At 50.3% G+C, this 224800-nt stretch overlaps 5 protein-coding genes across 30 annotated transcripts; 3 read left to right on the plus strand and 2 right to left on the minus strand.

Moving 5' to 3' along the window:
• Nucleotides 1–2403: 2403 nt before the first annotated feature.
• MBD4 (methyl-CpG binding domain 4, DNA glycosylase) lies at nt 2404–14283 on the minus strand. 8 transcript variants are annotated; one of them, XM_084989494.1, is made up of 8 exons: nt 13995–14283; nt 12030–12260; nt 9982–10823; nt 6714–6785; nt 6502–6636; nt 5182–5331; nt 4607–4710; nt 2404–3779 (listed from the first exon to the last, which is right to left on the minus strand). In XM_084989494.1, exons 1-8 carry the CDS (start codon nt 14081–14083, stop codon nt 3702–3704), a joined length of 1701 nt encoding a protein of 566 aa, XP_084845620.1. In that variant the 5' UTR covers nt 14084–14283; the 3' UTR covers nt 2404–3701. The 8 variants fall into 8 exon arrangements, with proteins under 8 accessions (XP_084845620.1, XP_020925019.1, XP_084845618.1 ...); XM_021069360.2 differs by having other exon boundaries at nt 6714–6788; XM_084989492.1 differs by having other exon boundaries at nt 13932–14283.
• Nucleotides 14284–14468: 185 nt separating this feature from the next.
• Nucleotides 14469–87837, plus strand: IFT122 (intraflagellar transport 122). 15 transcript variants are annotated; one of them, XM_084989487.1, is made up of 30 exons: nt 14469–14604; nt 25853–25919; nt 27246–27330; nt 32532–32610; nt 34658–34734; nt 36889–36955; nt 37805–37951; nt 39041–39217; nt 41119–41194; nt 49075–49266; nt 49408–49546; nt 50739–50941; nt 52037–52174; nt 53503–53667; nt 56386–56583; nt 60425–60565; nt 63710–63763; nt 66517–66678; nt 70654–70820; nt 73407–73578; nt 74983–75085; nt 76942–77082; nt 78079–78173; nt 81148–81248; nt 83105–83270; nt 84158–84269; nt 84737–84862; nt 86404–86483; nt 86745–86909; nt 87390–87837. In XM_084989487.1, exons 1-30 carry the CDS (start codon nt 14564–14566, stop codon nt 87477–87479), a joined length of 3726 nt encoding a protein of 1241 aa, XP_084845613.1. In that variant the 5' UTR covers nt 14469–14563; the 3' UTR covers nt 87480–87837. The 15 variants fall into 15 exon arrangements, 5 of the variants coding, with proteins under 5 accessions (XP_084845613.1, XP_084845611.1, XP_020925022.2 ...); XR_014823820.1 differs by lacking the exon at nt 39041–39217 and having other exon boundaries at nt 74647–75085; XR_014823823.1 differs by lacking the exon at nt 39041–39217 and having other exon boundaries at nt 70654–70768.
• Nucleotides 87838–88574: 737 nt separating this feature from the next.
• On the plus strand, nt 88575–99474 carry RHO (rhodopsin). 2 transcript variants are annotated; one of them, XM_084987070.1, is made up of 6 exons: nt 88575–88683; nt 94616–94735; nt 96478–96646; nt 97894–98059; nt 98166–98405; nt 99239–99474. In XM_084987070.1, the coding sequence occupies exons 2-6, from the start codon at nt 94630–94632 to the stop codon at nt 99347–99349; spliced, it is 792 nt and encodes a 263-aa protein (XP_084843196.1). In that variant the 5' UTR covers nt 88575–88683; nt 94616–94629; the 3' UTR covers nt 99350–99474.
• Nucleotides 99475–107319: 7845 nt separating this feature from the next.
• H1-8 (H1.8 linker histone) lies at nt 107320–128989 on the plus strand. 2 transcript variants are annotated; one of them, NM_001205063.1, is given in 5 exon segments: nt 107320–107489; nt 124893–125152; nt 127099–127441; nt 128277–128341; nt 128643–128896. In NM_001205063.1, coding segments are annotated over 5 exon segments (1041 nt in total). In that variant the 5' UTR covers nt 107320–107359; the 3' UTR covers nt 128886–128896.
• A 3817-nt stretch (nt 128990–132806) lies between these two features.
• On the minus strand, nt 132807–182594 carry PLXND1 (plexin D1). Of its 3 annotated transcripts, none has more exons than XM_021069365.2 (36): nt 181142–182594; nt 166163–166339; nt 163236–163367; nt 162863–162963; nt 162642–162771; nt 159917–160094; nt 159686–159794; nt 159163–159265; nt 153699–153803; nt 151240–151329; nt 150942–151035; nt 149861–150015; nt 148689–148840; nt 147647–147746; nt 147417–147556; nt 146547–146714; nt 146376–146466; nt 145931–146194; nt 145694–145843; nt 144800–144914; nt 143754–143861; nt 143561–143673; nt 142705–142809; nt 142105–142235; nt 141535–141733; nt 139287–139433; nt 139018–139174; nt 138550–138653; nt 138405–138468; nt 137697–137731; nt 137352–137456; nt 136719–136882; nt 135528–135675; nt 134421–134561; nt 134187–134261; nt 132807–133958 (listed from the first exon to the last, which is right to left on the minus strand). In XM_021069365.2, the coding sequence occupies exons 1-36, from the start codon at nt 182453–182455 to the stop codon at nt 133842–133844; spliced, it is 5781 nt and encodes a 1926-aa protein (XP_020925024.2). In that variant the 5' UTR covers nt 182456–182594; the 3' UTR covers nt 132807–133841. The 3 variants fall into 3 exon arrangements, with proteins under 3 accessions (XP_020925024.2, XP_084845601.1, XP_084845602.1); XM_084989475.1 differs by lacking the exon at nt 181142–182594 and adding an exon at nt 168627–169148; XM_084989476.1 differs by lacking the exon at nt 181142–182594 and having other exon boundaries at nt 163236–163428; nt 166163–166228.
• Between the last annotated feature and the right edge of the window lie 42206 nt (nt 182595–224800).

Raw genomic sequence — 224800 nt, forward strand, 5'->3', positions numbered from 1 at the left:
CAGGAACCCAAGTGGATGCTGGCCAAATAGAGGCAGTGTTTTTGGTATGGTTTGTCACCAAAAGATAGGATGCTAGGGTTTGGAATTATAGAACCTGAGAACTGGAGTATTACTAATAATATTTGAAATATCCATCAACTGATGAATTGATAAACAGAGTGGTCTATCCATACACTGGAATTTTAATTATAAAAAAGGAATGAAGTACTGACACATGCTGTTGAGACAGGCTGGGACCTGGGATCTTTCACTGCAGTGCTTGCACCTGGACAAAATCTCTTCTAGCAACAGAATACAAAGAAACTCAAAATAACTGCAAACGTGCAGTTGGAGCAAATCATGAACAAGATACAAAAAGACCAAAACCTAATAACTGTCACTTCTGAGGCTTCTGGAGCAAAAGCAAGTAACTGCACATGATCCCTGCATACAGCACCACCAAGGGGGGCAAGGGGAATGCCACTTGAGCCACCCCTCCCCCACAGTCCATGGTTCCCACCCTACCCTCACCTATTTAAGGGATGCGATCACAGCCCAATCAGGGAGTAAGCAAGGGCACCTGTTACTTGTTTTTGATCCATGCTCCTGCTGCAGCACTAGTCTCAGTAAAACCTTGCCTGATTTTTTCCTCCAGTCTCTTATCAATTTCTACTCAGTAAGAGTCCAGAAACCTGGATGAGTAACTCTGCAACATGGATGGACCTTCAAAATATGCCAAGTGAAAAGAATCCAGGCACTAAAGGCTGCATATTATATGATTCTATTTATAAGAAGTGCCCAGAATAGGCAAATCTATAAGCATAGAAAGCAGACCACTGGTTGTAGAGGCTGGGGGGAGAGAGAAAGCATTGGGTTTGACTGCTAACAGTTTTCGTTTTGGGGTGATGGAAATATCCTGGATTTAGCGATGATGGCTGCATAACACTGTGAATGTACTAAAAGCTACTGAATTGTATATGTTAAAAATTGTTAAATGAATTTTATGTTATGTGAATTTTGTTTCAATAAGAGAAAAAAACCCAAACACTTGAGTGCTTCCCTGGATAAGGTAGCACCTTTATTAAAATGCATTATTTTTTGTGACCATCTTATCAACCTGAGGTTGTCACTAGACCATCCCCATAGACCACATTACTGTAGCACTTTTGTAAGCCAGGCTCCATTTAAGCAACTACATGCATTAACTAAATAATCCTAATAACTGTGTGAGGGGGGCACCACTGACCCATTCTAAAGAAATGAGGAAATCAGCACAGAGGTCAGACTTCACCTGCAGGAAAGGGGAAAAGCCAGGCCTGGCTGTGGCCTGTGTATCCCTGTCATGCCCATGAGCTCACAATCCTGATGGAGATGCCATGCAGGAGAGGGTGGCAGGGCCTGACAGCAGGCCCCAGCAACCCGCCACCCCGATTTCCCAAGCCTGCTGCCTGCCCTACCCTCCACCCGCAGCTGTGGCCAGAGTTGCAGGGGCCCCTCTAGACTCTCGGCTGCAGGGTTGGGCACCTTGTCCCCACACCTTACCCTTTTGTTTCATTTTTTTGTGTTTTTTTCTCTCATGCCCATGAGGGTCACGATAGAGCCTTTTCCTTTTTGTGCCCCTCCCTAGCACAAAGCTTTGCACTTAGTGAATGCTACTTGGATGTCTGTTAAATAAAAATGTGCTGGGAAGTTATGAAGTGGTTGTTTGCCTTGGGGTGTGTGTGTGGCCAGTTTTCCTCTTCTCTGGTCAGAATCCATCCTTCTCTAAATACAGAAACTCATTCACTCAAGTGGAAACAACCAACTAGCTCTGGGGCATGCTGTATCCTGGTTCTGTCTACTCTCCACCCTATAACAAATGTAGTTTCCCTAACAATTTATTTTTCATTTATTCAATCAATTTAATTTTCCAATTATGCCTTAAAATGGCAATTGATACTTAAGAATTGCTTAAGATTTTTTTGTTTTATAAATTCCTTCTAAAGTAAGCATTTTGGTCTTTGAGCTATACTGTTATAATACCGGCATTAAAAATGGCATAGGATGGAGTTCCCGTTGTGGCGCAGTGGTTAACGAATCCGACTAGGAACCACGAGGTTTTGGGTTCGATCCCTGGCCTCGCTCAGTGGGTTAAGGATCCAGCGTTGCCGTTAGCTTTGGTGTAGGTGGCAGACGCGGCTCGGATCCCGCGTTGTTGTGGCTCTGGCATAGGTTGGTGCCTACAGCTCCGATTAGACCCCTAGCCTGGGAACCTCCATATGCCGAGGGAGCGGCCCAAGGAATGGCAAAAAAAAAAAACAAAAAAAACAAAAAAAGGCATAGGAGTTCCCGTTGTGGCACAGTGGAAACAAATCTGACTAGGAACCATTGTCGCAGAAACTGCAGAAACCGTGGCAGCGGAAGGAGACAAATGGCACTCAGAGATGAGAAAAAGCAAGGTTTATTCACCACCGATGCGGGCTCAGAAGAGTCACCTCCAGAGTCTTAGCACCAGGTTTTTGTTCTCAGCAACTTTTATACAATGAAAGGTCTTGTTTTCCCCATGTAAGCAGCCCCAGACCTCCCCCTTCCCGGAGCAGACAGTTTTCCTCCCTAAGAAACTGAGCAAGAAAGGTTAGGAAGCGAAACTGATAAGCAATGCTTGGAACAGGATTAGCAGGGCTGCTGGCTTGGACATAGGGTACATAGTTGCTAGCTAATTACAAGAAGGATGGTATGAGGTGAGCATAACTGAAAAGGTTCGCAGCTGCCTTTTCAGCCAGGGGGAGGGGGGGGTTTGTCCCTTGGTTAAAACTCTTATTTCACCATGATATTACAAGTTCGCTCCCTGGCCTTGCTCAGTGGGTTAAGGATCCGGCATTTCTGTGAGCTGTGGTGTAGGTTGCAGATGTGGCTCAGATCTGATGTTGCTGTGGCTGTGGTGTAGGCCGGAAGCTGTAGCTCCCATTAGACCCCTAGCCTAGGAACCTCCATATGCCACGGGTGTGGCCCTGGGGAGAAAAAAAAAAAGGCATAAAATGAAAAAGGTCCTATACTCCAGCTGGAAGACGAGAGATGGGTAAATGCTCGTTTCATATAGGGAACAAGGTACATGAGCCAGAAGTGAACACTCTGAAACAACTGCAGACAGATATTCACATTCAGTTATCAAATGGGTGCTGGGTCAAATCTCTAATTCCTAAAGGCCAGCAGAGCATCATCAAGAACACATGATGACAAAATAAACTTATTTTGCTTTGGGGCTTAGTGTTGTTTAATAAAAATATTGTTATTAATTAATTGCCTAATATACTCTGTCTTTTCTTACATGTGACTGAAAACTTTGCTTCATCTAACAACTGCGTAATATCTTCTACAGAATGAGAACAGAAAGTCTAATCTTCCCTTAAGCACAAATGTTGGAAATTTGCTTTGTTTTATTAATACCTTAGAAAAGTTTTTTTTCAACTTCAAATCACATTGCATTATTGGAAAAGTCATATACATTTTTAGGACTGTTGTCAAATAATTTATTTTATAAAAACAATTTCCAAACATGGTCTAGCACATTCAGTAGCAAAGATCTACCAGTGGTACACACATTAAGAAAACATACATTAGGTTTCCAATTGGGCTGATTAAAATCTATACACTTGGAAAGGTAGTCGGTCATGCTTAATGGAATTTTTAAGAATCAAAACGCGAAGCAATGTATAAAAAACAAGTTTGAAAACTTCAGAGTTTTAAGATAGACTTAACTTTTCATGATTTTCCCAAAGCCAGTCATGATACTTATTTAACTTATGGTCTTCAGGGTGTACCTAGAAGAAATACAACACATTAGGAGACAGAGGCCTTATATAAGTTAGTCAGAAACACATTTTTAAATTGGCTTTTTAAAGATATGGGGAGGGAATAATACCCTATGATAATATACCTGAAAATTATAACCTTTAACCTAATGGGATTTGTGAATGTTTAAAATTATACCTTTTATCAAAGCAATCCTTTACAAAGTACTTTCGAATTTGGTACTGATGTTCACTGGGACTCAGTCTGTGGGGTGGTGATAACATGAGTCCAGGATTAATATGCCATTTTCCAGAAGATTATAGACCCTGAGAGTTAAATGGATGCTCAGGTCATAATAACTGGTGAAGAAAGCATGGGCTTGGCCAGACCAACCAGCTCATGTTTTAGCACAAGTCACAAACTAAGAGGGCAATGTACCCAGTTATGTGGCACTGCCCACCAGCTGCCAAGATGCCACCCAGATGCCTGTGGGCTAGACACACATCAGACCCTCTACTACAAAAATAGTCTGAGAACACTAGGACAGTGGTGTGCTTTTGAAGGAGAGTATGACTTCGTCAGGAGGAAAACCACGTCAGGCCTAGAGCCAGTACAAGAATAAGAATGACAGAAACAAGGATGTCAGAGACCAGGGACATTGTGTGGATCTGCGAGTGTCTACAGATCCTCACTTGCTGTCAATAACCCCATGCCACCATGGCCCCTCAAGCCTGGAACAAAACTGGTTGTGACTGTAATAGTGTGTGTATCCAAGAGACAGTTTTAACCACAACCGTGGAATTGTTTTGCCTCAGAAACAAAAAGTGGAGACGTTATGGCTGGGAATGGGCCTTACCTGCTTCCACTCATTGACACAAAAAATTCGGTAAGAGTCATTGCCGTACTTGCCAATTCCATGAAGCTCAATCGGATACCTCCACTGCTTTGTCAGATACTCATCTGAGAAGACAGCACCCACATAGCAGGTCAGCCTCTAGAAAAATACTGTCCCTAAATAAAGGAGAAACTGCAGAAAGGGATGGGAAACAACCTCACCTAACACCCTCAGCTGTGACGGCTTTCTTCTAAGTCCTGCAGCACTCACCTTGGTCTGAACCAGTCCTCTGCCCCTAACTAGTAGTTATTGTTTTGTACCGAGCTAACTAGACAGAGGTAATGTCCCTGAGGTCAAGTGGGCTTTCTGTTTCATTAACTTCTTCCTCGATCCCGCCCACAAGGCCTGCCCCAGTGCTGGGCAAGGATTTATCACCCCACTTGCTGTGTGGGGCAAATGACCTATTTCTAGATGCCTTTGGTGATTGAGCTGGATGACCTCTATTAACACAGCATCCAAGGACATTAAAGTCCAAGGTGTGGCTCTCTTAAATGGGCACTGTATACGTTTTTTGCTTTGGGGATTTGGGTAAGTACCTGAAAACTTGATAATTGTTTTTGCTCGGTGATCGTAGAGACCAAGAGGTTTAAGAAGTTCTGAAACATCTCTCCAGTCTGCAGTTCTTGCTACCTCTGCAGAAGGATACTTCTCCAGAAACTCCCAAAGCACAGGGATTGCCATTTTGCCTGGGGAATAAAGATAACTATGTGATCACAAGCCTCCAGATGGGCTGATTTTTATTTATTTATTTACTTATTTTGTCTTTTTGCCTTCTCTAGGGCCGCTTCCCACGGCATATGGAGGTTCCCAGGCTAGGGGTCTAATCGGAGCTGTAGCTGCTGGCTTATACCAGAGCCACAGCAATGTAGGATCCGAGCCGCATCTGCAACCTACACCACAGCTCAGGCAACGCTGGATCCTTAACCCACTGATCGAGGCCAGGGATCAAACCTGCAACCTCATGGTTCCTACTCGGATTCATTAACCACTGCGCCAGGACGGGAACTCCCAGATGGGCTAATTTTTAGGTTCAGGTACTTCTTTATCTAGAAATTGAACATAGAGGGTTTTTCCTCCCTCCCTTCCTGTTTTTTTTTTTTTTTTTTCCTTTTGTCTTTTTAGGGCTGCATCCATGGCATATGGAGGTTCCCAGGCTAGGGGTCAAATCAAAGCTGTAGCTGCTGGCCTACATCTCAGTCACAGCAACCCTAGATCCAAGCTGCATATGCAACCTAGACCACAGCTCACAGCAATGCTGGGTCCTAAACCCACTGGGCGAGGTCAGGGATCAAATCCACGTCCTCATGGATATTAGTCAGACTCATTTCCGCTGTGCCACAAACAGGAACTCTCTCTTTAAACTACTGATGACAAGACATTAAATCAGCAGCCACTCACAGTCAAAAGCCAACACCATTCACCTATTTGGTTAACAGTCCAAATTATGCTGAAACATGGCCTTGCACAATATTGGTTTTTAAAGAATCAGATGATCAGGTAACTTGTGTAAAAGCATAGAGAACACATGGTGCCAAAGATATTAAAGAAAGTACCCAATGGGAAAAAAATGTTTTTACACCTGACAGAGAGACGAGGAATGTTTAAATACCTGATTTTCACTGAGACCAAAACTAATTTGGAAGTAGGAACTAATGAAAATTGTTTCCTCATGCTAAAAAGGCTACTGGGTGTCCTCTAGCTTAACCTTTTCATAAGTAAAGAGTGTGAGGGCTGAACGAAGAAGGCCTCACCTGAGGTCAAAAATCAAACTTGAGCCCAGGTCTCTAATGAATTCAGTGCTCTTTCTCCTCATCACAGTGCCTCGGCTAAGACAAAGTTGAAAAGAATCCACAAACCTGAGGTGCGATTGAGAAATATAGTCGCAATGAGGAGTTTCCATGGATCATGAAAAAGTGTTTCTTGGACGAGATTAAACGGTGACCGAGGAGGCGTCCATTTCTTGAAGGCCTTGCGTCTCGGGGGACTAAGGGCTAAACAAACACAGTGTATCAGAGGTGAATACCTGAAATAGGTTGGAAATTTCGTTTTCTGATAGGAAAAGGGATACCTTCTTTGTTATATTTGCTGGAAAAATACAGGCTTGTTTTCCTTTTTTCTACCTGTGTCCGTGGGATGGTATCTTCTGAAAAGGAAGAGTGAACATTGCTTATAGAATCTATGGCTTAGCTTGAAGAAATATTCAACAACAACACACTACCACTACCATAAAGTGTTTAGTACGTCCCTCGCATTATTCTAAGCACCTCACAAAAATTAACCAATTTAATCCTACTAGCAACCTACGAGCTAGGAAGGTACTGCTTTATTTCCACTTTAAAAACAAGGAAATTGAGGTACAGAGAAAGTAGGTAACTTACCCAAGGTCACACAGCTAGTAAGTGCCAGAGCTGAAATTCTAATCCAGGCATTTTGGCTCCTGAGTCTGCACTTTTAACTATTCTACTAGTTTCCTATTGTTTATGTTCAGAGTTCATCGTACTGAAAAACTGGAGGAGTTCCTACTGTGGCTCAGCGAGTTAAGAACCCAACTAGTATTCATTAGGATACAGGTTCGACCCCTGGCCTCAGTGAGTTAAGGATCCAGTGTAGCCACAAGCTGTGGGGTAGGTAGCGGTTGTAGGCTGGATCCGGTGTTTCTGTGAATGTGGTATAGGCAGGCAGCTCCACACCTCTGATTTGACCCCTAGCCTGGGAACTTCCATATGTCATAGGTATGGCCTGAAAAAGACCAAAAAAATAAATAACATAGAATATTATAAATTATGACATTTGCATAATGTGGTCATTAAAATATTTTGATACTATTTTTTCCTGTCAATTTTTAAGTAGAAAAACACAATATTCAGTGTATAATCCCAATTTAATAAAAAAGTGATAGAGATTAGAATGAAATAAACCAAAATGATGTAATTGTAAATGGTTGTTATTTTTTTCTCTTTATATTTTCCAAATATTTTGCAGTGAATACTTTTACCAAAACAAAACAAAAAACAATAAAAAGATACAGACAAAACGGAACCTGCTGAAAAACCTAAGATTTGAACCTGAGAACATACGAGTCTACTATCTACAGGGAAGTTTATTTAACAAAGACTCTTTGACCATCATTATTAGGTTTCTCAAGTTTCTTAAATCATCACATTTAATACTCCCTATGGCCAAACCCTCCTCTAAATTTGTTTTTCTTCTTCTTCTGTTTTTCTTTTGCTTTTTAGGGCTGTACCTGTGGCTTATGGAAGTTCCCAGGCTAGGGGTTGAATTGGAGCTATAGCTGCTGGCCTACACCATAGGCATAGCAATGCCAGACCCTTTAACCCATTTAAGAGAGGCCAGGGATAGAACCTGTATCCTCATGGATACTGGTCTGGTTTGCTACCACTGAGCCACAATGGGAACTCCTTCTTTTGTTTTTTCCTTTTACAGCCACACCTCTGGCATATGGAAGTACCCGGGCCAGGGGTCTAATTGGTGCGGCAACTTTGGCCTATGTCACAGCCAAGGCAACTATGGATCTGACCTGCATGTGTGACCTAAAATGCAGCCACAGCAGCGCTGGATCCTTAACCCACTGAGTGAAGCCAAGGATTGAACCCACATCCTCACAGAGATAACATTGGGTCCTTAACCTGCTGAGGCACAACAGGAACTCCCCTCTAAATTTGAATGTCAGTTAATAATAAACTGCATCTGTCTAGCATGAAGCCATCTTTTTTCACTTCTCATTTTATTTTACAATATTCATGATGTGAAAAACAGGACTGGCGAAGATCATTACATGTATTTTACAGATGAAGATTCTAAGGCTTAAAAATTAAACAACTATCCCCAAAACAATAGTGCAGTTGACAATAGATGGGGACAAGTATCCAGGTCTCCAGATAATTAGTCTAGTGTTTTTTGCTATTCTAGTTTGAATAGACAAGCCCAGCAGAAAGTAAAAAAGAGAACAGAAACTGCTCTTATTAGCTACTTGATTTCTTCTGTTGGTTCCTGTAAAAAAATTACTTACTAGCCTCCTTTAATACTAGGAGACTATGCTGAGCTTACCTGACAATTTCTAGGTAATGCAATGGGAAAGTCTTTACTACTCCACTGGACACTACTAACTACAGTAAGCCTATCACCTTACATTGAGAACGAGACTTCTCTATGTATAAGATGAGTAGGATACTTACATTTTACTCACAAAATGTTGTTTTTATTTTTAATTTTATTATTATTTTTTTTCCTGGCCATGCCTGCGATATGTAGAAGTTTCCAGGTCAGGGACTGAACCCATGCCACAGCAGCCACCTGGCCACAGAGGTGACAATGCCAGGTCCTTTACCCACTGTGCCACAAGGGAACTCCAAAAGGATGTTTTTAGTATTTGCCCATTATACTAGCAATAAATTTACATAAACCTCAAGACTTTAGGAAGCTCAAGGTCTTTAAAGGACAAGGTAGAAGAATTTTTATGTAGTTCCAAGGTGTATGTGGTCATTTTCTGTTAAAGGTAGAGAAATTCCAGGTGCAGCAAAGACATAAAATCATGAGTGGGATCAAGAGCAGGAACCAAGTCCAACCACCTGTTCCACAAATTTGTCCATGCTGTCTCCCCACAGGACTTAAAGTTACTATTCTTCTTTAAAGGAGTTATTCATTATCCCATAACGGCATAATGAATAACTAATACAGGGCTGCTCAAAGGGCTCCTTTTTATCTCTTATTCAGTGAAATACTATAAGGCAAAACTGCTAGGCTCAATTCTGTATAAAGAGCGTATTACAAATAATAGATGAACTACGTGGTTACAGTTTTGAATTATTTAGAGCTCTAAAGCATTTTAGAGGAGCATTATATTACAACATGAGAAAAAAATGACTGTGATAAATACAAAATTAAATTGGAAGTCCCACATCAGTAATAAATAACAGGAGGGGTACAAAGAGAAGACACTGACTATTTTCAACTGGTTTATGTGTAAAAGGAGTCTTCCTCAAACCTTTTCATTTTCCCTGAGGCTGTAAGATTACTGGCTGGAAAAAGGTGCATAAGGGAGAGCTCTGCTGAAGAGAGTCCCAGATGTTGCACCAGGGAGCGATGGCAGCAGCTGTTAATGGCACAAGTGTCTCTGCTGAGTGTGTCAGCCAGCTGATTCCTTCTCTGCTTAAGGAAGGGGTTTAAGGATCAGTTGGGCAAGGCACTAGGATCAATTGGGAGAATGTATCTGAGATTTGCCCTATTTCTTCACTCTATTCCCACATCCTATTGGTACGCGCATGAAGGACAAGGTCCTCACCACATGTTTAAGAGCAGATTAGTGCAATGAATACCTTGAAGTATCTTCACAGTAGAGTCTTTCTCAGTTTGTGAGCAGCTATCCATTTCAGAGCCATCTTTTGAAATGTCAATATGCAGATGCTCCTTCCTTTCCCCAACTTCTACTTTTTTTCTTACTTCCTCAGATTCTAAAAAGGTATCCTCATACTTCTTGTTGTGTTCAGCTTCTTCGGTCAAACAAAATCTGTTGATGATGCCGGAAGTGAATTGTTCAAACTTTGATCCTGAACTCAGTGATTCTTCTTGACCAAGCCTCTCCTCTTCCTGGGTCACACAGAGGGTCTTGTCGCTTGCTCTGATGTCTGAGACACAGCAAGTTCTCTCTGTCTGACTTTCTTGTGCAAGAGGCTCACTTGCAGCATCTGCTGACTTAGTATACACAGATTCTCTTTTCCTGTCACTATGAACAGGATCTGGGAGTCTCTTCCGGGGCCCTGATTTAGTTTTCTTAATTTGAATTCCTTTCAAAATAGTCACCTTTCCTTTGGACTTTCTAACCTTTCTAGAGTCAATGTCATTAATTCCCTCATCTTCTTTCAAAAGCAGATGAACGGCGGTAAAGTTAGACAGTTCTCTGCTATCTTGCAATTCCAAACTCCCACTTGGCAGAGGACTCACATTTTGTTTCCACCTGCTCCGTGTTCTGAGGCTCCGGTTTGAACTGCTTTGCAGTCGGGATGTCAGACCTGCCATGCTGTGGTCTTGACATCCTAATTTGATGCTCCTTTTAGGACGTACAGTAAAATCAAAATCTTCTAGCTTAAGAGAAGTCTCTCCACTTTTGTGAAGATAACTAGCAAGTGAGCGTTTCGATCTGAACTTCAGTCCCTGTGGGCTAGAAGAGGATATTAAAGAAGACTTAGTGTTGGTAAATAAAGGTGAATAAAAATAAAGAAACCAGGGAGTTCCCATGGTGGTGCAAGGGGATCAGCGGAGTCTCTGGAGTGCTGGGATGTAGGTTCGATCCCCAGCCCAGCACAGTGGGTTAAATATCTGGCATTGCTGTGGCTGTGGTGTAGGCTGACAACTATGGCTTGGATCTCGTCCCTGGCCTGGGAACTCCATAAGCCTTGGAAGGCCAAAAAAGAAAAAAAAAAAACCCAAAAAACAGAAAAAAACTGGACCACATTTCAGATTTTTTTTTTCTTTTCTTTTTAGGGCCTCGCCTTGGCATATGGAAGTTCCCAGGCTAGGGGTCAAATCAAAGCTGTAGTTGCCGGCCTACACCACAGCCACATCAATGCCAGACCCAAGCTGCATCTGTGACCTACACTGCAGCTCATGGCAGCACTGGATCCTTAACCCACTGAGCAAGACCAGGGATTGAACCCACATCTTCATGGATACAAGTTGGATTCATTTCTGCTGTGTCACAACGGGAACTCCCACATTTCAGATTTTTTACTAGTAATTTCCAAATTATATTTTATTTTATCTCTTTTTGCTTTTTAGGGCTGCACCCAAGGCATATGGAGGTTCCCAGGCTAGGGGTCTAATTGTAGCTACAGCTGTCAGCCTATGCCACACCACAGCAACGCAGGATCCAAGCCTCATCTGCGTCCTACTACCGCAGCTCACAGCAGTGCCAGATCCTTAACCTACTGAGTGAGGTCAAGGATCAAACCTGCAACCTCATGGTTCCTAATTGGATTCATTTCCACTGTGCCACGATGGGAACTCCAGTAATTTCCAAATTTTAAATGGGCATTTGTCATTTCAAATAAAAAAGTGATAAAATGATACTTTTAAATGGTTTATTCTGTGATAGTATAACATAATTTTACTAATATAACCTAAGTACAACCTCACCATTTTTACAAATATAACAAGTGCAACCTCACCATTAACCATGTACAGTAGGAGAAAATGGATGTAATTGTCCCCAAGTCACTTGATATAACTAATGAGTGACAGTGAAGGAACAAAATCCATCATGGTTTTATGGTAAAAACAGAAAAACGCCAAGACTCTGCTATGCTTTCCTGCCACCTTTCTAGACAAAATTATTTGGCTATACATCTTCACCACCTTGCATGCTCACCTGATAAAATAGACATCATATCTTCCTGCTGTTTTCCCAGATAACCTTTGCTTCACAAGCCTTTCCCATCCGCATGGGACAGACTTGTGGCACTCTGTCACTGCAGTGCCATCAAACTCAGCAGAAGCCAAGGGTTCCTCTAGCAGAGGAGTACACTCACTGCTGCTTTTTATCACTATTTGTTTCTCATCTTCTCCCACTCTTTCTGATCCCAGAGCAACATCTTCCTCCCTGAAAGAAAACAAAGTACAAGTGATTAGCTCAGGTAAAATGCATTTGATTCTGCTTATTCAATTTCAGTCCATGACAGAGAAGCAACCACATGGACTCTCTGGACTATGAGAGATTAAAATCAGTATGGACCAGTCCTGCTACGAGAATATTTTTCTGCCCTCCAATACCTTCTTGTCTCCAACATGGATTAAAAAGGCTTGGAAATCTCAACACAATGAAAAACATGAGCTGTTTGTTAGAAAGTTTTTTGGTTAATCTTGAATAGCGCTGTTATTTCTGGTGACACCTGACATAAGTTTAAAAATATGAACCAGGGAGTTCCCGTCGTGGCGCAGTGGTTAACGAATCCGACTAGGAACCATGAGGTTGCGGGTTCGGTCCCTGCCCTTGCTCAGTGGGTTAACCATCCGGCGTTGCCGTGAGCTGTGGTGTAGGTTGCAGACGCGGCTTGGATCCTGCGTTGCTGTGGCTCTGGCGTAGGCTGGCGGCTACAGCTCCGATTCAACCCCTAGCCTGGGAACCTCCATATGCCGCGGGAGCGGCCCAAAAGAAATAGCAAAAAGACCAAAAAAATAAAAATATGAACCAATAGCTAAGCTCTTAACCTAGGGATCAACTGAACAGCTTAAAGGAGTCAGTGAGACACCCTCCTCTGCCACAAATAAGTGATGTAAAATTTGTATATATATGTGCATATATATGTAACCAATTTCTAATACAGAATTTTCAAATTCTCTTTCATTCTTGAGCCAATAGCCCTGTGAAGTAGGAATAATAAGGACTACTCTCATTTTACTGATAAAAGTGAGTGAAGGGAAGATTAAGTTACTTGCAGAAATGATTCCAGAACCTAGGTCTACTAAATCTTGGTCTAATACTTCTTCCCTTGTACTAGCATTGAAAAACTTTAGTTAGTGTATCCTAATCACTAAATCACATATGCTAAAAGTTGGCTGGGTCTACAGAGATGTCTAACCAACCTCTTTTCTACAAATAGGGAAATTAAGTAAGAGCTAGTTACTAACTAGAATTAGAATTAAGGTCTTCTGATGTGATGTGGGATTAAATAATTTAGGGGAGCTGGGTGAATGGATCTTAAGAAATCATACGGTTCACAATTTTGGAGATAAGAAACTGAATATTGGTGAAAACAGCACAAACTTTAAAATCAACAGACTAGGTTCAAATCCCAGCTCTGCCATTTACTAGCTGCATTCAAGATCAAGTGACTTAACATCTCAAAGTCTGTTCCTCCATTTGTTAAAAAAAAAAAAAAGACCTAATACTTCCTTTAAGGTAATTCTGAGGATTAAAGGTTTTTTTTGGGGGGGGGTAGGTAAATTATCTTAGCCCCACACCGCATATACACAAATACTTAGTAAGTGTCTGTGGTTTTTTTCCCTTACCTCTCATTGGACCGGTTTCTGGGGCGCCCCTGGCTCCTTAACATGACATCTCCTCCAAAGTCTTCCTAGGATCCTCCAACCCAAGCAGTCGTCTCCCAGCACTAGGAAACCTTCCTGCTCCACCCAGCTCCCATGTCATTTCTGGGGACGAGGTCGGGAGCCGACCCCTCCAGAAGAGCACCTGATCCCCAGCCCCGGCTCGCTGGAAATAACCCTGGGCCTCCACGTCTCCGCCGACCCCAGGAGAGAAAGGCCCACCCACCTACTCCCTCTCTCCCATTTTTCAGGTGGTGAAACTGCGGCCCGAAAGGGGACAATGACTTGCCGGAGGTCACAGGGCCGGTCTGAGTCTAGGCGCTCAGTGGCGGTGATCAAAGGTGCAGCTCCACAGTCCCCGGGGCTCGGACTCTCCATCCTAGCCGTGCCCCCCTAAGCGAGATCCAGCTGTAGCAACGGGCCGAGAGGCTGCGTCGCTCTGAGTGAGGAGCGGAGTAAGATGTGAAAACTTCTCCAGCTCTGAGCGATAGGCTGGAACCAAAAGATGAAGGTAGTGAATGTCTTTCATACGCCTCAGCTGCTTTGCGGCCGCCCCCTGGTCCACAGGCGCCATTTCCACGGCTCACCCAATCCAATCCTTTGTCGAGAAAGACGCACCGCCCCCTCACCTTAGGGGTGACCAATCGCGCGCGCCCTAGTCGTGCAGACATCTTCAAGGCTCGGGTTCCATTGTTCAAGCCCTCTCTTTCAGACATGCGCACTCGGAACGCTCGGCTTCGCGCGTAGCTCACTGCGCATGTGCGTTGCCAGGGGTAGCGCAGGTAGCCGAAGTGGCTCGCGGCTTGAGGCCTGTTGCCGAGGTGGGGAGGTGGGGCCGGAGGTGTGAAGCGAGCCGCTATGAGGGCCGTATTGACGTGGAGAGATAAAGTGGAACAGAGGTTAGGAGTGGGGCAGTCCGGGAGGAGCGGGAGGCCAAGCCCCAGCGGGATAGCGGGCGCCATTGCGTGAACCCCGGTGGTTGCCACGGGCAACGGGCCTGTGGCTCAGGCAGAGGATAGTGAGCCCCGAGAATCAGCGTCTGAGAGGTCGCCCCCCAGCCCCTTTTCGGATGGACACTGAGGCCTGGAGAGGGAGCAAGGGCAGTTCTGCGCGTGAGGTAGTGGTCTGTCGAAGTGGTTTTACACATAGTCATAACCTGGTCTTGTCTTTTTCTTACTCAGAATCCATCCTGGGCTCGTCTTAGACCCATGACAGTATTTCTCTAACTTCACCACTTTTGCCATATCGACACATTACCTCTACTCTTTTTTGCTTGACTTTTCTTCTAAATTTCCTCATTTATTTTCGTTTAAATATAATTTTACAAGGAAACTTTATTACGCCATATATGAAAACCAGTTTTCATTTGCTATAAATGTAAGTTAACTGTAACTTAAAGCTGGGAGAAACGAAACGGTGTTAACACGGTATAGCTAGATACCGTTGCTAGGGAGTCTTTAAACCTTCATTTGGAGATTGAGCAGGTGTTGTCCGTGAGGTGCTTGAGATGAAAAGCATCAAATCATGACTTTCTCATGTATTTTATTAGAAGGCTTGAAAGAGACTTGAAAGAGAATGACTTTCTCACTTTATGATTCACTGTTGTTTAATGTCCTATTCCACTTTTATCACCTAAATCTATCATGTAAGGATTCCTTTTGCGGGGAATACTGACTTATTGGGTAGTTTTCCTCAGCCTGACTTTCACAGTCTTCCTCCATGATCTTTTCAACTTCATTGCGAAGCCTCCGTTTGGCTAGTGGCCTTCCCTCTCTTTTCTTGGGCCTTTCTGTGTGAGGAAAGCACATCTTCCTTCATCTCCTTACATGGAAATCCTAAACATCCTTAAGGCTCCGTTTGGAGATGATTGCTTTCTTTACACTAGTAAAAGCTAATGCTTACTTGGTGACTTTGTGCCAGGCACTGGCTAAGAACTTTGTATCTTTTATCTCATTGTCACCTAACAACAGCCCTCTAAGGTAGGTACTGTACTTACTTCTCTTTCACGGATGAGGTGACCGATTCACAGAGGGTGGAAAATTTGCCAAGGTAACACAGTGAGTAAGTGGTGGAGCTGGGAGTTCCCCTAGTGGCTCAGTGAAAACAAATCCTACTAGTAACCATGAGGTTGCGGGTTCGATCCCTGGCCTCTCTCAGTGGGCGAAGGATCCGGCCTTGCAGTGAGCTGTGGTATAGGTCACAGACTTGGCTCAGATCCTGCGTGGCTGTGGTGTAGGCCCGCAGCTGTAGCTCCGATGCGACCCCTAGCCTGGGAACTTCCAGATGCCACGAGTGCAGCCCTCAAATAAAACAAAAAAACAACAACAAAAAAAGTGGTGGAGCTGGCTTTCTTCCTCACTCCAGAGCCCATGCTCTTGGCCACTACGTTAATTATTCCCAGTGTTACAGAGGCTGCGAACTCCATTGCCTGGAGGAGTCAGGCAGGCAGCATAATGGGAGATGTTTATTTGCATCTTAAATACAAGGAATTGTCTGTTTTCACTAGGAGTATTCTTCTGTTCTCCTTTTCTTGAAACATAGCCCTACAGGTGAATCCTTCACTTCTTGTTTTAATAGAGATTTGAGTAAAAAAAATTTTTTTTGTTAATTTTTCTCTTAACTGTCTTATGTAAGTACTCATAGAACAAGCTGCTGATGACTAGCAGCTGAGCATTTGGCTTTGGGTTGGGGGTCAGAGAGCACTGGGGAGCGGCTGTGGCCAACTGGGGAGGTCCAGTGCTGCTTAAAAGGGGCAGCGGCTGCTCTGCTCCTACCAGTTACCAGCCTGCAGGAAATCGGCCTAGGGTGGCTGAGATCTTTCTGTTTTTAATGTGAAGTGTCACAATTTTTAAATGTTGGCACTTAAAAAACAAAATAAAATACCATGTGGGCCAAACAAAATGTTTGCTGGCTAAATACAGCCTGATGGACTCCCAGTTTTCAACCCCTGGCATAGGATTTTGTTCATTCCACTCTTGTGGTACTTAAGAGTCTGCCTTGTGTAGGAGTTTATGGGAAACTGTTGATCCCAGAAGTCTATAACCCCCTTAAAAGCAATAGCTATGTCTTATTCATTTTCAGAGCCTAGGCAAATCAGTGGTGGTTGTGATTGTTTGATGAATAGATAAATTTGTGAATGATGAATGAAGATTGGTTCATTCATCAACCAAAATTGTTTGGTTTTTGGCCCATTACAGCTATTCTAATATAGAAGCTATAGGGGTTCTGGAGACTGGCAATCCTGATGGTAGCTACATATGTGAGCTGGTAGCCCAGAATGAGACAAAACAAAAGAAAAAACTATACAAATAAATAGAACTACAAAATCCCAGATGTCAAAGATTGATCCTCCACAACTGAACTAGCCTCTGCTGGTCTGCTCTTTTGATTTCAGTCTAACCTTCCTGTGTGTTTGTGTGTTTTTCGCCTCATTCACAGCATGTAGAAGTTCCTGTGCCAGGGATTGAACTGGTGACCAAGTCCACAACAGTGACCTGGATCCTTATGGATCCTTGACTCCCAGGCCACCAGGGAACTCTCAAACCTTTGTGTAGCAAGCAGGAAATCTTTCTCTCTTTTTTATTTTTATTTTTTGCTTTTTAGGGCTGCACCTGCGGCATATGGAAGTTCCTAGGCTAGGGGTCTAATTGGAGCTATAGCTGCTGACCTACACCACAGCCACAGCAACGTCGATCCAAGCTGCATCTGTGACCTACACCACAGCTCACGGCAATGCTGTATCACTTAGCCACTGAGTGAGGCCAGGGATCAAACCTGCATCCTCATGGATACTAGTTGGATTTGTTTCTGCTGCGCCACATTGGGAACTCCAGGAATTCTCTTTTTTGAGTCTTGTTGTTGTGATCCATTACTCTACTTCTCATCAACCTAGGGTGACTCCCAGTTACCTTCCATGTCAAATTGTGCACTTAATAAGGTGGTCCTGCTTATCCCACCCCTCCACCTGCCTCCTCTTGCTTACATTTAAACTTATGCTTTTCAGTTCAGTTGAAAAATCCATTTTCCTATCCAAAAGCCCTGCCCAAATGTTCTCTTATTCTCTGAACTCCCTCTTTTCCACCTTAAAAGCACTACTCCAGGTTCATCTCAAACACGATGCCTTATTTGTCCAGCCTGCCTTATTCCCAGGGCAGCATCTGCTATATCCCTCATTCACACCAGCTAGTATTTACTGAGTACTTGCTATGGACCAGACAGTGTTTACATACGTTATCTTGTTTAATCTCCACAACAACCTGTGAGGTTGAAATTGTTACCCCATTTTTAGATGAAAAAATTGAGACTTAGTGAGGTAGCAGTTTGCTTAAGATTCCAAGCAGGTGAGTGGGGGCTGGGTCAGATTGTACAGGACTTAGAGAGGCACCTTGGGACTTTAATTTACAGTGGGCACAGGATTGGCAGGGGACAATTTGCAGGACTCACCTTCTGTCTCCCTGCAATGGAATCTGACAGTGTATCTTTTTCATATAATTTTCTGCAGATGGGTAAGCTGCCCAGCCCTGGAAGTGTTCACGCAGAGGCTGGGCAACCATCTTTAGGGAATTTCTGCCCTGCTAGGAGAATTGGACTATATGACAAGATGTAAGGTCTTTCTGAGTTTCTGTGATCTCATGAGTAATTAAAGCCCAGGGGTGTTCAAGATAAAATCTTGTCAGTTTGTCAGTTATATTCATTTCGTGTCTAGGACAATGCCATGTACTGTGAGTGCACAAATATCTAAAACAGGGTTATTACCCTTAAAATGCATAGGTCTATAATTAAGGGACAATGTAGTATCTGAAATGGTGTAAAGTAGAGAAGATTATATAATTCAGAGCCAAATTGAATTGTACAGATTCTAAGTTCAATAAGAGTTTAGAAGGGCTAATCAGACAGGTATGTTATACTTTAGATAGCAAATTTCAAAAAATTCAGAGAAAATTGAATTTTCACATCTGAGGGGAAGATAGTTAAAGGCTTGGCTCAGATGGAATACTCAGAAGTGATTTTTCTTTTTTCCTTCTTTCTTTCTTTTTTTTTGTCTTTTTATGGCCTCATTTATGGCATGTGGAGGTTCCCAGGCTAGGGGTCAAATCAGAGCTGTAGCTGCCAGCCTATGCCACAGCAACACAGGATCTGAGCCATGTCTGTGACCTACATCACAGCTCATGGCAACGAGGGATTCTTAACCCACTGAGAAGGCCAGGGATCAAACCTGGGTCCTCATGGATGCTAGTCAGATTCGTTTCCACTGAGCCATGACAGGAACTCTTCAGAAGTGATTTTTCTAATAATTCAGCCTCAAATGGTCTTTCTGAAGAAGCTACACAGGATCCACTTTGGTGAGTTCAGATTTGTTTAAGGCAGGGAGGGAGCCACATGGCCAAGATGACTATGAAAGAGAGATACAGACCCCTCTCCAACCTTGTGCCTCCCCAGCTCCCCATAGGTGGTGGTGCTTGTGCACCCTGGGAGGTGGGAGGGTAGCTCCTAGCCTTGCTGTGTAGGTAAGACCAAATCTCAGCCTGGAAGTCAGCCCTTCTGGCCCCAGCTCCCCTGCTTTTCCCTCATCCTCCCTGCTTCTCCTTGGGATGTGAAACGCACCCAGTGCATTTCCCCCAAAACTCAAGAGGGAAAGACTGAGAGACAGGAAGTCCTAGGTCTGTTACCACATAGTGGTGAGGAAGCTGAAGGACTCAGGGTTTGTGTTTGCTTCTGTCATGAGGTGTTCCCAGCTGGGGAGGGATAAGCTTCTCCATCAGCCAGCTGTTTGACAGCAGACAGATTACTCACCTCTGTACTTCAGTTTCCTCATTGATAAAAATGGGCCAATAGTGCTTGGCCTGTCTTATGTTAGCATAGGGTCAGAATGAGATCATGTAAGGTTACATTATTTTTTTTAGTTGATTTGCAATGTTGTGCCAATTTCTGCTGTACAACAGATTGACATATATATGTGTATATATATATATATATATATATTCTTTTTTTGTATTATTTTCCATCATGGTCTATCCCAGGAGATTAGCTCTAGTTCCCTGTGCTGTACAGTAGGACCTCATTACTTATCCATTCTAAATGTATTTAGTTTGTGCAGAATAGAAAGCTTTGCAAACCACTTAATTTACATCTCTTAACCACAAACTTCCAGTCCATCCTATTCCCTCCACCCTCCTTGGCAACCACAGGTTTGTCCTCTATGTTTGTGAGTCTGTTTCTCTTTTGTAGATGGGTTCATTTGTGTGATATTTTAGATTCCACATTTAAGTAATAAGTCATATTTGTCTTTCTCTTTCTGACTTATTTCACTTGGTATGAGAATCTCTAGTTGTGTCTGTGTTGCTGCAAATGGTATTATTTTGTTCCTTTTCATGGCTGAGTAGTATTCCATTGTACCACTGTATACATGTACCACATCTTCTTAATCCATTCATCAGTCAATGGACATTTAAGTTGTTTCCATGTTTTGGCTATTGTGAATAGTGCTTCTATGAACATAGGGGTGTGTGTATACTTTTTTTTTTTTTTTTTTGGCTGCACCTGTGGCATATGGAAATTCTTGGGTCAGGGATTGAGCCTGCACCATAGCAGTGACAGTGCTGGATCCTTACCCACTGAGCCACTGGGGAACTCCCTGCATGTTTTTTTTTTGTTGTTTGCTTTGTTTTTTTGCTTTTTAGGGCCACGCTGGCAGCACATGGACATTCCCAAGCAGAGGTCGAATCAAAGTTGCAGCTGCTGGCCTATACCACAGCCACAGCAATGCTATATCTGAGTTGTGTCTGCAACCTACACCATAGCTCATGGTGACACCAGATTGTTAACCCACTGAGCGAGGCCAGGGATCTAACCTGCATCCTCATGGATACTTGTTGGGTTTGTAACTGCTGAGCCACAACAGGAACTTCTGCATGTATATTTTTGAATTATAATTTTGTCTGGATATATTCTCAGAAGTGGAATTGCTGGGTCACATGGTAATTCTGTTTTTAGTTTTCTGAGGAACATCCATACTGTCTTCTGTAATGGTTGCACCAGCTTACATTCCTACCAACAGTGTAAGAGAGTTCCCTTTTGTCTACACCCTCTTCAGAGTAGACTTAATAATGATGGCCATTCTGACCTGTGTGAGGTAGAATTTCATTGTAGTTTTTTTTTTTTTTTTCTTTTTTAGCCACCCCATGGCATATGGGGTTCCTGGGGCAGGGATCAGAGCTGAGCTGCAGTTGCACCCTATGCCACAGCACAGGATCCTTTAACCCATTTTGCCAGGCCAGGGATCGAACCTGTGTCCTGGCACTGCAGTCAGTGCCAATGCCATTGTACCACAGTGGAACTCCCTCGTTGTAGTTTTGATTTGCATTTCTCTAATAATTAGTGATATTGAGCATCTTTTCTTTCTTTTTTAAAAATTTTTATTGGAGTATAGCTGACTTACAATGTTGTGTGTGTGTGTTTAATTTTATTGGAGTATATTTGACTTAAAATGTTCTGTGAGCATCTTTTCATATGCCTACTGGTTATCTGTGTATCTTTGGAGAGATATCTATTTTTTTTTTTTTTTTTTGTCTTTTCAGAGCCGCACCCACGACATATGGAGGTTCCCGGGCTAGGGATCTAATTGGAGCTGTAGCCGCCGACCTACACCAGAGAGAGCCACAGCAACGTGGATCCGAGCTGCGTCTTCGACCCCACAACCTCATGGTTCCTAGTCGGATTCGTTAACCACTGAGCCATGACATGACGGGAACTCCTGGAGCGATGTCTATTAAGGTCCTCTGCTCATTTTTCAGTTGGGTTTCTTTGTTGTTGTTATTGTTGTATGAGCTGTTTGTATATTTTGCAGATTAAGCCCTTATTGGTTGCATTGTTTGCAAATGTTTTCTTCCTTATGTTGTCTTTTCGTTTTTATGATTTTCTTTTTTTTCGGTCTTTTTTGCTATTTCTTGGGCTGCTCCTGCGGCATATGGAGGTTCCCAGGCTAGGGGTCTAATCGGAGCTGTAGCTGCCGGCCTACACCACAGCTCACGGCAACGCCAGATCGTTAACCCACTGAGCAAGGACAGGGACCGAACCCGAAACCTCATAGTTCCTAGTCGGATTCGTTAACCACTGTGCCACGACGGGAACTCCTATGATTTTCTTTACTGTGCACAAGCTTATAAGTTTAAGTCCCATTTATTTTTTTATTTCTATTGCCTAGTGAGATTGATGTAATAAAATATTTGTATGATTTATTTCAGGGAATGTTTTGCCTCTTTATTCTTATAGGAGATTTTATGATGTCATGTCTTATATTTAAGTCTTTAAGCCACTTTGAGTTTATTTTTGTGCATGGTGTGAGGGTGTGTTCTGAGGTCATTGATTTATGTGCAGCTGTCCAACTTCCCCAGACCACTTATTGAAGAGATTGTCCTTTTCCCATTTTATATTCTTACCTCCTTTGTAGAAGATTAATTGACCATATGTGTGTGGGTTTATTTCTGGACTCTTTATTCCATTGATCCATATATCTGCTTTGGTACTAACACCATGCTATTTTGATTATTGTAGCTTTGTAGTATTGAATGAAGTCTGAAGTCTGGGAGAGTTATGCTTCCTGCTTTGTTTTTTTTCCCTCAGGATTGCTTTAATTTTAGCAATCCAGAGTCTTCTGTGGTTCCATGTAAACTTTTGGATTATTTGTTCTAGTTCTGTGAAAAATGTCATGGATAATTTGATAGGGTTCACATTAAATCTGTAGATTGCTCTGGATAGTGTGGCCATTTTTTTTTTTTTTTTCTTTTAAGGGCTGCATCTGCAGCATGTGAAAGCTCCTAGTCTAGGGGTTGAATTGGAGCTGCAGCTCCCAGCCTACGCCGCAGCCACAACAACACAGGATCCGAGCCACATCTGTGACTCGTGCCACAGTTTGTGACAATGGCAGAACCTTAACCCAATGAACAGGGCCAGGGATGGAACCTGCATCCTCATGGATACCAGTTGGATTCTTAACCTACTGAGCCACAGTAGGAACTCCAGTGTGGCCATTTTAACAATATTAATTCTTCCAATCCAAGAGCATGGGCTAACTTTCCACTTCTTTGAATCCTCTTTAATTTTATTTATTAATGTTTCATCAGCATGTAAGTCTTTCACCTCCTTGGTCAGGCTTACTCCTTGGCACTTTATTATATTTTTTTGGTGTGATTTTAAAAGGGTTTTTTTTTTTTTTTTTAACTTTCCCTTTCTGATATTTCATTGTTAGTATACAAAAATGCAACCAATTTCTGAATGTTAATCTTGTGTCCTGCTACTTTGGTGAATTCATTTATTAGATCTAGTAGTTTTTGTGTGGAGTCCTTTGGATTATTTGGATATGTATAGTATCATGTCGTCTGCATATAGTAACAATTGAGCCTCGTCCTTTCCAATTTGGATATCTTTTATTCCTTTTTCTTGTCAGATTGCTGAGGTTAGTACTTCCAATACTATGTTGAATAGAAATGGTAAGAGTGGGAATCCATGTCTTGTTCTAGATTTTAGCAGGAAGACTTTCAGCTTTTCTCTGTTGAGTATTATGTTGGCTGTGCATTTGTGATAAATGGTTTTTATTATTTTGAGATCTTTTCCCTCTATACCCACTTTGGTAAGGGTTTTTATCATGAATGGATGTTGAATTTTGTCAAATGCTTTTTTGCATCTATTGAGGTGATCATGTGGTTTTTGACTTTTCTTTTGTTAATGTGGTATATGCCATCGATTGATTTGTTTATGTTGAATAAAGTTACACTTTTCAACAACTCTTAACTCTTGAATATGTGTGAAGAATTATTTTCATTAAAGGAAGCTTCTGAGGTTAATGGAGCCTATATAAAAAACTCTGAATTCTACATGTAATGCCCTGGGTAAATGATAATACCTTTCTTCCTGCCACTTTTGTTTTTCTTGGCCACACCTGTGGCATGTGGAAGTTCCCAGGCCAGAGATCGAACCTGTGTGACAACAGCAACCCAGACTGCTGCAGTGACAACACTGGATCCTTAACCCGCTGTGCCGCAAAGGAACCCCCTTTTCCTGCTGGTAAAACATGGAGTTTCTCTGTGGCTCACAGGTTAAGGATCTGGCTTTGTCACTGCTGTGGCTTGGGTTCAGTCCCCCAGCCCAGGAACTTAAACGTTTTGTAGGTGCGGCCAAAACAAACAAAAAAACCATGGAGACTCTTGCTAATTATTTTGTCAACTGTGGCATATGATAATAATAATGATAATGAAGGCCATAAAGTATAATGGTTAGAGCTTGGGCTTTAGAGCCAGACCACTGGGTTTGAATTCTGTCTCCACCTCCACTCTACAGCAGTTTATTTTATTTATTTTATTTTTATTTAAAAATTTTTTTATTGTTATTTCCCCAATACAATTTTTTTTCCTACTGTACAGCATGGTAACTGTAGCAGTTTATTTTTAGGCAAGTTAACTTCTCTGTGTGTTACTTTTCTCATCTGCAAAGTAGATATGGCATTGCTGTGAAGATTGAGTTAACACATGTAAAGCATTTAAACTGTACTTTGCACACAAATAAATGTGCTTCATATAAGTCACTATAATTAAAGTGTTGAGAGTAGCAGAGATTTGTTATATTTGACATTAATTTAGGAGAGTAGAAGGGAGGAAAGCACATACTCTAGAGTCAGATTTAAAATTCTGCCCTTTCACTTGTTGAATGTGTGATGTTGGGCAAAATACTTGACCTCTCTGAGCCATGGTGTTCTCAACCCCAAAACTGAGTAGTAGTTCTTACCTCATAGAATTGTTGTGAGGATGAAATAAAATAATACATTTGAAGAGCTCAGCGTGGGACATCCCTGTGGCAAATGTTCCAAGTACTGTATCAGTGGTGTGTATTTCTGGAACACTCACGGGAACCAGGTTAATTTATCCCGTGCTAAACTTTTACAGTAGGCCATCTTGGCAGCACTGTCCAGTACATTTCAGGCCAGGGATCGAACCCCTGCCACAGTAGCAACCCAAGCCACTACAGTGACAATGCTGGATCCTCAACCATTGTGCCACAAGGCAACATCCCCAGTGACTAGGATCACCTGAATAAATGAAATTCTCTGCTTGAGGCATTCGAGAATCTTTGTAATAAGGCTCAGCCTGGTTTTTTTTGTTTGTTTGTTCATTTGTTTGTTTGCCTTATGTCTCCTTACTGCCATGCACGGAGCCAAACATTGCAGTCAAATTATATTATTTAGATATTTGTTATCCCACCTTGATGTCTTTGCTCATTCTCTTTTCTCTGCCTGAAATGCTGCGCCTACCCCTCCTCCTCCTAAGTGTCTGAAAAGCCCTGCCTTTTATTATTTCCTCGATGAAGCTTTTTCTGATCCTCTCCAACTCAGAACATTGTAGGATTCCTACAATATGTGCTTTAATGTATCTCCTAAAACCTTTATCACAGTATTATTCTACATTTCATCTAATCTAAAAGGTCACTGATTTATAAATATCGTTATTTTGCATATGACTAAGGAAGCAAAAAATGCCACCAGCTAAACTGACACATCATCAATTATAAGACACATCCCAACATCAGAAATGTTAAAATGTGAAAAAAGGTATAATTTAGAATTGCTGACATGTGGTTCTCTGTGAGTATCTCAGCCTCTTCTTCCCATAGGATGGCCATTTCCTCGAGGGCAGGGAGGGACTGTGATTCTCTCATCCCATATCTGTTAGTTGTAGCGCCTGAGAGGCACTCTTAGTATCTGACTAGTTGGAAATAGCAATGATATTTTAATAAGTGACCAATTTTTGAGAGACATGTGGATTTACTAGCCTGCACACATTCTCTCAGTTTGTGTAGCCTTTATGGTATTATTAGAAGAGTTAGTATCCTTGACTGTTGACACTTTGAATCATCTCTGGCCTCTGACTTCTGGGCAGGTGGAAATTGGAACATAACGCTATCTGCCGAGTGGATTGTGATCGAAGGTGTGGTGGTTGAATGGGATTTGCAACCAAATGTAATTCTTAGCCATTATTTTTCTCCCCCATGCACAAGCAGCATCTCTTGATGGAAATAAAGTTTGCTTTCCTAACCGTTAGCAGACCTCATCATTTTGGTTCCTAATTGTCCTTTTGTTTTGTCTTGTCTCCTGTTTAGTATATATGACCTCGCATTTAAGCCTGATGGAACTCAACTGATTTTGGCTGCAGGAAACAGATTACTGGTAGGATTTTGTCTGAGTTTCCTTTCTAAGTGCTTTTTTTCCTTTCCTTCTTGTAAGTGCTCTGAAATTTGGCCCTTTTTTTTAAGATAAAAAAGGCAAGGGCGGAAAAACCAGTCATTACTTTTTAATAGGGAAGGAAATGGGCTATTTAAAACAGGTAAGTAAACTGTCTATCAGATAGGAACCTGTGAACAATACCTCCTATGGAATCATTAATCTTTCCCTTTCTACTTTGAGAAATCCATGAAAAAGTTGCAAATAACTAATCAAAATGCCTTTGAAACTGAGTTGTTGTCAGTTTGAATTTTCTCCCCCTGGAAAATTGAAGCAACAGGACTGAAGTGGCTCCCTCCATGAAAAGCTGGATACCCTGACCCTGACTTTGAGGCACTGGCCTACCTAAACTATTGCATATGGATGCCGTCCTATTTTTCTTATTTTCAAAGAATATAAGCTCCCTCTGGAACCCAGCCTAGTGTATAAAAGTCATTTTCAGAGAGTTATTTTGACCTGGAAACCTTTGTATGATCTCCCTTTCCTGCCACGTAAGTTTGCTTCCTCTGGCTCTGTTGTCTCTAGATATGCACATGCCTGAGCTCCATTCTCTACATGGTAATAAAGCTGTGGTTAAGTTGTTCCACAGACTTCTTTTTCTCCAGGGTAAACAATCCAAATCCTTTTAGATTTTTCCTGTAGGTTATCTTCTCAAACACTAACCATTTCTGGAGGGTTTTGCCTTTATTTCTCAGATGGTGTGTTTTTTAAATCTCCACATATTTATAGATGTTGCACAGCCGTAAAACCCTAAATCCATGTTACAATTGGATTTTATAACACTCCCTCCAGTTTACAAACCCAGAGTTCAGGTATGTGACTTTTAACCTCTCGGTGGCAAATATGAAACCTCTCTCTGTGATGTTGGTAGGGGCAGGGCTGTGCCTGGGATTTAGTCATGATGTAGCTGGGCCCTTTGTGTGGCTTTATTGGGGAGGGGAGGGCCTAGCTTGATTGGTCTTTTATCCAAATTCACGCAGGGGGAGTGAACTTTGTAGAGAAGTTCCACAGAAAGAACTTTTGCTTCTTGAGCATTATTGACACATTCCCATCTGTGTAACTCACAGAATCAGGACCTATACTTCTTGGGTTTCCCAATTTTAAGTCAAGTCACATTCTTTCTGGTTTCTTGGTGCAGTTTTTACTTGATACAAATTTAGACTATTGACAAATATTTTATTATGAAGACACATTTTGCAGCAGCAGCCTGCAGGCATCTAACTAATGTATGCCACGTGGATAATCTGTATTTTTGTCTCTCTTTTTTGCCAGGTTTATGACACCTCTGATGGCACCTTACTTCAGCCCCTCAAGGGGCACAAAGATACTGTGTACTGTGTGGCATATGCGAAGGATGGTAAGAGAGCTGCTGCAATTTATAGTCTATTCTGGCCTCGGAACCACTCATTTCTCTCCTTAGTTGCGCCTTCATTGTGTTTGGTGAGCGCAGGTTAAAACTTGCAGTTTCAGAAGATAGTTCAGTCTCTTAGGCTTCAGTTAAGTTTTTGAGTTCAAAAAGTATTACTGAGGCCTGTCTGTGTGCCAGACATTGTTCTAGCTGCTTGAGATACTCCAGAGGACAAACACAGGTCCCTGCTTATAGGGGGCTTGTATCTACTGGGGAGGTCCGGGGGTGGGGGAGCAGGAGAGAGTATGAAGGAAGATGTGCAAAAAACGCAGTGTGGAGGTAAGTGGAACAATATGCTGGAAGGTGTAAGTGTTAAGGAAGAAGAAAAAGTAGGGCAGAATGGGAATGGGGAGAGTTGAGAGTACTGGCTGGGGGAAGGCATTGATTTTACAGGGCAGTGAGTGTGGGCTTATTTACAGGGACTGGTGAATGAGGACTTGAAGGTGGGGAGATGGTGAAATAATGACTATGAGCATTGGGGTGGGGGAGCAGAGCCGTTGTGGAACCCTTGTGTGGAGTGTGCTCTCTTGGGTTGGGGCAGAGAGAGTGAGAGGGAGAGGTGACAGGCTGGGGTGGCCAAATCATGCTGGCTGTCCTAAGGAGTTTGGCTTGATTCTCAGTAAAAATGGGGAACCACTGAAGAGTTCTGAGCAGAGGAGAAATCTGATCTGATTTATATTTTAAAAAGATCCTTCCAGGAGTTCCCGTCGTGGCGCAGTGGTTAACGAATCCGACTAGGAACCATGAGGTTGCGGGTTCGATCCCTACCCTTGCTCAGTGGGTTAAGGATCCGGCGTTGCCGTGAGCTGTGGTGTAGGTTGCAGACGTGGCTCGGATCCTGCGTTGCTGTGGCTCTGGCGTAGGCTGGTGGCTACAGCTCCGATTGGACCTCTAGCCTGGGAACCTCCATATGCCGCGGGAGCGGCCCAAGAAATAGCAAAAAAAAAAAAAAAAAGACAAAAAAAAAAAAAAATCCTTCCAGAAGTTCCTACTGTGACACAGCAGGATCGGCAGCATCTTGAGAGCACTGGGACGTGGGTTCGATCCCTGGCCTGGCACAGTGGGTTAAGGATTCAGTGCTGCTGCGGCTGTGACTTGGGTCATGGCTGCAACTTGGATCTGATCCCGGGCCTGGGAACTCCATATGCTGCAGGGTGGCCAAAAATTAAAATAAATAAATAAAATTTAAAAAATCCTTCTATTGTAGTTCAGGGAACTATATTCAATATCTTACAATATAATGAAAAGAATCTGAAAAAGAATATATAAATATTTGAATCACTTTATACCAAAACTAACATAACTATACTACAATTAAAAAAAAAAGGATCCCTCCATCTGCTGTACTAGGAACATTTGCAAGGGGCGAGGGTTGGGGCAGAAAGTTGAGTGAAGGAGCATCACCCAGGCAAATTTTAAAACTCTGGTGATGGTGGCTTAAATCTCTGTGGGGACAGAAGTGGTGAGAAGCGGTCAGATGCTGGAAATAGTTTGAAGGTGGGTTGCCTGACAGATTGGAGGTGGAGTGGGTAGAAACAAGTCAGGGGTGACTACAAAGTTTTTGACTTGAATGACTGAAAGGATGGAATTGCTTTCCATGGAGATGGGGAAGGCTGCAGGCCAAGAAACTTAGTGGAAGATCAGGAGTTCAGTTGTGGGCATGTGGAATTTGGGAGAGGGGAGCAGAGATGGGATCCAGGGCATGATGGGCATGGTGGAAGCTGGCTGATTTCACAGTGGGTGCTGGCAGTGGGAGTGTGTGGTAGTGGGAGGCTCATGGAAATTCCCTTCCATTCTTTCACTGAAGCAGGAGGTAGCAACATCTGAGTGTGGGAAAGAGAAGGAAGTGTCTGGGGGGCTCAGTGAATGGCCCTGGGAGATGTAGTGAGACCCCAGGTCCACCAAGGACCCATCTGAAGCAGAGGAGGTGGAGAGTTAGGTGTCACCAGAGTGGTGGGTGTATAAGTACCTCTGCAGATGAAGTCAGAGGGCAAGGAACAGAGGAAGGGTTGTGCACCTTGACCTTATATACACCTTATGTACTTTACTGTCAGCTGAGTAATGAGGGGTGAGAGGCGAAGAGAGGGTGGTTTTAGCGGGGTTGAAGGATAATTGGAGTTAGGGTACCAGGTAGGGTGAGGAAGAGGAGAGGTGTTAGTCAGACAATGGGTGCCTGAAACTGATACTGAGAGTTTAAAATAAATCCATGCTGGAAGTGCCCATTGTGGCTCAACAGGTTAAGAACCTAGCTAGTATCCATGAGGCTGTGGGTTCCATCCCTGACCTTGCTCAGTGGGTTAAGGATCTGGAGTTGCCATGAACTTGAATGACTGGTGTAGGTCGCAGACGTGGCTTGGATTGAGCATTACTGTGGCTGTGGCGTAGGCCCTCAGCTGCAGCTTTGATTCCACCCCTAGCCTGGGAACCTCCATATGCTGTGGGTGTGGCCCATAAAGGAAACATACATGCACACATACCTACATAAATTCGTTCTGCCCACAGCATGAACTTGGTAGGAAGAACGTGGACTTTGGGATGAGATGGCTCTGAGTTCCAACGCCAAAGCTCTGTGAGTTTGAGACTGTTATTGGTGCTCTCCGATTTTGTTTCCTCATGTGTTAAATGGACATAGGATTAGAGAGGACAGCCTGTGACCACTGCCGAGAAGGCACAGAATCAGAGTGCCACAGTGCTTAAATAAACTTTGGAGAGCAGTTTCCAGGTTTTAAACTTCCTTTAGATGATGGACCTCTTTGAGAATATTTTGAGAGCTGTGGACTAGAAAAATGCCCATTTCACATATACGAACAATTTTGTGTGCATAGTTTTAGTCTGACCTAGCTTAATCTCTTGATGTTAGACCTACATGAAGACCTGGAGAAGTCATGTAACTTGCTGAGGTCATGCTGCAAGTTAGTGGCAAAGATGGCACTTATTCTGGCCTCATGGTCATGTGTGCTGGGCCACAGTAGTCATGTTTTATTAACTTGCGTTTGAGTTCAAGTCAGAGTAATACTGTGGAGAGCCCTGGGGGCCTTGGAATTCATAAGCCTAGGGCCTCTTTGGCCTGCAACACCATCAGGGCCCTTGGGGATGTGAGAGCAAGACCTGCCATCAGTGGCATTTGTCAGCCCTTAACGGAGTCCTGACACACATGTCATCACGTCTGATCTCCAACAGCACTGTGAAGCAGGCAGGGACGGGATCGCAGCTCTTCCCACAGATGAGGAGCAATTACAGGTGACAGCGGCAGAGCTGGGCCTGGCCTAGAGCCCTTGTTCTTTCCAGTGTACTGTGCTGCCCTTTCGTGACACTTAGGTGGTGATAAAGAAGTCTTTTACTTCCTCTACACTGGTCTTTCCCCCTTGGGTTTAGAAGTGAGGAGACACTGAATTACAATTTTGCTCTTTAAGTCTGCTTGTTTCCGATTTCTCCCTTAGTTTAATAAGTATTTATTGAGCAACTGTGATACAAAGGTAGGTAAGAACTAGGTTTTTTTTTGTTGTTGTTCAGGAAAAGCAGTACAAGACAATATGAGGAAATAATAGTAATAATTATAGCTAACTTTCTTTAGCATTGGTTCTATGCCAGGCAGTGTCCTAAGCACTTTAATCTCATTTAATCTTCACAACAACTATGAGGTAAGTACTGTTGTGGCATCCTTTTTCAAATGAGGAAATGAAAGCCTGGAAATGTTCACTAGCTAGTTCCGGGTCCTACAGCTGGTAAGTGACATCACTGGGAATTCCAGTTCTGACTCTGAGCTTGTAGCTCAGACTCTGCATTACCTGCTGCCTGCACATGTGGGGAAGGAGTGACAGAAATAACAAAGAAGAGCAGCTCCTTTTTATTTAGTATGTGCAGCTGTGTCTTGGGGCTCATGCTAATGTCTGCTGGTTCAGCTATTATGAAGGGTGCTTTATAGATAGTATCTTTTTTTAAAAATTTATTTTATTTTTTTTTTTATTTTTGGCCACCCCATGGCATATGGAGTTCCTGGGCCAGGGATCGGATCAGAGGAACAGTTGCAATCCACACTGCAGCTTCGGCAACCCCAGATCCTTTAACCCACTGTGCCGGGCTGGGGGTGGGGATTGAACCTGCGTCCTGTTACTGCAGAGATGCCTTCAATCCCATTTTGCCACAGTGGGAACTCCTGCAGATGGTATCTTAGTTGACCTCCACAAAGAGCCTCTGAGGAAGATGTTGTTTTTCCCTTTGTTTCAAATGAAGGCATTGAAAGATTCAAAGAGCCTCAAAATTAGGTCCCTCATTCACAGGGCCCGCTTTTTTCCCTCACCACGTTGTATTTGAATTGGATTAATGTATTTTTTGTTGTTGTTGTCGTTTTAGGGCTGCACCCACAGCATATGGAGGTTCTCAGGCTAGGGGTCTAATCAGAGCTGTAGCTGCCAGCCTACACCACAGCCACAGCAAAGCAGGATTCAAGCCTTGTCTGCATCCTACACCGCAGCTCATGGCAACACCGGATCCTTAACCCACTGAGCGAGGCCAGGGATTGAACCCCCATCCTCATGGTTCCTACTTGGATTTGTTTCTACTGCGCCATGATGAGAACTCTGGATTAACTTAATGCCTATTTTCCCCACTAGACAAAACTCTGTGAAGGTAGGATCATGTAGGGGTTTTTGTTTTCTTATTTTCGTCTTTTTTTCAGGGCCGCTCCTGAGGCATATGGAAGTGCCCAGGCTAGGGGTCGGATCAGAGGTGTAGCCACTGGCCTACTCGACAGCCACACATCTGTGACCTACACTGAAGCTCATGGCAACATTGGATCCTTAACCCACTGAGCAAGGCCAGGGATGGAACCCGAATCCTCAAGGATACTAGTTGGGTTCATTACCACTGAGCCACAATGGGAATCACTGTGTTTTAAACACTCCTTGATCCTGAGCACAGAACATGATACTGGGATGTGATAAGCCACCAGTACACCTTTGTTAGTGACAGAGCAGGATATGAACCCAGACTTCCATCTCAAGAGTACTGCCACCCACTACTGGTAAGAAGAAATAGAGAAGCAACTAACACTACTAGGTACCTTAAAGAAATACTTTTCTAAGAAATACTTTCTGGAAAATCTTGCTTTAAAATAAATGTGCAATTTTTCTTTTTAAAAATACTTTCAGGCAAGCGCTTTGCTTCTGGATCAGCTGACAAGAGTGTGATTATCTGGACATCAAAATTGGAAGGCATTCTGAAATACACGTGAGTAACTGTTTAGGTATATGGCATTAGTAGTTTGACTCTCATCTTATTAGGTGACTGGAGCAAAAGCCCCTTAGAAAGCATATAAGAACTTTTTTCTCTGCAGCTGAACTTGAGTTGTGGGCTCTGTGCAGGCTGCAGAAAGGTTGGGGAGTAAGTAAGTGAGGGAATGTTTCTTGAGCATTGCTCGCTAGGCCAGCACTGGCCAAGGTATTTGGACAGAGCTCCATTTAGTTAATTTGACCTCATAGACTCCATCTCCCCCCAGCCCCAGGCTGTCCTCTCCCAGTGTCTGAACTTCAGGGAAGGGCCTGCCATCCACCTGGTATCAGGCTTTGCTTTTGTTCTTCACATCCCCCCACCTGGAGACCCCCTCCTCACTCCACAGATCAGATGTGCTGCTTCTTTGAAGCCTTTTCTCCTCCTCTGGTCTTGGTAGTCTCCTTCAAGATGTTTCTCACAGCTGTAGGTTTACACTTGTCTCCTGTCAGCCTGTAAGCGACATGCAGGTAGATGCCGTGTCAGTATTGCCCACCCTGTGTCAGCAGTGCCTAGTACAATGCCTGGCCCATAGTGGGTACTCAGCAAATGATTTTTTCTTTTTAATTGTGGTAAAATATGTATAACATAAAACTTATCTTAATCATTTTTTAGTGTACGGTTGAGTAGTGCTAAGTACATTCACATTGCTGTGCACCAATCTCCAGGGCTCTTTTCACCTTGCAGAGCAGAAACTCCCTGCCTACTGAATGGTCACGTCTATTCCCCTCCCCCAGCCTTGCACCTCCTTTCTACTCCCTGTCTCTATGACTGTGACTAGTCTGGGGACCTTATATAAGTGGCATCCTCCAGTATTTGTCCTCTTGTGGATAGTTTATTTCACTGAGCCTGACATCCTGAATGTTTACTTGCATTGTAGCACATGTCAGAATTCCCTTTTGTTTTCAGGCTGAATGATCTTCTAGTGTATGTATAGACCACATTTTGTGTATCTGTTCCTTTGTTGTTGATGGACATTGTGCTGCTTCCATCTCTTGGCTGATTTGAGTAATGCTGCTGTAAACCTTGTGCACATACCAACAAACAACTGGGTTTTTTTTTGTCTTTTTGTCTTTTCAGGGCCACACCTGCAGCATATGGAGGTTCCCAGGCTAGGGGTCTAATTGGAGCTATAGCTGCTGGCCTACGCCACAACCACGGCAACGCCAAATCTGAGCTGCGTCTGTGACCTACACCACAGCTCATGGCAATGCCAGATCCTTAACCCACTGAGTGAGGCCAGGGATCGAACCTGCAACGCATCGTTCCTGGTCGGATTGGTTTCTGCTGCACCAAAATGGGAACTGCCCAACAAACAACTTTTGAATGAATGAATGAGGTCATAAATACAGTGTTAGCCAGAAGTGGAGAATTAAAACTGAGGCTGGAAGTTCCTGTTGTGACTCGGCAGTGACAAGCCCAACCAGTATCCCTGAGAATATGGGTTCAATCCCTGGCCTCGCTCAGTGGGTTAAGGATCCAGCATTGCTGTGAGCTGTGGTTTAGGTTGCAGATGCAGCTTGGATCCTGCATTGTGGAAAGCAAACAAACAAACAAACAAACAAACAAACAAACAAAAAATGATGCTCAGAGGCCACAAGTGACATGTGACTTGCTCAGCTTTCATCGCTACCTCAGGTGTTTCTAGATCTTGGTCTGATATCATTTTACCCCCATTCTGTGCACCTGGCGCTACAGGCCAGGCCCTACATCATTCTCTTACCAGCTGGCCAACAAGCAGTGGCCAGCATGCTGTTGGAGGAGGAGGCATTAAGCTAGGCCAGTCTGGTGGTGGGTGATGTTTAAGAGATGGACGTGCTTGGTGGGGGGCAGCCCAGGAGGAGAGGCCTCACCCTTGTGCTCTTCATTGGTCACTTGCCTCAGAACTCATGGTGTGCAGCTAGAGAGGCTGTGGGCTCATCATTAAATCTCCAGCCGTAGCCACTGAAACATTTGTGGTTTGCTGCATGATAGATTGCGTGATAATCTACAGTCGTTTACTTCCCAGGCATAATGATTCTATCCAGTGTGTCTCCTACAACCCCATCACCCACCAGCTGGCATCCTGTTCCTCCAGTGACTTCGGTAGGTTCTGATTCCCGATGTCTTATCCTGGGATAACTCAAAATTGGTGAAAAATGCTGAAATCCATCCAGAACGTGGTGGTTTTGTCCAAGAGAGTTAATGCTACTTCTCTCCCTTCAGTGGCTGAAGGGAGGCTTACTATTGTTCTTTAAATAGGAACCAAGAGATTGAAGGACACGGAGTCTGGTAAGGAACCTGGGAGCTGGAAGAAAGGCCCTGGGGAGGGAGACAGCAGGAGGGATGGGAGAACACAGGCTTAACTCAGAGTTGCTGCCTCACTCTGGCAGGGACAGTTTAGTGTCCCCACCTTTGTTTTCCCTGGCATCTGTATATGCATGAAAAGCATCAGTGGTGCTTCTTGGTGCAGCATGTCACCATTACTTGTTTGGTGGCTGGAGCTGTCTTTCCTGAGGGGTTGCCCACCCCTACCCCCCTGCACTGGCATGGCCCTGGCACAGAGGAGGGCAGTGAGGGGTCACCCAGGCAGGGCGGGAAGGCAGCCAGAGGCTTGCAGCTTCTCTGTTCAAGGTCATCAGTTCCGTCTTCCTTGCTGAGAGATGGTGGGTACAACAGAACAGCCATTGTCAGAGTCGAGGAGAGACCTTATCTCTCTCTGTCCCCTTCCTGCCATCAAAGAGCTTGTGGGCAGAGGCAGGTGGAGAGGTACATTTGTAAAAATAGGTTAAGTGATCATATTTGCTGGATTTTTGTGATGGGTCAGGCACTGTTCTAAGGGCTAAAATGAATACCCATTTGAGCTCCTTGACAACCCTGATGTCAGGTATTCTCATCCCATGCCACTGATGAAACAGCTGGGGCTTAGAGTGGTCCAGTAACTTGCTGAAGGCCACCCAGCTGGCAGGGCATGGAACCTAGGCTGGGCCACTGTATGCAGAGCCAGCTTTGGTCAGAACTGCTGGGTTGGGGGGTCCTGGAGGGAGACGTTTCTTCCAGCTGGAGGCTCTTACAGGCTGGGTGAAGCACAGAGAATATGTGCACAGGCTGAAACATTGGGGGAGGCATTCTGGAGCAGGGGAGAGGGGGAACAGTTTTTTTTTTTTTTTTTTTGTCTTTTGTCTTTTCTTGTTGTTGTTGTTGTTATTGTTGCTATTTCTTGGGCCGCTCCCGCAGCATATGGAGGTTCCCAGGCTAGGGGTTGAATCGGAGCTGTAGCCACCGGCCTACGCCAGAGCCACAGCAACGCTGGATCCGAGCCGTGTCTGCAACCTACACCACAGCTCACGGCAACGCCGGATCCTTAACCCACTGAGCAAGGGCAGGGATCGAACCCGCAACCTCATGGTTCCTAGTCGGATTCGTTAACCACTGCGCCACGACGGGAACTCCGGAAACAGTTTTTTGATGTTGCCCCTTGCTATGCAAATATATATCTGCCCTTGATTTACCTTCTTGGCCATGCTTCATGGCTCAAGCAGAGTAGAATTTCCTTATGTTGCCCAGACATACACCTGATGTGGGGCAGAGTCACTGGCAAGAGGGAGCAAGCTGAAGGTGGCCAGTATGCCATGAACAAGGCACAGCCCACATAGGGTCAGGGGAGGAGACTGGATTTTCAGAAAGCATCAGGCATTACTTTGAATGCTAAGTTGTGCATTGTTAGCAATGTAATAGTTATGCACTATTTCTTTGAGTTAAACCCCTGAAAAGTTGGCTAGAAATTCAACAATATATCTTAGTCTTTATTTCTTTTTCTTTTGAAATAACTATAAATTCGTAGTAAATTATAAGGATAGTAGAGAGGTCTTGTGTACCCTCTATCTTGCTTCTCCATGGATACATCTATGTAACTGTTGTATTATATCAAACCCGGGAAAGAGGCCTGGCATAATGTGTGTATATAGTTCTGTCATTTCATCACCTGTGTAGATTACCCTCTTCACAAAGAGGCTCCTTGACCATCATCTCCCCGCCTCCTGTTATCTCTAACCGCTGGTACCTGATGGTCATTAACCTGTTCTCCATCTCTGTACAAAATGGAATCATACAGTATTTGATCTTCTGAGATTGGCTTTTTTCACTCAGCATAAAGCCCTGGAGACCCATCTAAGTTGTAGTGTGCACCAAGAGTTTGTTCCTTTTTGCTGTTGAGTAATATTCCTACTAACCTGTCTTCTATATTATTTTGCACTGAAGGCTTGTGGTCTCCTGAACAGAAGTCTGTCTCCAAGCACAAATCCAGCAGCAAGATCACCTGCTGCAGGTAAGTTAAGGGCAGCTGTGAAGGTAGTTTCATGTTTCTTGCTCTTCAGACTCAAAATCTGGTTTGTTCATACAGTAGAGAAGGTCTTTTACTCCCTAGCTGGTGTAGGCCCCGTGTTCCCTCTTTTCTTTCATAGTTTCCTTAATGGGAAGAACCTGTGCTTTGATTATCACGCAGAAGAGAACTGCAGGTTGCCTTTGTGTGATTATCTAGCACCAGCTTCTTCAGCCTCTAGCTGTGCTCTGGGGAGGCGAGGCTGTCCTTGTCCAGGTAGCATGTGTGCTGGAGAAAGCATGGGCTTTGATCCTAGATCTGGATTCCAATCCACATTCAGTGGCTGATAGGCTCTGTGACCTCAGGAGGTTCCTCATTTGGCAAATGGGGATTAAGATGCTGAATTGATAGGGCTTTTGTGAAATGCACGTAAGCTAAGGAGTTTAAGGCAAGCAGCACAGTGCCTGGCATATGGTACACACTGTGAAGCCTTTCTTTGATTCAGCATCTGTCAAGCACCTGTTCTAGAGGCTGGGAATAGCTAGAGGCAGAATTTGCTCTTAAGTAGCTCTGGAAGTGGGAGCGGGGAGTGGAGAGTGGCCCAGTAATGCAGGCGGAGCAGAGGGCCATTGTTCACAACAGAAACAGGGTGTGCCAAGGAGCAGGTGCTCCTGCCTTCACAGCTCGCCATTTGATTTTGGGAAGAAATGAGACCTCTGATTCCTACAGCAGGACCTGGATGAGCTCAGTTATTGCTGCCTCATCAGACTAATTCAACCAAGGCATCAGCCTCACTGGTTTTACCCTCTGTGTGTTCCTCTCCCCTCCCCGTGACCTTTGTTGCTATTCGAACAGCTGGACAAATGATGGCCAATACCTGGCTCTGGGGATGTTCAACGGGATCATCAGCATACGGAACAAAAATGGCGAGGAGAAAGTGAAGATCGAGCGCCCAGGGGGCTCCCTCTCCCCCATATGGTCCATCTGCTGGAACCCTTCCAGGTGACTGGACAGCTGTCCTCCTCCTAGGCAGGTCCTCCTTCGAGGATGGCCTTCCTCAGTGGGCTGAGTTCTGTCCCCTTCCCGGGGGCTCCATGATTCAGAGGCGTCTCACCCCAGTTGACTGATCTGTTTTGGAACCTATCCATTTGAATGGAATTTTTTAAGAGCCCATCTTGAGTTTTGTCATGAATTCCAAAAAATTTAACTGAGCAGATGAGCTATCTAGGCCAGCCCAAAATGTGTGTGTGTGTGTGTGTGTGTGTGTGTGTGTGTGTGTGTGTGTGAGTGTGTGAGAGAGAGAGAGAGCGAGAGAGTGCACACATGTGTGTGTATGTGACTCAGGAGGGCCATTTCCTTATGAACTAATAGCTCACCTCTCTGCTGTGGCTTCACTTTGGCTTTTCTCCTTTTCAATTCTTCCCTCGAAGTCTGGGCAGAGTATTTGCCCACTTAATAATAAATAGCTTTTTCATGAGCCTTTTTTGCTGCCCTTGCCAAAAAAGTCAAAATTAGGCATATATTTCCAAAGCCTGTAGTTCCACAAAATATTGGCATCTACCTTCTCAAACCTTATACATACTTTCCTTCCTATGCCCATGTAATTTTGACAGTAGACTAATAGCTTTAGATCCTCTTGTATAATCCTGTAATATTTACTCAACCACCACTCTCCACCTGCCCCCACCAGAGTCCTCTGGAGGTAAAGGACTTAATTGTTTACAGCCCAATGTCATTTTATAGGTGGTGCTTACTTGATTTAGAAGGTTGTTTAATTTCATTGCCTTTCTTACATCAGATTATTATACTTCTTCCTGAATAATTTTGTCCAACCCAGGGCTGTACCATGTGTATCTAATGCCTTCAAAGGCCATTAGCCTAGCCCAGGGTTCCTGTTGTTTGATTTTTGTGGCCACAGATGACTTTGCGGCTTCAGGGTACCATTTTTAATTCATGAGAAGCAGGATGCCCAGTGTACCTGGTTGCTGTCCTCTTCCGGCAGGGTTCAGGGGCTTCTTGACAGGTTTTGAAATTATAGCTTTAGTGTAGTTCTAGGCAACGTGATTGTGAACAACTGCTTACTGTCTGCAGCCGATGGGAGAATTTCTGGATGAACAGAGAGAAGGAGGATGCCGAGGAAGTCCTTGTCAACAGATATTTTCAGGAAATCCCTTCAGTTCCGAAGTCAGCTGTGTACAGTAGTCAGGGTAGTGAGGCAGAGGAGGAGCAGCCTGAGGACAAGGACGACGGTCCCAGGGACGACAACTCGTGAGTGTGTCCTGGAGCCAGGACCCTCCTGCAGGGTCAGCCCCCACCACAGCCCTGCCGAGGCAGGTCCTGCTCAGAAGCTCTTTACTAAGAGGGCCCCGGGGGATTCTCCAACATGGGGGTCCCAGCCTTCACACTTGTGTGTGGGTTATAAAACACTTCTTTGAGACACGTGAGGAAATACTGAAAAGCCTAAAGGAGAAAGTTTGACTTTTCTGTAAAACTCCATCCCCTCAGGAAGGCATGGTTAGCATTTTAGTGTATTTCCCATCAGTCTTTAGTGCATTAATAATGAACTTAATTATACCCTCCTTCCTTTTTTTCCACTTAACATCATAGAGTGAACTCTTTCCAGTAATGCTGGAAAGTAATGAACATGACTTTAGTTGCCTACCTAGTATGCTTGGCATGGATGCACCGTAGTTCACGGAACATTTCCTCTCTTAGGTCACCTTTGCTAGCCTGTTTCCACACTGTTCCTCACCTTGCATTTGCTAGGACACAGGTCAGAGAGGAAGTTCCATCTTTTCCATAGTCCTCTTGCCATATCCTTGCTGTCTAGCCGTCCTTCCTCCTCTTCAGTAGGGAACAGCATTGGCAGGCTGCAGTGGGGGAGCCAGGATATTCTGACTGGACAAAGTGATCCAGCTTAGGACTTTCTCACTGTTCTGTTGTGCTTGGGGTTCCTTGGAAGCAGGAGGTGGGGTGGAGAAAGAGAGGAAAGGGTGGGCTTCAGGTCCCCATCTCTGCTTCAGCCAGAGCAGACCTTTTAACTGCTTGACACAAGTTTTTGGTTTGGTAAAGAATCCTGCTCCCCAGGGGGAAAGGGAGCAGAGGAGGTTGAAAACCACCCATCCTGCTTTCCGTGGCTGAACCCAGCCCAGAGTTGTGTGTGGTCTCCGCAGGAGGGCTCACTGCAGCCAGGCCCCAGGATCGTGTTTGGAGTCCAGTGCCATTCTCACCAAGTCCACCTGTGGTGCTGCCCATCACTCTCCATCTTCATCTTTTTCCCCTCAGTTAGGAATTAGTGCTGATGTGATTTGCCATTCTGCCGCTCTCAGCCTAGGATTTTCAGATAGGGCTGTACCATGCTTTGCCTGCATATCTCATAGTGCTGCCAGATGACCTCAAGGCCTTGGGCTCAAAAAGCTGGAATTAATGAACAAAAGGAGGCACATTAGGTGGGTTAAGACCAGGACTCAAGGGCAGGGAAGGTCTCTCTCTTGACCTAGATTCCTGAGTAGTCTGATCCCCAGCCTTAGCTGAGGAGGTTCCTCCTGTGCTGGCCCACAGCCCCAGTTCCAAGACACTGAACCCTAAGGCACGCAGTTTTCAAAGGCGGTTGTTGCTCTTGGAGCTGCTATTCTCTTTTATTAGATCCAGTCAGAAATGAGTTCACCTGTGTGAAAACCCCAACTGTGAGGGAGCCTAGCTTCAGGTGTTCATTTCCATCTCAAGGAAGAGCAAGCAGGGTTCCCCTCTGTCATTAAAAAATCAGACGGTCCACACCTTCCCACCCTAGAAGACACATCTCTAGTGCTCTGGGGTCTGCAGTCCTGCTCTTTCCTAGCCTTGCTCCTGGGAGGCTTTGGAAGATGATATCGCCTCCTCATATGGCAGTGTCCGGGCTGGGGCTGCACAAGCCACCTTCATGGGAGGGCGGGAGTTAGGTGAAATAAGGTCCAGGGAGGGCTGAGCCTTACCTTGCCTCTTCCCATGGGACTGGTTGATGGATTGGGCCACATTACCGCTTTTAGCCTCTGTACTCCTGTACAACATTTGGCAATCTGACAGCCTGGCCAGGGCTTTTCTTTTTTTTCCTGTTGTTTGTTCAACCCTGAGGGCTACACTCATCAGCATGCCATGGCCCCTCATAACCTCTTTTGTCTTCTGTTGATTAGAGAGGAACATAATGACATCCTGGCTGTTGCTGATTGGGGACAGAAACTTTCCTTCTACCAACTGAGTGGAAAACAGGTATGCGGCTCTGTACAACTGTGGGAGATACAGTTTCAGTTGTGCCTGTTTTAGTCTGTTGTCATGTTTGGAGATTATATCATTAGTAATTATACTCTCTTTTTGTTAGCTCCTATTTATTGTGCATTTACTGCGATACCTGGTCCTGTGCTCAATGCTGTACATAACTTTATCTCATTCAATTCTTACAAAGCCCTGTGAAGTAGCTACCTTGTTTATCAACTTTTTAGAAATGAGTAGACAAGACTTAGAGTAGTGGTGTTCCCATCGTGGCTCAGTGGTTAATGAGTCCGACTAGGAACCATGAGGTTGCGGGTTTGATCCCTGGCCTTGCTCAGTGGGTTAAGGATCCGGCGTTGCCGTGAGCTGTGGTGTGGGTTGCAGATGTGGTTCGGATCCCGCGTTGCTGTGGCTCTGGTGTAGGCCAGCAGCTACAGCTCCGATTCGACCCCTAGCCTGGGAACCTCCATATGCTGCGGGAGCGGCCTAAGAAATGGCAAAAAGACAAAAAAAAAAAAAAAAAAAAAAAAGACTTAGAGTAGTGAAATAAATATTATGCCCAAGGTCCTGCACTGCTAGTAAATGGTGGCACCTGGGATTGAAACACAGCTTGGTCTCTAAAGCCCTGGTCTTAGTCATGACCCCAAGTTCCTGTAATTGCTTTATTCATTTTATTTTCATGAGCAGCCGCTAGGCCAGCTCTTCGTATGTTAGGAGCTGCTGTAAGTCAATGCCTCTCCTGTGCGAGAGCTCGCAGGCTCTTGTTGGCGTATCGAGTAGGGACGGGCTCCACAGCCAGCAGTCCCAGTGCAGTGTGATATGTGGCAGAAGAGCTGTACAGAGGGACAGGTGTAAACACGCAGAGATGACAGCACTGCTTGGTGGAGACAGGAGATTGTTTAGAGGTGACCTTTGAGCAAGCCAACCAGGAGTTTGCCAGGCAAAGGAAACAGTATCTGCAAAGGCAGGGAAGAATGAAGTTCAGGGAGCAGTAAGTTGTTCTGGGTGACTGGATCCCCAGACTTGTGGATAAAGATGGAGTTAGGAAGATGGGGACATGATTGTAAAGGACCTGAATAGTGTGAATAAGAAGTTTCAACATTGTATGCTGTAAGTATTCAGGAGTTGTAGATCCAAATAGGGAGTGACCTGGTCAGATTGCTATTTCAGAAGAATTTCTTGTTTCTATGGAGAGTGGATTAAAATAGAGCCTGGTCGTAGGAAAACCTGTTAGCAGGCAGGAGACACTGAGGATTAGAGTGAAGGTGGTGGGGGCAGCTTGCACCACATCCAGGCAGGTGAGAACTATAGCCTGTTCAGTGGAACCTTTGTTTAATAGCATTGTTATTCTACAAAGAATGTCCTGCTGGAAAGGAAAGTTTTCAGGTAGTATAACTTACCTTTGGCACCATTTCTTCTATCTCATCTTACTTTTGGTCATTTCTTTTATAATTAAATAAAGAAAAAAAAAAGGTAGTGGATAGTGAAGTTTTCTCGGTTTCCCATGGCTGATTTCCTGAAGCCCTCATTTTTATTATTTTGTATCTAGCCCTGTCTCTATATATTTCTCCATTTAATGTATGTAGATCATTATTCAACAGATATTTATTGGCATATCTACTGTGTACCATAAACTGGGTGTGGGTATTGGAAGTCCTGGAAACAAAAGTCCTTGCTACACAGGGAAGGAATGGGGTCTTTTGCTGTGGTGATAGTGAGACTTTCAGCATGGTGGTCAGGGCCAAGAAAAATATCTTGCATGTACGCAGCTCTAGAGCTTATGTTCTGGCCCATAGTTTTTAAATGATAAACAACCTCACTCTCCTGAGATAGCTTATTTGGGGCAATAAAATTGTTTCCTTAGTAGTGTAGTATCTTTTACATCTGGAAAGATTTAGAATTAAATATAGGGTGATGAAGTAGGTTAAACCTATACTTTTGTGTTAGGCTTGAGTATAATGTATATTTTTTGCATTTTAAGTGTTGTAATTTTTTTTTCTGTCTTTTCAGGGCCTCACTGGCAGCATATGGAGGTTCCCAAGCTAGTAGTTGAATTGGAGCTGCAGCTGTGGGCATATACCACAGCCACAACAACGCAGGATCTGAGCCGAGTCTGCAGCTTACACCATAGTTCATGGCAATGCCGGATCCTTAACCCACTGAGTGAGACCAGGGATTGAACCTGTGTCCTCATGGATACTAATCAGATTCGTTTCTGCTGAGCCATGATGGGAACTCCTTAAGTGTTGTAATGTTTAAGTGAATCTGGCTTAATAATAATAACAGTGAACATTTATTGAGTTTCAGGAGTTGTTTAAACTCTTTATAAGTTTAACTCTTTTAATCCTTATAACAACTCTATGAGGGTATGTACTCTCAACACCACTTTACATGAAAGAAAATTGAGGCACAAAGAGGTTCAGTAACTGCCCAAAGATGGATCACAGAGTTTAGTTAGTGGCCAGGTCTGGACTGGAACCCAGCCAGACTGGTGCTGGAGTCTGTGTTAGGCTCTCTCTCAGAGTTGTCTTGTGATGATCAGTTAAAAGTTGTAGTTGAGGAGTTTCCATTGTGGCTCAGTGGTAAAGAACCCAACTAGTATCCATGAGGATATGGGTTCCATCCCTGGCCTTGCTCAGTGGGTTGAGGATCCGGTGTTGCCATGAGCTGTGGTGTAGGTCACAGATGCAGCTCGGATCTGGTGTTGCTGTGGCCGTGGCATAGGCTGGCAGCTGTAGCTCTGATTCGCCCCTTAGCTTGGGAACTTCCATATGCCATACCTGCGGCCCTAAAAAGACACAAAAAATATAATTGATCAATTTTATTCTTCTAATTTTAATTGTAAAGATATAAGAAATTTTTATTAAATACCTAAGCAACATTGGAATGTTAAAGAGATTTATTATATTTTTTGCCTTGAGGCTGTGGGGGAGATCACGGAACTTCTTAACACTATACATCTGTCCGTTCTGTCACCAAATGGGGAAATTTTTGTTTTCTTTTTTATGGCTGCAGTTGTGTCGTGTAAAGTTCCCAGGCTAGAAATTTGGGGAAATTTTGGTTAATTCTGTAAATAATTTTTCTCTTCCATTCTCTTCTGTCCTTCTGGGACTCCATTTACACATGTTAAACCTTTTAACATTGCTCTCCAGGTCACCAAGGCCCTGTTCACTTTTTAAATCTTTTTTTCCCACTCTGATCTTGAAATTGGAGGATTTCTGTTGCTCAGCCTTCAACTTTACTCTTTTTTCATTTATAATATTTTCAGTAAGCCTATCCAATGACTTTTTGTTTCATTTATTGCGTTTTTCTATTCTAGAGTTTCCATTTAGTTCTGTCCTATTTGTTCATTCATTACAAGTGTATTTCCCCTTATATTCTTTTTTTTTTTCAGTTTACTGTTTTTTTAAATTTATTGTTTATTTTATTTTATTTTATTTTTTATTGTTATTTCCCTCAACACACTTTTTTTCCCCACTGTACAGCATGGGAACCTAGTTACACTATTTTCCCTCATATTCTTTTTTCTTTTTCTTCCTGCGGCATATGGAAGTTCCTGGGCTAAGGGTCAAATTGGAGCTGCAGCTTCTCCATAGGCTGTGCCTATGCCATAGCCAAAGCAACTTGGGATCTGAGCCACATCTGCTACCTACATTGATGCTCTCACAAAGCTGAATCCTTAACCCACTGAGTGAGGCCAGGGATCAAACCTGCATCCTCATGTATGCTAGTTGGGTTCTTAAACTACTGAGCCACAATGGGAACTCCTCTTTCATATTCTTGACTATAGCCGTAATGGCCATCTTAAAGTTCTCATCTCCCAGTTGTATTATCTGAATCATCTTGGGGTCAGTCTCTATTGATTGTTCTTTCTCTTGGATATGGTTCACACTTATCTGCTTTTTGGAATTTGGGGTTATATTCTGAACATTGTGAATGATCCGTCATAGGGACTCATTTCTGCCATGTTCCACTAAAGATTATTGTGTAGTTTTTAAAAATTTCTTTCTTAAGCAGGTAGTTAATAAATTGTATCTTTATTGTGAATGATCCGTCATAGGGACTCATTTCTGTCATGTTCCACTGAAGATTATTGTGTAGTTTTTTTTTTTTTTTATTTCATAAGCAGGTAGTTAACAAATTGTATCTTTCCAGTATGGGCAGCAGTTGGATTCTCTGTTCATTTGTTCAACCTTCACTAGGCTGTTTGGTATCTGCCCCCCATGTATATAGTTAAAGGGGCTGCAGATATTTAGCAGTGTATGTGCATCCCCTCTGTATCTGTGTGCTCATCTGTCAGGGTGGTGACAGGGTCTGCCCATAGGCAAAAAAGCATTTAAAAAAATGAGGAGCTCACCTAACACCATTCCCTTCCAAGTGCACTTGTGTCTTAAGACTTTGCTTCTGGTTGCTCTCCAGAGTCTCCAGGTACTTGTCATTTATAGTTGTCCCAGAGGTTACAATGTTACCTGTAGGAGAGTTGGTGGGAGCTCTTGAGTGTTGTGGAAGCTACAGGCCTTCTGTCTATATGACTCAAGGTTTTTCAGTTTTCTTATTAGAGTTCCTGTCATTATGTAAGTTTGAGGGAAATTTGATTATTTGAAATTTGAAATAGGCATTTGAAATTTTTCAAAATAAAAATGGAATATATTAATCATTGAAGTTTAAATTACTTTAAGGGAATTAAGGTGTAAATGAGGTTGACTAAGCGTTTTTATGGGCTGCTCAAAATTGAATTCAGTAAAATTTAATCAAAGGCCTATTTTCAATTAGTTGTTTACTCTTATTAGAATTATAAATAGGAAATAGTTGTAATTTTTTATTTTTTGCTTTTTAGGGCCATACCCATAGCATATGGAAGTTCCAGGCTAGGGGTCAAATCAGAGCTACAGCTGCCGGCCACATCCACAGAAATTTGGAATCTGACCTTTGTCTGAGACCTATACCACAGCTCATGGCAAGCTGGGTCCCCAACCCACTGAGCAAGGCCAGGGATCAAACCCTCATCCTCATGGATACTAATCAGATTTGTTTCTACTGCCCCATGATGGGAATTCCCCAAAACTGTTGTAAATTGAACTTAAAAACTTAAGGAGAAATCAGGTTTTTAGAGTTATTTCTTGTGTGTGTGTGTGTGTGTGTGTTTTAGGGCCACACCCATCGCATATGAAGGTTCCCAAGCTAGGGGTCAAATAGACACTGCAGCTTCCAGCCTGCACCATAGCCACAGCAATGCCAGATCCAAGCCACATCTGTGACTTACACCACACGACAACACTGTATCCTTAACCCACTGAGCGAGGCCAGAGATCAAACCCACATCCTCATGGATATTAGTTGGTTTTGTTACTGGTGAGCCACAGTGGGAACTCCTAGAGTTATTTCTTGAATAAAGTGATTATTAGTTTAATAAAGGTAATCAAAAATAGTCTGTTTAGGAGTTCCCGTCGTGGCGCAGTGGTTAATGAATCCGACTAGGAACCATGAGGTTGCGGGTTCGGTCCCTGCCCTTGCTCAGTGGGTTAATGATCCGGCGTTGCCATGAGCTGTGGTGTAGGTTGCAGATGCGGTTCGGATCCCATGTTGCTGTGGCTCTGGCGTAGGCTAGTGGCTACAGCTCCAATTCGACCCCTAGCCTGGGAACCTCCATATGCCGCGGGAGCGGCCCAAGAAATAGCAAAAAGACCAAAAAAAAAAAAAAAATAGTCTGTTTAGTCACAGAAGGCTCACTCAGAGGCAGCAAAAGACTCCAGTGACAAGGGGCCTGGGCTTTATTGGAGTGACATCAAATTGTGTAACTACAGAGCAGTGAGAGAAACTGGGAGATGTAAGCACAGGGCCATGGGAGCATAAGAAGTGGGTCTGAATCAGGCCTCAGGTGGGTGTGGAGACTGGGATGTTTCTGGGGGATATGACACCTGGCAGAGAAGAGGGAAAGGGCACTCTTGGCCAGGGATGGGGCATGTGGAGAATGGCACCTGTGACATCATGGAGGAGTGAAAGAGCAAGGGCCACCTAGGAAACTGAGAAATTTGTTTTGTTTGAGAGAAGGATCTTGGGAACTGAGCTCAGGAGTTTAATCTTCATCCTAAAAGTGGAGGGGACACTACCAAAAGTGGAAAGACAGCACACAAGAAATGGAAGAAAATTTTATAAATCATTTATCTGCTTCAGGACTTGCATCTAGAATATGTAAAAAACTTTTACAATTCAATAATAAAAAGAACCCAATTCACACTTGGAAAAGGGATCTGTATAGACATTTCTTCAAACAAGATATACTTGTGGCCAGTGAGCACATGGAGAGATGCTCAACACCATTAACTACTGGGGAGATGCAAGTCATACTCACATGAGACACCATTCACACCCACTAGGAGCCCTTTATTTTTTATTATTATTATTATTTTTTGTCTTTTTTGCTATTTCTTGGGCCGCTCCCACGGCATATGGAGGTTCCCAGGCTAGGGGTCGAATTGGAGCTGTAGCCACCGGCCTACGCCAGAGCCACAGCAACGCGGGATCCGAGCCATGTCTGCAACCTACACCACAGCTCACGGCAACGCCGGATCGTTAACCCACTGAGCAAGGGCAGGGACCGAACCCACAACCTCATGGTTCCTAGTCGGATTCATTAACCACTGCGCCACGACGGGAACTCCTAGGAGCCCTTAATATACTACTCGTATGAGTACAGAGTAGTACAGTCATTTTTCAAAAGTCTGCAAGTTCCTGAAAGGTTAAACATGAAGTTAATATATGACCCAGCAATTCTACCCCAAGGTATATATATGTAAGAAAGATGTCCAGGAGTTTCTGTTGTGGCTCAGTGGGTTAAGAACTCAGCTAGTATGCAGGTTCAATCCCTAGCCTTGCTCAGTGGCTTAAGGATCCCATGTTGCCACAAGCTGCAGTGGAGGTTGCAGATGCAGCTTGGATCCTTCATTGCTGTGGTTAGGCCGGCGGCTGCAGCTCCAATTCAGCTTCTAGCCTGTTAACTTCCATATGCTGCAGGTGCAGCCCTGAAAAGAAAAAAAGAGAACATATGTCCGCATAAAAATTTGTACACAAATATTCATATCAGTATTATTCATAATAGCCCAAAATAGAAACAACCCAAATGATGAATGGAGAGTATCCACACAATGGAATGTTATTCAGCAATGGAAAGGAATGAGGACTGCTAAATGCTGTAAGGATGAACCAGTTGCAAATGGGCACATATTGTAAGATTCCATTTATATGAAGTGTCCAAAATAGGCAACTCTGTAGACACAGGAAGTAGATTAGTGGATGCCAGGGGATGGAAAGTGGGAGGATTGGGATTGACTGCTTACAAGTATAGGGTTTCTTTTTGGGGTGTTGGAAATGTGTCAGGTTTAGTAATGATGGTTGCACTACCCTGAGTATATTCAAAGGCAATGAATTGTACACCTTAAGTCGGTGAATTGTGTGGTATGTGAAATACCTTGATAAGTTTGTAATAAAGAGAGGATGGGTGTAGTTTCAGAATAAAAGATAGTTTCAAAAAATTGAATAGACTTAGTTGTGTGGGGAAAAAAAAAAAAAAAAAGCTAAGGGGGAACCAAGAACTCTAGCAAGGTCCTGAGGAAGGTAGGTGTGCGGGGGGAAAGAGCATCCCATCCCAGGCTCTGGTTGGCCAGGAACAGTTGGGCTGGACTGGGGGAGACGCTGGAGGGTTTGGCTGGGTGGAGGGGTAGGGTGCTTCAGAGGACTGGCTGCCTTCAGGATGGAATCAAACAGGGGAGAATGCTGGCCAGCTCTCCCCTGCCTTCTCAACTCCCTGCTACAAGTTGGAGGGATTGTGATTATTGTGGATTCAGAATTTGGATTTCCCTTGCTGTGTTCTCTTTCCTCAGATTGGGAAGGATCGGTCTCTGGACTTTGACCCATGCTGCATCAGCTACTTTTCTAAAGGGGAGTACATCTTGCTGGGGGGGTCAGACAAGCAAGTATCCCTTTTCACCAAGGATGGAGTGCAGCTTGGGACTGTTGGGGAGCACAACTCCTGGGTCTGGACGTGTAAAGCAAAACCCGATTCCAACTACGTGGTAAGATGAGCACGTTCTTTTGTTGGGCCATTGCCTAAGTAGTCCCTAAACATCACTGTGTTTAGCCTGTTAGGTCCTTGATGTGTGTTCCTGATGTTTTCTCCACAGAGAGCTGGGAATTGACACTCTCTTTCCCTGCAGGTGGTAGGCTGCCAGGATGGTACCATTTCCTTCTACCAGCTTATCTTTAGCACTGTCCACGGGCTCTACAAGGACCGGTATGCCTACAGGGACAACATGACTGATGTCATCGTGCAGCACCTGATCACCGAGCAGAAAGGTACATGGCAGCTGTGGCCTCTGCCCTCAGACACTGGGAAGAGGGGCAGGTTGTGAGGGCTGTTGTCAGGGCACATGGAATGGTAGGAAATGCTTCTCCTTGCTCTTTGGGAAACATCAGGTCCTGCTTTTTTTCTTTTTTGTGGATTTTTTTTTTTTTTTGGTAGCAGGGGTGCGTGGAGATGATGTAGATGTCTTTGAAAATCTAATGAAAGCAATAAACCCTCTTTCTCAAAAAAAAAAAAAAAAAAAAAAGCACAGACTCAGAAAATTTTGTGGATAATACTGAGAGAGGGACGTGGCCTCCCTGACTAAGGGAGGATAACATGTGGCAAGTCAGAGTTGGGGACTGACCTGCACGGGTCTCTGCGGACCTTTTACTCTCTGGTTATAGTCATTTCTGGGTACTTCTCCCCTGGGCTCCATCTCCACTTGCCCACTGACGGGTCCTTCCCCCAGAGATAAGCAGGCAGTGGGGTGCCAAAGACTTGGTCAGGAGATCAAGATTCCAGTCAGTCCCAACCTTAGTCCCCTCTTTTGTCCATCCAAATGGCCATGCTGGTTAAATGGGCTGAGAGTCTACTTATTTCAAGTGCATCTGTATCCAGATGCGCTGGCCCTGGCTGTGCCCCGTGTCTAGGGATCCAGGTTGAGGGTTGTCTTGCACATTCAGATGGTATCCTCTGGTGGAAGATTCCAGCTCTGATGGTGGGGGTGCAGCTGTGCGGGCAGCTCTCTGGCATCTTTCCCAAGGACACTCTCTCTGCCTGGCCTGTAGCGGGAGTGTGAGAGCCTATAGTGTGTACCAGAAACTGCCTTCAGTTCCCTGTTGTCGAGGGGTGGTGGGTGTGGAGTGGCGAGAGGTATGGGCAGTTAGATGGGCTCCTGATCATCATGGGTCCCAGTGCCCTGCTGAGGAGTTTAGGTTTATGCTCAGCAAATGATATTATTAAGAATTTTACTTTCACCCTCACTGTAAGCTTTGGATCACAAATACTGTATACAACTTTGGAACTCAGTGTTTAGCAGAGCTGATTGTACATATTAGACATTATACTATAAAGATTTTTTGATGAGAGCGTCTCCTTTAATTGCCAGTAGCATTAAGTAAATGATAGCTTTTAATTTCTCTGCCTTCTACCTTACTTAACAACCTCTTGCTAGAGGTAGATTTTTTTTTCCCCCTTTGGCAGTTCGGATTAAATGCAAAGAGCTTGTCAAGAAAATTGCCATCTACAAAAATCGATTAGCTGTCCAGCTGCCCGAGAAAATTGTCATCTACGAGTTGTATTCAGATGACTCCTCAGACATGCATTACCGGGTGAAGGAGAAGATTGTTCGGAAGTTTGAATGCAATCTGCTGGTGGTATGTGCCAACCACATCATCCTCTGCCAGGTAGGCTGCGCAGCTCAGAGGGGGCTTCCTCTGTGACAGGCTCCCCCTAAGGATGGGGTCACAACTCTCAGCTTTAAAATTGGTCACTAGGAAGCCAGCTCAGTGGGTGTACATTGCTTTCATTATGTTGACATTTAGATGAGTCAGACCCTACCAGAAAGTCCCAGGACATAAATGGGAAAATATTTTTTTGTATTACAGAGTACTTTGTTAAACTGGAATCACATCTGTTTTAATGACTTAAAGCATACATTGATATCCCACAATTGAAGATCAATTTTGGGGAAGTAAACATAGACACATAAAAATTTATGATACCTTTTAGTTAAACAACAACAAAAAAATACATGGTATCAACTCAAAATAGTAAAGGAAGTTTCACTTTCTCAGAATTCTTTTCACAGAAAAAAAAGTTCTCAACTAAGAGCTTCCTAGGAGATGTCTGGGTTAGTGCTAAGAGTCTGGAAAGACCTTGAGAGAAGGCCAGCCCAGCATCTTTCTTGGAAGTAAAGGTAAATTTGGTTTCACGAAACTAGGCCTGTTGAAGTGATAAAACTAGAGTTCCCACTGTGGCACAGTGGGTTAAGAATCCAACTTCAGTGGCTCAGGTTGCTGCAGAGGCATGGGTTCAATCTGGCATTGCTGTGGCTGTGGTATAGGTCACAGCTGTGGCTTAGATTCGATCTCTGGCTTGGTAACTTTCATGGGGAGGCCATGTGTGAAGGTGTAGCAGTGCCAGTCCTGGGGTCTAGATGGGCTTCGTGGATTCTTAGTGTGGAGGTATTTTTCTTTTTCCCTGTCTTTTTAGGGCCATACCTGTGGCATATGGAGTTTCCCAGGCTAGGGGTCGAACCAGAGCTGCAGCTGTCAGCCTACACCACAGCCACAGCAATGTGGGATCCAAGCCGCATCTGCGACCTACACCGCAGCTCATGGCAATGCCAGATCCTTAACCCACCCAGTGAGGCCAGGAATCAAATCAAACCTGCATCCTCGTGGATACTAGTCAGATTGGTTACTGCTGAGCCATGATGGGAACTCCACGAGGAATACTTTTTCTGTTGAATATCATGCAGAGAGGCACTTACTTTTTAGGAGAAGCGGCTGCAGTGCCTGTCCTTCAGTGGAGTGAAGGAGCGTGAGTGGCAGATGGAGTCTCTCATTCGCTATATCAAGGTGATCGGCGGCCCACCAGGAAGGGAGGGGCTGTTAGTCGGCCTGAAGAACGGACAGGTGGGTGCTCCCTTGCATCTGCCATCAGGCTGAGTATTTGCAGGCAGACACTGGCGACCAGACTAGTTTAGACCCTGAGATGGGTTCCCAGGGCACAGAAAGCGCTCTCTCCCCATCCCTCCCACCCCCACCCCGGCACAGGCACACTGGAGGGCTGCCCAGACTTCTGTTTTATGAGGATAGGTTCAAGCCGAAGAAGCAGTGGCTCTCTTACTCCTAGCATGCCACCTGCTAGCAGAGTGGGCACTGCACCCTCTTGGCTGCCTGTAGAGTGGGTTAGTGATTTAAGGTCACCCAGAAGGTGGGAGATTTACTGGAGTAAATTTCAGTTTCAGTGTCTTGCTGGAGAGGGAGGCAGAGGTCATTCCTTAAGTCAGATCCCTACTAGAGCAATAAACAGATTAAGGTGTGGGTTCTAGCCTGTGTCCCAGAGGGTGCTAGTCGTCAGGCTACTGTGAGATGTGCTAAGAAAAATGGACCCCTTGCTCAAGTAGATGGGGAAAATCTAGGTTACAGAAAGTTAAACAGATTTGTGTATATGTCTTCTTTGCTCAAAATAAGAAAAGTTCTAAGTGGGTTACATGAAAATTTGAAAGTGAAAATATAACTGCATTAGCCTGAGAGCCAAGCTGTCTAGCACATGGCTCATGGCTGAGGCTTGTTGGGCCTTTCCTGGGGACGGAAGTCATGGAGTATGAGATGAGCGGGGCGGCAGAGGAGCAGCACCGTAGGGACAGAAAGCCAGCTCCTTCCTCTCAGTCAGCTGTCACTTCCAGTGTGAGGCCGGAGGCCCCGGGCTTTGTGGGCAGGCAGACCTGGGGTCATGTTCATCTTTACCTGCTCACTAGCTGTGTGACCCTGGCAGGTCACCTCACCTCTCAGGGCTCAGGTTTTACAGAGGAGGAGAATACCACATTTCACAGGGCCATCAGAGATGGTCCATGGTAGCTGTCTTCCTCGTCACCATCACCTTGCTCTGGTTTCACAAGCTGTCTTGACAGTGTTTATGAGCGCCTTTTGCTGTGTTACATTGTGATTTGGGGCTCGCTAGTGGTATCTCCTAGCCCTGCATTTCTGGAAATGTTGTTAGCAGTCCCTAGTCAAGCAGTCGTTCCAGTGAGTTGGTTGTGTGTAGTGTGACCTCAGATGGACCCCCACTTCTGGTCTCCTGTGGATAAATCCCCCTCTCTGCCCGTTGATGAGTTCTTTTTCCCCCCGCACAGAGCATCTGGTGAAGTTGGTGGTAGCTGTTCCCTTAGAGCAGCCTGGCGGTGTTCCAGGGTGTTGTTGCCATGGTGCCTCACACTTTTTCTCTGAAATCTCACCAGATCCTGAAGATCTTTGTGGACAATCTCTTTGCCATCGTCCTGCTGAAGCAGGCCACAGCCGTGCGCTGCTTGGACATGAGCGCCTCCCGGAACAAGCTGGCCGTGGTGGATGAAAACGATATGTGCCTGGTGTATGACATCCACACCAAGGAGCTGCTGTTTCAGGTGACGTCCCAGGGTGCCCAGGACAAGGTCGTCAGATGAGAGACCCTTCCCGCACTTCCCAACCCAGCATGAGGGGCTCTCACTGTTCCCAGGCAGGACTGAGGGGCCCAGTGAGGTGTAGAGTGTGGGGAAGTCCCCGAGGCCTGACACAGCCTGCCCCTCCTGCAAACAGGCCGCAGGGACTGGGCGAGCCTTGGGAACTTTAGTTTCCCCATAGGTAAGATGGGTCAGTTACAGCTTACGTAGTTACTGTGAGCAGTATGTGAATAGTATGAAATTTAAGTGGGGCACATGTGGACTCTCCGTACGTGGCTTAATGTGAGAACAATTCTTTTGAAAAAGTCTGCTTCTCACCAGCTGGAGTCCTGCCTGTATGTTCAAGTGCCCTGTGACAGTCAGGGGCCAGGGTTAGTTGCCTCATCTGAGAGGAGGGAAAAGAGAGGCAGCCCTCTTTCTACTTATTTCCCAAGGACGCGGGAAGAGCTGGCAAAATGTGTAGTCCTCTGAGGGGGTGGGCATTGCTTCCACACCATTTGGTCCTGTGGCTGGAAGAGGTGTGTCATGGGAGAAGAGAGCCCATGGGCTCTATGCCCAGCCTGCTGGCTTTCCGCAGAAGCTGTTCCAGGACTTTTCAGGGCTTTCTAAGTGGTCAAGGCCATTTGCCTGAGGCAAGTTCCTCCCAGAGCCGACACCCCCTGATGGGTTTCCTTGCCCACTGCAAGTTCCCCTGTGTTATGGGCAGACAGGGGTTCCTTTATCAGGGCTCCTCCTAGTTCTCAGCAGCAGAATCAGCAAGGGTGCACGAGTAAGAAGCTGCTATGGTCATTGGGAAGGGGACACAAGGTGCTTCCCTGGATGATAATCCCCACCACCACCTCCATCCCTTGGAGGCAGAGTAGTTTAGAAAAAAGAAGGAGCACAGGCTTTGTCTTCAGGCAGACCTGGCCCTACTCCTGCCTTCATCACTTACTGTGTGATCTCAAGCAAGTTAGTGACCTTCTGAGTCTCAGTTTTTCCTTACTTCTGAAATGCAGCTAGGAGTTCCCATTGTGGCTCAGTGGTTAATGAATCCAACTAGTATCCATGAGGACGCAGATTTGATCCCTGGCCTTGCTCAGTGGGTTAAGGCTCTGGTGTTGCTGTGAGCTGTGGTGTAGGTTGCAGACTCATCTTGGATCTGGCATTGCTGTGGCCATGGCGTAGGCTGGCAGCTATAGCTCCGTTTCAACCCCTAGCCTGGGAACCTCCATCTGCCATGAGTGAGGCCCTAAAAAGACAAAAAATAAAGATAAAAAAATAAAAAATAAAATGGAACTAGGATTTGCCCCCTCACAGAATTGCTATAGAACTAAACAAGATACCAGAGTACCTAGTCCAGTGCCTGGCACTCGAATCACTTCCCCTGACACTGGTCATTTGCGCCCTGGATGGGTAGATTAGCAGCCCCCAGGTGTGAATCTGTGTCTGAGCCTCAAGCCATTTAGAAGTGGAAGGGCGTGTATCCTCCCTGCCCCTGTGAGCATTCCTCAGGAGGCTGGGAGACCTAAGTGTTCCTACTTATCTTTCTCCTCTCCACTGCCCTGGCCCTCTGGGATTAAAAACTAAAACAGCTATATTGTTTTTTTTCTCATTATAAAAGTAATCTATGCTCATTATCAATGATTGAAGCCTTGTAAAAGATTCTAGGCAGAAAGGTATGAATATCTGCTGGTCCCTGGGGCTCCAGAGCTAAGCAGAAGCCTTTAAGGGAAAGCTGGGGGAGAGTGCTTCCAGCCTGGCTGTAGTTTTACATGTGTGAACTACATGCAGAGACAATATTTTCTTTCTTTTTTTTTTTTTTGTCTTTTTGCCTTTTCTAGGGCCCCTCCCGAGGCATATGGAGATTCCCAGGCTAGGGGTCTAATCGGAGCTGTAGCCACCAGCCTACGCCAGAGCCACAGCAACGTGGGATCCCAGCTGCGTCTGCAACCTACACCACAGCTCACGGCAACGCCGATCCTTAACCCACTGAGCAAGGCCAGGGATCAAACCCGCAACCTCATGGTTCCTAGTCAGATTCATTAACCACTGAGCCACGACGGGAACGCCAGTATTTTCTAACTTTAAATATAATTCACTGTTCTTTTTGTTACTGTAACAGACGATAGGTGCTCATGACCAAAAGAAAACTTCAGGCAAACAAAACATGTAGAAAATAAAAATTACCCACAATTCCACCCACTCCCAAACAATCACTGTTAATTCTTTGGAATAGAGCCTCTATTTTTGGCCACACCCCTGGCGTGTGGAAGTTCCTGGGCCAGGGAGTTGCGACCTGAGTCACGGCTGTGGCAGCGCCGGATCCTTAAGCCACCATGCTACAAGGGACCTTCGGGGACTATATCCCTTTAAACCTTCCATGACTAGCTTTGTATACTCTTTCTTTAATAGAACCAGAACCTCCTTTTCTGATTTTCTCACTTACTATGTAATGGTTAATATTTGGGATAATAAACTTTTTAAGTAATGCTTATTACAAAATCCCAGCACACACAGGGTAAAGAGGAGCCTGCGTCTATGGCTTGTCAGCCTCTTCTGATCCCCTTCTTCTACTCTTTCTCTACATCCCACTCCCTGTTAGCAGCTTAGCATGATTCAGGCTTTAGTCAGAGTACTTGACTGCATGTACGAATGGTGCCCACACCTGGGGGTGTCAGCCTTGCCATCCCTGTCCTTCAGGAACCGAATGCCAACAGCGTGGCCTGGAACACCCAGTGTGAGGACATGCTCTGCTTCTCCGGGGGAGGCTACCTCAACATCAAGGCCAGCACCTTCCCTGTGCACCAGCAGAAGTTGCAGGGCTTTGTGGTTGGTTATAACGGCTCCAAGATCTTCTGCCTCCACGTCTTCTCCATGTCAGCTGTGGAGGTGCCACAGGTAACCTGGGGCCCATCAGCTCCTCACAGGGGAGGGCGAGTGAGACCAGGAAAGCCAGGCTCCTTGCTGGTGCTTGGGAGGGGGTGGCAAGGACAGAGGGAAGAGAGAAAAGAGTGGCAGCTGTGATATTCTGGAAGGCACTCTGAACCTGAACCGCAACCCTATCTCCACCCCTTGCAGCCTGTGTGTCTTTGGGCAAACAGCTCAACCTCCCTGATCCCCTTTCCTGGGAGGGGCGGAAGTATTGCTCCTGCAGATGAAACCTCGGATTTACTTTACTTCCTTTACTGAATGTGATTATAAATAAGACAGAGTTTTAATCACTTCCTTTCCCTCCATCTTCTTGTTAACCTAACATTTACATCCTGCAGACCCATCACTTTGTATGAATTATTGGCCATCAGTTAGCAATCTGGCTTTTCCACTCAGCAGTCTGCTGGAAGCATGACTCTTCCTCAGTACATGTGCTCCTCTGGCATTTCAAATACAGAGATTGTGGATTCACATGCAATTGTAAGAAGTCATACAGAGAGCCTTAGTACAACTTGCCCAGGTATTCCCATTGGGGACAGTTTGCAAAACTACAGCACAAATTTATCACCTGTGTAGGTGCATGGTTCTACTGCCACCAGCTCATGAGATCCCTGGTGTTGGATTGCCCTTTTGTTATAACCACACCTCCCTTCCTGCTGCCCTGCCCCCTCCCCTCATTGGTTTTTTAGTTTGTTGCTTTGGCTATAGCATGCAGAGGCTTGATTTGGGATCTCAGTTCCCAGACTGGGGATTGAACCTGGGCCTCAGCAGTGAAAGCGCTAAATCCTAACCACTAGACCACTAGGGAACTCCCCAATACCACTTGATTTTAATGACTACTTTTTGTCTTATCATATAGATCTTCCATAACTTAACCAGTACTTAGAGTTGGATAGTCATACTGTTTACGGCTTTTTTGCTATTGTAGATAGTGGGCGTCTTTCTAGCTAAGTCTTTGTACCTATCCCAACTTAGGTCCTTGGTATAAATTCCTAGAAGTGAAATTAATGGGTCAGAGGTCGGTCATGTCCTTGGAAAGATTCGTAGGTCTGTCTCGACTGCCTTGCAGCTGGGATCCTATAATCTGCACCCCTTCACATACCTCATCTTCACTCTCGCCCCCTGCTATTGCTCCTTGTGAAGGGTAGGGCTGGGGTCCACTGCTCCCTCTCAGCCGATGTTACCCTTGTTACTGCTTCAGGAATCAATAGCGCCTGGTATTGAGGAGGTATTCAGTAAGCAATAGTAGAATTCAGATCTGAGGAACAGGAAAGAGAAAAAAGAAAGCCAGAGAACGAAGGGAGAGAGTTGGGTGGGGGTGGGGCAGGAGGGGCAGGGAGAGCAGCCCCACTGACTGTTCCTCGAGGTCCTAGTCGGGTCTGCATCCTGCACTGGCCCTACAGCCTCCAGAAACCCAGCCTTTGTCCATCCAGCCAAACAGGCCATGCTGGTAGAGTTTTCCTCCAGGACTGCTATTCTGGCCTCAAAGATAAATGCACTTTGCTGCTCCCTGACTTGGGCCGACCAAGAGGAGCCAGAGGGGTGGCCTGGGCTTCCTCTTGCCAAGCCCTTAAGTTTCAGAGCCAGAGGGCCCTCCCCCACCTCTGGGGCTGCACCAAGGCCATCCTGCTGATGCAGCAGGTCAGAATTGCCAAGGGTTAGGAAAGGCAGCCTGAAGACAAAGGCTATTTATCTGTCGCCTCTGCCTCCAGCCATCCTGTGGTTTTGGCCTACAGAGGAGGGAGAAAGCATCAGGCCCACTCTGGGGATTTCTGGTTTCCTTTCGAAATTTACATCATCTTGTGCAAGAATTGGTTAGTCAGGGCTGCCAAGTAGGGCGGCAAGCCCTCTCGGGCTTCTCAGGGCCGTGGTGACTTCATGCTTGGAATGTAGCAGTAAGATAAAGTGGAGCTCAGTGGGCATTTGTTTGGTTAGGGTATTTTTAAAACTACTGTTCTCATATTGTGCCTCGCAGGCAAACCTGAATTGTATGCTGATTCTGTTGTGCCTGTCCCATCCCTGCCATGGGCTTTGAGCTTTGACTCTGCTGCCTAAACCAGCTGTGACCTTGAGCAGCTCCTTTCACTCTTTGGGCCTCACTTTTCTGTGTAGTGGAGCTAAATATAAGATCTTTCAGGTTTTGTCTGGCCCAATTCCTATTCCCCTTATTATTATCAATCTTAAAATAGCAAACACTACAAAAAAACTAAATTAGAACAAAGGGTGCTCACTGGAGGAATTAAGAAAGGAAAGCTCTTTGTGCCTGGGGAATTTGAGAAAGCTTCCAGGAGGTGGCGACATTTTATCTGAGCTCGGAAAGATCTGGAGAGAAGCAGCTAGTGTGTCTGGAGCAAAGGGAAATGGGAGCCCTCCTGGAGTCGGGAGATGGGGAGGAGCTGGTGCTGGGAAGGTGCAGTGGGGAGGGGGCAGGCCCATACATGCCAGCCCCTTCCCTCTTCCAGAGCACTTGTGCCTGCCCCAGTAGCTAGAAGGGCAGGGCATTACAGCAGAAGCTAATCAGCTTACACCAAATCACACAGCAAAGCTGTGGCTGCTCCCTGGCTCCTCCCATGCTGCCCCCTCCAAGCAGGAGTAGGGGTGGCTCCGAGAAGAATGTGAGCGTTCAGAAGCGATTTTGCTGGCTTGCTGTCAGAGGGTAGAATGGCTTAAAAAGAAACAAGTTTCCTTCAACTTCAAAGATAAAGGTCCCAAATGGAGAAAACAGCATGTCCAGCTCCACATGTGGCAGCCATTATCAGAGGTCCTGGCTGATTGGTGTCCACTGCCCCAGAACCCAGAAGGAGGTGTGCAGTTTGTTTAGCACTTCTGACTGCCTGAAAACAGGCAGGGCCTCTGGTCAATGAAGACCCCGGGCCCAACTCACACATGTTCTCGTGTGCGTGTGTCCACACGACACATGCACACACGCACACACCCCCTACCCAGGAGGCAGGGAGGAGCCAGAACTTGGTCACGCTCCCCCGCCCCTGGTCCATCCCCAGGTCTTCCATGTGCCATTTCTGTGTCTTTGGCAGATCAGTCACCCTCTCAGTCTCCAGGCAGTGGTCAGGGAGCAGCAATATCCACTGCACAGGGCTGTTGAGACTGATCCTAAACTACTTTGTAAACCTAAAAAGAGAAGTTTTTAGGACCCATTCAGATATCACGGTGAGGCAGCCGTGTCCCACCAGAGGAATAGCAAGAAGGTTCCCAGTGCCAGGACCTAGGAGGGGTTGCCTTTCTTGGAGTAAGGAGGTTTCTCGGTATCTTTGCAAGAGGCCACTCCAGGGCCCTTCTTCACAGTGACGTTCATTCCTTCAGCATCATAGGCTGAGGGCCTGCTGAGGAAGGTAAGTATGACCCGCTGCCACCCTCAGGTTGTGCACAGCCTTGGGGGATAGGCTTGTAATTAAAACACAACATGAGGTTTAGGACAAGAGGCACAGGGGAGGCTCAGGCCCCTTCCCTGGAGGGGTCAGTGAAGACTTCCAGAAGAGATGACATTTAAAACCAAGCAGGTACTTTGCAGAGGGTGAGGTCTTATGATACGGCCAACCTAAGGGGTAGAAATCCATGCTGTGGAACACGGTGGCTCTGTGGTGTTTGGCTGTGAAAGAGATGGCAGAATGGAAGGTATGTGAGCTGGGCCAGGCTGAGGCCGAGCAGTGTGCTGATGTGGCGCCATGGCCCTGTTCTGCCAGCGTAAATAATGAAGTTGGTGCACACAGCCGGCTTCAGGCCTCACGTGAATCTGAGTTCTTTGGTGGCTCTGAAAGCAGCTTTCTTTCTTCTGGATGCCGTCCTGCAGTCTGCTCCAATGTACCAGTACCTGGATAGGAAGATGTTCCGGGAAGCCTACCAGATTGCTTGCTTGGGTGTGACAGACACTGACTGGCGTGAGCTGGCCATGGAAGCTCTAGAAGGATTGGAGTTTGAGACAGCAAAGAAGGTAAGCATCAGTCAGCATGAGCTGGGATTTGGTCCTCGAAGGGTCCCTTGAGGAGGCCAGAGGGGGTCCAGGTGATGTGTGGATAGGCAAATGCCCCCTGTCGTGGGCTCAATTTAGATTGACGTGGGCTGAGATCCCAGCTCAGCCACTGCCCAACTGTGCAGTTGCTCATCTGTAGAATGAAGGTGATGACAGTCCCCATCCTAACGTGATAATGACTGTAAAGCCTGACACAGAAGGGCCCTCTGATGGATTCTGGCTGCCTGTCTTGTTAGCAGTCATCCAGGCACAGCACCCAACCAGTGGGTGCCTTTATCATGGGTATCAGCACTTACTGGTATTAGGTCGTTAGTTACACAGTGCTGGTTTTCTCGGCACTCTGCTGAGTGCATTGGAAGAAATAGTCAAGTTCTCTGATTCTGACCACAGCGTCACTCCACTCAGATGTTCATGGCATGAGTCACAGCCTTGATTCTTGGTCGTTTCCTGGCCTCATCTAGTAAAACTAGAGAGATGGTTAAAAACATTTCACCCTTTTCCACACATTGGAAAAGCCCAGCTCCATCTCTGAGATAGGTTTTCATCTGGAACCCGAGCTGGGGAAAGGAATGGCTTGAAACCCCTCTCCTCTGTTCCTCTCTCCCCTCCTCTTCCCTTGTCAGGTCTTCTTTTTGCCCATACTCCTGAGCTGGTGGGGAAGGAGTTGCAGACGTGTGTGGTGTCCACCCTGTGCTGGGGCGAGGCTTCTAGGCAGGAAAAGAAAGTGGACGGAGGCCAGGCCAGGACCCAGCAGCCTGGGTGGGGAGCAGCTCTGTCTGCTTGGGCTGGATGACCCCAGGCCAGCTACGTCTCTGGGTGCTTCGGTCCTCCCGTTCCCACAGCGGGCACAGTGAAAACACCCCCGCCATGCCTGCACAACGCAGTGTCACAAAAGGGATTTTAAAACTGCCAGTGGTTGTACAAATGCCAGGCATTATTAAAAGTAAAATCATCACACTGTAATAATTTTATTTTTAGATCTATTAAGTGTCAGGAGGATGGTAACAGAGGAGGGCTGGAAGAATGGAGAGGAGAGAGGAGGCAAGTCCAGGAGGGCACTTCCTTCTGCCCCACACAGGAGTGCCAGGAGGGGAAAAGGGTGATAGAGGACTCCTAGACTGTTTTTTTTTGTTTTTAGCCTGGAATGAAATTAGAAGTCTTCCTTAGAGAGTGTCATCTGCTTACACCCAGGCACTCAACCTCAGCCTCTTGCTGGTATCAGCCAGCCCTGCCAAGCACGGTACCTTGGGCACATCAGGTGTCAGCACGTGTTTGAAGGACAAAAACTAAACTGGAATGACCCTCCACATGTTTAATGACACTCCAACTCTGTATCCCCCAGATACTCCCTGAGAATAGAAATTACTGTGTTAAGCCCACAAGATTTTAACTACAGACTAAAACTTGATCATTTTTGCCAAATTCCAAGTGCCCACCTTTTCTTTTTCATCTGCTTTGCCAAGTCACCCAAGTACACTAGGAGGTACCGGTGTCCCCACTAGATGGCAGAGGAGAGCTGCTTAGTACGTGGGGATGCGGCCCTGCTCCGTGTTCCCACACTTCCCTTGGCTTGAGGTTATCATGGCCTTGTGACTCTGACCACTCTGACCAAGGCATCCTTGACTCTGCAGAATGTGTCAGGGCTGAAGGAACTCGGAAACAGGTTTCTCACGGTGGCAAGTCCCAAAATCCTAGCAGAGCAGGATTCCTTGCTAGCTTGTCCCTGTCCCTGGCAGCATGGCAGCAGGGAGGGTTCAGGCCCCCGGCTGGGAGTTCTCAGAGCCAGGCCTGAGACCTTGCGTGCTCCTTCTTTCCTTTCTGCCACTTTGCTCCAATATATCTGGAGACCTACTGCCTGGCAAGAAGGTATTCTGAGCCCTCCATCCCTTGCTCATGTGGACCCTGCCTGACCCGTTCAAGGGATCCCTCTCTTGTTACTGCTGTGCAAGGCTCTACTTCATCCTGCTTCCTGCTGTGGCCCATGCCCAGTGGGTCTGTGTTCTCCAGGGCGTCTGGTTCATTGTTATATAGCTCTTAGCTCAAGGAGGTTCCATGATCTGTTTAATCTCCTTGCCTCCCCTTTTAGAATATTCCGAGGGGGATGAGGGCCAGGTCCCCAGCCCCTGACAGGATGCCTGGCCCTGAAGGATGAGATGATGAAGTCACATTGTGGTCACCTGTGAGGCAGCCAGAGGCCAGATGACTTGCTCATTTCCCCATTTCTTTGGATGGAGGATGTTGTGCAGCTAAGTAGGGACACATGTGGCCAGGATTGTCATTGTGCTTTTTAAACTCTGAGGGTTCCTGGACCTGGACATTCCCCCAGGTGTGTGTCAGCCCACTTCATAGAGGGCTGTGTAAAGGAGCATGCCTGGATAGAAAGGGCAGCAAAGCCACTAAAGATCAGCCTGACGTGCAGGGTTATGCTCCTCTAAACCACTTGCAGAATCTGATAGCGCCAAGATGCTTAGCTAACTTCAATTGCCAGTGGAAAACTGCCTCAAAGTTCCTAGCAGCCCATGGGTTAAAGTCTCTGACATTACTGTACTTGTAGGATTTCCCTAAGAGTTTGGCTTCCAGGGACTGCAGTCCCTGCCTCCCCCTTCCTTCCAGAAACCATTTGTGTCCTTTGTCTCCCTCTGTGCCAGCACCACGGGCTCTGGGCACCCTGTGTTTGTGCCCTGCTGGTCAGTGTGGCTGTCCCTGGTCACTGAGGTGGGTCTGCAGTCTCTTCCCAGGCAGTCTCGCCCCATGGCTGCCACCTCAGGGCTCAGACTGGCCTTGTCTGCCCTCCTTCTTAGGGGTTCCTCCCAGCCAGCCCCATCCGTGGCTGCAGGATCCCAGCTTTGTTTCCCTAATCACAGAGTGAGTGATGAAACCAGGGCTTCTTTGCCATTCTTCGTGTGGACAGATCCCAGGGATAAAGCCGTGCCTCCCTGGGTGGCAGAACCCTCCCAAATACACGGTGATTAATCAGTGCTCATTTCTTTCCCTCCTCATGGGCTCACTTTATAAAGCTTGACTTCCCACCCATAGCCAGTCACCCACTTGTGCAGCTAGAAGGTAGCTGATTTGCTCTTTGCTCTTTGCTCTCTTCCCCTGTAGGCCTTCACCCGAGTGCAGGACTTCCGCTATTTACAGCTCATCAGCAGCATCGAGGTGACAGATGGCGTCCTCTTCTCAGGGAAGCGCAGACATGCTGACAGTGCTGTACAGGCAGCTCTAGCAGGCGGGGCCGAGAGGACACGGGGACAGAGCCCACGGGTGTCTGGGCTTCCTGACCACAGCCTTGCGATGGGGGCAGAGTGCCACGCGGGAGAACTGGCGTGTGGGAGCAGGGAGGGCGTCTGCCACTTGGCAGCTGGGGGAGACACGGAGGCCCTTCCCTCTGAGCTTGGGTTTCTCGGTTGTGAAGTGGAATGAAACCTGCCTCCTGGGGTTGCTGGGGGGTTTAAACAGGTTCTTGGGAACTGGATTTCCTCCTCCCTGTGGCTGTTAGCTAGTTACCACCCCACAAGGCGCCCACAATGTGCCAATGTAGGAGGCATTTCTCAGACCACATGGTCCATATCCACCCTCAGCTGCAGACCCTGGGGAGGGAGGCGTGGCCCTGAACTGGGTGCTGGGGAGCTCTGATCCCTTCGCAGCCCACCTGGGGACAAAGGAGCAGAGTTGGAGGCTAGTTTTGCCCGCACCGTTTGCTAGGTGATGGCAGACAGTATTCATCATTCCCTGTGCCTTCATGCTTTCTGTCTGTCTGTGAAAAGGTGCACACATTCTTCCCCTAGCAGATTTATTGTGAGGCTATGAGAGTGTGAGACACAGTTGAATCCACATATGGAAGCAGCGAGGAGATTAGCCAGTGTCTCGTCCCTTCGATTCAGTACTGCTTTATAAACACCTGTCGTGGACCGAGCCATGTGCTGAGCCCAGTGGGCAGAGAACTGAGTGGAAGAGAGGCCTGCAGGAGCTCACAGCCTACTCGGCTTAATAATAGGTGCCATTTGCAGTGCCTGCTCTGTGAGCACACGTGATCCTGTGTACATGGTTCCAAATCCTCATAGCAACTTAATGAGGCAGCTGCTGTTCTTACCCCTGTTTGATAAATAAGGAACCTAAGGCTCAGAAAGGCTATGTCACGTCTCCAAGGCAAAAAGATCAGCTGGAATTCAAGCCAGTTCCCTTTTCCAAACTCGTGCTGTCCTTACTCCAGGCCATGCTGTTTCTGGGCACTCCACGCCCGACACCCCCTCTCCCTCCCCAGCACAGAAATAAGAGCAGCTGCACGGCATGGCAAAGGACTTGTTCAGAGTCATCTGCCCAGTATGCCCAGTACTGCTTATCGTCGGGGGCCAAGTTTGTCACCTGTTGTGGGCCGAGCCATGGATCTTCTGGATCTAGTGGTCTCAATCCAAAATCATGAAACATAATTTTCCTGTATGCAAAAGTAACCACCCTCCTTGTGGACCAGCTCTGGCCATCAATCACATGTTGTTGAGGTCATGTCACTGCTTCTCCGGGTATGCTGTGAGCTGGGCCAAGTACACTTATCAGAAATGTCCCTTGCAAAAGAGTCAAGTGCCTTTGAGTGAGGATCCTTTTTGTTTGCTCCAAGGCCTGAGTTGCTTGCTTCTATGCATCAGCATTGTTCCCAAGAACCCAGCCTCCTTCCTGGGCCCCTTTGACCATCAATGAGGTGGGAAGAGAGCCTCTCCATGTGGCCCCCACCCACTGAGTGCACTGAATGCTTTGTATTGATTGTGGCAAGATCCCAGGGCCTGGGATGGATTTGGCCTAAATCCCGTGCCTAGTGAGACCTATTTCCTTATCTCTGCAAGGTTTGAATTCATTTCCTACTATTAGGAATTAGTGTATTTGGCTGATTAGCTTAAACTATTTGTAGTTTGGGGTTGGGCCTTTTTTGTTTTTTGTTTTTTTTTTTCCTTTTTTTGGTTTTTAAAAATTACTTCTGTTATTGGGGAAGCATGCTGCCTCCAGCTGTTAGAACTTTCACCAGCTTGTCTAGGAGTTTGATTCAGTGTCTCATCTTCCTCCACTGTGATATGCTTGCTAGAAAACAAGCAAAGAGAAACCGCTGAGGATGAGGACTGGTGCTATTAAGTGTTTACACATACTTGAGCTGTAGACTAGTGACTGTTCCCTAACACAGGACGGGGGGTGCAGATTACTTCTCACCCTCAGCACTGCTTCCTGTCTGTGTGTATGCATGTGAGTGAATGCGTACATGGGTGCTGGGGACTGCCAATAGTTTCTGAAGGCAGTATTAATGTGTAACAAAGAACATTTGGAGTCAGACGAACCAAATGCCAGCTCTGTGTGATTGTCACCTGCCCTCTTCTGCATCCCAGCCTCCCCTCGGTGTGACACTGGGGGAGGACTACCTGGTGCCTAGTGGGTGCTCAGCACATGGCATCTCTCGCCTTCTCTGTAGTGAAAGGGAAATAGTGAGACTCCTTACCTTTTGTTGGTCTTTTTCTTGGGAAGAAACCCTGAACGCTCTACTTGTCCACTGTTAAGAGTCACAACTCGGCCAAACCAGGGGTCTTGGGAGCTGGGGGGAGCTCGGAGCACCTCTGAGCGGGCAGCATGCAGCATCCTCACTCTGCAGTTGTTTCCTTGGAAGAGCGTACACGGAAGCAGCCATAAGGAATTTCCATTAAAGTTTGCATCTCTTTTGATCTTCACTCATCTGGAAAAAAAAAAAAATCTGCTTTTGTTGTTAAGCGTTCCCACCAGAAACCCAGGTGAGAGACACAACAGCCCAGGAGCCAGGCTTAGGTTCCAGTAGGAAGGCCCAGGGGCTTCACTGGAAATAGCAACACCTAACCTTTGTAAAGGCTGCTTCCTGTCACGGCTGCAGAGGCCATTTCCTGTGCTTCTAATTTTTCCAGGAGAGGAAGAAGCGGGGAGAGACCAACAATGACCTGTTTCTGGCAGATGTGTTTTCCTACCAGGGGAAGTTCCACGAGGCCGCCAAACTGTATAAGAGGAGCGGGCATGAGAGCCTCGCACTCGACATGTACACGGACCTGCGCATGTTTGAGTATGCCAAGGTAACCCAGCCACAGCCCGTCACTGCTGCGCCGTCCCGCCATCTATGCCCAGAGGTGGTACGGAGGGATGATGCCCGTGGCCTCGGAAAGGGTGTGGGCATATTGGTAGACCGAGGACCCAATGGCAGCCACTGATTAGAGCTGACCTAATATTGACCTTTAAGGCTGACACCAAAAGGGACAGGGTATGACGGTTCAGACCTTAGTGACAGAGCTGGATAGGCTGTGAGTCCTAGCCAGTGTAGTCCCTTTGTTAAAGGTTTGGGGTTCAGGGCTTCAGGGATGTCTCCCACAAATTCTCTCAGAGCCTCGTTATAGGCCACCAAGAGCCTGTGCGCTCATGGTTCTGCTGTCATCATACAGGGCACCGGGTTCCCTGCAGCCAGCTTCCTGAGCTCTTGCTCTGGCTGGCACTGGGCTTTGTGCTGTGACGGTCCCTGCCTTCCAGTGTGAGCGTGGTGTGCCCCATTGCTGCATGGGCAGTGAGGAGATGGCCTCTGTGTTAGGGGGCCCCTGTTAAAGTTAGTCTCCAACAGGTCTGGGCCTTTAAAGGTATGTGAGGGAGGAGTCCCCTGGTGGCGCAGTGGGTTAAGGATCAGCATTGTCTCTGCTGTGGCTCAGGTTGCTGCTGTGGCACGGGTTTGATCCCCGGCCCAGGAACTTCTGCATGCCACAGGTATAGCCAAGTAAAAAATAAAAAATGTACATGAAGGAGGTCTTCCTGGAGGAGCAGCTCCCGATGGCTTGTGTGAGAATGAGCCTCCCTGAGGAGCCCAGACCATCGGGACACATGTCCCAGCAGTGTAGCCCAGCACAAGGTGAGAAGCGGAGTGGGCACGTGGGGTGGCCAGGTTCTTCCTTCCAGGTGGTGCCTTTGTTGACCTGCCTCCCAGAGGCTTGAGAATGTGAAGTGAGTCATCAACCTCAACCAGTTAGAGGCTGTTAATGGTAATGAACTAGCTCACAAGCTCAGGATGGGAAATCCTCCCCGCTTTTTTCTACTTTTCTCTTCCTAAAGATGGCTGTGCTCTTTTATCTTCTACCATCTCTGAGGTCCTGGGTCGCTAAGATGTGGCCCAGGCTGGTCACCTGTGCCTGGCTAAGCCCCTGCCCCCCCCATCTGTTCCTTGACTCCATCCCTCAGATCCAGGGACTTTGGGTGTCCCCCTTTTGCCCTCTTCAGTTTTTGTTACCTGCCCACCAATGTAGCAATGTGTTCACATGGAGAATACCTTAAAAACAGCATTAAAACCAAGGACGAAAGCTTGAACTAAAGGATTGAATCCCTGGGGGTAGGATTTAGGCATTTGGAATAGCTGGTTGTGGTTGTTCTTCAGGACTAACAGCTCCTGGAACCTCTGAGAAGTCCCAGTGGGCAGCTGTGGCACAGGAGATAGCACTCTGCGGTACTGTCCAGAGAGTGGGCGTGAGTCCTGGCCACCCTGTGGGTGACCTGGGGAAAAAGGCTCTTCACTTTGCTGAGCCTCCATTTCCTTCTCAGAGGGTAACCTAGCCCAGCTCAGCTTAGTTCTGAGAATTGCACAAAGTACTGAAGGAAGAAGCCCTTTACAAAGGCTGCGCAGTAGAATGGACAGGAGAATGAGTGGGGCCAGGCATGGCGGTCCTTCAGACCTCCCTGGGCGGCCCCGCCTGGCACCTCCGGTGGGCTTCGTGCACCTGCAGCCCCACCCAGGAAGGCACCCCATTTACACAGTCTGTCTGGTCTGCCTCTCCATGGAGGTAAACACGCTGGGGGTGTTTTTGGTTTCAGTGTTTGATCACAATTCCAAGTAGGTTGGTTCTGTTTCAATCCCCTCATAGTCTGAGTTTGAGAAAATGTGTACATACACATTATGGTGGGGCTGGGGGTGGGGAGATACAGTGCTTATTAACATGGCATGTTTTTGTTTACTTGAAAATTGCTTCCCAAGATTCAATCTGGTTTTCGGAAAATTTTTAAATTACATTCCCACGTACAAATAAATTGTACGCTTTCCGGATAAGTGACATGTTTATATGGTGATAAAGGGAATTATAATGCTCTTAACTCTTATGTAGTATGTCCTTATCAAAATCACCAAGCATGAGAACATTGTTTAGTCTCATTCATCACTCGGCACGGCCTCTTTCTGTCCACTCCAGGACAGAGTCTTTGCCCTGGCCCCAGATAACGTATAAATTAGCTTCATGGAACCAAAGAACCTTTGGAAACCCAGTTTGTTGAGCCTTGAAGGACCATTTAGACTCTGCTTCAATTAGGCTAGAGCTCTGGGGCTGGAGGAAGCTTAAGCCTGTGGGCTCTGTGCCTGGCTGATCTCCTTACCAAGGACCCTTGACCTTTCTCACCACAGGCACCCCGGGTCCACTGAGCACTCACTGTGATGTCTGTCTTCTCCAGCTGCCCTGCCGCTAAGGAGCACAGGTGGTTCTGTGCTCCTCACTTAACCAACCAGGTTAGCAGGGCCTCTGGTTTCTTGTTGGAATAAAGAGTACACTCTGCAGCTCCCAAGAGTAAAGGCTATGTCTGTAATGGCCTAAACCAGCCATCTCTAGATGGTCAGCAGCTGCCTTCCAAGCCCTTGCTCTCCCGTGTGTGTGCTCTGCAGAGCCCACAGGCCAGCAAGGTGGGCCTGCCTTTTATTGGACTCTCATCATCAGGGTCTTGATGCACCTTCCACCCCTGGAAAGAATTGGTTGTCTTAGGCCAATCTAATATGTTACTTTAGGAGCTACACAATTACCCTGAAAGCAAATGGAAAAAGAGAGAGATAATTGTTCAAGTGGGTTTTTAGCATACATTGACTGCTTTTCTGACAAGCAAGTGCTCATCACGGGGAAAGGAGTGCTTTTTTGTGCTTTCTGAGCTCGACATGGTGCAGCCTCTACAGGATACATTATTCTGAGACAAACCACTTCTTAGGAGGAATGCAGAGCTGGTCTCTAAGCACCTCCAGTTTCCCTTTTTGAAAAGCCCCACCTTAAAAATTGTCAGCACCAAAGCTGCCTCAACTATGGTGACCCCCCACACAAAGATTGTGGGTAACTGTATCCTGCCTGAAAAGAGGTGATTTTTGGAGGTGATTTCTGATGCATTCTAGGGCTGCTTCAGAGAAGCAGCCAGGGCCCTTCAGATGCCCTCTTGTGCCTATGGCCTGACCCCTGAGCCTCCAGATCCACAGGCTTCTTTTCCTCCACACCCCCTCTCCACATCCCTTCCCCTGCCTGAGCTCCCGCATGCCTCCTGCAGACCTGACCTCAGGACAGGGTCTGATACTATCTGGTTGAGAAGTAATTAATCAAAACCACCTGTGCTCCTTATTGGCCCTGGGCAAAGCCAAGGGGACATGGCCCTAAGTTCAAGCAGCAGAATGTGAACAGAGTCAGAAAGCAGAACCAGTAATACTTGCAGTGTGGTGGCGGCTGAGGACTCTTCTAGACTGTAAACCATTTTATCTGTATAAGATTGGGGGACCTCATACTCAGCCTCACTCAGAAGCATGTGGTGTCACCCTTGCTTTCTGAATAAAGATTTTAGGTCTGAGTATTCAAGATTGGGTAAAGTCAATATATGGGAATAGTCACATATACATCAGACTCTGTATGAGGCAGAAACAAGTACCCTGATCATAAACCTTCCATACTGTGGACTTTCTGTACAGTACTCCAAAAAGTCTGGAAAGTGTTGTTTAGCTGAGGCACAAATGTCCATTAGTGGGAAGGGCAGGAAACATTGAGGGCCATAGTCCTTGACACTGTCTGAGTGCCCCCAGGAGCACCTGTGAGGCGGCCTGGGCGCCTCCTCCCTTGGCACCTGGACCTCCCTCCTGTCTGCCCCACGGGACCAGCTCATGCCTATATCCTGACTGCCTGCTGCAGCCAAACGGTCCCTTCCTTGCTCCAGCATTCAGCAGCCTGACGTCATGCTGGAGCAGGAAGTTCTAATCTGGAGTGTTTTTGTTTGTTGTGCTTCCTCAGGATTTCCTTGGATCTGGAGACCCCAAAGAAACAAGGATGCTGATCACCAAACAGGCCGACTGGGCCAGAAATATCAATGAGCCCAAAGCTGCTGTGGAGATGTACATCTCAGCAGGCGAGCACAGCAAGGCCATAGAGATCAGCGGTGACCATGGCTGGGTGGATACGTAGGTTTTCAGTCCCTTCCCTGAGAACATTTGGCAGCATGTCATGTCACATCAGCTCTTGGTTTTGCCTGACAAGGGAAAAAGTAGTGTTTCTCTAAATATCTAATCCAAAGTTGATAGTGATCAGCTTTGGGGAGACACAGAGATTGAATGAGGCAGTCGCTGCCTTTGAGAAGCTCAGCGAGGCTCTGGGGGAAAGGGTGGCAGGGAGGGGTGGGCGAGCACCCCAGGCCTGGGGCTGCCATTCCCTGAATCCTCATGAGCACCTTGGTTCCCCTCTCACACCCTCAGCCTTGGTGTTTTCATGCCCACCTTGCAATGAGGAAACCGCGGCTCAAGGACTGAGTGATCACACAAGGCTAGACAGCAGGGAGTTGGTGGAGCAGAGCTCCAGACTGATCTCAGTGCCTATGACCTGTATAATGGTAGGACTTGCAAAGAGCAAGAAAAGTCCTAAGCATGCCAGGGAGGGGCATAGCCATTCTCAAGGGAGGAACCTCGGGCGTCTTCTCCTGGGAAGTGGTTTTTGCGTGAAGCGCCTTGGACGGATTTCAGGAGGTAGAGATGGTGGGAAGGGAAGGATGTGCAGAAGAAATAGCACAAGTTGGCCAAATTTGGGTAAGGGGTCCAGAAGAGGGCAGGTAGAGGATGCTGACTGTGGGCAGGGGCATCCGGGCTGGCCTCACAGGGCACCAGGGGCTCTTGGGTGCCAAGTGGAGGCACTTAGATTTGTCATTTGGGGGTGGGGACCCCTGGTTGGGGCCGTGCTGTCGGAAGCCCATTCCGGTAGCAGGTAGAAGGGAGGGAAAACTCGAGGAGGGAGACCAGTGCAGAGGACCAGGGGTTAGTGGGACAGCTGAGGGAACAGGAGGGACGTGGGGGAGCTGGACTGATGGGACCTGATGTGGGGGGTGGGGGCTCTCAGGGCAGCACTGGCAGCTGATTCTGAGCTCTGGGCCTGTTGGCTGGTGATGCCACTCGCTGAGACAGAAAACAGCACTGGGGCGGGGCTATGGGACAGAGGTGGATTCCAACTTAGGACTCTCAGAGCATCAGACCTTCTAGAGGGAGGGCTTTCCCCTCCCACTGTCAGGGAGAGTGGGCTTCGTGTTCACCTGTGTATGCATGTGCGTGTGTGTGCACAGTGCCAGCTGCCACGGCTGCAAAGAAGAGGTAAGGGAGCGGCCCTTGAGCTTGGCTCAGTCTGAGTCCTGAAGGTTGCTGGTTGTTGTGGAAACCACACTGTTGTCCCCAGGTGGTTACAGCTCAGGATTCAGGAGGGAGGGGGCTAGTTGAGGACTACATCGCCCTGAACCCCATCTTGTGCTTGGTGTGACCCCTCACAAAGGGACCTACTACCCCATCTGTCTCTTGTCCAAAAATAACGTTTCTTGAAGATAAAGGTGCAGATTTTGCCCTTGCAAATTATTGCTTTTGTGGAAGGGGTGCTATGGGAGAAAGCCAGGCAGATTTAGGGCCCCTGTTCAACCCTCTAGTTTTTCACATCACTTCCATTTGTAGCTGATATGTATCTGGTTACCCTGGGGACACTTAACTAGTTCAGAAAAGAGACTTTAAGCATGTTCTATCCTTTTTCCAGGTCTGGATGGAAAAGGTGCCTTTCCTCCAGAGACATGTGGTTTAATGGGTGGGGCTGGGGGGGTTCTAAGGGTTCCTGTGCCACCTTTCCCTAAAAATGTGTCCTTTCTCTGCCAAAAAGTGTTATTTTTAGCCACCATTATTATTCTAAGTACAGATTGACAGGCCTCCCTGAGCCTGCCTGTCTCTGAGACGGGGATCTGTTACAGCTGCTTCCCCTTCTTTTCTCACAAAGAGCAAGCTGGGTAGAACCCCCTTCCCCTGGGAGAGCTGGTTTTGCTCCAGCCTGGTCTGACCAGAGGAAATAAGCACTTTCCATCCAGCCCCCATGTCCCCATGAGCTGTGGAGGAGCTGGTGCCCACTGGGGAGAAGAGGTGAACCCGTGGTCCCTATGGCCCCTCACCCATGGTCAGCACCTTTCCTCCAGAGCTCAGAGCAGAACCCGCACATGCCTCTTCCTGTGGAGGTGCTGTCACTGAAGGCTTTATACACCTCTGCCTGTGCTTTCCTATAAGAATTCCTGAAATGGTGGTGGAAAGGGCTGTGTGCTACTTGCTGGCCACACAGTCTTGGGTGGGCCACTACCCTCTCACTCTAGCCTTGGTTTTCTCTTCTGTAAACTGGGAATGCTAGCTCCACTCCTAAAAGTGGTGAAGGGTCAGTGAGATCACACAGGTGAAGACTCATGGTGCTCAGCTTAAGGCCTTTAGCTGATCGGCAGATGTTTATTTCTAGCCCCAGATCTTGCTGGATAGGTTCGTGATTCCTGTGAAAGGCATGAGAGCAGGAGATGGTATCCTTCACAGGCAGCATTTCTGGATTATGTGTTCACTCAAAACCTCCTATCGAGCATCAAGAGCCATGGCACTGTGCCATGCCCTGGGGCCACCAGCAGAAATCGACACCTAGCCTGCTCTTAGGAAGACCCAGATGTCCCCTGCACCCCTTCTAGGAGCTCATCTCCTCCCACGTTCTCGCCACTGCAGGCTCATCGACATTGCCCGGAAGCTGGACAAGGCGGAGCGGGAGCCCCTGCTGATGTGCGCTCACTACTTCAAGAAGCTGGACAACCCTGGCTATGCTGCTGAGACCTACCTAAAGATAGGGGACCTGAAGTCCTTGGTTCAGCTGCATGTGGAGACCCAGCGCTGGGATGAGGTGAGCATAGGGTCACTGCCTGAACCCCGGGCGACAGGGGACCTGGGAAGTATGGGGGAGAGCGGCTGTGCTCATTGTGGATGTGAACATTGGCCTGGCAGTTAGGAGACTCACCCTTGAATTCTCTGAGCCAAATGTCCTGGAGGGCCTTTCCATATCGTTTGCTGATTCATTCATTCATTCAGAAAATCCTGCTGGCCTGGTGGCTCTGTGCCCACCGTGTGATAAACACTGGGGATGGGAGGATTAACACGGCAGCCCCCACTGCCTTCTGCTGATCTGAGCTGCTTCTGACCAGCACCATGGGCTTGACGCATCACTGACAAGGAGGCACACCTGTGTGACATTTAAAGCCTGCTGGGTGGCATTGTGGCAGAAAATGCCACCTGTACTTTCCAGGTGCAGGCTGCCAAAGCCATTTCAGGGGCCAGCTCCTCCTCCTCCCCCTTGCCACTGCCTCTCAACTCCTCTGTCTTGAGGGCTGGTCGGAAGACAGGCCAGTGGGAGAGACAGCTGCAATGAGGCTGGCACAGCAGCTGATGTGCTGCGCCTCTGTGGCGTGACTCCCACCCTCCAGCTCACTGGCTACCTGTGCCCCAGATAGAAATCCATTCACGAGGGGTTAGCTGTGCCCACAGTCCTCACCCACCCCTCCCCACCACTGTGGTCTGGTTATAGAGCCCTTGCAAGGCCTTTTCTAGGATGAGCTGTCTGACTTTTGTCTCCTCTCTGAGTGGCTCCATTTGGTGAGGTGACAAGGTCACTGATGAGAAAAGCTGGGGCTGGAGACAGAAGCAGTAATGGCTTCTCAAATACACTTACCAGGAGACTTCTCCAGCAGCATAAATTAGAGCATCTGAGAACAACTCAATCCTGGCTGTGCATCGGGCAAACTTCTCCCCACTGCCATGTACCATCCCCCGTGACTCATTTCCGGTTCTCCTGGCCTGACAGGTGGTTCTGGGGCTTAGATAAAGCAGTCACCAGGTTCCACACAGCACCACGCCCACAGTCGTCTTTGACAGCTAATAAGCTGTGATGATGATAATGTCAATTCTGTTTCCTTAGGTGTCGCCTGCAATTAAAAGAAATCTGTTTGCAGCGCTACAGGAGCCCACGCATACCCTCAAAATAAAGTGTTTCCGATTCTCTGCCGCTTCTGTGGTCCAGAAACAGACTGTGTTGTTATTGAATCCAGTCGCTTGCATATTGCTGTTAATTGCCTTTTGTTTTCAAAGAGCTGATTTGTTTTTGCGTTTCTGGGGGTTTGGGGGGGAGGCATGCTCCCCCTCTGAATTATCAGGCTGGCAAAATATGACATCCCTGATGGATTCAGCCGAGTGCCGTGTTTTCCTGGGGTCTGTGGGGGCTGCTTTATTTAGAATGTCTTTGCTCCTCCTTTAGGCCTTTGCTTTGGGGGAGAAGTATCCTGAATTTAAGGATGACATCTATGTGCCCTATGCTCAGTGGCTGGCAGAGAACGACCGTTTTGAGGAAGCCCAGAAAGGTAGGCCCCAGAGGCTGGCACCTTGCAGAAGGGGTAGGAGAAGGCACTGCCAAGACATGCAGATCAGGAAGGCTGCCAGGCCCTTCCATCGTGGGCCCAAGATAGATGACTTCATCCTGCGGGTATGATGTGCCTGGTGATGAGGACTGTGGAACCATGGGAAGAATGCAGGCTATGGAGTGGGACACACCGGTCCACCTGCGTGAGCCTAGGCTTTGGGCAGGGCCTTCTCCGCTCTGAGCAGTGCCCTTCCCGTCTAGTCCTCACAGCAGTCCTGTGATGGTGGTACGATTTTGTGGTTGAGAACTCTGAGGTAGAAGAGGTAAAGGGATTTGTGTGAAGTCCCACAACAAGGAGGTAGGTAGCAGAGAGGAAATTGGAGGCAGGTGGGTGAGGACAGAGTGAGAGAACTCTCACACAGTGACTGGCCTGGGTGGTTCTTCTCACCCAGAAGAGAACTTGGGTTCTGTTTCTGGCTCAGGTAAACGGGGTATCCTCTGCTCCTTAGCTTGTCCACTGGCAAAATGGGCTGCGCACCAGCAGCAGAAGGAAGTATAGAGCTTCCCCTGGTGATGGTAAGTTCAGAGTGTGATGGCTTTCTCCGTGTGGAACACTGGCTGGGCGCTTAAGCAGGTACCTTGCATCTCGCCTGCAGCCCTGCAAAGATGTGGAGGCTAACCGTGCCCTGTGTAGTCCCAAAGCCAGAGAGGGGCAGAGCCAGAATTGGACCAGGATCTGTCTGCCTGGGGAGCCTGATTCTTCCAACTAGGTTTTGCTGCCTCTCTCAGAAGTGTCCTCATTGAAGCTGGGTGTGTCCTGTTCCCTAGCGTCCCTTTTGCACTTCTCTATGGGCATAGTTGCTACCTCCAGACACATTTCAGAGTGTCTCCCTGTTGGAGCTCCTCAGCCAAGAGCCCCATTGAAAGACAGTGTGTTCTCACCGCTTCAGCATTCCCAGAGCTCCCAGTTGCTGAAGTGTGTGCATGTGTGGGCAAAACACATCAACCTATCCATCTGCCTATATCTGCCCTTCCAAGAATCCATCGCCATAGTAACTTGGTACTCAGACAAGAGATTGGAGATGAGGATGGAACAAGGCCAGACCTTTTCCTTCCTTAGAATGGAGGATTTGGGTCATCCCAGTGCCCATGTGTGGGCGAGTGTCACAGCCAGAAGCACTTTCTTGGCCGCCTCCAACATCCCAAGGGTCTGGCCACAGAAAAGAGACTTAGGAAATCTCTGTTAAGTGGATATAAGAACGATTGAGGGTTTTATTTTTTTGTTTTTGGGGGTTTTTTTGCTTGTTTTCACAAATGTTTGGCTGCTAGAATTGGGCTGGGTTTTCCAAGGTTGTCATCAAAAAGCACCCAGTTGAAGACCAACCAAGGACTTGAAGTCAGGCTCAGGGCTGTAACCTTGGGTGCCACTCTTCCTCCACCCTGTGAGCTCCTTTAAAAGTCTCTGTAGTTCTCTTGTAAGGATCCAGTGAGGGAGAGAATCAGGAATAGTAGCACTCTGTAAACCACCAAGCCCATTAGTGTTACCTGGAGATTCACAAGGCTTTGTCCTGGAACGGGGTGGGTGGGGGCAAAACCTCGGTGGCAGTGAGCAGCCATTCTGTCCTCAGACCTTGCCCTGGTGTTTGGCCCCTCAGCATTCCCTCTCCCATGCCTTTCCCCAGCCCCAAAGGCATGTATCTCCCTGTACTTTTTCAGGATGTAGCCTCATTTATTTATAGCTCTTGGCCCAAGAGGCACATCTCAGCCATGAGATGCCCTCATTCCACAGCAGCCCCTGGCGAGCCCCTCGGCTTCCATCCGATTCCCCTTGTGGGGTGTGTTTGTGTGCCCCTCCAGCGTTCCACAAGGCCGGGCGGCAGGGGGAAGCAGTCCGGGTGCTGGAGCAGCTCACGCACAATGCTGTGGTAGAGAGCAGATTTAATGACGCTGCCTATTATTACTGGATGCTGTCCATGCAGTGCCTCGATATAGCTCAAGGTAAGTAAACATCAGCCAGTGCTTGTTTTCCCCGGCCCTGCTCTGGCACCAAGATAAACATCGGAAGAGCTGGGACGTTTTAATTAAAGCCCTGGGCTTGTTTATTGGGTGTATTGTCCATAACCCTGTCTTGCCGCAGCATAATCTGTTGTGTCATCTTTTTCCAGTTTGCCCATAAGCTTAAGGCTGGTATGAGGACCGTCCTGGGGTTACGGTTGGGAGGTCTTGCCCTATGTTGTTAATTCAGAACATATCTCTCCCCTGCTACCTGGGAGCCCATAACTGGACCTGGCTGATTACTGGTTTAAAACAAATTTAATTAAATGAAAAGATGAAAAAGAGATCACTTTACAATAACATGATCCAGATCCTCACTGTCCCAGGCAGGAAGATAGCTTCGATGTTGCTTTCTTTGACAAGACTTTCAGGATGTACTGAGGGAGTTCTGGGCGCGGTGGAACCAAAGCCAGCAAGCAGGAGGGGGGAGAACGCTGGATTGGAGGCAGCTGGGTGACTCGTAACACACCTCATCTCTCCCCTCTACACCCCAACCTGTAACGTGGGGGTGATCCCGCCCTGCTCCACTCATTAGGCTGCTATGAGCCTTCCAGAAGCATGGTCATAGTTGGAAAACTGTGGAGCCCTGGCGTAAGGTGGTGTTTTTGTGTTCTGGCCAATGATATGTGATTTGCTAAGAAAGCACAGGGGGAAGAAGCAGGGGTGAGTGTGAATGAAGTACATATCTGTCCACCATCACTGCAAGGTGGCTCTGGTATGTCAGGGGCTAGTGGTCACCCTCCTGCTGCAGCTGGCCCTCACTGGGGAATGACCTTGAGAGCAGTCCTAGCTGCATGCTCAGCCCAGCTGCCTTGGGACAACCCACCTCCCGCACAGAGCGCTTTTCCCGTCTCCCTGGCTCAGGCCTGATGTCAGGGGAGAATTAGCAACCTGACCCTCCTTTCCCGCCTGTTTGTGCTCCTCCTGTGTGCGCCAAAGACTTTTCCCAGAAGGACGTGATGCTTGGCAAGTTCCACCACTTTCAGCACTTGGCTGAGCTGTACCACGGCTACCACGCCATTCATCGGTACACGGTAAGGCGGCCAGGAGACAGCACTGGGTGGGGGGTGCCGGGCATGACTTCCAGAGCAGCAGACCTGGGGATGGACAGTAAACCCACTGGGCATGGTGACTTGCTGAGAGACCATGGTCTCCTGGGAGGTAGTTTGGAACTTTATTTTCCTTGATTGGCTGCTGCTTTGGCATGTGGCATGTGGGCTTCTGAATTAGCATGCCCCAGAGTCACATAGGCCTTTCTTGCTTTCTTAAGGTTTGGATGGTTCAGGCTGACTCTGGATTAGCCAGACACAGGGCTGTGTCTCTAAATGATCAGGGTTGGATATCCATGAGGCCCTGTCTTCTAGATGGTGAAAGTCCAGCTCTAACCCAAAGCCCAAGGTCCCTTTCTGGCCCTGCCACTGACTTGCTGTGTGACCCTGAGCAATTTACTCCCCTTCTCTGGCCCTCAGTTTCCTTTTCTATGAAGAAGATTGACTCCAGAGAGCCAAATACTTCTTTTCAGTTACTTCCTGATCTTTTAGACTAAGTTGTGTTAAATCTGCCTCCTGACCATGGGAAACAGGTGACAGGTTGTCATCGGCTTCCTTATTTTGTGTATCCTCAATCACTCAACAGTTTGGGCTTTCTCTGTGCTGATAAGCCAGAGGGTAAAATCAGTAGCCAGCCTTTACTGAGCACTTACTACATACCAGAGAGTGTGCTGAGGTCCCTGTTATATCAACGTTTCCACCTGAGATAAGTACTGTCATCACCATTTTATAGATGAAGAAACTGAGGTGCTGGTCAGAGAAATCCCACAGTTAGCAAGTAGGAGATCCAGGACTTGAACCCAGACAGGCTGGCTTTGAGCCTGTGCTCCTAGCGCACCCCCACCCCCAACTTAGAGAAGGCAAGCACTGGCTTCACCCCAGCTCTGCCATGTGACCTTAGGCAAGTCATTTACCTTGCTGTGGGCATTAGCTTCCTATTCTGTCAGGTGGAGGTAATAACAGTACCTGCTTGATGGGGTTGTTGTGAGGGTTAAATGAATGAATATTGGGAAGCACCTGGAAGAGTGACCTTAGACAAGTGTTAGCTAGCCCACTGCCCCTTGCAGTGGCTTCAAACCACTTTTCCATCAGCTTGCTCCCCCAGCTGATGCTTTGCCCTTCTTGAAGCCTTCCCTTCCACCCTGCGTACCTCCTCCCCCTCATCTGTGCTGAGATCTCGGGACATTCTCTGCCTCCAGAAAAGTCTGGAAAGAAGCCACCCAAATTAAAGACCTCAAAGTCAACCTAGGCTTGAAGTCAGGGGCCAGTTGAGTCTGAAAGTGCCTGAGCCACTCAGGAACCATCTCTCCCTGCTCTTCATTGTCCTCGTAACCTGGGGGAGAGGGACTGGAGATGGGGGGGCTCCTCTCTAGAGCCACTGAGCTCTGCCCCAGGACCTAAAGCAGCTGGGAGCTGTGGCAGTTTCACTGCAGCTGGGGGCCCTGGCTCTTCACCCCAGCTGAGGCTTCTTCATCAGGTCATTCCTTCATTCAGCAAATGCCCGCTGTGTGACAGGCCCTGTGCCGAGGCCTTGGGCACAGTCCTGAACGAGACACCGCCCCTGCCCCTGAGGCACTCATAGTCTAGTAACAGGCACTTGCAGTACAGGTCTTTCAAAGCAGATGTTTAGAGGGCTGGAAGCCTTCCTGGAAGAGGCGGCCCCCAAACCAAGAGGTAGGAGGAGAAATGGCATCCTCGGCAGCAGTCACAGCATGTGCAGGGCCTGGAGGTGGCTGGCATTGTAGAGTTTAGCACCAGGCCCAGCAGAGCAGCTCTGATGCAGATCAGGCTGGAAAGGGAAGCATCAGACCTTTCGGAGGTATGGCTTCTTTCCCAGAGGGGAGGTGCGAACCCTTTGGAGCCCCCTTCTTCCTGGGACATTGCTTAGCTTCCACACCTAGTGCAGTATACCCAGAGGCAGGCTTCTCCCTGGCTTTCACCCAGAAGAGGGTGCAGTTGCAGATTTTCTTGAGTTCTTGGAACTAGCAGAGGCTATAGAAATTTAAGTGAGAACTAAAGAGAGAATGGTGGGCTCTGAACCAAAGAAATAGTGTAAAGTGAGTCCTCACAAATTGAGACCAATTAGGGCCCAAGTCGTGGTGGCTCAGTGATGAGCATGGCCTAGCAAAACCCTTCAGGAAGCATCAGTTTATTACCATTAAGTTCCTTGGGGAGGGGTGCTGGCCTGCTTTCATCTTGTCGTCTCAAGCAGTCTCAGTTTGCACATAATGTGCCAGATTCCTTCAAAGCCGGGTATTCTTAACCTTTTATGGTCCCCTTCTAATAGAAAATTCCTTATGCTCTACTCTTTTGAGCTTATGGCAGCTTCTAGGCGCAGAAGACCTGTTCTTTTAACTAGTGTGTGTTGAGCATCTGTCTTTTTGGGCCCATGCCAGGCTCTGGGGGCAGAGGGATACAGCTGGGGTACCCCACAGCCTTGCGTATCTGTAGGCCGTTGCATAGTCAGGCTGCTGTTGGAGAGCTCAGAGGAGGCGTGGAATCTCATGCTGCAAAGGGTTAACTGCTTATAGCGAGGCTGTGTCTTAAATTGCATAAAGGTCTCCTCTTTCAGAGCTAATTGGAGACAACTTGACTCAGGAATGGAATCATTACCAGCCCCATAGGCAGTGAGCGGAGAGAGAAAGACATTCTTGGGCTCTGGACTCAGACCTGGGTTTGAATCCCAGCTCTACTTCTTTCCGCCAGATTATGTAGCCTTGGCATTGAGTCAGTACAGTGAGGATGGAGATGCTGCCCATGGGCTTGTGCTGGGGCCACACGGGACAGTGGTTGTAGGCGCCCAGCACACAGTAGGTGCTCATGGGTGGGTCTGTTGTCCAGGTGCTCATGGGTGGGTCTGTTGTCCGTTGAAGTAGCTCAGAGCTCTTAGCCTCTGCCTTCCATATGCCCAGTGGCTCAGTGGAGAAGTTCAGTCCTGGTTTTGTTTTTCTTGCGGCAGGAGGAGCCTTTCAGTTTCCACCTTCCCGAAACGCTCTTCAACATCTCCAGGTTCCTGCTGCACAGCCTGACCAAGGACACCCCCCTGGGCATCTCTAAAGTGTATCCTTTCTCTCACCCCACCCTCTGTAATGGCCCTGAGCAGGTCTTCCAGAGCACTTTCCTGGCAGGCGCATCCCCGCTCCCCAGCAGCCCTCGGGGAGGGAGGGGCTTGTCCTGCTGCTGCTGTTTGTTGGGGGACAGGCTCAGCCAGGGAGGGCCAAGGGGCCAGTACCAGGGTGGGGATCACTTTCCAGACTCTCTAGGCTGGGCCCCACAACGGGTCCCTGGCCAACACGTGGTCCAGGCCCTCAGATGAGGGTGGGAATGAAGCATAGGACGTGCCAGGCCTTGGGGCTTGACATCTGAGGTGTGTCCCTGCAGGGGTCATGGAGTACTTGTTGGGCCCAGGTGGATGGAGTACCGGAGTCCCAGGTGCTGGGCCAAACGGTAACCAACAAGACTGCCGTTTGATGTGGGAGAGAAGTGTCAGGGCCTGGCTCACTGGGACACGTGCTGTGTCCGAGGCTGGAATGCAGCTAAGGCTGGGGTCCCGGTCAGGGAAGCCTGCCTGCAGGAGGTAACATCCATCCAGTAGGCTGAGGTCCCCAGAGGCCATGTTCCAGGGACCCAGTGTATGGGAAGAGCCGGAGGGAAGTTCAGTGGTGGAGGAAGATGCTGGAGACCCCTACGAGGGAGCTGGGCTGGAGAGGCCATGGCCTGGAGGCCTCCCTGGGAGCTGGCCTCCCCTTCTCTGGCCAGGGAGGGCCACAGAAGGGCCGTGAACAGGGGAGGGGCCTGGGGCCCCTGCTGCCAGAAACTACCAGGAAATAATTCCAAATCCTGCAAGTCCTGAAAGTGATTAAAGTCATAATTATCCCCTGTCCTCTTGTAAACCTCACTGTTGTCTTGGTCCCTCCCCAGTCCCAGCCGTGCCTTCTTCTGTGAGTAGGACAGCCCCAGGAGAGGGCTCAGAGGTGTTAATCACTGTGAGCTGGCTTTTCTAAATGGTTTCAGGCCGTCAGTTACATTTCAGGGGAAGCTCCTTCCAGTCAAGGGGGCCTCGGCATCTGTACCCAGTCTTTGCAGCAAGTTTTGTTCTAGTCAGTGGTTTGGCCAGACCCTCGCCCTGAGCTTCACCCTCACTGTCCCCTCGGGACGTGGAAATGGTTCCTGATCCAGTCCCTGATCCTGAGGAGTCACGGTGGTGACCCAGACAAGGAAACTCCCCTCCACATTGACTGCTGGGTTTGGAGGGACCACGCTGGGACTCTGGGGAGCAGGCACATAGGCGAAGGAGAGAAGAGGAGGTTTGGGACTGGGGCCTCGTTAGCCAAGGCTTGTCAGAAGTGGAGAGGGTCGCTACCAGACTGCAGCTGTACACATTTGAGGTGGCCTGAGATGGAGCAGAGGTTTTGTCAGCCTCGGACTGAGGAGCTCAGAGGAGGGCCTCAGAGCAGGGGAGGCTGCTCAGAGCTCGCCATGGCCTTGGCCAAGTACAGGCAGAGAGGACTGTTCTGCTCGGGAACAGGCCTCCAGGTAGGCTGGGACCAGGCCCCACCTGGTGGAGTTGGAGCAGGGGACACTGCCAGGCATCTGAGAGCCTGGCTGGCAGGCTCAACGAGGTGGGGAGAGCCATTTTTGCTGGTCAGGGTACAAAATGAGCCATTGGCAGGCCCAGAGAGCCTCAGCAAGGTTAAAATATTAATGCAAACTACACTGTCTTTATCTCTGGAAAAACCTCTGGGCCTTGATATCCGAGAAATACACTTCTATTCTACAAATGAGCAAAGCAGGCCTCCAGCTCCTTCCTGTGCTGTCCTGGCACCAGCACAGGCTGTATTCCAGCATAGGGCTCACTCCAGAGGTGGCTCTTGGGCCTGGAGTGGTCTTTGCTGTCCTTAACCTGTCATTGGCAGGAACACGCTCTTCACTCTGGCCAAACAAAGCAAGGCCCTGGGTGCCTACAAACTGGCCCGGCATGCCTACGACAAGCTGCAAGGCCTGCAGATCCCCACCAGGTTCCAGAAGTCCATCGAGCTGGGCAGCCTAACCATCCGCTCCAAGCCCTTCCATGACAGCGAGGTGAGAGCTCTCCCCCTCAATCCAGAAGCTTCTCCAGACACCTTGCCTGGCCTGGCTTTGTTTGACTGGCAGCTGCCATGCTCTTGGGGCCCTGGGCCCCCCTCCCTAAGTCCTGGCTTGTCATCCCTTCCCACCCGTCCCTCTCTGCCTCCTCTGCTCTGCACTACAGCCCCCGGCCCCTGAGCCCCACAGCCCTGCCTCCCTTGCTTTCTGCCTTCCTGAGGCGCCAGGTCTATTTGGCCCAGCTCACACTGCTCCCCACCCCCAGGTGGCCCTGCCCTCACCTCTTCCTAGGACCCCCTGCCCTGGCCTACCCCCATCTGAAACTAGGTTATCACTCACCAGTAAATCTGCCCCTCATTCTAATACCCCATCTGTACTCCACTCCCTCCTCCTCCAACCCAGCCAGCCACTGTCTCTTTCCCTGGCCCCTCCTTCCAGCTCAGAGCAGAGACTTGGCATCAGACAGATTTGGGTTCACATCCCAGCTTGACCATTTCCTAGCTGTGTCTCCATCTTTCTGAGCCTCGGCCTCCCCTCCTATCAAATGAGAAGGCCCATAACCACTTTCCCACAGGTGGCTATGGGGATAAATGAGCCAGCATGGGTAACATGCTTAGCACAGCTCCTGGAGCATGGTGTTGGGCCAGCAAGGTGGCTGTGTTATTGTCAGCTGCCGAGCCCTGCCTGGGAAGGAGGTGTCAGGGCAGTGAGCCCGGGGGTCGAGGCCTCGTCATCTCTGTAGGCCCTGCTCCTGCTTTGCCGTATTGCAGAGCCCCAGCCAGTGCCCCCCACCCCGGGTGGCCTTTCCTCTGGGCCTGGCAGCCCAGGGGCAGGTGACGTGCCTGTGCCTTGGGCCCTTGGGCAGTCGTGCTCATGTTTTGTAGGAGCTGGTGCCCTTGTGCTACCGCTGCTCCACCAACAACCCACTGCTAAACAACCTGGGCAACGTCTGCATCAATTGCCGCCAGCCCTTTGTCTTCTCTGCCTCCTCCTACGGTGAGTGCCGCATGTGGATGGGGCAGCCAGTGCCCGGCTGGGCCACCTGTGTCCTCATTTGGAAGTGGGGGACAGTGACACACCTTCGCTCAGCCTGCCCAGACCTGAAGCACCAGCTCTCAGAGGCCCGTGAGCTGCTTGGCACTCGTTCTGGGAGGCTGCCATGGCACTTGGGTCCCAGCCCTTGCCCAGTAGCTGGCAGAGGCCTCTACTCTTCCCTCAGATGGGCATCTATCCAGCTACCAGGGGGCTGGAGGAGGGCTGAAGGCCCCATTACCAGCCTTTTACACACACCCGAGTGCACACGCCCACTTCCCTAGACGCACTGAGCACAAGAGGTGGACCCGCTATGTCTGCTTGCTCCCAGAGAAGCCTGCGCTGGGTGGGGGAGCCACTCTGTAGCTCTTGTGCCCCCTCCCGCACTGCCTGGTGAGAGCCCCCAGCCCCTCCCTTTGTGTGCCCTGCAGAGGTGCTGCACCTGGTGGAATTCTACCTGGAGGAGGGCATCACTGATGAGGAAGCTGTCTCCCTCATCGACCTGGAGGCACCGAGACACAAGCGTGAGAACAAGTGGCAAGAGATCAGGAGCAATGGTATCCTGGGTGCCGGCTGCACCTTGTGTGCATCAGCTGAGCACTGGCTATGTGCAGAGTAGGAGGTGGGGGGTGGGCCTTGGGGTTGGCTGGGCCAGGTGGCAAGGGAAGGGCAGGCCACTCTGCATGATAGAGAGGTCTATGTGGTGGCAGGTACGGGGCCAGAAATGGGCAGAGAGCTGGCCAGGGTGCAAGGTCCCAGAGGGGACAGTGCGTGTCCACAGGCTAGAAGAGACATGTGGAGGGCCTTCCACCTAACCCCGGCTCCTAGAAGGCACTGTCTGTGCTCCTAGTCATGAGGGGCTGATGTGGGACCAGTGCAGCACATGATGCGTGTATCTGTGGCCCAGCTCTTCTGGTCAGGTCATTTTTTCATACACAGACAGAAGCACAGCTTGGACAGACCGAGCAAACAAAAGGGTGTAGAGAAGCCTGACACCTGAAAGGCTCACCTCTTCCAGATATTCACTCTGCGCTAACAGCAGCCGGTCTTCTGGCCTTTGGGTCCTGCTGTCCCTGGATAGCTACATTTTTAGTCAGCACCCGCCCCGCCCCCACCAGCAGCGCCCAACCGTGCATCACATCAGCCCTGCAGCTCCTCCTTGCCCATCAGCACAAACCCTGGGGTTGCCCTCACTGGAACAGCCTGGGCTGAGTGCCACCCTCAGGTGTCCTTGTGGCTGAAACTGAGTTCACAGTCCCAGCTGAGCAGGGGAGAAGGGCTTTGTTAGCACACGGCCGCTGGGTCAGCAGTTCTGGGTGGGTGGGGAGCCTGTGTTTCTATTAGCTTTCAGGTGATGTCAGTGCCTGAAATGGACACACTGGAAAACCTTTTGAGGAGGAAAACCCAGGGGCTGTTTTACAGAAGGGAGACAGATGTGTCGGCCAGCCTTTTGCACACACGCATCAGATGCTTAGGCTGGGTTGTGGCTGCCTTGTGGGGCTCCATCCTGCACCCAACTTGGCACCAGCAGCCTCCCTTCCTCTGGAGGCCTTCTTTATTGGAGCCCCACCCAGCCTGGTGGTCCTGGTGGCTCCCAGAGCAGCTTCAGCCCAGTCTGGCTGGCCTCAAGATCTGCACAAGCTCCCACCCCCTCTCCAGGAAACCTGATTGGTGAGGCCATCCCTCAAGTGCCTGCAGACCACCCGGCAGCTGCTGAGTGCTTCTGCAGAAGCTACCCAGTTTGCTGACCGTGGTTTCTGGCTGGGCCTGTCATTTCTGCCCCCACAAAGGTCTCTGCTCACCCAGCGCTTCTTGCCGGCAGAATGTGTGGGGCCATGGAAGGCCTGTCAGAGCCCCTCTCTCCTCGTCTCCTACCTGTGCCCTGGGTCGGTCCCAGTCCCTGTGTGACCAAGGCTGTCTCCTCCCTAGCCCTCCTGGCTGCCATCCCAGTCTGAAAACTGCTCCACAGACCTTGCTGCCCAGGACCATAAGGGGGAGCTTCACATGAGGCCTGGAGGGAGCACCTGTGAGTTCAGCTGTGGGTGGGGGTGGCGCCTTTCCCTAGCCTCAAGCTCCATCCTTGACCAGATGCCTCCAGATTCCCAGACTTTGAGGCTGGACGAGACCGTGGACCCCATGGGAGATGATGACCCTTTCACAGCAAAGCTGAGCTTCGAGGTGAGGCCGCCTCCTTGAGTGCTGGGCTGCTGTCAGGAGTGGTGTCAGGTCCCCCTCCCTCACACTTAGCGTGAGAACCTTGTTCCCTGTCGGGCACGGCAGGGGGTGGTGGTGGGGGGAGTGCTGGACCTCGTCACCAGAGCAGGCCTGGCAGGTTCTCTTGAGGGACCTGGAGGGGAAAGTCTGGGGTCATCTCTGGGTCATGACCCACAAGTGTGGCTGAGTGAGGGCACCAGCACCCCTCTACCCTCTGCCCCATAGCAAGGTGGCTCAGAGTTCGTGCCTGTGGTAGTGAACCGCTCCGTGCTGCGTTCCATGAGCCGGCGGGACGTCCTCATCAAGCGCTGGCCACCACCCCTGCAATGGCAGTACTTCCGCTCACTCCTCCCTGACGCCTCCATCACCATGTGTCCTTCATGCTTCCAGGTACCTTGCCCGCTACCTGCAGCACCTCTCTGCTTTTCCATTTCCCAGATGTCCCCTTGGGGAGGCCGGGCACCTGGGAGTAGCAGATGTGATCTGTCAACGGCCAAGGCCAAGGCCCTGATCTGGGGAAAGAGTCTCGGCCATCCCTGCCCCCTCCCTCTTCTCACATGTGTTCTGGGGGCTCTGGAGTGGACTTGCCCTGACCCCCTGCTCTCTGTTCCTGCCCTGGATCCAGGAGGGCTGGGCGAATGCAGTGCACCTTTTGTGCATTATTTGTGCTAAATAAACTTCATTTAGCAAAAAAGGGGCCCCAGACCTTTCCCCCTCCCTTCTAGTCCTCAGACAAAGGTGGCCTGGATATGGTGTTTGTAGCCCTGTCTCGCAGCCAAGTCACCTACCCTTGGAAGGGCAGTGGTCCCTGCAGGCTCGGGGCTGACGGGCGCCCAGAGCTGCAGCCTAGGGTCCTGGCTGTCTCTCCAGATGTTCCACTCGGAGGACTACGAGCTGCTGGTGCTTCAGCACACCTGCTGCCCCTACTGCCGGAGGCGCATCGACGACTCCAGCCCCTGACCAGCACCCTCAGGACCACTGCTCCCTCCCGGCTGCCTTGCAGTCAGCTGGGCTATTGAAGGAAGAGTTAAACTGTCAGAATGTGTCTTCTGCCCAGATCACGTTTGTATTTTAGGGAGGGGCCTTGTGTAACCACAGAATTCCTATTTATGGCATTTCGTGCCTTGTAAATAGCACCAGGAGATGGAGAAGAGAATGTACATATATTTTCTAAGAAAAAAAAATCTGTTACTTTCAAAACGACTCTGAGTTGTTCATGGCAGCCTGCTGGAGTCCACAGATCTGTCAGACCATTAACATGTACACTTTGTGAACAGATTGCCTCAATAATTACAAATAAAAGGGCTACTTATTTTCATCAGTGTCTGCATTTTAGCAAATCTTCATATTGTCTGCAACTTAATTTCCTTATGCAAAAGTGCACCTGTTTCTAATTTGATCTGAGAGGAACATTACGTTTGCGTGCTCTTAAAATGTAATCTAATCGAAATGGCAATATGGGAATGGTAAGGGAACAGGTTTTTTAAAGAATTTATTTATTTATTTATTTTGGTTTAACAGGGCTGTATCTTGACGAAATAAAAAGATACCTGGCTCTAAAGAAAATGGCAAAGAGGCCCCCCCCCCAGGGGCTCTGGAAGCGTACCCTCCGCTTCCCAGTTGGGGCCTGGCCCCCCTCCCACCCACCTTTACCCAGCCCCCCAACCCAACCTGAGGCTTTCCTCTTCCTTCAGCTCCTGGAGCGGCTGGGTTCCTTCTGAGGCTCCCTTCCCCTGAGCATCAGCTGGGTCCAACTTGGCAGCTCGAAGGCAGATGGGAAGCTGGGGAGGGAAGCTGACATTTATTGGGGACCTTTTCTGTGTCAGCCGCACTTTATATGTCATGTCAGTTCTCACACGGCCCTGTGCTGGGGGGTGGGGGGTGCGGGCAGAGGTCCTGGGGCCCTGGCTGGGAAGTCTGTCTCTTCACCTGCCTCTCTACCTGCCCAGGAGGCAGCAGCAATCCTGTGCTTTATACAAAGTCCTGACAGCAAGAGGAAGGGAACTGGGCTGTCAGGAAAAGTGTGGAAAACCACCCTGGTCATTAGATATTGGTACTTTACAGGGCATCTTCGAAGTGGGCAGAGTGGGGCAAATATCCCCATTGGAGGGATGAAGATGGTTGGAAACCTGGAGAGGGGAGTGGCTGCAGAGGCCACACAATGGTGAGTCCAGAGCTGGCCCCCTGCCACACCCTTTCCCTGCTTCCCTCTGCATCTCTTAGGAGATGATGGAGGAGAATGAAGAAAGGGAGCCAGACAGTTGTGCCAACAGAACTCCTCCGTTGAGTGTCTAATTACTTACGATCATGCACGCTCGCTCTCTCACTAAACATTTATTAATGTGTTAGGATTTCCATTAGCGCATTACTCGAACTGAAATCACTTGCATGTGGCTAGGAAAAAGAGGGGAGAGGGAGAAAACAGCCCCACCACCTAACAGGCGTCAATCACAGTGACAGATCAGATGGTCCATGGCTTGAGGTGGGGGAGGGGCAACTTGAGACTCCAGAGAGCATCCTCTCAACTGAGTGAAAGAGATGAGGGTGTGTGGTGCCAGGCTCTGCTGCCACAGGGAAGCCAAGCTCCGGAGGCCTGGGTCCGAAATCCTACCTTAGCACCCTGGGTGCATCAGCCGTCTTCAGGGCACCCATTGTTCTGGTGACGAGATCCAGGCTCAGTGACATTCTCTTCTTTCATTCAACGAGTATTTATTGAGCCAAGATAGAGTCACAGGCAGGCACAGTCTCTGTGAGTATAAGTGCTGTGGCCTGCTGCTCTCCTAGCCTGACCTGGACAGGGCCTGACCAGGTGCAGCTCTCTGTCCAAGGCCATCTGATGATCTATACAGGAGGCTCTCCAACTCTAATGTTGAGGTTCAGGCCTCAGTCTGTCTAATGACCCTGATGGGGTCATGCTGCGGTAAGGAAGGCACCACGGGGCCTTGAGACACCCACCTGGCTCAAAGGGGACTGAGGCCTAGAGAGAGGAATGGCTGCAACTCGACCTGACCTCTGTCTCCAAGTCTTCAGCATGGTTCCCACATTCTTGGAAGGAGGAAGGGGAGATTGGGTGGCCCAGAAAGAGCCCCTGGCCAGACCTTAAGTGGACCTGGATCTAGCCCGGCCTCAGCCAGCTGGGGTCCACCTCTTCCCCCAGTGCAGCAAGTGAAGCCGGGAGCCCCTTATGGCTCTCGAACAGGTGGGCAGCTACCCCGTCTCCAAGGCTACTGCCTGTGGTGGATACCATACAGCCTTCCACGTGTGCCAGCCCTGCTCTCTGGTCAGGTAGGAGCCCCAGCAGAGAGGCCACCCATGGGTGGGGCTCTCCCCCTGGGCCAGGTACCTGCCCTGCTACTCCTCCACCCAGACTCCAGAACATCTTCCTAGAATGGAGCCCAACCATGCCCCTACCCTGCTGGTAACTTCAGGAGCCTCCCTGGCAGCCAGCTCGCACCCAGACTCCCAGGCCTGCCTCCTCCCCTGCTGCCCTGTCCCCAGGCCCTGGAGCCTCTAGACCAGCTGGCCTTCCTCTTGGACTCTTGCCCAGCTGTTCCCCTCCCTGGGCTGGGGCCTCCCCTCCCTCCTGCTCTGCGTCTCACTCCCCTGGCTCCCATGGCAGGTGCCCCTTTCATGGTTATTAGTTTTTCCCTTGTCTGCTGCCTCCTGAGACCAGGAACTCCTTGAGGACAGGAACTGTCTAGGATTCATCTCATTGCCCCCAGGGCCCAGCCCAGGCTACATGTTGGGGTGGGAGAGGGAGTGGGAAGGGAGAAGAAGGAAGGAGGAGGAAAAGGAAGTGGGGAGGGAGGATGAGAGGATGGGAGAGGGGAGTTGATCTCTTCTGTTTTGCCCTTTGACATTCTCAGCTCCATTTAAGAGGTCGCTCAGCTGTGGTGACACGGCCAGTGGGGCTAAGCCAGTGACTGGAGGCTAGGGAGGAGGCCGAGAAGGAGGACAGGGAGGAGGTGGAGGCTGCTGACCAAGCGGCACCTCCATGCAGGGGCTTAAGGGCTATTTGTGCGCTGCCCACTAAGCCATAATCCTTCACAGCCAAATGGGAGCCCTACACCTGGCCCCGCCCCGGCCCCACTCCTCACATCTTGTTCTCTTGTATTCATCCTGGCCAGGAGGAAGGCCTACGGGGCAGTGGCTCAGAAGGACACCCACACTTGGACCTGGCCCTCAGCCTGCTCTGTGCCCCTCACTGGACAGCCTGACCATAGATGAGAACTCCAGCTGGAAGGCTAGACACCTGGCCTCTGTTGAGGCTCTGCTGAGCAGCCTCGTTGCCCTGGGGATCAGAGGGGCTGAGGCTTCCTGACAGGGCCAGGAGCAGATGTTCCTTCATTGGACAAATGTTTATTGAGCACCTACTCTGGGCTTTAAGCTCAGATACAGCAAAGAACTGACCCTGCCTTCTAGAGAGAGATGGGCAGGAGTCTGGAAACCAATAAGAGCACTGCTGATGGTAAAGAGTACCCAGCAGGAAATGGACAGGGGGTGGAGAGCTGGGGGAAGCTCTCCAAGGCTGTGAGTTAGGAGCTGAGACCTGAAGGCAGTTTGGAAAAGGGTGACACTTGCAGCAATGCCCACTGATCCAGAACAGGAAACTGAGGTGGGAGGGCTGGGCCCACCTAGCCTTGTGGCTGCAGAGCCTCTGTCGTAAAGGACTGAGGAAGGACCGGGAGCCCTGCACTGTCAAGTCCCAAGGTCTGTGAGCCAGGCTCTGATGGGGCAGGCAGGTCAGATTTACCCTACAGGTGGGCATGGATGCCTGGAGTTTCCTAGTCCTAAGGAACTGAGAAGGGAAGCAGGCCTTCCTGTGCTCTCATGGGGACTGAGAGCCACAGCCTTGAGCCCCGGTGCCACCCCAGTCTGTGCAACTCAGTTGGGGGCCTCTTCCTCCACCCCAGTGCAACCTTCTTTTGTCTTTGGCACCATGGTATGAATGACAGCAGGTCTTCCTGAGAGCTATCTTTGGTGCAGGGGAGGGAAGTGTGGCCAGGCAGCTTTGTCACCTGCCTCGGGCAACTCCCTGCCAATTGGGGGCCTTGGTCTCTCCCCACCTGCAAAATTCAGCAAGGAAGGTCGGAGTAGGTGACTTCTAATGACCTTGCTGCTCACTCTGTGAGCCTGTTCCTCGGAACATAAATTGCATTAAAACAAAAAAAAAAAGTTGAGAGTTTATGTTGTGGCACAGTGGAAACAAATTCTACTAGTATCCAGGGGGACGCAGGTTTGATCCCTGGCCTCTCTTTGTAGATTAAGGATCTGGTGTTGCCGTGAGCTATGGTGTAGGTTGCAGGCATGGCTCAGATCTGGCATTGCTGTGGCTGTGGCTTAGGTCAGTGGCTACAGCTCCAGTTTGACACCTAGCCTGGAAACTTTCATATGCCGCGGGTGTGGCCCTAAAAGGCAAAATAATAATAATATAATAAAAATAGACCTGCCTTACAGAAGAGAATTCTGTCATGTCAGAGATGGTTTTTAATCCTTCATCTCCTCACCTTGTGAATGTGGGATCATCAGACTCTCACAAAGAGTGGACCCGAGTCCTGGAGAAGGGGAGCATTTCCTGACATAACCTTGATCCTTCCCCTCAGTCCACAAACATTTGTGGAGCACCTATTATGTGCCAGGCCTTGGCATACTTCAGTGAATGAAAAAGAAATGCCAGCTCTTTCAGGTTCAGGGCAATGGTTTACATGGTCCTGCTTCATGCTGAGGTGGGCGCTGGGACCCCACAGTGAGCAAGATAGACCCCAGCCTGCCCCCAAGGGCTGGGAGACAGACAGAAAACACATGAATGGAATTTGAATGAATAGCTTCCAAGCTGTCATGACATTGGGAAGTGACAAGCAAGGTCCTGAGGTTGAAGGTTGAGGGCTGAGCCCAGCTCACATAGGGTGGACTGGTCTTGACCCAGGGTATCCAACATCTATCTGGCTACCAGGGCCTGCATCAGAATCAAACCCTTCACCTTGACCTCATTAGCCATGGGCCTAATCACTAGGCAAGCGCCTTACCCTTCAAGTGCCACACCTATCTCTTGCTCATTTCCCCAAAGCACATTGCATCAGGCTTCAGTGCAGAAGCCTGACACTGCCCGGGGCAGCAGGGGTTTGGATCCCCAGGTGGGCTGGGGGAAGAGAAAGGGCAGGAGAGGGCTGAGGGGTGCGTCTCAGAGACTGAGATGCCTCCCTGCTCGCATTGTATTCCCAGCCTCAGGGCCTTTGCACTTGCTGCTCCCTCTCCCTGGACATCTCCACCCCTAGAACTCCTTCCATCATGGGGTTCTCAGAGGCCTTTCTGGGCTGCTCTAGGCAGCTGTGTGTTTGGAGGGTCACCCTCTGAACCAATCCTTGTTTTATTTCATTACTTGTTCATGGGGCCCTCACTACCCCCTCAGATCCTTCCTGTAGGCAGAGACTTGGGCCTTCTTGCCCACTGTGTCCCCCAGAACTGAGCCCCTCCATTTACCCCTGGAACTCATCCTGCTGTCCTGGGATCCGCCCTCATGGCATTTCACATCACATGGCATCCAAGGCCCCTGTCCCAGTCCAGCCTGACCTGACGTCTCAGGCTGTGCCCTGGGTGCTACAGTGTCCAGCTAGTCCTATTTCCAGGGCCCACCTGCCCTTCACACAGGAGTGTCCGAGACCACACTTGCTGTGCTCATTGCAGAGACCTGTGCCCAGCATGGGCTTACCACCATCCTCCTGGATGCAGGGTCTTGTCTCGGGAGCCCTGAGACCCTCTGACTCCTCCCTACTTCTGTCACTTCCCCCTCCTTCATCCCTTCTTCCATCTTCACTCCTTCAGTCCATCTTTGGGGACTGTTGAGCCACCTCTCTGTCCCTGAGACCTGCCCACCATGCCTGATAATGCCCCTGGCACTAAGCTCTACCAGAATGGCCCCAGCCCATGTGTGGCCCCAGGCCAGCTGGGCCCTAGGCCTCTGCCAGCCTTTGTCTTTAGTCAATGCTATCCATCCCTACTTGGTGACCTGGCAGAGGGCCTCCTTCCCAAAATGTTGCCTTCCTGGATACTTCCTGCATGTAGACCACCGCCACTCCCTGGATGGGGGCTGTTCTTGCCATGGGAGTCCTCCTCCTTCCTCAGGCTTCATGTCCCCAGTGGCCTACACATAGATGTTTGTTGAATGAGTGAGCAAGGGAATTTCAGTTCAATGCAATAAATGCTTATTGAGCTACCGGGAGATGCCGAGCTATGTGTCTGGCATTGGGAAGGTCAAAGCTGGCAGGACCTGGCCCCTGCCCTTTCGAAGCTCATAACCTGGCAGATGGGTGAGGGTCAGTGTCTGGTGACTGGCTGAGCCAGGAAGGAGTAGGTGAGGGGCTGAGAGCAGAATAACCCGAGCCTCTGCCCTCTGAAAGCTCGTGGTGCAGTTGGGAGGAAGATAAGGCTTGCTTGCACTAAGCCAAAAGGAAGTGGCCATGGAGTCAGAGGTCCCAATGCCAGGCCAAGGCCACTGGCTGAGACAGCAGAGATTCCTCAGGGAGAGGAGAGTTGGGCCAGGCTTCCGGCCCTTTCCCAGGGTCCCAAGCATCTCCTCTCCCTGCCCACAGCCTTCCACCTCAAGTCACCTTGGCCCCTCTTGGAAGCCAATTAGGCCCCAGTTGCAGCCGTGGGGATTAATATGATTAATAACGCCCCCAATCTCCCAGGTGCTGATTCAGCCCAGAGCTTAGGGAGGGGAGGTCACTTTATAATGGCCTGGGGGGGGCGGTCAGAGCCCAGAGTCGTCTAGCCGGAGCCCTGCGTGGCCGAGCTCAGGCCTCAGCAGCATCCTTGGGTTGGAGCAGCTGCAAGGCAGCCACAAGGGGCCGCAGCCATGAATGGGACGGAGGGCCCAAACTTCTACGTGCCTTTCTCCAACAAGACGGGCGTGGTGCGCAGCCCCTTTGAGTATCCGCAGTACTACCTGGCTGAGCCATGGCAGTTCTCCATGCTGGCCGCCTACATGTTCATGCTGATTGTGCTTGGCTTCCCCATCAACTTCCTCACGCTCTACGTCACGGTCCAGCACAAGAAGCTGCGCACACCCCTCAACTACATCCTTCTCAACCTGGCAGTGGCTGACCTCTTCATGGTCTTCGGAGGCTTCACCACCACCCTCTACACCTCTCTGCATGGATACTTTGTCTTCGGACCCACAGGATGCAACTTGGAGGGATTCTTTGCCACCCTGGGCGGTATGAGCTGGGATGCCATGGGGGGGGGGGGCAGGGGGAAAAGGAACCAGGAGCATGACAGGAATCTGGGCACAGCCCCAGCCTTAGGGGTAGTGGCTGAGAGGCCATTATCCAAAGCCCTCAATCAACAAACACTTCAGTGATCCTGAGCCAGGCTGCCATTTGTTGAGGGTGGGACAAGTCAAGGGCCTTGCTAGGGTCACATCGTGGCAACAGCAAAGCTGAGTTTCAAGTCTCTGTAGCCCCTCAGGCCATGTTCCCTTTCCCCCCGGAGGAGCTGTGTGGGGTCAGACCCATGCCAGGCACAAGGATAGAGCTGGGCAGGAGAGACCCCTGCATGGGACTCCCCTCCCGGGCAGGACGAGGCTTCCCAGTCCTCCAGTCTAGACTTTGCCTGCACTGGGCGATGGGCTCAGACCCTACCCCAGCATCTATCAGACTTGGTCACAGCCCACCTCCAGCCTGTCATGGTTGAATGCGGAGCCATCCGTAGGGAGACTTTAGACCCGTGTGGTTATCTGTAGCTTCGGGTGGTACTTTATTTATTTGTCTTTTTAGGTCCACACCAGAGGCATGTGGAAGTTCCCAGGCTAGGGGTAAAAATGGCTGTGGGCTTACACCACAGCCAGAGCAATGCCAGATTCGAGCTATGTTGGCAACCTACACTGCAGCTCATGGCAATGCCAGATCCTTAACCCACTGAGGGAGCCAGGGATTGAACTGGCATCCTTATGGATACTAGTTGAGTTCATTACTACTGAGCCACAATGGGAACTTTTGGGCAGTACTTTTAAAGTATTTTCTTTAATGGAAAAACTGAGTGCCTCATACCCATTAAGTAGGTGAGAAAACTGGGGTGTGGAGAGAGGAAGACTCAGCTGATGATGTGGCAGGGCAGTGACCAGAGCCCTGGTCTACTGGCTTAGCTCCAGGAATGTCCCACTGGGGACACAAAGCCTGTTAGGCAAGCAGGAGACTCGGGAGGTCGTTACTACAAAACGACCAGGATGATGGGAGAGCCTAGTGCCAGCCACAGGGATGCTCTGCCTCCCGCATATATCCAGGATGTTGCCTCATCCCCATTCCCAGGGATTGTAGCCATCACTGGGTGTTTGTCACCTTCAGTGACACACATCACCCAATCTCAGGCCAGAAGAGTGGCACATATAGGCAGGCACGCCTCTGCCAAACTGCTGCCCTGGAATTCTCACTGGTGTTCCCTCTGACTCTCAGAAATGTCCCATTGTGGTTGGCCAATGCTATGGCCACCTTCTCTCTTGAGTTTCTGGGGTTGGGGGCGGGGTGGGGGTTGTTGTTCAAGGAAGGTGCCTGAATTCCATCATTTCTTACTCCTTCTCTGAGCAAAATTGTATCCAGCTTCCTGGCTCCTAGGCAGGGGTCCCACATGCCCAGGTTGTTTCATTTCCCTGGAAGGGAGGCCTTCCAACCCCAGCTTCCATGAAACAATGCCTCTGCTGTGCCCTTCAGATGTGCAGGGCACATTGCTCTATAAAAACTCCCTTTAGAGCTCCCAGTCCAGCCATGACCCTGTGACCTGATTTTTGTGTCCCTCATGAACCCAGAGCTCTAAATTAACTTCCTAGGACTTACTCTGGACCCCTGGGCCCCTCCACTCAAGGACCTTGCCTTTCTTACCATCCTCTCTCCATGGAATAGGAGCTCTCTGTCCTTAAGCAGCTCCAGGCCTGGGGTGAGCTGACCAACAGCTGACTGCCTTACAGGTGAAATCGCCCTGTGGTCCTTGGTGGTCCTGGCCATTGAACGGTACGTGGTGGTGTGTAAGCCTATGAGCAACTTCCGCTTCGGGGAGAACCACGCCATCATGGGCCTGGCCCTCACCTGGGTCATGGCTCTGGCCTGCGCTGCGCCCCCTCTCGTCGGCTGGTCCAGGTAATGGTACTGAGAAAGGAAGGCAGGGTCCCTGGTGCTCTTCAAAGGGCCCTCCAGCCAGGCGGCATCTGGTTCTAGGCCCCGAGCTGGCAACTGTCATGGGGTTGAGGTTTAGGGTGAGGAAGAGAGGGTTAGCCCCTAATGTTGCTATGGGGCTGGTGCCACCTTCTGAGTCCCCATGTCAAGGAGATTCCAAGACGCCCCAACTGTTCACCTTGGCTGTGCCCCTAATCCTCAACTAAGCCAGGCCAGGTTCCAATCCTCTTTGGTCTAGTGCCTTCTGACCTTAGGCCTCAGCACCTGGGAAGGGCGAACATTCCTTGGGCACGTATGACATTATAGCCCCTGGGAACTGGTCCCGTCCAGCTTCTAGGCCATCAGCTCTAAATGGGACTGAGATTAAGAGGGGGGTTGGGCAGACAGTGGTTTGGGAAGGTGGGCTAGTGACACTGTGGATTTTCCACTGCTTCCAGGAAACTCCCATCTCGCTCCCTGTTCTTCCTCTTGGTCTTTTCGGGGCTAATGTTTTGTCCCTTGCTGAATTTGAGCCCATGAACTCCGGCCCCCTTCCCTGGCTCCTCCAGTCTCACCCAGTTACGTCCTTGTAGGCACAGCTAACAGACATACGGATTTTCTGAGGTTGGTCCAGTCATTCTCCTCTGAAGTCACTGAAATGTCCTAACCACACCCCCCTGGGGCCTCTTGTTTCCGGAAACTGTACAAAGATCCCTTAGTTACCCTGTGGGCCCCTCTTTGGCCTAGAAAATGCTGTTACGGTTTTGTCAGTTAAGACCCGGGTTTGTACAAACTGCCTCAAGTATAGAGCTTGGGAGTTTTTCCCTTGTCCCCACCAACCTCTGCCCTGCATGGCCCAGGGCCTGGCCTCCAGCCGCTGGGGGCCGTGGGCCTGGTGAAGATGCCATGCGAGCAGCGGGCAGTGGGCAGCGGGTGAGCAGTGTGGGGACACTGGGAGGGAGAGACCGGAAAGATCGAGGTCTCACGGCACCAAACAAACAGTGACACAACACTGTTTGCACGGGTGCATTTGAATCCCTCTCAGTTGATTTGACTCTCACAGTCACACAGCCAAGGAGAGGGTTTCTCATCCCCATTCTACAGCGAGGCCCAGAGTGAGACCGGCCACAGAGCAGGTGGCCTGGCAGAGCCCGGACTCTAGTCCTTGGGGCCTGTTCCCAAGTCCCTCGCATACACGTCTCCCTTTGCCCCCTGCTGTGCCATGCCCTCAGGTACATCCCAGAGGGCCTGCAGTGCTCGTGCGGGATTGACTACTACACACTCAAGCCGGAGGTCAACAATGAGTCCTTCGTCATCTACATGTTCGTGGTCCACTTCTCCATCCCCTTGGTCATCATCTTCTTCTGCTATGGGCAGCTGGTCTTCACAGTCAAGGAGGTATGGTTCCTCGCGGGGCACTGGGGACGTGTGCATTGATTGGGCGGAGCCAAGCCCCTGTCCCAGAGCAACCCCACTCTGGACACCTCACCCTGTGTCCCCACAGGCTGCCGCCCAGCAGCAGGAGTCAGCCACCACACAGAAGGCCGAGAAGGAGGTCACTCGCATGGTCATCATCATGGTCGTGGCTTTCCTGATCTGCTGGCTGCCCTATGCCAGTGTGGCATTCTACATCTTCACCCACCAGGGCTCCGACTTTGGCCCCATCTTCATGACCATCCCAGCCTTCTTTGCCAAGAGCGCCTCCATCTACAACCCCGTCATCTATATCATGATGAACAAGCAGGTGCCTGCTGGTGGAGTGGGAGGGTCCAGGTCCTCTAGGCCACGGGAGGACAAGCCTAATCCTTGACAGGGCTTCAGTCATCCCACCTGCAAAATGGGTAGAGTTGATCTCCCCCCTCAGCATGGGAGTCATCTGGGAGAAATGCAGGTTCCTGGGCCCCACCTTGACCTGCTGAATCAGAAGCTCAGGGTGGGCCCAGGAACCTGCATTTCTCACTAGCCCTTCAGGTGACTCTGATACTGGCTTGAGAGTGAGAAGTGCCAGTTCATATGGTTCTGGAGGCCTGCTTTAAAAGTCCAGTAGTCAAAGTCTTAAGCCTGGGAACAGGTGCCAGTCTCTGCAAAGCTGAAGAGAGAGCTAAAATGTCTTGAGCTGAAGGATGAAGGATAAAGCAGTCCTTTAACAGAAACCAGTGGTCTCTCTGTAGAATCCAAAATCCAGAGAAGAAAACATGGAGGCAGACATTGGGTTCAAATCCCAGTACTGCTAGTTTCTAGCTGTGTGATCTTGGGCAAGTAACTTCCCTTCTCTGGGCTTCAGTTTCTTCACCCATAGAAAGGGTGAACCTTAAACTCCTGGGTTCCATGAGATAATTCACAGATGGCCCCTGGTATACCAAGGGCAGCATGGACAGTCACCAGTGATGGAGCTCCTCAGCTTTGGTCCTGGCCCCTCCAGGTGGGGTTACGGGGGCTCAGTCCCTCCAGGGAGCCCTTTGAGAGGGGAGTGGAGGCCAGAAGGGCCAGAAGCAGGAAAGGGGTGGAGGCACATCTCACCAGTTTGCCACCTCCCCTTTGGGGGCCCTTGACCTTGACTCACGCCCTTCTTTCCAGTTCCGGAACTGCATGCTCACCACGCTCTGCTGTGGCAAGAACCCACTGGGTGATGACGAGGCCTCCACCACCACTTCCAAGACAGAGACCAGCCAGGTGGCACCAGCCTAAGCCCCGCCAAGGACTCTGCGGCTCTGCGGCTCTGTAGGAGTCTCCCCACCCCTGCCCATCCCAGCCACAGCCACCCCACCAGGAGCCGCACCTGTCAGAACCAGGTCACACAGGGTCCCTGAGTTTCAACCAAACAAACACAAAATTTAATGAGAGAAAAATATGAGGCTCCTCACTTGGTGGGGGTGGCAGATCTGGAGTCCTAATTTCTCAAAAGCTGGTGGGATTTGTACCCCTCCCCCCAGTTCGTCTCTCAGGAACACAAGAACTCTTGCTCTGGAAAAGTGTCCCAGCTTAGGGATAAGTGTCTAGCACAGAGTGGGGCACATAGTAGGTACTTAATAAATGCTAGATGGATGACGGGAGGAATGAATGGGAAGTGAGTGGAGAGATGAATGGGCAGGGAGAGCATGTCTGTCCTTCGCAAGCACCTTAGCAGCAGGAGCAGCAGCCACTCATCCTCGGCTCATGAACTTGAGCACAAGTCTTTCCTTTCCTGGGCCTCACTTCCTTCCCCATAAAATGGAAAAATGGAAATCCCAAATCCCCCCACGGCTGCTGTGAAGATCAAATGAGCATTGTGTGTGTGTGTGTGTGTGTGTGCACAGGCTCGCATGCCTGCGTGTGTGTGTGCACAAGCACTTTGTAAATGGTAGAGAGCTGTACAGATTGTAGTTAACATTATGAATACTATCAATTAATATAACTAATGCAATACTATGATCATTTCCTATTGATAGTGACCATTCTGAGATTGGGCACGGCCCTGAGCATCCAGCCTTGGCAGGTTTTTAAAAATTAGTGGGGACTCAGCATTTGGGATGGAAATCTTCTAAAATTAGGTTGTGATGATGGTGTACAACTATTAATATAATAAAATTCATTGAGTTATTAAAAAAATAGCCAGGGGGTTCCTGCTGTGTGGCACTGCGGGCTAAAGTTTTGGCATTTTCACAGCTATGTAGATTGCAGCTGCTGCTTGGACTCGATCCCTGGCCTGGGAACTTCCATGTGCCACGGGTACAGCCAAAAAAGAAAAAAAAAAAAAAATCCAGGCACCAAGGCCAGACTAGGGCTGGGGGTTTTGGGCCACAGGGAGGGACAGTCAGGGAAATGCAGAATGCAGTCATTGAGAAAACAACAAACACGGAGAAAACAACATCGGGGGACTGGAGTTCTGGGACCAGGGTCTCACCTCCAGCATGGAGCCCTGGGCCTGGGGCCACTCCTTCCCAATGCATTCTGTAGAGGAACATACTTTTCTCTCAGCTTCTAGAAACCACTTGCTCTCCTGCCCAGCACCCAAGCCACAGCATCTCTGGTACGGAGCTTCTAGAAGCTATGCTCACCCTCCCACATTTAATGAAGCGCTGAGCCCCCAGTGTCACCCTTGTCCCAGAGAGCTTAGAAACAAAGAGTGGGAAATCTAGCTGGGCCTACCTTCCCTGAGGAGGTTCACAGGTCTCAGATTTCGGCTCCCTTGCTGGGTGAGGCTTCAGTGGCCCCAGGCCATTCTCCACTCTGGACAGTCCTTGCTGCAAAGCTGGCTGGAAGTCTGGGGCATCAGAATTGAGCCACCTCAGTAACTGACATGTCCTGCTGCATGTAACCAAAGCTGGAAGCTCTAACTCCCCTGGCTCTGCCTAGAGACAATGCAACCTGGGGCATTAAAAGCTCAGCTTCTATATTGGTGCATATGGTGGTGGGTTTTTGTTACTCTCAAGCTCTTTATCTGCAGGATGGATTGAAACTGGGCCATAATCACCCAACCCCTGATCCTGGGATGCCTTGTTTGGGCAACCATCAGAGTCCTCTGGGGGTGTGAGGTGGTGAGGGGGGAGGCCATGGAATGGGAAAATCCCTAACTTTGGAGGCAGAGACACAGGTGACCCATGAAACAGCAAATAAATTGTGTCACCTTTCTGAGCTTCCATATCTGCAAAAAGCAATCTTAAAACCCCTCCTGGGGTCCTCATCTGCAAGGGGAACAAACAGGATGGAGATGTAGCTCCCAGGTTACCCTCATCCTCCAAGGTGGGAAAGGGTGGCAGGAGCCTGAGAAGGAGGCCCCCCAGGGTCATGGAGGTGGGGGTGCCAGGGCAAGTAATAGCTGGGACCTCTGTCATCACCCCTCTTTGCTCTATCTTCCTAGCTAATGTCCGTCAGGATTCCTTTGGCTGAAAATGACAGGAAATCCCACTTAATAGCACTGAAGCAAAAGGAAGAAATTATTGCCTCCCATAAATGAAACTCTCAGGGCTTCGGGCACACATGAATGCCTTCTCTGTCTCCCCTTCTGCTGCACTTTCCTCTTGGCTTCAGGCAAGGCTGACTATTCCCAAGATGTGGCAGAAAGGCCACCAGAATTCCAGGTTCAGCAAGCCCTGCAGAAAGCGGGCTTCTCTTTCCCATCTCTTCCAGCAAAGGTCCCGGGTAGGGCTCTATTGGCCAGGCTTAGGTTACCCGAGCCCCTAAGCCTTTCACCGGCGCGGGATGGGGATTCATCCTCTGATTGACCAGGCCTGGGTCACCTGATTGTCCCTGCAGCCCAAGGTAGAGTTAACCCCACATAAACCAAATTGTCCAAGGGTGGGGACAGGAGGAGCTCAAAGGAAACCCCAGGGTGTTGTTCCCAGAAGGAGGATGGTGGGAGGCAGGGGTGCTGGAACCAACAGTGGCCCAGAGGGGAAAGACTCTGTTGGTCGGTGATGCTGGCTAGTCCAGTCCTCCCTGCCACAGTGGGGACACAGGAAGATTCCCACAGCTGTCCCCACAGGTCTCACCCTACATGCAGATGCTGTGTTGGACCAGGCATAGCAGTGGGAGGGCCAGTTGCATTTTAGCTAGTCTGCCTTGTAGACTGCTCCATCCCCTCCCCCCACAGCCCAGTCCACTTATTCTGAGGAGTGGTATGCTTGTCTCAGCACGATATCCAGAGAAAAAATTATTCTAAACCACAATACTCTCTGGCTTTTCCTGGTAGATAGGAAAGCCTCCTTACTCTCTTAATTTATAATTGATTTGACAGTCACTGATGGGGATCCTGCCATATATAAAGGCAAAGAGCTGCTGACTCGGGCTAGGGAGAGGATGTTACCCACCTAATCTCCAGGCTCCAGGCAGCCATCAGGTGCATGAAAGGCTTGTTGTATACAATGGCATCTCCACTCAACCCGATCTAAGGAAGCCGACCCTAGGCCAGGACATGCTGAGCATTCAGAGATGGGTTATAGAGGTGAGTCTCTGGGCTGTGACCTGGGCACCCTCAGGGTCACAGAGCATTCTCACCCCTGATCTTGCCTCTGGGAGGAGACAGCATGAACCCCATCCCAGGGCATCAGGACCTGATGCCTGCTCTGCTCACAGATTGTACCTCATGATCCAAGTAACTGCTGCAGTGCTGGTCATCACGACCACATTCCAACCACCAGGACTGAAAGGGAGAGGACATGGCAGACACCTCTAGTCTCTGACATGCACAACCCAGAGACTGATCGGCCCCTGCCCCCCAGTAGAAACATGCACTCCTGGCACCCTAAGGTGCCCTAGGGAAACAGTGGGTGCCCTTCCCAGCTGTGTGACCTCAGGGCAAAGCCCTGAGCCTCACAAGGCCTCAGGCCCCTCAGCTTTAAACAAGAATGACCCCCATTGGCAGAATTGTCAGAAGGACTGAGATTATTGGTAGAAAAGATGAGGTACATAATAGGCGTTCAGTAAGCGTGAGTTCCCTTCCCAGACCCATGAACCACGTTCAAAGGGCAGCCTCTGGTACAGTAGGAGACAGATGCGTAGAGATTAAAATAATGGAGGGGTCTCAGGAGAGGGGGAGGCAAGTGCCAACTGCCCCCAGTATCTATTCACTTTTTCTCTTTTAGTATTATCACCCCAAGTTCTAGCTGGGCACCTAGCCACCCACACAAAACTTCATCTCCCAGCTTTTCCTACACCTGCAATGGCATTTAGGTGACTTCAGGTTTGGCCAAAGGAGAATAATCAGAAGTGATATGTGCAGTCTCTGGGTTGTGCATTTCAGAGACTAGAGGGGTCCGCCATGTCCTCTTGCCTTTCCTTCCTGGTGGTTAGAATGTGGTCGTGATGACCAGCACTGCAGCAGCTACTTGGATCATGAGGTCAAGTCTGTGGGCAGAGAATGGTAGAGTGTCAAGAAAGAAGGAGACTGAAGTTCTCTTGTAGCGCAGCAGCTTAAAGATCCAGAGTTGTCACTGCTGCAGCCCAGGTGCTGCTGTGGTGTAGGTTCCATCCCTGGCCTGGAAACATCCACATGCTGTGGGTATGGCCAAAAAAAAAAATTAAAAAATGAAGAAGGAGCATAGGTTTTCCCATGCTGCCTCTCCAGCGTTGCACAACCCAGACTTGAAGGGTTTCATGAAAGAATGGTCTCCTGGTTTTGTGTCAAAACCAGTTATTTTAGAGTCATGGCTTCCAGGTTACAGCCCAGTGACTGGGCTCAGGAAGGTCTAGTGCAATCCTCTCTGAACCTTAGCTTTTTTCCTGTATTAATACAACAGTATTAATGGACATCAATATGGACATTGAAGATGACAGCTCTTCCTACCCTGCCCTCTATGCCTTTATTGTTAAAAGTCACAGATGTCCTCATGCTCAGGGGCTAGAGCCACACTGAACGCTCGCTCACTGCTTCAGAGACTTCCAAAATGTACCCTGCGGGACTGTGAGTTCACACATAGGATAACCCTGTGCACTGTTCCAAGATGGCAAAAAATGTTTTTGGCAAAACTTAAATTCCATCCAGGCCTCAGTAAAAGCATCTCGTGAGTATACCAGGCAGCCTGTCCGCTCTCCAGCAGCCTGATTCTCACAATTTTCATTTCCCTGTGAAAAGGCAATCCTCTAGGAGAATTTTTAGATCATGCAGCATATTTTAGAACTTCTTCCCTCCAAATGCAAAGCTCTATCCTGGCACAACCCTGGAGCAGGGTTACAGATGAACTCGTGGGAATGTTTGTATCACTAAGTCTATTTCTCAATTCTTAGAAATGTGATCACAATTGCTACCCCTGTTTGCACCAGCTTCCATACGCCTCTTTGCCTCATCTCTTCTCCTGCTCTAGTGTGGTTCTTGCAGATGGTTTTCAAGCCTTGCTCCACTCAGCCAATCTGGGCTCTGACACTGGTGTTTCCATAGCCATGGGTGCTGAGCACCTACTGCATTCCAGGTGCTGGCCTGGCTTCCAGGGAGACCCCCAGGAACAAGACAGACACAGCCCTGCCTACCCCAACTCCCTCCCAGAACTCAAGGCTAGTGTGGGAGACAGGTAAGGCAGTTCTGAGCCACAGAGGTGACGGGCATGGACTCCTTGGAATCCAAAAGGCTTGTTCACATGGGATTGGGACTGGCATAACATCGCTTCCACCATGCTGGGTTTGTCAAAACAAGCCACAGGGTCAGCTCAGATTTAAGGTGTATGGGAGGATCTAGAAATTTACACTGCAAATGGGCATAGATGAGGGAAGGGCTGAAAAACTGGGGCCATTTTCACATCAATCCAACACATATAGGAAACATAAAGGGGAGAGCCCAGTTCTCAACACTTCACCTGTCCCAAGAGCCTCAGTGTGGTTGCGCTGTGGGGCTCCAGGGGAAAGGAGGCCCCTTAAGCCAGACTAGAGAGGTCAAACTTTCACCCATGGCAGTGGGGGCCATGAAGGGCGCTAGGCGCTTTCACTTTGGAACATCCTGGCTACCACTGCTTCCCACAATCCAGACCTCTGGTGCTGGAGAGTCTCCTGGAAAAATCCCAGCAATAAGACCTCAGACAGAAAAATGCAACTCTGTTCAAAACCTCTCGCCTTCAAATCCTATCCCCTCCTCAGAGGTAACCACTGCTATTTCCTTGGTTGAATCTTTTCAGGTCTCCTGTGCCCTCACCACACACACGCACACACATACGCACGAGTTCTGTCTCCTGAGAAGAAGGGAGCATATTCTATGGACACTTTGTTTTATTCATTTTCACTGCGGTATATAGCATTCCACTATGTAACCATACCAGAATTTGTCTGTCCAGTCTTCTCTTGGTGGGCGTTTTGGCTGTTTTGAATCTTTTCGAAGATTGCAGTGAGTATCACTGTGTATCAGTGTAAGAGTTTCTCTCACATTTATACCTAGAGTGATGGTGGGATGTGGCATGAATCCGTCTTAGTCATAGTAGACGTTACTAAAGTGCTTTCTAAGTGGCTGCCAACTTATCTTCCCAGTGGCTATGAATTTCTTCACATCCTGGACACTTGGTATCAATGGACATCTTAATATTTGTTGTTCTACCGAGTGTGAATTGTGAAATACTATCTCATCCTTGTTTAATTCGCCTCGTCATGGGCGGGGGGGGGGGGGGGTTGCTGCACCCGCAGAATATGGAAGTTCCTAGGCCAGAGATTGAATCCAAGCCACAGCCGCAACCTACATCAGAGCTGAAGTAACGCCAGATCCTTAACCCCACTGTGCTAGGCTGGGGAGCGAACCCTCGTCTCCCAGAGACAATGCCAGATCCTTAACCCACTGCAACACAGCATGAACTCCATTCACCTGGTCATTTAAAAAATAAAAATTTATTGGCACTTAGTTGACTTACAGTGTTATGCTAGTTTCATCTTGTTATTTTATTTTATTTTATTATTTTTTGCTTTTTAGGGCCACAGGTGCAGCATATGGAGGTTCCCAGGCTATTATTTTGTCAAATTGGAGCTACAGCTGCTGACCTACACCGCAGCCACAGCAGCAACCTACACCACAGCTCACAGCAATGCTAGATACCTGACCCACTGAGTGAGGCCAGGGATTGAACCCACATCATCATGGATACTAGTTGGATTCGTTTCTGCTGTACCACAAGGGCAACTCCTGTCATTTTGTCTTTTTAAATAGCTGCAGAGTATTCTACAGTAAGGGACTAATTCAGCCAGGCCCTGAGCCATTCATTTGGAAGTTTTTTTTTTTCTCCTTTTTGAAATAATGCAGCAATTATTTCTTTTCCAATTAATTCACTCTGGGAGAGAGAAGTAGAGTTACTGAGTTCAAGGGAATCCCTTTTCAAAGTAGGCTGCACCCAGATGTACCCCTGGCAGATGCAGCCTGGGCCTGGCTCCCTGCATCCTTGCCAACTATTTGCCTTCAAATTCTATCTCATCATTTCAGTTTGAATATACCTGAGTGCCAAAAAAGTCAAGAATATTTTCCTGTGTTTATCAGCCTTTCTGGTGAATTCAGTTTCTTTGTCCATTTTCCCAGTGGACATTATCTTTATTTATGGAGACTTTTGATAAGCAATTTTATTTAAAAATTGGTCATTCATCCCTTAAAAATCATTTCTTATAAAACAAAGGGAGACCACAGGTTGACCTGGTGGTGTCAACCCACTGGTCAGCCTCTAACTGCTACCTCTTTTTCTTTTTCTTTTTCTTTTTCTTTTTTTTTTTGGCCAAGGCTGTAGCATGCAGAAGCTCCCAGGCCAGAGAGCCAACCCAAGCCTCTGCAGGGACCTAAGCAGCTGAAGTTGGGTTTTTAACACACTGTGCCACAGTGGGAACTCTCAACTGCTACTTCCTGAGATACTGAGGCCAGCTGTGGCCTGGGGGCAGGTGTGGACACTGAGGCAGTGGGATTGGAGGGCTTCCACAACCCAGCTGTGCCCAGTTCCCCACCAGCATCGCCAGGCTCCGATGGGCAGAGGGTGCAGGAAGGAGCTAGCACCTCAGCCTCCATCATTTTGTCATGGGGGCTGAGACCCAGAGAAGTCCAGCAACACACCCAAGGTTACACAGGAGCAGGTGCCTGGCTGGGGTATCAGCACCTATGGAAGGAATGCCATGCCCCCTCCCAGCCCTACTGCCCAATTAGCAGCTCAGAACCTCCAGCCCAATCAGGGGCTAATTGGAGGGGTGGGGCCTTGTACAACTGGTACATAAGGCAAGCAGGCCAGCCTAAAAGCTTCATGCCTGGCAAGGGGGTCACCTGCATCTGCCTACGTGATGGCTCCTGGGAGCATTGCATCCAGTGACACCTCCTCGACTTCCTCAGCCTCCAAAGCCTCGTCAGCCTCCTTGGCCTCCTTGACTTCCACCCTGGGGTCGTCCAAATCATCTGGGTGTGAACGGCCAGGTGAGGAATGGGAATGGCTCCTCTCTCATTCCCCAGCCCATTCTCTGTGTATCCTGGACCCATTCTCTCCCACCCTTCTTCTCACCCAGTCTGGCCCCAGCACCCACCCTAGACTTAGAAGAGCTGATGCCAGAGGCAGAAGGGGTAAGGGGAGGGGAGCAGAAGGGGCCTCCGCAACCGGAGCCCATTTCTTGTGGGTGGAGGGCTGGTAGTCAGGCAGCAGCTGCAGGGCAGCTAGTTGAAGGGAGCAGAGCAACAAGCAATAGAGCAAGAATTGGCTGGGCTTTAGATTTGAGGCTGTGTCCCAATTCAATTTTCAATCAACAAATAACGCCTCAGGAATTCTTTTTTTGCTTTTTAGGGCTGCACCTGCGGCATATGGAGGTTCCCCAACTAAGGGTTGAATCGGAGCTACAGCTGCCGGCCTACACCACAGCCACAGCCACACCAGATCCTTAACCCACTGAGCGAAGCCGGGGATTCAATCTGAAACCTCATGGTTCCTAGTCAGATTTGTTTCCACTGTACCACAACAGGTTCTCCTAGGGATTCTTTGGTTATGGGGCCTACTGAGGCAAACAGACCCAGTTCATTCCCTCCAGGAGCTTCCAGTCAGATAGGCAAGCATGCCTCATTAATAGCTGCCATTTGATAAATGTAGTACATGCCATAATTACAAGGCCCCAGAGGGCTGTAGGAGTCACCTAATCCACTCTGGGAGTCTGGGAAGTCTTCCTGGAGGAGGTGACTCCTGAAGGAAGAAAAACCTCACCCAGGGGAAAGTGTGTGGGCAGAGGAAGTGTTCTGAGCATTTTCAAAGGCTCCTTTGGAGGAAGAGGGAGTCCCAGGTGTGTGGGGAGCATAGGGCTGAATTGCTCAGGCTGCCTTGGGAAGTCAGGCTAGGTGTCCAAATCTCAATGCTGTTTGGGCCTTGGAGGTAAGAGAGCTGCCGGCATGGCCACAGAGGAGAAAGGCTTCTCAGGTGCAAGAACAGCAGGGGCTGATTAGACAGGGCCTCTGAGGCCAAGGTCAGGTGCGTCCTGACACTGACGGTGATGGGGGTGGGGGAGGTGCGATGCAGTGAGGAGAGCGTCGAAGGGAGAAGAGGAAGTGGAGAGGAGGCTGGGCTCTGGGGATGGAGTCAGAGAAGCCTTTGGGGAACCTGAAGAGGGCTCCAGAATGTACCCTGGGCACTGCTGAAGTATCTAGGTAGGAATTGGGGGCGGGCACCATCATAAGGCAGGAGAAATGGGGTACAGATTTGGGGGAGTCCCAGTATACAGCAGGCACTGAATAATGGCAGGATGAGGAGCTAAGCACAGCTGGGGGCCCAGGGGAGGAAGGAGACTTGGGGTGGCTCCAAGGAACAGGGCATGGTTTAGGGGAGACAGGGCAGAGATTAGAGCTGTTACCTCATGTGGCTCTGGCCCCCAGACAAATACTCTCAGGCACTAGCCTCTTCCTAGCCAGGAGGCAACAGATGCTGAAGTGGATTAGGTCTCTTTACAGTTTTGCTGAGATCCAGAATTATCTGGTGTTTTTCTTTTTCCCCCAGTTTAAAATTTGGTTTTGGAAATTCATCAGAAATCAACAGTTCCAAGTTCCTGTTGTGGGTCAGTGTGTTAAGAACCTGACTAGTATCCATGAGGATGTGCGTTCAATCCCTGGCCTTTCTCAGTGGGTTAAGGATCCGGCGTTGCCATGAGCTATGGTGTCAGTCCTAGATTCGGCTTAGATCTAGTGTTGCTGTGGCTGTGGTGTAGGCCAGCAGCTCCAGCTCCAATTCAACCCCTAGCTTGGGAACTTTCATATGCCTTAGGTGTGGCCTTAAAAAGAGGTGGAGGTGTCCTTTTGTATTATCTTTTAATTAGATTTTTTTTTTTTGTCTTTTGTCTTTTTTGTTGTTGTTGTTGTTGTTGCTATTTCTTAGGCCACTCCCGCAGCATATGGAGGTTCCCAGGCTAGGGGTTGAATCGGAGCTGTAGCCACCGGCCTACGCCAGAGCCACAGCAACGCGGGATCCGAGCCGCGTCTGCAACCCACACCACAGCTCACAGCAACGCCGGATCGTTAACCCACTGAGCAAGGGCAGGGACTGAACCCGCAACTTCATGGTTCCTAGTCGGATTCGTTAACCACTGCGCCACGACAGGAACTCCCCTAATTAGATTTGACATATAATTTATATCATCTGATAAATGTTCTTCTCTGACTTAATTCACTTAGTATGAGAATCTCTAATTCCTTCCATGTGTCTGCAAATGGCATTATTCTTTTTTATGGTTGAGTAATATCCCATTGTATATATATACCACATCTTCTTTATCCACTCCTTTGTCAGTGGACATTTAGGATGCTTCCATGTGTTGGCTATTGTGAATAGCGCTGCAATGAACATAGGGGTGCATGTATATTTTCAAATTATGGTTTTCTGGGGATATGTGCCCAAGAGTGGGAATGCTGTATCCTATAGTAGTTCTAGTTTTAGTTTTTTGAGGAACCTCTGTACTGTTCTCTATCGTGGTCGCACCAACAGACATTCCCACTAACAGTGTATAGGAGGGTTCCGTTTTCCACACACACTCTCCAGCATTTGTTATTTGTAGACTTACTAATGATGGCCATTCTGACCTGTGTGATATGGTACCTCATTGTAGTATTGATTTGCATTGCTCTAATAATTACTGATTTTGAGCATCTTTTCATGTGTCTTTTGGTCCATCTCTATGTCTTCTTTGGAGAAATGTCTATTCAGATTTTCTGTCCATTTTTAAATTTTTTTTTTTATTTGAACAGTATGAGTTGTTTTTCTCTTTTGGAGATTAATCCCTTGTAAGTTGCTTAATTTGTGAAGATTTTCTCCCATTCTGTGGGTTATCCTTTGGTTTTATTTATGGTTTCCTTCACTATGCAAAAGCTTTAGTTAGGTCTCATTTTTAAATTTTCACTAGTCTAGAAGATGGATCTAGAAAAGACAGTGCTATGATTCGTGTTAAAGATTGTTCCTAGGTTTTCCCCTAAGAGTTGTATTGTGTCTGGTCTTATATGTAGGTGTCTGGTCTTACATGTAGATCTTTAATCCATTTTGAGTGTGTGAGTGTGTGTGTGTGTGTGTGTGTGTGTGTGTGTGTGTATGTGCGTGTGTGTGTATGGTGTTAGAGAGTGTGCTAATTTCATGCTTTTACATGTAGCTGTCCAGTTTTCCCAGCACCACTAATTGAAGAGCCTGTCTTTTCTCCACTGTATATTTTTGCCTCCTTTATCATAGATGAGATGACCATAGTTCTCTTCTGGGCTTCCTTTCCTATTCCATTGATAATGGTTTTGTGCCAATACCACACAGTTTTGATGACTATAGCTTTGTACTATAGTCTGAAGACAGGGAGGCTGATTCCTCCAGCTCAGTTTTTCTTTCTCAGGAGTGCTTTAGCTATTGGAGGAGGAGGTCTTTTGTGTTTCCATACCAAACTTCGAAAAATTCCATTGGTAATTTGATAGGGATTACATTGTAAATGTAGACTGCATTGGGTAGTATAGTCATTTTGGCAACATTGATTCTTCCAGTCCAAGAACATGGTTTGTCTCTCTGTGTCATCTTCAATTTCCTTCATCAACATCTGTTAGTTTTCAGAGTATAAGTCTTTTGGCTTAGGCCTATTTATTCCTGGGTATTTTATTCCTCTTGATGGTAAATAGAAATGTTTCTTTAATAACTCTTTCTGATCTTTTGTTGTCAGAGTGTAGAAATGCAAGAGATTTCTGTGTATTAATTTTGCATCCTGCAACTTTACCAAATTCATTGATGAGCTCTAGTAGTTTTCTGATGGCATCTTTAAGATTTTCTTTGTGTAGTATCATGTCACCTGCTAACCGCAACAGCTTTATGTCATTTTTTGCAACTCAGATTCTTTGTTTCTTTTCTTCACTAGTTGTCTGCCATGGCTAGGACTTCCAAAACTGTATTGAAGAAAAGTGGCGAGAGTGGACATCCTTACCTTGTTCCTGATCTTAGCAGAAATGTTTTCAGCCTTTCACCATTGAGAGTGATGTTAGCTATGGGTTTGTCATATATGGTCTTAATTGTGTTGAGGTAGGTTTCCTCTGTGCCCACTTTCTGAAGGATTTTTTCTTTTAATCATAAATGGGTGTTGGATATTTTCCAAAGATTTCTATGCATCTGTTGAGATGATCATAAGGTTTTTTAATTCTTCAGTTTGTTAATGTGGTATATCATACTGGTTAATTTGGAAAATCCTTGTCCCTGGGGTAAATCACACTTGATCATGATATATGATCCTTTGAACATACTGTTGGATTCAGTTTGCTAGTGTTTCACTGAGGAATTTACATCTATGTTCATCAGGGATATTGGCCTATAACTTCTTTTTGTGTGGTATATTTGCTTGGTTTTGGTATCAGGGTGATGGTGGCCTCATAGGGTGAGTCTGGACATACTCCTTCCTCTGCAAAGTTTTGAAAGAGTTTTGGAAGGATGGGTGTTTGCTCTTCTCTAAATCTTTGGTAGAATTCGCCTGTGAAGCCATTTGGTCCTGGGCTTTTGTTTGCTGGAAGTTTTAAAATCATAGTTTCAATGTCAGTACTTGCAGTTTGTCAGTTCATATTTCCTGTGTCTTCCCTGATTCAGTCTTGGAAAGTAGTACCTTTCTAAGGCTCTGTCCCTTCCTTCTAGGTTGTCCATTGTATTGGCACATAGTTGCTTGTAGCAGTCTCTTAAGATCCTTTGTGTTTCTGTGGTATCGGCTATAAGTTCACCTTTTTCATCTCTAAGTCTTGTGACTTGAATCCTCCCCCCACCCTTTTTTTTTCCTAGATAAATCTGGCTAAAGATTTATCAATTGTGTTTATCTTCTCAAAGAACTCACTTTTACTTTCATTGCTCTTTTCTTTTGTTTTCTTTGTCTTAATTTATTTCTGCTCTGGTCTTTATGCTTTCTTTCCTTTAACTACCTCTGGGTTTCATCTTTTTTTTTTTTTCTCTAGTTGCTTTCAGTGTTTCTTGTTTCTGAAGGTGAGATTGTATTGCTGTAAACTTCCCTCTTAGAACTGTTTGTGCTGCATTCCCATAGGTTTTGGATGGTTGTGTGTGCATTTTCCTTTATCTCTAGGTATTTTTTTGATTTCCTCTTTGATTTCTTCAGTGATCCATTGGTTGGTTAGTAGTATATTGTTTAGCCACCCCTTTTTTGTGTTTTTCACGGTGTTTTTCTTGTAGTTGATTTCCAGTCTCATAGCATTGAGGTTGGAAGAGAGGCTTGAAATGCCTTCTGTTCTCTTAGATTTACTGAGGCCTGATGCGTGGCCCAAGGTGTGATCAATCCTAAAGAATGTTCCATGTTAAGAAGAATGTGTATTCTCCTTTCAGATGGAATATTCCATAAATATCAATTAAATTAATGTGTCATCTAAGGCCTGTTTTTCCTTATTGACTTTCTGTGTAGAAAATCTGTTCATTGATAAAAGTGGGGTGTTAATGTTCCTCCACAATTACTGTGTTACTATGGATTTCTGCTTTTATGGCTGTGAGCATTCACCTTATATTGAGGTGTTCCTATGTTGGGTGCTTGTACATTTACAATTGTTACATCTTCTTGGATTGATCCCTTGATCATTATGTAATGTCCTCCTTTATCTCTTGTAACTGTATTTATGGTTTTATATTCTTAAATTTTTTATTATGGTTGATTTACAATGTTCTGTCAATTTCTGTTGTACGGCACAGTGACCCAGTTGTACATATATAACTCGTTGGAGTTACATACACACACATTCCTTTTGTCATATTATCTTCCATCATGTTCCATCACAAGTGATTGGATATAGTTCCCTGTGCTATACAGAAGGACTTCATTGCTTATTTACTCCAAATGCTATAGTTGGCATCTTTTAACCCCAAACTCCCAGTCCATCCCACTTCCTCCCTCTTCCCCTTGGCAACCACAAGTCTGTGAGTCTGTTTCTGATCTGTAAATATGTTCATTTGTGCCATATTTTAGATTTCACATATAGGTGATATACAGTATTTGTCCTTCTCTGACTGACTTCACTTAGTATGAGAATATCTAGTTCTATCCACGTTGCTGCAAATGGCATCATTTGTTCTATTTTTGTGGCTGAGTAGTATTCCATTGTGTATATGTACTACATCTTCTTAATGCATTCAGCTGTCAATGGACATTGAGGTCTTTTTCATGTCTTGGCTGTTGTGAATAGTGCTCCAATGAACATAGGGGTGCATGTATCTTTTTGAATGAAAGTTTCGTCTGGGTATATGCCCAGGAGTGGGGTTGCTGAATCATATTGTAGTTCTATATTAAGTTTTCTGAGGTACCTCCATGCTGTTCTCCATAGTGGTTGTACCAATTTACATTCCCACCAGTAGCTTGGGAGGGTTTCCTTTTTTCCACACCCTCTCCAGCATTTGTTATTTGTGGACTTATTAACGATGGCCATTCTGACTGGTGTGAAGTGGTACTTCATTGGAGTTTTGATTTGCATTTCTTTGACTAATTAATGACAGTTGAGCATTTTTTCATGTGCCAGTTGGCCATCTGTATGTCCTCTTTGGTGAAATGTCTATTCAGGTCTTCTGCCCATTTTTCAATTGTTTTTTGTTTGTTTTTTGTTTTGCTGTTGAGTTGTGTGGGTTGTTGGTTTATTTTGGAGATTAAGCCCTTGTTGGTCACAATGTTTGCAACTATTTTCTCCCATGGCCTAGGTTGTATTTTTTTTTTTATGGGTTTCTTTGCTGTGCAAAACCTTGTCAGTTTGATTACGTCTCATTGGTTTATTTTTGTTTTTATATCTATTACCTTAGGAGACTGGCCTAAAGAAAACATATGTATGGTTGATGTCAGAGAATGTTTTGCCTATGTTCTCTTTTAGGAGTTTTATAATATCTTGTCTTATGTTTAAGTCCTTAAGCCATTTGAGTTCATTTTTGTGCATGGTGTGAGGGTGTGTTCCAGTTTTCACAGATGTACATGCAGCTGTCTGGTTTTGCCAGCACCACTTGCTGAAGAGACTGCCTTTTTCCTATTTTATATATATATATATTTAGCTTTTTAGGGCCATACTTGTGGCATATGGAGGTTCCCAGGCTAGGGGGTCTAATCAAAGCAACATCTGCCAGCCTACACCAGAGTTACAGCAACATGGGATCTGAGCCGCATCTGCAAACTACACCACAGCTCATGGCAATGCCTGATCCTTAACTCACTGAGTGAGGCCAGGGATCAAACCCAAAACCTCATGGTTCCTAGTTGGATTTGTTTCTGCTGTGCCATGATGGGAACTCCTATTTTTGCCTCCTTTGTCGAAGATTAATTGACCATAGATGTCTGGGTTTATTTCTGGGTTCTCTATTCTGTTCCATTGGTCTGTGTGTCTGTTTTGGTACCAGTACCACACTGTCTTTATTACTGTGGCTTTGTAGTGTTGTCTGAAATCTGGGAGAATTATGCCTCCTGCTGGTTTTTCTTTCCCCCCTCAGGATTGCTTTTATAGTTCTGAATATTTTATGGTTCCATATAAATTGTTGGATTGTTTGTTCTAATTCTGTGAAAAATGTCATGGGTAATTTGATAGGGATCACATTGACCGTAAATTGCTTTTGGTAGTATGGCTATTTTAACAACATTAATCCTTCCGGGAGTTCCCTTCATGGCTCAGCAGTTAATGAACCCAACTGGGATCCATGAGAATGTAGGTTCAATCCCTGGCTCTGATCAGTGAGTTAAGGATCCAGTGTTGTAGTGAGCTGTGGTGTAGGCTGGCGGTTGTGGCTCTGATTCGATCCCTTGCCTGGGAACTTTCATATGCTGCATGGAGGTACAGCCCTAAAAAAGCAAAAAACAAAAGAAATTGTTAAACAATATTAATCCTTCCAATCCAGGAGCCTGGAATATCTTTCCAATTCTCTGAATCCTCTTTAATTTCCTTGATTAATGTTTTCTCAGCATATAAGTCTTTCACTTCTTTGGTCAGATTTATTCCTAGATATTTAATTTTGGGGGGTGAAATTTTAAAATGTATTGTATTTTTATATTCCTTTTCTAATATATCATTGTTAATATACAGAAATACAACCGATTTCTGAATGTTAATCTTGTATCCTGCTACTTCACTGAATTCACAGATCAGTTCAAGAATTTTCTGTGTGGAGTCCTTAAGAGTTTTCTATACATAATATCATGTCATCTTCATCGAGTGACAGTTTTACCTCCTCTCTTCCAATTTGGATACCTTTTATTTCTTTTGTTTGTCTGATAGCTGTGGCTAGGATTTCAATACCATATTGAATAAAAATGGTACGAGTGGGCCTCCTTGTCTTGTTCCAGATTTTAGCAGGAGGTCTTTCAGCTTTTCTCTGTTGAGTACTATATTGGTTATGGGCTTGTCATAAATGGCTTTTATTATGTTGAGATATGTTCCCTCTATACCCACTTTGGTAAGAGTGTTTATCATGAATCTATGTTGGATTTTGTCAAATGCTTTTTCTGCATCTATTGAGATGATCATGTGTTTTTTTAGTTTTCTTTTATTAATGTGGTGTATGAAGATTTATTTAGGTATATTGAACCATCCTTGTAAACTTGGGATGAATCCCTCTTGGTTGTGTGTATGATCTTTTTGTCTTTTTGCATTTTCTAGGTTCGCACCCATGGCATGTGGAAGTTCCCAGGCTAGGGGTTGAATTGGAGCAGTAGCTTCCAGCCTACGCCACAGCCACAGCAACGCAGGATCCAAGCTGCGTCTTCGACCTACCCCACAGCTTACAGCAACGCCAGATCCTTAACCTATTGGGCGAGGCCAGGGATCGAACCTTCAACCTCATGGTTCCTAGTCAGATTCGTTAACCACTGAGCCACAACGGGAACTCCAAGGTGTATGATCTTTTTTAATGTTTGTTGTTGGATTTGGTTGGCTAAAATTTTGTTGAGAATTTTTTCATCTATGTTCATCAAAGATTGGCTTATTTTCTTTTTTGGTAGTATCTTTGTCTGGCTTTGGTATTGGGGTGATGATGATTTCATAGAACGTCTTAGGGTTATTACTTCGCCATCAACCTTTGGACAAGTAAAAAAAAGATGGGTGTTAATTCTTTTGTTTGGTAGAATTCACCTGTGAGGCCATCTGGTCCTTGATTTTGTTTGTAGGTGGTGTTTTTTTGAGATTCAATTTCACTTCTAGTAATAAGTCTGTTCAGTTGATCTATTACTTCTTGATTCAGTTTTGGTGGGCTGTTAGGTCTCAAGAAAATTGCCCATTTCTTCCAGGTTGTCAAATTTGTTAGCATATAATTTTTCCTATTTCTCTCTTGCATTTTTTGTTACTTCTGTGGTATCTGTTGAGATTTCTCCTTTTTCATTTCTTTTTTGCTTTTTTGAGTTCTTTCTCTTCTTCTGGGTGAGTGGGTCCACAAGTGTGTCAATTTTGTTTACCCTTTCAAAGAACCAGCTCTTTTTTTCTACTTTTTTTTTTGAATCTTGATTTTATTGATTTCTTCTCTGATCTTTATGATTTACTTCTGCTGACTTTAGATTTTGTTTGTTCTTCTTGTTCTAATTCTAATGGGTGATAGGTTAAGTTGATGAGTTGAGATTTTTCTTCTTTTTTTAGGAAGTCTGTATCACTATGAAATTCCCTCTAAAAACTGCTGTTGCTGCATGCCATTGATTTTTTTTTTCTTTTTTTAGGGCCACAACCATGGCATATGGAGGTTCCTAGGCTAGGGGTCGAATTGGAGCTGTAGCCACAGACCTACGCCACAGCCATATCAACGTCAGATCTGAGCAGTGTCTGCAACCTACACCACAGCTCATGGCAACACCAGATCCTTAACTCACTGAGCAAGGCCAGAGATCAAACCTGCAACCTCTTGGTTCCTAGTCAGATTCATTTCCACTATGCCACAACAGGAACTCCACATGTCATAGATTTTGAATGGTTGTGTTTTCATTATCATTTGTCTCAAGGTATTTTTTAATTTACCTTTTGATTTCCTCATTGACCCATTGTTTTTTTAGTAGCATTTTATTTAGTCTCCATGTAGTCAGTCTTTTCTAATTTCTTTCCTGTGGTTGATTTCTAGTGTCATGTCATTGTGGTCAGAAATTATTGAAATAATTTCTATACTCTTAAATTTTGTTGAGGTTCGTTTTATGCCCTAGTATGTGGTCAATCCTTGAGACTGTCCCATGTGCACTTGAAAAGAATGTATATTCTGTGGGTTTTTTTGTTTTTTTTTTTTTTTGATGTAGTGTCCTAAAAATATCAATTGAGTCTAACTCTTCTATTGTGTCATTTAGGATCTCTGTTGTCTTACTGATTTTCTGTCTAGAGGATCTGTCCATTGAAGTGAGTGGGTGTTAAAATCTCCTACTATTACTGTATTCCAATCAATTTCTCCTTTTATGCCTGTCAGTATTTGTTGAATGTGTTTGGGTGCTCCTATATTAGGGGTATATATATTGATGAGTGTAATACTCTTTTCTTGAATGGATCCCTTTTTGTCATTCATGTCCTTGTTTGTCTTTCTTTATGGCCTTTGTTTTATAGTCTACTTTGTGTGATAGAAGTATCGCAGCTCCTGCTTTCCTGTCTGTTTCATTTGCATGAAATAGCTTTTTCCATCCCCTCACTTTCTTCTGCTCTCTTCCTCTCTCTTCCTGTCGTGGGAACTCCCATCCCCTCACTTTCAACTTACAAATATTTGCCTAAGGTGAATCTCTCTCAAGCAGCACATTGCAAGCTCTTGTTTTTTGGTTTTTTTTTTTTTGTCTTTCGTCTTTTGTTGTTGTTGTTGCTATTTCTTGGGCCGCTCCTGCGGCATATGGAGGTTCCCAGGCTAGGGGTCGAATTGGAGCTGTAGCCACCGGCCTACGCCAGAGCCACAGCAACGCGGGATCCGAGCCGCGTCTGCAACCTACACCACAGCTCACGGCAACGCCGGATCCTTAACCCACTGAGCAAGGGCAGGGATCGAACCCGCAACCTCATGGTTCCTAGTCGGATTCGTTAACCACTGCGCCACGACGGGAACTCCGGTTTTTTTTTTTTTAATCCACTCTGCCACTCAGAATGCTCCGTTGATTGGAGCATTCAGTCCATTAACATTTAAGGTAATTATTGGTAAATATGTATTTATTGCCATTTTAAACCTTGTTTTCCAGTTGCTTCTATGTTTCTCCTTTGTTCCTTTCTTTTTTTTTTTTTTTTTTTTTTTTTTTTAGGTTGGATGATTTCCTTTTAGACTTGTGTTCTCTTTTTAGTTTTTGCGAATGTAGTGTGTGGCTCTGATTTGTGATTGCCCAGTTTTTCAAGTATTAACATAATTCCTTCTTTTAACTGCTTGCTTTAGCCTGATAGTTATATAGGCTCAAACATATTATTAAAAAAGTCTAGATTTTCTTACTTCTCCATAGTTGATGATTTTGATGTCCTTTTTTTTTTTTTTTTTTTTTTTTTTTTTGCATCTTCATGTTTATCCTTTTGCTGTTCTTTGTGTTTATCATCACTTATTCAAATAGGTTGTTTTTTTTTTAAGGGCCATACCTGCTGCATTTGTGTGGAGGTTCCCAGGCTAGGGGCCAAATTGGAGCTGTAGCTGACCACCTATGCCACAGCCATTGCAATGCAGGATCCGAGCCACATTTGCAACCTACATCACAGGTGATGGCAATACTGGATCCTTAACCCACTGAGCAAGGCCAGAGATCAAACGTGCATCCTCATGGATACTAGTCATATTTGTAAACCACTGAACCATGTCAGGAACTCCTCAAATAGGTTTTTATTTTCCTTTTAGATCTGTATACTGGCTTATTTTAAGTGATTACTTTCCAATCTATATCTCCAAAGGAGTGATTTTCTTCATTTTATATCTTCTTATTTCTTTGCTATTTAGAAGAGATCTTTCAGTATTTCTTTTAGAATGGGTTTGGTATTACTGTATTCTTTTAGCTTTTGTTTGTTGGAGAAATTCTTTATATTTTGGTGTGGTCCTGTTTCAGTTGACTTGTTTGGGGTCCTATGTGCTTCCTGTATCTTGGTAGGTATTTCCTTTAGATTTGGAAATTTTTCAGCTGTAAAATTTCCAAATATATTTTCAATCCACTTTTCTTTTGCTTCTCCTTCTGGAATTTCTATTATGTATAGATTGGCCCACTTTATATTATCCCAATGATCTCTTACACAGCTTTCATGGTTTTTCATTTGGCTTTCTGTCTGCTTTCCTGATTGGGTGAGTGCCATTATTCTATTTTCAAGTCACTTATTTGTTCCTCTGCATTATTCATTCTGCTCTTCAATGCCTTTAACTCAGCTCACATCTCTGCAAATGAATTTTCTAATTTTTCTCAGCTCCTCCTTTATATCTTCTGGTTCCTTTCTAAAGTAATCTGCATTACTGTTCATATATACTCTTAATTCCTTCATGTTTGCTCTTAATTCCTTCAGAATTTTCACTATCTCCTTTTAGAACTTGGTGTCTTATTGGACCACAGAGGTCAGTTTCATTGTTTGCTTCTTCAGGGGAATTCACCTGTTCTTTTAACTGGGAATGGTTCCTTAGCTTCTTGATTTTGCTTTTATTTTTCTTATTCTCTGAGTTTAGGAAAAACAACTGCTGTAATCTTAGATGGCTATTTATATGAGAGAGTACCCCTGGGTATTTTGTGAGGTTTTTGGTTTTGTTTTTGACATGAGAAATGTTGTTGGTTTGGATGCTTGCTGTGTCTTTCTTCAGTGTGTGTAGGCTGTTATCCCCTTGATAGGGTGTGTGCTGGTGTATGGCCTGCAAGTGCTTCCAGGGAGGTAGAGGAAATGTACAGAGCCTGTAGCCAGTACCTGGTTCCTGGGCCCTTGACTGTGAAAAGGACCCAAGGAGAGATGGTGCAGGCTGCTCCTGATTGCAGGGCCCTGGGACGTGGCAGTGACCCTCAGGCAAGTGTATGTGGTGCCCAGAGTTTTGACAGTGGCAACAGCAGGGCCCAGAGCCTTTGGCATTATCAACAGTGTGTATTTTCAGGGGACTAAAAGCAACAACTGGTGGTGATTAGACTGGGGCCACAGGTGGTGCCTGTAAACTGACCTCTGCTGGTGGCAGGCCATGCCCACCTCTGGAGTCTGAGATGGCTGTGGTGGTTTTCCCCTGTAGCCTGTGCAAGAGGCACTCCACCACCCGAAAGCCTGCACAAGTGCAGAGAAAGATACTCCTATGGCAGTCCCACCCCTCTTCCTCTCAACCTCCCCAACAATTGTGCCTTGCTTCCCATATGGACCCAGGCCTCCTCCTCCAGCCCAGGGCATACTGCTCCCTAGCCACTCAGGCTGTCTCCATGCAGCCAACCCTAGTCCTCTCCCCGAAACTGACCTCCAGAGCCTGAGTCTGAGTGCACAGCCCCTGCCTGAGCATCTCAGGCTGTGTTGTCCCTGGCAGTGCTACCAATGGTCTATTCAGTTCTCTCTCTGCTTTGCCCTCCTCAGTCCAGCTGCTGTCCTTTTCTCTCTGAGACTTTGAGGTCCCTCTGTTCTCAGCTCATCTCCTTGTCAGTTAGGTGGCTTTCCAGAGAATGGATTCCTCTCCTTCTTCACAGATTCCTCTCAAGAGGGCTGGTCCCATCCTGATTCCTCTTTTTTTTTTTCTCTTCTCCCTCTCTTTTTATTTTACCCAGTTGTGTGGATTGTTTCTTACCCTTTTTGGAGGTTTAAGGTCTTCTGCCAGCTTTCAGTAGATTTTCTGTGCAAATTGTTCTACATGTAGATGGTTTCTTTGGATGTGTTTATGGGAGGAGGTGAGCACTGTGTATTATTCCTCTGCCATCTTGATCCCATCTTCTATGGATTTTTCTTAAAGTTTTAATGATGTATATTGATTTATAATGTTGTAATTTCTGCTGTTCTAGAGAGTGATTCTGTTATACATATCAACATGTCCATTCTTTTTCAGATTCTTTTCCCATATAGATTATCATAAAATACTCGAGGGTAGAGTTCCCTGTGCTATACAGCAGCTTCCCATTGACCATCTGCTCCATATACAATAGAGTTCATATGCCATCTCGAACCTCCAATCCACTCCTCTCCCCCAACCACCTGTCATCTTTGGTAGCCACATGTTTGTTTTTGAAGTCTGTGAATCTGTTTCTGTTTTGTAAATAAGTTCATTTATATCACTTTTTAAGTTTCCACACATAAGTGATATTATATGATGGTTGTCTTTCTCTTTCTGACCTACTTCACTTAATATAATCTCCAGGTCCATCCATGTTGAACTAAATGATACTACTTCATTCTTTTTTGATAGCTGAATAATATTCCATCGTGTATATGTATCACATCTTTGTCCATTTCTTTGTCAATGGACATTTAGGTTGCTTCCATGTCTTGGCTATTGGACAAAGTGCTGCAATTAACGCTAGGGTGCTTGTATCTTTTCAAATTGGGGTCTTCTCCTCATAAGTACCCAGGAGTAAGATTGTTGGATCCTATGGTAGTTCTACTTTTAGTTTTTTTAGGAAACTCCATACTGTTCTTCATAATGATTTTACAGTTTACATTCCCACCAACAGTGTAGGAGGGTTTCCTTTTCTCCACACCCTCTCTAGCATTTATTGTGTGTAGACTTCGTGATGATGGCTATTATGACTGGTGTGAGGTGGTACCTCATTGTAGTTTTGACTTGTCTTTCTCTAATAATTAGTGATATTGAGCATCTTTTCATATGTTTTTGGCCATCTGCCTGTTTTCTTTGGAGAAAAGTTTATTTAGAAATGCCCATTTTTTGGAGTTCCCGTCATGGTGCAGTGGTTAACGAATCTGATTAGGAACCATGAGGTTGCAGGTTTGACCCGTGGCCCTGCTCAGTGGGTTAAGGATCCACCATTGCTTTGAGCTGTGGTGTGGGTCGCAGACGCGGCTTGGATCCTGAGTTGCTGTGGCTGTGGTGTAGGCTGGTGGCTACAGCTCCAATTAGACCCTAGCCTGGGAACCTCCATATGCTGTGGGAGCAGCCCTTTTAGAAAAGGCAAAAACTGCTGTATAGTGGGAAAATAAAAAAAATTAATTAAAAAAATAATAAAATACATTAACTGAAAAAAAGGCAAAAAGACCAAAAATAATAATAATAATAAATAAATGCCCATTTTAAAAAATTTTTATGTTTTTGAAGCTGCATAAGTTGTTTGTTTTGGTGATTAATCCCTTGTCAATTACTCCATTTGTGAAGATTTTCTCCCATTCTGTGGGTTGTCTTTTGGTTTTGTTGGTGGTTTTCATTGCTGTGCAAAAGCTCTTTAGGTCAGTCCCATTTGCTTATTTTTGTTTTCCTTCTCATTGCTCTGGAAAGAAGATACGTGGTGTTTTCGTGAGAGGTGCACTTGAATTCTTTGACATGCCATCTTGCCTCCTCTACCTCCTTCGCAACCTTTTCAAAAAGAACTTACTGAGATACCTCAGTAATTCACCTAGCATACAACTCACCCGTTTAAAATATCCAGTGGCCTTTGTTATATTTGCTGGTGTGTACCTGTCTCTACAGTCAATTTTAGAGTGTTTTCATCTTCTCAAAAAGAAAACCTAGACCTATTACCCATCACTGCCCATCCCCACCCACCTCTCAGCCTTATCTACTCATCTACTTTCTGGCTCTGATGTGCCTGTTCTAGACATTTAATATAAATGAAATCATCCAATATGTGACTTGTACTCATAGGCTTCTTTCACTCTGCATAATGTTTTCAAGGAAGTACTTCATTCCTCCTTTTGGCTGTATGACATTGCATTTATCTACCACATTTCCTTTGTCTATTCATTAGTTTATGGACTTTAGGGTAGTTTGTACTTTTTGGCTATTATAAATATGCTGCTATGAACATTTGTGTATAATTTTTTGTGTGACACATTTTCTTTTCTCTAGAAGTGAAATTTGTTTTGTTATTCTTTATGAGGGAAACTTTCAAACAACTGAAAAATAGCCTGAATGGCACAGTGACCCCCACCCCCGGGCACCCACCATACAGCAATCAACATCTCGCAGCTGTTTTATTCTTACCTATTGTGTATTATTTTGGTGCAAAGGCCAGACTTAGCTTTTGTTTGCTGGCTTTTTAGGGCTGCACTCAGTGCATATGGAGGTTCCCAGGCTAGGGGTCAAATCGGAGATGTAGCTGCTGGGCTACACCACAGCCACAGCCATGCCAGATCTAAGCCACATCTGCGACCTACACCACAGCTCACAACTATGCAGGATCTTTAACCCACTGAGCAAGCCCAGGGATTGAACCTACCTCCTCCACGTGTACTAGTCAGGTTTGTTTCTGCAGAGCCAAGACAGGAACTCCCAGACTTAACCATTTCATCTGTAAATAGTCCATTATTTATCTTCAAAAGATAAAAACCTCTTACAAAATAATTGCTATACCACTAGCACATGAGGAACAAAGTTATCTTTAACATAATAAAAAAACTGGGGTTAGGGTTACAATATTACTGTGTTACTGTCTATTTCTGCTTTAATGGCTATTAATATTAAGGACCTCTCTATATAAGGCAAATTCTATCAAATATTCCAGTGTTTATATTTGTCGAGTTGCCTTTTCCCCCCAGCTGGATTGCTCGAATTGTGGTCTGAGTCTAAGCAAGGTTCCCACGTAGCCCTTGGTTGAAGGTCTCTTCAGATCTCTCCTCTCTAGGGCCCCTCCCACTTTTCCTCACCCTCCTTGTTCATTTGCAGAAGAAACAGTCCTGTGTCTGGAGATTTCCTCACAGTCGGGCTTTCGTTGACCTCATACCCATGGTCCTGCTGACGGGTAGTTAGAGCTAGACAGGCAACCCAATTTAGGCTGGTTTATTAAAAGGACAATTTAGGAGTTCCCACTGTGGTTCAGTGGATTATGAACCCGACTAGTATCCATGAGGATGCCGGTTTGATCCCTGGCCCAGCTCAGTGGGTTAAGGATCTGGCGTGGCTGTGGCGTAGGTCAGCAGCTGCAGCTCTGATATAAACCCTAGCCTGGGAACTTCCACATGCCACAGGAATGGCCCTAAAAAAAAAAAAAAAAAAAAAAAAAAAAAGAAAGAAAAGAAAGAAAAAAAGGATTTTTAATGCTTTCAGAGAGCCTTGACATGTGTGCCCAGCCCCACTACAGGCACTGGGAGACGGTGGCCGGCCAAGCAGCGCACCCCACCCTCTGCTCCCAGGCCAGTGGGCAGTGGCACTGACCCAGTGTGGGATGGGGGTGTGTATTCCGTCTCCCGGGCTGCTTGCCCACCCACTGTGGAGGCTGGCTGGCACCTCATGGGCCCTTCACTGGGCATGATTGTCATCGGCTGGGCCCTGAGGGCTGTCCTGGCTCCGGCTAACATCTGGCTGTCTGTCCACAGGCCTGATCAAGAGCAGCATCCGAGAGCCGCGCCGACATCCTCCGGTGCTGCGCATGGTGCTGGAGGCGCTGCAGGCGGGAGAGCAGCGCCGGGGCACCTCGGTGGCGGCCATCAAGGTTTACATCCTGCAGAAGTACCCAACGGTGGATGTCTTTCGGCTCAAGTACTTGCTAAAGCAGGCTCTGGCCACGGGCATGCACCGTGGCCTCCTTGTCAGGCCCGTCAACTCCAAGGCCAAGGGGGCCACTGGCAGCTTCAAAGTGAGCTGCTGGGGTTGGGGTGGGGTGGTGAGAGGTGACCTGGTGTGGGCTTGGCCCCAGGGCTTGAATTCCAGTTCTAGCTCTTTTTTTGTCTTTTTGCCTTTTCTAGGGCTGTTCCCATAGCATGTGGAGGTTTCCAGGCTAGGGGTCTAATTGGAGCTGTAGCCGCCGCCCTACACCAGAGCCACAGCAACGTAGGATCCAAGCCGTGTCTGCAACCTAGACCACAGCTCACGGCAACACCGTATCCTTAACCCACTGAGCAAGGCCAGGGATCGAACCCACAACCTCATGGTTCCTAGTTGGATTCATTAATCACTGAGCCACGATGGGAACTCCCCAGTTCTAGCTCTTTCTTGGCAGTTTCTGTGTGCTCTTTGTCTGTCCTGTCCCCCTCTCTCCTCCTGTCTCTCCTTGTTCTTCCTGTCTTCACCAAGACTCCCCTCCCCCGGCGAAGGGTGTGTGCGTGCACACATGTTCCTGGTCTGAACTCCCCCACAGCTCTGGTCACCCTGCTGCATTCACCTCCATCCCTGTTGAGTGTGTTAGTGATCAGATGCCATCTTGAGCTGTTTTACTCTAGGCCCTTGATGCCCATGGCCCCCCCAGGACAGCACATGGGCAGGATTCCTTATCATGGATGGTGCAGACCCAGTCTTGGGCTCTAGAAGGTCACAGAATTGAGGTTTGCTTCTCACTCTCTCTGGGTCCAGGCCCAAGCTCTCCAAGCTGGGGACAACACGTCCCTGAGCCACCACATCGTTGCCCTTTCAAAGAGGATGGTCCCAGAGGCTGTCTGTCCAGGATGACCCAGAGCTAAGGGCACATTTGGCACGGAATCAAACCCCAGCATCTTGATGGCCAGCTGCCACCAGGGAAATCTTGGGGACCCAGACATGGGGTCTGTCTTGTTATTGCCATTCCCTAGCATGTGGCAGTTGCTCTAAGAGTCACCATGGAACATTCTCAACCTACATGTTCCAGTCTCTGTGGTGATGGGGTGGCTAAGCACAGGGAGACCCTCTCCTTTAATGTTGGGGTGAGGGTCAGAGCTTGGACACTAGCCATGGCAAGGCCAGGTGCACAGGGTGGGGCAGAGGGCAGCAAGAAAGGGCACTGCGGTGTGTGTGACTGGGAGCCAGTCAGGAAAGCAGGCCAGGGGATGAGAGGCCAGGAAGGGGCCTCTGGTACTACAGAGTCAGGAATGCCTTGTGCTGGGAGTGCGGGTAGTTTCTGGTCTTGGTGGGTAACAGGGAGCCATGAGGGTTCAGGGATGGCAGGGAGCCCTGTCATCAGAGCTGGGATCTAGAGGGACAGGGGTAACCAGTTTGCCAGGGGCCCCTCCATCCTCTGCCACTCATACCCTCCCCAGTGGCCCCACTGTAAAGAAAGGAAGACTGAGGCCGGGGTAGGGGAGGAGAAGACTTGGGTGAGTTGCACAGCTGGGGGGCGGGAGGACACTGTGACCTCTCAGCTGTCAGACTTCCAGGCCCGTGTTCACCTGCGCATCAGGGAAGCAGGGAGGTGTGGGGTTGAGGGATGGGCGGGAGGTATGTGGCTGGAAGGGGGAGCGCTGGGGGTGTCAAAGGAGATGTGTAGTTCAGCATCTCGGAGGACTCGGTCAGAACTCATGGTGGTCATGATGTGCGCATGGAAGCTGGCTAGACCCAGGGCTGAGGGGAGCACACTGCCAGCTGCGCAGGGAGGGCAGGGGGTCTTGGGTGAGTTTTGGAGACTCGGGTCCTTTGTCCTAGAGGGCAGCTCCCCCTCTCGGTGCATGAAAGGGCAGGACAGGGAGAAGGTGTTGCCCCCTCTCCCCAAGCCGATGGCCACCTTCCCAGCCCCTCCTTAGGAATGTGGTGATCTCAGAGCCTCACAAAAGGTATAGGGGCATGAGACCCCCAGAACCTCTGCTTTCAATCCCACCCAGTTGCCTCTTCCACCAGTTGGTTCCCAAGCACAAAAGGAAAATCCAGTCCAGGAAGACGTCCACCCTGAAGGCCTCCAGGAGGCCGGGTCAAGCCGAGGAAAAGGACCCCAAGAAAGCGAAGAAGGCCAAGAAGGACCCTCCCAACCCAGGCGAGGTGAAAAAGGGATCCAGGAAGCCAGGCCAGGGGAGGTCAGGCCCCGCCAAAACTGGTGAAGGAATGAAGGCCCCTCAAAAAGGCAACAAGACCCTGGACCAAGAGGCAAGACTGGGTGAGGCCAGGAAGTGCTCCCAACAGCCAGACAGGCCCACGCAGTCACCTCCCAGAACCACTGGGCCTGGTAGGAAGGCAAAGGTCAAAGGTAAGAGGAGCAGCCAAGATAGGGGCATAAAATGGGGTGAGAGGAGGGATTGCGGCTGGGGCTTCTGGAGGCCAATGGACTGGGGTGAGGTGGGATGGAGCAGCCAGCTGTGGGGAGAAAGGGGTGACTTGTCAATGTGCCCTGAGCACCTTGACCTGAAGAGACAGAGAATTTATGGGACCTGCTGGGGCTGGGCTAGGGAAGAAGAGCTCAGAGAGAGGAGTAGCCTGACTTATTTCTGAGAGGGGTCAGGGGAGGCTTCCTGGAGGAGGTGGCCCAGGCAGGAAGACAGCTAGTACAAAGGCCTGGAGCCCTGAGGAAGGTGGAAGAAATACTAAATGATCTGTTTGTGGTGGGGGAGGGGCTGCGAAGGGCCAGGGAGTCAGGACTTTATCTGGAGGGTGAGGAGTCGTCTTGGAAAGGCTCTGAGCAGGGGGACAGCTAGGGCCCAAGATGTTTGTGAAAACACATCCCAGCTGCTTTGCGGAACACTGGCTAAGGGCTAGAGGTTGATACACCAGTCAGGGGGTGCCTTGGGTTGGGTGGGCATGGAGCTGAGAATGGAGTGACGGATGGTCATCCAGCATCGGGTTAATCCTCCAACTGCCTGTGGGAGCTGATACCCCTAGTCTGCAGGGGTGGGCACCCAGGCTCAGAGAGGCAAAGCAACGTGCCCAGGTCACAAAGCCTGCTGGTGTCAGAGTGAGGACTGGGCCCTGGGCAGGATGGGGGCTGAGGAGGCTCTGAACTTTTCTGCCCGCCCCCCGCCCCGTCCCTGTCCCCACTGCAGCTCCTCTGGAAAGGGGTCCTTCTCACACAACACCCCCTCTTCCAGCAGAGGCTGAGGCCCCCGGGAAGACCAATCCTGGGAGTCGGAATTCAAAATCCACGGACACCAAGGTAAGTGCTTACATGACTTCTTTGGTCCGGGTCTCCAGTGACCAGAACTTGGGGTCCCCTACCTGGCCCCAGACAGGTCAACAGGGAAGGGATAACTCTTTGTCCTACCAAGTACAGCCCATGTTCCTCCCCTTCTCACTCAGCAGCCTGAGGATCACCTTCTCCATCTCAGAGACTGAGGTTTAGTGAGGTCACTTGGCAAAAGTGACCCAGAGCTGGGATTTGAACCAGTTGGTGTGCTGAGCTGCACACCCAGCCTTGCCCAGTTCTGTCACCTTGCTCCTGATTTGCTTTCTTATAGGGTGAGAATGGTACAGCCAAAACGAAGATGGGGAACAAGATCCCTAAAGAGGCTGTCACCCAGGGGACTCAGGAGGCCCCCAACGCCAAGGCCCCTCCTCCTGCCAAGGGCAGTGGGTCCAAAATGGAGCCCAAACCACCAGCCAGGAAGGTAGAGGCCCCCAAGGGCCTGAGAAAGCCTGGCATTCCCACCACAGCCTCCTCTTCCAAGGTGGCCAGTAAGAAGGCTGAGGCCAAGAACTAGAGGTGGGGTGGCGAGAGACTGAGATTCTACTTTTTTATTCCCTTAAAAAACTATCACTGTATTTATTTCACTGTAACCTATTTATCAATAAAGACTTTTTTCCCTGCCATAAATTTGTGTGGGAGAAGTCTGAAGTCCAAGGATCTGGCCATCCAGGACTAGGACCCAGATAGCAGCTTCTGCCCCAGGGGATGCAGATTGTGTCAGGGATCCAAGGGCACATAGGTCCTGCGGAGGCTCAGGAGAGGTTAACTCAGCCTGAGATCTGGGACAGCTTCCTGGAGTAGGCAACTTTTGGTCTTAAAGGAGGAGCAGGAATTGCCAGACAGCGGAAGGGCATGGCAGGCAGAGGACCCAGCACATGGGGTGGGTCTGGAAGGAGGGGGATTTGTGGCTCTGAGAGGAGCACAGGTGGGGGAGGGTGGCAGCACGAGTGGAGGACTAGGGAAGGCAGACTCTCCCTTGGGGACAGAGGGGAGCCTGGGAGGCTTATAGGCAGGGAAGAGACTGGTGTGTGTTTAGAAAGTGTCCTGTGGCTGCAGAGAGGAGGATTAGAGGAGCCAAGAGAAGTTGCGACCATTCAACGATTCTTTGAGCCTGAGAAGGACCAGAAAGTGCAAAGCCCTGGGGTGAGGCTTGATAGACTTGAGTTGCTACAGAGAGGCCCATGTGGCTAAAGCCCAGACGGAGAGAGTAGCCAGAGGGGAGGTCTGGGCTGCCACTCTGCCTGTGGAGAGCTGCAGTCTGTGTCCCTGCTCCATGAATCTGGGTTCTGTGATTACTTGACCAATAGACATCAGCAAACATGACATTAGGACAGTTTCTGGGCCTAGGCCTTGAGATACTGGCAGCTTCTACTTCCTGTGTATAGCTGTGTTTTTTGTTTTAGTAATCACCCTTACAACAGAATTGCCATGCTCTAGGGGAGCGCAAACAGCTGGTGGAGAAGAACTGACACACCACAGTGTTCAGCCCCCCTGAGCTCCTCAACCAGCCAGCATCAATTTGCCAGCCATGGGAGTTCACCAGGTCGGGAGTGGATCTTTTTTGCCTGAGTCGAGCTGCCCCACTGACACAACAGGGACAAGCCTTCCTTGCTGAGACCTGCGCATAGAAGCACGTGCCACATAAATGTATCGGGTTGGTTTGTTAAGTGGCAGTAGGTGACCATAACAAGGGCTGCAGGGTAGACAAGGGCTAGATACTGGAGGCCCTTGTAAGCCGGGGAAGAACTTTGGGTTTTGTTTCAATTGTGATACAGAGTCATTAGAGGACCGTGAGAAGAGTGACTGCAGGGGGACTTGGGCAGCAGCAAAGGCCAGTGAGGAGGCACCTGCAATGGTCCAGCCGAAGGGTGGGTGGCCATGGAGGGAAGGGTTCGAAGTGATGCACTCTGGTAGAGGCTAAATTAGAGAGGATGGGATTTGCTGAGGGATGGATGTAGAACGGGGTCAGGGATGAGTCCACAGTTGGTAGAGGCTAAATTAGAGAGGATGGGATTTGCTGAGGGATGGATGTAGAACGGGGTCAGGGATGAGTCCACAGTTGGGGGTCTGCAGGCATGCCCTGCCTGGCGACTACCTCTTGGAGTGGAACTCGGCTTGTTCAGGAAGCTTCCCAGAGATGACCCAGATGAGGGCTGACCGCTGAGCCAGGAGAAGGGGCAGAGAAGGAAGGCGTGGGTTTGACGGGAGTCGGAGGTGACCTGGCTGGGACTTGGGAAGGAGGACAAGGGGTTCAAATGGAAACTGAGGCAGCCCAGCCTGGAGCACCACTGCCCTTTTGTGCTCCTGCTCCCTCCCTCGCCTCCCTGAGTCCCACACAAGTCCCACACAAGGCTTCAAGATTTCGTCTCGCTGTGCTGATGGACTCCTGGCTCCCCTGGGGTACCTGTAATGTGGCTGCCAGCAGAGCCCAAGGGACACTGAGCAGATGGCAGGGAGCTGTGCTGGCACTTCCCACGAAGGGGGGTCTGGTTGTGGGAGGCGTCCCCCACCCACATCTCTGGGTGGGCATCTCACATCCCTGAACGGGGAAGGAGGGTGCAGGCCAGTAGCCCTGACCTGGCAGAAGCAGCACAGCATCCAGCACCCTTGAGACAGGGAAACGCCTCCCCAGCTTGGGGACAGAATCCACGCCAAAGTTCCCACCTCCTGAGACCCTCATACAGAGTGAAGAAATGTCATAGCTGCAAGGCAAGGCTTCAGGACTTGAGGTAATTCACAGGGGTTGGCTACCTTCTGTGCTGAGAAATGACCCCAGAAACTAGAGGTTTCTTCCATTTGCAGATGTCTTTTTAAATTGCAAGAAGGGACTGCATGTTAATCAGGTATTAAAACAGCCTGTGGAATATTTAATGGCATAGAAAGATGTTACTGACGAACTGTTGCATGGAGGGAAAGGCAGTTGCAAGATGCTGAGTACATTCTGATCCCACGTTATACTCAGCCCCCACCCTGGGCCGCATGCAGGCTCCTCTGAGCTGCTAAGCAGGGTGGGTTAAGGAAGCTTTTATCTTCTCCACGCTTTTTGAAGAAAATACGTATTCATTTTAGAGTCACCCTCCCCCCAAAAAAAACCCCATCAAATGTGTCAGTAACTTAAATTAGAAAAATCTGCTTAATAAAAAGGCATCAGTGAGCATATTTGAAAAGATAAAGAATCTCTCTCCACCCAGAAGGCACTACAGGAAAAGGCTTATTTTTAAAGCTAAAAATTGTTTACTTTTCTCGTCTCACTTTTCTGTTCTCATTAATTCTAGAACTGGTATTTCTGGGATTTTGTTTAAATCGTATGAATTTTTGTCCTAGTTCTTTTTTTTTTTTTTTTTTTTTTTCGTCTTTTTAGGGCTTCACCAGCAGCATATAGAAGTTCCCAGGCTAAGGGTCAAATCTGAGCTGAAGCCGCCGGCCTACACCACAGCCACAGCCATGTCAGATCCAAGCTGCATCTGTGACCTACACCAGAGCTCACAGCAAAGCCAGATCCTTAACCCACAGAAGGAGGCCAGGGATCGAACCTGCAACCTCATGGTTCCTAGTCAGATTCGTTTCCACTGTGCCATGATGGGAACTCCAATTTTTGTCCTAGTTCTTATTCCTGATAACCACGTGTGATTATTTGTCCTTCATTAAAAAAAAAAAAAAAAAAAACCAGCCTCTTCTCATTGGGAGGGAGTCTTATAGGGACCTTTCCCAGGGGTCAGGGATGAGCCTCAGCCTCAGCTCAGGCCCAGGGCCAGCAAGGGGGCTAGGGCGGGGTGTCTCTCTGGTATTGCTGATCCCAAGTCATGAGCTGTTGGGGGGGAGAATCCAGAATTACATGAGCCTGGGGGAAATTGCCTGTTGCCTCGTGAACAATAAGGTTGATGGTCCATATGTTTCAAGAATGATGACAAATTCAAGGCGAGGGTATCAGCGCCAGCTCTCTTTCCAGGGTGGTCACCTTGGAGACCCCGACTCATTTTTGGGACGCTGTGGAGACTGGGCTGGAGGAAGTATGGAACAGAGGAACGAGAGGCTCCTGCAACCTGTTTTGTGTCCTCACTTTGCTGTGACCTGGGAAATTCCGTGACCAGGCTGATCAGTTTCTACATCTGTAAAATGGGGACAATTTTCTGTTCCTTCCAGGCTTGTTATAAAGGTGAGTAGGTTAGGAGCTCACAGCAGCTGTGCCATCTTCCTGGAGGTCCTGTGGGTGCCCTCAGAGCCCAGGGAACATCAGTGGGGGGCCAGGCCCACAGCAAGCAGGTAGCCCCTGTTGAACCTGAACCCTCTCAGATTCATTCGGTACTGGCCCACACCCTGCCACACCTGGGCGCTGGGCAGGGTCCCAAGCGAGGCCGCCTTCCCTACTTTCTGCCACAAGCACAGCCATCTTCCGCCTTGGCATCTCAGGATAAAGCCTGGAGCCCACAGCACGTTTTCCCATCAGGCTTTTATTATAAAGAAGATTCCAGAGCATCCCAGCCTCCCCCTCTAGCCCAGCAGGCCCCGCCTGTCCCTGCGCTGGCTGGGTCTGCACAGGCCCCAGGTCAGCCAGACACCGATTCTAATGGCAACAGAAAAGGTGATGTTCTCAGGGCGCCGGGGGTCTCCGCCAGGCCTGTCCATCCCTGGCACCATTATTTCCAGTGTTGTGCTGGGAGCCCTCGGGGACCTCTCCTGGGTCCTCTGCACTAGCGGCAGCTATTCACAGTTGGCGCATGGTAAGTTTTTTTAACATATAAAAAAGCTTTTTTAAAAAAACAAACAAAAAAAAGTGGTGCTATCTGTAGAAACACTTACAGCAAGATCAAGTAGCCCAGCTACAGCCTTGGTGCAACTCAGCCCCCTCCCCTCTTCTCCCTAGAGACCAGGATCGCCCAGCACCTGTCCCCACATCCTCCACCCACCGGCTCCCTGGACAGCACGGAGCCTGCCACGGGCAGTGGGGGCTGCCTCCTCCACCGGTGGCCACTTGAGCAACAAAAATCTGACGCTGCTTGATGCTGTGAGTGGCCAAGGTCCTCTCTGGGTGAGGGGAGATGATGGGGATATTTTGGTGGCTGAAGCAGAAACCAACCGGGGGCTGGTTCCAGGGGCCTCCCCTCCGCCAGGTTGGATGAGGTAGTGTTTCCGGCTGCGGCTCCTTTGCCTGTAAGGTCAGTTCATGGGCGCAGGGCCGCGTGGGGCAGGGCTCTGGGCCGCAGCAGAGTGAGTGGGGGTGCCGTTCAGGCTGTGCATTCGAGTCCCCACTCCAGAGCCTGGGTCTGTGGGTAGGTGGGAAGGGACGGTGCCCACAGGGCCAGGGCTGGGGGCTCCTTCGCCTGGCTCAGAGAGGCCCCTGGTTCCCTGCCTTCCCCCCCACCCCGCCACCCAACCCCAGGCCTCTGTTCAGTTATTTCCCAGCCGGAGTCAGAGGCACGGGGGACACAAGGAAGCAGAGAGTGGGCACCCGTCCCCAGGCAACAAGGGCTCAGGCCTCGCTGTAGCACTCATAGATGTTGTCCTCCATCAGGGCCACCACCTGCTCAAACTTGTGCTGCAGCTGTGTCCTCCGCGCCGTGGGGTTTGCCTCCAGGGCGGCCACAATCTGAGGGGGAGGGCAGAGCAAGGGGGAGCTGGGTCACAGCCCGGGGACCCAGCAGGGTCCTACTGCAGAGAGTGGGACCAACGTGCTGCTTAGATCTCTGCAGCTGCCAGCCACCCCCAAAGCCCCAGCATCCCAGGGTGTGAGCACCTGAGCAGGTGGAAGTGGACAGGGCTGAAGTGGGGGTGTTGTGGCCCAGGGGGCAGGGGCTGCACACTTGGGGGTACCCACCTGGGTGCGATACCTCTTGGCGTATTTATAAATCTCTGCCATGGCCACGTTGGTGTTGAACTCATTCTGGTACTTCTATGAGGAAAAGACAAGGCAGGAGCTGGGAAGCGGGTTAACTCCACGGTCAGCACCCGGCCAGCCCAGCCATGGCTGCTCCTTAGACACAGCCCCTCGCTGCCACCACTGGTCCTCCCCATCCCCCACCAGGCAAGGTCCCCTCAGAGCCGGCCGCACCCTCGACTCCTCAGCCAGGTGCGCATTCATCTCCTGCTCACTGAGTGGGGTCATGTCATGGATCTGTTTGTAGTAGCGCTGCACGATTTTCCGGTACTCAGGAATCTCCTTGGCATAGAGGAGCTTGTTGGTTGGAGAATCCTGAGGGAGAAACAAGAGGATAAGACACGGGTGGAGACGAGCCACAAAAGTGGCACCATCACTGAGCGCCTCTATCCCGCCAGCTTTGGGCCAGGGGCTCCTCCCACCTCTGTCCTTGTACGAGGAGCCCCTGCCCTATTTTCCAAGCAATGCCAGGGTGATAACCTCAAGGGGGACCTGTATTTGGGGGTGAAAGTGCAAGGGCTTGTGCCAGCACCTTGACACACAGTCTGTTCTGTTCGCATCTTTGCTGAGGGTTATGGATCTCGGTGGCTCAGGTTTCTGGAAGCCTGATCGCTGTCTCAGTGGAACATTTCCCACCACACATTTCCTACGCCTGAATGTGAAACATGCCCAGTTCTTTGTCCCAGGCATCCTGCCTTCCGAGATAGTATGTGTGCCTCTCGTGTGTCTCTGTCACAGGCTAAATGCAGGGCCAGGTCTAACTCCCCGCTCATGAATGCTCCCAGAGCCAGGACCTTTTGGTGCCTCCCGCCCTGGCCTAGCTCTTCCCTCTGCCTGCACCGCTCCTACCCGCCCTCCAGTGCCTGCTGGTCCTGTCCTGCAGATAGAGGCCTCAGGGGTCTCCCTCCTGCGTGTACTTGGAGGTCTTGGCCACCTGTCCCCCTCTGCCCACCCCTTCTCTCAGCACCCACTGGATGGCTCTTGATCATCCAGGCTACTGCCTGGAGCCTGGCTGGTTCTATGAGGTGCAGGACCAAGCAGGCTGCCCACGCTCCCCCTGGCTCTATGGCCTCAGGATGGAGAGTGGGCACTGGGCACACCTGAGGCAGGTGCGGCCAGGCTGCAGCTATGAAGTTTCTGACGATGGGTGTCTGTTTCTGGAAGTCCCCTGTCTGATGACCCCATTCATCCCATATGCCTCAGATCTGAACTTCTTCTGTTCCCCTCCTAGGAAGATCTCTATCCCCTGCAGCACGGGCTGGCCTGCCCAGGACAACTGACCTTGCCCAGCTGCAGGTCGGAGATGGAGCAGGCATCAATGAAGGCCTGAGCGATGACTGAGAGGCAGGCGTCAATGTGGTCCGTCTTGTCGATGTCGAAGACAAACTGAGGGTTTTTCAGGATGTTCACCCAGAACCGGAGAGGAAGGCTGGGGACAAGAGGTGACAGAGCAGCGTGAGCCCACCCTGAGGGGAGGCAGCAGAGGACATGATCATCGAGGGGGCTGGGACAGGCAGACTTGGCCCTTTGTGGCCAGTGGAGACTTGTCACAAGAGGTAACCTACAGGCACCACCATCTTCTGAGCCACAGGCGAGGGTGACAAGTGTCCCAGGGCACCACAGCAGCAGAGGGGGTGGGGGCCAGGTTTCCCAGGGTAGCACAGGGGCACGAGTGCACCCTCACTTCCAGCCCCCACCCCCTGCAGCGCCTCCTGCTCTTGTGAAGGAGCCTCAAGCCAAGTCGTGGTTCTCATTACAAGCCCCCTGGCCAGACGCCCCTCTCCCCCACACGCCTCCTCTAGCCCTCGGCTCCTCCTCCAGCCTTTGCTTGGCCACAGGAAGCCCCTGCCAGCTGGGCCACCAGCAAGGGCTGGGGGCCAGCAGGCCCTGGATCCTTGGCCTCGGGAGGCCAGAGTATTGGTAACACCCCCCCTCCCCCAGTGCCCCGGTGGCCTGGGTTATATGGACAACCCCACTCCCTGAGCTCAGAGAAGCCCTGGCAATTACACAGAAACCTCTGGGTTCGAGGCATTTTTTTTTCTGAGGGTCAGGCTGAGGTTTTCAACAACTTCTTAGTGGGGTTGGTGACCCCAAAAAGTTAAAATGTGCCTCCAGGAGGAACATGATCAGGGTAAGGCACGTCTCCATGAGCCTTAGTGTGCTCCTCTGTGAAACAGCTAGTGGTGCCCACCCAAGAGAAGAGGCAGGGGAGTGATGATAAGGGCAAAATGTATACAAGGGTCACCTAATTCTTACAAAAGCTGAGTTACTTTCACTGCCCTGGTTTTACAGCTGGGGAAAACTAAAGCGCAGAGAGGGTAAGTCACTTAACCAAGGTCACACAGCTTGGAATGGCATATAGAGACTGAACCCTGGCAGGCAGGCTGAGAGGCCAGGCCCTGAACCCCTGCTGCCCCTAATGATACAATGAAGTAGCACCGCCCTCCCATTCATAGCCCCCTGGCCCCTGACCTGTTGGTCTTCCAGATGTGCAACGTGTCAGGGTCTGAGATGCCCCTCTTCTCAGCTTGCTCTTCCAGGAAGTCAAAGAAGTACTTGACGGCCAGTGGGGGCTTGTCTTCACGGATGCTCAGAATGGCCTTGAACAGGTCATCTAGAAACTTCTGCAGCGTGCCCTGCATGGGAGGGGGGTGGCAGTCGTCAGTCCAGGACCACAGGGAGCAGGTAAGCAGACACCTCTGGCAGCTGTGGGAGCTGAGGGGCTGGGACTGAGGAGTGTGGGGTGAAGGGGAAGCTGGGCGGCAGCAGGATGGTCATCTAGCCTGTCTGGATCTCAGTTTTCCTGTCTGTGAGATGGGTTAGTGAAGCCTACCATCCAGGGGTGTCAGAAGGACTGGGACATAGAGCAGGGAATCGGTAGTGTGTGTGGGGGGTGTGGGCTCTTGGGTGCCCAAGCTGTATGGCCTTGCTGCCATCTGTCACAATGACTGATAACAGAAGCTGTCGCTGGCACTCTTCAAGCAAACCCTTCCTCAGCCTCTTGCACCTGAACCCTTCTGGTCCCACGTGAGAACGACCTCCCCACCCCAAGAGTGCTCCCAGCTGCCCCAGTGGAGTGAGACGCTGAGCTGGGGCTGGGCCCACCTTGGTGGACAGCAGGCGCGTCAGGTAGATCTCCGGCAGCACCTTCTTGCGGTGACTTTGCCGGTGGGACTTCTTGGGCTCAGTCAGCTCATCCGTGGGCAGCACCTGGGAGGCCAGGGAAGTGGCCAGTGGTCAGGGCCGGTGCCGTCCTCAGCCATGCACCCACAGGCACCTGGCTCTGCGTGTGCTCTGTGGTGCACCAAGTGACCCTGGGTGGCATTCCCACTCCCCACCCCAGCCCTTTCCAGGCCCAGGAGCTCTGCCCCCAGAGGCCCAGGCTGGTGGAAGCCAAGTCCACACCCAGCAAGGGGCGGGCACCCCCAGGGCCGCAGGCGGGGCACTCACCAAATGGAAATACTTCTCCGTGTCCAAGTCCTTCACTGTGAGAAAAAAAAACACAATAAATAAACAAGCGAGAGGAGCTGGGGGGTTGAAACAGAAATGCAGACAAAAAGATGGAGCGGAATGGAGAGAGCCAGGGACATGTGGAGAGAACAAGGCACAGAGAAAAACGCAAAGCCAGAGCTGAGAGAGATCCAGAAAGAAAGAGGATAAAGCAGAGACAGAAAGAAGAGGCAGGCAGGCAGACAGACAGACATCACAGGGTGACAGGAGAAACAGGACAGAGTTGGTCAGAGACAGGGAGGGGTGAGGCCCCGAGGCGGGCCGGGGGCGGCAGTCACCCACTCTACCCTGGCCCAGACCTCACTAGCTGCTGGGAGAGACCCAAGCCCCTACCCCTCACCTCAGGGGGGCGGGGGTCCCCAAACCCAGAGGAGCCAAGGACCCCAGCCTGATCATCTGAGGGTGTGGAGGGGGTTCCGAGCAGGGATACCACCTAAAGCACAGCTGGCCTGGCGGCTGCCCAGACCCCTTAAAACCACAGCCCCTGTCCTGGGCCCCTCCGCGCTGCCCACGAGAAACCAGACCTGAGGAGGCCCGGCTACGGGCCCTGCCCACACGGCACTGCGGCAGGGGTGCCTGCCCCTGCCCCCTGCAGGGAGGCCGCGGCAGGCCCAGCCTAGATGCCCCCCTCACGTCCACCAGTACTACCTCGACCCAGGGTGTTGTCCTTCTTGTCTGTGAGGCTCATGGCCAGGGAGGCACCTTCAGGGATCTGATGAGGGGAGAGGCTGAGGTCAGAGGTTGGAGGTCAGGGAGGGTGGGAGTAGGGGTGCTGAGTGGAGTTGGGGCCCACCTTGTAATGTGCCAGCGTGTTGAGCTTCTTGCGGCCATCTTCCACCACCGAGGTGTCATCCAGATCCCGCAGGACATAGCTCTGTGTGCTCGAGGCGAACCACTCTGGGGGCGGGAGCAGGGTGTCAGGGTGGGGAGTTGCGGGGGTGAGAGAGACCAGGGGCACCCACACCTCTCTCCTTCCCCAGCTGTACCAGGAGGGAGGGGGTGCCAGGGTGGTGAGTGTAGAGCAGGAGCTCTGGATAGTGCTCAGCCTCAGGCTGTCACTGGGGATGTCAGAGTTGCTAGGGTGGCCTCTCCTGGTGACCAAGGCTGTGGCTGTCACCTGCAGGTCCTCACACCGCAGGCTCCACCGCCCCCCAGAACAGGGGCTCCTGACAGATGGGGTCCATGGCCCCAGAGCATGAGTGGACGATCGTCTGAACAAGGCAGGGGCCCAGCCCACCGAAGCCACCCCCGCCCTGCCCACCGAGGTCCACGTCCTCGGCGCGTGGCCACTGGGAGTAGGGCACGTTCTTGCAGAAGGCTTCCAGGATCTTCTCCTTCACCTGGGTCAGCGTGTCCGTGTCCATGGCCCGCACGCTCAGTGAGTCCATGCCGCAGCCCTGGAAGGACACGTTCAGGTTCTGCACGAGAGAGGGGAGCAAGTCAGTGGGTGCCCCCAGGCACTGCCCTGGGTGCTGGGTTGGGGGTGGAGGCAGGGCCCTCCCAGGCCAGCCGCCTGGCCACTCGGCTCACCCGAGGTTTGGCCTCGATGTTCTCACGCAGCAGCCACTCCTCATTGAGTGTGTAGCGGGCCTTGCCCGTGATGGCGTCGATGGAGCCCTTGTTGATCTGCTGCTTGATGGCGCACAGGAGCAGGAAGAATGGCTCCCCCACCGTCTCCTGGGGTGGGCAGGGCTGTCAGGCTATGCCCACCACCTGCAGCCCACCCTCCAGATACCAGATCCCCAGCCTTTGCCCCCCATGCCAAAAACCTTCACTGTCCCCCCCGGCTCCGCCGCAACACCTCCGTGGCTGCCTGCTTAATCCTCTTTTTGAACCCGCCACTGCCGCCACCCCCACCCAGAGTGTCTCCACGGACTCCAAGGCCAAACACCACCAGCTGTGGGTGCCCACACTCATTTCATCATCCCAGCAAGCCTTCCAGGTACAAGGGTGTCTTCACTGCCAAAACTCAGAGAGGGCAAGCAACCTGCTCAGGGTCACCCAGCAGGAAAGGGGCAGAACTGAACTCGAACACCAGATCAGTTGACTCATAAGCCTATGATTCTTTGTGCTAAGACTCCAGGGTTCGTTTAGATGGAACCAGAACACAGACATGGCCTCAAATAACGGCAATCACAGCCTGATGAGCGTAGGGAGCCCCAAACACCCCTACCCTCACCATTCTCCCTTTGATAAAGCATACACGGCCGGAAAGGGCCTTGGCCGCCCTCCAAAGCTCTGAGCTAATTTTCACAGTCATGTTATAGCAAGTGACACTGTGTTCCATTGATGGTGAATATTTAGGTAAAAATGGTGAGTTAAAGAAAAATTAAGTCATGGAGTTCCCGTCATAGCTCAGTGGTTAACGAATCTGACTAGGAACCATGAGGTTGAGGGTTCAATCCCTGGCCTCGCTCAGTGGGTTAAGGGTCCGGTGTTGCCGTGAGCTGTGCTGTAGGTTGCAGATGTGGCTTGGATGCCGTGTTGCTGTGGCTCTGGCGAAGGCTGGCAGCTACAGCTCCAATTGGACCCCTAGCCTGGGAACCTCCATAAGCCACGGGAGCAAGAAAAAAAAAAAAAGAAAAATTAAGTCATAATAGCATTAGGCAGATTTGGCAAAGACATTCCTCCTGATCCAGTTCTCCACTGATGCCCACCTTTCTGGAGGGGGAAGCAGACACTCAGGAAAGCCTGCTGAGCCACACGAGGGCCAGGAGATGGGTCCAGAGTCCACTGCAGCCCCTGTGGTTCCTCTCAGAACAAGACCTCTGCCCAGGCCCTGCCTCATGGTTCCCCCCTTATTCCCCCGCTTCCTCCACAGCGCCCGCCAGGCTCACCAGCTCCAGGCCCAAAGGTAGAGGCCCCATTTGACAGAAGGAAGCTCAGATCAAGTGAAGGCAACGCCTTGTCCAGAGTCGCAGGGCTGGTTTGTGCCAAAGAAGGACCAAAACCCAGGACATCTGAGACCTGGTATAGGGGGCCTGGGCCTTTTGCCCACGATTCTCAGACACGTCCCTGGCCGCGACCACTGTAGAGCAGCTAGTGGACCATGGACAAGACCAGGGGCTGAGCCTCTCTTATTCTGCAGAAAAATCCTGATGGGATCCTTTTGGCAGAAGGTGAAAGGCCCTGGCTCCCAGGCCCCACCAGCCTCCTCTCTCCACAGAAAGACTTGCTGGACTCCTTCAGTTTCTTTCCAGAACATTCCCTCCTCCTTCCTCTGCTCCTGCTATAACCAAAGCCTGGACACCCTCCCCACTCAACCTTTACCTGCCTTTTTCCTCCTGAGCCCTCAGGTCTCACCTCTGGAAGCCACCTGGAACCCTCCAGCCAGGTCAGGAGCCGCAGCGTTGAGCGCTGCCGTATGGCATTTATTACTCTGTATTTTCATTTACTTCCACACCTGTCTCCTCGAAGACTGGGAGTCCCTCCAGGGCCAGACCCAGGTCTTATTTATCCCCTGAACCCAGAGCAGGGGCCCAAAGGCACCTAGGGAGGGTCTGAGGACTGAGAAAACAATCTTCTGAAACAAAGCTCCCGTCCCAGGCTTGCTCTGACCTCTGCAGGAAGCCAGGGCTCTTCTGAGCCTGGGTTCCCCATCTGGGCAAGGGCTCCTATGGCCCTGTCCTACCCACTCTGAGCCTCTTTCCTCATCCACACAACCCCTGGCAGAGTTGGCATGAGGGTAAAATGAAGTCAGACCTATTGGTGAAGCTGGGCCCGGTGGTGGCAGTGACATGGCTGCCCTACACACGGGTGCCTGTCCCAGTGGCCTTACCCGCAGGCAGCTGTACATGCAGATGGACATCCAGTTGGTCAGCATTTTCTCGACCACAGACTCTGTGCGCCGCAGCATGAGCTTGGGGTTCTTGGCAGCAGAGGCATCGATGAGGTCCACCAGCAGCTCCTTCATGATGCCCGTGTAGTACTCGAGCTTACCGTGCAGTGCGATGGTCAGCAGGGACGCCAGGCTGCACCTGCGGGCAGATGCAGGGGCATCTGCACCAGCCGCACCGGGAGGCCCTGGGATCTGAGGACCACATGGTGGGGTGGTCCACCTTGGCACTGGACACAGACAGGTAAGTGAGGCTGAAGTAAGGGCTACCTCTCCTAACACGCACCATGACCACTGTGACCACGAGTCCTGTCCTGGGCACCCAGGATCAGGAAGGGGAAGCACAGGGGGGCGTCTCAGGACATCTGGAGTCCTAGGACCCAGGGCCTGATGCTGGGGACATGACTGCTGCCCAGGGGACATGGGGATTTGCAAACCGCCCAGGCAGACCTAGGAGTGGTGCCCTGCCCCCTCCGCCAGGCCCTGCCCCTTCCCCGAAGCCTGAAGCCTGACCTGTCCCGCACTGCAAAGTCCTTCTGTTGCTCCAGCGCATGGACAAAGACGATGAGGAAGTGCTTGTTGTTGAGCAGCGAGGAGAATAGGCTGATGCCCTCTTCCATGTTGGGCCGGCAGCTCTCAGGGATCTGCAGGGGTGGGTGGTCCACAGGGGTCCTGTGTCACTGCCTGGCCTAGCTGTCAGCACTCATGATCCCCAGAATGGCTCTGTGAAGGCCTCCTGGGATGGGGAACTCATCACCTTTCACAGGTAAGTCACTGGGAATGATGGCTCAGTTGACTTCAAAAGTGGGGCTCAGCAGGGGTAAGGGTGCAGAAGGCAGCCCAGTGTCCCTGTGTGGGGGACCCTCTCACCTTCCATTCTCGAAGCAGCAGATGGAGGGGGACATCTAAGGGGACTCAATCCCACCCCCCACGACCTGGCCTAGAGGTCAGCACTCAGGTACCCTGAATGGCCACTTGAATACCTTCTGGGATGGAGAGCTCACTACCTCACAACAGCAGGTTCCTCCCCACTCCCCAGGATTAGGACCAATGGATCCAATGAGCTGGAAACTGGGGAAGCCCCATGTGTGCGTGCGGGGTTGGGGTACTCACCTTCCACTCTCCCAGCAGTGGGTGCGTCTCCGGCACCGTGGAGCTGCCCTGGGAGTTGAGGGTCTGGGATGGCAGCACATAACGCTCTTCATAGAGGGAGGAGCACTGTGGAGGCAGATGCCCAGCAGCTCAGCAGGGCTGCACGCTCCCATGACTCCTCCAGGGGCTGCTTAACACATGCAAGAGCCCAGTTTATAAAGAAGAGAGGCCGTGGGCCACGCTCAGGGGCCACAGGATGCCAGGGGAGGAAGAGGAGCAGAATCAGCATGAGGCAGTATGTGGCAAAGCTGGAGCATATGAGGCTCAAAAGGAAGCAAAGCAGCTCAGGGTAGAAGGAGGGAAACCGAGGCAGAAAGGGCTGCAGGGACACTACACGGGCTCTCTGGCTGCTGCGTGCAGAAGGGTGTCGACAGGGCCAGAGGAGGTGCTGGTTACAGGCCCAAATACCCTCAACAGGCCAGGGAAGGTGGGGGCAGGGCAGGGATGGGGCAGAGTCCAGAAGACAGGAGGGGAGGCGGAGCCCCAGGGGCCCAGAGGTTAGAGGGTGTCAGTGAGCCGGGGCCTCTGTTCCTCTGCTCAGTAAGAGGCAGGCCCAGCTCTGCAGGGGGAAAGCGGGCTTGTGTACGGACAGTTAAACATCAAGGGAGCAGAGAAGGAAAGCGGGGAGAAACCGGGCCTGCTGGCCAGGCAGCGCAGCGCAGGCGCCCGCGGCTGGGCGGGTACGTTTTGCACTACTCAGTGGCCCATGATGCACCTGCCAAATTCTCCCACAGGGGATGAAAGTGACCTCTGGGTTCTTGGGGCCCAGGGATGGGTTGAGGAGCCCCAGAGGGAACTGGCACAGGCGCAAACTGACCTTGGGGAAGAAGGTGCGGGTTACAAAGTGCTTGTACTCCAGGAAGGGGATGCCCTGGCTGCGGTTCAGCTCCTTGGTCAGGTCTGTCATGTCTGTCTGCAGCTCAGCGAAGCCTGGAGGACAGGCAGGTGGCCGTGAGTGGACCAGCAGAGGAAGCAGAGGCCCGAGGTCCCACGTGGTCCCTGCCTGCTACCTTTCCGGATCTCCTCTCGGATCTGGGACTCCATCTCCTCCATCTGCAGCAGCGTCTTCTGCCAGTAGCGCTCGGCACGGCGGCTCTTGGTGCAGAAGACGAACAGGGCTGTGGGCAGCAGAGGGATGGTCAGGCCCTGAGGGGCCTTGGGAGAGTGTGCGGTGGTGCCCAGCGTGTGTGGGGCCTGGCCTGAAGGGAAGGTCCTGCCTGCTGCTGTCCCCACCCCAGAGTGGGCTGAAAGCTACAGGCCGAGGGCTTGGGAAATGGCCAGGAATAGGAGGCTCCCATGTCCTATTCTTACAATAAAAAACGAGTGTGTGTTTAAGCCCCTGGTAAAAAGTAGATTTCCCAGGATGACAGAAGCACGGCTGCTTTCTGCTTTCTGTTCTCTTTCTGCTTCTGAGGATTTTCAATTCTTTCTACTCTGGCCAGGCCTCACTTGTGAATGAAGAACTTTTTAAAAGATGACAAAACAGTACTGTATTTTAATCCCTTTCTGGGATATAATATAGATGTATGTGTGTGTATGTATATATACATACATATACACACACACACATATATATAATGTATGTTTTCCCAGAGAGTTTTCTACCACACTTGTACCACTTTAATTCTTTTAATTCCTACCATCGGTGCAGGAGGCTGAGGTTCCTCTCTTCACTGAATACATTACTTTTATAACCATTACTTTAAGAGCAGCATAGCTGCCTAAGATGAAAGTGAACCTTCCCTGAACCAGCCTCTTCTAAGTACCTCCATGAGCTCCCTGTGGACTGGAAAACCCAGTCCTAAGCCCTTTGGCCTGGCACACAGGCTCTCAGCCTGGGGCCAGCACATGTGGCACCAGCTGTGTCCCCACCCTCTGTGTCGGCGCTGGGCACACTCCTCACCCACCTCGGAGGGCCTAACCCGCTCCCACCTCCATGCCTGTGTGCAGGGCACCCCGGCCTGCTCGGCCTTCTCTGCTGTCCACTGAGCTGCAGAGGGCGGGGTGAGGTGGGCCAGGTCTGTCCTCTCAGCTGTCACGGAGGTGGGGTCCTTACCGACCACAGACAGCAGCAGCAGGATGCTGCAGATGACAATGGACACGATGATGGCGGTCTCGCTGCCTCCCAGCTGCAACGTGGCAATGGTCTGGTTGAAGTTCCCCACCTGGATCTGCGCAGGGAGGTGGGAGAGGGGGCTGTAGCCACCCTGGACTTTGGTCCTGGCTCTTCCCCCCACTAGCTGTGGTCTTGAGCTAGTCCCCTAGCCCCTCCAAGTCTATGATGCCCCAACCACGAGACAGAGATAACGCCATCTCCTGGGGACCCTGTGAGAGCTAAATGAGAGCATGCTTGTCAAGCCCTTAGTCCTGGGCATGGCACACAATCAGTATAGGCGAGGCAGCTCCCAGAGCCTGGCTTCTGTCCCCAAACAGCCGCAGGGGAGCCTGTGAGCTCTTAGGACTCAAAGGGCAGAAGTGGAACTGGGGTGTGGGTGAAAGGGAGCTTGTGTAGTCAAAGCCAGCCTGGGGTGGCATGGGCTGCCTGTAAGAGAGTGAGCTCCCTGTCCCAGAAGGCATGTAAGCAGGTACAAGGCAGAAGAGGGCCCACTTTCTGGGCCCTCTCTCTTCTCCTGTGTCCCTCCCTCTGTGACTCTACTTGGTAACTGGCAGCCCAAACTCTGGGTAGAAGCAGCACTTACGGCCTCTGAGAGCCCAGCCCCATCAGGCTAGCTGGGATGGTCACTGACCTTGAACAGGTCACTAAGTTCTTGGGTCTCAGTTTCCTCATCTGCCAAGTGGGGAGGTAAAGCTCTGCTTGGTGCAGCTTGTCTAAGCTTCTGAGCTTGGAAATGCTCAGCCGAGACGTGCCGGTTGGGGGGCTGTTGCTCAGGCACCTGGGGCAGGGCTGGGGGCCAAACCCACCTCTGCCTCTCATGCATGGTCCACTCACCGTGATGGGCAGCTGCCCCTCGGCTGTGCCCAGGGACTCATTGACTGAGCAGTGGATGACCCTCTCGGAGACGATCTGGATGTCGCAGCTCACCTGGCCTATCTTGACCCGGTATTCATGGCTCTCGAGGCCCAGGCTGTCCTGCTCCTTCTGTGGGTGCAGAGGGGGTACTCGTGAGGCCCAAGGCTGAGCCTGGCCACCTCCCCACCTCTGGCACCCGCCCCCCACGGCGCTCACATGGATGACCAGGGTGAGCGGCTCCCCAGGGTGGTGCTTGATCCACTTCTCCCTCTTAGCCGTGGAGAACTGCGGGTCAGGGAGGTAGTCCAGGCGGAACCTGCTGCCCCGCTGGGCCTCCTCGGGGTCCAGCAACTCCTCGGCCACTGCCGCCTCGTCCGCATAGGCCCGCCCATTGAGGAAGAAGTCCACGGGTGCAGACGCATTGCTCAGGGCGCCGGGCGATGGGCAGGTGATGAGAGTGGAGTTGAGAACCTTACAGAGCTGGTGAGGGAGGGCCAGGGCCAGAATGGGAGATGGGGACAGTCAGGGAAATTGGGGAGAGAGGGAGGGAGAGAGAGGCAAGAGACAGGGAGAGAGAGAGAGAGAAGAGGAGATGCCGCTGAGTGAGGCCTGATCAGTCAGGGCCGTAGCCACCCCCACCCCCTGGGCCCCCGGCCCTCACCGTGGGCTCGCGGCCGATGTGGTGCACGGCCATGGACACGTTCTGCACCATGTGGAAACGCTCACCGGCCACTGTGATGGTCCTGCCACCGCTGTGGGGGACAGCAAGCCCTGTGAGCCCACCTGCAGCCCCAGAGCCTACCCTGGCCTGGGGCCTGGGTCCAGGTCTCACCTGACGTGGCTGCGGCGGGGACGGATGGCTGTGATGACTGGGTTCCGCATGTACCAGAAGGTGAGGTTGCCGTGCACGCAGCCACGGCGCTCGAAGCGCACACACACGGGCACGGAGGCCGGCAGGGCGCCCCCAGGCACCGTGCAGGCAATGCTGGTATCCGTGCGCCTGTCGAAGGACGGTGGGCCTTGTTACCAGGGCCCTGGCTCCCCCTGCCTGGGCACAGGGCCTACTCACCTGGCCCCACCTGCACATAAATCTTATTTCCAGATTCCTCCTGCCACACCTCTGCCCAGGCTGGTCGCCCACCTTGAACACTCTCCCTTCTCTTCTCTGACCTGCCCCATCCCACCTCCTCCAAGAAGACATCCCAGAGATCCCCTCCCAGCTTCTGCCCCACTGAGGGCTCTGCCCCCACAACCCTGAAGGCACAGACTTCTACTAATCCTGCTGTCCTTAGTTCTGGGGGACTGTCTGCTGTCCCCCAAGGACTGAGACTGTTGGGCTCTTCTTGGTGTCCACAGAAACACCCATCAATGGGACCTGGTATACAGTAAGTGCATAATGAAATAGGTATTTCACCAAGAGGTTCTAGACCATGTCCCTGGGCCAAGGGAAGCTCTCAGCATGTGTGCAAGAATCACCATTTTCACTGCAGCTTAAGGGTACTTATGAAGCACCTACTGTATGCTGGGCACAAGACTTCCCCACGATCACTGGTGCTGTTCTTATCAGACGAGAAAATTGAGGCCCAGAGAGTGTGTGTTGGGGGTGGCTGGCTAAGAGAAGACAGCCAGTAAGGTCCCTGGTGATGCCTAGAGGAGGACCCCCAGCCCCCCAGCCTGCCCCCCACCTGGCCCAGGAGCTTACACCAGCTCAGTGCAGGGCTCTGTGCCATTCACCAGGACCTGGAGCTCTGAGCCCACGTGGAGGTCGCTCCCTTGGATGGTGATCCTGGTGCCCCCTGCCTTGGGGCCCATGGTTGGCTCCAGGGCATGCACCAGGGGCAGCTGTGGGGAGAAAGGCAGGCGGTCAGGCCTCGGGCCAGCTTGGGCCAAGGTGGGTGGGTGGGCAGGGTGGCAGGCAGCAGTCTCCCTTACCACGTAGGAGAAGCGCTCCCGTGACCTGCCCTCCTTGGAAGCATTCACCGTCACGACGTCCGAGAATGCCCCTGGGGCTGGCCCCGTGGCACACACGATCCTGGGGGAGGTAACTTGGGTCAAGGAGCAGCCAGCAGATCCCAGGGGGTCAGGCAGGTGCTGTCGGGTTGCTCCCTTGAACGACGGGCCCCTTCCTCCCCAGCTACACCCCAGAGCATGTGACCGCCCCATCCTTACACTCAGCCATACACACCCCACTCGCAGTGGGTCCTGCCCCTCACAGCCAGGACACCCAGCAGCACTACTCAGGTCAAAGTACTGAAACTACTCCCTGTCAGCCAGAGAACAGCCATTGAGCCTCCTAAGTACCGCCCCGGTGCCAAGCTCTTCCCTGGGGCCACCCCCCACCTAACTTTCCCACAATTCTGCAAATAAAGACAAGAGGACTGGACAAGATGGTCTTTGGGGACATTTGAAAGTTCTCCAACCCTAAGAACATCTGTTGGGCTGGTAGACTCATGGCTTTATCTGCAAGCCTGACTGAATGGCCAGAAAGGAAATCAGCTCACCCCCTGCTCCAGGGGCCAGGCTCCGCTGCTGCAGACCCAGACCTCTGCCCCACCCGGCAGCCCCTACACCTTCCGAACTGCAATTCCTTTCATCAGAGCAAGGCTTCTGGGGAGGTAGGGCTGGTCTAGGGGAGTGTGGGAGGGCTTCCCAGAGGAGCAGACCTACAGGGGGACCGGAAGGATAAGGACTGGTGTCCCCATGCCTGGTGGGAATGCCTTAAGCAAAGTGAGGAGACCTGGGAGCAAGGGACTTCTGGTGCAGAAGGGTGCCAAGGAGAGGGGATGGTGGTGGGGGTGGGGCCAGAGGGTATGGGGGGTGGCAGAGGGGGATGATGGGGGTGGCAGAAGGCAGAGGAGGGATGACAGGGGGGATGGCAGAGGGCAGAGGGGAGGGCAAAGATGCAGTGGGCACTTTCAGTTGAGTGGGGCCTGCAGGCCACTCAGAATGACCCCCCAGACTGCCCTCTACTCACTCCTCCGACACTGTGTATCTGTCAGCCAGAGGCTCACAGGCCACGCTGCCAATCCACACGCTGTGGGCCACATCGCTGAACCGCCGGCCCAGGTTCCTGCCACGAATGGTCAGCAGGGTCCCGCCGTCCAAGGGGCCACTCAGGGGCTCAATCTGCCAGGTGCCCGGAGAGAGGGGCAAGTGGGATTCTGAGGCTGGGATGCTGGCTGGCTTCCCCACCACTGTCACAGGCACCTGGGAGGCAGGGCCACACAGACCCATCACGCAGCAGGGGCTCTGAGAGCAACGGCACTGTCAGCCGCTGGGCAGGTCACTGGGCCAGCTCGGGTTTGGGGACACCGGTGCACAGCGACAGGGTCAGTGCTATTTGAGGGGGGTCTCCAGGGGACACTGAGATCCACTCCCAGTGGCCATATGTGACCACATGCTCCTGAATCCCAGCCAGAGCTGACAGCATGGGCACCTGGCCAGACTAAGCCAATCAGAATCCTCCCCTGAGTTTTTTTCTTAATTAAAACCAAGGCTTGGATTTCCCATCATGGCACAGCATAAATGAATCTGACTAGGAACCATGAGGTTGCAGGTTCGATCCCTGGCCTTGCTCAGTGGGTTAAGGATCCGGCATTGCCATGAACTGTGGTGTAGGTCCCAGACAAGGCTCAGATCCTGCATTGCTGTGGCTGTGGTGTAGGCTGGGGGCTACAGCTCCAATTCGACCCCTAGACTGGGAATCTCCATATGCCATAAGTGGGGCCCTAAAAAGCAAAAAAAAAAAAAAAGGCTTGGGAGTTACCGGCAGTGCTGATTTTCCCCTCATCAGCAAGGCTTCCCTGACCTCATTACACAAACTAGAGACACTCAGGATCTCCTCCACCCCAGACACCTGACTCCCCTGCCCTGCTACTGCCCCGCAGCACTTACCACCTTCTAGATAGAAATCATTTCCTTTCTCATTACTATCCCCCCTCACCAGCTAAGACATTAGCTCTGGGAAGGCAGGTGCTTATTTTGTTCACTGCCATATCTCCAGCACCAGGTGGGGCCTGGCACCCAGCAGGTGGCCAGGTGTGTGCCCGGGTATATGTAATCACGTGTGCTGCGCTGTGCATGTGCACATTTAGGCTGGTGGGTGCCACAGGCCTCTGAGGGGAAGGGACAGTTGTGTGTGCTTACTGCCCGGATCTCAGGCGCAGGGCAGGTGCCAGGCAGGGGCTGCAGGGTCCCTCGCAGACGGCAGCCATCACTCCACACACACTGGTGGCCCAGGTCCTCCCGGCCCAGGCACTGGGAACAGTCGGGGCTGCCCATGGCACAGTTATAGACCTCCACTGCAGGAGACATGAAGGCAGCATAGGTCAGGGGGGCTCTGGTTCTTAGACCCCCATGAACTTCTTAGTACCTTCTCCAACCTCCCCAGGGGCTCTGCTAAGCACAGCACAGCCACAGCCCCATTTAAATTCATCCTCACCTCAAACTGTTTATTAGCCCCATTTGATAGATAAGAGATGAGGCTCAGAGAGGCAGAGTGACTTGTCCAAGGTCACACAGCTTGTGAGTAGCAGAGCTGGATTCACACCCAGGCCTAAATGGGTCCCTGAGCCCCAAGTAGAGCTGCAGGATGCTAGGGAATCATTGAGCAATGCGGCCTCTGTGGGCCTCAGACACCCAGGGTGGCCCAAGGAGTGCAGGGCAGGTCCCCTGGGGCTTCAGGCTGTGCAGGCTGGTCCTGGGACTTCTGTCTGGGATGTTCATGCTATGGATATGGGGGTCCCCAGGTCCACAGGGATGTCTGAGGCCCTCCATGAACAGGCCTCCTCTTATTATACGTATTGAGTCAATACATATAATAAGAGCAAGGACAGCAGCCAGCCTTCGGGGGCGCTGACTGTCCCTGAGATACCCTCAAAAGGCTTTGTGTGCATCCTCTCAGCAAATCCACACCATGCCCTCTGCAAACGGGCCTGCGCCCTCAGTTCACACAAGGACAGTGAGGCTCAGAAAGGGACAGGCGAGTGCCCGGGGTTGCACAGCCTTAGCATAGGGATGCCCCCAGCATGTCGTGCCAGGCTCCGAGGAGCTGCTCAGTAAGTACAGAGTGAGTGACCCAGTTCAGAAAGGCAGGGCTGGGGTTTGAGAGGTGTGTGCCAGGCAGTGGCGAGGTGGGACACCCAGCACCAAATGAGTCCCCCAGGGCTGAGTCCCGCCTAGTGTGGCAGAGTCCCCTGAGGCCAGGTAAGGGGGGTGGGGGTCCCACCTGTCACAGGGTCAGGGCTGTCCAGGAATCGGGCTGGCCGTCCCTTTAGCTGGAGGCTGAGTGGAAACACCTGGCTCTTCTGGGTCGTGTGCAGCTGCAAAAGGACAGGAAAAAGCATGAGGGGTGTGAATAGTGTCTAGGGCTCGGTCAGGGGAGGGGATGTCAGGAAGATAGATGACGGCAGGGCTACTGGGGACAAGGGAACCAAGAGGGGGAGGTAGAGAGGAAGGAGTGCAGTGTCTGGACTTGTGCAGGCCTGCCCTTGCCCCCATCCCCTTGTTAAAGCCACACCACTCACCACCACTTGGTTGCAGCGTACGGCTGATTCATTCACCCACACGGCCTCGAAGATCTCCTCCTGCCCAAAACTACATTCAAGGGCTGTGCCCTGCAGGAGACGGGGTGGGAGAGTGAGGTCAGCACCCCATACCCTCACCAGGACGTCAAGGACCGCTGCCTGAAGAGTGGGTGCAGTCCTACCACCAGGCCTTCACCTGGGCTCTATATCCTCCCCAAAGCCCTTCCTGGCCTCCATGTCCAACACCTGAAGGAGGCAGAGCATACATGAACACCTAGAACATGGCCTCGTGCTCCCCATGCCACTAAAAGCCTCACCGACATCTCCTAGGGGCCTAAACCCAGAGCCTTTCACTCAGCTCGGAAAGTCCTAACTTCAGCGTGACTGACATTCAAGGTTCATCCTGCTCTTTAACCTCAACACCTCCCACCTCTGGGCCCAGGAGGCCCAGGAGCCAGCCACACAGGACCTGCTCCGACATAGCACAGGCTGTCCTGCCCTCAGGCTTTTGCCCAAGCCCACTCTTGGGACCAGCAAAACCCAACACAGCCTCCAAATCCACTCCAACGTCCCAAGTTCCAAAGCCTTTCCAGACTCCCCCCATCAAATCACGGGATTTGAATATTTACATATTTGGCAATGAATATTGGGGTATGTGGGGGAGCTCTATTTAGCTCCTAAGGCCTGTGCCTGACCCTTACCCCCTGCCCAGGCTCTGTGTACACCTGCCTCCCCACCTGCTGGGGAGGGTCAGGCTAGGTCTCGGCCCCTCTGATACCTCCAGAAGCAGGTGGCACTTAAAAGTGTTCAGGTTCTACCTCATACAGGCCCAGGTTCAAATCTCGCCTCTGCTACTTCCTAGCTGTGTGACCACATGCAAGTGGCTCCTCCTCTCTGGGCCTCAATGTTTCTAAACTCTGTAATGGAAAGAGGCTTCCCTACTCTGCAGGGTTCTAGGGAAATAGAAGATCATTTATCTTTAGTGGGTTGCACACTGTGGGTGCCTAATATATGCTGGCTGTTATTAGTATGCAGTAGGTGCTCAATAAATGCTCGTTGCATGAATAAACAGGCCAATTCCCCAGTCTCATCCTGCCCTCAGCCCAGCACAGGCCTCTGGGGGCAGCATCAATAAATATTTGCTGAGTGAACAAAACTGGGTTTTGTGAGTAATAGGCCAGCCTTGTGGCAAGACTTCCTGTTTATGTCCCTGTCACTGACAGATGTGACACCCTGAGGAGAAAGCAGGTCAGCAACCCCCCTGCCTGCCCCCCTCCCTCTTTGCTCTGAAACCAACACAGGAAAGTGGCTGCTGACAGGGCTGAAAGCTCATTTGTGCTCTGCCACACCGAGCTGGGAGGCAGTGTCTTGAGTCCCTGAGCTTAGGATGGCAGGTCCAGCCTGTCCTGGGCTCAACAAACACAGCTGCTGCAGAGCCTAGGCAGGGGGCTCTGTTCACCCTCAGTGTTCTGGAAGCAGGCTTGGGGGCAGGAGGGCTGAAGAATCCCTAAAGCCCTGTGCAGGCGGTTACACAGTTGAACAGCAGCAGCCGGGACCCAAACCCAGGACTTGGGCCTCCCAGGCCAGGCTCTGGTACCCAGGCAGTTGCTGCTCTCCATTCAGGCGCAGGCCCCTTGATGTTCCTGGAAGCTCTGCCCTGTCCCTTGCTGCACTGCAGCTCTGCCACGAAGCTGCCTGACACATCCCAGATGCCTGGCACGTGGTCCCCACGTGTGACAGCCATCACGGGCCTCAGCTCCCCCATGGAAGCGACAGATGGCGAGTCCCCAGGAACTGGGGAGGGGGGTACCTGGCACGCCTCCAGGACTCATCAACGCTTCCCACCCAGGACGCTCCTCCAGGAGGGACCCAGAAAGGGGCTGCAGCCCTTCCCGCAGCCCAGATGGATGGGGGCGGGGCAGGCTGTGGGGCAGAGCACTCCATAAGGAGTCCAGGACTAGGGCGAAGGTCCAGCCCTCTGCCATGTGACCTGGAAGCATCTACTTCCCCTCCTGGGCCATGGGGAAGGGGGCAGCCGAGGGGTCCTCCAGCCATCCTCCAAGGAAGACATGTCAGCCACCAACTAGGGACATGTGTCCAGGTTCATCACTCTGCATGGGGTCAGGGTGGCCACAGCATGGATCATGTCACTTGTGGGCTGTGGCGCTGGGTGGGAGCTGGGTCTGGTTCTGTCAGGGGAGCTTTAGAGGGGAGGGCGTCTGTGGGTCCTGGCCAGGCTTTCTTGCAGAAGCTGGGGATGGCCCCATGGTCTGGCCCTCACCACCTGCTTTCTTTGCCCCTAGCTCCATGCAACCAGAGTGAGGCTTTCTCAAACAGAGCCTGGAGACGCAGAGCAAGAAAACCACAGCATGTAGGTAGGCCCAGAGCAGGGGTTCCCCACCTGGGGCTGTGCTCTCCTAGCCCCCGCCCCGCCCCCACCCCGCCCGGCTTCCACTTACCTGGAAGAAGGCAGCATTGGCCAGATGCACCGGGACGCTCTGGGAGCTGCCCGTGGGCACAGGAGCCAGGGCTGCGGGTAGGATCTGCGGGCAGTCTTGAGGGTTCTGCGGTCAAACACAAGGAGGGGTGACGCCAGGGCCTTTCAGAAGAGACAGGAGGCAATGCTACCCCAGCCAGCCTGTGCAGTCCTGCTCCCCAGGGAGGAATCAGGCCGCCCATGGCATGAGCAAACACTATAAACAAAACCCAGCAGGGAGTTCCCGTCGTGGCACAGTGGTTAACGAATCTGACTAGGAACCATGAGGTTTCGGGTTCGGTCCCTGCCCTTGCTCAGTGGGTTAACAATCCAGCGTTGCCATGAGCTGTGGTGTAGGTTGCAGACGCGGCTCGGATCCCTTGTTGCTGTGGCTCTGGCGTAGGCTGGTGGCTACGGCTCCGATTGGACCCCTAGCCTGGGAACCTCCATATGCCGTGGGAACGGCCCAAGAAATAGCAAAAAGACCAAAAAAAAAACCCAGCAGCCACAACCACCAAGGGCAGCATGCCTGCTGCCTCCCACACACCACCTCACACGAGCCTGTCAGCAGAGTTCACCGACCCCACTTTACAGACGAGGAAACTGAGGCACAGAAAGATGCAGTTACTGCCTGGTGGGGCTGGGTCCCTGTGGCTGCTGCACAGTGTGCCTCTCAGAGGAGGCCAAGAGGCTGAGGTCAAGGGTCAGCCCCTCTCAGTCTGCGGGTCTCACCTTTCCTGGCTCTAAAGTGAGGGGCTGCACCTGCTTTCCAAGACTCCGCCCAGCTCTGGAATGCCAGTTTCCAGAATGACCCATGATAAATGATTCAGAAAAGAGAAACCCCAGCCTCCTGAAGGGCCCACAAGAAACAGGCGGTGAGGGCCCTGGTGCCACACCCCAGGCGAGAGTTACAGCCTCTGAGTGGAAGCACCAGCTTCCAGGGAGTCCTGGAGAGAGCCTGGGCCTCTGCAGCCCCATGTCAGAGGTGGAGCCACTGGGGCTACTTCAAAGGGAGGGGAATTGGGAGGGGCAAGAACCTGGGTTCAGGGAGGAGGGGAGCTACCCAAGGTCAGAGGGCAGAGGTGGTCTCTCAATTCCCATCTGAGTCTCCGGCCAGAAACTGAAGTCTGGAACTGAGGGCCAGGGTGAAGGCCACAGGTGAGGGGTCTTTTCTCCCTACTGTGAATCGTGCAGGGAGCTCCTTGAGGGGAACCTCAGGGGCCCACGTAAACCCAGAGCCCAAGAGATGCCAATACTAACAGTAATAAACCACGAGCACTAGCGACGGTGGCGGTGACTAGCTCCTACAGCTCTCACTATGCTCCAAGACAGTTCTGAGCACTTCACACTATATTAATTCACCAAATTCTCCGCCCAGCAATCCGGTGAGGTTGGTACCATCATTACACCCATTTTACAGACAAGGATACTGAGGCACAGAGAAACAAAGTGGTTTGCCCAAGAAAGAATGGGCAGCACAGCAGGCTCCAGTTGTCCAGACCCTGTGCTGACCCCCAAGCCAGAAACCTCACCCAGACTGGTCAGTGTCCCTGGGAACAATGCCCAGTGCCCTGCACGGGGGCCTTAGCCAGACATGGTAGGGCCCCAGTGGGGCCTCCTGAACCGACCCTCTGGTGGGGCCAGGAGGTAGGAGCTGATATCCAGCTCCCTATGGGACACACAAGCCTGTCCCTGTCTGAGCTGCTGCCCTGCTCCATCCCATGTGCAAAGCCCATGGAATTTCAGGGAGTGGAACCCACATGTTTCTAATTGGGTTTCACAGCTGCTGCCAGCCCGCTTCACAGCTGGCGGGGCCCTGCGGCTCTGTCCTCCCAGCTCTGCCCTACCCGAGGGTAGGTGGCCTGTGGGCTAGAGGGGTGAGGGTCAGGGAAGGGGGTGCTTCCACAAGAGGCACCCCAGAGGAAATGACGTGGGACCCTCCCTGAGGGCCCTACTCCCCTTGATCCTTCTAAGCCATGGCCACCTGGGTGTGTGGACCCATTTCTCCAGTGTGGGACCAAGGCAGAGGGTGCTGGCATGTCTGCCTGCTTTTAGTGCCTCCCCAGGGTCAGCTAACACTCCATGGGGACAGCCTCCAGATCGGCCTGGGTCTCTGGGGAATGTCTCCAACCCCAGGCTGTGGTTTGGGAGGGCTGGTCCTACTCCCTAGGCCCAGGGACAGCCTTGGCAATTGGCTCAGGGAGTGAATGTGACCCAGTTCTCCTGGAACTTCCGCAGAACTGAGAAAGCGGTCTCCTGGGGCTGCCAGGCCATCTTGCTGCCAAGAAGGGAGGGCCTGTCTGAGCACGGAAGCCACTCAGAGGGGCGGTGAGGCCCTGATGACAGTTGGAGCCCCTGGATCCGGCTGTGCCTGAAGGAGATACTGTCCCTTGGACTCTGTACTCACACAGCCATTGCAGCTGAGGCCAGCTTGAGTTAGGGCTTCCCTGCTCACAACCAGAGGATTGAGGCCTCCCCATCCCATCCCAAGCGGAGCCATCATTACCTCCAAAAGAGGCCACGGGGCTCCTCCCCTTTGCCAAAGGGCAGACTGCAGCTCAGGAAATCACAACCGACCCCGCAAACTTGGGGCAGAGCCGAGAAGATAGGAGATCAGGACTCAGGGGAACAGATGCCAGGGCAGCTATGTGGGAGCCACAGAAAGCCCAGATGTGAGCCCAGCGTATGCTGTTTCCCAGGGGCCTCACCAGGCTCCACATTGCAGTTCAGACTCTCCCAAGGTCTCTCCAAGTTCAAGGGCCGAGAGCTGGTGTCCCAATCCAGCAGAGCACTGAGTGGACCAGGAACCCTGAACCCACATGACCTGTACCCCCACGGCATCCAGAAACCTCCCCCTGACTTTCTGCACCCCCACGGCATCCAGAAACCTCCCCCGTGTTCCCACCAGACACCCTCTCCACCAGCTCCACCTCCATGGAAGTGCCCACCCAGGGGGGCCCACCCTCCTATCTGCCCAAATCTCCTTCTAAGGTCCAAAGTCACAGCACCTTGGGGAAGCCACCTCGGGGTGGCCACACCCTCCTCAGACACTAAAACTAAAAGTAAGGGCACAGCCACCTTCCCCTATTCTCCCTCCCTCCTTGGAAAAGCTGGAGCTCTCCTCCCAGCACCTCCCACCCCCACTTCCTTCCTCTGGGGCTATGAGGGAACCGGAAGTGAGAGAAGACTCAGCCCCCAGCACCCGCCTTCCCAGAGACAGTCCACTCCCCACTGGTCCAAGCCCTACAGCCCCCTCCCAGCTCCTTCAGCTCCAGGTCCAGAATGATGTGCAGACCCCGCGGCCGCCACCCCAGCAGAGGCATGGCGCCTCTGTGGCTAACTGGCACTTAATTAAATGCCAAATTAAGCATGGGTTCAGAAGCTCCTACAGACCCAGGGAGGGGCTGCCTCTTCTCCTGCTAAATTACCATAATCCTCTAAGACAGGCCCTCCCTGTGCCCCTACCCCAACCCCTGACCACTGAGCAGCAGACTGGGAGGAGAGAGGTTTATCAGGGCACTGCCACAAAAACTGCTCCAGGCTGGTGAACTCCTATGCATCTGGCAGGACCCAGCAGAAGGCTCCTCCCGCAGAGAAGTCCCTGTCTCACCCAGAAGAGTGGCCACCAGCTCCTGAGAAGCACAGTGGCCTTTTAGTGAGCACCTACTGTGTATCTAGCATGACTCCAGCTCCCCACCAGAATCTTTGAAATAGGCCCCATTTCATAGATGGGGAAATGGGCACAGAGAGGTTTGGCAGCTTGCCCAGGATCACACGGCTACAACTTACACCTCAGGTTCTCGGTTCACGACAGGGAGGGCAGAACTTTATCTAACTAGGTGCTTTCCCAGTGCCTAGTACATGCCCAGGCATACAACAGGTGCTCAATAAATGCTGAATGAATTATGTTGAGTCTGGACTCTCCTCATCCCACCACTCCTCTAGGTTAGAGCACCAGAGGCGGGCTATGGGCACAAATGCTTCGTGTTGACGTTATGGTCCCCACTGTGCACACAACCCACAGCTGGGACCAGAAGGAGACATGACCCAAACGAGAGCAAGCATCCTGGCTGCCCAGATTGGAGCCCCAGGTCCACTGTGGAGGCTTGGCACTCCCGCAGGGTTTGGCCACACGGCCTCTACCGGGACTCCCTTCCAATGCCAGCAAGCCCATGTTACTGCGTCCCGGCTTTAAGCATCACCCCTGCCAGACATTTCTTCCCCAAAGCACTTCTGAGGCTCAGGTGGGAGGGGATGAGACCAGAGGATGCCAGGCGTGGACCCTTCAGTAACTGCCAGGGGCAGACAAGGCTCTGAGGATTCCTGACCAGGTTCTCTGAGGCCAGTACCCAGAGGCTGGGGCTTCAGATGCTCTGGGGACTGGGGCTGCTTCCCTGGGATGCAGGCCCAGGGAAGGATGCCAGAAGCCTCCTCCTGCTGGGAGCCAGGGCCTCAGGAGCCATATTGACCACCTCAGTTGTGCCCTATGGAAAATGGGAGGGAACATCATTTTCTTGGAGAAAGGAGCTCCAGGCAAGGACCTGGTACCTCAGCTCAGCCTCTCACAATCCAGATACCACACAGAGGGTCCAGCAGGCAGGCCTGACAGAGGATGAGCTGTGACAGGGCCCTGACACCTGCAGCCCCTGCCCCCGGTCCAGGCAGCACATCCCTATCAAAGTCTCAGGAGTCCTGTTTGGTCATCCCTTAGAGGCTCTTGGGACAAAGGCAAGAGGCCACCCTACAAGCGAACACACCCAGGAACCAGCCAGGCGCAAGGTATGTGGCGCCTCCACTTGTGTCTTTCCTCCAGTTCCCCACCCGCCCCGACACACCCCAGGTAACTGATCACATCCAGCTGGCCCACAGCACCGGGGTGGGCCTGGCACCGGCAAGAGGACTGGGGAACGTGTGGCCTTGGAGGCCGCCCACCCTCTTCATCTGGCCCTATTTGGGGAAGCGAGGCAAACAGGGGCTCTAAGCCAGAGGGGCCTTGCCTGAAGGCCCAAGTCTGGTTGGTATTCCCTGACCCCCTAGGGTTGCTGAGAATGTTGAAGGTAAAACTGAAGACTAGCAGGATGTGCAAAAAGGGGCCTTCTGCAGCTGGAAGTGTAAACTGGCTGAGGCTTTCCAGGGGTCAGCTGAGCCAGGAGTGTAAAAACATGGCCAGGCTTTCACCCTGAAATGCCATTTTGAAGACCTGGTCTCCCGGGAACAATCAAGGCCGTGCACAGTGCCTGGGACGGAGGAGAACCCAGAAAGAAACAGGAAGCCATCGGCATGTTCAACAACAGGGGACTGGTTAAATGCGCTGTGATGTGATGAGCCCCTCATGGCTGTTAAATCTGGTGCCAAAGAAGAAAATTTAATGACACGGAAATGTTCTCAACATATTAATGGAAAAAAAGGAGGAGTGGAGGCAGAGGGCATGCCTGGGCCTGGCTTACCATGGGATTTGATGAGGCCTCACAGCGAGACTGGTTGGAGACACAGGCGTGCTGTTGGATGCACCAGAAACAGGGCCACTGTGCTGATAGGCAGCTGGTGCAGCTGGAAGACAAGGGAGGGCCCTCAGCTACCTGACTGCCAACTCCTGTGCCCTGAAACTGGGATCCAGGATGTAAATCCCAGCATAGGGAAAGAAGGTCTTTTTCAACATTAGAGCTACTGAGAGGGGCTGGATCCTTCATAAGGTAGTGAGCTCCCTGTTGCAAGAGGTATGCAAGGAGGAAATAGGCAAATGGGGCCTTTAGGAGACTAAATTAAGTGTAATCAAAGCACTTCGCTCACAATTTGGGTGCTCACAGAGGTCAGATTGGGTGATGAGAGTTCACTGCACAAATGAGCTCATGAGTGAGCAACCTAGGGTCCTGTCTGCATCTAGGATGCCATCCTTTTTCTTCCAAAGCCCTCCCCCACAAGAGCAAAACCTCCTCCCACAACTGAGAAGCAAAGCATTGCCCCACTCACGCCGTGTGGGGGTACACCTGTCCGACACGGCTGCAGTCGTAGATGGTGAAGCTGGCCCTGACGATGTTCTGCCCGTTGACCCTCAGAAACATCTCCACAGTCACATGGTCTGGAACGGAGCAGGGGAGCCAGGGAGAGAAGAACAAGGGGACAGGGGACCCCCCAGTCTGAGATTCCACCATCTGAGAGCCCCACCTGGTTGTCCCCTTGGCCCAGGAGTGAAGTGCTTACCTTGGTGGGGCAGAAAGGGGGGGAACTGGTCCCTCGGCAGGAGGTTGCAGTAGGCGATCTGGTGGCCATAAGCAGGGCCTGGGACCCGGGCCACAGTATGGATGTTGTTTCCATAGTCACAGGCCATCTCCATGCCACTGAGGCTGGGCAGGCTCCCTGAGATCTGCAGGATCATACCCTGGGGGCGAGAGAGAGACCCTTAGCTGGGGGTAGGGAGAAGACCACCCCCTCACAGCCCCACCTCCTCCCTGCAACTGGGAGAAGAGCTGGTGGGTGGCCAGGACTCCAGGCCAGAGGGCTGCAGCCTACATGTGACCTTCAATTTCCACATCTGCGAAATGAAACTGACCACCTTCCAGTAGCCAAAGAGGCGCTACATGATCTGGCCCTCATGACCTCAGACCTTTGCCTCAAAAACTCTCAAATTGCGAGTCATATTCCCATCTTGGGGCCTTTGCACTATAGTTCCCTTGGCCCAAATAACCTGGTCACCCACTTCATATCTCTGCCCAGATGTCACTTTTTCAGTCAGCCCCTTACCCTAACGTGGTCTAAAATGTGAACACTCTCCCACAACCCACTGGACCCCCACCCTGTTTTTGTTTTTGTTTTTTTTCTTTTTACGGCCGCAGGTATGGCATATGGAAGTTCCCAGACTAGAGGTTGAATCGGAGCTGTAGTTGCTGGCCTACAACACAGCCACAGCAACACCAGATCTGAGCCACATCTGTGACCTACACCACAACTTGGAACAATGCTGGATCCTAAACTCACTGAGAGAGGCCAGGGGTCGAACCCACAGCCCATGGATGCTAGTCAGGTTTGTTTCTGCTGAGCCACAGGGGAACTCCTCTTTTTCCTCCACAGCACTTAGCTCCAGCTTAGCATTTTATCTTACTTATATTCTCATTCCCCTACGACTGTGTCAGCCCCACAAGGGCTGAGGGTTTGTGTGTCTTGTTCGCTATGTCCCCGAGTCTAGGACTGTGTGTGGCACACAGTAGGTACTCAATAATATATCTGATGAATGAATAAATGAATGGGTGGGTGGGCCAGTCTCTGGCCTGTCTGTCTGACCAGACGAGGCACATACAGGACTCAGACGGGTAATGATGGAGGGAAGGGTGCAGCAGAGCCCCAGAACTGCCATCCCCCACAGATGATAAATGAGGACACCAGGCTCAGAGGAGTTACTAAGGGTGGGGCTGGGTGGGACCCTCAGTGCCTGCCTCCTGCCAGGGCCTGGAGCCCCCTCCCCTGAGGCTGCCTGCTATAGGTAAGCAGCAGGCTGCTGCAGCTCTAAGCCCTCCTGGACACAGGGCAGGGACACTACACCCCATGATGCAGATTCATGTTTCTCAGCATGAGAAATAGCAGCCTGGCACTTGGTGGGCCCCACACCCTAGGACTGGTAAAAGGCAGATGTGGGGGGAGCTGCCTCTCCTCCAAACCAACTTGCCTTCCCTTTGGGACTCTGGGACCCACTTGAATTCAAATCCCAGCTTTGCCACTCCCTAGCATGACCTTGAACAAGTCACAATCCCTGTCTGTGCCTCAGTTTCCTGGTAAAATGGGGATGTTAAGAGCATCTTGTCACTTAAAAGTTCTTGCACAGAAAAAGAAATCCTAAACAAAATGAAAAGACAACCCACAGAATGGGAGAAAATATTTGCAAATGAAGCAACTGACAAGGGAATAATCTCCAAAATCTATAAACACCTTCTGCAGCTCCATACCAAAAAAACAAACAACCCCATCAAAAAAATGGGCAGAAGATCTAAACACACAATGCTCCAAAGAAGACATACAGATGGCCAAAAAACACATGAAAAGATGTTCAACCTCACTCATCATTAGAGAAATGCAAATCAAAACCACTATGAGGTACCACCTTACACCAGCCAGAATGGCCATCATCCAAAAGTCTATGAACAATAAATGCTAGAGAGGGTTTGGAGAAAAAGGAACCCTGTTACACCATTGGTGGGAATGGAAATTGGTGCAACCACTGTGGAAAACAGTATGGCGATGCCTCAGAAAACTAAAAATAGAATTACTATTTGATCCAGCAATCCCACTCCTGGGCATCTATCCAGAGAAAACCATGACTCGAAAAGACACATGTCCTCCAATGTTCATTGCAGCAATATTTGCAAGAGCCAAGACATGGAGACAACCTAAATGTCCATTGACAGAGGAGTGGATAAAGAAGATGCGGTACATATACACAATGGAATATTACTCAGCCATTAAAAGGAAAGAAATAATGGCATTTGCAGCAACATAGATGGATCTATAAACATCATGCTAAGTCAGTCAGACAGTGAGACACCAACATCAAATGCTATCACTTACATGTGGAATCTAAAAAAAGGACAGACGGAACTTCTTGGCAGAACAGATACCGACTCACAGACTTTGACAAACTTATGGTTTCCAAATGAGATAGGTTGAGGGGTGGGGGATGGACTGAGGGTTTGGGATGGAAATCCTATAAAATTGGATTGTGATGATCATTGTACAACTATAAATGTAATGAAATTCATTGAGTATTAATAAAAAAAAAGAGCATCTGGTCATTACTGTTTTCACCATTTGCCTCCAGATCCCTGGAATGCTGCATGTAGGAGTTTCCACCCCTCAGGGTCTGGGTACCAGGGGAAGGCAGTGCTGCACCCCACATCCCCTGACCCCAGAGCTGGGTCCTGGCGCCCCTGAGACTCACCGGGTACTCCTGGTGCACATCGATCTTGGCCGGGAGGACAGTCATGGTGGGACAGTGGCCAGGGCCCTCGCTGGCACTGGTCCAGAAATGTGGCTGGCTGGAGTTGGCGCAGTCCTGCTGCAGGGTGCACCTTGGGGCAGTGTGGAGCAGGTCAGGACCCAGGTGGGCTCCCTGGCCCCCCGGTGGCTTCCCAGGCCCCACCCACACCCCAGGGGCCTCACCGAGTCTCCAGGGCGCACCAGCCGCAGTAGGCGTCAGCCGCACCCACGCAGTCCCTGCAGGTGGCGTGCATGGCGCACGCAGCGACTTTGACCCTGGCCATCTGGGGGCAGAGGGGAAGGCCCAGCTCAGTGGGGCTGCTGGCCCCTCCCTGGGAATCAGCATGGTGAAGGCCATGAGAGGCTGGGAGACTGAGGTTCAATGCCTCAATGGGAAACAAGGCTTCCCTGCAGAGGTGGTGGCTTCACTGGGAGGTGAACGGTGAGCGGGCCAGCGGGCAGGGGAAGAAGCAGGAGCAGCAATGCGTGCAGAACCCGGCAAGCATGAGGGCTCAGCTGGTCCTGGCACCTGGTCAGGCCAGGGCACGGGCCTTACCTGGTGGGACGTCATCAGATAGAGGTAACCGGGGTCTGCGGGATCAAACTGCATGATGTGGTGCACAGGCTCCCCATAGGCCACCGTCACTACCCTCCTGCTAACCACCTGCATGCTCTCATTCAGGTTGATCTGTGGAGGGGGTGGCCATCAGGAGGTGTCATGCCAGGAGGGTGCCTATGGCAGGGGGAGGCTAAACAAGGGGGAGGGACCTGCCTGAGGGGTGCTGACCCAGGCTTGGCGTCTCAACCTCCCTCTCCTCTCTTGGGCCCCCCCAGGAATGATGGGAAATCACAGCCGTGTTAGAGCAGCGGGTCCAGCCTGTATGCTTTTGCCTCTGCTGTACCCCCACCAGGAACTCCCTCCCTGCCCTTCCTTCACTAGCACATCTACACTTGTGAATGTGTCTGGACTTCAAAGTTAACAAAACATTCTTGGGGAGGCTGCGGGGCGTCATGCCAAAGAGCAGGTGGAATCCTGGCCTTGGCATTTATAAGGTAAACAAATGTACAAGTTGTCCAAGTCACTTCCCCCTCTGAGCTCTTGGGACAGATGGTGGTACCTGTCCCATACCACTGTGGGGCACACTGAAGGAGAAGATGTGGGCGAGGGCCACCAGCCTCATTCCTCCCCGCTCACACCCATCTCACAGATGAGAAAACTGAGGCCCAAAGAAGCCACAGGACTTGGCAAGAGTCATAAAACGAAGATGCCTCAGGGTCACAAGGCAAGCCCAGGACTATCTGATCCCAGATCCCAAGGCAGGGACAGGGTTGTGAGTTCAATGTCCAGGCAGGACTAGTTGGGGCCTGGAAGGTTCTCTGGCTGAGGGTCCCTCTGCATGTCCCCCTGAACCAACAATGCTGATCAGAGGCCCATCAATCTCTGCTCTCTTCCAGCCAGCGTCACATTCCCAACCGCTGCCTGGTCAAGGTCCTGTCCAGCCCTAAGCTGGGGCCAGGGGTCTAGATGCCTCCCTGGGACCTCTTGCTGCCCAGCCCTCCTCTCTGGGCCCCAGAACATTTAGTAGCTCCTCCTGCTTATGGAATAAACTTGGTCTGGCATTCAAGGCCCTGACTACCCATCCCAACTCACTCCTCATCTCCACCCACTAATCCCATCTCAGCATTCCAGCCTCAGGCCTTTTCCCAGGCTGTGCTCCCTTCTGGAACACCTCCCTCTCCCCCGGACCAAGATCTGTCCTCCCCATGTCTCCAACAAAAAAGCTTCCCAAATGCCCCCGACACCAGATTGAAATTATATGCCCTCCCCTGGGTCCCACCATTCCCCCCAGTCCCAAGCCTTTTCTCCTCCCAAGTAGCCTCGTGGTGGAGTCTGTCCCAGGTAGCTTGGCCCCACTACCCCCCAGGCATCCAGCAGACACTCAATTCATTCCCACTCCTCCAAAAGTCTACTGAGCACCTAGCGTGCTCTAGGGCCAGGCTAGGCCCTGTGAGCTAAGCCCCAAGCAGGAAGATGACCTGAAACAGAGCAGGGTGGTGGGTGAAGAGGCCCCAGGTTGAGAGGTGGGGCAGACTCTAGGCTCAACGGACCCAAATTCAACCCCAGCTCTCACTGTGTGACTTTGGGACAGTGGTGTCCCCTCTCAGAGCCTCAGTGTCCTCATTTATGAAATGGGAATCACGGCTCTGCCCACCCTCGAAGGAGTGTGAGCATTAAACTAGATGAGGAGTTCCTGTCGTGACTCAGTGGTTAACGAACCCGACTAGTATCCATGAGGATGCGGGTTCGATCCTTGGCCTTGCTCAGTGGGTTAAGAATCCAGCTTTGCCATGAGCTGTGGTATAGGTCGCAGACGTGCCTCAGATCTGATGTTGCTGTGGCTGTGGTGTAGGCCGGCGGCTACGGTTCTGATTAGACCCCTAGCCTGGGAACCTCCACATGCTACAGGTGTGGCCCTAAAATGACAAAAAAAAAAAAAGACAAAAAAATTTAAAAAAATAAACTTGATGATGCCCCTGATGTGCCTGTTGAGCCTACGTAAACAGTGGTGCCTAACAACTGCAGCTTCATGGGCAGGGAGTGGGGAAGACTCCTGGATGGATGTGGGAGGGGAGGAGGCAGAACCCACATGCAAGTATCTGCTCCTAAAACACAAGCCAGACTGTCTGAAGACCCTCAACAGAAGCTCTGCAGGCTGAGGAGGACCCCTGCCTCCTCTCTGCTCCCATGCCTGGTGACATCCCCACATGTTAGGGGCTGGCAAGCATCCCAGGGCCAGGCAGGCTGGACACTAAACCCCACTGCTCACATATGTCTGGGTAGCTGAGGGAACTGGATTGTCTGATCTGAATCAATGAGGCCAGGGCCCGGTGTAGGCTGGAGCCGTGCCAGGCCTCGGACCTCTTGTCAGCAGGAGTGGGAGGTGGCTGGGGGGCAGGCCCACACCCTCACCTGTGGGCTCCCCAGTGGGGAAACCGGATTCCTCTCATCCCTCCCCAGCTCTCGGCATCTCAGGGCCGGGCACCATTACCTTCAGAAACCAGTCACCTGACTGGGTGGTTGAGGGGATCTGCAGAGGGCAGCCGACGGGGTGGAGGAGGAAGTGGGGGGAAGAGCCCCACTTGCCAGGCTGTGGTCTCCCTCCACCCTTCCTGCCCCATCAAAGCCCTACCAGCATCTTGAGAGGCCAAACTTACAGCCCTTATCAGATGGGGCAACTGAAGCCAGGAGGGGAGAGAGTTCATTGCTCAAGGTCAAACAGCCTGCAAGTGGCAGGGCCCAGGGACTTGAACTCAGATCCTCTGGCTTCAAATCCCCGGTCCTGGTGACCAGGTTCAGCCCAGTGTCATCCTCTGCACGACAGGCACTTACTGTTGTGAGCAAGGGTGGAAGAAACATGTGGAAAGTGCCCCTCCCCCAAGCCAGCGCCCGCTCCCGCAAGGCGCCCCCAGCCCCAGCCCTACCTTCAGCAGCCTTCCACTGACTGTGCCCAGGAAGACCACTGTGTAGTTGCCCACGCTGGCCACAGCCACGGAGGAGAGGCCCGGGGCTCGGAACATGGGCGAGGCCTTCAGGGGCTGTAGGATGGACAGCGGGTGCTGCAGGTGGGCGGCCCCGCAGTCCAGCTGCTCCGGCTGCAGCTGCAAGAGAGACGGCACGTCAGACTTCGACTCAGGAAACTTCTTGGGCTCCTGGCCCAACTGGATGGCTGGTGTCTCAGGCCTCAGCAGCAGAGCTTTGCTAGTCCTGCTGCTGCTGCTTTATTTGCCCAGCTCTGGGCTCAGGCCTAAACACAAGCAGGTCCCCGTCTCTGATCCCAGATCAATCCCTGCCCTCGGCTTCAGTCATGCAGCTACCCAGAGGAGATGGGCACATTTGGGATACAGAGGAACTGGGCAGGAGTATGAAGGAGGCAATGGGGCCAGCCTCTGCCTCCACTTACCTGCTGATGCCCAAGAGGTGTCGCTCCTGTCCTGTCCCAGCTGTATTTTCTCTCCCCAGGCCCCCTGCTCTGCCTCCAGGACCACCCACATTCCCAGCCGATCACCAGACCCAGGCTAAGGCCTCCCCAAACTAAGGCCCCCCTCTCCCTCCCCAGCACATATCCCTTAATCCGCCCACATCACCGACGGACAGACCAAGGCCAGCTGTGTCCAAAGGCACAGTCCCACCATCCACATCAGCCCCACCTCCAGGAGCGGGACAACTGTGGCTGGTGACCCCAGTCCCCGGCCATCCCCTGGACTTGTGCCCACCTTTCTCCCCTTTCTCTGAGTTTTGTTGGTCCTCACAAAGGTTTCCTCTGCAATTTGCATAAAAACACAACACAGGCCTCCAAGAAGCGCCTTTGAGATTAAGCACATCATCCGGGAGAGCCAACAGCCACCCCCACTTGGCAACACCACAAATCTGTATTGATTATGAAGAAAGATATCTGGCTGAGAAAAGTCACAGGATGTCATGGGGCCATTTGGGTGAAACTGGTGTATAGTCACGACAGCAAACATAACAGGCCACATTTACTGGGTACGGACCCTGTACCAGGCGTGTGCATCCACTCCCTGAATCCTGGCAGCTCTCTCAGGTCCCACATCACAGATTAGGAAATTGAGGCTCAGAGGGGACGTGGCCTGCTCAAGGTCACCAGCTGCCGTGTTATGCCACCAGGACTGAAGTGGGCAGCAGATTGGCTTCAGGGCACAGCTTTAGAGGTTTTCTTTCCCCTTGTCTGGGCTTTCTACAAGCCAAAGCCACTGATGATGTGCCTACATGGGTTTTACACAAAATCTCAGCTAGTTTTCTAAAGCAAACCATAAATACGGGGTCCCTCTTCCTTGGGAAAATAAACACAGCTGAGCTCAGAGCCCAGAGAGGAGGTAGGGCTGGAGAGTGCCCTGAGCCACAACCTGTGACTGGGTGGCCTTCCCAGGATGGCTAGGGGCGACCTGGCAAGTCACTTCACTCCGCTGACCTCAGTTTACCCAACTGTAAGATGGGAGCACCTCCCACACAGGCACAGGATTAGGTGATACAAGGTCTCTGATGCTTAAAACCCTCTGACTGTTCACACGATACTGAGAACAAACCTCAAAACCTAAACTGTCCCACTGGGTGCCTGGGACCTTCCAAGCCCACCCCACACCCTCCTTGCCCTTCCTCCTCCATGCCAGCCACATAAGCATCATTTCTCTTCCTCAGACATCCCAAGCTGGGTCCTGTTCCCATGTTGTTTCCTCTGCTGCAGTGTCACCAGCCAGACCATCATTTCATGGTCTCCAACCTACCCTGCCCAGCTTCACCCTCTTTGTCATCTCTGTGCCCCAGGTGCATGGCAGGGGGGTGGGGGGGAGCTGGGAAGAGGCTGCTGACCCGTCTTCCCAGCCGTCTCTCCCCTTGTCACCCCCACCACCCCCTGGCAATCCTGCTGCTGTAGGGAAGAGGCAAGGCAGCAAGCAGGCAGGAGAGAGGGCGCCTAGGCCCGAGTCCTGCCATGAGGATGGTTTTTCCAGGGGCTGTATAATTTTCTTCACTGAATATGGATTATGTGCGTCATTAAATAATACGTTGTTCTAAAATTAAAATTGTAAACCCTTGTCCCGGGGACAGGATCTTCCTGAGCCCTGCCAGGGGTGGGAGGGCAGGAAGGGGCGGCCTGGGAGACCCGGCTGGTACCTTTGGGATTTTCTGTCCCAGGCCCTGGGATGGGGGTCCCCCACCAGCCAGGATCGGGGTCCTAGGAACAGCGGGGCCCAGGCGGTGGAGAGAACGAGGCAGGCCGGCACTGGGAACACGGTTCTCGACTGCCCACCCTGCCGCTCACCGCCATTAATTCTGTGCTAAAGGAATTCTCTAAAAAGCCTTTCCTCTGACTTTTTTTCTTTGCTATTCTAAAAATAAAATTTAAAAAAATGTTTAAAGGAGAAGTACCGTGTTAGCCGCTCTGCGTGATCTGTGCTGGGCCAGGGCGGGGGGGTGGCAGGCAGCGGGGAGATCACAAGGCTGCAACTGACTCAAAAACGGAAGCAGGACACACGGGGTAGGCAGGGCCTCTGCTGTCAGGGACGCAGCCTGGGAAGGGGGACAGGGGCTTGGGGGCCTGGCGGCCGGCCTGAGCACAGCCTCAGCTGAACTCAGTCTCCAGGGGCCATCGGCCCCAAACACAGCCCTGACCCTGTGACTCTGCCTGAGATTCCTCCATTAGCCTGGCCCGCCTCCCATCTCATCAGCAGTTGGTCTTTCCAAACTCCAAACCTCATGGGTGAGGGCAGGGGGAGGGCTAGGATCTCCGGCGGCCTCCTCCTGTCCACCACGGCCACCTTCCCAGGCGTGAGACTAGTGAGCCCCTTCCTGGTGGGCTCCCGGCTGTCCTCAGGGTCCAGCCTGGCATTCAAGGCCTTAGTGATCCAGCTCCTGCCGGCTGCTCATGCCTGGAGCGTCACTTCTTTCTCTGCTCCACCCTCTGCTCTGACCACAACAATCTCTGGAGTTTCCCAAATGTGGCCACACTTTCCTACCAGGGTGCCTGAACCTTCATGATGTTGTTCCTTCAGCTGCCAATGCCCTTCCCACACCTCTGAGTCACTTAGGCTCCCCGCCCCCAGCCCTCCAGTACCCCTTCTTTTGACCCATGCTGTTCCCTCTGCCAGGTGCCCAGGAAACAAGTTTTTAGCCAGCCTTCAAGAAGCAACTCCCAAAAAACCTCTCCCCTCCTCTGTCACAGCACTGTGCTGGTCACCACTTTCATTTCTCACGGTAGCGTATGATGTATGAGCTTCTCCAGGGTGGAGATTATACTGTGGGGCAAGTGTTTACTAAAGAAATGAAGCTAATTTTGACTAAAATGTGAATGACTGTATTCAGCTTCTTCCTTTACAAGCAGAAATATTGAGAGCAGCACCACTGTGCTGTGTGGTAAGAAGAGAAGGAAAAGTATGGGTCAAATGTATATCTACTGTGTAACATAGGAGAGGCAGGTGTTCGGGGCCAGGAAGTACCTGGCTCCTCTAAGAACCTCAGTTTATCCCTCTCTGAAATGGGATGAGCAATGGGCGGCATCTGGTCTCAGCTCTTTTCTAGGGGCAGGACACCCTCTCCTTCTCTGGCTGGCTGCCTCCTGGGGCCAAAGCTCAGCTCTGCCCACTCTCCCATTAAAACTCTGACATATTGATTTCACTACCAACTGTAATTGTGTTGACTTTCTCTGTCCAGGAAGCCAGCTGGAGCAAGAGCTTCAAGAGCCTGGCTTCTCAGGCCTCTGCCTCCTGCCCGCAGACCCCAACAAATCTCAGCTCCACCACAGGAAGCACTCAGAGGGGGATGAGGAGCCAAAGGCAGGCTAAAAAACCCTGTGGTTCTGTCCCAGGTGTAGACTACACCGGCTGTTGGGGCTTCATGTTTTGCAATGAAGCATGAAGGCAGGGGCTTTCCTGCATCAAGTTTTTGGTTGTTATCAAACCCTGATCCCGGGAAAGTGAGGTTTCACTGGTGAGGAGCTGAAAGTGCACATTCATTTTGGGGTATTGAGAAGCAGTCTGCGGGGTGGCCTGTCACTCACTGCACCAGGCTGGGGGCTGGACTGAGCCCCTCCCACTGCAGCCAAAAGAAGCTTTTAAAACAGCAAAGCACTAAATGCAACGTGGGATGGTGGAATAGAAAAATTACATTGGGGGAGCAAAGTCTGGAGTTTAGTAGAGAGTAAAGTAGTCGGTTTCTTAGTTTTGACAAATATGTCATTATTTGTCATAATGTATGACCTAAGCAATGGAGACAACTGAGGGAAGGGTATGCAGAAACTATCGGTACCATCTTTGTAACCTTCCTGTAAAGCTAAAATTATTCTGGAGTTCCTGCTGTGGTGCAGTGGGTTAAGGATCCAGTGCTATCTCTAAGGCAGCACGGGTTCACTCCCCGGCCCAGTGCAGTGGATTAAGGATCATTGCTGCAGCTAGGGTGTTCACAGCTACATCTGAGATGCAATTCTCAGGCTGGGAACTTCCATATGCCGTGGATGCAGCGTGAAAAATAAAATAAAATAAAACAAAATAAAATATAAAATAAGTTTATTCAAAAGTGTAAAAGTTATTTTTTAAAAAGAAAGAGGGAGTTCTCTGATGGCCTAGCAGGTTAAGGCTCCTGCATTCTCACTGCTATGGCTCTGGTTGTTGCTGTGTGGAACAGGTTTGATCCCTGACACAGCAACTTCCATATGCTGCCAGTGTGGCCAAAAAAAAAAAAACCAAAACAAAAGAGAGAGAGGAACTGAAATAAACGTTGCAACTCTCCCTTTAAAAAAATAAAAATAAAAATAAAAATAATTTAAAAATAAGAAAGAAGGAAAAAAATGCAAAGCAGGTTGTGTCCCTTCCACAGCTCAAGAGCCTTCAATGGCTCTCTTGTACCCTCAACATAAAGCCAAACATTGCTCCTGGACCCTCAAGGCCCTGCTCCATCTGGCCTGCCCCTCTTTGGCTTCCCCCTCAGCCCCTGTCCTGGCCAGCTCCTTCTCCCTCAGCATGCACAGGTGAGGAGGCGCCAGGAAATCACCCCATCCATCAGGAGCCAACAGGGCCCAGCAGGGCAGTAATGGCTGTCTGACTGGCACGCTCTTCCCACAGAGCCCAGGTGAGTAACCCCTCCCCCACTTCAGAAGCTCTGAGATGAAAGGGGGAAGTGTTCTCAAGGTCCCCAAGGTCACAGGTCAGGTCTGGATTTGAAACCACACCCATGACTCCTGAACCCTAACTCCTCCTTCCCACCTTAGCCTATGTACCCTCTCAGCTGCAGCTCCACTGAGCTGACCCGTCCTGAGCTGTGGGCCTACTGGGTGCCAGCCCTTGGAAGCAGGCAGGATGCACTTGGCTATGGGGTCCTCTGGCAACAGCCCCCACACCAAGAAGGAAGCTGTGTGCTGCCAAGAAAGGAAATACCAGCACCTCCCTGTTGGAGACCAAGACTTCACTTCCTGAGGGTCAGGGGTAGGGACAGGGTGGGAGAGAACAGCAGACAAGGCCAGGGAACAAGTCAGGAGGCCTGGCTTTGAGCCAGAGGGAAGAGGAGTGCCTTGGGGAAACCAAGGCACAGAGAGGGGCAGAGTCTTCCTCAGGACACATAGCGCAGTAATTCCCTACCTGCTCCAGGCTGCCTGAATCAGGCGGGTAAAACCAACAAATGGCAATGGACACAACAGCCTGGATGCACCCTTCCAAAGCTTCAGAGGAGGCCTGCTTTGGTTTCCCTGCCCACCTCTCTACAGGAGGCAGAGCCCCCAGCAGCAGGTGCTGAGGTCGTCTGGGCCAGTGGGGCACCATCTAAAAGGGCCATGTGGACCAGCAGGCCAGGCATTCCCAGCACGATGTGTCCACCTATCCACGCACATCTATCTACCACCGGCAATGCTGTGAAGCTGAACACACATGGAGGGACAGCCCCAGGCTGAGTTCAGAGGCCCCGGAGCACACATGCTCTTGTTCCCATTTAACAGCCGCAGATGTGCCATTTCTCATGGCTCTAAAGTCACTGCAGCCTGCCCCATCCTCACTGAGCCTCAGTCTCCTCACCTATCAACTGGGGGCAATGACTGCACCACCATACAGTGCAGCTCAGAGCAGTGCTCAGTATTGAGCACTGCAGGTGTTCACTAAATGTTTCCAATCAGCCCTGTGGGCCATCAGGCAGAGGTTCGGGGACTAGCCACTCCACCCTCCACCCAAGTCAAGCCCCTGAGCCTGGACAGCAGTGTGGCCCTCACCGGACAGGGTGCTGGGAGCCAGGGCCAGGCCAGCCGGGGCTGCCGCCTGCAACCGCTGACTCAAACAGCCGTTGTTTTGTTAGCTGGACGCGGCCCCCCAGACACCCAGCTCCCCCTTCTCGAAGCTGTTTCTCATCCTGGCCCAGCCTGGCCCCATTTCCAGCCCTCCCTCCCGGGTCCCAGAGGAGTGCAGTGTGGGATGGGCAGCCAGCGACTCTTCCTGGCCAGGGCGGGGGCGGGCAGTCAGTCCCTCCCCCAGTTCCTGCGGGGGCAGGGCGGGGTGGCAGCACAGGCAGCTCCAGCCCCTCCTGGCCCAGGGAACAGTTGGATCCAGCTTCTTGCCCTGAAGGGACACGGGCCAGGAGAAGCTGAGAGCTGAAAGCTGCAAGCCGCCTCTCCTGGGGACACTGGGCCTTCTCCCTCCTGGGGCTGAGGGGCCCTGGAGATTGCAACTCACACCCTTCTCCCAGTCAGTCCCCCGGAGGGTACTGGCCTCGGTCCTAGAGTCCTCTTACAACTGCTTATGGTTGCGGGGGGCCCTAGCACGCATCTCTGGGCCAGGTCCCATGTGCCGGAGACATGGAGGTGACATGGGGCTCTCTCTCCAGCTGCTCATGTGCCAGTTCAGAGACCAAGCCCAAGCGGGGAAGGGACAGCTTCATAATAACAACACAGTAGAACCAATAAACACAACAATAATGAGCAGCTATGCTTTACTTTGTGCAGAGATCTCTGCCTATGTAACTTCATTTAACCCTCACCATACCCTCCTAAGTGGCTGCTACTTTACAGCAACCAAAACTGAGGCACAGAGAGGTAACGTGACTTGCCCAGAGTCACACAGCCAGAATAGCTTGACATGAGCCTCCAAGCTAGGCCGGCTGGCTCCAGAACCCTCTTCCTAACCCTCAGTCTCTCCACCACTACTCATCAGGCGCTGCCAACAGCTGTGGGATTCTGGCCACTTGGAGCTGAAAGGCCCTGGATTGCAAGCTGGGGAAACTGAAGCCCATGGAGGAGCTGGCTGCTTCTAGAGGGCTCCATCACCTTGGCCCAGACAATGGACAAGCTCTGAGAGGCGCAATGGGTGGAGAGGACAGCCGATCCCCATTTTGCTCCTCTCCTGGGCCTGGCCTCCACTGCAAGGCCTCTGCCCATGGCCCTCCCATTATTTACCGATCAGAGCAGAAAGCGCTCCGTGATTAACGCCCCACTGGGGCCTCGTGGGGCCTCGTAATGGAGCTGCGAGCTTCCTTACTCCTCTAGTGCGTGATTTATCGTGTTTCAGGGTGAGAGATGGTGGACTGGGCGGGGCGAGCCTTGCTGGCCCAGTGGTGGCACAGCAGCGGGAGAGTGGGTGGAGCGGGCCCTTCCGGGCGGCCTGTCAGTTCGGCCCTGGCCCAGCACAGACTTTGGAAAGAAGAAAACGGCTGAGCTCTGGGGGTAGCCAAGATCCAAATCCACATGGCTGGCACCAGAAGACTTTCTGGGCCTGTCCCCACACAGGGACTGGCTGGTTTCCATGGCAATCCCCACACCGTTGGCAGAGCAGGAGGGGCCCTTGGGAGTCACCTGGTCCAGCCCAGCAGGAGCTCTGGGAGAGAGCCTCCTGCTACCGCCAGCACTGGGCAGGACTAATGGCGAGGCCAGCAGCCACAGGGTCCCTTCTGGAACCAGATCAACTAGGTCTCACTCTCCCTGCAGCCCACAGGAGGTATCCAAATCCTTGGCCTGCACCCCGGACCTCACATGCTCTTGGTGCATCTCTGCCTGCTGCCCAAACCACATTCTACCACATCGCCGGGCCTCTGCCCCTGCTATGTCCTCTGCCTAGAAGGTCTCCCCCAGCCCCATCTGTCAAAGTCCTTCTCCAACATCCCCTTCCTCCAGGAAGCCTTCTCTGACTCCTCAGACGAGGCTGGTCAGTGTGCAGCTCTGGCTTCGGTGTATGTTCTGCCCTCAGTGTCTGCCTGTCTAGGGGCTCCTAGAGGATTCATCCTTTTTGAGGGGTGGCCATGTAACAAAGCTGAGCCCCCTCCCTGCCACAGTCGGAGAACCCTCTACCAGTAGCAGAGACCAGCAGGAGATGCTGCCTGGGAGGTCTGGGCTCTGGAGGGTAAAGGTGGAGGCCCCTGTGGTCCTGGAGAACAGAGTGGTGCGCCCAGGGGCCTGGCCCTCGCCTGGGACCACGCTGGGCCCTGGGGCTCGGCAGCTCTGCAGGCCTCACTGGAAAGTTCTCACTCTCCCCACAGCAGCCCCAGCAAGGGAAGAACATTCCTGGGTCTGTTTCTCTACCTTCAAAAGGGACCCATTCACCCCTTCCCACTGTGACCTTGAGGGTCTCTGTGGCTCAAGCCCCTTCAGTCTGAGTTTCCAGAGGAACCAGGGAGTAAAGGTGATGAGCACAGGCTCTGAAGCCAGACACCTGCTCACCTTTTATCTGTTGTGTGACCCTAGGCAAGTCACTTCTCCTCTCTGGGCCTCTGCTTCCCCTTTCTATAGGTTGGGGATAACACTCACCCCATTCTATTTCTGAGTTAAAAGATACACACTATATATAAATTGCTTCCACAAATGCCCAATATAGAATAAGTTCCCAGGAAACAACAGTAATAATAATAATGATGTGATGGGAGCAGTTCTGGTGACAGAGTGAGGGCGTTCTTGCCACCCTACAGCCCAAATCAGGTTGGGAAGCTGACGCCCACAAAGGGGAAGGGACTCCTCAGGCCCAGGGGCTCAGGCCCTCACGCTCCTCTTCTGTGCACACTGTCTGCTCTCCTCTCTTTAGCAACCAGAACCCGGAACCTGGCCTGTTTCCTTTCTCTCCATGAAAACCTATAGCCCTGATAGTGAGTAAATCAGACTCCTTAGAAGACGTTTCTGTAGGGCCTGATGCCAACCCATAGACAGCCTCCACTAAATGCCAGGCAGCCCCATTCTTGTCTGTCCTGAGCCCATTTTACAGATGGCAACACGGAGGTCCAGAGACAGGAAGCGGCTTGCCAGAGGCCACAGTGAGGAAGGTGCAGAGCCAGGATCTGAATCCGTGGAGTTGGCACCAGAGTCCAGCACTGACCTGCCCACCACTTGGCAAGTCTGGGTGTGGCCAGCTTAACTGGGCATGGCCAGGGCTGCATCAATCCTCCACCCTCCTGGCAAACACTACCCAGGGAGGCACTGGACATGCAGCTCGGGCCAGGGCTGAGGCAGGTGCTGAACAGGATTTGTCAACTCATTCAAACAGCTCTCATTCGTGCACCCAAAGGGCCAGGGGGCTTACTGTCACATTTCAGAGACGAATGCCACCAGGTGGCTCCCCAACTTCCTCAGGAGGCCTGACCAGCCCTAGCCCCAACTTATGGCCCGGCCTCTGCAGAGGCCCTAGCCAGCCTCACCCTGCTGAGGAACTGAGTCACTGCAGTGGCAGCGCCAGGCTTCCATCCAGGGCCTGCTTGGAGGTACTATCAAAGAGGGGGTTTTATACAAAGGGCCCCACCCAGATCTCCAGCGGATGGGGGGTAACTGAGAACCCCAGCTGAGAGCCCACAGCTAACACCAGGGGTCACCCACAGCAGTCTCCAAAGCCAGACAGCCGTCTGCAGACCCCTACTCCTGTTAACCAGTGTGTGAGACCCTGGGCCTGAGTTTCCCCATCTGTGAACTGGGGATAAGGGCACTACCTGCCTCACAGAGTGGGGTGGGGGCTGTGTGAGCAAATGCATTAGGGCTTGGGAAGGGCCCACATCATGCCCCGGCTCAGCACTGGGAGCTGGGCAATGGTTATTATCCAGCCCTACAGAGGCTTCATACACCCCTCAGGCCCCCTAGATGCTCAGCGTCTACACCATCAATGGCAGTGAGGCCAGGCCCACTCTCCATCTCAGCCTGCACCCCCTGCCAGATACACCTGCATGTCACCCCTCTGTCTCTCCCACACCTGCTCACCTTTGAGCCGGTTTGCTCCCCACCCCCTCCCTCCTCTGAGCGCTGCCTGCCCCATTGGCTATTCCACACACTGAGCACACTTTTCTCAGAGGTACTTCTCTTCTCCTGGTACTAATACCTCCACCTGCCATTTCCTGGGCACTTCAGGTGAGATTTCAATCTGCCCACATCCTCGGAGAGAGACACTGTCCCATTTTACAATGAGAAAGCACGAGGCACAGAGAAGGTAACTGACTCATCCTAAGTCACACAGCTCATGGGCAGCAGACAAAGACTCATCATCTGCTTTACCCTCATGCTCCCAGTGTAAAGAGGCGGGTTAGGCGTCTCCTGGCCCAAGACCTGTCTGTCTCTCTAGGCTAGAAAGTAATCCCCTGGAACCTACTCTGCCAAGTTCCACCAAGTGTCTTTACTTATAACCCTGGTCACAGGGAGCTCACTCCCAGCCCCCAGCCCAACTCCATGGAAAGCCCATCTTGGAAGCTTATCTCCCTCCACCTCCACCCAGCATTTCAGCCCTTAAATTGGTTCAGAAAACGCCTTCTTGACGACGGGCACCCACCCACTGCATGCCAGTTTAAAACTGCCTGAGGGTTTTTTTTTTCCACCTTTACTATAAAAAGACACCTTGAAAATGCAGCATTGACATTTCCCTGTTGGTTTTCTTTTTGATTAAAAAATGCAAATATTATGGTCATTCAAGAGTTGACAGGAAAGACTCAGGGACACTCAGCCCTCCCTGGCCTCCTTGCTGGGTGGCGCTGGGCCTCAGTTTCCCTCATTGAAAGCACACACCAACTTCTCAACTCACTTTCACCTCATACGTGAATTAACAAAAGGGCTACATGTAATGTCCCAAACAACCAGGGACAAAGTTGGGGCCTGCTGAAGCCTGGGGGACAAGACTTCCTCCCTCTCCGTTATCTTAAAAGTGGAGAGCAGAGGACAAAGCCTGACAGGCAAGGAGCTGGAATGTCCAAGACCACCAGCCCAGGGGATCTGGAGCTGAGGTCCCAAGACCCCAAGAGCTAGAGCAGGAGGCTGGGTTTCCAGGGGGCTGAGCCACCCTGCTCAGGGGGCAGGTGTCCCTGGAAAAGTGACAGAAAGGCACCGAGACTATCTGGTGCTGCAGACAGGGCTGGGCGGGACGGGACTCCAGCCCTTGATACCCACCCCAACCCCGACCAAACTCACCCTCTCCCCCAGAGGCACCCCTGTTGCATCCCCTACCCCACTTCCATCCCAAGGCCAGGCCGGACTGGGCAGCCCCCTTCTCCTCCATCTTGTCTGCCCCCACCTTTGGGGCTACATCCGGGCATCCGAATCTGCCCTGAACGCCCCACTTCCCTCCATGTCCTCAGACCAGACCCATACCTCCCCCCAACCAAGAACAAGTCCTGGTTGCCCCCTTGGCTGTGCCCAGCACCCGCCACAGAGCCTGACACACAGTAGGTGCTCAAGATGTATCTGCAAATGAAGGAGTGACTATTGCCTGGAAGATGACACCAGCCTCCACCTACGCTCCCTACTTCTCATCTTTCCTTCCCACCAGCCACCTGGGGACGTTCTAAAGTAGTTACATTAAAGATAGTGACAGCACCTGCAAACACGTGGCCCAGGCACGCTACTTGGGTGCTGCACCGGTGGTATCTCATCTAACACCAAAACGGTCCTATGAGGTCAGTACTTTTCTCATCCTCATTCTACAAAGAAGGAAACTGAGGCGCTCATCCAGCTCAGACCCTCTAGCTAAAACCCTTCATGGCTCCCCGGGTCCCCAGGACAGAGTCCCATTTCTGCAATACGGCAGGCCCGCCCGCCTCCCCCAGCCACACTGACCACCTTCTTTGCTCCAGCCCGCCTTGCTGTTTCCCACCTCCAGGTCTTTGCACAGGCTGTTCCCTCTGCTGTTCCCCTCTCTCCTCCGGCCGGCCTCCCGCCGTTAACTCCTGCCCATCCATATACCTCTGCTTGGATATCACGTCCTCCTGAGGCCTAGCCATCTCTCTCTAGGCTCCCTCTGCCCAGGTCCCCCATCATAGCACTCATCCTTCTGGGCCATAAGTGCCTTGCTACACATCTGTCCCCTGCATGGTCCATGACAGCAGAAAGTAAGGGAGTGACCACAGGTCCCCAACGCACAGCAGAGGGCTAGGTACACAGGAGGGGCTTAGGAAATGTTGATTGAGGCATCCATCTGGCACTAGAGATGGGCTCTTTACTGTTGTAGAACAAGCCAAAACAGGTCAAGGTTTGCTGTCCAGGACCAGGCCCAGACCTTGGCTAATAACGAGAATAGCAGACAACCACCAGGTGCTCACTATGGCCAGGTATGAAGTGCTTTACATTAGTTAACTCAGCGAGTCCTTATTAATCCTTAGAGATTTTATTGCCCCCACTTTACAGATAAGGAAACTGAGGCTCAGAGAGGTTAAGTCACTTGTCAGGGTCACACAGCTGGGAAGTGAAGGAGTAGGATTTAACCCAGGGTACAAAGTCCAAGTTCTTAGCCTATAACTGGGGAACCTGGAGCAAGTATAACTACCCCCCTCCCATCCCCGTCCAAGGCTAGAGGCTGAGACCCTGGGGCCTTGGACACATCTGGAAGACACTGGCCAGGAGCACTGGCCTGTGCATGGGGAAGGGGAGTGGGGTGAGGAGGACAAGGCAAAGAGGTCAAGGAGGGCCAGGAACCTACTCCACCTTGGGGTGGGGAGGAGGCCCTTGGCTATTCTGTCCCTAGGGCTGTCCCTGGAGAGGCCCTGCCCCCTAAGGAAAGGGAGGCCCCAGCCCGCTTCAGCAGAATGAGTCACTGTACCAGGCCAGGCTGAGGACGAGGGACCGTGGGAACCAGGCTGGTTCCTGCCAGAGGGGGAGTGGGGGGGCTGTGGGGCCTGAGGAATCCCACACCGCAGCCTGGAGGGATAGGCAGCCTGGAAAGGGCCAGGACGGCCCTTCCCACAGGCTTTTCCCTCTGGGAGCAGGGACTGAGCCCCACTCACCTCCCCAGGCTCTCAGACCCCAGAAACAAAGCCTGTGCCCTCAGGCTGTGATGTCCTAACCACAGTGCTGGGGGCCACCCCAACCAGGCCGGCCCCTGCGGTTGGCAGAGGCTCCTGGGCCCGTCTGCCTGCTCACCCACTGTGACCTTTACCATCAGGGCAGCCGGCCAGCCGGGCGGTGGGCAGCATGGGGACCCAGCTGCAAGCAAAGGAATCTGCGTTTTCTCAGAGCCCCAGTGTTGGGCACACCCACAGGGGAATAATTAACCTCATGAGCTTGCCAGGGCCTGAGGATCACGGAGAAGGGATGGGGCAGGGCTACAGGGGGCCTGGCCCCAAGGAGGAGAAGGCTGAGTTCTGCGTTTTGAGAAGTTAAGGCTTCCCCCGGGAGTGGCCAGGTCTCCTCACAGACTCAGTGCGGAAAAGGCACAGGGACACCTCCCAGGACCCCCTGAAGAAGTGACCCCTCCTTGATGGGCTTCCTTGAGTGGAACCACACAAAGTTCCCCCTTGTACTGGGCCCCTGTGTCATGTCCCCCCAAGAGACATCAATCCCCCAACCTGGCTCACTAGTCACTGCCCAGCCCAGCCCAAGCCCCAGCTGCTGTGGTCCTACCACTGGTCCTCCCTGTCCCCTCCCGCACTCCGGTGCTGCATGCAGTCTGCTCACCTCTCTCCACTCTCCCGAGGCCAGCACCTTTTGACCCAGCCACTGGGACTCCTCTAACACACACCCTGAGCTGTGAGGCAGCAAGGGCTGGGCAGCATTAAGAACACAGATGCTGGGGCCAGACAGCCCAGATTCAAATCCTGCCTCTGCTGCTTCCTAGCTGTGTGATCTTGAACAAGTTCCTTAAACTCTGTGCCTCAGTTTTTTTATCTGTAAAATGGGGATGAGAACAAAGTATATCTTCATGTTACTGTTAAAAACCTAGAGTTAGGCCATGGGGTATGTATCCCACAACTGCTCCTGCCTTCCCCACTAGCCCCCATGCCTGGTGCAAGTGTAACACTCAGTAAATTGTGTTGAATGAGTGAATAAAAGTTGGCCTCAGGAACACACCTCTTTGCCAACCAGTGGCCCCCTGAAGAGTGCCTATTGGTTCCCAAATGCCTGTGTCCCTTGCCACATATCCCACTGTGCACCTAGGCCCACCCTGTTGCACCAGTGTCCCTGCTGCACGTACCTTGCAACTGCAGGGCCATGCTCCACACCTGCCTGCCTCCCTGCACACCTGCCACACCCGTGCACACATCTGCCAACTCCCAAAGGCAGCCCTGATGGGCTCACAGAGCTGGCCCAGAACACATATTTGATCAGACACTGCACTCACTTGCTGTGCCTTCAGCTTCAGCCCTGAAACACCTGTGACCACCAGCGGGCTGCGCACAGTTGGCTCTCTCTCCAGCGCCCACCTGGAGACCAAGACCACTCCCACACACCTAGATATGCGTACCTGTAATTCAGCAGGCAACTTAAGTGCCCCATGCTCACACCTGAGCCATATTCACACTAAGTCCCCCCACCACTTCGGCTAACACCTGCATCCCCGCCTATATCCTGTCGAGTATACCTGGGTCCCCGCAAATGCATTTGTGGCCCAGAGTACACACTCGGGTCCCCGTACACGCATATCTGGGTTGCATCACGGTCACACCTTGCCCAGTTACACAACTTGCCCAGTTACTGTACGCTCTCCCTCGATGGTCCCTCGCACCCTCGCACCCCGGCGGCCCGGGCGTACCTGGATGTTGAGCTTGCGCTCACAGGCTGGCCCGGTGCCCTGCACCACGCTGTCGAGCACCGCCACCACGTCGGGTGCGGGGTCCACGAAGCAGGCGTTGCGTGCGGCGCGGATTGCGGCTTGCACGTCGGCGAAGCGGAAGGCACAGAGCGCCGCAGGAGCTGTACGGGCCGCCAGGGCTCCCTGCGGCCGCTCGAAGACCGCAAAGAGCCTCTCTCGCGCGGGAAAGACCGATACCAGGCGGCTGTAGAGATCGCCGCGGCCCGCGCCGCCCGCGCACTGCAAGCCTAGCTGGATGTAGGACTCAGTGAGCTTCTTGGCGTCGCCGCCGGCGCCGCGGGGCAGGCAGATGCGCGCCAGCAGGCTCCGCGCCTGGCTCTCCTTGTCGCCCGCGCGCGCCTCGCTGTTGAGCGCCAGATACGCGTAGGTCTGGGCTCCCGGCTGCGGGTCCGGAGGATGCAGGAAGGCGCGCACGAAGCCCAGCTTGTGCTGCTCCTTGGCGCTCTGCTTGATCTTGAGAATGTTGTCGTCGGAGGGATTGAGGTCGAAAGTGAAGAGCTTGGCTAGGTCGCCGCGCGCATCCAGGGAGCGGATGGAGATTTCGGGCGTGTTCTCGAAGCGGTGGTCCTCCAGGCTGGAGTTGCGCGGGAAGAAGGCGCTGCCGTAGCCCGTGTACGTGGCGCCCACGAGCAGGCGACTGCCCCCGGTGCCGGCGGCCGGCGGCAGGACCAGCCCCACGGTGGACGCGTTTGGGTGGTTGGCCGCCACGTTCAGCATGCTGGGGAACACCGTGACGGGCTGGGCGGGCGGCGCGGCGGGCGGGAAGTGCACCGCCACCGCCGAGATGTTGCCCCGCCGCCGCAGCTGGCAGAAGCCCTGGTAGATGGAACCGCACACGACCACCAGGCCCTGGCCCGGGTCCAGCTGCAGGATTTTGTTGTAGTTGTCAGTGAGGCGCCGCGGGTGCTCGCACGAGGCCTGAGGCAGCTGCGGGGCGTGACACAACGGGCTGTCCGCCACTGGGCCCACGGCCGCCTCGGCCTCCAGGCTCAGGTTAGCGCCCGACAGCTGGTAGAGGCGGTTGACGGCCGCCAGGTACACCGTCCCCGCCGCGCCGTCCAGGGCGAAGTTGTTGGTGGGCGTGGGCGAGGGGAACCGGCGCTGGATCTCCAGAGCGTCGATCCGCGCCGCCCCCAGGAACAGCAGAAGCAGAAGCGGACACGACGGGGCCGGGAATGGCGGGCGCCGCGGCAGGGGGCTGGCCGCGGCGGCCCGGGCGCTAAGGGGTGCGCCGCCCGCGGCGCGACGAGCCATCCGGGCGTGCGCGGGCTGCGCGGCGCGGCGAGTGCATGGGGCGCGGCGCGGCCGGGAGCCGGGAGTCCGGAGGCGGCAGGAGGCGGGGGGCGGGCCCGGGCCGCGAGGCGCTTCCTGCCCGCGCCAGCCGCCCCCGGCCCCGGCGCCCCGGCCGGGCTCAGCAGCTCAGCGCAACCCGGGGGCGGGACGGGGGCGGCTCCGCTGCGGACACGCCCTCGCGCCCCGCCCCCGCCGCGCCCCGCCCGGCCGCGCCCCGCCTCCTGGGCCCCCTCCCGCCCGGGGCCCACCTCCCCTGGCGTCCCGGGCCTCAGCCCCCGGCTGCCACCCTGCCCTCCGGCTGCCGGGCCCCCGCTCGGCTGTCGGTGTGTCCCGCCGCCCCGTGCCCTCCAGGACCTTCCCGCGCGGCGACCGCGGCCCAGGGCTCCCTTCCCGGTGCTGCCTCCGCCTCCGTCGCTGGTTGCTTTAGTTCCTTCTCCCTCTTGGCTGTTTGGCCTGTCTCTCGGGCTTGTTTTATTTTTTCCTTCCTTTTTTCTGCCGTCTCTGTCTCTCTTCCCTTCTCGATGTCTGTCTCTCAGTGTCTCCCTGTCTCTGTGCTCCCCCTCCACCCCCACCCCCCCGACTCCTTGCGTGTTGTCGCTCCTTGTCTCAGTCTCTGCTTGTCTTTCGCTCTCCGTGTTACGTCGCCCCCACCCCCACTTTCTCCCCTGTATCCTCTCTCCCTTCTCTCCGTTTTTCTGTGCCTGGTTCTCCTCCCACCTCCCCTACCCCGGTCCCCTCGGCCAGTCTCTGTCTCCCTCCCTCTCTTTCTCTCCATCCCTCTACCCGCTCTGTCCACCCTCCTCTCTGGCGCCCTCCCCCTCTCTCTCCTCACTCTCCACTCCCTTTCACAGGCACCCCCAGGGGCAGCTGGGGAGGGGGCACCACCCCATTCAATCCCATGATCTGTCCTTCAAACCCCAGCCCCAAAAGAGGTTGGACAGGTGACAGGGACAAAGGGACCAGAGCTCCAGGGTCAGACATGAAACAGGGAACGTGGAGAGGAACTGTTTCAGGCCTGTGCCAACCGGGGGGCCACCCAGAGTAAGATGTCAGTCCTGGAGGATGATGGCCCTAGGACGCCCACAGTTGCCTCCTCTGGAGACCAAGCTGCCCTCCCACTCACTTTATTTGGGACTCTGGAAGGATCTAAAATCCTCCCAGATTTAGTGGAAGATCAGCCACAGGTGAGCTGGCACTGGGCCTACTTCTCCTTTCACCTGGGAGGAGCAGGTGAGCACTTGGGGCCCAGGCAGGCAGTGATGACTACAGGGCCATAGAGCCTGCATCAGGAGTATGCATGGCCTTGGCCACAGTGGGTGCCAAGGTGCAGTTCGCCCCCTGCCAGGCACTCTGCCAAGCCCTTCACCCACACAGCCACCTTCTGAGGCTGGTACTATTATAGTCCCACCTTATAGATGCAGAGCCTGAGGCCCCAGAGGTGAAGGGACTGGCCCAAGAGGCACAGCGCTTAAGGAGCAGAACTATGACCTTTGAAAGCCCAAGTCAGCCAGCTCCAAACATCCACCCCCCTCAACTTTCCTCCGGCCCCAGGCCAGCTCCAGGCTCTCAAAATGGGGGACTCCCACATGGTGGGTGCACATGGTACCTGTGGTCCCGGCTCTGAGGGTGGCACGGCCTCCCTCCCCTGGCCAGGAAGGAAGACAGGGGGTTTCTCTGGGCCCCGGGGGGTAGGCAGGAAAGCCCAGGCCTAGAGCTGGCCCCCACTTCCCCAACACCGTTGCCTTCCTGCCATCAGCATCTGCCCATCACGCCTGCCTTTTTCCAACCCCTCTGTCGGTCTGGCCACTGCTTTGCTAGCCAGGAGTATTTAACACGGGAAATCAGAGGTTCTGCTTCTGGGGCCCCATCCCCCACCCCTGAGGCCCAAGGCCACTCAGGGGACAGCTCAATGGAACTAATGCCCCCACCTCCACCTCTGGGTGAAGCGCACTCATGTGCCACCCGTGGATTGGGACCAGGAGCCCCTCAGGAACGCAGGCGGCTGCCTCAATGCCCCTCGCCCCACCCTCCCTGGAGCTCTCCCCAGCATCCCTCTATCTCCTTCTCCATCTTTTTCTCATCTTTCTCCAGCCTTCCCCACCCCATCTCTGGTTTTGTCTGTCTTCTTGCTCCTCCTGGTTTCTCTCTTTGTCTCTCTCTCCCAGTCTCTCCCCCACCCTTTCACTCTGTCTGTCTCTTTGTGTGTGTGTCTCTCTCTCAGCGTCTCTGCCTCTGTCTCCCTCCCTGTCTCCCCCTCTCTCCCTCCCAGCTTCCTTCCTGTCTCCCGGGCTCCTCTAGCCGCATCCTGCAGCTCCCCCCACTGAGCCTTGAGGATAATGCTCTGTGTGGTCGAGGCTCAGTCTGGCACACAGCAAATGGTTCCAGTTCCGGGCACGTTGGACACAAACTACCTGCCAAGCTGAGCACAGGGACTCAGAGCCGCCTGGAGCTGGGGGTATGCAGGACCACGTTAGCTGCAGAAGGCAGAGCAGGATCCAAGTGTCCCTGTGTAAGCTGGAGGCGGAAGTGCTGTGTAGCCTATGGCTAGACACTTGCCCTTTCTGAGCCTCAGTTTCCTTGTCTGTAAAATGAAAACAATCATGGTAGCACACCAGGCCCTGAGAGGTTGATGTGAAGCATGGAACATAGCAGAAAGCACAGTGCTGGGCAAATGCTTTTCCCCTTACACTGAGCCAGGGCCCATTAGGGCCTATGGCAACTGGCAGAGCCACCGTCTACCCAGGGCAAACTACTAGGCTGAGCACTGCCCTGCACAATTTCACGCCAGCATCACAGCCAGCTGACAAGGCAGGCAAGGGTCACTGAACCCGTTTCACAGGTGGAGAAACCCAGGGGCATTACCAAGGTGAGGATTTGAACCTGGATCTATCTTCAGATCCTATGCTTGCTCCCCTCTGCCCATTAGTTGGGAGATCCCCCAGGCCAGGATGGGTCATGGTGGTGGCCATACTGTACCCCTGGCCAGGCAGAGAGTGCTGATAACTGTGGGCTGAGTGAATGAAGGAAGGAATGAATGAAGGAAAGAACACACATCTCCCCCAACCTTGCTAAGAGGCAGTGGGGTGTCCTAACAGAAGGGATTCAGAGGGAACCAGGGGGAGGTGGATGGCACCCAGGAAGGCGGGGGAGGTGGCACGGCACATCAACTCACTTTGAATCGACTAACCCAGGTTAACCAACCCCTGCGTGACTGCCAGCTAACCCTGGTTCACCCTCTGATTCAGGCCCTTTTCAGTCTTTGCTCTTCTGATTATATCAAGGAGAAGGTCTTTGTTTGGCGCTAGTGTGTCTTTAAGGCCTCTCTAACATTTGTCATTGTCCATTTTTAATAGACCATCTCAGGCTCAGCATTCTAGAATTTACTTATAGATCCTTGTTTTCTTGATAATATTTACAGTTATTTTTCTGGTTTTGGCAAGTGAGACTGGCTTTCCAAGCACAATAATGATATAAAGCTTGCTTGATAAATGCACTTATCAAAGTTTTTAAAACCTGAGTTAATTTAAAGACAAATATGGAGTAGGCCATAAGGCAGGTGGTACAAAATGCCTGAAAATTTGGAAACGTTAATCTAATCCAGTGCCTTTGTAGCTGAGGACATGGTGGCCCAGAGGGGCAGGTCCTTGCCTGGACACCCAGGGGTCAGTGGCCAGGCTGGCCCAGAGAAGGCAGCCCAGGCCTCTCACTGCTGCCTGGGCGGGGGCTTCCCCATCCTGCCCTGTCCGCACTTGGCTCTCCAGGCGCCCAAAGCCGAGCTGTGAGGAGCAGGAGGAAATGTTTTCCTTCTTCAATTGGAAAAAATAACAGTGGGGCCAGGGCTGCTCGGGGAGGGGACCCTGCCCTTCTGTCCCTTGAGCCTGGCCTCAGCAAATGCCTTCCGTGCAGGAAGTGCTCCTGACACACTCACTGCTCCGAGAACCGCCTTGGTGACAGGAATAGAGTCCTCTGGGACAGCTCAGCACCCCCAGGGTGGGCCCCAGGGGTGCCAGGAGCCACCAGTGCAGCTCCTCCGGGGCTCTGCCCTTCTCATCACACCCTGGGAACAAGCTGAGAGGTGGGTTTTATCAGCCCCATTTTACAGACGAGGACACTGAGGGTCAGGGAGGTGCCACCACTTGCCCGCAGCGGCATAGTGTACCGGCTCCTGCTCTGGGCCACTGCATCCCTCCACCCCTTGCCTTAGAGGTGAGAGACCTGAGTTCCAGGTCAGCTCTGCCCCAGCCACCTGGGTGACCTTGGTGGAGCCACTTCTCTTTGAGCCACAGTTTCCTTTTCTGGAAAAAGGGGAGCACAATCTGCCTCCCAAGGCTGCTGTGAGAATGGAAAACACATGCATGTCAAAGGCCCATCATGTCAGGAAGAATGTTCTAGTTCAGAATAATGGGGTCCTCTCCCCCAGGCTCCTCCAATCAATCATCTGTGCCCCACTCAGGAGAGCCCCCCAGACCTGGATAATGATGTCATCCTCATAGCAGCTGCGTCTGAGACACATCATCAATGCCAGTGTCCTTAAGGCGTGGGACGAATAAGATCACCTCTTTAGGTAACCCTCCAAATCTCCCTCTCCTATTCCTGTAAACATGGACACCAAGGCTCAGAGAGGCCTAGAGGCTTTCTTGAGGTCACACAGCAAATAGATGGCCCGAAGTGACCTCTGCCCCCTCTCTAGTCAGCCTTGATGCTCCACAATGAGTCTCCTTTCATTGACATCATGTCCTACTGGAGTGGCCCAGGACGGGTAGGGGGACTCTCTAGTAGCAGCACTGACAGGAAGCCGTGCACATCACGCTTAAGTGTTTCCGTTGGACACTTGGTGCTACTGGAGTGACCTGTTGGTTTTTCCCCACCACAGACTGTGTGGAAGACCAGGGGGTTTACCCTGCTTCCTAGTTCTGGAGTGTTGCCTCCTTGGCCCGCATTGGCTCCCGCCCCCCGGGGGGAGAGTGGCTGTCCTTGACTGTGACAAGCTGAGCCCCTGGCTCGCTTTTCTCTGTCTTTGTCTCTCCCAGGGGCGGGAGGAAATGGTTCTCATTCCTGGTGGTGAGAGACGCCCTCTCCTGACTCTGGGCACATCCTTGCCCTCTGTGGAAGGACGCGGCAGCCTGGGGTGGGGACTCAGAAGCCCCCATGCACCCATCCTGGGCGCCTGGCCTGCCAAGCCCCCGCGTGGCCCCTTTGTGCTCTGTGAGTCGGATAATGGGCGGCATTCTCAGACGTCCAGTCATGGGTCTGGGCCCGTGAAAGGACCCCGGCGGCTCCACACTGAGGCCTCTGTCCAGCAGTGGCGGGGGGGGGGGTGGGGGGGTAGGCAGGGCCATCCCAGGGGGACCCCACCCACATTCCCAGGCTGCCACCATTGCCAGGGGACATCTGCTGGGGGACGGGCTGGGGGGCAGGGGCAGATGATCCCTGAACAGATGGTGGGTGCTACATACATAGAGGCACAGGAAGACAGGAAAGCCACAGCTGAGGAGGAGCCAGGCTCACGTGGGCTGAGCACCTACTGTGCACCAGACATTTCCCAGCCAATTCTTTAAAAACCCTCAAAGGTCCATGCTAGTGATCCCATTTGATGGATGGGGAAACAGGCTAAGAGGCAAGGCCATGGTGCTGGGTTTGAACCCAGGTCTGTCTGACTATGCTCATTCCAGCAGATATTGAGTGACCGCCTACTCTATGCCCTGGGTCATAGCAGTGATGATGCCCTGAGGAGCATTTTGGCAACCAAGCCCACAGGAGCAAGACAGGCAGGCTTCCCAGGGGAAGGGGCACCTGAGACAGGTTTAGGGAGCCCTCACAGGTTACTGAGTATCTAACATAAACTTCATCTCTCACACTGCAGGGACTGTGAGGCTCCTCTATAGGGGAGGAGGCTGCAGTGCAAAAAAGGACAGTGACTTCCCTGGGGCCACCCAGCTGCTCGAGGTGGAGCTGGAACTTTCAGGTCTGACTGTTCCCTCTTCTCCAGGAGTGGGGTCCAGCCAAGGCTAAGGAGCTATTATCCTGTGGTCCTGGGTTCAAGTTCCAATGCTCTGCCTCCCATCTGCATGACCCAGAGTGAGTCCCTTTGCCTCTCTGGGTCCCAACTTCCACACCAGTGAAATGGGTCTACATGTCCCCACCTCTCCAAGCTGTGGAAATCAATGAGATCACCTCTAGATCACCCAGCTCGAGTAAAAAAATCAGTGTCATTTATCATTGAGTCATCGATGGGGAGGAGATGCTGCCGCTCTACCACCACCCTCACCCTTGCCCTGGAAGTTTCTTCCCCTGCCCTGCCCTGGCTGGCTGGAGCTCAGAGCTGGTACCCACAGAGGCATCTTCTCCTTGTCCCTTCCTCTGCCCCCTGCAGCCAGACTCTCATCTCAAGACACTCTGTCCCCTCCAGACTACATCTCCTCTGGGCCTCAGCCTTCTCTTCTGTAAAATGCACCTGCCTCTCAAAAGAGTTGGCCAGTGACACTTGGCATCTGCTCAGGTCTTTCCTCAGTGGCTCCCTGGAGTCTGCTGCTAGCAGATACCCCTTAACCTGGCCTAAAACTGAGTGCCTGCCACATGCTGAGCACACGTGAGAACTGCACAGGCCTCAAGGCTCGAGGATGGGGCCACTGGGATGCCCTCGCACCAGGTTGTAGGGAGGAGGTTGGCCTGGATGAGCAGGGCCTAGTCTTTCTCCTCCAGGGCCTGCATGCATCGCTAAAGAGAACCTAGTGTCCAGAGAAGGTGTGTTTCCTCTCTTGTTTTCTTGATCCACTGGCATGCATCCCTCAAGACCCTGCCCAAATGTCACCTTCCCTGGAAAGTTCTTCCTAGCGAACTCCTAGGCATCCCTCAAGGCCTAGTCTAAATAGCCCTTTTCCTGAGAAGACTTCCTTGAGCATGAAGCAGTGTCAAAACTCCTCCCATCACATTGCTTACCACACAGTATGAGGGCAACTTGCCCTCCCCAGTGGACTGGGAGGTCTGCCAGAAGGGGATATTTAGTCACTGCCAATAAATGTTAGAATGGATGGACAGCTGTATCACCACCCCAGGGCATCTGCCAAGCAGACAGGATGGTCATGCTGGCTGCTGGAGACCCCCTCCTGGGCAGTGCCAGACAGACTCTGCAGAAGCTGCCTCCATAACCCTTATTTTGTCTATGTGGCCACACTGACTATCCACCTTCATAAGACCAGGCCACATCAGGCCATCCTGCTCTGTGCCCTGCAGCCTGGGCGACCCACTGGTCCTCAAGGTGACCCCTCACCCCTGATTCCTGGTGTAGTTCTGAGGGTCCTGCCCCCTCCAGGCAAAACCCTGGGTAGAATAAAACACTAGAAAACAGAGTCCTTCCTTCATTCAGTAACCCCTAACCAAGCACCTACTATATGCCAGGCACTGGGAATATTATGGGGACCCCACAGGCAAGGTCCCTGTTTTCAGCCCAACCTCATGGGGGAGGCAGCCTCTAATCAAATAATCATATAACTGCAAAAGGTCACTGATGCTACAAAGGGCAATACCAAGTGGTTCCAGGACTGCTCACAGGGGGACTTGAACCCACCCTGGGCTCAGCAAGGGCTTCCCTGAGGCGGTAACCCCTGAGCTGAGCTCTGCAGGATGCTGAAGGGGGATCATTCCCAGCAGGAGGACAAGAGCAGAGGCTGGAGTGAGGAGCTGTGCGGGCCCTGAAAGAGCAGGACACATGCCCCGTGGGTGAGGTGGGGCCCTGCTGGGTTGGGGGCTAGGCAACCCAGACTGCACGGCTAGCTCAGGAAGCTGTGGGTGCTGTCAGAGGGAGAAGGGCAGGAACCGGAGGGCTGATGGAGGTTCGGGAGGGAGTTTTCGCAGATGTCTGGGCAGGCTATGACCCAGGGGCCTAGACAGGTGGCAGAGGAAGAGGAAGGCAGCCCAGGGCTATTTAGGAGGTGGGCTCCCAGGGTTGGGTACCGGGATATGGAGTGGGGGTGGGGACTCCTGGCAGGAGGTCCTAGGTCGTGGGCTTCGCCAGACAGGGGGTGCTACCTCTTTTGGAGTCAGAGAGCAGCCAATGGGTGGGGCCCAGACCCATTAGGGAGGCATTAAGTTCGAGGGCCCTGTCACTGGGTACAGACTCTGCCCCAGACTCCATCTACCCTATCTGCACTCACAGAGGGGGCATCACACCCCCAGGCCAATGGCTCCGGGCAAGAGCCTTTGCAGAGACAGCTGCCCCAGGAGGCTAGACCAGAGCCTACTGGCCCAGCTCCCAGGGGGCCCCCTGGGGGCCTGGTACTGAACCTTCCCAAAGCCCACGGCAGCCTGCAGAAGCCCCTGGGTCCTGAAGTGTGTGCACAGCAGGCTTGGTGGGAGAAGATAGGTGTGAGGGGATGTGCACACAAGTGCAGTCCTGCGTGTGTGTGTGTGTGTGTGTGTGTGTGTGTGTGCGTGCACGCATGCTGGGGTCAAGTGTTAATTGATGGGGGCCTGGGTGCACATGTGGGACAAGTGGACAAGCTAAAGTCTGCATGTGTCAGAGGCTTACATGAGGGCTGCTGTGGCCCATGGTATATGGTTCAACTTGGGGCTCTGGTCCGAGAGGCCACTGGTCCTGGTCTTGCTGCCCCTAGGCCTGCTAGAGGGTTTCCTCCTGAAACTCCACGGTTTTTAAGATCAACCTTCAGAAGCCTGATATCTGCTTTGTAGGGTTCAGCCTGGCCTTGTGTGGTCTAGCCTCTGACCTCAAATGGTCCTGCCTCTGGCCTTGGATGGTCCAGCCCTCAACCTTGGCCAGGCCAGCCTGTGAGCAATTGTTCAGCCTGGCCAAAGTCCCCTCTGTTGAGGAACTTGGAACTGATTCTTTAGGGACTTTTGGGTGACATCATCCTTCATCTTACTCAAAAGCAGCCTCCACTGACCACAGGGTGTCTTAGGACAAGCCACCATCCTTTGCCTGGACTTCCCCCCAACATCCCCCAGAGTTAGAATATGAGTCCCAGAGTTCCCAGCAGCCCCTGAGTTCCTTGTGTGCAGATTAAGTCCCTCTATGACCCTGAACTTCTCTCCCTGCACTATCCCCTTGGCTAAGCCTCCAGAGTGCTTCCAAGACTTGGCTCTGTCTTCTCTTCTTCCAGGCAGCCTTCCCAGATCTCCCAGACAGGGTTAGTCCACCTACTCTCGACTCCCATGGCTTCCCATGGTGCCACCATGAAAGCATCCATACCAGGTGACAATGTTTCTGTTGCCCTGGCTCCCCTACCAGCCAGGAGGCATCTCAGGAGCTGGATCTTGTTGGGGGCATCCTGTGTCCCCTGCATCACCAGGCAGAAAGTTAGACTCAAAGCAGTCTCACAAGGATGAATGAATGAATGGGGGAGGAGATGAACAAATGTTCTCCCATCACTTTCTTGGCTGGTACCCACTCCATGCAGCTCCAGGGCCCTCTTTCTACCACCCCTCCCCTCGCATCCTGCTAATGTCTTCAACTGCTCTCATCCACCTGCCAGGGAAAATCGATTCCCCCTGGCCTGGGGAGGGTCTGTGAGTCTAAAATACAAGTTTTCAGATGAGAATATGACTTGGTTGGGTTGAAATTTACAGGGCAATTGTGCCAGCTTCACCTTCATCCCCCAGCTAAGGGCCACAGGCAGGGGAGGGGTAGTGTGGGGTCCCCATGCAGCATGGGGGCCAGAGGGACCAGGTTTACATCCTGCCTCACCACTTCCAAACTGTGAAACCTTGGACAAAGCCCTTCTCTCTCCCAGCCTCTATTTTCCCTTCTGGAAAATGGGGGTGAGGCTCTACCTCTCAGACTTGGGGGAGCCTCATCACCCCTTGCACAATCCCTGGCACACAGCAGAAGGTCAAGACTGCAAGGTCTAAGGCAGAAAAACACTTTTGGAATAAAGGCAGCTGAAATTTATTGAGTCTGCCCAGGAGCACGGCTCCCAGGGCTTTCTGGGAATTATTGCATTTATTCCTCACAACCACCTATGAGGGAGGACCTTTTCTTACATCCACTTTGCAGGTGGGAAGTAAGACATGGCAGAGGTAAGTGATTTGTCCAAAGTCACCACCTGAGGGGACCCAGAAGGAGAAAAGAGAGAGAGAGAGGATGGAGAAAATATTTGGAGAGATAATAACCTAAAACTCCCCTAACATAGGAAAAGAAACACTCAAGTCCAGGAAGGGCAGAGTCCCATTCAGGATAGAACACGCCAAGACACATACTAATCAAATCAACCAAAATTAAAGACAAAGAAAAATATTAAAAGCAGCAAGCAATAAACATTCAAGGTAAAAGCAACAGATAACATTCAAGGGGACCCCCATAAGGTTAGCAGCTGATTTTTCAACAGAGACGCCACAGGCCAGAAGGGACTGGCACAATGCATTTTAAGTGATGAAAGGGAAAAACAAATGTACAACCCAAAGTACTCTGCCCATGCTCTTGTTCAGATTCAACGGACAAATCAAAAGCTTTACTGGACAAGCAAACGCTACAAGAATTTGGTGCCACCAAACCAGCTTTATAACAAATGCTTAAGGAACTTCTCTAGATGGAAAAGAAAAGCCCACAACTAGAAACAGGAAAATTACAAGTGGGAAAGGCAAACACATGGCAGAGTCACGGACTGAATGTGTGGCACAGCCTGGATTCAGCCCGGCCTCCACGGCCATGTGCTCCAGGCAGAACCTGGGAGGCGCCCAATGCCCCTCCCTTCCTCCCACCTTCCAGTCCCAGATCACCCCCCAGTCACCTCCTATCAGTCTGACTCCTTCAGCAGCAAGCCCCACCCACTCCTGCTGGGCTGCCTCCACCTTCCTCTCCTAGAATCGCATCTCCATGAAGCAGCCTGAGGAAGATTTTCAAACTACAAATCTGTTCCTGTGTTTTTCTACAACTTGAAAGCCTGCAATAGCTCCTGGGGTAAAGCCCCAGCCCGTGTCCCTACAGCCTGTGGACTCCACGGTGGTCAGAGGCCCCTGTACGCTGCTGGTCCAGGGCTCACAGTTCCTAGTTCCTGGGTTATTTGGTTAATGTCTGAAGGCAACTGAGGGCAGGTCCCTGTCTGAAGGTTCCCTGCTGCTGCCCCAGTTTCCCTCTCTGTCCCTGGTGGTGCTCCTACATCCCTAAGTGAGCAATGGACGGGTCCTCAGGCTGGTTTGGTGTCCAGCAGAATAGACTTTGTGGTGGGTGCGCGGGCCTGGGCAGAGCATGCTGCGGAGACTGAGCAGCTGCCTGGGGAGGGGGCCCCCAGCACCAGCCCAGGATCCAGGGGAAGCTATTTCCAGCTCCAGGAAACAGGAAGTGAGTCATTGCCTGAGAAGGCCAGCCGGACGCCCAGCACCTCGGGTGCGATTGATGAGCGCCTGGACGGAAGGGCCGGCCGCACCTAGGGAAGCAGGAAGGGGGCCTGGGGGAAGAGGATAGGAGGGGAGACCCTCTCTGCAGCAAAACAGGCGGTGCTGTGGGGCCCCAGCGGAAGCCAGTGAGGTCAGCACAGAGGCAGCCACCAGCCCATTGTTCCACACACCTGGGGTAGGCCTGTGGGGCAGGGGCAGCCACGTGCAGAACCCCCCAACCCAAATGATACCATCCTGTGCGCCCCCAGGGCAGGCCTCTCCTTATCTTGCTTACTCCTCACATGAGCACAGGGTCTCACTGGCCCATTTTACAGAAGGCTGAAGAGAGGCAGAGCTTGCTAAGGCTATGCCAGCAGAGAGGACAGCATGGGATTTGAACCCAACTCTGTGTGAGCATGGAGCTCTCTCAGAGCATACAGGACACTTGGGAGACACCAGCAGTGGCGAGAGGCAGCCACCAAGGACATCTAGGGCAGGCATTTGAGGCACAGGCTGGATTCCAGTCCTGTTTCAGTCTCTACCTGACAACAGGGCCAATCAAGTCCCCCCTCCCTGGCCCCCATTTCCTGGTCCCCTCTCAAGAGGCTTCGCTGGCCAGGACAGAGTCAAAGTCAGGGGTTGGAGGCTGGGAAGGTGCCCCTGAGCTGGGGTTCCCTGAGCAGGGGAGCCCCTTCCTCTATGCATCACTGCCTGGGGCTCCAGAGACCCCAAGGATGGTTTTGGCTGGGTGGTGGGGGCATCACCTTGTGAACCTCCATTTGGGACAAGGGGTGGTGCTGGCCCGCTGTGGTTGGGGGAGGGACTCAGGAGAACTTTCACTTCCTCAACTGTACCCATGTCACCTCCATCCATTCTCACTTCCCCTTCAGTGCCCATGGGCAGAGCTGAGCATCCCCTGCCCCTAAAAGAACTGAGGGTTCCCACAGCCCAAGTCCAGCCCCAGGACCTGGGCTTGCAAGTGCCTGCAGCTACTGACAGCACCCTGAGGCACCACGATGGAGTGTGTGCTCCTAGGTCACAGGGTCAGGAAGAGGCAAACTCAGGCAGCACAAACCCCGATGCTTTGCTGGGATACGACCTGGGTTGAAGTTTTTCTTTTGAATCTTGAGTTTTCTAAGTTTCATCTGATAATTTGTATTATTTGCATCAAAGATAACATGGGGCAAGAGCCATGGGCTAGAGGATGTGGGTTCTGATGGAGTTTTGCTGGGATTCAGAGGCCCAATGCACAGCTGCACCTACAAAGGCAGGGGTGGTAGGGCCCAGAGCCTGGATGGGAGGGACTCAGCACAGAGGGACTTGGGTCCACTGCAGTGGGGAGACGGGGGCTCAGGACAGATGGCCATCTGTCTGGGGTCACCTACCCAAAAAGGGCTGACAAGGTTGCTCACCCCACACCTTCCCATGAGACACAGTTTCCACTAACCTGAGTGATCAGCAGGTGCCCTTTGAAAGACAGCATTGGTGGAACCCCAGCTCTGCAGCTTTCTGGCAAGTTACCGCCCTGCTCTGTGCCCCAGTTTCTCCGGGCTGCCATGGAGCATTAACTCCATGTGGCGCCACACAGTGGGTGCATATGTGTGGGAGCTGCCATTTGACAGACAGGGTCTCGGTGCCATGTGCGTGCAGAAGGGCGGTCAGGACAGTACCAGCCTGGGTAGGTGCCCAGTATCAGCTATGGCCACAGGCAAGCTTCCCACCCGTTTATTATGCAGCCCCAAAGTGCAGGTGTTTGTCCTTGTCCCTCCGCCTCCTGCCCACTCTCACCCATTCCCTGGCTCGGATGTGGGACGCTGGAGCCCTGATCTCCCGGACCCCCTCGTGCCCACCCAGTGCTGTCCCTGCAAGGTCTGGGAGGGGCCGAGAGATTCAGTGAGGAGCCTCAGAAAAGGCGCTTAAAAGCTACAGTCGCAGCGTGATTTGTGGCAGGTTTGAATCCATCCCCCACCCATAATTCACTTCTATTTGCAGGACCCTTGGCCCCCCTCGCGGAGGACGCTGGGAGAAGGGAGGAGAGGGGTGGTCGAACTACTTTCCGCACCAGTGGCTGCACCGGCTGATGCGAGCTCTGGGTCTGTGGCTCTGCTTTCACCTCCATGCTCTGGACCCTCCCAGGCAAGAGACCCCCACCGCCGAGACACCACCCTCAGCTCCCACCCTTGCTAAGCTGGTTAAAGCACCTGCCCGGCACCTCCTAGGCCTTGCGCTGGGGCCGTTCAAATTAGTTCCGCCAGGTGGTGCTGTTACCCCCATTTTTACCTAGAAGGAAACTGAGGCTCAGGGAGAGAACTCACTGCTGGAAATAACACAGCCAGGGTCGTCGGAGTCCGGCCCTAGTGCAGGGACCCATCCATACCCGCTCTGTGTCTCCCCCCGTACCCAGACCCCCTGGCCTCACATCTGAGGCCGACTCTCCCTCTGCTTTCTCCCCACTTGCCTTCTCCCTCCCAGATCAAGAGCCTTGAACAGAAGGTGAGGCCCATCGTGCAGGGACTGGGTCCTCCTTTCAAAGCCCTACTTAGCTTAATGTCCCCTGAGGGCCGCCTTTAGGCCCCTGCTGAGCTCAGAGTCTTACACAGAAAAAGGGGAGGGCTGTAAATCAATACCAGCAGCCCACAGTGGACGATGGAGCGCAGATTAATGAGAGCAGGAAAGGTGCTCTAGTAGGGGTGGCCCTGGTGGGGGAAGTCAGGGAGGGCTTCTGGGAAGAAGTGGTGCCTGATCTCAGGGAGGCATAGGGCTACCAGGGGGGTTAGAGGTTGAGAGGCTGAGAGCAGACAGCCAGTGCCAAGACCCAGAGGCAAGAAGGAGCACATCACTTCTTTTCCTCCTGCTGGCCCTGCCTGGACCTTCCTTCCCCTCACCTCCCCCCCATACATCTCCCCTCCCTGACCTCCCCACCCACGCCCTGGTGGCTTCTCCAAAGACCGGAAGATGAGGTGGGAATCCAACCCCACAACTCTCAGATGAGGAGAAACTGCTCCAAAGGAAAAACAAAACAAAACAAAACAAAACGAACCCACACATATATTAATTCCATTGTTTCCACTCCCAGATCCTGCCTGAAAAACAAAAACAAAATCAAAATCAAATCCCAGCCGGGAGGCTTTCTTTTGCAAAAGCATTCACGTAGGGGGTTGAGTGGTGAACCAGCCTGGACCCCCAGTGAGATGGAGACGGGAGACCCAGGGCCTTTGACCGTGGGCCTCCTCATGCCCCTGGGTGAGTGAGCCCTCGGTGGGTGCCCGTGCTCTTCCCTAACCAGCCCACTCAATCCCCAGGCAGCTTCCCTTCACACCCATATACCTGATGGGCTGGTCACACAGCAGAGCTGGGATTTGAATCTGGATCTCTCTGACCCCAGAACTGCTAGCTTGCCCACTGCATGCTACAGTTCACAGGGCGCTAGGAGCTGTGAATGAGGAGGAAAATGCTGGCAAACTCACCTCCTGCATGTCCAGCTGCATCTGCTAATATGACCAAGGTTGGGGAGATCACTCCTCAAGTCAACCATTTTCACATACTTGCATCGTCAAGAATGTCCACTCCACTTATGTGGAGACAGGTTAAGGGGAAGACGGACTGGGAGTTTGGGATAGAAATGTTCTAAAATCAAGTTGTGGTGGAGTTCCAGCTGTGCTCAGTGGTAACGAACCTGACTAGTATCCATGAGGATGCGGGTTTGATCCCTGGCCTCGCTTGGTGGATAAAGGATGTGGTGTAGCTGTGAGCTGTGGTGTAGGTTGCAGATGTGGCTTGGATCTGGTGTTGCTATGGCTGTGGCATAGGCCAGCAGCTACAGTTCCAATTCAACCCCTAGTCTGGCAACCTCCATATGTTGTGGGCACAGCCCTAAAAAACAAAATAAAATAAAATGAGGTTATGGTGATAGTTGTACAACTATAAATATAATAAAATTCACTGAATTAAAAAAAAAAAAAGAATGTCCACTCCTGCCCCCATCCTGACTGGGTTCTTAACCTCTGACAGGGACACTGGGAGGCTCTGCAGTGAAGGGGACAGGACTGGAGGTGCAGCCCCATGGGACACTTTTCAGAAAATGGGAAGTCGAATGGGAAGTTAAAATCTGGCTCCTTCTAGCACTGTGGTCCCTTGGGAGTGTCCCTTGGAGCCTCCCCACCAAGGCCTCGCAGTGCCAGGCCCAGGCAGTGCTACCCGCCTCCCTTGGCCACCTGAGGAGGGTGTGATTAGGCCCAGTTTAGGGATGAGGACACTGAAGCCCAGCACAGAAGCAGGCCTGGTGGACCCCATGCAGGGGCCTGGTGCCTCCTTCCCACTTCCCTACAGGATTGACCTCAACAGCCCCTGGCTGGGCTTTTCCCAGAGCTGAGGCCGGAAGCACAGGTCACGAGTGTTTGTTCAGGCGAGGCTGGGGCTCCGGGCAGGCGAGGCGGAAACGGGCCACAAGATGTTTGTCCAAGTGGGGGTCAGGCTCTGCCGCCAGGAGTTAGGAGGAAGGGCCGGAGGAGGAGAGGCCCAAGTCAGCACGCCCAGGGCCTGGGCTCTGCTTCCAGGCCTTGCCTGCTTCACCCACAGGGTCAGGGCGGCACCTGGTAGGCACTTGGTGGATGAGGAATCATGGAGCAAGGAAGGAGAAGCCCGTGCCTCCCTCAGCCAGGGCCCAGGGCCCATCCCCCCACCCCACCCCCAACCTCCAATCTTTGGGAAACTTACAGGCCCCACCTCCTAAACATAACAAGAGTCTGAGCCCTGCTCCCCACCTACTCTGCTACCCAGGTCCAGCAGTCTTCTGGCCTGGTCCTGCCCTGCCCCCCCTGCCCCTTGCAGTCTATTCTTCTCTTGGCCTTGGTGCCAAAGAGATCCTCTTAACATGCAAATCAGATCTTGTCTATTCTTGCTCAACATTGACCCAGGCCCCCCACCTCCCTGAGAGCAAAAGCCATCTGTTATGGGCTGAACTGTGTCCCCCCAAATTCATAATGTCCCAACCCCCATACCTTGGAATGTAGTCTTGGAGACAGGGCCTTTTAAGAGGTGATTAAGTTAAAATGAGGTCATATGGGTGGGCCCAGGCCAACAGGACTAGTGACTAGTGACACTTAGAAGAGATGAGCACAGAGGCTTGTACACACGTGAAGAAAGACCATGTGAGGATGGAGTGAGAAGGGCTCCATCTGCAGGCAGAGGAGAGGGAGTCCTCAGGGCAAACCAGACCTGTCCGCGGGCACCTTGATCTTGGACTTCGGACCTCCAGAACTGTGAGATGAGAAATTTCTGCTGTTGAGCTGTGGGGGCTGTGTTACCCAGACCGACCAAGACAGTGTCCGATCTGGTGCCCTCACCAACCTCGGCCCCTCCCACTGTGCCCATCGCTCTCTGCAGAAGCAACATGGGCCTGGTCTCCTGGCCTTCACCTTTGCTATTCCCTCTGCCTGTTACACCCTTTTCCCAGGGCGGCTCAAATGTCCCCCTTCAAAGAGGCCCTCCCAGACCAAAGAAATCTTTGGGGCTATCATCCAACTCTCCAGCTAGACTGGGACCGCCACCAGGCCAGGGGCTCTGTGCCTGACAGTGTGCATCACACAGTGGATATGCAATAAAGATTTATTGAAGGCACGTGGGCAGGCCCCTCCTAGCATCACCTCTCCATCTTCCAAAACTCAGATCACAAGGGCTTCAGAGGCAGATCCCGGCTTCCAGGTGCCCGTGGATGCAGGCAGTGGCCCCCAGTGATCCAGCTTCCTTCCCACATCCTTAGCTTCCAAACACAGCACCTGTGTTCACTCCCCTCATTCCTCTTTCAAGGACTCTTCCAGAGGCTCTACATAGACTGAATGCACCCCTCCCCCAATTCACATGTTAACTCCTAACCCGCAAAATGATTGGTGGACTTTTGGGGTAATTAGGTCATGAAGGTGGAGGCCTCATGAATAGGATTAGTGCCCTCAAAACAGAGACCCCAGAAAACTCACTTGTTCCTCCTTCCATGTGAAGGCACATGGGGAGCACAGCCACATACCAGTTGGGAAGGAGGCTCTTGGCAGGCACCAATACTGCTTCTACATTGATTTTTGACTTCCCAGTCTCTAGAACTGTGAGAAATAAAAGTTGTTAATACACCACTCAGTCTAGGTAGCCTGTCTTACCAGCCTGAGTGGACCAAGACAGGCTCCTTGTTGGAGATGGCTGAGCAGGGTGACCCAGCAGGAAGACCCAGGGTGAAACCCTACCCCATCCCTTTGACCTGGGACTCAGCGCCAGCTCCTTCCCCTGGGGGCTGGACATCTGGGAAGGACGGAGCGTAGGAAGGTTGAAGACAGGCATCTATCTACCCGGAGTGTGCACATCACTGACCAACCCCAGGACCACTTCCTGTACCGGAATACTGCCTGGAGGTAGGATGAGAAAAGGATGGGAACCTGCCGGGACTTCCTGAAGGCAGGGGTGCTCTGGGTGTTTGCACATTTGTTGAGTTAATAAACACTCCCTTGAGACAACTCCATACCCACTCCAGTGGCTGAAATTTAAGATTGACAACACCAAGTGCCCACAGGAAGCAGAACAATGGGAACTTGGATACACTGCTGGGTCTCTGTGTGTGTATAACAGTGCAGACACTCTGGAAAACCAAGTAGTAGTTTGTTACAAAGTCAAATGTGGACTTGGGCAACCCAGCAATCTCACTCCTAGGTATTGACAAAAAATGAGACCACAGGTGCACACAGAAACCTATATATAGCCCTATAATTGCCCTATTCTTTCCAGAAATAACTGGAAAGTCCACAACCAGTGACTAGATTAACAAATAAAGTGAAGCCATACCACAGAATCAAAAGGAATGCTCTGTGGACAAACAGAACATGGTCGAATTTCAAAGCCAGAGTCTAAAGTCTCCACACTGTAGGATTTCAGTTATGTTCTGGAGCAGGCCATGCTCTAGGGGCCACAAAAGGCTAGTGGTTGCCAGGGGCTGGGCTAGGTGCAGGATTGGACTAGGAAGGGGCAGCAGGGGATCATCTGGGGAGATGGGAATATTCTATTTTGTTCTGAGGGTTGGTTACAGGGTATAAACCTGTAAAAATTCACTAGCCTATACGTATTTGAGATCCATCCATTTCCCTCTATGTAAATTATACCTCGATAGAAAAATAAATTTTTTTAAGCCACCATTCCCCTTGTGGGCCTCTGCGAGGCAGGGGTGAACCACTAGCCCTGGGGCGCCATGGTTGGGAGCCCAGAGCGCGGAGGAGACGCGGCGCCACGGTTCTGGCCCCGCATGGGGGTACTGCCTGTGTCACCCAAACAGCGCCGACCTCCAAGGTCCAGCGTTCGGCGCTTCCAGAAAAGCCGGAAGCAGTGCGCAGGGTGGGCGGCATTGTCCACACGTCCGCTCCAGCCCCGCCTCGCATTGTCTCCGGGTTGGGACACTCCTCAGGGCGGACTGGGGTCCCTGGGTCGTTCCGCAGAGCCTCCCCCAGCCTACCCCCCACTCCCTGTTTGCAAGGGAGAAGTCAGCGCCAGACGGACGGACGGAGCCCAGGCCCTGTCACCCGATCCCCGCGTCCCTTGCTGCACCCCTCGCTCCATTGGGTGTGAAGCCGTTCAGCTCCTGGTTCTGGCCAGCTTGCTGTCCCCAGAGGCCAGTGAGACTTGAGCCACTACTTCTCCCTTGGGACTTTGAGCCCCTCAGAAACCACAGACGCTGCTGGGGGTGGGGTGGGGCACATTCCCTTGCCGATGGTCACGTGGGCGCAAAGCTGGGGGAATCAAGGAGACGGAATAAAAGTTCCTGCCCTTGCCAAAGCCCCCTTCTGTGCGAGGCACTGGGAACACACTGGGAAGCCAGCAGGGTCCCCATTCCAGTGGGGGAAGAGGGGCAGAGAGCAACAAGTAGACGACAAATAGTTGAGGACATAGTTGCACATACGGGGAGACCGGTGAGGGAGGGTGCAGATAGTTGGGTGGTCCCCGAAGGCTCTGGGCAGGTAACACGCTGGCAGACAGCACAGGAGGAAGGGCCGGCCCTGGGAGGGGCTGTGGGGTGTCAGGCAGAGGGACCGTGTGGACAAAGACCCCGAGACTAGAACGTTTGAAACTGGGGGCGGGTGGCGGTGAGGCACGCTGCAGGAGGGCGGGAGGCCAGAGGGCAGCCTTGTGGAGACCACGTTAGGGGAGAGCCCGCATCAGGGAGTCAAAGCCATTGAGGGGACGGCGGGGCTTGGGCCGGCAGTTGAGAAAAAAGAAGTCAGAAAAGCTTCTGTTCTGGTCTTGATCGGTTACTTGCTGTTTCTGGGCCTCACTTTCCCTAGCTGTAGAAAGCGTCCGTGTTGGAAGCTCTGAAATTCAGACTCTTTTCAAAGCAAGATTATTGCCACTTCACCTCAACCGCACAAGAAATGCGCCTGTAGAAGTTGAGAGACCTATAGGAAAATCAGACCCAGACAGCCAGAAACTGCTGGGTGGTTGGATAGAGGGACGTTGGGAGCCGCTGCTAGAGGCGGGGAGTTTGAAGTTTCCAACAAGGAAGGTGTACTTCTAACATTAGCCACCAGGGGGAGCCAGAGACCGAGTTTGCAGCACCTTGCCACAAACTCGGTCTCTGGCGCCTCTTGGTGGCTGTTATGGGAAGTACACCCTCCCTCTTGGAGACAAACTCCCCGCCTCTAGCAGCGGCTCCTGACGTCCCTCTGTCCAGCCACCCAGCAGTCTCTCCGTGTGTGGAAACTGTTATATTTGAAATGGATGGGCAATGAGATCCTACTGTACAGCACAGGAAAATGTGTGTAATTGGGTCACTTTGTTGTACAACAGAATTTGACAAAACTTTTTTTTTTTTTTTTTTTTTTTTTGTCTTTTGTCTTTGTTGTTGTTGTTATTGTTGCTAATTCTTGGGCCGCTCCCGAGGCATATGGAGGTTCCCAGGCTAGGGGTTGAATCGGAGCTGTAGCCACCAGCCTACGCCAGAGCCACAGCAACGCGGGATCCGAGCCACGTCTGCAACCTACACCACAGCTCACGGCAACGCCGGATCGTTAACTCACTGAGCAAGGCCGGGGATCGAACCCGCAACCTCATGGTTCCTAGTCGGATTCGCCAACCACTGCGCCACGACGGGAACTCCGAATTTGACAAAATTTTTAAATCAACTATACTCTAATATGAAAAAAATGAAAAATTGTGAAAATAGTGCTTGGGACTCTTGGACCCCCTTCTTAACTCAGATTCACCAATTTAGCACTCTGACCCCCTCTCTGCACATTCAAGTCCCCCTCAAGCACTGGGAGATTAAATTGTAGACGTGATGCCCCTTGAACCTTAAATCCTCAGTGTGTATTTCCCAAGAACAAGGACATTCAATTACACAACCACAGCAGAGATTTCAAGATCAGGCGATTTATTCATGATGCAATACTATTATTTAACCTTCAAAATATTATTCAGCTATTGCCAATTGTGCCAAGGAGGTCTTTTAGGGCATTTCCAGACTCCATTCCACCCTCACCTCCATCCCAAATCCAGGATCCTCTCTAGGATCACATCTAGTTGTTAATTTTTATTTTAACTGAAACTTATTCACTAAGCTTTCCTGATGTAACTGGAAAAGATGGATGTAGAGAGTCCCAGCCTCACCCTTAACCACAAGACCTTGGTCAGGCCCCACTCAGGCCTTCTCCACTGAAAGGTATCAGGTCCTGGGAAGGGGCCATGGGAGAGGCTGGAGGGGGGCAGAGAATGCACTTGCCTTCTGAGATGGAGTCTTTCTTTCACTCTTCTTGGCCTGACCCATTTCCCCAGGTCCTTGGCCAAAGGGTCTGGCACAGTCACACTCCTCAGTCTTCAAATGGGGGCACTGACTCCTTGAGAAATCAGCTTCTTGCTTTGGGAAAGAAAGGCAAAGGTCCCCAAGTGACAAGGTGAGCAGGAAGTCCTGCTCTGGGTCTGGGAAGGAAAAAGGGCTCTGAGGGCTCCAAATACTGGGGGATAAGTCCTTTGGTCAAGTGGCTTCTATTTTTTGCTTGCAACAAAATGCAGGGGGGGGCAATCCATTTGTCAGCTAATAGAAATTAAACATAATTTCCTTAATTTTTATTATGAAAAGTGGAAACATATACAAACAGAATAAGGAAACCATATTTATCTATCACCCAGTTACAACAAAAAATAATTATTGATGATGGATTATTATTAATTTTTAGCATAAAGCTAAAAGGGAGTTAAAATAATTGAGTGGCATTGCTCCAATACTCCTTTCTTTTCCATTGCTTTTTTTTTGCTTTTTTACGGCTGCACCCGAGGCATATAGAAGTTCCCAGGCTAGGGGTCAAATCAGAGCTGCAGCTGTCAGCCTACACCACAGCCACAGCAACACGGGATCCGAGCCACGTCTTTGACCTACACCACAGCTCACAGCAATGCCAGATCCTTAACCCAAAGAGCAGGGCCATGCTCAGGGAGTGCCCCACTCCCGTGGAATAGCTGCTCAGCACCACCAGCCCCCTGGAGGAGCCCCTGCAGCCCAGAAAAGCTACAACAAGCTTGGCCAGACTGTGAAAAGATCTGCCTACATTCTCAGGCCATCCTTCTGAATTGGGCTGCCCTAGGGAAGAGCCTCTTGGGTTCTCAGTGACCCAGATAGCTGCTCCAGCCCCCAGGGGGGGCTGCACTCCTGAGGAACAGCTGCCCAACACCGCCAACCTCCTGCAAGAACCCCACAGCCTAAAAACACCAGAGCAAGCTCTGCCTGACTGAGTGAAATCTGCTACCATCGTGGTGTGGACCTCCCAGTCCTGTCTGCCCTCAGGAAGTCCTCCTTTGCTTCAAAGAAACCCTGTTAGCCCCATCAATACTCCAGAAAAGCCACACTGCCTCAAAAAAGATTGACCAACAATGGCAGCCCTCAGGAAACATTCCACGGCAGTGACAAGGCAAACACTGCCCGATCACAGAGAGTCCAACTCCCTCAGGAGAAAGAAAACAACAAGATGAAGAAGCTGAGAAACCACCACCAGTCAAACCAACAGGAGAACTCACCTACAACAGTCAACAATGAAACAGATCTCGGCAGTCTGACAGACCTGGAGTTCAAAAGAGAAATAGTGAAAATACTGAAGGAGTTAAGAGAAGATATGAACAGTAATGCAGATACCCTCAGAAAGGAACTAGAAAATATAAGGAGGAGCCAAGAAAAACTAGAACATTCATTTACAGAGATGCAAACTGAACTAGGGGCAGTAAAAACCAGAATGAATAATGCAGAAGAACAAATCAGTGATATGGAAGATAGAATAATGGAAATCACCCAATCAGGTCAGCAGACAGAAAACCAAATCAAAAAACAGGAAAGCAATATAAGACACCTTTGGGATAATATAAAGCGGGCCAATCTACGCATAATAGGAATTCCAGAAGGAGCAGAAAAAGATAAGGGAATGGAAAATATATTTGAAGAAATTATCGATGGAAACTTCCCAAATCTAAAGGATACTGGGTTCAAGATACAAGAAGCACAGAGGGCCCCAAACAAACTGAACCCAAATAGACCCACACCAAGACACATCATAATAAAAATGGCAAAAGTTAGTGATAAAGAGAGGATCCTAAAGGCAGCAAGAGAAAAGCAGAATGTTACCTACAAGGGAACCCCCATAAGATTATCAGCTGATTTCTCTACAGAAACACTACAGGCCAGGAGGGAATGACAAGAGATATTTAAAGTGCTAAAAGGAAAAAATATGCAACCTAGAATACTCTATCCAGCAAGAATATCATTTAAAATAGAAGGGGAAATAAAAATTTTTTCCAACAAACAAAAAATAAAAGAATACAGCAACACAAAACCCAGGTTAAAAGAAATACTGAAAGGGCTTCTCTAAACCAAAAAGAAAGGAAGGAAAGGGAAGAAAAAAGAAAAGAAAAAAAAAAAAAGAAGAAGAGGAAGAACTAGGACTGAGGAAACCGCAATCAGAGAGCAGTCACTCAAACAAGCCAGCAAACAGATTTAATCATGAACATGCTTCAAACAAAATAAAATTAAAAAGAAAAAATAAAAGAGTCATCAAAACCATAAAATGTGGGCAAGGGATGTTAGGAAATAAATAACCCTTTTTGTTTGTTTGTATGTTTCTCTTCTTAATTTTAATATAGTAATGAAGTGTTTGAACTTACAGGACCATCAGGCTAAAACACACAATTATAGGAAGGGGTTAGCATACTTAAAAAACAGGGCAACCACAAGCCAAAACCAAATATTGCATTTGCAAAAAATGAAAAAAAAAAAAAAACACTCAAGAAACTCACCTTAGGACAAAGGATACATATAGATTGAAAGTGAAAGGGTGGGGAAAAATATTTCATGCCAATAGATATGACAGAAAAGCAGGAGTCGCAACGCTCATATCAGACAAAATAGACTTTAAAACAAAAGACATAAAGAAAGACAAAGAAGGACACTACTTAATGATTAAGGGATCCATCCAAGGAGAGGATGTTACTATCGTCAACATATATGCCCCAAGTGCAGGAGCACCCAGATACATACAACAAATATTAATAGACATAAAGGGAGATATTGATGAGAATACAATCATAGTAGGAGACCTTAATACCCGCCTCACATCAATGGACAGATCCTCTAGACAGAAAACCAATAAAGCAACAGAGATCCTAAAGGAAACAATAGAAAAGTTAGACTTAATTGATATCTTCAGGACACTACATCCAAAAAAATCAGAATACACATTCTTCTCAAATGCTCATGGAACATTCTCAAGAATTGACCACATATTGGGACACAAAGCTAACCTCAATAAATTTAGGAGCATAGATATTATCTCAAGTATCTTCTCTGACCACAATGCCATGAAATTAGAAATCAACCATGGGAAAAGGAAAGATAAAAAACCTACTACGTGGAGACTAAACAACATGCTACTAAAAAACCAATGGGTCAATGAGGAAATCAAGAAGGAAATTAAAAAATACCTTGAAACAAATGATAATGAAGATACAACCTCTCAAAATCTATGGGATGCTGCGAAAGCAGTGCTCAGAGGGAAATTTATAGCAATACAGGCCTTTCTCAAAAAAGAAGAAAGATCCCAAATTGACAACTTAACCCTCCACCTAAATGAGTTAGAAAAAGAAGAACAAAAAAGACCTAAAGTCGGCAGAAGGAAGGAAATTATAAAGATCAAAGAGGAAATCAATAAAATAGAGATTCAAAAAACAATAGAGAAAATTAATAAAACCAAGAGCTGGTTCTTTGAAAAGGTGAACAAAATTGACAAACCCCTGGCCAGACTCACTAAAAAGAGGAGAGGAAGAACCCAAATAACCAAAATTATAAATGAAAAAGGAGAAATCACAACGGATACAGCAGAAATACAAAAAACCATAAGAGAATACTATGAACAACTATATGGCAACAAGTTTGACAATCTGGAAGAAATGGACAATTTTCTAGAATCTTACAGCCTGCCAAAACTGAATCAAGCAGAAACAGACCAACTGAACAGACCGATCACTAGAAATGAAATTGAAGAGGTCATAAAATCACTCCCTACAAATAAAAGTCCAGGACCAGATGGCTTCACAGGTGAATTCTATCAAACATATAAAGAGGAATTGGTGCCCATCCTCCTTAAACTCTTTCAAAAGGTTGAAGAAGAAGGAATACTCCCAAAGACATTCTATGATGCCACCATCACCCTCATTCCAAAACCAGACAGAGATACCACCAAAAAAGAAAACTATCGCCCAATATCATTGATGAATATAGATGCAAAAATTCTCAACAAAATCTTAGCCGACCGAATCCAACAACACATCAAAAAAATTATACACCATGACCAGGTTGGGTTCATCCCAGGTTCACAAGGATGGTTCAACATACGCAAATCAATCAGCATCATACACCACATTAACAAAAAAAAAAAGTCAAAAATCATATGATCATTTCAATAGACGCAGAAAAAGCATTTGACAAAGTCCAACATCCATTCATGATCAAGACCCTTGCCAAAGTGGGTACAGAGGGAACATTCCTGAATATAATCAAAGCCATTTATGATAAACCCACAGCAAATATAATACTCAATGGGGAAAAACTGAAAGCCTTCTCACTCAAATCTGGAACAAGACAGGGATGCCTACTCTCACCACTGCTCTTCAACATCGTTTTGGAAGTCCTAGCCACAGCAATTAGACAAACAAAAGAAATGAAAGGCATCCATATAGGAAGAGAAGAGATCAAACTGTCACTGTATGCAGATGACATGATACTATACATAGAAAACCCTAAGGACTCAACCCCAAAACTCCTTGAACTGATTAATAAATTCAGCAAAGTAGCAGGATATAAGATTAACATTCAGAAGTCAGTTGCATTTCTGTATACCAGCAATGAAACATTAGAAAAGGAATACAAAAATATGATACCTTTTAAAATTGCACCTCAAAAAATCAAATACCTCGGAATATACCTGACCAAGGAGGTAAAGGACCTATATGCCGAGAACTATAAAACTTTAATCAAAGAAATCAAAGAAGATGTAAAGAAATGGAAAGATATTCCATGTTCCTGGATTGGGAAAATCAATATTGTAAAAATGGCCATACTACCCAAAGCAATCTATAGATTCAATGCAATCCCTATCAAATTACCCATGACATTTTTCACAGAACTAGAACAAACAATCCAAACATTTATATGGAACAACAAAAGACCCAGAATCACCAAAGCAATCCTGAGAAACAAAAACCAAGCAGGAGGCATAACTCTCCCAGACTTCAAGAAATACTACAAAGCCACAGTCATCAAAACAGTGTTGTATTGGTATCAAAACAGACAGACCAATGGAACAGAATAGAGAATCCGGAAATAAACCCTGACACCTATGGTCAATTAATCTTTGACAAGGGAGGCAAGAACATAAAATGGGAAAAGGAAAGTCTATTCAGCAAGCATTGCTGGGAAACCTGGACAGCAACATGCAAAGCAATGAAACTAGAACACACCCTCACACCATGCACAAAAATAAACTCCAAATGGCTGAAAGACTTAAATATACGACAGGACACCATCAAACTCCTAGAAGAAAACATAGGCAAAACACTCTCTGACATCAACATCATGAATATTTTCTCAGGTCAGTCTCCCAAAGCAATAGAAACTAGAGCAAAAATAAACCCATGGGACCTCATCAAACGGAAAAGCTTTTGCACAGCAAAGGAAACCCAAAAGAAAACAAAAAGACAACTTTCAGAATGGGAGAAAATAGTGTCAAATGATGCAATGGACAAGGGCTTAATCTCTAGAATATATAAGCAACTTATACAACTCAACAGCAAAAAAGCCAATCAATCAATGGAAAAATGGGCAAAAGACCTGAATAGACATTTCTCCAAAGAAGATATACAGATGGCCAACAAACACATGAAAAAATGCTCAACATCGCTGATTATAAGAGAAATGCAAATCAAAACTACCATGAGATACCACCTCACACTAGTCAGAATGGCCATCATGAATAAGTCCACAAATAACAAGTGCTGGAAGGGATGTGGAGAAAAGGGAACCCTCCTGCACTGTTGGTGGGAATGTAAACTGGTACAGCCACTATGGAGAACAGTTTGGAGATACCTTAGAAATCTATACATAGAACTTCCATATGACCCCGCAATCCCACTCTTGGGCATATATCCGGACAAAACTCTTCTTAAAAGAGACACATGTACCCGCATGTTCATTGCAGCACTATTCACAATAGCCAGGACATGGAAACAACCCAAATGTCCATCAACGGATGATTGGATTCGGAAGAGGTGGTATATATACACAATGGAATACTACTCAGCCATAAAAAAGAATGACATAATGCCATTTGTAGCAACATGGATGGAACTAGACAATCTCATCCTGAGTGAAATGAGCCAGAAAGACAAAGACAAATACCATATGATATCTCTTATAACTGGAATCTAATATCCAGCACAAATGAACATCTCCTCAGAAAAGAAAATCATGGACTTGGAGAAGAGACTTGTGGCTGCCTGATGGGAGGGGGAGGGGGAGGGGGAGGGAGGGGGAGGGTTCGGGAGCTTGGGCTTATCAGACACAACTTAGAATAGATTTACAAGGAGATCCTGCTGAATAGCATTGAGAACTATGTCTAGATACTCATGTTGCAACAGAACAAAGGGTGGGGAAAAAAATGTAATTGTAATGTATACATGTAAGGATAACTTGATCCCCTTGCTGTACAGTGGGAAAAAAAAAAAAAAAAGAGCAGGGCCATGGATCAAACCCACATCCTCATGGATGCTAATCAGGTTCATTATTGCTGAGCCACAATGGGAATTCCTCCATTGCTTATTTATGTGACAAGATTTTTGAGTGCTTATACCTGTAAAAATGAGAAGAAGCAGGGAGTTACCTTGTGGCTCAGGGAGGTAAGGATCCGGCATTGTCACTGTGGCAGCTTGAGTCACTGCTGGGTGCAGGTCTGATACCTGGCACAGGAATTTCCATATGCCATGGGTGCAGTGAAAAAAAAAAAAGAGAGAAAAAGGAAAAGAAAAGACAAAGTGCCAGAAATAAGGAATATTTATCTACTGTACACAAAATGGGGGAAATCCAATCAACTCATAAAAATGCATTAACATTTTGTTTAATCCGTATCTATCAACATTTGTAATATATGCATATTGTTTTGATCAGCTGCATACTAATATTTCCAGAATAACATTTTATTATTTATTTATTTTTATTTTTTGTCTTTTTAGGGCCAAACCAGTGGCATATGGAGGTTTTCAGGCTAGGGGTTGAATAGGAGCTGCAGCTGCCAGCCTACACCACAGCCACAGCAACGCTGGATCCGAGCCACATCTGCAACCTACACCACAGCTCATGGCAACGCCAGATCCTTAACCCACTGACTGAGGCCAGGGATCAAACCCGAGTCCTCATGGATACTAGTCGGGTTCGTTAATAGTTGAGCCATAACAAGAACTCCCAGAATAACATTTTAAAAACACTTAGTGAGTTATGATCACAGAAAATTTAAAGTTTTTAAAATTTCAGTTTACATCCATCATTTTGCTTACAGAAAAAAATGGTGCGATCAATAAGAGACTTTCAGGCATATCACAGGTGAGAATATTAATGTAAGAATATTACATTCGGCTAAAACTGTGGGGAGGGTGGAATTGGATACAAGTTTCAAAGAGAAAGAAATGAGGTAAAACCTCATTAATCAAGAAGAGCTTTTTCCTGTGCTGTTTATATGGCTGCCAGAGGGTGTCTAGTCACGTGCTCTTTAACTTCACTGCACGTGATACAGAGAGGGGTGAAACAGTTTATCTTTACAAGGTCAGGACTTTAAAACATCTTGGAAAGTACATCCTTTGCACTCACTTAAGCTTTAACATTGTGGGTGTCTCAATTTCAAAATGTGTGAGAAAGTGCAAACTCTCTTGGATAAACAATTTGCAGTTTGCCTATGGGTGGATCCAGGGAGCTGGGCCCACTTGGTCCCTTTCCAGACTCAAGTTCCATAACTAGAGATTTCTGTCTCTATCACTGATTGTTTCACATTTGAAACCCCTGGGGGGGTTGATGACCCTGAGGACAGAAACCTGGCCCCTCCTCAAGCTCCCCTCATAGTCCAGCAGGGCTGACAGTCACGTAAATGCAAGGCCAGTGGTCACTGTGCAGCTGTCACAAAGGTCCAGGCCCACTGGTGTTGGCTGGAACACAGAGAAAGGAGTGAAGAAGGCTTTCTGGTCTGTGAGGGGATGTGGTGAGGGCAGAGGGCTGGTCAAGGAGGACTTGTCCATCGACAGATGATTGGATTCGGAAGAGGTGGTATATATACACAATGGAATACTACTCAGCCATAAAAAAGAATGACATAATGCCATTTGTAGCAACATGGATGGAACTAGAGAATCTCATCCTGAGTGAAATGAGCCAGAAAGACAAAGACAAATACCATATGATATCTCTTATAACTGGAATCTAATATCCAGCACAAATGAACATCTCCTCAGAAAAGAAAATCATGGACTTGGAGAAGAGACTTGTGGCTGCCTGATGGGAGGGGGAGGGGGAGAGAGTGGGAGGGATCGGGAGCTTGGGCTTATCAGACACAACTTAGAATAGATTTACAAGGAGATCCTGCTGAATAGCATTGAGAACTATGTCTAGATACTCATGTTGCAACAGAACAAAGGGTGGGGAAAAAAATGTAATTGTAATGTATACATGTAAGGATAACCTGACCCCCTTGCTGTACAGTGGGAAAATAAAAAAAAAAAAAAAAAAAGGAGGACTTGTGAGAAGACGTGCTCTTTGAAGAAAGAATAGAAATTTCTGAAGCAGACGGAGGAAAGGACAGTGAGAACAGCATGTGCAAAGGTACAGAGGTGACAGCAGGCATGGGAATGGCAGCATCTTGTCAGGTGCAGTGAAGGGCATGCAAGAGAGCAGAGCTTCCCCTGAGAGCAACACCGCCTTACTTCCACTGGGCCTCTGCTGCCTGTTGGGCAGGCGCTGTTTTAGGTACCTGAGAGGGTTAACTCATGACACCTCCTAATTATTTTCAAAGGCTGCTATTGCTACATCTGTTGAAGACCCTGTGATGGGAGTTGCCGCTGTGGCACAGTGGGTTAAGGATACAACTGCAGCAGCTCGAGTCACTGTGGAGCATGGGTTTGATCCCTGGCCTGGTGCAGTGGGTTAAAGAATGCAGGTTGCAGCTGCAGCTCAGATTCAACCCCTGGCCTGGGAACTTCAATATGCTGTGCTTAAGGATCCAGTGTTGTCACTGCTGTGGCCAGGTTTGATCCCTACTTCTGCATGTCATGGGAGTATCTGGAAAAAAAAAAAAGAGGAGGGAATGAGAGGTGGAATGACTTGCCCTGTGGTCATGGGCTGTCTGACTTGGATGAAGCAGGCCCTAAGTGAGCTCTGCTGCTCTATCCCCGGTTGGGGAAGTATGTGTGGACAGGCTGCCACCCACTGCAGCCTGTCTGGGCCAAGCCTCCAGGAAGAAGCAGAGCCTGCAGCACATGTGCCGGCCCTGAGCCTCTGGTCTCAATGGCCAGTGCACAGAGGGCAGTGGCACGGCCTGAGGCTCTGCTCCGGGGCTTTGCTCCCCCATCTCCCTTTTTTACTCACCCTCCCCACCGTCTGAAAGTCAAGGCCTCACCTTGCCCACCAGCTCTGCCATCTCTACCTGGTTTACTGCAGGCAAGATCCTGATTTCTCTGGCTTCATCAGCCAAATACCATTCACATTACACTGCTCATAAGCAATGGCTGTTTTTATAGCTCAAAAAATAGTTGAGGGATTTCCCATTGTGGCTCAACAGAAATGAATCCAACTAGTATCCCTAAGGATGCAGGTTCGATCCCTGGCCTTGCTCAATGGGTTAAGGATCCGGCATTGCCGTGAGCTGTGGTATAGGTTGCAAACGTGGCTTGGATCCTACGTTGCTGTGGCTGCGGTGTAGGCTGGCAGTCATAGCTCCTATTGGATCCCTAGCCTGGGAACTTCCATATGCCATGGGTGTGGTCCTAAGATTAAAAAAAAAAAAAAGACAGTTAAATATCAGAAATTTCCCATGTTTCCACTTACTAATGGGGATACTGGGAAGATTAAACAAGACACTCACATAACAACTTGGCGTGGCTCCTGGAATGTAGCAGCACTTGACAAAGTCAGCTGTGTGTCCACACAGGCAGGTGTCCTGAGTGCCACACAGGAGTGAAGGACACAGTCATGAGTAAGCTGTTCAAGTCTGAAGGAGCATGTGGGTGACACACAACTCAGCATATATTAAAGAAAAATGGCTTGAATTAGATTGGGCTCCGAAAAGGGACTAGTTGGAGGTCTATTGGCATGTCCTATACAACCATACCTCGGCAAGGACTGCAGGGCTGGCTGCAGCAGCCACTGGGCCAGTGACCAGGGAGCTGGGGAGCTGGGGAGCTGGGTGTATGCTGTCTCTCCTCTCCTTGCTGCCTGGATCTCTCTCTGCCAACAGCTCTCAGGAACTTCAGACTTGCCTGTGCCTATGACCCAGGAACTAGGACTGACTGGCTTTCTGTCCCAATCCCGACAGTACCAGACTGAGAATACGGCCACTTCTGCACCAACAGCATGGCTGAAGTGAGGGGAGTTGTGGTCTGCAAGGGAGGGTACTGGCAGACAGTCCCCTGTGAGTGCACCATCACAGGGTCCACAGACCATCCTGGTTGCAAGTGACAAAAGCCAACTCAAACTAGCTTCAGCAAAAAAAGAGAATTTACTGGCTTATGACACTGGGAGGTTCAAGAGATGAAACTGGCTTCAAGTGTGGCTGCATCCAGCAGTCAAACTGGTTCATCAGGACCTGTTTCTCTTGTCTATGTCTTGGCTTTGCCTCCCTCCCTCTTCCCTTCATGTCTGGGCAGGCTGCACTCCTGGTAGCTCTGTGGACAGAGCCTGCAGGGAGCAAACCCTCTTTGCCAACGCAGCCAACAAGAGCCTTGGGACCACTCTAACTTCATCTCCTGAGCCAGGATCATGGGATTAGTTCACTGAAATGATGGGGCACAAGATGGGGGAGGGCGTTTCCTGAAAAAGGGCTCAGTCCCCAGAGGAAGGGGTGTAGTGTGTAAAGCCACAGTTATAAACAGAAGAAGCCATTCAGTGAGGTGGCAGCTCTAACAGAGAGGGTGGAAGAGCCAGGCCTCCTGAATGCATGTGGAGAAGTCAGGGCAGGCTTCCCAGAAGAGGCTGCTTATGTTCTCAGGTTACACACAGAATTCCTATGTGACCCAGCCCTTCACCTGAGGCTGTGCACCCCCAGAGAATGGAAAAACAGGCACTCAAATGGGTACCTGCACAGCTATGTTCATAGCAGCATTACTCAAGTTCCCAAGAGGCAGGGAGAATCCAGAGGGCCATCAGCTAATGAGTGGATAAACGTACTGTGGTCTGTCCCCACAGCAGGATGTCATCCAGCCACAGAAAGAAGTGAAGAGCGATGCATACTACAACGTGGATGAACGTTGAAAAGCTTATGCGGAGTGGAAGGCCACATTTGGAATGATTCACTTTATATGAGACATCCAGAATAGGCAAATCCAAGGAGCAGAGCCTGGAATGTGTGGAAGCAGAAAGAGGGGAGCACCTACTTATTGGGTATGGGGTGTCCTTTTGTGGTGATGAAACTGTTTTCAAACTAGATGGAGGCAGTGGTTGTACAATATTGTGAATATACCAAATGAAACTGAGCTCCCCACTTTATTTTTTATTTTTGTCTTTTGTCTTTTTAGAGCTGCGCCCACGGCATATGGAGGTTCCCAGGCTAGGGGTCCAATCGGAGCTATAGCCACGGGCCTATGCCACAGCCACAGCAAAACAAGATCCGGCCGCATCTGCAACCTATACCAGAGCTCACGGCAACGCCGGACCCTTAACCCACTGAGCAAGGCCAGGGACCGAACCCGCAACCTCATGTTTCCTAGTTGGATTCATTTCCACTGCGCCATGACGGGAACTCCCTGAGCTCCCCACTTTAAAGTGGCTTTATCTTTTATGTGAATTTCACCTTAATAATTAAAAAAGACTATTTGACCAGAAAAAAAATAATCAAAAAGTACAAATAACATATGCTGTCTGGTATTTTCTTCAAAGAATCCAGTTTGAGGGGAGAGGGGGAGTGGAGGGCAGGTGTGGATGAAGCAAGATTGGCAACTTGGTAACTGTTGATTGGGGTTCATTACACTATCCGTTTATGGACTATGTTTAAAAAAAATTCTTAATAAAGAGTTAAATCAAGAGTAACAGCTTGCCAGGTAGACCAAGAAGAGGGAAGAGCACATGCAAAGGTACAGAGGAGTGAGGCAGTTCAAGGCATGGAGGGAGGGAGGGCAGGATGCCTGTACGAAGGTGGGCCAAGCTCAAGGTCACACATCTAGTGGAAGGCTAGGCTTCCTTCCTTGCTCTCTTTCTTTCCTCTCTCTCTTTTGCTTTACTTCTTCTTCTTCTTCTTTTAATTAAAATTTTGGCTTTAGCAGAAACAGTCTCAAAGTTGCTAGGTCAGCAGGCTCAAAGTCCATATCTCACACATTGATGGGAGCTCATTCAGAACCCATTCAATCCGACTGTATATATAATTCCGACAAGTTGGGTTATATGGAATCCGAGTCCACAGTAGATGAGAAGCAGTTTTCAGAGGGGAAATGAAAGGCTTTTCAGGTAAGGCAAGCACTCTGGCAATATTGAAATGTGACAGCCACAGCCTGGGTTGGGAGGATGTTGATAGGGAGGCTTTTGAAGAGTGGTATTAGGATAAAAACAGTTATCAAGGAAATGCAGATCAAGACCACGAAATACCACTTCACACCCATAGATGAGTCCAATTAAGACAATCTGGTAGTTTCTCAAAGGTTAACATACTTACTATATGACCCAACAATTCCACTCCCAGGTATATATTCAAGAGAAATGACATAAAGTTCTTTTCAAACACTTGTACATGAATGTTCATAAAAGCACTATTCACAATAGCTTAAAAAAAGGAAACAACTCAAATACCCACCAACTGATGAATAAATAAAAATATGCATCCAGATTTCCCGACGTAGCTCAGTGGTTAACGAATGTGACCTGCATCCATGAGGATGTGGATTCGATCTCTGGCCTCACCCAGTAGGTTAAAGGATCTGGTGTTGCCATGAGCTGTTGTGTAGGTCACAGACGCAGCTCAGATCCTGCTGTTGCTGTGGCTGTGGCGTGGGCCAGCGGCTACAGCTCTGATTGGGCCCCTGGTCTGGGGAACCTCCATATGCTGTGGGTGAGGCCCTAAAAAGACAAAAAAAAAAAAAAAAGCATCTATACAATGCAGTATTATTTAGCAATAAAAGGGAATGAGGTACTGAAATATGCTACCACACAGATGAACCTTGAAAATATTCTGAGAAAAGCCAGTTACAAAGGACCATGGTATGAATCCCAATATGTAACATTTCCAGAATAGGCAAATCTATAGATAGAAAGTAGGTTAGAGGTTTCTTAGGGCTGGGAGACTGGGAGGGTGACAGTCAATGGGTGGATATTCCTTTTTTAGGTGATAAAAATGGTCTAGAATTAGTGAAGCTGGATATACAATGGTCAATATGCTAAAGACCTCTGAATAAACACTTTCTTTTTTGCTTTTTAGGGCTGGGCCCGAGGCATAATGGAAGTTCCCAGCTAGGGGTCCATTCGGAGATGCAGCTGCCAGCCCACACTACAGTCACAGCAACTTGGGATCCGAGCCAAGTCTTCGAGCTACACGAGAGCTCACGGCAATGCCAAATCCCTAAACCACTGAGTGAGGCCAGGGATCAAACTGCATCCTCATGGTTACTAGTCAGGTTTATTAACCACTGAGCCATGACGGTAACACCCTGAATAAACAATTTACATGAGTAGACTGAATGATATTGCAATAAAGAAGCAATTTTCATAAAAGAATAAAAACACAGCAGTCTGGGTTGTTTTGGTGCAAGGGCAAACAGCTTAACACCCCAATGATCTGAGTCGGCTTCTCTAGGCTGGCAATCTGGTTGTGACAATTCAATGAATTTCAGCAGCAAGAGGTCATTTATGTTCTGGAAGATGCTGGCTGAAAATGAGAAAGAGGGAAAAAAATGCTTCCAAGGCTTAAAGTAGTATGATTCAGTGTCTCTGAGCCCAAATCCTGACTTTGCCATATACTAGGAAAACAACTTACCCACAGGATAAAACTCAAGACACCCGAGTTTGTTTCCATCTGCAACATGGAAATTACAGCACCTCCTCTTCAGAGCCACTGTAAGAATTAGGAGTAAAAAAAGTGGCACTATTCCTAGCACAGAATAAGGATTCAATACATGGCAAAATCCCACTTTTCAAAGAGCACCCAGTATGTGCCAGGCACCGTTGCAGGCACTGAGGACATAGCCATGAACACAACGGCGTTCTTCCCTGTGGTTAAGTCACCAGCAGAATCTCCTGTTGGTCCCTCAGCTCAGCCCGGTGCACACGCAGCATCTGCCAGTTTTTGTTCTCTGGGGCTGGGATTTGCCCTTTGCTGTTCCTACGGTCAGAGCATTCTAGACACACCGTTTTGCTTAGTTTTCCAAAGTGAGCCAAGAGCCAAGGCTGGCTAGAGAGAACCCCAATTCTAGCTACTAGGCCCTTTATCAGGTAAGAATGGGAGAAACAATATAATCTGAAGAGATCCAGATGAGTCAGAAAGGTCCCTGTCCTCAAGGAATTCTCAGTCTATGAATAACATTAATAATTGAGATCATCTGTGGAGCTAAGTGAGGCTTGTACAATTACTTCAATTAATCCTCACAACCTTTTTTCTAAGGTATAGAGTTTATTATATTTTCATCATGGTTTGCTCTATATTTTAATAGAGTCTCAATGACTATTGAAATTAAGCCTTCTAAAAGAATATTCAATTGGACAGTTTAGGCATTCATTAAAGCAGAAGCCTGAATAAATTTTGTGAGTACTTCTGTAGAATTTAAGGATTCTAGTGCCCAAAATTTAGATTGGTAAGAATTAAATTCTGGGCTTCCTACATCCTCACTTTCCATATATCAAATAAAAAATTTAAGGGCAGGAGTTCCTGTTGTGATAATGAACCTGACTGGGATCCATGAGGATTCATGTTCGATCCCTAGCCTCACTCATTGGGTTTGATACCTCAGCTTCCTTGGTCTCTGTCTCACCATAGCAAAGCATTGAAACAGCAGATGTTTTATCAATTTATTAAAGTGAAAGTACGTTTTCAGAGAGGGAGAGAGAGAACTCTGCGCAGGTTAAAAAGAGGGCCCAACTCAGTTTGCAACAGTCTTTATACCCTACAATGTGATCTGAGTGGACACCCAATTTGATCTTCTGATTGGTCTTGGGCAGGATACCTTATTTGCCTGGGAGACCTTTCTGACTCATCTGGATCTCTTCAGATTATATGGTAGTGGAGTGAGGAATGGGTGACATTCCTTCTGTAGCAGCGAGTGAGCAACCCAGGCTGGTCAAGGGGGAAGGGGCATTACAATGAGACATGGTCAGAGGCTTTTGGGCCTAATCTCCTTGAAGGGCACTTAAAGCCTATAACAGGTTTAGGATCCAACCATGAGCTGCGGTGTAGGTCAGCAGCTGAGGCTCCAATTTGATCACCAGCCTGGGAACTTCCATATGCCACAGGTGCAGCCCTAATTAATAAATAAATAAACAAAACAAAATAAAAAATTAAAAATTTAAGCGCCTTCCATTGTAGGATCAAAAGGCAAAAGACCAAATACCTTGGACAGTATTTCCTCAGCCGACATGAAAACTCAGCTACTGGGTCCTTCTGAGAGGACTCTTAATTGTCTTCAGACACAGGATGGGTCACTACACCTCTCAACACCTTCTTGGAGTCCTGGGGTATTCAGAACTTTAGCATGGCATTCAGAATTTTTTGCAGCCATTTTAAACTTTGCCCCTCATTTACACATTCTTCCAGGCAACTTCCAAGCCAGCTGAGACTCTTATCTATTGCTTAAACCACTCACCTTGGCCTTTCTCATCTCTGTGGTTTTTGTCAATACTGTTTCTTCAACTTGGAAAACCCGCCTCACTCATCTCCACTCACCAAAATCTCATCTCAGTCCAGACCCCACTGCCTCCTCCTTCCAGACTTCCCCAATCACCAGGTCGGAACTGTTTCTTCCTCTTTGTTCCCACACATGGCTTCTGACGCTATTACAACATAGGCTCCTTTCCCCTGGATTTAGCACATCTCCATGGCAGAGTCTGGTACACAGAGTGGCTCTCAGTGCTACACGATGAATGAAGGGCTGGACTGAACAGGTGGGACCAGAAACAAGCCCCCCACTCTACATGTCCCCTCTGGCAATAGGATGGCCATCTGACCACCACGCCTAGAAATCTAGGGCTGGAAGAAAGCCCAACGGGTGGCCCAGACTTGGTCCAAAGTTCCTTTAAGGCAATCCTAAAGCGAAAGATGGGCTATTACAATTAGAAACATTGTCAACCCTTTCCCAATGGACCTGTTATTTGCTTTTCAAAAAGCTTTGATTTTTAAATTTAAAAGCACACAAGTACATTCATATTAAGAGATTTCATATTTTACAGGAGTCAAGCATGAAAGTCTTATTTCAACAACATTCCTTCCACTCCCTTTCCCAGAAGAAACTCCTGGGGACAGTTTAAAGTGGTTTCATTTCTATATACTTACAAACATGTATGTACACAAACAAAAATATTTTGAACACAAATAGACAATACTTCACTACCTTTTCACTACTTTCCCACCAATTTAATGTACTGATTTACACATGAGGCTGAACATTTTCTTTTGAATGCTTATTGGTGATCTATTTCTTATTCTGTGAACTCTTGCCGATTTTCTACTTAGTTGACTGGTTGTTTCAGTTTGTATTAACTCTTAGACTGACACACTGGCGACACCCATCTTTGGTTACAGATGTTGCCCAGACCTATCTTCCTTCTTATTCATTTGCCATTTCCCAACAGTATAGCTTTGGGCAAGCCATGTCACTCAAGCTTTGTTTCCTTATCTAGACAATGAGGATGACATGGCCCAGACTGTGGGGAGAACTGCATGTCACCTACCAAACATTAAACCCAGTATTCAGTAAGTACTCAATAAATGTGAGCTACTCTTCATTACCTAGACTTGGGGAGAGTTGGTTAGGAGTTTAGTTTGGCCTACAGAGTTTAAAAATAATACAAGTGAGGAGTTTCTGCTATAGCACCGTGGGTTAAGGACCCAGCATTGCCACGGCTGTGGCTTGGATTCTATCCCTGGCCCCAGGAGCTTCCATAGGCTGCAGGTGCAACCATAAAAAATATAACAAAAGTGAATCCTTTAGGTGAGGTAGACATTTTCCAGTTGGCCACACAACCACCCTCCTGCCTCCCTAGTCTGTTTTCTACACCACAGCATCTCAGATTTGTGTTACCAGCCTTCTTTTCTCTGGTTTTTAGTGGATGACAATGAAGCAGCTTCGAAATTACCTGTCACCAGCAATCAAGGCTGCTTTGTGTGCCCACTGTGTACTGTGAAACTCTACGATGCGCCGCTCACAGTGTAGCTTACTATGGCCCTGTGGGAATGGCCAGCGTACAATCTACACATCTGTACGTGGCAGCCTGGTCCATATTTAAGAAGCTTAAGGGCACTCTCACAGTGATTTTAAGTTTTCACAACTTAGTAAGCGGCATCGCTTATTTCACAACATCAGGCAGGATCAGGATGGGTGTGATATCTCTAGATAGGTGGGGTGGAAGGCATTGAGCTAGAAGGCCAGAAGACTGGCCCAAACATCTTCGACATTCAGACTGGGGCCTGAAGGACCCAGTTATCAGGATATGGTCGAAGGCAACATTAGAGCTTCTGGATTTCCAGAGGCCTTCCAGAGGCCATCAAAGAAAAGCAATAATAGAAATTGCTACTTCTAGGGAGTTCCCCTGTGGCTCAGTGGCAAAGAACCCAACTAGTATCCACGAGGGCAGAGGTTTGATCCCTGACCTTGCTCAGTGGCTTAAAGGATCTGGTGTTGTGGTGTATTGCAATGCAGGTTGCAGACATGGCTCAGATCTGGTGTTGCTATGGCTTTGGGGCTGTGGCACAGGCCAGCAGCTACAGCTCCGACTCGATCCCTAGCCTGGGAACTTCCATATGCTGTAGGTGTGGCCCTAAAAACAAAAATTACATCTCTACTTCTATAACAAAACCACAGATGTAATTAGGCTGGAAAATAACTCCTTTCATGAACGCAGGACTTCAAATGTTGAATGTTTTACAAAGTAAGTTTTTGCCATCCTAACATTTCTTTTGTTGTTTTTTTGTCTTTTTAGGGCTGCACCCGAGGCATGTGGAAGTTTCCAAGCTAGGGGTGGAATCGGAGCTGCAGCTGCCGACCTAAACCACAGCCACAGCAACATGGGATCCGAGCTGTGTCTGCAACCTACACCAGAGCTCACAGCAACACTGGATCCTTAACCCACCAACAAGGCCAGGGATTGAATCTTCATCCTCATGGATGCTAGTTAGATTTGTTTCCACTGAGCCACAATGGGATCCCCTTAACATTTGTTTATTAACAAAGCCTTGTAACAATGGACAGGCGTTATTACACTCACTTGGAGTCATAAGATGCTGAATTGGGGGGGGGGGGTACTGCCTCTAAAGAACACCCTCCAAAGAACTAAAAGGCAGTCTTACCTACTAGTCTAAAGGAACTATGGCAGAGTGTCAGTCTGAAGTGAAGTCTGTACAACCCAAGGAGACGGTGACAGCTACCCAGCTACTAGTCATGGTTTCAAGATACTGACCACCCCCCGTCCAACATCACCCCTCCCCACCAGTTTCTAATGCACAAACTAGTGGAAAGTTTTCAGACTGACAAACTTGTCACTGGAACTGAATATGCAAAAATAAAGCTGAGTCCAACCACCTCGTTAATAGCTGAGGTCTTTATTTCAATTTGTATGTACAGTAAAAGTGCTGCTGAGAATCTGCAGCAACCAGACAAAACAAATGTAATTCTCTCTCAACAATTAGCAGCTTAAGATCTATCAACTACAGTGTTAATGTCCACACGTTCACAAGTGTCATTTCTGTACTTTTCAACTCGTGCAAGTGAGTTTTTATTCTTACACACTTTGATAAAACACACTTACAGGCTAGTAGTCAATCCTACTGAGGGTGTCACCTGGTGTACACGACACATGGACAGAAATGTTAACTCTTTGAGCCACATTCAAAATCTCCAGTTTCATTTGGGGGTGGAAACCATAATTTTACCTAGGTTGACTTTCTGATCATAATATTTGGTTTTGTTTTAGATGCATATTTTCTGAAGCTGAAAGGCAGCTCCTCACTGGAACTCACTTGGAATTCAGCATTTCATCGGACTGTACCTCAAAGGGATATGAAATCAGAAACAAAACCAAAGGCAGGGAAAACACATGAAAATAGGCTCATTATTATGACATGGCTAGCAAGGAAGGCTTGATCCAAGTTTTTCTTGGTATCAGACTTTTACCTCAATTGGATGGAGGGGGTACAGGGGAGAGAGAAGACCCTGTCCAGTCAGCGAAGTGTAAAAGGTAACGTATTTTTGCTTCATAAGGAGCCAGTGGAACAGAAAGCCTTCTTTGCTAGGATGCACTGAGTATATTTCCAAAGAATCGAAATTGGAGCAGACAGAAATGCCTTTCAATTATCATAAAAAGGTAAAACGTTAGTCACTCTACAACCTGAACAGAGTCACCAAGGCTACTCAGCCTCACACACCAGCACTAACAAGTAATCCAGGAATGCTTCATTTCAAAGGGAATGCAAGTTGTTTTTAAAAGAGAAGCATTAAAGCGAGGAGACTTTTCTACCCACAGCGAGGTTATAGAAGAGCTCTGAGTAGACAGAATCCAAGAACAGCTGCAAGGCAAAGAAACTCAAAGGCAACAGGTATGGGCAGCACAAAGTGGGGGAAGGCAGGAAAACAGATGCATGGTTACAAACAGCATTAAATGCAGACAACTGTTGGGCCTGGTGAATAATCAAGGGGCAAGAGAGCCAGACAGCCATGACTGTGCCTGACCTAGCCTGAAGGTCCTTCTGAGGACAGCTGAGAGAGGAGGATGGAAAGTCAGCGCAGGCCTGTTTGGCTGGGAGCTCAGGGGGTTTCCAGAGGTGAAAAACTTTTCTTTGATAGAACTTGTCCCAAAGCAAATGGGAACAATTTCAATCCACCTATCCAGTGGCCTCCAGTGCCTAAAAAACTTGGGAGCCTCTACACAGCTCAGGGGACTCAAAAGCTCTATCTTAGAAAAACCAGAGGATTGTGGCTAAAGCATCTTTTTCAATAACCCTGTGGGGCTCTCTTCCCTACTCTGAGCTATTAAGCTACAGCAAAAAGTTAGGAGAAACTGAGCTAGTTTGACAAGGTCATGGTGTCCTGTGGCACCCCTGCCTAAAGTCACTGTAATATTTCTAGGCAAAGTTAACATTTTAAATACATAGGCTTGGGAACTATTTGTTTTTGGTGTGAAATTAGTTACAACTATGTTTTAACAGAAAATTCACCCCTGTGGTCCATGCTCTGGGTACTGATTTCAAAAGGTCAACAGAGCTAACAAGTGTACTACAATCATCGGGGGATGAGTGAAGATTGGGGTACCTGAGTTAAAATATCAGAATGATTACGGAAACAACATGCTGACTCTGAGAAGGCCAGCCTGCCAAGCCACAGGAGGCTGGAGCTGCCATGTAAACCATCCTCTAAGACAGACAAGGCAATGTTAATCTCCTTCTAAAAGAACTTCCTGGTCTGGGGAGGCAGGCAGAGCATGCTTTGCTCCTCTTTGCAGGGCACAGTAGGTGCCCCTTACTCATCACCTGGTTGCATGGAATGGAGGCCAAGAGGGGACAGCATTTGTGATTCAATACTATGAATAAGGAAAGACTGACCAAGCTTTCTAGATTAGGGCTTCTAAGAGCCCAAGTTCCACTGGGATGGTAGAATGGGTTACAGAATGGGGAAGAAGGCTCAGTCCCTTTTGCTACATTGTCTATAAAAGTCCACTGAGCATAGTAATGTTGATAAGTCAGTCTAGTTGAAGGGGAAGCTGACAACATTTTATACCCCGAACTTGAGTCCTTCTAACCTGACGTTTCCTTTTCTGTTCTTTAGGGAGAATCACCTTCTGTTGATTCTCTCAGGCAGACAGAATAAAGCTTCGAAATTAAGGATGCTAGGGCCAAAATGCAGACAGAAGATTCCATATCACTTTGGTTTCATTAATTAGGGGGTATTAAAAATAAATTAAGAAAACACAAGGGATTATTTATGACTCTCCTAATGATAGTCTTAACTTTTCTTAAAGACAATCCCAGCCCAAAGTCAATGGGTGAA

Source organism: Sus scrofa, chromosome 13, assembly GCF_054392235.1.
Source record: "Sus scrofa isolate SSC_HxYL_T2T_F1_AM1 chromosome 13, Sscrofa_HxYL_maternal_Yorkshire_Landrace_v2.0, whole genome shotgun sequence".
NCBI classification, from domain to species: Eukaryota; Metazoa; Chordata; class Mammalia; order Artiodactyla; family Suidae; genus Sus; species Sus scrofa.

Bases quoted from the DNA above. Each gene is read 5' to 3' on its own strand.
- MBD4 (XM_021069359.2), bottom strand. From the start codon at position 14,083: ATGGAGAGTCCGAGCCCCGGGGACTGTGGAGCTGCACCTTTGATCACC. The intron at 10,824-12,029 runs GTGAGCATGCAA...ATCCTCTTCTAG, and splicing joins TATGATGTCTATTTTATCAG to CCCACAGGGACTGAAGTTCA. The intron at 4,711-5,181 runs GTACTTACCCAA...CTGTCTTCTCAG, and splicing joins AACAATTATCAAGTTTTCAG to ATGAGTATCTGACAAAGCAG.
- IFT122 (XM_084989487.1), top strand. From the start codon at position 14,564: ATGAGGGCCGTATTGACGTGGAGAGATAAAGTGGAACAGAG. The intron at 39,218-41,118 runs GTGAGTGTGTCC...TCTGTTGATTAG, and splicing joins GGTCCCAGGGACGACAACTC to AGAGGAACATAATGACATCC. The intron at 50,942-52,036 runs GTAGGCTGCGCA...CTTACTTTTTAG, and splicing joins ACCACATCATCCTCTGCCAG to GAGAAGCGGCTGCAGTGCCT.
- RHO (XM_084987070.1), top strand. From the start codon at position 94,630: ATGGTCTTCGGAGGCTTCACCACCACCCTCTACACCTCTCTGCATGGA. The intron at 94,736-96,477 runs GTATGAGCTGGG...ACTGCCTTACAG, and splicing joins ATTCTTTGCCACCCTGGGCG to GTGAAATCGCCCTGTGGTCC. The intron at 98,406-99,238 runs GTGCCTGCTGGT...CCTTCTTTCCAG, and splicing joins ATATCATGATGAACAAGCAG to TTCCGGAACTGCATGCTCAC.
- H1-8 (XM_021068419.2), top strand. From the start codon at position 107,360: ATGGCTCCTGGGAGCATTGCATCCAGTGACACCTCCTCGACTTCCTCA. The intron at 125,153-127,098 runs GTGAGCTGCTGG...CTCTTCCACCAG, and splicing joins GGGCCACTGGCAGCTTCAAA to TTGGTTCCCAAGCACAAAAG. The intron at 128,342-128,642 runs GTAAGTGCTTAC...GCTTTCTTATAG, and splicing joins CAAAATCCACGGACACCAAG to GGTGAGAATGGTACAGCCAA.
- PLXND1 (XM_021069365.2), bottom strand. From the start codon at position 182,455: ATGGCTCGTCGCGCCGCGGGCGGCGCACCCCTTAGCGCCCGGGCCGCC. The intron at 162,772-162,862 runs GTGAGGCCCCTG...CACTGCCCCAAG, and splicing joins TGGTGCGCCCTGGAGACTCG to GTGCACCCTGCAGCAGGACT. The intron at 159,266-159,685 runs GTGAGTGGGGCA...CTTGTCTTCCAG, and splicing joins CAGGTGTACCCCCACACGGC to CTGCACCAGCTGCCTATCAG.